Source organism: Mobula hypostoma, chromosome 21 (assembly GCF_963921235.1).
Source record: "Mobula hypostoma chromosome 21, sMobHyp1.1, whole genome shotgun sequence".
NCBI lineage: Eukaryota > Metazoa > Chordata > Chondrichthyes > Myliobatiformes > Myliobatidae > Mobula > Mobula hypostoma.
Window position 1 is genome coordinate 43055398 of NC_086117.1, and position 265567 is coordinate 43320964.

General features: G+C 40.9%; 1 protein-coding gene across 5 annotated transcripts; it reads right to left on the reverse strand.

Annotated features, from left to right (window-relative positions):
- Positions 1–21021: 21021 nt before the first annotated feature.
- Positions 21022–213735, reverse strand: LOC134359957 (uncharacterized). 5 transcript variants are annotated; one of them, XM_063073854.1, is made up of 33 exons: positions 213711–213735; positions 212622–212680; positions 211185–211341; positions 195162–195343; positions 192620–192659; positions 179559–179715; positions 120002–120079; positions 117277–117354; positions 115800–115865; positions 105848–105925; positions 82782–82808; positions 77538–77621; positions 64005–64037; positions 61142–61177; positions 55903–55938; positions 55443–55478; positions 54967–55002; positions 51972–52004; positions 50401–50436; positions 46725–46760; positions 38529–38564; positions 38092–38127; positions 37624–37656; positions 36645–36680; positions 31091–31126; positions 30607–30642; positions 30127–30162; positions 29639–29671; positions 28652–28687; positions 23283–23318; positions 22801–22839; positions 22309–22344; positions 21022–22213 (listed from the first exon to the last, which is right to left on the reverse strand). In XM_063073854.1, the coding sequence occupies exons 3-33, from the start codon at positions 211288–211290 to the stop codon at positions 22129–22131; spliced, it is 1692 nt and encodes a 563-aa protein (XP_062929924.1). In that variant the 5' UTR covers positions 211291–211341; positions 212622–212680; positions 213711–213735; the 3' UTR covers positions 21022–22128. The 5 variants fall into 5 exon arrangements, with proteins under 5 accessions (XP_062929924.1, XP_062929925.1, XP_062929927.1 ...); XM_063073855.1 differs by lacking the exon at positions 105848–105925; XM_063073857.1 differs by lacking the exons at positions 77538–77621; positions 105848–105925.
- Positions 213736–265567: the final 51832 nt, after the last annotated feature.

The window sequence follows — 265567 nt, forward strand, 5'->3', positions numbered from 1 at the left end:
ACTTCTCTCATTGTTTGTCTGACCAACAAGCCACTATTGCCTTCATAGGCGACCCCAGCTTTCACCTCAATCCGCTCCACAAGCTGTCACCACTTCTTCACTTTTGAATTTCCTACCTCTTCAAAGTAGATGCTAACTTTCCCTACCATCATTTCTACAGTGTTCCCCTGACAATTCTCTACCCTAGCCTCCAGCCTCCATTCTCATCTATCCCAAAGCACCACCTCTCCTGGAAAAGAAAAGCAAACAATCTAAAACAAGTAAGGCAAAACAACTTACAGTAAAATTTCTTCATTGTTGCTAATTGTAGAAATTAAATTCAGTTTTGTCAGATGGGAATTACTTAGAAATAATTCAACCCAGCCAGCCTGTGTTAGTGTTTATGCTGGTCACATATTCTTTCAACCTCTTTCCAATCTATATAACACAGCTTGAAATGTTGTCATTATGCTGCATAAGATTTGGTGTCAAAATGGTTGTTGTGACATGTCTAGTGTGGTATTGTAGTTGGAAGTGCTTGTTGCTCCTTCAGCTTCCACTGCTGGCTAGCAGTCTCGTGAAAAGAGAGCTAAATGTTTAAGTCTCTCCCTGCCAGTACATAGCCTCTCCAACAGCAAGCTTCATGTAGTGCCTCCTCACTGGTGACACATGGAAACTGAACTCCTTTCGGACTCAGGCTGAACTACGGAGGACGGGGAGGAGGTCTGGCCCCTGCACCCATAGCACGCAGGCCCACCGGTGTGTGGACACACCCTGGTGCTCGTGAAACAGATTCCTAGCTTTGGGTAAATAGCCCCACTATCTCATGGGCAGCCTTGGGAGGAAACACAGACAGAAAATCCAGAGTGTAGCCCCTAAGGTGGCTGGATATCATTGAATGTCAAGTAGCTCCTGCAGTCAAGCTGGTGCCAAACGTATTGCTTCATAAGCTTTTCTTTGGACTACTTTGGTGAGGCTGAGAGGGAGATCTTAATGATTGAGCATGTCAGGATCTCCATACATTCCATCCAGGCTTGTGATGATGATCATCATCACCCATTGTCCTTCACGACAGATGGATGCCAACCACTACTGTATAAGATTCCATACTCTCACAGTTCATGGATTAATATTAATAGCTGCCCATTATCTCATACTTTTTTTCCTAATCTATGTCTCATTATCATAATCCATCAGCTACTCTGCCTTATCTCTATTATTTGTCATCTCTCTCTCTCTCTCTTTTAGGACCCTGACCTGGAGTTACACGCTGACGACGGTTCTTTGCGGGAATGTGACCCGCTTCTTGGGGTTCCATAATTGGCCGTTGTTCAGCATGCCAAAGGCTCGGCCTTAGAGTCCAACTCAAATTTGGAAGCCTAGGATCCAGGGTCGGTGTCACGACAGGAGACCCGTGTGTTGTTGGGGGAGTCAGGATATCTGCTGTGTGCCAGGAGACCAGGGATCTTTGTGATCGCTAGGCACAGAGCTCGAAAAAAGTGATGTAATGAACTTTTAACATCATAAACTAGTGAGTTGTTTGTTATGTCTCTCTACTCGCTGGGAAAATGGAGACACCTCCTTCCCCCTTATCAGGGATGTCGAATACCAGGTGAAACGCGAAGTCGTTGGGGTAACTGCAAGGCTGTGTCTTTGCTATTGCTTTGCTCATGCTCCAGTGCTCAGTGGCAGTGCTGATGCTTGCTTTTTTTTGCCGGTGGGAGAAGGGGGGATTGTTGCTCGCTGCCGCTTACGTGGGAGGGGAGAGCTGGGCAGGTGACTTCGGGGTTTCAACATTTAGCTGTCGTTCTTTCTTTGGGGCACTCCTCTGTTTTGGTGGATGGCTGTGAAGAAAAAGCATTTCAGGATGTATATTGTATACATTTCTCTGACATTAAATTGTACCTTTGAACCATTGACCTTTACTTTCCTCTAAAATAAGTACTTTCAGCCCTGTGAAGGACAACATGAAACTAGAGATAAAAAGATGGAATGAGAAGATTTTTCTCTTGCTTGATAATTCCTAGAAAAAAATCAGTATAAACTTACCTAAACTCTCCAGTTACAGCTATAGCTGAGAGTTATGGTTTTAAAAGTTGGTTGAAACTCTCTTGTCCAGCATCCTGTGCGCTGGCAATTCCTGTAGTCTAGCATGTTTTGTATCCGTAGTACAGAGCTGTACAGTTTAACTATTTCTAACTATGATTTAAAATTAACCAGGATCCATTTTAATCTGGGGTGAATTAACATACCAGTTCAACTTTTGTGATTTCAGATGATGGCATTTCTGACTTGTGGAAACTTTAGGTCATAGAAGTTCTTGGAACACTTAGATTCTGAAAGATTTCTCCCAGAAGTCTTCAGGGAACATGCTCATCTTTCCAGATATCCAAGGAACAATGAGTATGGGGGCCAAGTGCTTCCAATTAATGGTATTCTAAGAGTGAGAAAATTCTGATTGAAGTTAGAGATGGAATCAGATTCACATCAGCTCTGGCAGGGTTTGCAGGCTATTACTTTTTACATGCCCAACAGCAGGAATGGCTGTGATACTTCACTCCCAGATGAACTCAACACCTTTTATGCATGCTTTGAAAGGGAGAATAAAATTACATCTCTGCATATCCCTGTAGTATCTGGTGATCCTGTGATCCCTGTCTTGCCGGCTGTCATCAGAACATTTTTCAAGAGGGCGAACCCTCGCAAGGGTCCAGGGCCATGTGGCAACCAGCTGGTGGGAGTGTTCAAGAACATCTTCAATCTCTCACTGCTGCAATCGAAGGCTCCCAGCTGCTACAAAAGGCACAATCATACCAGTGCCCAAGAAGAGCAGGATGAACTACCTCAATGACTATCGTCCATTTGCACTCATTTCTACTGTGAAGAAGTGCTTTGAGAGGTTGGTCATCACCAGAAGTAAATCCTGTCTAAACAAGGACCTGGACTCACTGCAATTTGCCTATCACCACAATAGGTCCATAGTGGATGCAATCTCACTGGCTTTCCACTCAGCACTGGATCACCTGTACAACAGCAAGACTTACTTTAGGCTGCTGTTTGGTTACACCTCAGTGTTTAACATAATCAAATCCTCATTTCTAATCAACAAGCTCCAAAATCTGGGCCTCTGTACCTCCAAACAGCAACTGTATCCTTCACCTCCTCACCAGGAGAACACAGTATGCATTGGAAATAACATCTCTTCCTCGTTGATAATCAACACTGGTGCACCTCAAGGATTTGGGCTTAGCACTACTCTACTCTCTCTACATCCACACTTGTGTGGCTAGGCACAGCTCAAACGCCATTCATAAATTTGCTGGTGACACAACTATTATTGGCAGAATCTCAGATGGTGATGTAAAGGCATGCAGGAGTGAGATAGATCGGCTGGTTGAGTGGTGACACGACAAAAACCTTGCACTCAACATTAGTAAGACCCAGGAATTGATTATGGACTGTAGGAAGGTGAAGTCAAGGGAGAACAAACCAGTCCCATCGAGAGATCAGCAGCAGGAAGGGTTAGCAGTTTCAAGTTCCTGGGTGTCAACATCTCTGAAGATTTATCCTCGGGCCCAACATGTTGATGCAATTAAAGGGACACAACAGAGGCTATATTTTATTAGGAATTTGAGGAGACTTGGTATATCACCAAAGACTTGCAAATTTCTTCAGATGTACCACAAAGGACATTCTAACTGGTTGCATTACCATCTAGTATAGAAGGGCCACTGCGCAGGACCAGAAAAAGCTGCAAAAGGCCTCCCCAACATCAAGGACGCATTCAAAAGGTGATGACTCAAAAAGGTAGCATCCATCATTAAGGACCCCAATCATCCAGTACATCCCTTCTTCTCACTGCTACCATCAAGGAGGTGGTACAGGACCCTGAAGACACACACTTAATGTTTCAGGAATCTTCATCAGGTTTCTGAAGGGACAATGAACCCATGTTCACTACTTCATTATCTCTTTTTTTTTTGCTCTCTTTTTGCACTACTTATTTAATTTTTATATCTATTTCTTATTGTAATTTTTAGTTTTATTATTATTACTTTGAACTTTGATGACTGCTGTCAAAATCTTGGTACAGATTTGTTTTCATCCCACTGAAATAGGTCTTTGCTCACTTGACTATCTTTACTTTGGAGTAGTCCTTTCCCAATGCTATTTGAAATCTTGATCACTGTTTCCCAGATATTCCCCATTCATACTTGCTCTAATTGGCTCAGCTCATTTCTACAAACCAAGACCATCTTTCAGTTTGGGCTAGCCACATATTCAATCAAAGATGTTTTTTTTCTGTCCAATAATTCTCTCTCTTTTCTCACGTCTAATTGCTGTTGCAGTCTATATTGAGGTAATGAATTCCCCTATTGTCATAAGAATTTTTGGAATATCCCTCCATATCCTTCACACCTGTGGGCAGCTTTTATAATTTCCCATAGGTAATCAAAATTTTTTTTTGTTTATTGAAAACAAGGGGTTTAACAAGGTTTTCAAGATTTCAACCAAAATGCTAACAATTCTCATCCTCCTACAGATACCGCTCAATGTGTCGAGTGGGAGGATTAGTCTAGTGTTATTTACGATAGTATTAAAGAGTGACCAAAAAAGGAATTTCTGAAAAAAAATTAAGAGAACATCCTTGATCTATTTGTTTATGGCCCAACAGAGAAGGAACCATGACTAAACCTTCTGCTGAGGAATGTAGTAGCCTAAGTCGATCAGTTAATAGTGTGATAACACTTGGGCTAGAATAACATAAAGCTTAGATTAGCAATGAAGAGGACTAATCTGGAGCAAGATGAATTTGAATCTAATTGGAACTGCACTATCTTTAATGGGATGAGAGGGGGGATCTGCCCAGAGTAGAGTAGAAACAAGTAAAACTGTTCAAAAAAACAATGAACATATTTAAATTATTTGTACCACAGGTTAGGTACATTTCCAAAAAGTGAACAGGAAGGATCAGTTCCAGAGCTGTCTGGTTGACAGTAGCAACAGAGACAATGACAAAACAGAAAAAGAAGTATGTAATGAATTTCTCTTGTACAATGCAAATAGAAAGTTAAGAAGAATATATCCAATTGAGAAGCTGGGTTACGAAAACAATCAAGAAGAGAATGTGAGCACAGAATGACAGTAAATATAAAGAGGAATACAAAATATTCTAAAGGCAAATGAATTGTAAGTAGTTAACATGAAGAAATCAGGCCTGATTAGGAACCAAGAAGGCTATCAATGCATTGCAATTGAGGAAAGGGCTGGATTACTTAATATCAGTCTTGACAAGGAAGAGGACACGTGGCAATATCTAAGCAGAGGTAGTGGTGACCATTGTTGTGTATTTAATACTTCAACAATATTTGAGTAATCTTGTATCTATCAACACAAGAAAATGCACAGATGCTGGAAATGCAAAGCAACACATACAAAATGCTGGACGACTCAGCAAAGTCAGGCAGCATCTATGGAAAAGAGCAAACAGTTGATGTTTTAGGCCAAGGACCGTATATCTTGTGTGTGTGTGTGTGTGTGTGTGTGTTTTAATTAAGTATTCTTGTTCATTTAAATAATTAATTACCAGTTATGTATAAAATGATGTTAATTGCATGCTACCACGTGATACATGTGCGCCTCAGTTAAAGTAACTTGAAGTTAGGCCAGCATTTTGGACTCCTGTGACTTCCTTTGAATTAGTTTAATGTTTTAAGTTGCAAAGCATAACACTGGTACAAGGTATTTTTAAAGCAAACCTGAGATGGCTAGAAACCTGCTAAAGTACAGCGAGACATTTGGACTAAAAAAACCACAGCAAGCAAAAAAGGCAGCACAGCACATGCAGAGATGTCGAGTTAAAAATGGCTGTAAATGAAAGAATTTAGGGTTAATAATCATTAAAAATTAGAAATGGGTGGCTGCTTTGGGAAGTTTGATGAGTTTGGTTACACAACGGATAATTGGCTCATGCATACTGAGTTACTGGAACAGTATTTTGTAGCAAATTAAATAGCCAATGAGAAATGACTGCCAATTTTGATAAGTGCATTGGTTTAGAGGCATACAGTTTGCTTTAAAGAAAACATTCAAAAACAGCTCCTAACTGAAGCACAACTTATATTTAAAGGAACAGTTGAAATCGCTGTTTCAATGGAAACCACAGACAGATGCAATTGAGTTGCACTCAGGAATGAAAGTGAATGTGAACAAACTTGCATTGTCTAAATGGAAACTGTGTTACCATTTTGGCAGGGGACTACATACACCAAACAAAGGCAGATTTAAAGGCAAAGCTTGCAGAAGAATTAACAAAGCAGGACACATACAAAGAGCATGTCAGGCAAACAAAAGTAAATGAACTGTGCAGGGAAGAGAAAAAAACAAAAAGTCAAGTTGTAGTTTCAAAAAGAGCAATAATCTGTATGTTGTTGATGGAAAATCTAATTATGATGAGAGTGACACAGAAGTGTACCCTTGAGATTTACAGTGAGAAAATTAACAATAGGCAAGTAATATGGCTTACGCCAGAAGGGTAAATTAAAATTAATCAAAATGGAATTGGACACTGGTTCAGCTGTTTCAGTCATTCCAAAACATGAGTTTGATGCGCATTAGAAACATACCAAACTGAAAGCTGCACATAATCAATTAAGAACTTATACAAGAGAAAAGAAAACCCCTAAGGGAATGACATCCATTACAGTGAAATCTAACAACCAACAAGCACATTGAGCTTAAATGTGGTAAAAACAGGAGGACCAGCACTGTGGGGACATGAGTGGCTGAGTCAATGACAACTTGACTGGAGATTCATCCACCATTTTCATGCCACAATCCCTGCAATAAAGTCAACTGAAACTGAAAGCACCATAGAAAGCTTTCTTCCAGGGTGCATCACAACCTGGTATGGAAGTTGTCCTGTCCAAGACCGGAAGAAGCTGCACAAGATCGTGAACACGGCACAGCACATCACACAAACCAATCTTCCGTCCTTGGACTCACTTTAAACCGCACGCTGTCGGAGCAGTGCTGCCAGGATAATCAAAGACATGACCCACCCAGCCAACACACCTTTCGTCCCTCTTCCATCTGGGAGAAGGCTCAGGAGCTTGAAGAGTCGTAAGGCCAGATTTGAGAACAGCTTCTTTCCAACTGTGACAAGACTGCTGAACGGATCCTGACCCGGATCTGGGCCGTACCCTCCAAATATCCCGACCTGCCTCTCGTTTTTGTTTTGCACTACCTTACATTCCATTTTCTATTTATGATTTATAATTTAAATTTTTAATATTTACTATCGATTTGTACTCCAGGGAGCAAGAAGTGCAGAATTAAATATCGCTGTGATGATTGTACGTTCTAGTGTCAATTCTTTGGCAACAATAGAGTATAAAGTATAATTAAGAAAGACCATAAGATATAGCAGCAAAATAAGGGCATTTGACCCATTAAGTCTGCTCCGCTATTCAATCATGGCTGATCCTTTTTCCCCTCCTCAACCCTATTTCCCCGCCTTCTTCCCGTAACCTTTGATGCTGTGTCTAATCAAGAACCTATTGACCTCTACTTTCAATACACCCAATGACCTGGCCTCCACAGCTGCCTTGGTAACAAATTCCACAAGTTCACCGCCCTTTGGCTAAAGAAATTTCTCTGCATCTCTGTTTTAAATGGGCACCCCTCTGTCCTCTCATTCTAGACTCCCCCACAATGGGAAACATTCTTTCCACATCTACTCTGTATAAGGCTTTTAACATTCAAAAAGATTTTAATGAGATCCCCACTCACCCTTCTAAATTCCAGCGAGTACAGACCCAGCGCCATCAAATGTTCCTTGTATGATAACCCTTTCATTCTCTGAATCATCCTTGTGAACCACATCTGGACCCTCCAATGCCAGCACGTCTTTTTTTAGATGAAGAGTCCAAAACTGTTCACATTACTCAAGGTGAAGCCTCACCAGTGCCTTATAAAGCCTCAGCTCCTGTATTCCTCGCTTTTGTGTTCAATACCTCTTGAAATGAATGTTACTGGATGATGTCACAACTATCTCCATGCTGAACACCATGAACCATTGCCCAACAGAGGGTAAACAGGTTTTGGTGTAACTTCTTTGCCTCTGGTTAGGAAGCACATTGGACCAAGGTAGGACCATATAGCTCAAAGGAGTCATGAAAGTGTTGAAAGCTGGGGTTCGACTACAACAGTTTTTGTAGGCAACATAACTGAGAAAGCTTCTGATATGTTAATCGGGTAGGTACTTGTGAAATGTGGCGATGTTTTAAACCGGAGGAGAGTTCAAAGAGCTTCAGGGAAGTTGTAAGTATTCAGCTTTTTTGAGTATCAGAATCTGTATGAACTTCAAGTGGTAGACAAAAAGCTGCTTGTAAAAATAGATGCAAAGACCAAAGCTCAGATGGATGAATGGAAGACCAAAAAGGAGTCAATGGAGATACAAAAACAGAGGATTCGTCAGATGATGTTGTGGATGAGAAAACCAGGGAGACATCAGATTGTAAGTGGAGCAATAGATGGATTAATAAGAGAATACTCCAGTGAACTAAATGGACCTTCCCAAGATCAAGATACACAAACTTGAAAAAGCAAAGGGAGGGAAAAGATGGAGAGAAAGAGAAAAGGAATATGAGAAAGGAAAGGGATCAAAGTGGATCCAGAGAGAGAAAAGGAGAAGAAAGGTGTCCAGAACTGTCAGAACCACTTCCTACAGTCTCAGAGTTTGAGATTGTTTCACAGCCACAAGACTCACCTGCTAAGCAGAGTGATCTCCTTGTCAGGAAGGACATTATCCCACAAGAGTAAAAATTCCTCCACAACAATTAAATCTTTAGACCTGAATTGGACAACTTAAAATGTGGATATCTATATATAGTAGTCGTATTTTATAGTATACTGTGTATATGGTTGAAATGCATTCTCTATTGAGTTGGAGTTTATACCTAATCAGGGAGGAGTGTTGTGTATTTAATATGTCAATAATATTTGAGTATTCTTGTATATATTACTTAAGTAATCTTTTTCACTTAATTAATTATGGGTTATATGTAAAAATATGTCAATTGCATGTTATCACGCTACCATGTGATACGTGCATGGCCCACTTAAACTTGAAGTTAGACCAACATTTTGGACTCACGTGCCTTCCTTTGAACTAGTTTAATGTTTTGAAGTTACAAAACCTAACAACTATGATATCATAAGAGGTGTAATTTGTTGTGTTTATTCTCATGCTTTCCCTAAAATACTAGACTAAGGAGGAAGTATTAGGAAGACTGGCGACACTGAAGTAATGTAGTCACCTGGTTCTGATGTGATAAAGGAATATTTTCTGGCGATTACAAAAGAGTTTGCCATAAGCTTTCAATCTCCAATAGTTACAGATGATATGCAAGAGGACAAGGGAATGACAAATATGATGTTGTTGCACAGAAATCTGTATAAGGGCATGATAGTCCTATTGGTTTAACCTCAGTAATAGGGAAGCTATTAGAACCAATGTTCAGAACTAACTTAAAAGATTCTTCTGAAATTTGAGCTGCTAGTGGAGCCAACATTTTAAAAGCAGATTTAGTTTGATTAAACTGAGTAAATATTTGATAAAGGCAACAGAGATGGTTGCTAAATGCCATACACTAGATGTTATCTATATAGATTTTAAGAACGCAATGGCAAAGTCCCAGATAAAAGGTTGGTTAGCATAAATGAAGCCAAAGAAACAAAGAAGTTAGTGAAAACATAGGTTGAAAAATAAAGATACAATATACTCAAGGACAGAAGGCAGAGTTCTACAGACTTGATGTTCCACAGGGATCATTGTTATTTTTGATATAGTAAAGACTAGGACATGGATCTGCTGAATACATTTTTGATATCTGCATGCAACACCATGCTTCAAGTTATGGCAAGCAGCTGTTAATAGGTTGCCAAAACAACATCATGGGACTGGCAAAAAGAACAGACATTTATCAAGGAAGAGGACTGCTGGCAAAATGTCAATGGAAATAAATGATAATAGTGATAGCAGGGAAATGCAAAGTGATGCTTTGTGACAGTGAGAACAATATAGGTAAAATGAAATAGAGTGGGTAGTAAAACACATGGAATCAGAATCAGAGTCAGGTATAATATCATGGCATACTTTATGTCATGAAATCTAATATTTTGTGGCAGCAGTACATTGCAATACATAACAAAACTATAAATTACAATAAAAAATTATATATTTAAATTAGTAGTGCAAAAAAGTAAAAAATAGTGAGGTAGTGTTCATGGGTTCATTTTTATCCATTTAGAAATCTATTGGCAGTGGGGAAGAAGCAGTACGTAAAACGTTGAGTGTGCGTCTTCACCTTCATGTACCTCCTTGATGGTAACAATGAGAAGAGGGCACATCCTGGGTGATGAGGGGCCTTAATGACAGAAGCTGCCTTTTTAAGGCATCCTAGAAACATAGAAAATAGGTGCAGGAGTAGGTCATTCGGCCCTTCGAGCCTGCACCGCCATTCAGTATGATCATGGCCGATCATCCGACTCAGAACCCTGTACCAGTCTTCCCTCCATACCTCCTGATCCCTTTAGCCACAAGGGCCATATCTAACTCCTGCTTAAATATAGCCAATGAACTGGCCTCAACTGTTTCCTGTGGCACAGAATTCCACAGATTCACCACTCTCTGTGTGAAGAAGTTTTTCCTAATCTCGGTCCTAAAAGGCTTCCCCTTTATCCTCAAACTGTGACCCCTCGTTCTGGACTTCCCCAACATCGGGAACAATCTTCCTGCATCTAGCCTGTCCAATCCCTTTAGGATTTTATACGTTTCAATAAGATCCCCCCTCAATCTTCTAAATTCCAACGAGTATAAGCCTAGTTGATCCAGTCTTTCATCATATGAAAGCCCTGCCATCCCAGGAATCAATCTGGTGAACCTTCTTTGTACTCCCTTTATGGCAAGGATGTCTTTCCTCAGATTAGGGGACCAAAACTGCACACAATACTCCAGGTGTGGTCTCACCAAGGCCTTGTACAACTGCAGTAGTACCTCCCTGCTCCTGTACTCGAATCCTCTTGCTATGAATGCCAGCATACCATTCGCCCTTTTCACCGCCTGCTGTACCTTCATGCCCACTTTCTATGACTGGTGTATAATGACACCCTGGTCTCGTTGCACCTCTCCTTTTCCTAATCGGCCACCATTCAGATAATAATCTGTTTTCCTGTTTTTGCCACCAAAGTGGATAACCTCACATTTATCCACATTAAATTGCATCTGCCATGAATTTGTCCACTCACCTAACCTATCCAAGTCACCCTGCATCCTCTTAGCATCCTCCTCACAGCTAACACTGCCACCCAGCTTCGTGTCATCCGCAAACTTGGAGATGCTGCATTTAATTCCCTCATCTAAGTCATTAATATATATTGTAAACAACTGGGGTCCCAGCACTGAGCCTTGTGGTACCCCACTAGTCACTGCCTGCCATTCTGAAAAGGTCCCGTTTATTCCCACTCTTTGCTTCCTGTCTGCCAACCAATTCTCTATCCACATCAATACCTTACCCCCAATACCGTGTGCTTTAAGTTTGCACACTAATCTCCTGTGTGGGACCTTGTCAAAAGCCTTTTGAAAATCCAAATATACCACACACTGGTTCTCCTCTATCCACTCTACTAGTTACATCCTCAAAAAATTCTGAGATTCGTCAGGCATGATTTTCCTTTCACAAATCCATGCTTTGTCCGATGATTTCACCACTTTCCAAATGTGCTGTTATCACATCTTTGATAACTGACTCTAGCATTTTCCCCACCACCGATGCTAGGCTAACCAGTCTATAATTCCTCGGTTTCTCTCTCCCTCCTTTTTTAAAATTGGAGGGTTACATTAGCCACCCTCCAATCCTCAGGAACTAGTCCAGAATCTAAAGAGTTTTGAAAAATTATCACTAATGCATCCACTATTTCTTGGGCTACTTCCTTAAGCACTCTGGGATGCAGACCATCTGGCCCTGGGGATTTATCTGCCTTTAATCCCTTCAATTTACCTAACATCACTTCCCTACTAACATGTATTTCCCTCAGTTCCTCCATCTCACTGGACCCTCTGTCCCCTACTATTTCCAGAAGATTATTTATGTCCTCCTTAGTGAAGACAGAACCAAAGTAGTTATTCAATTGGTCTGCCATGTCCTTGCTCCCCATAATCAATTCACCTGTTTCTGTCTGTAGGGGACCTACATTTGTCTTAACCAATCTTTTTCTTTTCACATATCTATAAAAGCTTTTACAGTCAGTTTTTATGTTCACTGCCAGTTTTCTCTCATAATCTTTTTTCCCTTTCCTAATTAAGCCCTTTGTCCTCCTCTGCTGGACTTCGAATTTCTCTCAGTCCTCAGGTGAGCCACTTTTTCTGGCTAATTTGTATGCTTCTTCTTCGGAATTGATACTATCCCTAATTTCCCTTGTCAGCCATGGGTGCACTACCTTCCTTGATTTATTCTTTTGCCAAACTGGGATGAACAATTGTTGTAGTTCATCCATGCGATCTTTAAATGCTTGCCATTGCATATCCACCGTCAACCCTTTAAGTGTCATGTGCCAGTCTATCTTAGCTAATTCACGTCTCATACCTTCAAAGTTACCCTTCTTTAAGTTCAGAAACTTTGCTTCTGAATTAACTATGTCACTCTCCATCTTAATGAAGAATTCCACCATATTATGTTCACTCTTACCCAAGGGGCCTCTCATGACAAGATTGCTAATTAACCCTACCTAGCTCAATACCCAGTCTAGAATAGCCTGCTCTCTAGTTGGTTCCTCGACATGTTGGTTCAAAAAACCATCCCACATACATTCCAAGAAATCTTCTTCCTCAGCACCCTCACCAATTTGGTTCACCCAATCTATATGTAGATTGAAGTCACCCATTATCCTTTTGAAGATGTCCTCAATGCTGGAGAGGCTAGTGACCATGATGGAGCTGGCTGAGTTCGAATTCTCTGTAGCTTTTTTGCGTTCTGTGCAGTGACACCTCCACACCAGACAGGGATGTAACTAGTTAGAAAGCTCTCCACATTACATCTGTAGAAATTTGCGAGTGTCTTTGGTGACATACCAAGTCTCTTCAAACTCCTAATGAAAAATAGCTGTTCTCAAGCCTTCTTTGTAATTGCATCAATATGTTGGGCCCAGGATAGTTCTTCAGAGATGTTGACACTCAGGAGCCTGAAACTGCTCACCCTTTCCACTGCTGACCCCTTATTGAGGACTGCTGCATGTCCTCCTTCCTGAAGTCCACAATCAACTCCTTGGTTTTACTGAAGTTGAGTGCAAGGTTGTTATTATGACACCACTCAAACTGCTGATCTATCTCCCTCCTGTATGCCACCTTGTCACCATCTGAAATTCTGCCAACAATAGCTGTATCATTGGCAAATTTATTAATGATGTTTGAGCTGTGCCTAGCCACATAGTTATGGGTGTAGAGTGTAGAGCAATGGGCTAAGCATGCATCCTTGAGGTACGACAATGCTTATTGTCAGTGAGGAGGAGATATTATTTGAAATCTACACTGACTGTGGTCTCCTGATGAGGAAGTTAAGGATCCAGTTGCAGAGGGAGATACAGAGGTCCCGGTTTTGGAACTTGTTGATTAGTATTGAGGGTATGATGGTGTTGAATGCTGAGCTGTAATCAATAAACAGCAGCCTGATGTAGGTATCATATTGTCCAGGACATCCAAGGTGATTGGAGAGCCAGTGAGATTGCATGTACTGTAGACCCACTGTGGTGATAGAAAAATTGCAGTGGGTCCAGATCCTTGCTAAGGCAGGAGTTAATTCTGGCCATGATCGACCTCTCGAAGCATTTCTTTGCAGTAGATGTGAGTGCAACTTAGCGACAGTTGCTGAGGCAGCTCACCCAGCACTTCTTGGGCACTGGTATGAATGTCGCAATTTAGAAGCAGATAGGAACCTTCCATTGCAGCTGTGAGAGATTGAAGATTTCCTTAAACACTTGGCTGCAACAGGGAATTTCAGTGCCCCCCAGGTACACCATCAGGGTCTGACACCTTGTGAGGGTTCATCCTCATGAAATATGTTCCGATGTTGGCTCCGAAACAGAGATTACAGGGTCACTAGATGCTGCATGGATTCCTACAGTTGTGGCTTTATGCTCCCTTCTAAAGTGTGTATAAAAAGCATATAGCAATTCTGGGACTGAAAAAACTCAGACAATAGTGAGACAGATGGTGAAGATAAGTAATGGCTATCAAAAAAACTAGTTCACTGAGACGGAAATACAAGCTCCTGATGTCCTCTCAAGAAATGGCTAGAAATTCACTTACTTTGAAAAATATTATTGCAGAAAATGAGGAAGATACTTACTTAGTATGGAATGATGGTGAAGACTCTCTCAGAATCCTAGGTTTAAAAAAGATATATATATTCTTTTTCATATTTTCAGTAACTATATTTCCACAGCAGTAGTGTACAGCAGTCACAACTGCACTCTTATTCCTGCCATGAAGCAATGGACATCTGTCAGAACACTGAACATCAGATGAAGATAATTATACTCTCTTCTCACAAATATGGCTTTTGGTTGTAAATGATAAAGTGCTAGAACATTCAGCAGATCAAACTGCATCTCAGGAAAGATAAACAGAGTTAGCATTTAGAATTATCATATGAAGGGCTCTAATAAAAGATCATCATTCTGAAACAACGTTGCTTCTGTCTCTCAACAGAGGGTGCTTTCTTAGCTGAATTTTTCCAGAATCTTCTGCATTTATTTCTGATTTCCAGTAGCTACATATTTTGTGTTTGGAAGTAGGAGCAATTCAGGTGACCAGTAAAAGCTAGGAAAGTGGCTTTCACTCCACAAGTTATTTCACAGAATATGTAACATACTTGTCCACCAATCATTCCAGAATTTTTTGCTTTTATATCTGATTTCCAGCATCTACACATTCTGCATTCTGAAGTATGAGGTTCTGACCTCTGTGCTCATGGAAGGAGGTTCAATTTTTTGTGAAATTATTTTTTCTTTAAAGAATAAGAAAGATACTTACTCGTGGAATGAAGGTGAAGGCTCCCTCAAAATCCTAAGACATCAGAATCAAATATATTTTATTTTCAACTTTTTCAAATATGCATTTAATCATTCATAGGTTCAGTTTATAGTTCTATTCAATATTAGTTGCAGCATTGTTTCAGTATGACCTGCAGATAATATAAAGGCCGATAGCTGTAATCGCAATGCTGAGAAAATACATTCATATTGACTACTGAACATGGTCCTGACACTTAAAAAAGTGTAATTTGCGGGTTTCCTATTGCTTTGTTTTTATTGTTACTAAAAACATACTCAGGATATTGGAATTTCTAGTAAGTTTGGCAGCTATTGGACTCTTTCTTGGTGTTGTGTGTGGTACTGGCAGCTTATCAGGTGAACTACAGAAGTTAGGAAAGATGCAAAAACAACAGTTGAAAGTGTTTGGGATGGCTTTCATTCTTCAAATTATTTCTCAAAATTGAAGATATTTATCATGGGATAAAGGGAAGCGTCTCTCAGAATCCTGGCGAAATAACCACATACTATTTACTTTTTGATAACTATATTTAACCATTTGTAAGTTCAGCTTCCAGTCTTATTCAGAAGCATTGCTCCAGCATTACGTGATATTCCTTATCAGAGAGATAAAATAGAATCAGAATGAGATTTATTATCATCGCCATGTTTTGTGAAATTTGTTAACTTAGCAGCAGCAGTTCAATGCATGCATTACAATAGAGAAAGGAAAAAATCAATTACAGTAAGTATATATGGCAGTGGTCTCCAACCGCCAGGCCGCGGACCGGTACCAGGCCGCAAAGCATATGCTACTGGGCTGCGGGCCGCAAGGAAACAATATGATTTGGTGATATGAAATAATATGAGTCAGCTGTACCTTTCCTCATTCCCTGTCACACACACTGTCAAACTTTAACGCACACGAGGTCATCAGTGACCCAAGACGTGCAAAGGAATGGGTCCGTGACCCATTTGTGAACGCTTTCGGTGAATCTTCCACGTCAGCGTGGGAAAAGGATCAACTCCTCGAGCTTGCAAATGACGGTGGCTGAAAAGTATGTTTGACATAGCATCTCTGCCGGCATTCTGGATCAAAGTCAAGGCTGAATATCCTGAGATAGCATGAAAGCACTGAAAACCTTGCTTCCATTTCCAACATCATATCGCTGCGACGTGGAGTTTTCTGCTATGAATGCAACGAAAACAAAATTGCGGAATAGACTGGACATAAGGAACTCCCTTTGAGTATTGCTGTCTCCCATCACCCCTCGATGGGACCGTCTTGTTGCAGGGAAACAAGTCCAGGGCTTCCACTGACTCAGCAATATTGGTGTGTTGCAATGATTTTATATGTTCATACAACGAAAATATGCACTGTGTGTTTAACATCCAAACGTTATGATGCTATTGACTTATAAGTGACTTATAATTCAGTTGTCCCCAACCTCCGGGCTGCGAAGAATGCAGCAGTACAGTGGTGGCGGGAACGCACCCAGCACATCTTTAACAAAAAAAAGCCAAAATAAACAAGCTGATTGATTAGGTGCTGCCTGGCGCGTAAATGTTGGCCCAGATCAGAGGCGGTTGCTGATTGCGTCGCCTCTGATCTGGGCCGGCATTTACGTACAGGGTGGTACCTAATTAATTAGCTTGTTTATTTTGGCTTTTTTTTCTTAAAGATGTGCTGGGTACATTCCAGCTACCGCTGTACCGCTGCATTCTTCGTAGCAATGTACTGGTCCGTGGCCCGGAGGTTTGGGACCACTGTTATAATTGATTTACAGGCGAGGAAAATATGCGGTGTGTTTAATATTAAATTCATTAGATAAACTCCTTTAGAAATGAAATTGAGTGTATTAGCCACTTACAAGTGACATCACCTATATTCCAGTCATGATTAACACCCGCCCCCCCCGTCAGCCAGTCCGAAAGAATATTGTCAATATTAAACCGGTTCGCGGTGCAAAAATGGTTGGGGACCCCTGATATAAGGTATAGATATGTATATTGGTAGATTAAATTAGTGCAAAAACAGAAATAATATATATTAAAAAATTGTGAGGTAGTGCCCATAGGTTCAATGTCTATTTAGGAATCGCATGGCAGAGGGGAAGAAACTGCACCAGAATTGCTAAGTGTGTTCCTTCAGGTTCTGCACCTCTTTTCTGACAGAAACAGTGAGACAAGGACATGTTCTGGGTGATGGGTGTTCTTAATAATGGACGTCACCTTCCTGAGGCATTGGTCCTTGAAGATGTATTGGATACTACGGAGGCTAGTACCCAAGTTGAAGCTGACTAATTTTACAACTTTCTGTAGCTTCTTTCGACCCTGGCAGTAGCCCCCCCACCCCCACCAGACAGTGATGCAGCCTGTCAGAATGCTCTCCATGGTACATCTATAGATGTTTTTGAGTGTTTTAGTTGACAAACTAAAGCTCTTCAAACTCCTAATGAAATATAGCTGCTGTCTTACCTTCCTTACAGCTGCATTGATATGTAGGGGCCAGGTTAGAACCTCAGAGATCTTGACACCCAGAAGCTTGACATTACTCACTCTCTCTTCCTTTCTGACCCCTCTGAGGATTGGTTCGTGTTTCCTCCTCTTTCCCTTCCTGAAGTCCACAATCAGGTCTTTTGTCTCACTGACATTGAGTGCCAGGTTGTTGCTCTGACACCACTCAACTAGCTGGTATACCTTACTCCTGCATGTCCTCTCATCTCCATCTGAGATTCTACCAACAATGGTTGTATCATCAGCAAATTTATAGATGGTATTTAAGCTATATTCAGCCACATAGTCATGGCTATAGAGAGAGTAGAGCAGTGGCACATACCCCTGAGGTACACTGCTGTTGATCGTCAGCAAGGAGATATTATTACCAATCCGCACAGATTGAGATCTTCCAGTTAGGAAGTTGAGGATCCAATTGGAAATGGAGGTCCGGAGGCCCAGGTTCTGTTACTTATCAATCAAGATTGTGGAAATATTGGTGTTAAGCGCTGAGCTGTAGTCAACGAACAGGTGAGGCCTCACCTTGAGTATTGTGAACAGTTTTGGGCTCCTCATCTTAGAAAAGATGTGCTGGCATTGGAGAGGGTCCAGTGGAGGTTCACAAGGATGATTCCAGGAATGAAGGGGTTATCATACAAAGAATGTTTAATGACTCTGGCTCTGTACATGCTGGAATTCAGAAGGATGGCAGGGGGGAATCTTTCGTATGTTGAAAGGCCTAGACAGAGTAAATGTGGAAAGGATGTTTCCCATGATGGGAGGGTCAAGGACAAGAAGGCATAGATTCAGGATAGAGGGGCGCCCTTTCAAATCAGAGATGCGGAGAAATTTCTTTATGGTGAATTTGTGGAATTTGTTGCCACATGCATATGGGGAGAAAGCCCGGAACTGGGGTTGAGGAGGAGATAGAAAAAAAGGATCAACCATGATTGAGTGGCGGAGAAGATTCCATGGGCCATATAGCCTAATTCTGCTCCTATGTCTTGTGGTTTAACAGCATCCTGACATCTGTGTTTGTATTGTCCAGGTAATCTAAGGCTGTGTGGAAAGCCATTGAGATAGCATCCACTGTAAACCTACTGTGGTGATAGGCAGATTGCAGTGGGTTCAGGTCCTTGATGAGGTAGGAGTTCATTCTGACCATCATCAACCTCTCAAAGCATTTCAGCACCATAGATGTGAGTGCTACTGGGAAATAATGATTAAGGTAGCTCACACTGTTCTTCTTAGGTATTGGCATAATTGTTGCGTTTTAGAAGCAGGTGGGAACTTCTGACTGTAGCAGCGAGAGGTTGAAAATGTCCTTGAATACTCCTGCCAACTGGTTGGTGCAGGTTTTCAGAGCCTTACTAGGTACTCCATCAGAGCCTGATGCCTTGCAAGGGTTCACCCTCCTTAACAACAGCCTAACATTGGCCTCCAAGACAGAGATCACAGGGTCACCAGGTGCAGGAGGGATCTTCACAGTTGTAGTTATACTCTCTCTTTCCAAGAGGGCATAGTGCGGATTGAGCATGGATGAACCATCACTACCATTCCTGTGCATGCTATTGAGTTTCACTTAGTAGGAAGTAAAGTCCTGCAAACCTTGCCACAGTCGATGTGCATCCGATGTTGCCTCCAACCTTGCTTAGAATTGTCACTTCACTCTTGAAATAGCCCTCTGCAAGTCATACCTGGTTTTCTTGCAGACCTGGGTCACCAGATTTAAATGCCACAGATATAACCCTCAACAGATGACGTACCTCTTGGTTCATTCACGGCTTTTGGTTTGGGAACCAAAATATACTTTCATTTATGATTGAAGGGTCTCAAAATTTAAAAAAAATTGTATTTTTTGTGTAAAATTACTTGTTTTATTTTTATTAAAAGCATTCTTAGGATGGGATTTTTAGTAAGACTGGCACAGCCCTCAACACCAATGAAGTGCTTTGTATGGCTGGTTATGGATTGCATTAAATCCCATGTTCCTGTTACATTGGACCCTTCCAGTTTACATATCACTCAAATCGGTCCACTGATGATGCCATAGCATCTGCACTCCACTCCATCCTGCACCACCTGGAAAATAGTGCCTTATATACCAGGATGTTGCTTATCAACTTCAGCCTGACATTTAATATGATCGTCTCTCAGAAGCTGGTGAATAAATTGTCCTTGATGTGTCTCAACATCTCTTCTGGATCCTTGACTTCTTGACAGAAAGGTCAGTCAGTCCGTTTTGTGGTAAACATCTCTAGATCCATTATATTGATCACTGGTGCTTCCCATGGCTGCATGTTCAGTCCGCTGCTGATGCATCACTGAACTGGTAGAAGCAGTTCAAACTAAATCATCAAGTTTGCTGATGATACAACAGTGGTTGGCCTCATCAACAATGCTGAGATGGCAGACACAGAGCAGGTAGAGTGGTGAGAGAACAACAACTTGGGTCTCAACGTAGACAAGATCAAAGAGATGATTGTGGACTTTAGGATGGTGCAGCCTGACCACTCCTCACTGACTTGGCACAGCTCCTCAATGCAAGACTTAGGATCACCAAGTTTCTAGGAGTGCACACAATGGACATTCTCACCTGGTCCATCAACATCATGTTTGGTCAAAAAAGCATGCACAGCATCTTCACTTCTGGAGGAGACTGAGGCGAGTGTGGCTCCATACCACCATTCTAATCAATTTTTAAAGGAGACCCTACAAAGGATTTTAAGGACTGCTGAGAGGATTATTGGGGAATCTCTTACACCCGTCAGAGACATTTATCAGGAGCACTGCATATGCAGGGCCTTTATCTTCATTAATGATCCCTTCCATCCATCCAACAGCCTCTTTGGCCCTCTACCACCAGGCAGGAGATACCATAGCATTAGGACAAGAACGGTTAGAATGGGAAACAGCTTCTTCCCCAGGTCATAAGACTACTGAACTCCCTGTCACCATCCAGGTCTCATCATGCATAAAGCTCCAGTAGCATTATACTGTTAATTTTTTAACTTGTGTCATAAATGCACCTTATTATCTGTTAATTTGCTGGTGGTAGTATTATTTGATGTGTTATTTATGTGAATTATATGTACAGTACTGTGTTGTGCACCTTGGACAGAGGAATGTTGTTTCATTTGGCGGTATTCATGTATACAGTTGAATGACAATAAACTGCACTGCAAGATCACCTTGCACTAAGACAGATGCCAAGAGATTAGAGTCTTCCTTGGTGCATTAAACAGGTATGTGTGAAATGCTCACACCTAACTGTTAGAAAAGTGGCAAAAAGTTAAAATAGTTTAGGATAGTTTTCATTCTGCAAATTATTTCATAAAACTAGAAAATACCTACTGATCATGGAATGAAAGTGAAGGCTATCTCAAAATCCTGAGACATAGAATCAAACATATTTTATTTTCAACTTTTCCAAAAATGTATTTAATTGCTCAGAGGTTCAGTTTAGTTTTAATCAATAGTAGTTGCAGCATTGGTTCAATATTACATGCAGATAATATAACAAAGGCAAATAGCTGTAATTGCAGGGCTGAGAAAATACATTAATCTTGATGACTGAACATGGTCATGACATTAAAGAAACTGTAATTTATGGTTTTACAATTGCATTTTTCTGTTTATTAAAAGCATTATCAGAATATTGGAATTAAGTTCAGCAGCTATCAGCACTTGCCCTTAAGGCAGATGCCAAGATATTGGAGTTCTTCTTGGTACATTAAACAGGGGTGCTGTGTGTGGTGCTGGCACCTATCAGGTGACCTGCAGAAGTTACTTATCATGGAATGAAAGGGAAGAGTCTCTCAGAATCCAGTGAAGAACCACATATTATTTACATTCCTTTTCAGATTTTCAATAACTATATTTAACCATTTGTAGATAGTGCCCAGTCTCAATCAGAAGCATTGCCAGTAATTGTTGAAAATCCATACCACACACAGATGATATACTTTCATCTGTTGTTGAAGGTGGTCCTGAAATTTAAAAGTCTGTATTTTTGAGTTGATTCTTAATTTTATTTTTTTTTTAAATTATTCTCACAATATGGGAAATACTGGTAAGATTGGCAATTGTCACCTGTTGCCTCAGGACAGATGACAAGACATTGGAGTTTTTCTTGGTACATTAAACAGGTATGTCTGCAATGCCAACACCCAACCGGGTGACTGGGAAAAGTTAGAAAAGTGGCAAAAAAAGTAAAAAATGTTCAGGATAGTTTTCATTCCGCAAATTATTTCTTAAAATTAGAAGATACTTACTTATCATGGAATGAAGGTGAAGAATCTCGTAGAATCCTGGTAATAGAATCAAATACAGTTTCTTTTTCAATTTTGAAAAACTATTTAACTACTTGTAGGTTCAGTTTCTAATCTCATTCAGAAGCATTGCGCCAACAATATTTGGTTTTCATTATCCCATGCAGATAAAATAATGCTTTCACTTGTTATTGAACAGGGTCTTGACACAAAAACCTTTATTTTCACATTTCTAACATTGTTTTTTAATTTTTAAAACATTCTCAGGATATGGGGACTTCTGGTAAGACAACTACATCATCTTTTGCCCCGTAGAGAGATGCCAAGAAATTGGAGTGTTTCTTTGTGTGTATGGTGCTGGCACCTGATCAGGTAACCTGCAGAAGATAGGTAAAAGAAGCAAAAGGAAGTGAAAACTGTTTAGGATGGTTTTCATTCAGGAAATTATTTCACAAAATAAGGAAATACTTACTCATCATGGAATGAAGGTGAAGAATCTCTCAGAATCCTGGAAAAAGAAACAAATATATTTTCTTTTATGATTTTCCAGTAACTCTGTTTAAAATTTACAGGTTCAGCTTCCAGTCTCATTCAGAAACAATGGTCCAGCATTACTTGATAAGCTTCATAACATGTAGATAATATAATAGCTTCACTTGTTAATGAACAGGGTTCTGACACAAATATTTGTATATTTTGGGTTTCTAACGTTGCTTTTATTTTTAATAAAACATTCTCAAAATATGAGGATTTCTAGTAAGATTGACACTTATCACCTGCTGCCCCTAAGACAGAAGCCAAGAAATTGAGTTCTTTCATGTTACACTAAACAGCTGCTGTGTGTACTGCTGGTATCTAAACAGGTGACATACAAACCTTAGGAAATTGGCAAAAAGAACAGTTGAAAATCTTTAGGATACTTTTCATTTTGCAAATGATTCCACTTAATAAGGTATATACTTACTTATCATGAAATGAAGGTGAAGAATCTGTCAGAATCCTGCTGAAAGAATCAAATATAATTTATTTCACAATTTTTCAATAGCTGTTGTACCATTTGTAGGTTCAGATTCCAGTCTCACTCGAAGCAGTGCTTCAGTGACAATTGATATTTGTTATCACATGCAGACAATACTTTCACTTGTTATTGAACAAAGTCCTGATACAGGAAATCCATATTTTTGGGGTTTCTAATGTCTTGGTTTTTATTTTTATTAAAAAAATTTCAGGATATGGGGAATACTGGTAACCTCAGTAATTGTCACCTGATGCCTTAAGACAGATGCCAAGACACTGGTGTCTTTCTTGTGCATTAAGCAGGTGTGTGTGTAATGCTCACACCTACCAGGTGACTGGGAAATGCTGGAAAAGTTGCAAAAAAAACCAGTGAAAATTGTCTGGGATAGTTTTCATTCTGTAAATTTCCCAAGATTAGAAGCTACTTACTTATCATGGAATGAAGGTGAAGAACCTCTCAGGATCCTGGTAAGAGAATCAAATACAGTTTCTTATTCAATTTTTTTGAATAACTCTATTTAACTGGTGGTGAATATTGGTAGTTCAGGTCGAGGCATTTGATGTTGCAGTGTTCGCCAAGCTTGGCTACTAGCTCACAGACATTTCAGCTTCTGTAAGATTAGGACGATTTGGCTGAGAAACTAGTGCAGGGGGTAGCATTTCAGATACCTGGACTAATGGGATCTCTTCTGGGGTAGGTATAACATGTAGAAAAGGGATCGACTGTACATGAACCCAAGGGGGACCAATATCCCTGCAGGCAGGTTTGCTAGAGGTGTTGGGGAGGGTTTAAACTAATTTGGCAGGGGGATGGGAACAGGCTAATTATAGGAATGTTGGTTTACAAGCACAGGCAGTGTGTAGTGAGTCTGTCAGGAAGGACAGGGAGATAACAGGGCAAAAATGCAGTCAGTGGGATGGTCTACAATGAGACAGGGGGACAGGACTGAAGGTCTTATACTTGAATGCATGCTGTATACAAAATAAGGTAGATGATTTTACAGCATAGTTAGAAATAGGCAAGTATGACGTGGGTGTCATGGAGTCATGGCTGGAAGACAATTGTAGTTAACAGCTTGGTATCCAAGGATACACAATCTATCAAAAGGACAGGAAAACAGGCAGAAGAGAAGCACTCTGTTGGTAAAAAATGTAACAAAATAGAAAGAGCTGACATGGGATCAGAAGATGCAGGATCTTTGGGGGTAGAGTTAAGAAACTGTATGGGTAAGAAGACCCTGATGGAAGTTATTTACAGGCCAGGATGTGGTTTACAAATTACAATGGGAGATAGAAAAAGCATGTCAAAAAGGAAAGTGACATCATTCATGGAGGATTTCAATATGGAGATAAATTGAGAAAATGAAGCTGACAGTGCTCCCATCAGAGAGAATCTTGGAATGCCTTTTTGGAGCAGCTAATGGTTGAACTTACGAGAGGATCAGCATTTCTGGATTGAGTGTTGTGTAATGAACTGGATATCATTTTGGAGCTTAAGGTAATGGAACCTTGAGGTAACAGTGATCATAATATGTTGGAATTCACCCTGCAATTTGAGAGGGAATAGCTAAAGTCAAATGCATCAGTTCTACAGTAGAGTAAAAGGAATTTCAGAAGCATGAGAGAGGAGCTATCCAAAGTTGATTGAAAGGGGTCATGAGAAGGGGTGGCAGCAGAGTAGCAATGGCTGGAGTTTCGGGGAGAAATTTGGAAGGTGCAGGATAAATGCATCCCAAAGAAGAGGAAGTATTCTAAAAGCAGGATGATGGAACTGTGGCTGGCAAGGGAAGACAACGCCAGCATAAAAGCAAAAGAGAGAATATATAGTAGAACAAAATTTAGTGCGAAGTTGGAGGATTGGCTATTTTTAAAAACAAACAAGGCATCTAAAACCCATAAAGGGAGAAGAGATGAAATATGAAGGTAAGCTAGCCAATAATATCAAACATTCTTCACTGTAGAAGACACTAACGTTATAGTTCAAGAGTGTCAGGAAGCAGAAGTGAGTGCAGTTGCTATTAATAGAGAAAAGGTGCTTGGGAAACTGAAAGGTCTGAAGGTAGATAACTCACCTGGACCAGAGGTACTACACTGCAAGGTGCTGAAAGAGGTAGCTGAAGAGATTGTGGAGGGATTAGTGATGGTCTTTTAAGAATCAATGGGTTCTGGCATGGTTCTGGAGGACTGGAAAACTGCAAATGACACTCCACTCTTCAGGAAGAGTGAGAGACAGAAGAAGGGAAATTATAGGCCAGTTAGCCTGATCTCAGTGATGTTGGATTTAATTTTTAAGGACGTAGTTTTGGATTACTTGGAGGAAGATGTTAACATAGGCCAAAGTCAGCATGGATTCCTCAGGGGAAAACCCTGCCTGACAAACCTGTAGGAATTCTTTGTGGAAATAACAAACAGGATAGACAAAGGGGAATCAGTGGATGTCGTCTACCTAGATTTTCAGAAACCCTGAGACAATGTGTTGCAAGTGAGGCTTCTTAACAAGATAAGAACCTAGGGTATTACAGGAAAGATAGTAGTAGGGATAGAGGATTGGCTGATTGGAAGGAGACAATGTGCTGGAATACAGAGAGCCTTTTCTGATTGGCTACCGGTGACTGAAGTGTTCTGCAGGGTTTGGCATTAGGACCACTTCTTTTTATGTCGTATGTCAATGACTTGAATTATGGAATCGATGGCTTTATGGCCATGTTTGAGTACAATATGAAGACAGGTGGAGGGCAGGTATTATTGAGGAAGCACGTAGGTTGTAGCAGGACTTGGACAGATTAGGAGAATAGCAAAGAAGTGGTAAATGGAGTACAGTTTCGGGAAGTGTATTGTCATGCACTTTGGTAGAAGGAATAAAAAGAGACTTTTTCCTAAAGGGGAGATAATTCAAAAATCTGAGGTGCAAAGGGGTCTGGGATTCCTCGTGCAGAATTCTCTAAATGTTAACTTGCAGGTTGAATCGGTGGTGAGGAAGGCAAATGCAATGTTGTCATTCCTTTCAAGAGGACATGAATAAAAAAGCAAGGACGTAATGCTGAATCTGTCAGAATCCTGGTCAAAGAATCAAGTATAATTTATTTCACAATTTTTCAACACCTGTTTTACCATTTGTAGGTCCAGCTTCCAGTCTCACTTGTAGCACTGCTCCAGTGATAACTGATATTTGTTATCACACGCGGAAAATACTTTCATTTGTTATTGAACAAAGTCCTGATATATGAAATATATGGGTTTCTAACATCTTGGTTTTTATTTTTATTCAAACATTCTCAGGATATGGGGAATACTGGTAACCTCAGCAATTGTCACCTAATGCCTTAAGACACATATCAAGACATTGGTGTCTTTCTTGTGCATTAAACAGGTGTGTGTATAATGCTCACACCTAACCGGGTGACTGGGAAATGATAGAAAAGTTGCAAAAGGAAACAATGAAAACTGTTTAGGATAGTTTTCATTCTGTAAATTTCCCAAGATTAGAAGCTTTTTACTTATCATGGAATGAAGGTGAAGAACCTCTCAGGATCCTGGTAAGAGAATCAAATATAGTTTCTTTCTCAATTTTGGATAACTCTATTTAACTAGTAGTGGTGAATATTAGTAGTTCATGTTGATGTGTTCCAGGTTGTGGTGTTCGCTGAGCTTGGCAATTAGCTTGTAGATGTTCCATCTTCTGTAAGAAGATTAGGATGATTCGGCTGAGAAACTAGTGCAGGGGGTAGTGTTTCAGATTCCTCGATTCGTGGGAACTCTGCTGGGGTAGGTATGAGCTATAGAAAAGGGATGGGCTGCACCTAAACCCAAGGGGGACCAATGTCCTTGCAGGAAGGTTTGCACCTGAACACAACGGGGACCAATATCCTTGCAGGTAGGTTTGCTAAAGGTGTTGGGGAGGGTTTAAACTAATTTGGCAGGGGGATGGGAATGGGAATGGGAGTGGGAGTGATGAGGCTGATTATAGGAATGTTGGTTTACAAGCAGAGACAGTGTATAGTGAGACGATCAGGAAGAACAGGGAATTAACAGGGCAAAATTGCAGTCAGTGGGATGTAACAGGGGGACAAAAATGAAAAGGGTGACAGGATTGAAGGTCTTATATTTGAATGCAGGCAGTACACAAAATACGGTAGATGATTTTATAGCATAGTTAAAGATAGGCAGCTATGATGTTGTGGGTATCATGGAATTATGGCTGAAAGATGATTGTAGTTAGAAGCTTAATATCCAAGAATATACAATCTATCGAAAGTACAGGCAGGTAGGCAGAGGAGGAGAAATGGCTCTGCTAGTAAAAAATTAAGTGAAATTTTAGAAAGAGCTGACAGAGGATCAGAAGATGGAGAGTCCTTGGGGTAGAGTTAAGAAACTGCATAAGTAAGATCCTGATGGGAGTTATTTACAGGCCTCTGAGAAGTAGCAAAAGGGAAAATTTTGCCTGACAAATCTGTTAGAAGTCTTTGAGGAAATAACAAGCAGGATAGACAAAGGAGAATCAGTGGATGTCGTGTACTTGGATTTTCAGAAAGCCTCAGACAAGGTGTTGCACATGAGGCTACTTATAAGGTAAGAACCCAGGGAAGATAGCAGCAGGGATCCAAGGTTGGCTGATTGACAGGAGGCAAAGGGTGGAAATACAGGGTTACTAGAGGTGTTCTGCAGGGGTCAGCATTTGGACTGCACCTTTTTATGTTGTATGTCAATGATTTGGATTACGGAATTGATGGCTTTGTGGCCAAGTTTGCGTACAATATGAAGATAGGTGGAGGGCAGGTATTATTAAGGAAGGAGGTAGGTTGCAGAAGGACTTGGACAGATTAGGAGAATAGCAAAGAAGTGTTAAATGGAGTACAGTTTCGGGAAGTGTATTGTCATGCACTTTGGTAGAAGGAATAAAAGAACAGACTATTTTCTAAAGAGGAGACTTTTCAAAAATCTAAGTTGCAAAGGGATTTGTGAGCCCTCGTGTAGAATTCCCTAAAGGTTAATTTTCAGGTTGAATCGGTGGTGAGAAAGGCAAATGCAATGTTGGCATTCCTTTCAAGAGGACATGAATATAAAAGCAAGGACATAATGCTGAGTTTGTTTAAGGCACTAGTGAGACCTTACTTAGAGCCCCTTATTTAAGAAAGGATGTGCGAACATTGGAGAGGGTTCAGAGGAGGTGCACAAGAATGATTCTGGGATTTAAAGGGATATCATATGAACAGCGATTGAAGGCTTTGGGCATGTAATCTCCGGAATTTAGAAGAATGAGGGGGGATCTCATTGAAACCCATTAAATGTTTAAAGGGTTAATTGAGTGGATGTGAAGAGGATGTTTCCTTTGGTGGGGAAGTCTAGGTCCAGAGGGCACAGCCTCAAAATAGAGGGATGTCCATTTAGAACAGAGATGAGGATGAATTTCTTTAGTCAGAGGGTGGTGAATCTGTGGAATTCATTGCCACAGGTGGCTGTGGAGGCCAGGTCACTGGGTGCATTTAAGATGGAGGGTGATCAATTCTTGATTAGTCAGGGCAAGAAAGGTTATGGGGAGAAGCAAGGAGAATGGAGTTAAGGGAAATGTATCAGCCATGATGAAACAGTGGAGCAAACGATGGGCCAAATGGTCTAATTCTGCTCCTATATTTTATGTCTTATTTATTCCATAAATACAGATTTTATTTCAGATTTCCATCAACTACATATTTTAGTGTTTGGAAGAGTTTCCACTCTCTGTGCTCATGGGCAAAAAGTGACCAGAAGTTTATTCTTTCTGGAAACAAATAATTTTACAAAGTAAGGAAGATACTTACTTATCATCGAATGAAGGTGGAGGCTCTCTCAAAATCCTGTCAAAAGAATGAAATATATTTCATGTTTCAATTTTGCAATAACTTTATTCAATCATTCAGACATTTAGTTTAAAATCTCATAAATTGGCATTATCTGGTATTCTTTATTACATGCATATTATTACATGCATTTATTAATAAAGGCAAATTGCTTAGAATTGCTGAGAATACTTTCATCTTGAGCATTGAAAAATGACACATAAAATAAATCTGCAGGTTTGCTGTTCTTAGACTTTATATTTATTACAGGTATTTTCAGAATATGGAGATTTTGGTTAAAATTGGTACTTATCACTTGTTATCTTTAAGACAGAGGACAAGAAGTTGGAAACTTCCTTGGTGCATTAAATGGGTGCTATGTGTAATGCTGGAATCTTGTCAGGTGACATGCAAATTTTCGGAAAATGGCATAAAGAACAGTTACAAGTGTTTGGACTAGTTTTTCATTTTGACATATCGAAAAAGTCTTCAACACATTCCCCTACAGTTGCAGCCTGCAGAGGTCACAGAGTCTGTTATTGCTGCCATGAAGCAACAGGTAGCTGTGAAAGCACTGAATATCAAGGGAATATGGTTATACTCTCTTTTCACAAAGATGAGTATTGTCTGCAAATGATAATAATTAATAAAGTGCTAGAAACACTCAGGAGATCAGGCTGCATCTCTGGAGAGATAAACAGAGTTAGTATTTCAGGTCAGTGAATGGCTCTAACAAAAGCTCATCAAGCTAAAGTGTTCACTTTTTTTCAGTCTCTCAACCTATTGTATTTTCTCTGAACAGATGGTATTTTGTCAGCTGAAAGTTTCAGGAACTTCTCTTTTTATTTCAGAATTTCAGTTTCTACATATTTCGAGTTTGGAAATAAGAGCTTCTGATCTCTGTGCCAATGGCAGAACATTCATTCTTTCCGGAAATAATATTTGTTTGGGAACATGGAAGATATTTACCTATGGAATGAAGGTGAAGACTCTCTCAGAATCCTGGTAAAGGAATTAAATACTTTTAAAATTTTCTTTTCATTTTTTCAATAAGTATATACAACCATTTGTTAGTTCAGTTTCCAGTCTCATTCAGAAACATTGCTTGATTCCTTATCGGATGTAGATAATATAATACTTCACTTGTTATTGAATATGGTCCTGACCTTTTAAAAAAATCTGTATTTTTTATGTTTTTCACTTCTTTGTTTTTATTTTTAATAAAAGCATTCTCAGGATATGGTCATTCCTGGTAAGACTGTCACTTATCACCCATTACCCCTACGAGAGATGCCAAGAAATTGGGGTCTTTCTTGCTGCACTAAACAGGGTGATGTGTGTGGTGATAGCACCTAATCAGGTGACCTGCAGAAATTAGGAAAGTGGCAAAAAAAAGTGAAAACTATTTAGAACGATTTTCATTCGAAAATTACTCCTCAAAGTAAGAAGATACTTACTTATCATGGAATGAAGGTGAAGAATTTCTCAGATTACTGGTGAAAGAATCAAATATATTTTCTTTACAGATTTTCCAGTAACTCTGTTTAACAATTTGCAGGTTCAGTTGCCAGTCTCGTTTATAGAAACGTTACTCCAGCATTACTTGATACTCCGTATCACATGCAGATAATAGCTTCACATGTTACTGAACACAGTCTTGACATACAAATGTGAAGAGTTTGGGTTTCTAACTTTGTTTTTATTTTTATTAAAAGTATTCTCAAAATATGAGGATTTCTAGTAAGATTGACACTTATCAACTGTTGCCTCTAAGACAGAAGCCAAGAAATCGAGTTCTTTCTTGTTCCGCTAAACTGTTGCTGTGTGTAGTGCTAGCATCTAAACAGGTGACATGCAAACCTTAGGAAACTGGCAAAAAAGAACGGTTAAAAATCTTTAGGATACAAATAATTTCACTTAATAAGGAAGATACTTACTTATCATGAAATGAAGGTGAAGAATCTGTCAGAAACCTGGTGGAAGAATCAAATACAATTTAGTTTACAATTTTTCAGTAGCTGTTGTACCATTTGTAGGTTCAGATTCCAGTCTCACTTGAAGCAGTGCTTCAGCGATAATTGATATTTGTTATCATGTGCAGATAATCATTTCACTTGTTTTTGAACAAAGTCCTGATACAGAAACTCCATATTTTTGGGGTTTCTAACATCTTGGTTTTTATTTTTGTTAAAACATTTTCAGGATATAGTGAATACTGGTAACCTCAGCAATTGTCACCTGATACCTTAAGACAGATGTCAAGATATTGGAGTCTTTCTTGTGCATTAAACAGGTGTGTGTATAATGCTCACACCTACCAGGTGACTGGGAAATGCTAGAAAAGTTGCAAAAAAAAACCCAGTGAAAACTGTTCAGGGTAGTTTTCATTCTGTAATTTTCCCAAAATTAGAATCTACTTACTTATCATGGAATGAAGGTGAAGAATCTCTCAGAATCCTGGTAAGAGATATCAAATATAGTTTCTTATTCAATTTTGAATAACTCTATTTAACTGGTGGTGAATATTTGTAGTTCAGGTTGAGGCGTTTGATGTTGCAGTGTTCGCCAAGCTTGGCCATTAGCTTGCAGACATTTCAGGTTCTGTAAGAAGATTAGGATGATTTGGCTGAGAAACTAGTGCAGGGGGTAGGGGGTAGGTATAACATGTAGAAAAGGGATCGGCTGCATCTGAACCTAAGGGGGACCAATATCTCTGCAGGCAGGTTTGCTAGAGGAGTTGGGGAGGGTTTAAACTAATTTGTTAGGAGAATGGAACTGGAGTGATAGGGCTGATTATAAGAACGTCAGTTTACAAGCAGAGGCAGTGTATAATGAGAAGGTCAGGAAGGACAGGGAGCTAATAGGGCAAAATTGCAGTCAGTGGGATAGACTACAATGTAACGGGGACAAAAATGAAAAGGGGGACAGGACTGAATGTCTTATATTAGAATGCATGCCGTACACAATATAAGGTAGATGATTTGGCGCAGTTAGAGTTAAGCAGGTATGATGTGAGTATCATGGAGTCATGGCTGAAAGATGATTGTAGTTAGGAGCTTAATATCCAAGGATACACAACCTATCAAAAGGACAGGAAAGCAGGCAGAGGAGGAGAAGTATTCTGCTGGTATAAAATTAAACAAAATAGAAAGAGCTGACATAGGATCAGAAGATGCAGAATCTTTGGGGGTAGAGTTAAGAAACTGTGTGGGTAAGAAGACCCTGATGGAGGTTATTTACAGGCCTCAGAAAAGTAGAGGATGTGGTTTACAAATTACAATGAGAGAAAAAGCATGTCAAAAGGGAGAGAAAATAGTAGAACAAAAATTAATGGGAAGTTGGAGGATTGGCTATTTTTAAAAACAAAGAAGGCATCTAAAAACCCATAAAGGGCGAAAAGATGAAATATGAAGGTAAGCTAGCCAATATCAGAAAGTCTTCACTGTAGAAGACACAAACATTATAGTTTGAGAGTGTCAGGGAGCACAAGTGAGTGCAGTTGCTATTGATAGTGAGAAGGTGCTTGGGAAACTGAAAGGTCTGAAGGTAGATAAGTCACCCGGACCAGAAGTACTACACTGCAAACTGCTGAAAGAGGTAGCTGAAGAGATTGTGGAGGGATTATTAATGATTTTTTTAAGAATCAATGGATTTTGACATGGTTCTGGGGAACTGGAAAATTGCAAATGTCACTCCACTCTTTAGGAAGAGAGGGAGGCAGAGGAAGGGAAATTATAGGCCAGTTAGGCTGATCTCAGTGATTGGGAAGATGTTGGATTTAATTTTTAAGGATGTAGCTTCGGATTACTTGGAGGAAGATGATAACACAGGCCAAAGTCAGTATGGATTCCTCAAGGGAAAACCTTGCCTGACAAACCTGTTGGAATTCTTTGTGGAAATAGCAAACAGGATAGACAAAGGAGAATCAGTGGATGTCGTCTACCTGGATTTTCAGAAACCCTGAGACAATGTGTTGCACGTGAGGCTTCTAAACAAGATAAGAACCCAGGGTATTACAGGAAAATTAGTAGTAGGGATGGAGGATTGACTGATTGGAAGGAGGCAAAGTGCTGGAATACGGGGAGCCTTTTCTGATTGGCTGCCGTTCACTGAAGTGTCCCATAGGATATGGCATGAGGACTGCTTCTTTTTACACTGTCTGTTAATGATTCAAATTATGGAATCAATGGGTTTGTGGCCACGTTTGCGTACAATATGAAGACAGGTGGAGGGCAGGTATTATTGAGGCAGCACGTAGGTTGTAGAAGGACTTGGACAGATTAGGAGAATGGCAAAGAAGTGGTAAATGGAGTACAGTTTCAGGAAGTGTATTGTCATGCACTTTGGTAGAAGGAATAAAAACATAGACTTTTTCCTGAAGGGAAGAAAATCCAAAAATCTGAGGTGCAAAGGGATCTGGGATTCCTCGTTCAGAATTCCCTGAAGGTTCATTTGCGGGTTGAATCGGTGGCGAGGAAGGCAAATGCAATGTTGGCATTCCTTTCATGAGGATTTGAATATAAAAGCAAGGACATAATGCTGAGTCTGTATAATGCACCGGTGAGGCCTCACTTAGAGCCCCTTATATAAGAAAGGATGTGCTGACATTGGAGAGTGTTCAGAGGAGGTGCACAAGAATGATTTTGGGAATTAGAAAGGGATATCAAATGAACAATGATTGAAGGCTCTGAGAATGTAATCTCTGGGATTTAGATCAATGACGGGGGAATCTCATTGAAACCTACAAAATATTAAAAGGCCTAGACAGAGTGGATGTGAAGAGGGTGTTTCCTTTGGTGGGGTGTCTAGGTCCAGAGGCACAGCCTCAAAATAGAGGGATGTCCATTTAGAATGGAGATGAGAATGAATTTCTTTAGTCAGAGGGTGGTGAATCTGTGGAATTTGTTGCCACAGGTAGCTGTGGAGGCCAGGTCACTGGGTGAATTTATGGAGGAGGTTGATGGGTTCTTGATGAGTCAGGGCATGAAAGGTTACAGGGAGGAGCAAGGAGAATGGGGTTAAGGGAAATGGATTCACCATGATGAAATAGCCGACAGACTCGATGTGCCGATTGGCTTAATTCCCCTCCTATACCTTAGTCTTATTTATTCCGGAAATGCAGGTTTTATTTCAGATTTCCATCTTCGATACATACATGGAATTATGATGTAGTGGCCATTACAGAGACTTGGCTGGCACCAGGGCAGGAATAGATTCTCAATATTCCTGGATTTCAGTGCTTTAAAAGGGATAGAGAGGGCGGAAAAAGGGGAGGAGGGGTGGGGAATGTAGCAATATCCTCTTTTGAGTCAGTATGGGTGGAAGTCAGGAACAGGAAGGGAGCAGTTACTCTATTGGGGGCATTCTATAGGCCCCCTGGTAGCGGCAGAGATACAGAGGAGCAGATTTGGAGGCAGATTTTCGAACGGTGCAAAAATAACAGGGTTGTTATCACGGGTGACTTTAACTTCCCTAATATTGATTGGCACCTGATTAGTTCCAAGGGTTTAGAAGAGGCAGAGTTTGTTAAGTGTGTCCAGGTCGGATTCCTGTCACAGTATGTGGACAGGCCGACTAGGGGGAATGCCATACTAGATCTAGTACTAGGTAATGAACCGGGTCAGGTCATAGATCTCTCAGTGGGTGAGCATCTGGGGGACAGTGACCACTGGTTCCCTGGCATTTAGCATTATCATGGTAAAGGACAGAATCAAAGAGGATAGGAAAATTTTTAATTGGGGAAGGGCAAATTATGAGGCTATAAGGCTGGAACTTGCGGGTGTGAATTGGGATGATGGTTTTGCAGGGAAATGTACTATGGACATGTGGTCGATGTTTAGAGATCTCTTGCAGGATGTTAGGGATAAATTTGTCCCGGTGAGGAAGATAAAGAATGGTAGGGTGAAGGAACCATGGGTGACAAGTGAGGTGGAAAATCTTGTCAGGTGGAAGAAGGCACCATACATGAGGTTTAGGAAGCAGGGATCAGATGGGTCTATTGAGGAATATAGGGAAGCAAGAAAGGAGCTTAAGCAAGAAGGGGGCATGAGAAGGCCTTAGCGAGTAGGGTAAAGGAAAACCCCAAGCATTCTTCAATTATGTTAAGAAAAAAAGGATGACAGGAGTGAAGGCAGGACCGATTAGAGATAAAGGTGGGAAGATGTGCCTGGAGGCTGTGGAAGTGAGCGAGGTCCTCAATGAGTACTTCTCTTCGGTATTCACCAATGAGAGGGAACTTGATAGTGAGGACAATATGAGTGAGGTTGATGTTCTGGAGCATGTTGATATTAAGGGAGAGGAAGTATTGGAGTTGTTAAAATACATTAGGATGGATAAGTCCCCGGGGCCTGACGGAATATTCCCCAGGCTGCTCCACGAGGCGAGGGAAGAGATTGCTGAGCCTCTGGCTAGGATCTTTATGTCCTCGTTGTCCACGGGAATGGTACCGGAGGATTGGAGGGAGGCGAATGTTGTCCCCTTGTTCAAAAAAGGTAGTAGGGATAGTCCGCGTAATTATAGACCAGTGAGCCTTACGCCTGTGGTGGGAAAGCTCTTGCAAAAGATTCTTAGAGATAGGATCTATGGGCATTCAGAGAATCATGGTCTGATCAGGGACAGTCAGCATGGCTTTGTGAAGGGCAGATTGTGTCTAACAAGCCTGATAGAGTTCTTTGAGGAGGTGACCAGGCATATAGATGAGGGTAGTGCAGTGGATGTGACCTATATGGATTTTAGTAAGGCATTTGACAGGGTTCCACATGGTAGGCTTATTCAGAAAGTCAGAAGGCATGGGATCCAGGGAATTTTGGCCAGGTGGATTCAGAATTGGCTTGCCTACAGAAGGCAGAGGGTCGTGGTGGAGGGAGTACATTCAGATTAGAGGATTGTGACAAGTGGTGTCCCACAAGGACCTGTTCTGGGACCTCTACTTTTCGTGATTTTTATTAACGACCTGGATGTAGGGGTAGAAGGGTGGATTGGCAAGTTTGCAGACGACACAAAGGTTGGTGGTGTTGTAGATTGTGTAGAGGATTGTCAAAGATGGCAGAGAGACATTGATAGGATGCATAAGTGGGCTGAGAAGTGGCAGATAAGAGTTCAACCCGGAGAAATGTGAGGTGGCACACTTTGGAAGGACAAACTCCAAGGCAGAGTACAAGGTAAATGTCAGGATACTTGGTAGTGTGGAGGAGCAGAGGGATCTGGGGGTACATGTCCACAGATCCCTGAAAGTTGCCTCACAGGTGGATTGGGTAGTTAAGAAAACTTATGGGGTGTTACCTTTCATAAGTCGAGGGATGGAGTTTAAGAGTCACGATGTAATGATGCAGCTCTATAAAACTCTGGTTAGGCCACACTTGGAGTACTGTGTCCATTTCTGGTTGCCTCACTATAGGAAGGATGTGGAAGCATTGGAAAGGGTACAGAGGAGATTTACCAGGATGCTGCCTGGTTTAGAGAGTATGCATTATGATCAGAGATTAAGGGAGCTAGGACTTTACTCTTTGGAGAGAAGGAGGATGAGAGGAGACATGATAGAGGTGTACAAGATAATAAGAGGAATAGATAAGAGTGGATAGCCAGCGCCTCTTTCCCAGGGCACCACTGCTCAATACAAGAGGACATGGCTTTAAGGTAAGGGGTGGGAAGTTCAAGGGGGATATTAGAGGAGTGGTTGGTGCGTGGAATGCACTGCCTGAGTCAGTGGTGGAGGCAGATACACTAGTGAAGTTTAAGAGACTACTAGACAGGTATATGAAGGAATTTAAGGTGGGGGCTTATATGGGAGGCAGGGTTTGAGGGTCGGCACAACATTGTGGGCCAAAGGGCCTGTACTGTGCTGTATTATTCTATGTTCAATTACAGATTTTAGAGTTTGAAAGAGTTTACACTCTCTGTGCTCGTGGGCAGGAAGTGACCAGAAGTTTATTCTTTCTGGAAACAAATAATTTTACAAAGTAAGGAATATACTTACTTATCATTGAAAGAAGGTGGAGACTCTCTCAAAATCCTGTCAAAAGAATGAAATTTAGTTTTGTTTCAATTATGCAATAATTTTATTCAATCATTGAGTTTAAAACCTCATAAATTGGCATTATCTGGTATTCCTTATTAAATGCAGATAACATAATAAAGGCAAATTGCTTAGAATGCAACAGTGACACAATACTTCACCTTGAGTATTGAAAAATGGCACTGAGGTAAAATAAATCTGCAGGTTTGTCATTTGGACTTCTTAGACTTTCATTTTATTACAGGTATTTTCTGGATATGGAGATTTCGGTTAAAATTGGCACTTATCACCTGTTGGCTCTTAGGCAGTGGGCAAGATTTAGAGACTTTCTTGGTGCATTAAATGGGTGCTATTTGTAATGCCGGAACCTTGGCAGGTGACATGCAAGTTTTTGGAAAATTGCATAAAGAACAGTAATATATGCTTGGGCTAGGTTTTCACTCTCACATATGTAAAATGTCATCGATACGTTTCACTACAGCTGCAGCCTGCAGGGGTCACACCTACTCTGTTATTGCTGTCATGAAACAACAGGCAGCTGCGAGAGATCTGTCAAGGAAAGATGGTCATACTCTCTTTTCACAAAGCTGGGTATTGTCTGTAAACGATAATTATTAATAAAGTGCTAGAAAAGCTCAGAAGATCAGGCTGCATCTCCGGAAGAATAGACAGAGTTAGCATTTCAGGTCAGTGAAAGGCTCTAATAAAAGCTTATCAAACTGAGACATTAATTTTGTTTCAGTCTCTCAACCAATCGTATTCTCTCACAACAGATGGTATTTTGTCTGCTGAAAGTTTCAGGAACTTCTCTTTTTATTTCAGAATATCAGTTTCTACCTATTTTGAGTTTGGAAATAAGACCTTCTGATCTCTGTGCCCATGGCAGAACAATCATTCTTTCTGGAAATTATATCTGTTTAGGAACAAGGAAGACACTTACCTATGGAATGAAGGTGAAGATTCTCTCAGAATCCTGGTAAAAGAATTAAATACTTTTTAAAGTTTTCTTTTCATTTCTTCAATAAATATATTTAACCATTTGTTCATTCAGTTTTCAGTCTCATTCAGAAGCATTGCTTGGTATTCCATATCAGATTCAGTTGTTATTGAATACAGTCCTGACATTTTAAAAAATCTGTATTTTTATGTTCTTAACTTTTGGTTTTTATTTTTATTAAAAGCATTCTCAAGATATTGGATTTCTGGTAAACCTGCCACTTATCACCTATTGCCCCTAAGGGAGATGCCAAGAAATTGGGGTCTTTCTTGATGCACTAAACAGGGTGATGTGTGGTGATGGCACCTAATCAGGTGACCTGAAGCAGTTAGGAAAGTGGCAAAAAAAAGTTAAAACTATTTAGAATGGTTTACGTTCGAAAATTATTTCACAAAATAAGAAGATACTTACTTATCATGGAATGAAGGTGAAGAATCTCTCAGAATCCTGATAGAGGAATCAAATATAATTTATTTCACAGTTGTTCAATACCCGTTGTACCATTTGTAGATTCAGCATCCAGACTCATTCAGAAGCATTGCTCCAGTGATAACTAATATTTGTTATCACATGCAGATAATGCTTTCACTTTCTGACATTTGAAATCCATATTTTCAGAGTTCCTAACATCTTGGTTTTTATTTTTATTAAAAGCATTCTCAGGATTTGGGGAATGCTAGGAACCTCGGCAATTGTCGCCCGATGCCAAGAGATTGGAGTCTCTCTTGGTGCATTAAGCAGGTGTGTGTGTAATGCTCACATCTAACCAGGTGAATGGAAGTGCAAGTAAGAAAACTGTTTAAAATAGTTTTCATTCTGTAAATTTCACAAGATTAGAAGATACTTACTTATCAGGGAATGAAGGTGAAGAATCTCTCAGGATCCTGGTAAAAGAATCAAATATAGATCAAGTTGAGGCGTTTGATGTTGTGATGTTCGCCAAGCTTGGCAATTAGTTTGTATACGTTTTTATCTTCCGTAAGATTAGGTTGACTTGGCAGATGAATGGGTGGCTGAGAATCTGGCATAGAGGCACCGTTTGAGATTCCTGGATTAGTGGGATCTCTTCTGGGGTAGGTATGATCTGGAGAAAAAGGATGGGCTGCACCTGAACCCAAAGGGTACCAATATATTTACAGACAGGTTTCCTAGAGGTGTTGGGGAGGGTTGAAACTAATTTGTCAGAAGGATTGGAACTGGACTGATGGGGCCGATTACAGGAATGTTGGTTTACAAGCAGAGGCAGTGTATAATGAGGAGGTCAGGAAGGACAGGGAGTTAATAGGGCAAAAATGCAGTCAGTGGGATAGGCTACAATGTAACAGGGACAAAAATGAAAAGGATGACAGGAATGAATGTCTTATATTTGAATGCATGCAGTACACAAAATAAGGTAGATGATTTGGCGGAGTTAGAGTTAGGCAGATATGATGTGGGTATCATGGAGTCATGGCTGAAAGATGATTATAGTTAGGAGCTTAATATCCAAGGATACACAATCTATCAACAGGACAGGAAGGTAGGCAGAGGAGGAGAAGTACTCTGCTGGTAAACAATGAAACAAGATCTAGAAAGAGCTGACATAGGATCAGAAGATGTAGAATCCTTGGGGGTAGAGTTAAGAAACTGGATGGGTAAGAAGACCCTGATGTGAGTTATATATAGGCTTCTGAAAAGTAGCCAGGATGTGGTTTACAAATTACAGAGGGAGATAGAAAAAGCATGTCAAAAAGGCAATGTAATGTTAGTCATGGTGGTTTGAATATGAAGATATATTGAGAAAATCAAGTTGAAGCTGATGCCATGAGAAAGAATATTTGAAACACCTCCAAGATGGCTTTTTGGAGCAGCTAATGGTTGAACTTACTAGAGGATCTGCAATTCTGGATTGAGTGTTGTGTAATGAACTGGATATAATTATGAAGCTTAAGGTAATGGAGGTAACAGTGATCATAGTATGATGGAATTCACCCTGCAATTCGAGAGGGAATAGCTAACGTCAAATGTATCAGTATTACAGTGGAGAAAAACGAATTTCAGAGGTATGAGAGAGGAGCTAGTCAAAGTTAATGGGAAGGGGACGCCAGCAGGGATGACGGCAGAGCAGCAATGGCTGGAATTTCTGGGAGAAATTTAGAAGGCGCAGGATAGATACATTCCAAAGAAGAGGAAGTATTCTAAAAGCAGGATGAAGCAATTGTGACTGGCAAGAGAAAACAATGTTAACATAAAAACAAAATAGAGGGCATATAGTAAAACAAAAGTTCATGGGAAGTTAGAGGATTGACTATTTTTAAAAACCAACAAGGCAACTAAAAACCCATAAAGGGGGAAAAGATGAAATATGAAGGTAAGCTAGCCAATATGATCAAAAATTATACCTATAGTATTTACAGATATATAAAGAATAAAAGAGAGGCAAGAGTAGATATTGGACCACTGGAAAATGACACTCAAGAGATAGTAATGGGGGACAAGAAAACGGTGTTTGAACTGAGTAAGTATTTTGATTCAGTCTTCACTGTGGAAAACACTAGCAGTATAGCTCAAGAGTGTCAGGGAGCAGAAGTGAGTGCAGTTGTGCAGTTTCTATTACTAGGGAGGAGGTGCTTGGGAAACCAAACGGTCTGAAGGTAGATAAGTCACCTGGACCAGATGGACTACACTGCAAGGTGCTGAAAGAGGTAGCTGAGGAGATTGTGGAGGCATTAGTAAAAATCTTTCAAGAATTAATAGATTCTGGCATGGTTCCAGAGGACTGGAAAATTGCAAATGTTACTCCACTCTTCAAGTGGAGCCAGAAGGGAAATTACAGGCCAGTTAGCCTGATCTCAGTGGTTGGGAATATGTTGTAGTTGCTTGTTAAGGATGTAGTTTCAGGATACTTGTAGGCAGATGAGAAACTAGGCCAAAGTCAGAATGGTTTCCTCAAGGAAAAACCTTGCCTGACAAATTTGTTGCAACTCTTTGAGGAAATAACAAGCAGAATAAACAAAGGAGAATCAGTGGATGTTGTGGATTTTCAGAAGGGCTTAGACAAAGTGTTGCATGTGAGGCTGTTTAACAAGGTAAGAACCCAGGGTATTACAGGAGAGATAGTAGCAAGGATAGAGGAGTAGCTAATTGGCAGGAGGCAAAGGGTGGGAAATAGGGGGAGCAGTTTCTGATTGGCTGCTGGTGATGAGAGGTGTTCCACAGTGTTTGGCATTAGGATCGTGTCTTTTTACGTTGTATGTCAATGATTTGAATTAAGGAATCGATGGCTTTGTGGCCAAGTTTGCAGACAAAATGAAGATAGGTGGGAGGGCAGGTATTATTGAGCTGGCTGGTGGCATCAGCACTGGACTTCAGAGCGAAGGCTCCCGTGTTCAAATGCAGCTGGCTCCCTTGTACGCTTTCCATCCGTGCTGGGTTGAGCGTTGAGCTAGCAACTTGGCCTCAGAAAAATAAGAAAGCCAGCTAAAAAAATGCCGTCATGACAGCGTTCCGATGACTCCACTCGGAGTTAAGGGCTTTCTTCTTCAGGTATTATTGAGGAAACAGGTAGGTTGCAGAAGGACTTAGACAGATTAGGGGTACATGTGTCCCCCGTTTTTTGAACGTCAGCTTTACGAAACCTCACTATTACGAAAGACCTACATTAGTTACCTGCTTTTGCTAACAGAAGGTGTTTTCACTGTTACGAAAAAAGCAGCGAGCGATAAAAAGGCAGAGCGCAGCCCGAGCAGCCAAGCTCCTCCCCCGGAACTGCATTCTAGCTGGCAATGCTTAAACATGTGCCTGTGAGCAGCCGTTAGCAAGATGAGTTTTAAGATATCGGAAAAGCCTAAAAGAGCTCGTAAGGGTGTTACACTGAGCGTAAAACTAGACATAATTAAACATTTCGATCGTGGTGAACGAAGTAAGGACAAAGTGAGTTTGGCTTGTGGAAGTTGACGAAGATGATGTTGAAGAAGTTTTGACATCCCATGACCAAGAACTGAAGGGCTGATGCAATTGGAAGAGGAAAGGATAACAATCAAAACCGAATGCAGTAGCAAACGGACCGAAAGTGAAGTTGTCCAGGAACGGAACGTGAAGCAACTGCGTGAGATTTTCACTGCAATTATTGCAGAAAAGTACGATTTTAATTTTGAAAGGGTACGGAGGTTTTGGGCATATTTGCAAGATGGTTTGAGTGCTTACAAAGAATTGTATGACAGAAAAATGCACGAGGCTAAGCAGTCAAGCATACTATTGTTTTTCAAGCCTTCCACATCATCCACAGCAGACGATGAACCTCAACCTTCGACATTGAGGCAGGCAGACATAGAAGATGACCTGCCTACCTTGATGGAAACAGACGACGATGAGATGACACCCCAGTGTCCCACCACCCCAATCCTCGGGCCGCGGACTGATACATTGCCACGGAGAATGCAGCGGTAGCCGGGATGCACCCAACACATCTTTAAGAAAAAAGCCGAAATAAACAAGTTAATTAATTAGGTGCCGCCCGGCATGTAAATGTCGGCCCAGATCAGAGGCTACCCCTAACCCTAATGCGATGCAATTGCCTCTGATCTGGGCCGACATTTACGTGCTGGGCAGCTACTAATTAATTAGCTTGTTTATTTCGGCATTTTTCTTAAAGATGTGCTGGGTGCATCCCGGCAACCGCTGCATTCTTCGCGGATCGGTATAGGTTCGCTGCCCAGAGGTTGGGGACCACTGCACCACCCCAACCTCTGATGACTCAGCCTAACACACCATCATCAGTGTGCTCGGCACTGACTTCTCGATTCCGGTAAGTGATACTACACCGTACATACATTATTTCTACTTTATACAGGGTGTGTATTTTTATGTGTTACTTGGTATGATTTGGCAGCTTCATAGCTTAAAGGTTACTGGAGAGAGTGTTTCTGCCAAGAGCACTTGTGTGAGATTTTTGCTACGGAGAACAGTGCAGCAATGATTGTAGAAAAGTATTTCTACTTTAGATAGGCTGTGTATTTATCATACCATTCCTGCTTTTACTATACGTTACTGCTATTTTAAATTTTATGTGTTATTTGGCATGATTTGGTAGGATATTTTTTGTTTTTTTTCATAGGAACGCTGTACCTTTGGATGGCGGGGGAAACCTGTATAGGCAAAGAAGTGGTATAAGGAGTACAATTTCAGGAAGTGTATTGTCATGCACTTTGGTAGAAGGAATAAAAGCATAGAATATTTTCTAATGGGGAGAAAATTTAAAAATTTGAGGTGCAAACAGATTTGGGAGTCCTTGTGCAGAATTCCCTAAAGGTTAATTTGCAGGTTGAATCGGTGGTGAGGAAGACAAATGCAAAGTTAGGATTCCTTTCAAGAGGACTTGAATATTAAAGCAAGGATGCAATGTTGAGTCTGTATAAGGCACCTGTGAGGCCTCACGTAGAGCCCCATATATAGTAAAGGATGTGCTGACATTGGAGAGGGTTCAGAGGAGGTTCATGAGAATGATTCTGGGAATTAAAGCATTTGACTTCCGGGGTGCCTCGAGGCGACTTGTGTAGCAGCAGAACTCTCAATGGATACGATTAAATATTCTTGTTTCAGCCTGATACAGCTAAAAAGGTCAACTGCTTCAAAGGTCAGTACAGTCAACAAAGATGTCTTAATGTGTTTAAACGAACTACTATTGCTTCTACATTAACGGAACCTATGCCGATACTGGATGGATTCCTCGTCGATTCCATACAGGAAACGTGGCTGTAGGTCAGGGATACAAGTGCATTTAAGGAAACGGGGTTTTAAACTCCCACTACCGACTACCTTGCTGGCGAACATGCAGTCTCTGGTGAATAAAATCGATGATGTCAGAGCCAGGGTGCTGAAACAGAGGGACATTAGGACCGTGTGTGTCCTTTGTTTCACGGAATCCTGGTTAACCCCTTCTGTACCAGATGCAGCGATTCAGATCTATGGGTTTAATATACACCATCAGGCTAGATCTATAGTCTCTCAAAAGCAGAGGTGGAGGAGTATGCCTCATAATCAACTCTTCTTGGGGGTGCTGTCCCAATCCTGCTCACCAGACCTAGAATATCTTGCAGTTAAGTGTCGTGCATTTTACATACCACGGGAGATTTCCTGGATCATTTTGATATACATTCCACTTCAGGCCAACGTCAATCAGGCTTTAGACGATCTGAGCAATGGGATCAGCATGCACGAAACATGCCACCCTATCACCTTCATCGTCGTTTTGGGGGATTTTAACCAGGCCAGTTTGAAAAAAATCACTAAGCAATTACCATCAACAGATCACTTGCAACACCAGAGGAAACAACATACTAAACCACTGTTACACCACCATCAAGAATGCCTACTGTGCTGTTCCATGTCCTCACTTCGGGAAGTCTGATCACCTGGCTGTACTTCTACTCCCTGAGTATAGGCAGAGACTGAAGACTGCAGCACCACTAGTGAGGACCAAGAAGGTTTGAACAAAGGAAGCACAGCAGCGCTTACAGGACTGCTTTGAATTGGTGGACTGGACCGTATTCAGGGATTCATCTTCGAATCTGGATGAGTTTGCTGCAGTTGTTACCGACTTCATTAAAACCTGTGTAGATGAGTGTGTGCTTACAAAGACTTACTGTATACTCACAAACTAAAAGTCATGGATGAACCAGGAGGTACGTCATCTGCTGAAGGCTAGATCTGTGGCATTTAAGTCTGGTGACCCAAATCTGTATCAGAAAACCAGGCATGGTTTACAGAAGGCTATTTCAAGGGCAAAGAGACAATTATGAACGAGGTTGGAAACATCGGATGTACGATATCTCTGGCAAGGTTTGCAGGACATTACCTCCTACACAGTGAAACCCAATAGCATGAATGGCAGCGATGCTTCACTACCAGATGAACTCAATGCCTTCTATGCCCACTTTGAAAGGGAGAATATAACTACAGCTGTGAAGATCCCTACAGCACCTGGTGACCCTGTGATCTCTGTCTCAGAGGCCAATGTTAGGCTGTCCTTAAAGAGGGTGAATCCTCGCAAGGTGGAAGGTCCTGATGGAGTACCTGGAAAGGATTTGAAAACTTGTGCCAACCAGCTAGAGGGAGTATTCAAGGACATTTTCAATCTCTCACTGCCATGGGCAGAAGTTCTCACTTGCTTCAAAACGGCAACAATTATACCCGTTGGTTATGACTAGACTGAACTATCTCAGTAAGAACCTGCACCCATTGCAATTTGCCTATCGCCACAATAGATCAACGGCAGATGCAATCTCAATGCCTCTTCACACGGCCTTAGACCCCTGGACAATACAAACACATATGTCAGGACGCTGTACATTGACTACAGCTCAGCATTTAACACCATCATTCCCACAATTCCTGATTGAGAAGTTAATGAACCTGGGCCTCTGAACCTCCCTCTGCAATTGGATCCTCAACTTCCTAACCAGAAGACCACAATCTGTGTGGATTAGTGATACCATCTTCTCCTCGCTGACGATCCAACACTGGTGCACCTCAGGGGTGTATGCTTAGCCCACTGCTCTATTCTCTCTATACCCATGACTGTGTGGCTAGGCATAGCTCAAATACCATCTACAGATTTGCTGTACAACCGTTGTTGGTAGAATTTTAGATGGAGACGAGAGGGTGTCAGGAGGGAGATATAGCAACTAATGGAGTGGTGTCACTGCAACAACTTTGCACTCAACATCAGTAAGACGAAAGAGCTGATTGTGGATTTCAGGAAGGGCAAGATGAAGGAACACACACCAATCTTCATAAAAGGATCAGAAGTGGAGAGAGTGAGCAGTTTCAAGTCCCTGGGTGTCAAGACCTTTGAGGACCTAACCTGGTCCCAACATATCGATGCAGTTATAAAGAAGGCAAGGCAGTGACTATACTTCATTAGGACTGTGATGAGATTTGGAATATCAACAAATACACTCAAATACTTCTATAGATGTACCATGGAAAGCATTCTGACAGGCTGCTTCACTGTCTGGTATGGATGTGGGGGCTACTGCACCGGACTGAAAGAAGTTGCAGAGGGTTGTAAATTTAGTACCAAAGATATCACAAGGAGCGGTGTCTCATAAAGATAGCGTCCATTATTGAGGACCTCCAGCACCCAGGGCATGCCCTTTTCCCACTGTTACCATCAGGTAAGAGATACAGAAGCCTGAAGGCACACACTCAGTGATTCAGGTACAGCTTCTTCCCCTCTGCCATCCGATTCCTAAATTGACATTGAACCTGTGAATACTACCTCACTTTTTAAAATATATATTAATTGTCTTTTGCACTATTTTTAACCTATTCAAAATACATATACTGTAATTGTTTTACTTACTTATTATTATTAGATTTTTAATTTTTCTTCTTCTTCTATATTATGTATTGCATTAAACTGCTGCTGCTAAGTTAACAAATTTTGCCGATGATAATAAACCTGATTCTGATTCATATGAATAGTGATTGAAGGCTCTGGGCTTGTACTCTCTGGAATTTAAAAGAATGAGGGGGGATCTCATTGAAACCTACTGAATAGTAAAAGGCTCAGATAAAGTCAATATGAAGAGGATGTTTCCTTTGGTGGGGGGGGGGGGGTTCTAGTTCCAGAGGCACAGCCTCAAAACAGAGGGATGTCCATTTAGAAGGGAGCTGAGGATGAATTTCTTTAGTCAGAGGCCGGTGAATCTGTGGAATTCATTGCCACAGGTGGCTATGGTGCATTTAAAGTGGAAGTTGATTGGTTCTTGATTAGTCAGGGCATGTAAAGTTATGGGGAGAAGCAAGGCAAATGGGGTTAAGGGAAATGGATCAGGCATGGTAAAATGGCAGAGCAGACTAGATGGCTGAATGGACTAATTATGCTCCTATATCTTATGGTCTTACTTATTCAAGAAATACAGATTTTATTTCAGATTTCCATCAATTATATATTTTAGTGTTTGGAAGAGTTTCTAGTCTCTGTGATCATGGGTAAGAAGTGACCAGAAGTTTACTCTTTCTGGAAATAAATAATTTTAAAAAGTAAGGAAGATACTTACTTATTATCGAATGAAGGTGGAGGCTGTCTCAGAGTCCTGTCAAAAGAATGAAAAACATTTTATGTTTCAATTTTGCAATAACTTTATTTAATCATTCAGACATTCAGTTTAAAGTCTTATCCACTGGCATTATTTTGTATTCTTGACTGATTGAACTATGGAGATACTTACACCCTGATGACAGAGGATATTCTTTTTTTTACATGTTTATAAAAAATATTAGAGGATTGATTATATTATAGTTGATCCTTGCTTCTTGCCTAGGGTTAAGAATTGTGAATATGACGCTATTGCTATATCTGATCATGTGCCTCTGAGTTTATCTTTCGAATTTGATGATGTCATTCTTGCCCGCCCACCATGGTGCTGGTCTCAGACATTACTGCAGAACTCTGACTTTGTCAGCTTCATTGAAACCCAGATAAAAGAATTTTTTCCTTTCGAATGATATAGGGGGTATGTCTAAGTTGAAGCATTTTTACGTGGTCAGATCATTTCTTATTCAGCTAAGCTTAAAAAACAGACTAAAGTAGAATTAGATAAGATTTCAAAACAAATTAAAGACTGAGATAATATTTATGCAATCTCCCCTAATATAGATTTATTCAAAGAAAGGGTGGAACTTCAATCACAATATAATTTATTATTAACTCATCCTATTGAAGGCTACTTGATTAAGCTAAAGAGCCAATTTTATATGTTTGGAGATAAAAATAACAAACTGCTTGCATCTCAATTAAAAACGGCTAGAGCCAAAAGACAAATTTTTAAAATCTGTAGGAAAGATGGTACCCTGGCTTGGGAATATGAAGAAATTAGTAAGATTTTTCAAGATTTTTATACTGAACTTTATAAATCTCAATTTCCAGTAGATTCTTCTAAAATGAATGCTTTCTTACGAAAGATTGCTTTCCCTCAAATTTCTGTTGAGAATCAAAAAACTCTTGATGCCCAAATTACTGAAGCCCAAATTCATAAAGCTATTTTTTCGATGCAATCTGGTAAGGCCCCTGGACTTGATGGCTATCCTGTAGAATTTTATAAAAAATTTGGAAAATTGCTTTCTCCGTATATGTTGGAAATGTTTAAGGATTCTTTTGTGAAAGGTGATTTACCCTCTACTTTTTATGAGGCTTCTATTTCTTTAATTCTTAAAAAGGATAAAGATCCTACTGATTGTGCCTCATATAAGACCTATTTCATTATTGAACGTCAATGCTAAGATTCTGTCAAAGATAATGGCCAATCGGTTGGAAAATATTTTGGGTAAAATTATTTTCAAAGATCAAACAGGCTTTATAAAGGGTCGTTATTCCTTTTCAAATGTTTGGAGATTATTTAACATTATATATTCGTCCTCTTTTAAAGCTCCACAATGCGTCGTCTCTTTGGATGCTGAAAAAGCTTTCGATCCTGTTGAATGGAAATATTTATTTAATGTTTTAGAGAAATTTGGCTTTTGTGTTAATTTTAATAATTGGATTAGAATGATATATAAAACTCCTATTGCTACTGTTATTACTAATAACCGTAGATCCCCTTTTTTCAGCTTTCACGGGGAACAGGACAAGGTTGTTCATTAAGTCCTTTGTTATTTAATATTAGAACCCCTTGCTATTGCTCTTCGTGAAGCTAAAGATATTTATGGGGTTTTTGTGAATGAGACCATTCATAAGAATTCTCTTTACACTGAGGATTTACTGGTTTACATATCCAATCCCCAGGAACCTATTCCTGCCTTGCTAAAATTGTTTAATGAATTTGGAGATTTTTCAGGATATAAAATAAATTTTAGTAAAAGTGAACTGTTTCCTTTAAATGAATCTGTTTCTATATATGATAATACTCCTTTCAAAGTCACGGATTCCTTTAGATATTTAGATGTTATTATTACTAAAAAATATAAGGATCTTTATAAAGCTAATTTTGTTCCCTTGGTAGATTCTATGAAGTATTTATTTAGTAGATGGAACCCACTTACATTTTCACTTGCTGGTCGCATCCATATAGTCAAAATAATGATTTTACCAAATTTTTTATATTTATTTCAGAATATCCCTGTTTTTCTGACTAAGAAGTCTTTTGATCGGATTGATTCTATTATTTTGACTTTTATTTGGAATAATAAAAGACCAAGAATTAGTAAATGTCACTTACAAAAGTTGAAAAAGGATGGAGGTCTTGCTTTGCCTAATTTAAGAATGTATTACTGGGCTGTTAATGTGCGATATATGTTCTTTTGGTTACATTGGGTTGATAAGAATGATCGGCCAATTTGGGTAGACTTGGAATTGAAAGCTGTGAAACAGTTTTATTTAACCTCGTTGTTGGGAGCTGCTTTACCTATACAATTGGCTAAAATTGCTAATTTAAATTTATATCCTGTGATTAAGTATTCTTTACAAACTTGGCTCCAGTTCTGTAATTTTTTTAATCTTAAAAGATTGAAACTTTGTAGTTTAATTTATGGATATTACTTTTTTAAGCCTTCTTTGAGTGATCCAAATTTTTTACTTTGGAAAAATAAAGATATTAATTATTTTTGGGATTTATTTGAAGAAGATAGATGGATGTCTTTTGAACAATTAATTGATAAATATTCTCTTTCATACTCACACTTTTTACAATACCTTCAAGTTGTACATTTCTTACAAAAATATTTAAGTAATTTTCCTTAAATATTGGATGTTGACCTGTTAGATACTATTACGAGTATGAACCCTTTGATGAATTTATAATTTACTATTACAATGGAATAAGCGTCCTTTATTTAAGATTAAACAAGATTGTGAAAAGGAATTTAATTTGACTTTTATGCTGGAGGACTGGACGCGGATTCTGAAATTGGTTAACTTTTCTTCGATCTGTGCTAGTCATTCACCAATTCAATTTAAAATTGTACATCGTTACTATTTGACGAAGGAGAGATTGTCTAAAATGTTTCCTAATGTTGATAGTTATTGCAATAGATGTAAAACTGAGACAGCTACACTGACACACGTTTCAGTCTTGTTCTATACTGGAACAGTTCTGGAAGTCAGTTTTTTCTACAATTTCTAAAGCACTTAAAATTAATTTACAACCTAATAAATTAGCTGTGCTTTTTGAAATAATGCCTCAAAATATCTGCGGTATCTCTTTGTCTGATCAACGTTATTGCATTTGTTACATTGATAGCTAGGAGGGCCATTTTGCTGAAGTGGAAGGATACATCGGCTCCTATCTGTTACAATGGTTCTCGCAAGTGATGCTATGTCTTAGTTTGGAGAAAATTAGAAGTCGAACCTTTGAACCTATGTTTGATTTTGAGAAAAGATTGGGTTCATTTGCTCATTACTATCATTTGAGTTAATTGATAGATTTCCTCCATGATCTAATTGTAAATTTTTGGTACATTTTTTTTCTGGCTGGCGGCTGCTGTTTATCTTTAGAAGCTTTTTGTATGATGCTTGGCTCCGGTGTTGAACACCTAATGATTTTTTTTCTCACTTTACTTTAGCTGGGTTTTTTCCTCTTCTTTTGTCACCAAAATTTTTTTCAATCTTTAAAACAATGTTTTTTCTTTCTCTTGAGACATTGTAAGTGTTGCCTACTTCAATGTGCTCTTGTTAATTTTGGATAATAATAATAATAAAAAGATTTGAAAAGAATTTTACAAAGTAAGGAAGATACTGACTTCTCATCGAATGAAGCTGAAGGCTCCCTTTGAATCCTGTCAGAAGAATGAAATATATTTTGTGTTTCAATTTTGCAATAACTTTATTCAATCACTCATTCAGTTTAATGACTGATTCATTGGCATTATCTGGTATTCTTTATTACGTGCAGATAATACAATAAAGGCAAATTGCTTAGAATGTAACAGTGACATAACACTTTCACCTTGAGTATTGAAAAATGGCACCGAGATAAAATAAATCTGCAGTTTTGTCATTCTGACTTCTGAGACTATTTTTATTACAAATATTCTCAGAGTTTGGGGATTACTGTTAAGATCGGCACTTACTACCTGTTGGCTCTAAGGCAGAGGGCAAGAAGTTGGAGACTTTTGTGGTGCATTAAATGGGTGCTATGTGTAATGCTGGAACCTTGTCAAGTGACATGCAAAATTTTTGGAAAATGGCATAAAGAACAGTTTTAAGTGTTTGGGCTAGATATTCATTTTGACATATGTAAAAAGACTTCAACTACATCTGCAGCCTGCAGAGGTCCCATCAACTCTGACTCCCACCACTAAATTAATATTCATATGGTGAAGACTCCTGTTAGATCCAGGATATACAAGGGGTGTTTGATAAGTTCGTGACCTAAGGTAGAAGGAGTCAATTTTAGAAAATCTCGCACATTTATTTTTCAACATAGTCCCCTCCTACATTTACACACTTAGTCCAGTGGTCGTGGAGCATACGGATCTTGGACCTCCAGAAAGTGCCCACAGCGGGAATGATTGATAAGTTCGTGGCCTAAGGTAGAAGGAGATGAGTTATTAACTTCAAACTTTCAACGTAATCACTCAAAGAGTTGAACTGCATGTGCATGCAACGAGAGCCGTATAACTCATCTCCTTCTACCTTAGGCCACGAACCTATCAATCACCCCTGCTGAGGGCACTTTCTGAAGGGCCAAGATCCGTATGCCCCATGACCGCTGGACTAAGTGTGTAAATGTAGGAGGGGACTATGTTGAAAAATAAATGTGCTAGGTTTTCTAAAATTGACTCCTTCTACCTTAGGCCACGAACTTATCAATCACTCCTATGTAAAATGTCAACATGTTTCATTACATCTGCAGTGTGCAGAGGTCACACCTACTCTGTTATTGCTGCCATGAAGCAACAGGCAGCCATAAGAGCATTGACTGTCATGGGAAGATGGTTATACTTTTTTTTCACAAAGATGGGTATTGTCTGTAAATGATGATTATTAATAAAGTGCTAAAAACACTCAGGAGATCAGGCTGCATCTCTGGAGAGATAAACAGAGTTAGCATTTAAGGTCAGTGAAAGGCTCTAATAAAAGCTCATCAAGCTGAGACATTAGCTTTGGTTCAGTCTCTCAACCGACTATATTTTCTCACAGCAGATGATATTTTGCTGGCTGAAAGTTTCAGGAACTTCCGTTTTTTTATTTCTGAATTTCAGTTTCTACGTATTCTGTATTTGGAGATAGAGCTTCTGATATGTGCCCATAGCAGAACATTCATTCTTTCTGGAAATGATATCTATTTAGGAACAAGGAAGATACTTACCTATGGAATGAAGGTGAAGATTCTGTCAGAACCCTGGTAAAAGAATTAAATACTTCATAAATTTTCTTTTTATTTCTTCAATAAATATTTTCAACCATTTGTTTGTTCAGTTTTCAGTCTCATTCAGAAGCATTGCTTCGTATTGCTTATCCTCACCCTTGGTGCCATCCTTTATACTCACCACAAGAGTTCTCCAGGGTCATTTTGGTAGTGGTACACATTCTATTTCAGGCCAATATCAATCAGGCTTTAGATGATCTGAGCAATGGGATCAACATGCATAAAACATCCGAATGCCTTCACTATTGTTTTGGGAGATTTTAAGCAGGCCTGTCTGAAAAAGTCACTAAGGAACGACCATCAGCAGATCACTTGCAATACTAGAGGAAACAACACACTGGGCCATTGCTACACCACCATCAAGAATGCCTACCGTGCTATCCCATGCCTTCACTTTGAAAGATCTGATCACTTGGCTGTACTTCAGCTCCCTGAGTATACGCAGAGACTGAAGACTGCGTCACCAGTAGTGAGGACCAAGAAGCTATGGACAAGGGAAGCACACGAGTGCCTACAGGACTGCTTTGAATTGGTGGACTGGACTGTATTCAGGGATTCATCTTCAAACCTGGATGAGTACGTTGCAGTTGTTACCTACTTCATTAAAACCTGTGTGGATGAGTGTGTGCCTACAATGACTTACCATACATTCCCAAACCAAAAGCTGTGGATGAACCAGGAGGTAGGTCATCTGCTGAAGTCTAGACCTGTGGCATTCAAGTCTGGCGAGCCAGGCTTGTACCAGAGAACCAGGTATGATTTGTGGAGGGCTATTTCAAGGGCAAAGAGACAATTTTGAACAAGGTTGGAGGCGACATCGGATGCACGACAACTCTGGCAGGGTTTGCAAGATATTACTTCCTACAAAGTGAAACCTAGTAACGTGAATGGCAGCGATGCTTCACTACCAGATGAACTCAATGCCTTCTATGTACGCTTTGAAAGGAGAATATAACTACAGCTGTGAAGATCCCTGCTGCACCTGATGACCCTGTGATCTCTGTCTCAGAGGTCAATGTTAGGCTGTCTTTAAAGACAGTGAACGCCTGCTAGGCAGAAGGTCCAGATGGAGTACCTGGTAAGGCTCTGAAAACCTGTGCCAACCAATTAGCGGGAGAATTAAAGGATATTTTCAACCTCTCACTGCCTCGGGCAGAAGTTCCCACTTGCTTCAAAAAAAGCAATAATTATACCAGTGCCTAAGAACAATAATGTGAGCTGCCTTAATGACTATTACCTGGTAGCACTCACACCCACAGTGATGAAATGCTTTGAAAGGTTGGCCATGACTAGACTGAACCCCTGCCTCAGCAAGGACCTGGACCCATTGCAATTTGTCTATCGCCAGAATAGATCAACGGCAGATGCAATCTCTGTGGCTCTCCACATGGCTTTAGACCACCTGGACACACAAGCACCTATGTCAGGATGCTGTTCATCGACTATAGCTCAGCACTTAATACCATCAATCCCACATTCCTGATTGAGAAGTTGCAGATCCGGGGCCTCTGTACCTCCCTCTGGAATTGGATCCTTGACTTACTAACCGGAAGACCACAATCGGTGTGGATTGGTGATAACATATCCTCCTCGCTGATGATCAACACTGGTGCACCTCAGGGGTGTGTGCTCAGCCCACTGCTCTACTCTCTGTATACACATGACTGTGTGGCTAGGCATAGGTCAAATACCATCTATAAATTTGCTGACGATACAACCATTGTTGGTAGAATCTCAGGTGCTAACGAGAGGGCATACAGGAACGAGATATGCCAACTAGTGGAGTGGTGCGGCAGCAACAACCTGGCACTCAACGTTAGTAAAACGAAAGAGCTGATTGTGGACTTCAGGAAGGGTAAGACGAAAGAACACACACCAATCCTCATAAAGGGATCAGAAGTGGAGAGAGTGAACAGTTCCAAGTTTCTGGGCGTCAAGATCTCTGAGGACCAAACGTGGTCCCAACATATCGATGCAGTTATAAAGAAGGCAGGACAGAGGCTATACTTCATTAGGAGCTTGAAGAGATTTGGCATGTCAACAAATACACTCAAAAACTTCTATAGACGTACCGTGGAGAGCATTCTGACAGGCTGCATCACTGTCTGGTATGGAGGTGGGGGGGGGGGGGTGCTACTGCACAGAACCGAAAGAAGCTGCAGAGCGTTGTAAATCTAGTCAGCTCCATCTTGGGTACTAGCCTACAAAGTACCCAGGACATCTTCAGGGAACAGTGTCTCATAAAGGCAGCATCCACTATTAGGGACCTCCAGTAGCCAGGGCATGTCCTTTTCTCACGGTTACCATCAGGTAGAAGGTACAGAAGGCACACATACAGCCATTCAGGAACAGCTTCTTTCCCTTCCGCCATCAGATTTCTAAATGGACATTGAACCCTTGGACACTACCTCACTTTTTTTAATATACAGCATTTGTTTATTGCACTATTTTAAATCTATTTAATATATGCATACTGTAATTGATTTATTATTAATTGTATTTATTATTTTTTTTCTCTTCTATATTATGTTTTGCATTTAACTGCTGCTGCTAAGTTAACAAATTTCACGTCACATGCTGGTGATAATAAACCTGATTCTGATTCAGATACAGATAATATTCACTTGTTATTTAATATAGTCCTGACATTTAAAAAATATGTATTTTTATGTTTTAACACATCTGTTTTATTTTTATTAAAAGCATTCTCAGGTATGGGGATTTCTGGTAAGACTGCTACTTATCATCCGTTGCCCCTAAGGGAGATGCCAAGAAATTGGGGTCTTTCTTGGTGCACCAAACAGGGTGATGTGTGTGGTGATGGACCTAATCAGGTGACCTGCAGAAATTAGGAAAGTGGCAAAAAAAGTTAAAATTATTTAGAATGGTTTACATTCGAAAATTATTTCTCAAAATAAGAAGATACTGTACTTACTTATCATGGAATAAAGGTGAAGAATTTCTCAGATTACTGGTAAAAGAAACAAATACATTTTCTTTACAGATTTTCAGTAACTCTGTTTGACAATTTGCAGGTTCAGATTCCAGTCTCAATCAGAAACATAGCTCCAGCATTACTTGATAGTCCTTATCACATGCAGATTATATAATTCAACATAGTCCTGACATACAAATGTGAAAGTTTGGGTTTCTAACGTTGCTTTTATTTTTAATAAAAACATTCTCAAAATATGAGGATTTCTAGTAAGATTGACACTTATCATCTGTTGCCCCTAAGACAGAAGCCAAGAAATTGAGTTATTTTGTGTTGCACTAAACAGCTGCTGTGTGCAGTACTGGCATCTAAACAGATGGCATGCAAACCTTAGGAAACTGGCAAAAGAACAGTTAAAAATCTTTAGGATACTTTTCATTTTGCAAATGATTTCACTAAATAAGGATAATACTTACTTATCATGGAATGAAGGTGAAGAATCTGTCAGAATCCTGGTGAAAGAATCAAATATAATGTACTTCACAATTTTTCAGTAACTGTTGTACCATTCACAGGCAGCATTGCTCCAGCGATAATTGATAATTGTTATCACATACAGATAATACTTTCACTTGTTATTGAACAAAGTCTTGATATAGGAAATCCATATTTTTAGGGTTTCTAACGTCTTGGTTGTTTATTTTTATTAAACATTCTCAGGATTGGGGGAATACTGGTAACCTCAGCAATTGTTGCCTGATGCCTTAAGTCAGATGCCAAGACATTGGAGTCTTTCTTGTACATTAAGCAGGTGCGTGTGTAATGCTCACATCTAACCAGGTGACTGGGAAATGCAAGAAAAGTTGCAAAAAAAAGTTAAAACTGTTTAAAAATAGCTTTCATTTTGTAAATTTCATAAAATTAGAAGTTACTTACTTATCATGGAATGAAGGTGAAGAACCTCTCAGGATCCTGGTAAGAAAATCGAATGTAATTTCTTCTTCAATTTTGAATAACTCATACATAACTAGTGGTGAATACTGGTAGCTCATGTTGAGGCGTTTGATGTTGCGGTGCTCACTGAGCTTGGCAATTACCTTGCAGACATTTCATCTTTGGTGAGAAGATTTGGATGAATTGGCAAATGAATTTGTGGCTGAGAACTGGCACAGGGGCATCAGATTTCTAGATTAGTGGGATCTTGTCTGGGGTAGGTATGACCTGTAGAAAGGGGATGAGATGGACCTGAATGCAAGTGCTGCCAATATCCTTGCAGGTAATTTTGCTAAAGGTGTTGGGGAGGGTTTAAGCTAATTTGGCAGGGGTATGGGAACTGGAATGACGGGGCTGATTATAGGGATCTTGTTTTTCAAGCAGAGGCAGTGTGTATTGAGACTATCTTGAAGGACAGGGAGTTAATAGGGCAAAAATGCAGTCAGTGGGATGGGCTACAATGCAACAGGGAGACAAAACTGAAAAGGGTGACAGGACTGAAGGTCTTATATTTGAATGCATGCAGTACACAATATAAGGTAGATAATTTAGCACAGTTAGAGATAGGCAGGTACGACATGGGTATCATGGAGTCATGGCTGAAAGACGATTGTAGTTAGGAACTTAATATCCAATGATACACAATCTATCGATGTCAGGCAGGTAAGCAGAGGAGGAGAAGTGGCTCTGCTGGCAAAATACAAAATTAAAACTTTAGAAAGGGCTGACATGGGATCAAAAGATGTAGAATCTTATGGGGGTAGAGTTAAGAAACTGCATGGGTAAGAAGACCCTAATGAAAGTTATTTACAGGCCAGGATGTGGTTTTGAAATTACAACGAGAGATAGAAAAAGCATGTCAAGAAAGCAATGTTATGTTAGTCGTGGGATTTCAATATAGAGAAACACTGAGAAAATCAAGTTACACACATAAAAGTTGCTGGTGAACGCAGCAGGCCAGGCAGCTTCTGTAGGAAGAGGTGCAGTCGACGTTTCAGGCCGAGACCCTTCGTCAGGACTAAATGAAGGAAGAGTGAGTAAGGGATTTGAAAGTTGGAGGGGGAGGGGGAGATCCAAAATGATAGGAGAAGACAGGAGGGGGAGGGATGGAACCAAGAGCTGGACAGGTGATAGGCAAAAGGGATACGAGAGGATCATGGGACAGGAGGTCCAGGAAGAAAGACAAGGGGGGGGGACCCAGAGGATGGGCAAGGGGTATATTCAGAGGGACAGAGGGAGAAAAAGGAGAGTGAGAGAAAGAATGTGTGTATAAAAATAAGTAACAGATGGGGTACGAGGGGGAGGTGGGGCATTAGCGGAAGTTAGAGAAGTCGATGTTCATGCCATCAAGTTGGAGGCTACCCAGACGGAATATAAGGTGTTGTTCCTCCAACCTGAGTGTGGCTTCATCTTTACAGTAGAGGAGGCCATGGATAGACATGTCAGAATGGGAATGGGATGTGGAATTAAAATGCGTGGCCACTGGGAGATCCTGCTTTCTCTGGCGGACAGAGCGTAGGTGTTCAGCAAAGCGGTCTCCCAGTCTGCGTCGGGTCTCGCCAATATATAAAAGGCCACATCGGGAGCACCGGACGCAGTATATCACCCCAGCTGACTCACAGGTGAAGTGTTGCCTCACCTGGAAGGACTGTTTGGGGCCCTGAATGGTGGTAAGGGAGGAAGTGTAAGGGCATGTGTAGCACTTGTTCCGCTTACACGGATAAGTGCCAGGAGGGAGATCAGTGGGGAGGGATGGGGGGGACGAATGGACAAGGGAGTTGCGTAGGGAGCGATCCCTGCGGAATGTAGATGGGGGGGGAGGGAAAGATGTGCTTAGTGGTGGGATCCCGTTGGAGGTGGCGGAAGTTACGGAGAATAATATGTTGGGTCCGGAGGCTGGTGGGGTGGTAGGTGAGGACCAGGGGAACCCTATTCCTAGTGGGGTGGCAGGAGGATGGAGTGAGAGCAGATGTACGTGAAATGGGGGAGATGCGTTTAAGAGCAGAGTTGATAGTGGAGGAAGGGAAGCCCCTTTCTTTAAAAAAGGAAGACATCTCCCTCGTCCTAGAATGAAAAGCCTCATCCTGAGAGCAGATGCGGCGGAGACCGAGGAATTGCGAGAAGGGGATGGCGTTTTTGCAAGAGACGGGGTGAGAAGAGGAATAGTCCAGATAGCCGTGAGAGTCAGTAGGCTTATAGTAGACATCAGTGGATAAGCTGTCTCCAGAGACAGAGACAGAAAGATCTAGAAAGGGGAGGGAGGTGTCGGAAATGGACCAGGTAAACTTGAAGGCAGGGTGAAAGTTGGAGGCAAAGTTAGTAAAGTCAACGAGCTCTGCATGCATGCAGGAAGCAGCGCCAATGCAGTCGTCGATGTAGCGAAGGAAAAGTGGGGGACAGATACCAGAATAGGCATGGAACATAGATTGTTCCACAAATCCAACAAAAAGGCAAGAAACAACAAAAAGAAAATCAAGTTGATGCTGATGCCATGAGAAAGGATTTTTGGAATGCCTCTGAGATGGCTGTTTGTAGTAGCTTATGGTTGAACTCTTCTGGAGAAACAGCACTTCTGGATTGGGTGTTGTGTAATTAACTGGATATAATTATGGAGCTTAAGGTAATGAAGGTAACAGTGATCGTAGTATGATAGAATTCACCCTGCAATTTGAGAGGGTGTAGCTAACGTCAAATGTATCAGTACTACAGTGGAGTAAAGGGAATTTCAGTGGCATGAGAGGGAATGCCAGTAGGGATGATGGCAAAGCAGCAATGGCTGGCGTTTCAGGAGAAATTTGGAAGGCGCAAGATAGAGACATTCCAAAGAAGAGGAAATATTCTAAATGCAGGATGAACCAATTGTGACTGGCAAGGGAAAACAACGCTAACATAAAAGCAAAAGAGAGGGCATACAGTAGAACAAAAATTCATGGGAAGTTAGAGGATTGACTAGTTTTAAAAACAAATAAGGCAACTAAAAACACATGAAGGGGGAAAAGATGAATTATGAAGGTAAGCTAGCCAATAACATCAAAAATTATACAAATAGTTTTTTTAGATATATAAAGAGTAAAAGAGAGGCGAGAATAGATATTGGACCGAAAATGATACTCTACAGAGAGTAATGGAGGACAAGGAAATGGCGAACTAACTGAATCGGTCTTCATTGTGGAAGACACTAGCAAGTTTGAGAGCATTAGGGAGCAGAATTGAGTGCAGTTGCTATTACTAGGAAAAAAGTGCATGGGAAATTGAAAGATTTGAAGGTAAAAAGGTCTGAAGGACCAGATGGACTACACTCCAGTGTTCTGAAAGAGGCAGCCGAAGAGATTGTGGAGGTATTAGTAATGATCTTTCCAGAATCAAGAGATTCTGGTATGGTTCTGGAGGACTGGAAAATTGCAAATGTCACTCCACTCTTCAAAGAGAGGGAGGCAAAAGAAAGAAAATTATAAAATACAGTTTCAAGAAGTGTATCGTCATGCACTTTGGTAGAAGGAATAAAAGCATAGACTATTTCCAAAATGAGGGAAAATTCAAAAATCTCAGGTGCAAAGGGATTTGGGAGTCCTCATGTAGAATTCCCTAAAGGTTAATTTGCAGGTTGAAATCGGTGGTGAGGAAGGCAAATGCAATGTTAGCATTCCTTTCAAGAGGACATGAATATAGAAGCAAGGACGTAATGCTGAGTCTGTATAATAGAATAGAATAGAATATCTTTATTGTCATTGTTGTGGAGCAATGAAACACAGTTTAGCAGCTCAACGTTTTGCAGCATGACAAAGAATATATACATAAAATAAACTCTAAAACCTCAGGAATGCAGTACAAAATTAATAATAATTGGGGGGGGGGTAGGACTATTGCACACCTGCCATTCCTGGAAGTGTGATGCATTTAGCTGCCGCCGTCTTAGGAGGGGGCAGGAGAAGGGAAGGGGGTGTTATACATTTCACTGCTTGTGGGTAGAAGCTGTTAAGGAGTCTCTTTGTTTTCATCCTTAATGCTCTGTACCTCTTCCCAGAAGGTAGAGGGGAAAATAGGTCATGTCCAGCATGAGTAGGATCCTTTGAAATACAAGTAGCCTTCTTTTGAAGTCTGCCAGTATAAATGTCTCTGAGGGAGGGTAATGTTGTGCCAATAACCCGCTCTGCTACCCTCACCACCCGCTGCAAGTCCTTCCTGTTCTGTTCTGTGCAGCTGGCAAACCACACTTCACAGCAATAAGTTAGGAGGCTCTCTATAGTTGTCGATAGAAGTTGATCAGCAAGTGATGAGGGAGGAGAGCGTGCTTTAGCTTCCTTAGGAAGTAGAGCCTCTGTTGGGCCTTCCCCACCTGATAAGAGATATAGGCAGTCCAGGTGAGGTCAGCAGAGTTGTGGATGCCGAGGAACTTGAAACTCTCTACTCTCTCCACCTCTTTCCCGTATATGTACAGAGCGGAGTGCTCGACGCGCTTTGATTTCCTGAAGTCTACTATCAGCTTCTTGGTTTTTGGAGCCCCTTATTTAAGAAAGGATGTGTTGACATTGGAGAAGTTTCAGAGGAGATGAACAAGAATGATTCTGGGAATTAAAGGGTTATTATATGAACAGCGATTGAAGCCTTTGGGCCTGAACTCTCTAGAATTTAGAAGAATGAGGGGGGACCTCATTGAAACCACTGAATGTTAAAAGGCCTGGGTACAGTGGATGTGAAGAGGATGTTTCCTCTGGTGGGGGAGTCTAGATTCAGAAGGTACAGCCTCAAAATAAAGGGATATCCATTTAGAACGGAGATGAGGATGAATTTCTTTAGTCAGAGGGTGGTGAATCTGTGGAATTCATTGCCACAGGTGGCTGTGGAGGCCAGGTCACCGGGTGCATTAAGGTGGAGGTTGATTGATTCTTGATTAGTCAGGGCATGAAAGGCTATCGGGAAGAAGGCTGGAGAATGGTGTTAAGGGAAATGGTTCTGCCATGATGAAACGATGGAGCAGACTCGATAGTCGAACAGCCTAATAATGCTCCTATATCTTATGGTCTTATTTATTACAGAAATACAGATTTTATTCCAAATTTCCAGGAACTACATATTTTAGTGTTTAGAAGAGTTTCTAGCCTCTGTGTTCACGGGCAAGAAGTAACCAGAAGTTTATTCTTTCTAGAAATAAATAATTTTACAACATAAGGAAGATACTTACTTATCATCGAATAAAGTTGGAGGCTGTCTCAGAGTCCTGTCAAAAGAATGAAAAACATTTTAGGTTTCAATTTTGCAATAATTTTATTTAATCATTCAGACATTCAGTTTAAAGTCTCGTCCATTGGCATTATTTTGTTGTATTCTTTATTACATGCAGATAATACAATAAAGGCAAATTGCTTAGAATTCAACAGTGACATAATACTTCACCTTGAGTATTGAAAAATGGCTTTGAAATAAAATAAAGCTGCAGTTTTGTCTGTCTGTCTACTTGGACTTTATTTTTATTACAAGTATTCTCAGGATATGGGGATTTCTGCTAAGATTGGCACTTATCACCTGATGCCTCTAAGACAGAGGTCAAGAAGTTAGAGACTTTCTTGGTGCATTAACGTTGTCAGGTGACATGCAAATTTTAGGAAAATGGCATAAAGAACAGTTATAAGTGTTCAGCTGCTTCCTGCACGCATGCAGAACTCGTTGACTTTATTAACTTTGCCTCCAACTTTCACCCTGCCCTCAAGTTTACCTGGTCTATTTCCGACACCTCCCTCCCCTTTCTAGATCTTTCTGTCTCTGTCTCTGGAGACAGCTTATCCACTGATGTCTACTATAAGCCTACTGACTCTCACAGCTATCTGGACTATTCCTCTTCTCACCCTGTCTCTTGCAAAAATGCCATCCCCTTCTTGCAATTCCTCGGTCTCCGCCGCATCTGCTCTCAGGATGAGGCTTTTCATTCTAGGACGAGGGAGATGTCTTCCTTTTTTAAAGAAAGGGGTTTCCCTTCCTCCACTATCAACTCTGCTCTTAAACGCATCTCCCCCATTTCACGTACATCTGCTCTCACTCCATCCTCCCACCACCCCACTAGGAATAGGGTTCCCCTGGTCCTCACCTACCACCCCACCAGCCTCCGGACCCAACATATTATTCTCCGTAACTTCCACCACCTCCAACGGGATCCCACCACTAAGCACATCTTTCCCTCCCCCCCCTCTGCATTCCGCAGGGATCGCTCCCTACACAACTCCCTTGTCCATTCGTCCCCCCCATCCCTCCCCACTGATCTCCCTCCTGGCACTTATCCGTGTAAGCGGAACAAGTGCTACACATGCCCTTACATTTCCTCCCTTACCACCATTCAGGGCCCCAAACAGTCCTTCCAGGTGAGGCATCACTTCACCTGTGAGTCGACTGGGGTGATATACTGCGTCCGGTGCTCCTGATGTGGCCTTCTATATATTGGCGAGACCCGACGCAGACTGGGAGACCATTTTGCTGGACATCTACGCTCTGTCCGCCAGAGAAAGCAGGATCTCCCAGTGGCCACACATTTTAATTCCACATCCCATTCCCATTCTGACATGTCTATCCACGGCCTCCTCTACTGTAAAGATGAAGCCACACTCAGGTTGGAGGAACAACACCTTATATTCCGTCTGAGTAGCCTCCAACCTGATGGCATGAACATCGACTTCTCTGACTTCTGCTAAGGCCCCACCTCCCCCTCGTACCCCATCTGTTACTCATTTTTATGCACACATTCTTTCTCTCACTTTCCTTTTTCTCCCTCTGTCCCTCTGAATATACCTCTTGCCCATCCTCTGGGTCACCCCCCCCCTTGTCTTTCTTCCCGGACCTCCTGTCCCATGATCCTCTCGTATCCCTTTTGCCAATCACCTGTCCAGCTCTCGGCTCTATTCCTCCCCCTCCTGTCTTCTCCTATCATTTTGGATCTCCCCCTCCCCCTCCAACTTTCAAATCCCTTACTCACTCTTCCTTCATTTAGTCCTGACGAAGGGTCTCGGCCTGAAACGTCGACTGCACCTCTTCCTACAGATGCTGCTTGGCCTGCTGCGTTCACCAGCAACTTTGAGATAAGTGTTCAGGCTAGGTTTTGTTTTCTGACATACGAGGAGTGATTGATAAGTTCGTGGCCTAAGGTAGGAGGAGTCAATTTTAGAAAACCTAGCACATTTATTTTTCAACATAGTCCCCTCCTACATTTACACACTTAGTCCAGCAGTTATGGAGCATACGGATCTTGGACCTCCAGAAAGTGCCCACATCAGGGGTGATTGATAGGTTCGTGGCCTAAGGTAGAAGGAGCTGAGTTATACAGCTCTCGTTACATGCAGATGCAGTTCAACTTTTTGAATGATTATGCAGGAAGTTTGAAGTTAGTAACTCATCTCCTTCTACCTTAGGCCACAAACTTATCAATCACCCCTGCTGTGGGCACTTCCTGGAGGTCCAAGATCTGTATGCTCCACAACCGCTGGACTAAGTGTGTAAATGTAGGAGGGGCCTACGTTGAAAAATAAATGTGCTAGGTTTTCTAAAATTGACTCCTTCTACCTTAGGCCACGAACTTATCAATCACCCCTATGTAAAATGTCAACACGTTTCATTACATCTGCAGCGTGCAGAGGTCACACCTACTCTGTTATTGCTGCCATGGAGCAACAGGCAGCCGCGAGAGCACTGATTGTCAAGGGAAGATGGTTATACTCTTCTTTCACAAAGATGGGTATTGTCTGTAAATGATGATTATTAAGGAAGTGCTAGGGAAACACTCAGGAGATCAGACTGCATCTCCAGAGAGATAAACAGAATTAGCATTTCAGGACAGTGAAAGGCCCTAATAAAAGCTTATCAAGCTGAGACATTAACTTTGTTTCAGTCTCTCACAGATGGTATGTTGTCGGCTGAAAGTTTCAGGAACTTCTCTTTTTATTTCAGAATTTCAGTTTCTACATATTTTGAGCTTAGAAATACGAACTTCTGATCTCTGTGCCAATGGGAGAACAATCATTCTTTCTGGAAACTATTTATTTTGGAATAAGGAAGATACTTACCTATGGAACGAAGGTGAAGACTCTCTTGGAATCCTGGTACAAGAATTAAATATTTTTAAACATTTTATTTTATTTTTTTCTTTTTTTTTTAATTTTATTTTTATTTGGATAAGGAGTTCACAATTATCATGTACTTTTTTCACACATATAACCTTTTCCATTTTTTTATATGTATAAAACTACAATTATTTATACATTCTTAAGTACACATTGAGATGATATAAAAGCAAAATAAACATTTAAATAGATAATTATGTACTGTGGTAAATCTAACCTATTAGGCTAAGTAATGAAATTAGTTGTTAAGAAAAATGGTAATAATAGTTTCCATACAACCCTTCTGGACCATTTCCACTGGTCCAAAATGTTGCATACAAGCCTATATACCAACCATTGTAGGTGTTTATATCCCAATTTGTTCGTGCTTGTTCCTGCCCGCAGACATAATTATCCAATCCCTATGTACTTATTTACTTAATATTTTCATTTTTTTTTATCCCTTTCCCAAATCTTTCCCTTTACTTGTGTTAATTCTCTATTTTCCAAAAAAAAAACATCAAACATTTAGACTAGGGGTGCTTATGTTAGCAATATTACTGTGTTGATGAGAAGAGCAATATAAATCATTAGGAGAGTCATCTAAAGTCTGCTCGCATTGGGGTTATATATTCAATCCATTTATTCCAGATTCGATACTTTCAGAGGAGGCTTGGGGGAAAATCTGCAGCTTTCAATGGTCCTCGACTAATTCTTCGACTTGGAGAGAACATTGTTGGAAAAACATTATAAGATACTTCAAGACCCCATATCAGGAAAAATATAAAGATACAAATGTGATGTGTTGGAGAAGGTGCGGCTCTAAGGAGGCAAATCATTTTCATATTTTCTGGGATTGCCCTAAATTAAGTCTATTTTGGGAAGCTATTCATAGAACATTAGTTAAGGTACTTAGGTCCCAGATACCTCTGAACTTTGAGACGCTCTATTTGGGGCATGTATTGTTCCTTGAACAGAAGGAAGATATAAAGTTGCTGCAGGCCCTCTTAGCGGCAAGTAAGAAATCAATCACTAGAAAATGGCTAAATCCAATACCACCTACATTAGAATATTGGTACGAAATTATCTTGGAAATATTTAAAATGGAAAAGTTGACCTACTCCCTGAGAGCTCAAAAAGAAACATTTTATCGAATCTGGAATAAATGGATTGAATATATTTTATTTTTTTCAATAAATATATTCATCCATTTGTTAGTTCAGTTTCCAGTCTTATTCAGAAGTATTGCTTGATATTCCTCATCAGATGCAGATAATACTTTCACTTGTTATTGAATATGGTCCTTACATTTTAAAACATCTGAATTTTTTTATGTTTTTAAACTTTTTGTTTTCATTTTTATTAAAAGCATTCACAGGATATGGGAGGTTGCCCCCTTAGGATAGATGCCAAGAAATTGGAGTCTCTTTTGGTGATGTGTGTGGTGCTGGCACCTAATCAGATGACCTGCAGAAGTCAGGGAATTGGAATAAGAAGAGTTAAAAGTGCTTAGGACAGTTTTCATTCTGACTTGCACATAAAGTTTTTACTCCATGATTCTCCCTAACAGCAGCCTGAAGAGGCCACATTAGTTCTGTCTTTACTGCCATTAAGCAAGGATTTCCAGCATCTGCAGAATTTCTTGGCTTAAAATAAATAATTTTCACCTTGTCAAACATGGCCCTGCTGTAAAGTAAAATCTGTAATATTTTGTGTTTCTAAATTACTGTTTTGACTTAAATGCGTTGTAAGGAACCATCAGACACCTGAATTAGCACAGGCATCTTCACTTACCGTAACACTAAACTGATCATTGAACAGTCTATGGACTCACTTTCAAGGACTCTACAACCCATGTTCTCAGTATTATTTATTTACTTTATTATTATTATTATTATTTAGTTCTTTTGTATTTGTAGCTTGTCTTCTTTCGCTTGTCAGTACTTGTTTTGTGTATAGTTTTTCATTGATTTGATTGTACTGTGAAAGCCTGCAAGAAAATTAATCTTAGTGTAGTATTTGGTGACATATACATACTTTGAGTTATTCTGGAATTTTATAATTGGTTACTCTAAACAAAAATGCCTATAAGGTGGAATTCTTAACCTGATGTTGTATGTAGTGCAGTGGCAATGAGCACAGTTAAAAGTCCTTTGGCTTTCATGCTAAGGCAACAAAGGGCTTTCATAGCAGCATGTTACTTTGGCTTTTTATGGCACGTCAGAATTGAAAGAAGTACTTTTCACCAGTGAATTTCAACCATAAATACAACAGGAAGATGAATAGGAAATGTAGGAATATGGGAGCAGGAATGACCAATTCTGTATCACAAACCTGCATTAAATTAATGTAATTTCTATCTCATTCGTTTTTCTATTCTGTGCCTTTTCTCTTGAACACTTAACAAAACTATATTAATCCCACTCTTGAATACTTCAAACATTTGCTATTTAATCTTTAAAATTCTTTTAGCAAAATAAATGTCTACCCAATCATTGTAAACATATAAATTAGTTGTCCCCTCATATATCTAATCTAGTGAAATTTATCTCATAACAGTGATAATTCCAATTACTTTCTTCCCAATAGTAAATTAGATTATAATTGACAAATGTACCACAGTACAGTGAAAAACTTGTCTTGCACACCGTCCATTGAAACAATTTCATTACAACACTGAATTGAGGTACTACAAGGTAAAACAATAACAGAATGCAGAATAAGGTGTTACAGTTACAGAAAAAGTAAAATGAAGGTAGACAATAAGGTGCAAGGTCATAACAAAATTGACTGCGAGGTCAAGAGTCCATCTTATCATGATAGTCTTGTAACATCAGGAAATAACCTGTCCTTGAATCTGGTGGTATGTGCTTTCAGGCTTTTGTATCTTTTGCCTGATAGGAGGAAGGAGAAAAGAGAACGTCCAGAGTTTGTGAGGTCTTTGATTATGTTGGTTGATTTATTAAGGCAGCGAGAAGTGCGGACAGAGACCACGGGGAAAAGGCTGGTTTCTGTGATATGCTGAGCTGTGTCCAAGACTGCTGTTTTCTTGTGGTCACGGGAAGAGTAGTTGCCTTACTAGGGTACAACGCACCTGGAGGGTGTAATTTATAAGATGCATGCATTTCTTTTAAGACTCTCTATAAATAAATGAATGAATGGGTAGGGTGCATATTAAGATTGACAACAGAAGCTCTTAAAATGCCTTTCTTTTTGCAATGAATTGACCTGCATATGTTCCACATTCAAGTTTTCCAGATGTTACTCATTTCTGGCAATAAAGGAGTAAGAAGGATTTCCTTTTGGAATTCAGGTCATAAAGTGCCCCTTCAGAAATTTCTATAGAAGAGATATTGGACCTGATTAAATTATGTTGGCTTCATGTAAGTACCTTGATGTGTATGATAAGAAATCAAGACAAATGAGAGAAAAATAATTTGAACACTTTGATATTTTCACAGTTGGATAGCGTTCAAAACCCACTGCATTACTGAACCAATGTTTGTCTCTTCAATTCCTATTTGTTTCTTCCCAGATCTCAGGTATGTTGAAGCTGCTGATCTGCTCACAATTAATTGTTTTGTTATGTCTCTATCTACTCAATTGGAACTACTGGTTTGAAGAAGAGGATCAGTTGCTATTCAGCAGCACATGGATCCATTAATTATATTACTGTATCATCACCTGATATCATAAAGATTGTTGTTCCAGATTCTAGTATATGCAGTCTCTTGTATCACGTGCTTATCTACTCAATCACCATAAACTGAACTCAGCCATGTTGAGAAGCATCCATTATAAAGACATTTGATCCTCAGTCACCCTCAGGCATTCAGAAACCAAACCTGACTGTGTCTACCAGCTGAGTGCGGAACAGAAACAAAGCCAAATAGGAGTAGGCTATTTAGACCTTTGAGTCATTCCTACCATTTGATATAATGATGATTGATCCTTTATTCTCAATACAGTAAACCCTCATTGATCCAGTATTCATACATTTGGAATTATTGAGCAAACAGCAAAAGTTTTATGGAAATAAGCTCAAATAGTGAATTTTATTTTGTGTCACGCAAAATGATTAACTGTAATATCCTCTATGAAGGTTTGGCATTTGGTATGCATACATCAGGATGCTCTTTATCAACTATAGCTTTGCAATCAATACCATCATCCCCTCAAAATTAATCAATAAGCTTCAAGACCTTGGCCTTAATACACCCTTGTACAATTGGAACCTCGGCAACATCACCTCCACAATCTCCATCAGCGCAGGTGCATCACAAGGTTGTGTGTTTAGCCCCCTGCTCTACTTGCTTTACATTTATCACTATGTGGCTTAGCACAGCTCCAATGACATATTCAAGTTTACTGATGATAGCATGGAGAGAGATTGAAAATCTGGCTGAGTGGTGCCATAACAATAACCTCTTTCTCAATGTCAGCAAGACCAAGGAGCTGATTATTGACTTCAGAAGGAGGAAACCAGAGGTCCATGAGCTAATCCTCATCAGATGATTCGAGGTGGAAAGGGTCAGCAACTTCAAATTCCTCGATGTTATCTTTTCAGAGGACATGTTCTGGGCCCAACACATAAGGGCAATGATGAAGAAAGCACTGCAGCATCTCTACTTCCTTAGGAGTTTGCGTAGATTCAGCATGATATCTAAAACTCTGACAAACTTCTATATACAAGTAGTGAAGAGTATATTGACTGGCTGCACCACGGCCTGGTAAGGAAACACTAATGGTCTTCAACAGAAAATCCGACAAAATGTATTGGTTTTGACCCAGTCCATCACAGGGAAAGCCCTCCCCACCACTGAGCACATCTGTACAAAGTGTTGTTGCAGAAAAGTAGCATACATCACCACCCAGGTCATGCTCTCTTCTCGCTGCTGCCATCAAGAAGGTACAGAAGCCTCAGGATTCACACCACCAGATTCAGGAACAGTTACTACCCCTCAGCCATCAGGTCTTGAACCAAAAGAGATAACTTAATTCAACTTCACCTGTTCAATCACTGAAATGTTCCCACAACTTATGGACTCACTTTCAAGAACTCGTCATCTCATGTTCTCAATATTTATTGTTCATTTATTTATTATTATTATTTCTTTCCTTTTGTATTTGAACAGCTTATTGTCTTTTTCACACTGGTTGAATGCCCAAGTTGGTGCGGTCTTTCATGATTCTATTATTATTTCTATTATTCTATGATGGATTTTTTGACTATGCCCACAAGAAAATGAATCTCAGGGTTGCACAGGGTGACATATATATGTCCGTGGATAATAAATTAACTTTGAAATTTGTAATGCTGAGTGTAATCATTCATTAGATTTATCTTTTGCTACGTGTTACATTCTTTAGCTTTGAAATAAATAATTGTCATGTTAAACATAATTTAAAGGGTAAGGGATAACATACAGTCAGCAGTTTATGCAAAGGCTTATGCAAAGAATACCAGTGTGTTTTGTAGAATGACATGTTTTTTTACGTAATTCTCATGAAACTGGCACTATATATTCCCTGATCATGCCAGATCACTGGGAGCATGTTATCGCAGTTTTCCCCTTTCTTTCCAAACCCTCTATTTGAATACCATCAAGATCATGCTAAATGGACACTTATTGTGACTTCATTAGTAGTGTGGTTGCAAATGAGATTAAATATTGTACAATCACCTAGGGACACTTTAACCTTATATTGTAACTGTCCAAGATGAAAGTTTGGCAGTAGTTTTCAAAACATCCACTAGGTTACATTATTTTTCATTTCAAAACCTGGATACATCTGTCATACAAGAGAAGTCAAAGATCAGCTTCTTTTCCTGAGCAGCTGGTGTGTTATTGCCAGCAGACGTAGAGGAAACCGGGCAGCTCTGCTGAAGGCCTACCTGTAACAACAGTGGCACACCAACCATTGAAGGGAGCTGGAGCCTTCGTCCTGTCCTGGCCAAGAGGTCTGACTCTCAACCAAACATTGAGCTGAACCTGCGGGTTGAGTCTTAGAAACAGGTGCCATGGTACATAAGACCATTCATGCCTGTTGACTTTATCCATACCCCTCATGATTTTATAAAATTTCTATGAGGTCATTCCCCATTTTTCTGTGCTCTAACGAATAAAGATCCAGTGTGGTCTCTCTCTATAACTCAGGCCCTCTTGTCCAGGACAGCATTCTTGTACATCTTTCTTGCACCCTAAGCTTGACAATGTCTTCCCAATAAAATGGTGACCAAATCTGTACACAGTAGTCCAAGTGTGGCTTCTCAAATGACTTGTATAACTGTAATATAATGCCCTGTTCCTAAAATTGAAATCATTTACATAAGTAATGAATTAACAGAGGTTACAACACTGACCCAATGGGGCACTCCATTAGTCACAGGCCTCCAACTGGAGAATCAACCTTCAGTCATCACTCTCTATTTCCTAGCATCTAACAAATTCTGAATCCACCTTGCTAGTTCCTCCCTAATCCCATGCAATTTAGCCTTCCAGACCAGCCTGCATTTTGGACCTTGTCATAAGCCTTACACTATCATCCACATCCATTGCCCTACCTTCATCTATCCCCTTCAAAAAACTCTGGAAGGTTAATCTGACATAACTTTCCATGCACAAAACCATGCTGACTGTTCCCAATCAGGCCTGATCTCTTTCACATCACCTTTCTGATGGTGCTCTCAAATTCTCAGACTCCCTAAATTCTCTCTTTTGGTTGTTACACCATTATCACATTAGCATTTCATTTTGCACTTATTCAGATTGCACAACCATGTTTGCACTATTCTGCCGTTTTACACTTGTCACTGTATTTATGGTTGTATTTATTATTATGTATCCTGTTTACTCTGTGAATTTCATGTGTGCAAGGCATTTCAGCACACCCTTATGTATATGACAATAAACTAAACTTACTAAATTAACTTAAAAAAAAACCCATATCGCCATGTCCAGAATGACTGCTTCTAAACCACTTACTGCATTGAGGGTGAAGGCTGCTTCATGCTGAAACATAGCATAGAAGTAACATTGAGAATCTTGTGTTCAGATTCTTCACATTCTATTGAAGTATTTTGATTTCTTAAGTCAAATCAATTATCAAAATATGTTTATTAACACTATATTTAAAATAATGGCTCGAGTTGAAATAATAATGCTATCTATAGAAAGTTGATGGGCTGAAAATCCCCAAACATAAAGTCAAGGATCACAATGTCCATTTACCTTGTGATCATTTGAAGCAGGCAGCATGGCATTTTATGCTGCTGACTATTAGTAAAACCAGAGCATGCAGTCAAGACTAATGCAGTGGACTGGCTACATACATCTGCTCAACACTGATACTTACTGGCATTGCTTAAAGATAGCTTATAATGCTTAATGCCAGTCTCCATCTTCTAACAGAGAGCTGCATTGTAAATGGAATGGATGTTGAGATCCCTTTGCATCTGATCTGGGAAAGAGGAAATAGTTGAAAACGGAAAAGAACAGGCACCCAGGTTGCAAAAGCTACACTGGAAGTGGGATCATAAGATCGTGAAGTCCTTGCTTGTCCAGGACAATCAGAGGGGATCATTCTGTATTAACCCCAAAGCACAGCTCTTGGTCCACTGCCCTCTATGCCAAAATGATTCAAGTGTTCATCGAGACACCTCTTAGCTGCTTTCAGAGACCCAGCCTCAAGCATTTGCTCAGGCATTGCATTCAAGGTACTCATCACGTTCTGAGTGATGGTGGTCTCTTTCACATCCCCTCTGAATCTCCTCCTTTTTACCCTGAACCTACATTCTCTAGTTTTATCTATCTCTGATATGGGGAAAAGCTTCCTGCTATCAATCCTACCTATATACCTCATAATTTTATGCGCCTTTATCATTTTATGTGTCTCTTAACCTCCCTCCGTTCAAAAGAGAAAAGACCTCCAATCTACCGGAAGATTAAGGCACATGGGATCCATGGAGATCTGGTTACTTCAAAACTGGCTTGTACATAGAAAACAGAGGCTAGAGTGGAGGGCTGTGGCTATGGTGTTCTGCAATGATCACTGCTGAAATCTATATGTAGATTAAATTTAAGTGTGATGATTAGTAGGTTTGCAGGTGACACAAAAATTGGCAGAGTTGTGGATAGGGAGGAAGGTTCTAAAATGATTTAGCTGGATACAGACCAGCTGGAAATAGTCAACGAAAATTGTCAATGATTCAGCTGGAAAATGGTCAAAGAAATAGCAGACAGAGTTTAATCTAAGCAAGTGTGAGGTGCTGCATTTTGAGAGGTAAAATATAAGAGGAAAGTATACACTGAAAGGCAGGATCCTTAGGAGCATTGATATGCAGAGGGATCTTGGGATGCAAGTCCATAGCCTCTATAACGTGACAACACAAGAAGATGGGTGGTTAAGAAGGCATTTGGTATACTCGCATTCATTGGTTGAGTTGTTGATTATAAAAGTCAAGAAAACATTTGGAGTTTTGAATGCAATTTTGGTCACTGCATTACTGGATGGATGTGGAGGCTTTGGAAAGAGTGAAAATCTAAGTGCAGCAGATTTTCAACTACATGCACTATTCTATATTGACAATTAGTGCAGTATGTTTGAGAAATTCATCATAAAATTAGTGGAAAGGTGATATGATAAGGGATATTTAGTTATTTAGATTTACAGCACAGAACAGGCTCTTCATGTCCAATGAGCTGCACCACCAGCAACCCACCTATTTAACCCTAACCTAATCACAGGACAATTTACAATGACCAATTAATCTACCTTTGGGCTATGAGAGGAAAATGGAGTACCCAGAAAACCCATGCAGTCACAGGGAGAATACACAAACTCCTTACAAACACTGCTGGAATTGAAGTCCGGAACACCGAGCTGTAATAGAGCCATGCTAACCTTTATGTTACTGTAGTGCTAATCAATATATTTTATATATTGTTACAGGAGAAGTAAATAGAATAACATAAAATTTTGTCAAATCCTTTCTGAACATATCCAGATACATATGATGTAGGTTCAACATGTAAGGGCAGGCTGGTCAGATACCTGGCTCACAGCCTTAGTTATGCCATAGAATGCAAACTGCTCTTCTCTAATAAGCAAATGTATGCTGAGGTCAGTTTGTTTTCAGATACATAGTGGACAAATGGTTTTCAATGAGGCAACTAACTGGCTTTGGCTAAAGACTGAGCAAAAGGTAAAAACGAAAGCATCCACCTACACGTTGCCTTGAAACTATGCATTTTCATAAGGCCAGCACCACTCTAATCTTATCACTTTGCTGAAGACCAATTTGGTGGGAATCAGTCACACATTGTAAGGGTATAGATAAAGTACCATCCTATTAAAGTGGGAGGCAAGTTGGAATCCAAAATTAGCATAACCACGCTCAATCCCTGCATGAACTCCTTTGAGAGACTTACCTGAAATTCAGCTTGACACCTTCTTTCTCTATTGTAGAGAATATGTGGACTATATCTATCAGTCCCTAAATAATTTTCTTAAGCATCACAAACATTATGGTCCTTAATCTTTTCCAAGATTCAGAATCTACGCCCAACTGAGAAGAATATGGAGGCAAGTCTGCACAACTGTACCTACAGTAAGTGACAACTCCCAATCATTTTTTAAATATAACTTACTGGATGAAGACCCTAACTATATAAGCAATCTACCAAATTGGTACATAAAACAGCATAGCACCACAACAAGTCTTTTACCCAATATTGTGCCAAACTAATTAAACTAATGACACTTAACTGCCTACATCAGTATGATCCATAACACTCCATCCTTGCCAAATTCATGTTCCTATCTAAGAGTCTCTTGCATGCCTCTACCTGACCAAACAGCACCCCTGGCAGCACATCCTAGGTATCTATGACTGCATAAAAACTCTGCCCTGCACATCTTTGAACTCTCCCTACCCCACCCCTCCTTAAATGCATGCCCTCTTGTTTTAGTCCTTTTGCCCTTGGGATAAAGATACCGACTGACTACTCTGTCTATGCCTCTCATACTTTTATGAACTTCTGTCAGGTCTTTCTTCAGCCTCCGCTGTTCCAGACGAAACCGTGATAGATAGGCTTTCTAATAGTCATCCTGTGAAGGAATAAGAATTATTCTTGTGTATGTTCTGTGACAATTGTGTACAAAGGTATATTTGTATGTCGTTAATGGCAAATTGATATGATTTAGTTGCAGCAAAGTCATAATAGTGACAATTACAATTCTCAGTCTTCTTAGATTTCAGTCACTGATGAAATAGTCATCAAGTGTGGGCAAGAAGTATTTGTAATTCTATCTCTAGCTATTATATGCCTACATTTCTCTTTTCTCTCAACTTGCACTAATGTTGTTATGTTTATTTTAAATTGTCATATAGTTGAAGTCTACATTAATTTATGTCTGTCATATTTGTAATGTACAATGCTGCTGCTGCAAAAGGCGAATTTTCCATGATATTTATGCCCTGGATATGAACAAGTATTTTGCATCAGTCTTCACTGAGGAAGACAGCAGGATACCGGACACTCAAGGGTGGCAGGGAAGAGAAGTATGCACAGTCACAATTACGACAGAGAAAGTACTCAGGAAGCTGAATAGGCTAAAGGTCGATAAATCTCCTGGACCAGATGGAATGCACCCTTGTGTTCTGAAGGAAGTAGCTGTGGAGATTGCGGAGGCATTAGCGATGATCTTTCAAAAGTCGATAGATTCTGGCATGGTTCCGGAAGACTGGAAGATTGCAAATGTCACTCCGCTATTTAAGAACGGGGCAAGAAAGCAAAAAGGAAATTATAGACCTGTTAGCTTGACGTCGGTGGTTAGGAAGTTGTCGGAGTCGATTGTCAAGGATGAGGCTACAGAGTACCTGGAGGCATATGACAAGATAGGCAGAACTCAGCATGGATTCCTTAAAGGAAAATCCTGCCTGACAAACCTATTACAATTTTTTGAGGAAATTACCAGTAGGCTAGACAAGGGAGATGCAGTGGATGTTGTATATTTGGATTTTCAGGAGGCCTTTGACAAGGTGCCACACATGAGGCTACTTAACAAGATAAGAGCCCATGGAATTACAGGAAAGTTACATACGTGGATAGAGCATTGGCTGATTGGCAGGAAACAGAGAGTGGGAATAAAGGGATCCTATTCTGGTTGGCTGCCAGTTACCAGTGGTGTTCCACAGGGATCAGTGTTGGGGCCACTTCTTTTTACATTGTACATCAACGATCTGGATTATGGAATAGATGGCTTTGTGGCTAAGTTTGCTGACGATACGAAGATAGGTGGAGGGGCCGGTAGTGCTGAGGAAATGGAGAGTCTGCAGAGAGACTTGGATAGATTGGAAGAATGGGCAGAGAAGTGGCAAATGAAGTACAATGCTGGAAAGTGTATGGTTATGCACTTTGGCAGAAAAAATAAACATTAGACTATTATTTAAATGGGGAAAGAATTCAAAGTTCTGAGATGCAACGGGACTTGGGAGTCCTCGTACAGGATTCCCTTAAAGTTAACCTCCAGGTTGCGTCAGTAGTGAAGAAGGCGAATGCAATGTTGGCATTCATTTCTAGAGGAATAGAGTATAGGAGCAGGGATGTGATGTTGAGGCTCTATAAGGCGCTGGTGAGACCTCACTTGGAGTACTGTGGGCAGTTTTGGTCTCCTTATTTAAGAATGGATGTGCTGACGTTGGAGAGCGTACAGAGAAGATTCACGAGAATGATTCCGGGAATGAGAGGGTTAACATATGAGGAACGTTTGTCCGCTCTTGGACTGTATTCCTTGGAGTTTAGAAGAATGAGGGGAGACCTCATAGAAACATTTCGAATGTTAAAAGGCATGGACAGAGTGGATGTGGCAAAGTTGTTTCCCATGATGGGGGAGTCTAGTACGAGAGGACATGACTTCAGGATTGAAGGGCGCCCTTTCAGAACAGAAATGCAAAGAAATTTTTTTAGTCAGAGGGTGGTGAATCTATGGAATTTGTTGCCACGGGCAGCAGTGGAGGCCAAGTTATTGGGTGTATTTAAGGCAGAGATTGATAGGTATCTAAGTAGCCAGGGCATCAAAGGTTATGGTGAGAAGGCGAGGCAGTGGGACTAAATAGGATAAAATGGATCAGCTCATGATAAAATGGCAGAGCAGACTCGATGGGCCGAATGGCCTACTTCTGCTCCTTTGTCTTATGGTCTTATGATATATATGAATATGACAATACACTTAAACTAAGTTCTCTGTATTTCCACCTTCGTCTGGAAGGGAAGGGGATGTAATTCCTGTCTCCAGGTCTATTTCTCTGCTTAAGTAAGGTGGACCATTATAGCAGCTCACCTCCACTCCTGCTCCTCTTCCTCATGTCTTGTAATTTCCTCTCTTTCATGAAGTGAAACAAATCTATGATTTGGCTACATACCTGATACATGCACTGCATTTAGTGAGGCAACTATGAGGCAGACACACTACATTGTAGTGAATGATGGTAGTAGATAGGTAAATAGAAGAATTCAAAATGCCTGGACAACTGAATCAGGTTGTGGTTGAATGTTTTGTAGATCCAATGAGGCATCACATGTGGAATGTATTTGAACTATGAAGTAGTAAATCAACAAATGTTTTCAATACTTCTGGTTTAGTTGGTTCATTAAAATGCTTTTTATACTTTACCTAAGATCAGGGCTCACCTCCTTGACTACTTCCAAAAATATCTCTTAGTAAGAGGTGCAGGTTTCTTCCTCACACTACTGGAGTAAGCTCTTCATGATTGTGCTCAGCAATAACTTAATCACAGAATCAATCATTTATCCTAAGCATCTCCAATATCCCTAGGCCGTTCCTTTAAATATACTAAGACTGTCTCACGTACATCATGTCAGCCACACAATGTGAGGATATAATCCTGGAAGTCAAAATGAATCAGCTCAAATGAAGTTGAGATTGTAAATTCTGGTCTACTCAGTTGACTTCTAAGAGATACCACTCCAGTATTACTGCAGCCTCACTTCAACTAATGCTGGTGCCATCGTCTAAATTTGGTAAATCACACCCTGACTGAATATATTTCTATAATGATGAGAATACAGTATATTGTATACAGTGTCAACCGGTGGTTTAGTGACATCCGCACTGGACTTCAAGGCCAGTGGTCCAGGGTTTGAATCTGGCTGGCTCCTTGCATGCTTTCTACGTCAAGCTAGCATCTCGGCCTCATAAAAAAAGACAAATGCTAAAGAAACGGCAAGGCTGCAGCCCAATGTACCACAAGCATGGAAAGGAACAACAACAACAATATTGTATACAGTTGAACAATATCACATACCATGAACACATTATATGTTATGCTCAGGTATTCTTGGTAACATACACAGCTTTAATGCAATTCAGCCAAATCTTAACTTGATGCAGTTGTATTAAAATAGGTTATGCTATTACGAAGGGATTAAGAGCACTTGTATTATCCTCTTGATCATTCCATTTTCTACTCACACTGAAGAATAAATATTCATGTTGGAAGCGTTGTTGTCTCTCTGTGCATTGTTCACTTCATCACGCCACAGAAGAATGGAAGACCTTGTGTAGAACACAACACAATATGGAAAAGAAAATAACGTGCATTTTGCAGATTGCAAATTTATTCCATATGATTTAACCCCTCCCCCTCGTTGACCATGTCAATCTGGAACTGTCATTGCCAATTTTCCATATCATGCTCTGCCATTAGGATGACTAGAGGGTAGTACTGATAAGGAACAGAAGAGGTAACATATGCCTAGAGTCAGAGGAGGTAGGAGAGGTCCTAATGAATACTTTGCTTCTGTATTCATCAGTGAAAGAGACCGTGATGTTTGTAAGGACAGCATAATAAAGGCTGATACGCTAGAACATGTTGACATTAAGAAAGAGAATGTGCTTGAACTTTTGAAAAACATTAAGATAAATAAGTCCCTGGGTCCAGATGGGATATACCCAAGGTTACTACAGGAAGCGAGTGAAGAGACTGCTGCATCTTTGGCAATGATTGATGACTAAGTTTGGTGGTGTTGTGGATACTGTAGAAGGTTGTCGTAGGTTACAGTAGAACATTGCTAAGATGCACAACTAGGCAGAGAGGTGGCAAATAGAATTTAATCCAGAAAAGTGTGAAGTAATTCATTTAGCAAAATCAAATTTGAAGGCAGAGTACAGAGTTAGTGGCTTGATTCTTAACAGTGTGAAGGAACAAAAGAATCTTGGAATCCATGCTTATAAATCCCTTAAAGTTACCGTGCAAGTTGATAGGGTTGTTAAGAAAGCATATGGAGTTTAGCTTCATTAGTTGGGGGATTGAGTTCGAGTTGTGAAGTGATGTTGCAGCTCTACAAAACCACCTGTTAGTACATGCTTGAAATATTGTGTTTAGTTTTGTTTGTCTAATTAAAGGAAGGGTGTGAAGCTTTAGAGAGAGTGCAGAGGAGATTCACCAAGATGGTGCCTGGTTTAAAGACCATGTCTTATAGAGAGAGGTTAAGTGAAAAAAGGCTTTTCTCTTTGGAGTGAAGAAAGATGAGAGGTGATGTGATAGAGGTATACAAAATGATATACACAGATTGACTTTTTCCCAGGGATGAAATGGCTAATACAGGAGGACATAATTTTAAGGAATTGACGGAAAGTGTCGGGGTGAAGTCAGAGGTACGTCATTTACACAGGGTGCTGGATGCATGGAACACATTGAAGGGGTAGTGGCGGAGGCAGAGACATTATGATATTTAAGAGACTCAGATAGGCACATGGATGATAGAAAAAAACGGATGGAAGGGTTAGAATGATTTTAGAGTAGGTTAAAAGATTGACACAATATTGTGGTCTAAGGCCCTGTACTGTGCTGTAATGTTCTATGTTCTATGAGAGACAACCAGAGATTAAATAGAAAACATAATGAAAGCAGCAACATTTAAATGATATTCAGAGTGAATGAGATAGAGGCAGAAAAGTGAGAAAAATAAAAAGACAAAGGACACAAATATATTAGATGGACATAATAAAAAGCAATACAGTGTCTTTTGGTTAATTGGGACACATCAGGACCAGTACATTTTGGCCCAATTAAGCGGCTGCCTCAATTAGTCAAAGTTTTAAGGAAATAGTTAAAAGGTATAAAAAAAAGACAAATAACCATTTAACTGAGTAACAAATTATGTATTTAAATGAAATACAGTACAAAATAGAAGACTATCAATACTACTACAGTACTATAAAACCTTGTATTAGTTCCTATTAGTTGGTTTGGTGGTTGTCCGTCGTATCCGACAATGACAGGCAACCTGTGCAGGGGAGTTCGTAAAGTGGAAATGCCATTGCACTGGGACAGTTCCACATTTTCGACCTTGGAAATTCAGGTCTAGTGGTACAAAGGTCATCACAATTAGGGTCTTCTCTGGTTGCAGTGGCTGACCATCACTTCTTCTGTGCCTTGTCATACCCTCTGCTCTCCACAGGACGTTGCAGAACTGCCTTCATGGCATTGGATCTTACTGTAAATCGCAACCACCCAGTCTGCTGGAGCTGACTTTGCAGGCTAGGACAGGCATGTCCTTATTTCACCAGGGTATAAGGCCCGCTGGCTATCCTAACCTGGTTTAGCCCAGCTGTCAAAGCGATGTGCCAAGCTGTGCCTGCTGTCTCGTGCGAACAGCTCCTTGGAGCCACAGGAGAGAGCTGAGTTTATGTTCTTTTGATTGACTGTAAATGAAGAAAATCAGCGAAGACACCTAGTGTAGATAATGGACTGCCTTTATTCAATTTTCGACAATTATATCTTCCAAATCTTCAATTACATTGTAACATTTATGATGATTGTTGATACCTTCAAATTCTCCGTAGCTTCTAACTTGTTGAAGCAGTCAAATCATTTCATTTTCCCTCCCAGCCATTTCTGGCATCTCCAAGCCTCAATGCTTGAAACTGCACTGAGCAAAACAGTTCTGAATTGTCTTACTGCTTATTTCTCACCAACTATCATAAACAAAAATCACTGCTTTTTAAACAGAAGCACATGCAACTAAAGCTATTTAAAAATTGCTTGCTCTAAACAGTGTCTAACGACCACAAAGTTCACACATCTGACACTAGTTAGAAACCTTTTGTCTACAGTCTCTCCAATTAAATGGCACAGCGTCCCAAATAAACAAAGGGAATTCCAGCTATTTTCTCAATTAGTTTGTGCTCTTAGGAGTTGTCTCAAAATAAGGCTGCCCTGAGTAACTGATGGCCCAGTTAACTGGAATCCACCGTAAATTTTCAATACTTCTGCTCATTGACTTCATGTTGCATTTTCTTTTTTTTTGGAGTGTGCTTGCGCGCGTGCGAGTCTGTGCGTGTGCGTCTCCGTGATGATGTGTTTTTCATGGCTTTCACAAGGCGCGGAGCGAGAGAGACTGTGTGGCGTGCCACTACTCACACAGACATTTTCACTGTATTTTCCCTTTATTTTATGAGGTCAAGTTGCGTTCGGCACGGATGGAAAGCGTACTCGGGGGTGAACCCGGGGACCTCCGCTCCCATGTCTGGCGCCGATGTCATTGCGCCACCAGCCGGCCCACATGTTGCATCTTCTAATGATTGGTAGTTCCCTACTCAATGAGTCAGACAAGAGTAAAGAAGATAGCCAAGGAAGGCTTTTGAAGATAAGTAGTAATGAGCCAAGTCAAATATATCCAGGAGGGGAAATTCAAAGCATGAAGGTGAGACAGCTTAATGGCTCATTTCCAATGATAGTACTGGGGGAAATGTTGCAATAATGCTGTGAGCACTTTGTAAATACATGTAAATTCTGTCTTCACTAAGGAGGACAGAAATAGTAGGGGACAGAGGGTCCAGTGGGATGGAGGAACTGAGCGAAATACATGTTACTAGGGAAGTGGTGTTAGGTAAATTGAAGGGATTAAAGGCAGATAAATCCCCAGGGCCAGATGGTCTGCATCCCAGAGTGCTTAAGGAAGTAGCCCAAGAAATAGTGGATGCACTAGTGATAATTTTTCAAAACTCGTTAAATTCTGGACTAGTTCCTGAGGACTGGAGGGTGGCCAATGTAACCCCACTTTTTAAAAAAGGAAGGAGAGAGAAACCGGGGAATTATAGACCGGTTAGCCTAACGTCGGTGGTGGGGAAACTGCTGGAGTCAGTTATCAAAGATGTGATAACAGCACATTTGGAAAGCGGTGAAATCATCGGACAAAGTCAGCATGGATTTGTGAAAGGAAAATCATGTCTGACGAATCTCATAGAATTTTTTGAGGACGTAACTAGTAGAGTGGATAGGGGAGAACCAGTGGATGTGGTATATTTGGATTTTCAAAAGGCTTTTGACAAGGTCCCACACAGGAGATTAGTGTGCAAACTTAAAGCACATGGTATTGGGGGTAAGGTATTGATGTGGATAGAGAATTGGTTAGCAGACAGGAAGCAAAGAGTGGGAATAAACGGGACCTTTTCAGAATGGCAGGCAGTGACTACTGGGGTACCACAAGGCTCGGTGCTGGGACCCCAGTTGTTTACAATATATATTAATGACTTGGATGAGGGAATTAAATGCAGCATCTCCAAGTTTGCGGATGACACGAAGCTGGGCGGCAATGTTAGCTGTGAGGAGGATGCTAAGAGGATGCAGGGTGACTTGGATAGGTTGGGTGAGTGGGCAAATTCATGGCAGATGCAATTTAATGTGGATAAATGTGAAGTTATCCACTTTGGTGGCAAAAATATGAAAACAGATTATTATCTGAATGGTGGCCGATTAGGAAAAGGAGAGGTGCAACGAGACCTGGGTGTCATTATACACCAGTCATTGAAAGTGGGCATGCAGGTACAGCAGGCGGTGAAAAAGGCGAATGGTATGCTGGCATTTATAGCGAGAGGATTCGAGTACAGGAGCAGGGAGGTACTACTGCAGTTGTACAAGGCCTTGGTGAGACCACACCTGCAGTATTGTGTGCAGTTTTGGTCCCCTAATCTGAGGAAAGACATTCTTGCCATAGAGGGAGTACAAAGAAGGTTCACCAGATTGATTCCTGGGATGGCAGGACTTTCATATGAAGAAAGACTGGATGAACTAGGCTTGTACTCGTTGGAATTTAGAAGATTGAGGGGGGATCTGATTGAAACGTATAAAATCCTAAAGGGATTAGACAGGCTAGATGCAGGAAGATTGTTCCCGATGTTGGGGAAGTCCAGAACGAGGGGTCACAGTTTGAGGATAAAGGGGAAGCCTTTTAGGACTGAGATTAGGAAAAACTTCTTCACACAGAGAGTGGTGAATCTGTGGAATTCTGTGCCACAGGAAACAGTTGAGGCCAGTTCATTGGCTATATTTAAGAGGGAGTTAGATATGGCCCTTGTGGCTACGGGGATCAGGGGGTATGGAGGGAAGGCTGGTGCAGGGTTCTGAGTTGGATGATCAGCCATGATCATAATAAATGGCGGTGCAGGCTCAAAGGGCCGAATGGCCTACTCCTGCACCTATTTTCTATGTTTCTATGTATCAACTTGTACTTCATTTTAAAATTACTTGTTGGATATTTGTCACAGAATGGGTGTATGATTGGTTATTTAAGTTACTAGTTATGTGAAGCATTATAGAATATTATGATGTAATTACTATGTAATAACCTTCAATCTTACACTTTTCTTTCAGCATAATATACAGATAATATACAGATGTTCGAGGAATATTATGATCTAAATTGTACTTACATAACCGAAGGCTGCTCTTCCCACTCTCTGGTTAAAATAAAAGGAAAGGTTATCAAAAATCGACTTAGTATTTTGATATTTTTGATGTTCCCTAATCACTTTTACTAGTATGCATTGTGACACAAGCTACCTGGAATTAATCTGTATCATAATTTTGCAGAGAATGGATGATACCATTCAACTAGATATTGGCCTGAAACACATAAGTAATGCAAAATTAAATGGACAACTACAGCACTATGTCAATTGTCAGAGCTCATGTTCATAGTATCTGTCTTTTAATAATTGGTACTAAATAGTAAAGATTACAGACATAACAGTTGCTAGCAAACTCTATCAGACAGCATTGTTGTGGCCATGCATGTTAGGTCCACACCTAACCAGAGTGGAATTTCTAGTGCAACTACACACCACAGGGGCTTCTAGCCATTAGTGACATTGTGTTGTGGTACCTGAACAAACCATACTCATAGACATACTTTGAAAGTCAGTTAAACCATGTGTCCTGACTTCAGTGGATTTTAAAAGTTGTTAAATATTTTGAATGTTTCAAAAAACTTGAAAGTTATCATACAATTTAAAAAAAATTGAGACCTTAAAATAATATAAACATAAAAGATTTTAAAATATCGAATACTTTAATGTGATCTCAGCAATTTCATAAAATCATAACTCACCCAAATTTACCTCCCTTGTTTGAGACTGTTACCCCCTACACTGAAATGAACTGTCTCGGAAGCTATGAGAGAACTACAGAAACCACTCTGTGAGAAACTCAGTAGAGAAACTGTCAGAAAAAAACCTCTCAAGTACATTTGAGACTTCTGCATTCATGCATGCTTACACGGAGTCCTGGCATATTGAAAATGAATATTAAAATTTCCACAAGGAGCTGCTAGCATTTCTCATGAAAATCTGTTCCAAGTCCATTTTAAGATGCAGTTTTATTTTTGCATAATTACAAGCCTGATCTTCTAAAGACCTTCAAGTTTACTTCCACTCCATTTCTGAGGAAAGACTACCTATTTGTTCTTTTAAAGTGGGGTGGCTATTGTATACCAGCTATCACATGCGCTTGGTAAGAGTGGGGTCTGGTTGAATCTCACACACCCACACACACACACGCACACAGTAGTTTTGCTCATTCAGTCTATCTTGGTGCTAAACAATGGGCTTCCTCCTGAGAACTCCATTAATATAGAAGCCAGTCTCCAGCCATTTTGATTTACTCTGCATGACATCAAAACATCGCTCAGAATATAGATAAAGCAAAAGTTATGAAATGTATCAGGTAAATACATGCACTCCTAAACTTGTTCTGCCTCCTACCAAGCTGCTCTGGTACAGTCACAACACCAGCATCAGCCAATAATGTGAAAAATTGGCTAGGTATGTCCCAATCATAATATACAAGACAAATCCAATCTGGCTAAAGAGCACCCAATCTATTCTCCATCATCAGCAAGGTGAAGCATAATCAAATGGCTCTACCTCCCAATAACTTGCTCACCAAGATTAATTTTGGGTTCATCAGGACCACTTAGCTGCAGACCTCCTCACAGCTTTGGTTCAAACATTGGAATCAAAATGCTTAATTCCCATGGTGAGGTGAGAGTTTTTTCTTGACATCAAGACATCATTTAACTGAGTGTCATAGTATAGTACTCTGGTAAAAGTGAAGTCAAAGGGGGAAAAAAAAACTCTAGTAGATGGACTCATACCTCACATGGAGGTAGATGGTTGTGCTTACCGATGCTCAATATTTTTAATTGGTATAGATCCTCAGTTTATCAGTGGTCACTATCAATCATCCTAGCTCCAAGACTGGGATGGTTAGTCATCTTCTTGAAATACTACAGCCCTGAGTGTGGGGAGAACCATGATTTAGACCCAGTAAAGATAAACAACAAGAAATATATTTCCAGGTCAGGATAGTATATGATCTGGAAAGGGAAGAAGCCAGCAGATGCTGGTGATCTCTTGCACCAGCTGCTATTGTTGTTTTTGTTAGTAGAGGCTGTGGGTTTGGGAGGTGTCCTTTGAGATAATGGTGGTGAGTAACTGCAGTGCATTTTGTTGCTGATACAGATGCAACTACCATTTACTGCACGAGTTCTTCAGGGCAGTGTCCTAGATCAAAACTTATTTAATTGGGTTTATCAATGACATTCCATCATAAGGTCACAAGTAGGAATGTTCGCTGATGATTGCACAATATTTAATTTAATTCACAATTCTTTGTCAAATTAAACCACTCATATATGCATACAGCAAGGCCTAGACAACATTCAGGCAAGGCTGGTAAGTGGCAAGCAACATTTGTACCACAAAAGTTCTAGGCAATGACCTTCATGAAGAGAGAGAATCTAATCACCTGCCACATCATTCAATAGTATTACCATTGCTGTGTCCCCAACCATCAAATCCTAGGATCATCTCATAAGTTCATCTTGACCAGCAATCATGGCTTTTAGAGCAGGTCAAACGTCAGGTATCCTGTGACAAGACTTGTCTCTTGAAAGCCGTAAGGAATGTTAGGAGCGTGATCAGATATTCTTAAGTTACCTGAATGCATACAGTGCCAACAACTCTCAAGAAACTCAATACCATCTGCCACTTCTCACCCAACTCAGGATTATATCAATGCCCCATTGTAATCTACAACCACCTTTCTATCTATCTACAATACCACCAATCTTTGCTTCACTGGCAATCTTGTAACTCACCTTTCTACTTCCTCATCCAAGTCATTTACAAAAATTACAAAGAGCAGAGATTCCAGACCAGACCATCGTGGAACACCCTTGGTCTCTGACCTTCAGGCAGAATATACTCCATCTACTACCACCTTCCGCCCTATGTGGAAAAGCTAATTCTGAATCCATGCATTGCATCCACCTTCATCAATGTGTTTTGTCCTATCCTCAAAAGAATTCAGTCTAGCTTGAGAGGCATGTCCTACCTTTCACAAAGCCATGCTGACTATCCCTAAGACTGATTAGTCTATAATTCCCAGAGCTATCCCTAGCACTACTCTTTGGCAAAGAATTAACATTTGCAACCTCCAATCCTGTGGCACTACTCCTGTGGCAACTGAAGGCACAAAGATCATTGCAATGGCACAGCAATCTCTTCTCTCTCTTCCTATAGTAACCTGTAGCATATTCCATCAGGCCCTGGGACTCACTCTATCCTAATATTTTCAAACGTTTCAGCACATCCTCTATCTTAACATCAATGTTCTAGTATATCAGCCTGTTCTACACTGACCTCACATTCATCAAGGTCCCTCTCACTGGTAAATACTGAAGCAAAGTATTCATTAAGAGCCTCCCCTACCTCCTCATACTCCAGGCATGTTTCCTCTTTTATCCCTGATCAGTCCTAACTTTACTCTAGTCATCCTCCAGTTCTTCATGTACATGTAGAATGCCTTTGGGTTCTCAGTAACCCTACCCAACAAGGCCTTCTTATGTCCCTTCAAGCTCTCCTAGGTCCATTCTCAAGTTCCGTCCTGGCTATCTTGCAAGTCAAGAGTCCTGACTGATCCCTGCTTCCTCAACCTTAACCATGCTTCTTTCTTCTTCTTGACTAGATGTTCCACAACTCTTGTTAAGCAAGATTAGATGGGGCCAGGCACATGATTCCTCTGGTACTTGATTGTCCTGAAAATGTCTAATTTATTCCTGTACCTGTCAAACAACTTTTAATTTATGCCATATTATTCCAATCCCTAAAAGAGAATGAAATGTGACAATTCTACGTCTGTTCACAACACTACACTGAGTGGTTTTATCTGTTGTGAAGAGACTGTAAGGTTCATGTTCCTGCATTGTTTGTTTCCTTACTTGCCTCCATCTTTTAGACATGATCAACAACCCTTCATGACATTCGCTTAGATACTGTAGCTTGTTGTGTTGTCTGAATTCTCATGGGCTTCACGCCATCACAGGCATTCTCTGTCTTCTCCACCTTTCTGCTTCTCTACAACTTAAAACAAAGTTTCCTAACTTTTCCAGCTTTCTGGGTGCTAAAATTGGGGTTGCAGTCCAAGAGGCTATAAATCCAGTAGAAATGTCTGGGTCTTGAGGGTTATACCCCCAACACAATATTCAAGTATTTTATTGATCTTGATAGCACAGGATTTCTAATGCCCTCCTTAAGCCCTTTGCACATACTCTACTCAAGGGAGAATTTAGAAAATTAAAGATTGTTACGTGAATCGAAGAATATATGCATCAATATGCAAGTGTAGAAAAGTGGTATTGAGATAAATGATCAGCCATAATTTTAACTGGCAAGCACAGCAAGCACATTAGGTCAAATGATCTTCAAGTTTCTGTTCCTATGTTCTTAAATTAAAATAAGACCATAGGACAAAAGACAATTCAAATACAGATCAACCTGACAATAACTCTCTCTTTCCCACATACTGTTGATAGCCATGTGAATTGAAATCCCTTACTCCCACATCAATCATTATCATTGACTCAACTTGCAAATTAACATATAGGGAATCCTGTATAAGGACTCCCAAGACCTTTTGCAGCTCCGATTTTTGAATTTTCTCCCTATTAAGAAAATAGTTATGCCTTTATCCCTTTTACCAAAGTACATGACCATACAATTTCCTACACTATATTCCAGCTGCCACTTCTTTGCCATTCTCCCAATCAGTCTAAGTCCTTCTGCACACTCCGTTTCCATAACACTATCTGCTCCTCCACCTATCTTCGTATAGTCAGCAAGCTTGTCTACAAAGCTATTAATTCCTTCATCCAAATCATTAACAGTTAATGTGAAAAGTAGCAGTCCCAAATGTCCTATGGCGGTGTGCCTTACTCTGATTGTTACAAGATGCTTCCATTGTGATTGGTTAGTTTAGAAACTGCAGATGCTTTTCCCATTGGATAACGGCCTGGTGTCCAGTTTCAAATACCCTAGGTATATAAAATAGCACTCGGAAGATGCTTGCTCTCTTCTTCCTTTGTTCTAGGCAATAATGCACATGATGATCGGGAAGATATGCTCTGCGTGCACTTTGAACTAAGTATTTTTGTTGAATATTCAGCTTTGTATTGTCTGTAACTTAGGGAACATGAATATTTGGTTGAATTTTTACTGTTTGTTAATAAATGATTAATATATCAATTCGAAGTCAGTGCATTTCCTGTCTCACTTGCCAGACCTGCGAACCTGATTCAACATTACACCAATACTGACCCCTGAGGAACACCACTAGTCACTGGCACCAACCAGAAAAGGCCCCCTTTATTACCACTCTTTGTCCATCTATCTTCTATCATGCTGGTACCTTTCCTGTAACACCACGGCTCTTGTCCTGTTAAGCAGCATCATATGCTGCAACATGTGAAAGGCTTTCTGAAAATCCAAGTAACAATATCCACTGACTCTCCGTTGTCTATCCTGCCTGTTATTTCCTCAAAGAATTCCAACAGATTTGTCAGGGAAGATTTCCCCTTAAGGAAACCATGCCGACTTTGGCCTATTTTATTGTGTGTCTCCAAGTACCCTGAAGTTGCATCCTTAATATTGGACTCCAACATCTTCCCAACGACTGAGGCCAGGCTAACTGGTCAATCGTTTCTTTTCTCCTGCCTCCATCTCTTCTTAAAAAGTGGAGTGACATTTGCAATTTTCCAGTGCTCCTGAACTATTCTAGAATCTAGTGATTCTTGAAAGATCACTAATGCTTTGAAAACTTTCTTCAGCTTCCTCTTTCAGAACCTCTGGGGCGTAGTGCATCTGATCCAGTTGACTTTTCCAAAGTAACTTCTCCTTAATAATAGCAAATGCACTCAGTTCTGCTCCCTGACACTCAAAATTATGGCATACTACTCGTGTCTTGCACAGTGAAGACTGATGCAAAATATTTATCAACTTCACCTGCCATTTCTTTGTCCCCCATTACTGTTTCTTCAGTGTCATTTTCCTGTGGTCTGAAATTCACTTGGTTCTCTTTTACTCTTTATATATCTGAAACAACTTTGGTATCCTCTTTTATATAATTGGCTAACTTACCCTAAAATTTCATTTTGTGTCTTCTTTTGGCTTGTTTAGTTTCCTTCTGTTGGTTTTAAAAAGCTTCCCAATTCTCTAACTTCCCACTAATTTTTTACTATATTTTATGCCCTCTCTTTTCCTTTTATGCTGTCTTTGACTTCTTTTGTCAGCCACCGTTGCATCATCCTTTTAGAATACTTCTTCATCTTTGGGATGTATCTATTGCTTGTGCCTTCCCAATTGCCCCCCCAAAACTCCAGCCATTGCTGTTCTCCCATCATCCCTGCTAGTGTCCCCTTCTAGTCTACTTTGGCCAGCTCCACTTTCATGCCTCTGTAATTCCTTTTACTCCATGATAATACTAATACATCTGACTTTATATTATGATTACTGTCTCTGAAGGGTTCCTTTACCTTAAACTCCCTAATCAAATCTGGTTCATTACTCAACACCCAAACCAGAATTGCCTTTTCCCTCGTGTGCTCAACCACAAGCAGCTCTAAAAAACCATCTTGTAGACATTCTACAAATTCTATCTCTTGGGGTCAGCACAAACCTGATTTTCCCAAAGTACCTGCATTTTCAAATCCTCCATGACTATCATTAACATTGCCCTTTCTACATGCCTTTTCTATTTTCCATTGTAATTTATACCCCACATTCTGGCTACTGTTAGAAGTCTGTATATAATTCCCATCAGGGTCTTTTTAGCCTTGAGTTTCTTAACTCTACCCACAAAAATTCTACATCTTCCAATCCTATGTCACCTCTCTCTCAGGATTTGATTTTCATTTGAGACATCTCACCCTTCTTCTTACCTGTATGCCTTTTTGATAATGTATTTCCTTGCGTGTTAAACTCCTAACTATGATCTTCTATCAACCATAACTCAGTAATGCCCACAATGTCATATCTGCCCATCTCAACTGTTCTACAAGATCATCCAATTTCTTCTGTATACAGTGTGCATTCAAATATAACACCTTCAATCTGGTATTCATTATCCTTTTCCAATTTTGTCCCCATGTTACACTTCAATTCATCCCACTGACTGTAATATTGCCCTATCATCTGCCTGTCCTTCCTCACAGTCTCACTGCACACTGCATCTACCTGTATACCAAATGCCGTATCCTCAGCCCTATCTCTCTGGTTCCCATCCCCTGTCAAATTAGTTTAAACCCTTCCCAACAGCTCCAACAAACCTGCTCATAAGGATATTATACCCCCTTGGGTACAGCTGTAACTTGTCTTTTTTGTACACATTATACCTTCCCCAAAGAGATCCCAGTGATCCAGAAATCTGAAACCCTGCCCCCAACACAAATTCTTCAACCACACATTTATCTGTACTATCGTCCTATTCCAGCCTTCACTAGCACACGGCACTGGAAGTAATCCAGAGGTTACTACCTCAGAGGTCCTGCTCTTCTGCCTCTTCCTTAACTTTCTATACTCACTGTGCAGGACCTCTTTCTCCTTTCTACCTATGTCATTGGTGCCAATGTGCATTATGATACCTGTCTGCTCACCCTCCCTCTTGAGAATATTCTGCAGCTGCTCTGAGACATCCTTGACCCAAGCACCTGGAAGGCAACACAGCATGCTGGCATCTTTTTCATGGCCACAGAAGCTCCTGTTCATCTCCTTAACTATTGAGACTCCTATTACCACTGCTATACCTGACTTTACCCTTCCCTGCTAAGCCTCAGAATCAGCTACAGTGCTACTGGCTTGGCTGCTGCTGTGCCCTAATAGGTTATCTCCCCCAGCAGTATCCAAAAGGGATGTACTTGTTGCTGAGGGGAATGACCACGGGGGGACCCTGCACTAACTGCTTACTCCTCTTAATTCTCATGGTGGTTATCCATCTACTATCTGAAGTCTAATCTCTGGGTGTGACCACCTCAGTAAAAGTCTCATCTATGAGGTTTTCAGCCTCCCAGGTGATCCTGAGTACATCCAACTCCTGTCTCTTGACCTTGTCAGTCAGAAGCTGAAGTTGTGTGCATTTCTTGCAGATGTAGTCATCAGGGAGATTCTCAATCTCACATCTTACAGGAGGAGCATTACACTACCTTAACTACCACCCTGCCTATGCTTGTTATACCTTTGGCTCTAACTTCTTACGTTTAAATTCTACAATTAACTAAATGATTCCAAATGACTCAGCAACCTTAGCCTCTACCTGTTCTCACCAAAGCCTGACCACCCCAACACTGGCCCACTCCAACTGTGACTGCTCCACTTACACCTCCCTTTTTTTTATTGGCCCTGGCAAGTCCTGACAGGCCCCATTCATTTTTAAAATCTGGTGTGTAAAGTCCATAAGGTACTGTCTCCAAATCATGCCATGATCTCCTGCTCAGTAACATGAGCAACTCACCTAGTCAGCAGAGTCCCAATGGATAGGCAGGATACAAATTATGGAATGGTGCATATATTAGCAATTACATCCTGGAATGATCCTACCATTCTTATACCCTTGCTTTGAGGCTGCATCTACATCCACAGCATTGGGCATAGAACTGTATAATACAATACAGGACAATCCTTTTCACCCTCGATATTGTGGAATTACACTAATTCCTTCTGTCTGCACATGGTCTGTATCCCTCCATTCTCTGCTTATTTGCATGCTTGTCCATAATCTTGGAACACCTGAACGATGATGATGCATAAAACACGCTGCTCTTCATTGACTACATCTCAGCATTCAACACTAACATCCCTTCAAAACTCTGTACCTCCCTGTGCAACTGGGGATCCTCGATTTTCTCACTGGCAGAGCACAGTTAATACAGATTGGCAAGAACATCTTCTCCACACTCACCATCAGCATCAGGGAGTTATTACCACATAACCATCAGGCTCCTGAACCAGTGGGGATAACTTCAATCACTACTGCTTTGAACAGCTTCTACAAACTATGGGTTCACTTTCAAGGACTCTTTATGACTCATGCTCTCAGCATTATTTTTTATTTCCACAGTTTGACTTCTTTTGCACATTAGCTGTTTGTATATGCAGTTTTTCGTAAATGCTTTTGTATTTCTTTTTTTCCTGTAAATGCCTTCAAGAAAGTGAATCTCAAGTTAGCATATGGTAACATACAGAACATGTACTTTGATAATAAATTTATCTTGAACTAAGAACCTCTTAAATGCCTCTATCTTATCTGCCTCCATTACCTCCCCCGGCAGCATATGCCAGATACCCACCACTCTGCAAAACGAAATGCCCCTCACATCTCTAAACATACTCCCTCTCATCTTAAATGCATACCCTCTAATATTAGATATTTTGACCCTGATAAAGAGATACTGTCTACTTTAGACCTCCCATGATTTTCCCCTCAGCCTCTGCGCTCCAGAGGTAACAACCAAAGTTTGTCTAACCTCTCCTTATAGACAAGCCCTCTAAAGCAGGCAGTATCCTGGTCAGCATCTTCAGCACCCCCTCCAAAGCCTCACATTCTTCCTATAATAGAGTGACCAGAATTGAATGCAATACTCTAGACGAAGCCTAACTAGAGTTTTGTAAAGCTGCAACATAACTTCCTACTCTTGAACTCAAGCCTCAGCTAATAAAGGCAAATATGCCTTCTTTACCACCCTAGTAATTTGTGTAGTCACTTTCAGACAGCGATGAATCAGAATCAGAATCAGAATCAGGCTTATTATCACCGGCATGTGTCATGAAATTTGTTAACTTAGCAGCAGCGGATCAATGCAATACATAATATAGAACAAAAAATAATAATAATAAATAAGTAAATCAATTACAGTATAGGTATATTGAATAGATTAAAAATCTTGCAAAAAGCAGAAATAATATATATTAAAAAAGTGAGGTAGTGTTCAAGGGTTCAATATCCATTTAGGAATTGGATGGCAGAGGGGAAGAAGCTGTTTCTGAATTACTGAGTGTGTGCCTTCAGGCTTCCATATCTCCTACCTGATGGTAACAGTGAGAAAAAGGCATGCTCTGGGTGCTGGAGGTCCTTAATAATGGATGCTGCCTTTCTAAGACACTGCTCCTTGAAGATGCCCTGAGTACTTTGTAGGCTAGTACCCAAGATGAAGCCAACTAAATTTACAACCCTATGCAGCTTATTTTGGTCCTTTGCAGTAGCACCCCACCTCCCCATACCAGACAGTGATGCAGCCTGTCAGAATGCTCTCCACTGTACATCTATAGAAGTTTTTGAGTGTATTTGTTGACATGCCAAATCTCTTCAAACTGCTAATGAAGTGTAGATGCTGTCTTGCCTTCTTTATAACTACATTGATATGTTGAGACCAGGTTAGGTCCTCAGAGATCTTGACACCAAGCAACTAGAAACCACTCACTCTCTCCGCTTCTGATCCCTTCCTGAGGATTGGTGTGTGTTCCTTCATCTTACCCTTCCTGAGGTCCACAGTCAGCTCTTTCATCTTACTGACGTTGAGTGCAAGGTTGTTGCTGCAACACCACTCCACCAGTTGGTACATCTCGTTCCTGTACGCTCTCTCATCTCCAAATGGGATTCTACCAACAATAGTTGTACTATCAGCAAATTTATAGATGGTATTTGACCTATGCCTAGGCACACAGTCATGGGTATAGAGAGGGTAGAGCAGTGGGCTAAGCACACACCCCTGAGGTGCACCAGTGTTGATCGTCAGAGAGGAGATATTATCACCAGTCAGTACAGATTGTGATCTTCTGGTTAGGAAGCTGAGGATCCAATTGCAGAGAGAGGTACAGGGGCCCAGGTTCTGTAATTTATCAATCAGGATTGTGGGAATGATGGTGTTAAATGCTGAGCTATAATTGATTATCAGCATCCTGACATAGGTGTTTGTATTGTCCAGGTGGTCTAAGGCCGTGTGAAGATTGTATCTGCCATTGACCTATTGCAGTGGGACCAGGTCCTTGCCGAGGCAGAAGTTTAGTCTAGTCATGACCAACATCTCAAAGCATTCTGTCACTTGCTGTCCCTTTTGCTATTTGTACACTGGACTCAGCATGCACCCTGTATAAGGAATGAATGGATTTTTTTTTTTAAGTCTGAAAATATCAGCAGGTCCCTTAGCAGGACAGGGAGTAGAGAAATACAACGCTGCCTAAGAAAAATCCATTAGTACTGCCAATAGCTAAAAAAGGGGATGTATGAAATACTGGAGAGTCCTCTGTCATTACAAACTACTCCCAAGACATACTAAGACAGACCCTGAAGGTAGGTTTCAATTCAGCATTGCTGTAAACATTTGAGAGCTATATTATTGGTACATGAAACCTGGAACAAATAGCTGAGCGGCTAATATAAGATTGCTGATGTAGGAGAAATTAGGGTTACCAACAGGATGGAAATGGCATTTAAGAAAGGTGAGAATGCGCGGCCTGCAGCTGAGATAGGGACAGGTTCCATTGTGAGTTTCAAGAGGTATTGGATAAATATGTAAGGAAAAGTTTGCAAGTCTATAGCTTTTAATAAAAGTCAAAAGAAGAAAACAAAATGAGATGTTCAATGATAGAAATAGTGCCGGAAAGCGAAGGTTCAGACCAATTAATGAAAATTCAACTAATTCCTTTAGAAATCTGACTGATTAACTTCCATATTTTTACCACTTATAGTGATTTGTCATCTTGTAGCCTCATGTCAATTACACAGCTTTGCCTAAGGTAGTCTCGATCAAACCAAATTTGATCGGGAAATCTGATGTAAATGGAAAGCAGAATTTCTCATTTATGTTTGTCAGCATGGCATTTGCCCCCAAATCCTCCGGTCCATGATGGTGTATGAGGTACCCATGTTCACAGATGAGGCTCCTGAAACAAAGATCAATGGGTACTTTTGAAGATGGCTTGTCATCCCACTTAGCCTGAGCAGCTTTGCTCTGTACAGGAAGAGGAATAACATGCAGCTTTCCTTTAGTAGCCTAAATAATGAGTTTATGGTTTCTTGTACAAGAGAATTGCTGCTGTACAGAGATTCCAGTGACCTCAAAGTCTCATCAGCAAGCATTGGGGTCCGAACAGACAGAAAGTGGGAGGCCCAGAATGCAGTGAAGATGGTTGAGTCACATCTGAGCCACAAGGATCTGGTAGGGACAGTGGCGTCTGGACAGGCAGGGCTGGGCAGCTTCTTTTCAACCTGGTTCAACAGGGGTAAAGGCAAGGACAGACGCAAACTGATCCAGGAAGAGGTGCGAGCAGCTGTCGAGGAAGTGCCTACCACCAAGATGGTAGGAACGGGGCAACAGGGAGCATGGGAAAGGTGGGAGGGTGTGCTGAAGTGGAAAATCTCCTGCTCCAACATCTGGCAGGCAGAACCCTAACACATCAAGTTCATGATCCAAGCTGAGTACAATATTCTGCCTAGTCCAGTGAACCTTTTCACCTGGGGCAAAAGTGAGGCACCATCATGTCCTCTCTGCCCTGACATCCTCAGTAACTGCCCAAAAGCCCTGGGAAAAGGCTACCACTGGCACCATGACCAGTTGCTGAAGGCAGTGGCAGAAAATACCTCCTCTGCCATTAACAACAGTAAGCACCTCTGCCAACCCAGTAATCCCATCGCCTTTGTCAAAGCTAGACACCAATCACAGGCTCAGCCCAGATCACTGTTCAAACCTGACTGGGTTGCCTGGATGAGGGTGTTTGATGTTGAAAGACCCAATACACATCACTTCCCCAGGTTACATCATTGATGATGTGTCTCAGCCCACATTAGGATGGATCTCAGCATCAGCTTTCAATTTCCTAGGATCCATTAAATACAACTAATATTCTGAATATCATACATTTCATTGTTTTTACATTTTTCCAAGGCTATGATGAAATGAATAGTGAGTCTGTATGATGAAGTGAGAAGTGAATATATCATTTCTAATCTTCCAAATGAATGAAACCTCACATTTCACCAAATTGTTTTAAACTATTGGACAATTAGCAAGTACAGGGAATTATTTTGGAAATTTGAGCACGAGACTTTAGGCATGGATCTCAGTATTCTTTTACAACATTCTGTTCATAGTTAAAGTTAAAGTCTGTCCCTAGCCTTATAGGCTTATCAGGCCGGTGCTTATGCTGGTTTCTGTGGCGTGAAGTGACTGAGAGTATGAGACTCCCCCCCACCCCCCGGATAGGACACCAGTCTATCGTGAGGTTAACCCCCAGCATTTTGCCGGTACCCATTTTCAGCTGGGTGGACTGGAGTAGTGTGTGGTTAAGTGCCTTGCTCAAAGACACAACACACTACCTCGGCTGGGGCTCGAACTCACGACCTTCAGATTGCTAGTCAAACACCTTAACCACTTTGCCATGCACCACATTCTGCTCATAGGTGTACGAAAATTACAAAGGTACCCTATATAGCTTCATCTTTCCATGCACCTATGGACAGAACATTGTAAAATACTGAGGTCTATGCCCAAATTCTCAGTGCATGTCCTCACTTTGTGCAGCTTTAGGTGCCCGCACTGTCAATTCCACAATGGTGTGGAATCTTTGAAATATAGTCAATGCAAACATGGATTTGCAAAAAAAAAGAATAATTTTCTTTAAATGATATGCTAAATTTCTATGTGAAAAGAATGCATATGATAAATTTCTGAAAATCAACCTACAAATTTATTATCAAAGTTGAAGTAGCTCCACTGAAAGAGACAGTTACAAAATATAAATAAGTAAGCTTTCCATAAACTAACTACACCAACCACAGAAGTTCCATGGCTACTGGGCTTGGTGAGAAACTGAGCATCTTATTGGAAAAACAAATAACTTGATTTTCCAAAGACTTCCAATCTTCTATAATGTATGAATCAAAGAAAAGACTTGCTGGATGTAGCTACAGAATTACTCAAAACATTCAGTATTATCCGAAACAAGTAATCCATTGATTGGCAGCCCATCTTATTCCTCCACACAGGCTCATTTCACTGGAGTAGGTGCAATCCACAGGATGTTCTGCAGCAAGTCAGCAAGATTTATTTGACACCAACTCTCAGATCTGTGGTTTTTATCATTAAACTGATAAGTGCAGCAGAGTTAAGGAAGCACAATTATCTTCAAGTTCCCCTCAAGCTCACACATTGTCCTAAACATAATATATACAATAATTAACCAGTCATCTTGTCAATATTTTTAACTCCATACAATTTCAACATATTCATTATGACAAGGAAAAATTTCAATGTTTATTAGAGAAATCAAGAAACACAATAAACTTTGGATCAATATATAGTACTGTGCAAAAGTTTTAGGTTTATACTTGCCCGAGACTTTTGCACAGCAACTGAAGATGATTATGAGCATTAGACACAAGAGACTGCTGATGCTGGAAATATGAAGCAACATACGCAAAATGCAAGAGGAACTCAGCAGGTCAGACAATATCTATGGAGGGAAATAAACAGCTGAAGTTTTGGGGCAAGACCAAAGGACTCAAATATCGATTGTTTACTGCCCTCCATAGATGCTGCCTGACCTGCTGAGTTCCTCCTGTATTTTATGTGTGATGAACATGTTAGAGAAATTCTGTACAACATAGGAATGGAGATGATACTTGCCAAGAAAATAGATAATTAAATAATAAACTCACATATAAGTGAACTACTGTAATATAATGGTTCTAATGTATCAAACAAAAAACAATTGAGCAAAAGGTCATGACTAGGCCCAGTTAATTATACATAAAAAATAAGGAGACAATGAAGATTATTAATTCACCTTCAGCACACCACGTGCATTTTTGGTCACTGAAAGAGAGAAACGATATCAAAAAAATATATAATATGTACAACATGTACAAAATGCATTTATTTAAAGACCAGAATGAAGGGAATATGGTAATGACTTCACATTCTAACTCCGTATTCATGGGAACAGAAACATTAAAGGGACTACATTAGAAGTATTCAAAATTAATTATTCAAGGTGAAAGGCTTTTTTGTTTCATATTATTCATTCAAGGGATACACGCGTCACAGACTGAGCCAGCAGTTAATTCAAACATCTCTAATTGCTTGAGAAGATGGTGGTGAGCTACCTTCTTGATCCACTGCACTCCATGAGGTGTGGGTATCCCCATGATGACGTTTGGGAAGGAGTTCCAGGATTTCGATCCAGCGACAGTGAAAGTGGTGTCTGGCTTGGATGTTAAGTTCCAGGCAGGTGGTAGTGTTTACATGCTTTTGCTACTCTTGTCCATGTAGCCGTTAGAGTTTGGGGGTTTGGAAAGTGCTGCCTAAGGAGTCTTGGTGAGTTGTTGCAGTGCATCCTATGGGACATACAAACTGCAGCTTCTGTGTTTTCACGATTGATTGAGTTATTAGTATTTGGATAGACCGTCTCTCTAGTGGGCTGCTACATCCTGTATGATGTTGGGCTTCTTTGGTGCTGTTGAAGCTGTACTTGTACAGGCAAGTGGAAAATATTCCACGATACTCATAACTTTGGGGAGTTAGGAAGTGAATTACTCACACGGCATTCCTAGCTTTTGATCAGTTCTATAGCTATATTGATGTGGAGAATTTAGAAGATGGTAATATCATTGAATGGCGGAGATTACTAGCTGGATATTGTTTGTTGAAGTCATTATTATCCGGTACTTCTCACCTATCAGCCCAGGCCTGGATATTGTCCAGCCCTTGCTGCACTTGTATGTGGACTGCTTCATTACCTGAGGATGTTATGATATGCACCTAACTGTGCTAGCTTCCGGGGTTTAGACACTCTGGAATATGGATAGCTGGTACAGCCCCTTTAAAGAGTCAGGACCGCCCTGCTAATTGGCATTTATGTTTTGGGCGTCAAGAACTGAGTATTTAAAGAGCACCTGAACGGAGTGACTGTGCTCAATCTTAAGCCCAGCCAGAGATATCGTCCAGCGTTTTGTTTTGTGCTCAGCTCTTAATCCAGTTTTATTTTGTGTCTTGATCCAAGCCTTGGACTGAGCCAGTATGGACCCAGTGGGGTATCAGAGTCTTTCGTCCGCCGTGGCCAGCCACAGCGAGAAGAATTCCAGACAGAGCCTGGAGATACACAACCAGCAAGCCATTTGTTAATTTCCACAAGGAGGAAGCCAGAGTCACTCGGGAGAGCCGGTCAGTCACCCTGCAGAGCCAGTGCATCTTCCAACCTCAGAAAGATTCGACGGTGACCCGAGTTCTTGCCATGGCTTCCTCATTCAGTGCTCATTAGTATTTGAACTCTAGTTGTCCTGGTTCCTTTTGGAGCACGGAAAGGTGGCCTTCTGACTGGAAGTGCCCTGGCCTGGGCCACTGCACATTGGAATGAAGGTTGGAGGTTTTCTTGGATTGGGAGGAGTTCATGGCTTCCATGAGGAAAGTGTTCCAGCACCCTCCCAGAACCAGTGGAGCCTCAGACTGTCTGATGAAGATCCGACAGGGCAGACGATCAGCGGCCGGTTATGCTATCAAGTTTTGAACCTTGGCCCAACAGGGTGGCTGAAACAGGGAGGCCTTGGCCATTCTATACCACCACGGATTCTGAGATGAACTGAAGGATGCCCTCATCTCGAGAGAGCCAGCAGAAAACTTAAGAGGTTCTGACTGACCTATTCCATTCATCTCAAAAATCGCTCGGCAGAGTGCAATTGGAACTACATCAAGAGACTGAAGAGGGCTAGCCCGAGCCTGGCCTCAACGCATCACAGTTCCACCCACCACCCCCTCCCCCAATCTCGGACCATGTCCAGTCCATCTCCTGCTCAGAATCCTGTCCAATCCATGCAAATTGGCTGCATAATAATCTCCTCTGATGAGATATTACAGAGTTGTAGCTGAGGTTGCTGATATTACTATGGGGAGGCAGGTCCCTGTGAGCTGAACGTCCAAAGTTGCAGCCATTGGAAGCACTGTTAAGACTGTCCAGTGTCAGGAGAACTGTGACGGTAGCAGCCATTACTCTCAACATCATGGATTTTGGTGTTATGCTGAGGGGGATGATCTCCTGGGCTGGGGTATGAACTGACGAGAGGTGAATGCTTTTTTGGACTCAGGGGCAGCTGAAAATTTCCTGGACTTGGGGATTGCCCATCGGCTCACATACCACTGCAGGAGTTGAACCAGCCCATGCTGGCAACCGTCTTGGACAGCCGTCCCCTTGGTTCCGGGCAGATCCAGCAGCAGACATTGGTCTTGAGGATGAGGATGAGGATGAGGATACAGGATCATGTGGAAGACATTAGTTTCCATATCACTGAGTCTCCTACATATTCCTGATCCTTGTGCGCCCTTGGTTGTCTTCTGTGAACCCTTCTGTGAACTGGAAAGAAGGGAGGATCATTGCATGGTCCAGTCACTGCAAGAAGGTACGTTTTCGGATTAGTGTTCCAACCCCAACTCACCCAAGACCAGCTGCCGACAAGCGGTCAGACTTCCGTTCAGGGTAACCTGGAGCCTTCAGCCCTGCCTTCAAGGGAAGACAAGCCGGCTCCAGCCAACAGGCCCCTGCGAGTCCTGACCCTGCCCAGTCAGTGGTGTACAATCTCTAGTTCAGGAAGAAGCCAAAGAGATGCTCAAGCAGTCTGGAACTTTAGCAGCTAAGCCAAAGGGGTCCAGTTGCCAGGTCCTGTCTAAGAAGAAGGCTCCAAAACAGAGACCTTTGGAGTCCAGACCCAGAACATAGAGACAGTTTGCTGCGCCTTGCTCTGAGGATATGGACAAGGACTTGGACTGTGATTTGGCATCTGTTTTCACTAAAGAACTCTTGTGAATCTATGGAGGAGACTGTGGGGTTTGCTGAATCACCCCTGCTACCTAAATGAGCCTGAGGAGTCATCCTTGGAGGAAGGTGCTGGGCTAATTGCAGCACCCAAGCTGGTAGAAATCCCTGCTGTCTACAAGTATTTGGAAGAGGTCTTCAGCAAGGGAAAGGCCCCAACTCTTCCACTGCGCCGATATGTATATAGACGGCTGAATCGTGTAACAGTCAAGAATCATTACCCTCTTCCACTCATGAACACTGCCTTTGAGATTCTCCAAAGGGTAAGGGAATTCTTGAAGCTAGACTGCGGAGTATGTACAATCTGGTTCACATAAAGGAAGGAAAGTGACATGTGGAAGATGGCATTCAACACACCAACTATGCATACCTGGTCATGCCCTTTGGCCTTGTGAAAGCGCCAGCAGTTTTCCAGGCCTTTATAAACAACAGGCTCCGGGATGCTCTCCATAAGTACACCTTTGTCTACTTGGACAATATCCTAATTTTCAAGAAGTCCATGGAGGAACACGTTGCTCATGTCAGAGATATCCTGAAGGGGCTTCTTGATCATGGACTTTACATCAAGCTGGAGGAATCCAAATTTCATGTAACAACCATTTAATTTTTGAGTTTCATTATGACAATCTCAATACGGACCCTAGTAAGATGCATGCAGTCAGAGTTTGTCCACAACTATCCAGTGTGAAACAAGTCCAATGATTCAACTTGGGTATTCTCCACCACTTTTTCCTGAGTAGAAAGCCAAGTTTGGGGTCCTGTTGCCCAAGATCTCATCCGACACTGCAGGGAGAAATGGACTAAGGCAAGGGAGATTTTGTTAGCTTCTACCTGGAAGGCTGAAATAAAGGATAACTGGAAAAGAAGATGGAGGGACCAGTCTGCAGCTTGTCAACTCAGGATTAGCCTCTCCAAGTGGCGTCTAGGACCCTTCAAGATTCTCAGGGAAGATAACTTGGTGGCTTATGCTTTGCAGTTCCCCAAGACATTCAAGATCAATCCCACTTTCGACACTTCCAAATTCAAACCTGTGAACACCAGCCCTTTAGCCCCACCACCATCAGTCCCGTTGCCAACCAGGTTTGTCGATGGGGAACAGAGCTTCACTGTGAGAAGAATTTTGGATTCATGAACTGTTTGGGGTGTTCTGCAGTTCCTCATGGACTAGGAAGGATTCAGACCCGAGGAACAGTGCTGGGTTCCTAAAAGGGGTAGCCTGGATCCGGCTCTCATCCATGACTACCATCATCTCTCTGAGCAGCCAGGGCTGTCAAGAGTCGGCCAAAGGGGAAGGGATCCTGTCACGGCACGCACCCAACCGCACCTGATTCCAGGGTTTAGATGCTCTAATTCTCTGGAATACGGATAACTTGCACGGCCCTTTTAAAGATTCAGGACCAACCTGTTAACTGGCAAACATGTTTTGGGTGCCAAAAGTTGAGTACTTAAAAAGCACCTGAATGGAGCCTCAGTCCTCAATCCTCAATCATTAGCCTAACCAGAGATATTGTCTAGCATTTTGTTTTGCGCTCAGTTCTCAATCCAGTTTTATTCTGTGTCTTGAGCCTAGCCTCAGACACTCCAGCATTTGGATCCTAATCATCCTCAACAAGGTCTCCTATCATAGAGGAGTCACAAATGGTGCTCAACATTGTGTCATTATACTTTATTGTCGCCAAACAATTGGTACTAGAACATACAATTATCACAGCGATATTTGATTCTGTGCATCCCACTCCCTGGATTATAAATATTAAATATTTAAAATATTTAAAACAGTTAAAATTAGCAAATATTAAAATTTAAATTATAAAACATAAATAGAAAATAGAAAAATGGGAAGTAAGGTAGTGCAAAAAAAAACCTGAGAGGCAGGTCCGGATATTTGGAGGGTACGGCCCAGATCCGGGTCAGGATCCGTTCAGCAGTCTTATCACAGTTGGAAAGAAGCTGTTCCCAAATCTGGCCGTATGAGTCTTCAAGCTCCTGAGCCTTCTCCCAGAGGGAAGGGGGATGAAATGTGTGTTGGCTGGGTAGGTCGTGTCCTTGATGATCCTGGCAGCACTGCTCCGACAGCATGCGATGTAAAGTGAGTCCACGGACGGAAGATTGGTTTGTGTGATGTGCTGCGCCGTATTCACGATCTTCTGCAGCTTCTTTCGGTCTTGGACAGGACAACTTCCACACCAGGTTGTGATGCGCCCTAGAAGAATGCTTTCTACAGTGCATCTATAAAAAAGTGAGGGTTTTAGGGGACAGGCCAAATTTCTTTAGTTTTCTCAGGAAGTAAAGGCGCTGGTGGGCCATCTTGGCAGTGAACTCTGCTTGGTTGGACCAAGTCAGGTCTTTTGTGATATGGACCCCGAGGAACTTAAAGCTTTTGACCTGTTCCACTTGCGCACCACCGATATAAATTGGGTTGTGCGGTCCGCTACTCCTTCTGAAGTCAACAACCAATTCCTTTGTCTTGCTGACGTTGAGGGATAGGTTATTGTCTTCGCACCATGCCACCAGGATCTTAATTTCCTCTCTGCACTCAAACTCATCATTACCTGAGATACGGCCTACAATTGTTGTGTCATCAGCAAACTTATATATTGAGTTTGATGGAAACTTGGCTACACAATCATGGGTGTACAGTGAGTACAGCAGGGGGCTGAGTACACAGTCTTGTGGGGCACCAGTGCTCAGAGTGATTGTAGAGGAGAGCTTGTCCTCTATTTTTACAGCCTGGGTCCTGTCTGTGAGGAAGTTGAAGATCCAGCTGCAGATCTGAGTGCTGAGGCCCAGGTTCCGGAGCTTAGGAATCAGTTTATTTGGAATGATGGTATTAAAGGCAGAGCTGTAGTCAATGAAAAGGAGCCTTACGTATGTGTCTTTATTCTCCAGGTGTTCTAAGGAGGAATGTAGGGCCAGAGAGATGGCATCTGCCGTTGACCTGCAGCTCCGGTAGGCGAATTGCAAAGCGTCGAGGTTGACTGGTAGGCTGTGGTTGATGTGTGCCATAACCAATCTCTTGAAGCACTTCATAGCAATTGATGTCAGAGCCACAGGTCGATAGTCATTCAGGCATGCCACCTTGCTCTTCTGTGGCACTGGGATTATCGTTGCCTTCTTAAAACACGAGGGGATCTTAGACTGAAGCAAAGAGCAGTTGAAGATGTCAGCAAACACTCCAGCTAGCTCGCTTGCACAGGCCTGGAGAACCCGTCCTGGGACGCCATCTGGGCCCGTCGCCTTCCTTGGATTTATCTTCAGGAAGGCCCTTCTAACGTCCTCCTCGGTGACGATGAATCTCGATGCCACCAGATCCGGTTCATCCGGAGGGAACGGGACGCTCCTCTTCTGTTCGAATCTTGCGTCGAGTACATTAAGTTCGTCAGGAAGAGAAACGCCACAGTTATTGTATCCCCTGCATTTAGCCATTTCTTGATATCACATGCACCGAATCAAATTGGCTAAAGACCGGTGTTTATCATTCTGGGGAGAAGACAGATCAACCACTCATGCGGTTTAGGACTCATACGGCTTCATCGTGAGTTTCTGCTTCAAGATCTCAAGAATGATTGGATTAAATAATAGCACTAGTAGAATGTCTAGACACCTCACTTTTCTCCACAATTCAATAAAAACATGGCTTTTCTTCTATCTCTGCTCCGTTTGATATTCCCACAAATCTTATTTTCCTTAAAGCTTAAAACCTCTACAAATATGCTCAATAGTGAATTCCAAAGACTCTGTGAACAAGGAAATAATCCCAGCCTTAAAACAGCACAATTTCAGATGCCACAGAGCAGGAGTTCCCAATCTTTTTCATACCAATAAGCCTTGGATTGGGAACCCCTGCCATAGAAGCACACAGTATGGAAAAATGTACTTGAGTGTATCAGGTCCATGATAAATGTCAAACACTTTTCATCCATTCTCATTTTATCCTCAATTCCTTCAGCTTCATTCAGATTCGACCATTCACTTTGGGCAATTTACAGAATTCAATTAACCTACTAGCCCACACAAATATGGAACACGGGAATGAACTGGAGAACCTAGAGGAAAGGCACCCACTCATAGGGAAAACTGCACAAAGTTCACAGAGACAGCACCTGAGATAAGAATTGAACCTGGGTTGCTGGGGATGTGAGACAGCAGTTCTCATTAGCTGAGCCACAGAGCCACCCTAATTGTCACATTGGTGGTGGAAGAATACATGTTCAGAATCAAAATAATGTTTAATATTACTGGCATATGTCGTGAAATTTGTTAACTTAGCAGTAGCAGTACAATGCAATACATGATAATACAGAAAAGAGTAAAATATATATATATTAAATAGTGAAATTAAAAATCATGCAAAAACAGAGATAATATTAAAAAAGTGAGCGAGTGTTCATGGGTTTAATGTCCATTTAGGAATCGGATGGCAAGGGAGAAAAAGCTCTTCCAGAATCACTGTGTGCACCTTCAGGCTTCTATAAGAAGCATCTCAGTGACATCTCTGTAGACCTGTCAAATAGTTTCTTATGAAAGCATGCTTAGAATGATAAAGGTAACATAGCTAATCCTCTTCACTCTGCAAACCGCTACCTTTATCAGAGTGTTGGACTGTCCATGGAAGAACCTTGCAATTTAGAACAAGGCCTCTCCTCTAACATGGGGCATTTCATTGCAGATTGGTGTGAAAAATATGATTTGTGGAATATGGATTCACCATGGTGCAGCCGATGTAGGTTATGAATTTTGGCAATTTCTTCATATTACCTACCATCTGTTGTACATTTACTTAGTGTCCCATTGTACATAACATGCTGAGCAACCAGCCACTGTTTCAGGCATCTAATGCAATGGGTCATAAATTGCACCCTTTTTACATCAACATTAAAAAAAATTACACATGTAATGTGTGGATATTGCCAATAATACCATCATGTTGTTATCCATAACTAACTGCTCATTAACCAAGGAGGCAGTTAACAGTCATCTATATGGTAGGTATGGAGTCATATACAGGCCTTTCCGAATAAGAATGGCAGATTTCCTTACCTGAAGAATATTGGTAAGCAATACTTTAATAGTTGCTGTCACTGAATCTTGCTTTTTATGAAGTCTAGATATATGCGGTAACTTGAATTTACATCCCACAGCTGCTAAACTGGAATTTAAACAATGAATGTGGATTACAGGCCTGGAGCCCAGAATAAATCAACAAGCCAATGACCCACATAATTTTATTGGAATCTGATTGCATATTAAATCATTACAGTGTGATTAAACATTTCTGCTATTCTTATTGACAAGGCCATCACACTGACCTATGAGCTGCTGTACCACTTGTTACGACGCTCTTTTCTTTGAATGTATTTCCTTCGGGAAATCTAGGACTGAAAGACCTAATAAAGCAAAAACAAGATAAAACAAAGGGACAGAGAAAATAAAAATCAAAACAGAGAAATGTTATTATTCACAAGGTATAGAAGCATATGGCCCTTTTACAAGCCAACATGCTTAGTGCAGATAAGAAAGAGCATTATCATGGTGGGCCTAAGAGCCCATGTCCATACTGTACAACTCTCTAACCTAATTATACAAGGTTAATCATATATTATGTTAACATGGATTTTTAAAGTAAAAATAGTGTTGAATCCCTAAAAATAGAAATAATCCCCTACATATTAAGTAAGAAACCTTTGTTAGTTGGTTGTCAGTAAGTAGCAATATTTATAAAAACTATTTTATTTGCATGAATAAAAATATCAGTATCTGGTTATGTATGATGAAAGAATATATATGTATGTCACCTGCTACTCTCAACAACAATTCAAGATGTTGGAAACAGTGTTATCCAATAAACACTTATTATCTATGCGTTCACCAGCAACTTTGATGTGTGTTGTTATCTATTAATCTGCTCATTGATGTCCAGTTAGGTTTTTCCAAGGCCATTTGATTCCTGAACTTCTCACAATATTGATTCAAATATGGGCCAAATAGCTGAATTCTAGAGGTGAAATAGGAGCGACTGACATCAACAATTAGGCAATATTTGACTGGATATGGCATTAAGGACCTCTATTGCCTCATTGCCAATGTTGAATACATTGCAGATGAATACTGTTATCTCACAAGAAGGAAAATAGTTGTACATGTTGAAGATCATTAGTTCCAAGTACATCTTTGCAGGAGTTTATTGGGGCATTATCCCTGAATTAACCTTCTGCAGCTACTTCTTCAGTGACCTATCTCAAGGTCAGAATCTGGCCCTTCTGGCCTAACGAGCCCGCACAGCCCAATTACACCGATGTGACCATTTAACCTCCTAACATATACATCTTTGGAATATGGGAGGCAACTGGAGCACCTGGAGAAAACCCACATGGTCATGGGGAGAATGTACAAAGTCCTTACATACAGCAAGGTTGCTGGCACTGTGATAATGTTATGCTAACTACTATGCTACTGTGCCGTCAAATGCTACCGTGCTGTCCAATTCACAGGCAATATTTAGACATGTGCTCATGTGTAGCATTCATGTTACAACATGCAATGAGCATCTACAACAATTAATTCTGGACTTTCAATTACAGTATATTGATATTACTTAATGCTACAACCCATTCATCTTCATTATCAATGTTCTGTAATTACCATTGATCAAGCTCAACTGGATCTATCATGTATGTTCAATCAAAGTACATGTACAAATTATACAACCTTGAGATTTGTTTGCTTACGGGCGGCCACAAAGCAAAAAACCCAAAAGAACCCAATTAAAAGAACAATAAAATAAAGACTAACACCTGATGCGCAGAGAAAGGGACAAAGAACCACAAATCATACAAACCGTAGAAGCAAGCAAAAACATTCCAAACCAAAATGAGCCCCAGTGTAGCCCGGAATAGACCCAAAGCCAGTCCATCATACTTGCAAGCATGGAGCACAGCAGCTAGGGTGGTCTTCATAGCCTCAGCGCCACAGAGAGAGGAGTGAACATCGTGGGAGAGTGAGCGAAATCAGCTCTTGCTTCTGATCCCGATGCCCTGTCTTTCTAGTATATCATTTAAATTGTCCGAACAGAGTATCACTACTCATACTAGGTGCTGTGACTACTAGAATAGATCAAAGGCTGTGTATCCCATGATGAGTCATATACATCCAGACAGCTCTAATTCCTTTCTACCATCTAAAGGCACATCAGAGATATAATAACAGACTCTCACTAGTCTGGATAGGGCAGTTCCAACAACACTCAAAATGAACTCAGTTACTTACTTTGACAGCACCACACAAATGTGATCTGTGCTGATAAAAAATACAGCAGGAGCATGACAAAGTTGTCAGCATCTTACTTTCTCCAAGCCATATTCAGATATCCCACCCTGCAAAAACTCATTTCAGGGAGGTAGCACCCCTGTCCCCTGCAACCCTATATCCCCACACCCCCGCTGGTCAACCTCCAAGGGTGTATGTAATACTCTGTTTAGTGATTTTGTCTAATCTGTAAACCAAGTTGGGTATATGCAGAAAATGTGATATTAAAATATATATTATAATATATTATCATGTTTATTCTATTACAACTAGATGCACCCAGGGTGCATGGGAGGGGTAGCACCTCTAGATGGAGGGCTTGTCGCACTCCTTGGAGTGGCTCGTCATCTATTGGTTCCCACCAATGCGCAGCTCTCACCTGTGGCTCCTCGTAGCTGTTTGCATGCAACAATGGCTACACCCCGGGCAACGGCTTCGACAGGCCGGCTAAACCAGGTGAGGGTAGCCAACGAGTCTGAAACTCTTGGTGAGATAGGAATTTGCTCATCCCAGCATGTGAAGACTGCTTCGGTGGATCAGGCAGAGGAAACCCTGGGGGTTCAGCGGCTGAGAAGGTGTTGCAGCAGCGCATTGTGGAGTGCGTAGGGCGCAGAGCACTTAAGAAGACGCGGCCACCCAATGCAGCCAAGCAAGTTGCCAGACGTAACAATTCTTCGTGCCACTGGATCCTGACTTCTGAGGCCGAGAGAGTGGGATTGTCTCTGTGCAAGGCTTTTCCACTTTAATATCTTTCACGCACTGGTTACATTGTGCAACAGGTCAGCTGGTGGCGCAGTGAGATCAGTGCTGGGCTCGAGAACGGAGGTTCCCAAGTTTGATCCAGTGACAGACCGCCCCGAGCGCGCTCTCCATCCGTTCCAGGTTGATGTCGAGCTCACAACTTGGCCTCGTGAAATAAAAAACACTGCCACCCTGCACAATGTAGTCTTCCTCAGACCCCGAGAAACAACCAGTTTTAAGTTTAGATTGCATACATATTCTAATTTTCCATTCCTTATCAATGTTTTGTCCTTTGTTCAATTTGAAATTTTTCCAATTCACAAGCTTTTCACTTTTTTGGGCAACATTATAAGCCCTTACCTTTGACATTTAATTTCCTTCACTGCAGTTTATGAATCAAATTTCTGCTCATACTTTTATACTCTGTTTATGCTGAATACTTTGGTTTTGTATTGAACTGAATTGCTTAAAGTCTAAATTGTAAAATTTTCTAGAAAGGCTCATTAACCCCCTCTCATAAGGCCAAAAGACATGGGAGAAGAAAAAGGTCCTTCTCCCCATTGAGTCTGATCTGTCATTCGATTATAGCTGATTTATCATACCTTCCAACCCCATTCTCCTGCATTTATCCCATAACCTTTGATGCCCTTATTAATCCATAAACCTCCACTATAAATATACCCAATAATATGGTTTCCACAGCTATCTGTAGCAATAAATTCCACAGGTTCACCACCTTTTGACGAAAGAAATTCCTCCTCTGAGGCTATACCCTCTGGTCCTAGATTCTCCCACAATTGGAAATATCCCCTCGAAGTTCACTCATTCAATATTTGATAGGTTTCAATGAGATGCCACATGCTTCTTCTGAACATTAACCAGTACAGGCCCAGAGCCATCAAACCATTCTCTATGCTATGCCTTTCATTCCCAGCATCATTCTAGTGAACTCAAACTGGACCCTCTCCAAGTACATCATTTCTTAGATAAGGGGACCAAAACTACCGAATGCAATTTGACCAATTCCTTATAAAGCCTCAGCATTACACCCTTGTTTTTATATTCTAGTCCTCTCAAAATGAATGCTAATTACATTTGCCTTCCTTACTACTGACTCAAACTCCAATTTCTGAATTTGCTCTCAGTTAGAAAATAGTCTACACCCTTATTCCTTCTTCCAAAGTGCGTGACTATACATTTTCCTACACTGTATTCTATCTGCCACTTCTTTGACCATTCTCCTAATCTATCCAAGTCCTTCTGCAGTCTCCTTTCTTCCTCAACACTACCTGCCCTTCCACCTATCTTCGTATTGTCAGCAAACTTGGCCACAATGCCTTCAATTCCATCATCCCAATCGTTAACAGATAATGTGAAAAAAGTCTATACTGACCCCTGCAGAACACCACTAGTCACTAGCAGCCATTCAGAAAAGGCCCACTTTATTTCTATTCTTTGCCTCCTGCCAGTCAGCCAGTCTTCTGTCTATGCCAGTACTTTTCCTATAATAACATAGGCTCCTATCATGCTCAGCAGCCTCATGTGCAGAACCTTGTCAAACGGCTTCTGAAAATCCAAATAAATAATATCTACTGACTCTCCTTTCTCTGCCCTGCATGTTATCTTGTCAAAGAACTCCAATAGATTTGTCGGGCAAGATTTCCCTTTAAGGAAACCATGCTGACTTCAGTCTATTTTATTATGTGCCGCCAAGTATCCCAAAGCTATATCCTTAATAATGGAGTTTAACATCTTGCCAACCACAGGGGTTAGGTAACTGGCCTATAATTTCCTATCTTTTGCCTTCCTCCCTTTTTAAAGAGTGGAACGACACCGCAATTTTTCAGACCTCTGGAACCATTCCAAGATCTAGTGATTTTTGAAAGATCACGGCCAATGCTTCCACAATCCCTTCAGCTACCTCGTTCGGAAACCTGGGGTATAGTCCATTTGATCCAAATGACTTATCCACCTTCAGAGTTTTCAGCCTCCCAAGCACTTTCTCCTTAGTGACTACAGTTCTGCCCCTTGACTCTCTTAAATTTTTGGCATGCTGCTGGTTTATTCCATAGTGACTTACTGCCCATTACACCACAAGCATTTACGGCAGCAATGAAGGGCCTCTGGGGCAGCTATGCAAGTCCCAGATGGAGACTCAGGAATACCATCACACACAGATGTACATAGGATTCTTCACTGCTGCTTCCATTAACAGTTTTGTTTTACCAGTCAGAGTTGTTTGCCCCGAGCTGAACCCCGAATCTGGAGGACCACTGGACCACTCTTAGTCTGGCTCTACCCTTTGACCTATCTAGCATGGGTGATAACCCTACCAAGAGCCCAACTATAAAGCCCTGACTCCAGCCAGCATAGCTCTCCAGGTCATTGAAGCACGCAGGTTTTCAAACCCCGACAAGCTGTGGTCCTCTTGGAGGATTCCACAGTAAAGAGTGACACAATGTACCTATTCAATTCATCTGCCATTTCTTTGGCCCATTTTACTACCTCTCCTGTCATTTTCCAGCGGTCCAATATTCACTTTTGCTTCTCTTTTACTATTTATATACGGTATCTGAAAAGACTTCTGGTATCCTCTTTTACATTATTGGCTAGCTTACCTTCATATTTGATCTTTTCTCTCTTTATTACTCAACAATGACTTGTTCTTCACTGATTCCTCAGCACCATTCCTTTGAAAGGAAGCTCTCCAAGTACTCAGGACTGGTCAGCAACTGTCAGCAGGCTGGATGGAGAGCGAGGTGTCTCCCAGTGGAGGTTGGTTGTAGGGGATTCGCAGCCCGTTCCTTAGTTAGAGCCTTCAGCAATTTGGGCATCGAGGGAGAGAGGAAGAGGAGAGCTATCCACAGTACCACCGATGTGGCAGAGAGGGCCTCAAGATAGCTGTGGCTCAAGAGAGGGAAGCCATGGAGTCATAAGTAGCTAGCCATCTAGACACAAGCTGGGGTCCGATCAGCCCCGGCTGGGTCACCTGGAGGAGGTTGTATGATGTTGAGAGACCCGAAACACCCAATGATTCCAGGAACATCACTGAAGATGTGTCCAGAAGCATCAGTAGATGTATGTACACAGACAGTGAAAGCCATCTTGCATGCATTCAGAATTTATCTTACACACTATTACTGCTATTTTGATTTGCCCCCTTTAGTTAACCCCCCCCATAATACTAGTACTTTCTTTATTATACCTTCCTGATTTCTAGATTTATACTGTACACCATGAGAGCCTATAGATAATTTCCACCTTGTTTTCTGGGTATTGAACAACTCAAACTGATTCCACAACTCAGTGAATGCTTTATTAGGTACCTCCTGTAGGTATTTGATAAAGTGGCCAATGAGTGTTTGCCCATGGTCCTCCACTGCTGTAGCCCATACACTTCAAAGTATGATGTGTTGTGTGTTCAGAGATGCTTTTCTGCACACCATTGTTATAACACGTGGTTATTTGAGATACGGTCTCCTTCCTATCAGTTTGAACCAGTCTGGACGTACTCCTCTGACCTCTATCGTTATCAGGCATTTTTGCCCACAGAACTGATGCTCACTGGATGTTTTTTTATTTTTCACACCATTCTCTGTAAACTCTAGGACCATTGTGCATGAAAATCCCACGAGATCAGCAGTTTCTGAGATACTCAAACCACCCTCTTTCCAACTCTTTGCCTCCTGCCAGTCAGCTGATCTTCTATCCATGCTAGTACCTTTTCCTGTGGACTCTTATTTTGTTAATCAGCCTCATGTGCGGCACCTTGTCGAAGGCCTACTGATAATACAAGTAATCAATATCCACTGACTCTCCCTTGTCTATCTTGCCTGTTATTTTGTCAAAGAATTTTAACAAATTTGTCAGGCAAGATTTCCCCTGAAGGAAACTATGCTAACTTTGACCTAGTTTAGCATGTGCCTCCAAGTACCCTGAAACCACATCCTTTATAATGGACTCCAACATCCTCCCAAACACTGAAGTCAGGCTAACTTGCCGATAACTTCCTTTCTTCTACTTCCCTCCCTTCTTAAGGAGCAGAGTGTCATTTGCAATTTTTCAGTTGTCTGGAAACATTCCGCAATCTAGTGATTCCTGAAAGATCACTACTAATGCCTCCACAATCTCTTCAGCTACCTCTTTCAAAATCATGGGGTGGAGTTCATCTGTGGTCCAGGAGACTTATTTCCCTTCAGATCTTTCATCTTCACCAGCACCTTTTCCTTAGTAACAGCAACTAGACTCACTCCTGCCCCGTGTCACTTCGGCATTTCTGGCATATTGCTAGTGTTTTCCACAGAATCAGATTTTATATTACCGGCATGTGTCGTGAAATTTGTTAACCTTATGGCAGCAGTACAATGAAATATATGATAAATAAATATAGCAAAAAAAAACTGAATTACATTAAGTTTATGTCTATTAAATAGTTAAGTTGAAATAAGCAGTGCAAAGAAATCGGAAATATAAGAGTAGTGAGGTAGTGTTCATGGGTTCGATGTCCATTTAGAAATTGGATGGCAGAGGGGAAGAAGCTATTTCTGAATCGCTCAGTATGTGACTTCAGCCTTCTGTACCTCCTTCTCAACAGTAACAATGTGAAAAGGGCATACCCTGAGTGATGGACGGTGCCTTCCAAAGGCACCTCTCCTTGAAGATGTCTTGGATACTACAAAGGCTAGTACCCATGAAGGAGCTGGCTCATTTTACAAGTTTCTGCAACTTACTTTATTCTTGTGTAGAGCCCACCTCCCTCATACCTGACAGTGATGCAGCCAGTCAGAACACTCTCCATGGTACACTTGTAGAAGTTCTCAAGTGTTTTAGTTGCAAACCAAATCTTTTCAAACTCTTAATGAAATATAGCTGCTGTCTTGCCTTCTTTATAGCTACATCAATATGTTGCATCTAGGTTAGGTCCTCAGAGATACTGACACCCAGAAACTTGAAATTGCTCACTTTCTCCATTTCTGATCCCTCTATGAGGATTGGTTTGTGTTCCCTCATCTTACCCTTCCTGAAGTCCACAATCAGCTCTTTGGTCCTGCTGACATTGAATGCAAGGTTGTTGCTGTGACACCACTCAATGAACTGGTTTATCTCGCTCCGGCAGGTCTTTTCGTCACCATCTGAAAATCTGCTAACACTGGTTGTATCCTCAGAAAATTTATAGACAGTATTTGAGCTATGCCTAGCCACAAAGTCGTGGGTGTGGGGAGAGTAGAGCAGGGGGCTAAGCACACATCCCTGTGGTGCATCAGTGTTGACTGATGTGGAGGTGGAGATGTTATTTCCAATCCTCAATGAAGACTTATGCAAAGTTCTTAGTAATTTCATTCACCATTTCTTTGTCCCCACTACTGCATCTCCAAGGTCATTTTCCACCAGTCCAATATCCACTCTCACCTCTCTTTTACTCTTCAAATGTGTGAAAATAGTTTTGGTACTCTTTGATATTATTGGCTAGCTTACCTTCATATTTCATCTTTTCTCTCCTTATGTTTTTTTAGTTGCTTCTGTTGGTTTTTAAAAGCTTCACAGTCCTCTAATTTCCCACTAATTTTTGTTATATGCCCTCTCTTTTTGCTTTTATGCTGTCTTTGACTTCCCTTGTCAGCCATGGTTGCTTATCCACCGTTTGGAATACTTCCTCATCTGTAGGATGTATCTTTTGTATGAACATCGAACATAGAATAGTACAGCACAGTACAGGCCCTTCGGCCCACATTGTTGCGCTGACCCTCAAACCCTGCCTCCCACATAACCCCCACCTTAAATTCCTCCATATACCTGCCTAGTAGTCTCTTAAATTTCACTAGTGTATCTGCCTCCACCACTGACTCAGGCAGGGTATTTCACGGTATATACGGGCTGGAACAGAACCTTTGTGGTTCTGTGTTTTAATTTTGTTCCCTAGCTGCTCATACTCTTTCAACTGAGTCCTGAGCAGCAGGACAATTTTATATTTTGAACTTAAGGGTCCTGCCTACACAGTAAGTGACAGGCCCCTTAAAAGCACTGAAGTACAGAAGGGCCTTGGGGTCCAAGTCTAAAGTTCTGTGAAAGTGGCAACACAAGTAGATAGGATGGTAAAGAAAGCATATGGCAGCTTGCGTTCATTGGCCAGAGTATTGTGTATAAGCAATAGAATGTCATGCAGCAACTGTATAAAACATTGATAATGCTGTATTTGGAGTGTTATGTCCAGTGCTAGTCACACCATTGAAGGAAGGATGTGGAGGCTTTGGAGAGAATGTAGAAGCTGTTCACCAGGATGTTGCCTGGATTAGGATATTAGCTATAAGAAGAGTTTGGATAGACTTGGATTTTTTTTCTCTGGAGTGCGGAGAGACCTGATAGAAGTTATAAAATTATGAGTGACTGAGATAAGGTAGATAGTCAGAGTCTTTTTCTTCAGGCAGAAATGTCAATATTAGAAGGCTTTATGGAGATAGTGAGAAAGTTTAAGGGAGATGTATTTTCTTTACACACATAATGTAAATGTGTTACATAGAAACATAGAAAATAGGTGCAGGAGTAGGCCATTCGGCCCTTCGAGCCTGCACCGCCATTTATTATGATCATGGCTGATCATCCAACTCAGAACCCAGCCTTCCCTCCATACCCCCTGACCCCTGTAGCCACAAGGGCCATATCTAACTTCCTTTTAAACATAGCTAATGAACTGGCCTCAACAGTTTGCTGTGGCAGAGAATTCCACAGATTCACCACTCTCACTATCTCCATAAAGCCTTCTAATATTGACATTTCTGCCTGAAGAAAAAGACTCTGACTATCTACCTTATCTCAGTCACTCATAATTTTATAACTTCTATCAGGTCTCTCCGCACTCCAGAGAAAAAAAATCCAAGTCTATCCAAACTCTTCTTATAGCTAATATCCTAATCCAGGCAACATCCTGGTGAACAGCTTCTACATTCTCTCCAAAGCCTCCACATCCTTCCTTCAATGGTGTTACAAGGGGACATGGTGGAGACAGATGTGATAGTAGTATGTAAGAGACATTTAGGTAGATGCATGAACCTGGATACCAATCATGTGCAAGTAGATGGGATTAGTCTGTTAATTTGGCATTTTGGTTGGCATAGAGATCATGGGGCAAAGGTTCTGTTCCTGTGTTGTTCTGTTCTATGTTTAAACTTCCAAAAAAAAAAATGACTACATAAACCCAGCTTTATTATTTACACTAACCTGGGAGCATATATCCTGCTGGATGTATCAATTGGCCCCATGTTACTCCTGACTTGAAAAGGAGATCTATATTCCAAAACACAAAAAGGGAAACAACGTTAATTAAATATTTGTTGGATTTTATGAAAATTACAAACAAGTAATATTGTTTTAGGAATTCAAACATTTATCTGAGTCATCCTTAAGTAGGTGCTATTATCTCAGTGATCATATTCACATGATGCCAACAAGTGGGGCTGGCTCCCAATAACTTCAATATACAACTGCATTTTCCTGTAAATACAGAACAAAACAGGAACATTCAAAGAACGTAGATTAGGAGTTTTAGAATAGAAATAAGTGTATTCTCTTTTACTTGCAGTGTGTGCATTTTATGTATGTTTACATGCACATGAAAACACTCACAAAAACAAGATTGTGAATAGAATCTTATACAACTTGATTCTATGTTATGGAGCTCTAGCTGCTGATGGACTATTTTTGACTATGGCAGTCTTGCATTTTTTTTTAAAAACATGGGTACCACTTATTTTAAGTGTAAGTGAAGATCACCCATTTTGTGTATGGCATTGTTCATTCTGGCCTAACTCTGGCCATTGTTCATTCAGAGCCCACTGCTCTACTCTCTTTATATTCATGACTACTTGGCTAATCTTAGCTCAAATATCATCAATAAATTTGTGAATGACACCACTTTTGTTGGTGGAATCTCAGATTACGATGAGATGACTCACAGAGGTGAGATTATCAGCTGGTTGAGTGGTGTCACAGAAGCAACCTTAGACAATGTCAGCAAAACTAAGGAACTAATTATGGACTTAGGAGGGGGAAGTCGGGAGAATACACATCTGTCCTCATTGAGGGGGCAGTGGTGGAAAGGATGAGCAGTTTCAAGTTCTTTGGTATCAATGTCTCTGAGGATCTATCCTGGGCCCAACACATTGATGCAATCTCAAAGAAGGCATGCCAGCTGCTCTATTTGGTATGTCATCAAAAACTTTAACCAAGTTTTATAAATGTACAGTGGAGAGTATTCTGATTGTGTCACAACCTGGTATGGACAAAATCTCCAAAGTGCAGGATTGCAAGAGGCTGCAGAGGTTTATAGATTCAACTACAATAGCTCCATTACGGGCACAACACTTCTTGTTCTTGGGGCTTCACTTCTGGGATTGACCTTGAGTACGATCTCCTCTTACTACCACTTGAGTTATCGAGTTGGTGGCTAAATTAGGCCCATGCAAGTAGAAGACCTTTCTTCTCACTAAGCTATCTGAATTACTGTATCCCCTTCACAGGCTGAAAACAGAAAAAATAATGTTGAATTTAGCAGCACTTATACCTATGTTCTATTTTTGAGCATCTATAGGTTAATAGATTAATTGCAGAGTTAAATTAGACATCTCAACTGCCTATAAGGTACAAGTTCAGTTACACTGACCTGTAGAAACACACATGCAATGCTGGAGGAACTGACCTGTAAGTTGCCATGCGGCTTGCTCCATTACCTTTCTCTTCATACACGTATTCATCAGGGGTGTCAAGGCTTGAAGACCTAAAATATGAAGAGAAAATAGAACACAAAGAAAAATGCGTGGAAAAAATATATAGCCTGTATAACTGATCTGAGAAAGAATACACAATTACTGATGTAGGTATTTATTTTATTAATCATGAAGATATATTTATAAGTTTATTATCAATGTTCAAATATCTTAAAGTAGGATTGCTCCCACATTTGCTCAAAAAGACAACTTGGGTTCATTTCATATATCTCTATTTCTCTATGAACAATAATTCAAAGCTGTGATGGATATTCACTGTTCAGGTCCAGGTCCAGGTCACCTCTCTTTTTTGCCAAGCTCAGTTTTCTAAAAAAACACAGCGGCTGACATTTCTAGAGATCAAATTGCTACTTTTAAGCAAGTTAAACTTCCAACCAATAGTTTTTGTTCAGCTGCTTGTTGTAAACAGGAGCCAGTCTTCAGTTCTTAATGTAAATGGAAACAATTATCAGCTGGAAGATAATAGGACACTTCTGCAAATAAGCATTGTCTATAGAGCAAATGAAAGAAAATCTGCAGATGCTGGAAGTCCAAGCAACACACACAATATGCTGAAGGTACTCAGCAAGTCAGGCAGCATCTATGGAAAACAGTTAACAGTCAACGTTTTGGGCCGAGACCGTTCATCAGGACTGCAAAACAGATGAGAAGTCAGAGCAAGAAAGTGGGGAGAGGGGAGGAAGAAGTACAAGATGGTAGGTGATAAGGTGCCTACAGAGCCTTGTTGGTCCACAGCACCTGGCTCATTGCTGAAGATGTGCAGTCTAAGACAATACGTTATTTAATTCAGCTTGCAGAAAACCAGACAACGCTGGCTAAATTATTCAGTTCAAGGAAGCTTGCAAATTGGATTGATATAATGACTTAACATACCAAATAGCTGATCTGTTAATAGTTGGAAGGTGTGTGTATCAGGGTGTCAGCATTACAGCGTTAATTATGAGTATGTGGAACTCTGGCTCAAGAATCTTTTAGACCTCTTGTATCAAAAGGTATCTGAAAAAAATATCTTATGTGTGTCAAGTCACCCAAGTGGCAGTGAAACAGTATAAATGTAGAGCACGCCAGGATTTTTAGGGCTGGTTAAGGAACATCAAGAAAATGACAGAAACATAGAGTGAATTAGACTCTGTCTTCGATTTCTGTGAGGAATTTATTGGCACAAACAACAGGAATTCTGCAGATGCTGGAAATTCAAGCAACACACATCAAAGTTGCTGGTGAACGCAGCAGGCCAGGCAGCATCTCTAGGAAGAGGTACAGTCGACGTTTCAGGCCGAGACCCTTCGTCAAGACTAACTGAAGGAAGAGTGAGTAAGGAATTTGAAAGTGGGAGGGGGAGGGGGAGATCCAAAATGATAGGAGAAGACAGGAGGGGGAGGGATGGAGCCAAGAGCTGGACAGGTGATTGGCAAAAGGGATATGAGAGGATCACGGGACAGGAGGTTCGGGAAGAAAGACAAGGGGGGGGGACCCAGAGGATGGGCAAGGGGTATATTCAGAGGGACAGAGGGAGAAAAAGGAGAGTGAGAGAAAGAATGTGTGTATAAAAATAAATAACAGATGGGGTACGAGGGGGAGGTGGGGCATTAGCGGAAGTTAGAGAAGTCGATGTTCATGCCATCAGGTTGGAGGCTACCCAGACGGAATATAAGGTGTTGTTCCTCCAACCTGAGTGTGGCTTCACCTTTACAGTAGAGGAGGCCGTGGATAGACATGTCAGAATGGGAATGGGATGTGGAATTAAAATGTGTGGCCACTGGGAGATCCTGCTTTCTCTGGCGGACAAAGCGTAGGTGTTCAGCAAAGCGGTCTCCCAGTCTGCGTCGGGTCTCGCCAATATATAAAAGGCCACATCAGGAGCACCGGACGCAGTATATCACCCCGGCCGACTCACAGGTGAAGTGTCGCCTCACCTGGAAGGACTGTTTGGGGCCCTGAATGGTGGTAAGGGAGGAAGTGTAAGGGCATGTGTAGCACTTGTTCCGCTTATTGGTATGATTTTTTAGCTTATAGGTATAGTACCTGTTTTGGAAATCCTCTGTGTTTTAGAAGTGATTTGTAATTTTTAAGTATTTTATAAGCTAAAAAAGTTCTGTGAGTTTTAAATGTGTTTTAAGGACCTTTTTTGGGATTTAAACGCACGTTGTATCAAAAAAATGAACTGTGTTTAAATTGCTTGGTTAGCTGGAAGAACTTCCTCCTTGGTAGGGAGGGGGGACCCACAACTCAAATTGTGTGTATTAGCAGCTAAACTCACTGTGGAGGATAAACAGGGAAGTGTTACCCGTTAGTGAGGGTAGCCGTAGCTCTGTACGGTATCTTTGTTTCAGTTTAGATCTTTGTAGTCAGCAAAACCAATACTGTCACAAAGCATTTACGGTTCAATATCATTTTGATTTGAACATTCATAAAAGAGCTCTCCAAACTGCAACCCTACTTAGAGAATTAATGCTCATCAGTTATGGGGTACTTTCTCCTTGATCTTTCAGATTTTCCCCACATTCTGGAGGCCAAATTTATTTCATAGACGGTATTCAGAAAACTGTATTTATAAACTATAGACATGGTTTTCAACACAGGTATTTCACTTCATAAACTAACTTTGCCTCACCTTATTTTGCCACTAATACTGACCTGCGAATATGACTGTAGTCAGTTGTTGCATCTTCGTCCGGATACATTGTTTCATCAATGGGCACTTGACTGGAAAATCTACATTGTAAACAAAATAAGACAAAGATAGAAGAAAATGCAATTTGTGCATTATCAGAATCTGAACAGTTCACTTTATTTTCCAGCAACACACATCAAAGTTGCTGGTGAACGCAGCAGGCCAAGCAGCATCTGTGGGAAGAGGTGCAGTCGACGTTTCAGGCCAAGACCCTTCGTCACTGAATTGATTTATTGAAATTATTTATTGAATTTATTTATTTTATTTATTTATCGATCAATCAACCTCCGGGAGAAGGTTCAGGAGCTTGAAGACTCGTACGGCCAGATTTGGGAACAGCTTCTTTCCAACTGTGATAAGACTGCTGAACGGATCCTGACCCGGATCTGGGCCGTACCCTCCAAATATTTGGACCTGCCTCTCGGTTTTTTTGCACTACATTACTTCCCATTTTTCTATTTTCTATTTATGACTTATAATTTAAAATTTTAATATTTACCAATTTTAACTATTTTTAATATTTAATATTTGTAATCCAGGGAGTGTGAAGCACAGAATCAAATACCGCTGTGATGATTGTACGTTCTCGTACCAATTGTTTGGCGACAATAAAGTATAAAGTATTGTTTGAGAGCTTAAATAAACCAGACTTGATAAGAGAGAATTCTATTAACCATATACAGTAGTTTTCCCTCGTTTCCTCAATGAAAAATAAGGCTGCTGAATTACACTGTAAGTGCAATATCTAAATATTTCACAGATATAAAAGCTATATTTACACATCAAATTCCTTTATCAATAATAACACACGAGTCAGCAGGATTAAAAGACCATCAAAACAAATTAACCATAAACGTTCTAAACTTAAATTAAGAATCAGAATCAGAATCAGGTTTATTATCACTGGCATGTTACATGAAATTTGTTAACTTAGCAGCAGCAGTTCAATGCAATACATAATCTAGCAGAGAGAAAGAAAAAAATAAAACATAATAATAAACAAACAAGTAAATCAATTATGTATATTGAATAGATTATTAAAAATGTGCAAAAACAGAAATACTGTAAATTAAAAAAAGTGCAGTAGTGTCCAAAGCTTCAAAGTCCATTTAGGAATCGGATGGCAGAGGGGAAGAAACTGTTCCTGAATCGCTGAGTGTGTGCCTTCAGGCTTCTGTATCGCCTACCTGATGGTAACAGTGAGGAAAGGGCATGCCCTAGGTGCTGGAGGTCTTTAATAATGGATGCTGCCTTTCTGAGACATCGCTCCCTAAAGATGTCCAAGGTACTTTGTAGGCTAGTGCCCAAGATGGAGCTTACTAGATTTACAACCTTCTGCAGCTTCTTTTGTCCTGCGCAGTAGCCCCTCCACACCAGACAGTGATGCAGCCTGTCAGAATGCTCTCTACAGTACAACTATAGAAGTTTTCGAGTGTATCTGTTGCCATGACAAATCGCTTCAAACTCCTAATAAAGTATAGCTGCTGTCTTGCCTTTTTTATGACTTATATAGGCATCCGTTAGTCTCGTGAGACCATGGATTTGCGCCTTGGGAGGTTTCCAGGGCGAAGGCCTGGGCAAAGTTGTATGGAAGACTGGCAGTTGCCCATGCTGCCAAGTCTTCCCTCTCCACACCACCGATGTTGTCCAAGGGAAGGGCACTAGGCCCGATACAGCTTGGCACCGGTGTTATCACAGAGCCATGTGTGGTTAAGTGCCTTGCTCAAGGACACAACACGCTGCCTCAGCTGAGGCTCGAACTAGCGACCTTCAGATCACTGGACCACCACCTTAACCACTTGGCCATGCGTCAACACTTTTTTTTATGACTATATCAATATGTTGGGACCAGGTTAGATCCTCAGAGATCTTGACACCCAGGAACTTGAAGCTGTTCACTCTCTCCACTTCTGATCCCTCTATGAGGATTGGTATGTGTTCCTTCGTCTTAACCTTCCTGAAGTTCACAATCAGCTCTTTCATCTTACTGACGTTGAGTGCCAGGTTGTTGTTGCAGCACCATTCCACTAATTGGCATATCTCACTCCTGTACACCCTCTCGTCATCACCTGAGATTCTACTGTCAATGGTTGTATCGCCAGCAAATTTGTCGATGGTATTTGAGCTATGCCTAGCCACACAGTCATGTATATACAGAGAGTAGAGCAGTGGGCTAAGCACACACCCCTGAGGTGCGCCAGTGTTGATCATCAGCGAAGAGGATATATTATCACCAATCCACACAGACTGTGGTCTTCCGGTTAGGAAGTCGAGGATCCAATTGCAGAGGGAGGTACAGAGGCCCAGGTTCTGTAACTTCTCATTCAAGATTGTGCAAATGATGGTATTAAATGCTGAGCTATAGCTGATGAACAGCATCCTGACATAGGTGCTTTTGTTGTCCAGGTGGTCTAAAGCCGTGTGAAGAGTCATGAAGATTGCGTCTGCCGTTGACCCATTGTGACGATAGGCAAATTGCAATGGGTCCAGGTCCCTGCTGAGGCAGGAGTTCAGTCTAGTCATAACCAACCTCTCAAAGCATTTCATCACTGTCGATGTGAGTGCTACTGGGCAATAGTCATTAAGGCAGCCCACATTATTCTTCTTTGGCACTGGTATAATTGTTGCCTTATTGAAGTAAGTGGGAACTTCTGTCCGTAGCAGTGAGAGGTTGAAAATGTCTTTGAATACTCCTGCTAGTTGGTTGACACAGGTTTTCAGAGTCTTACCAGGTACTCCATCGGGACCTTCTGCCTTGCGAGGGTTCACCCTCTTTAAAGACAGTCTAACATCGGCCTCTGAGCCAGAAATCACAGGGTCATCAGGTGCAGCAGGGAACTTCACAACTGTAGTTGTGTTCTCCCTTTCAAAGCATGCATAGCAAGTGTTGAACCAAGCTCTACTTCATTCATCGTAAAATGTTGTTACATAAAATCTATCAATCTGAATGAAAGCCAAAACTGAACATCGAGGATAAGAAAAAACTCTAATTGGCCTGTTCTTTAACACCATAAGCAATAGTTCTATACTCCTCAGCCAGGGCAGCCATGCTCTCTATATCTGCTCCCACAGCCCCACTCAAAAGTTGAATATTTCAACAAGGCCACTTCTTTTAATGTTTTATTATGTAATTGTGTCTGCTTATCCAGCTGTTTTAAATGTAAAACAATTTAGAACCTCACTGAACATATTCTGTACAACTTATAGCATTAAGAACAGGTTACATTTTCAGACATCCTCAAATTGATTTTTCCCAATAAGCCAAAGAGAACACAAAAATCTCTTGACATGGTAACCATACCTCTAGTATTATAATCAATGGTATCAAAAAGAACTTATAAAGAAAGATAAATTATTTAAAGTGAAAAGAAAAAAATAGTTCTGCTGTTCTTAGGGATGAACAGATGCTTGAATTTAATAATATTATTGGACCTCGATCATAACAGATGTCTATAAGTCAGACAGTTATAACTCAGGGGCAGCCTGTACATCTAAAACTCTAACGGCAGAGTTTTGAAGCATCCCACAACACTTGAATTATGATAAAACTGCCATGTCCTCATATGCCATGGAAGTTCATTTATCCATATTCTCTACAGAAGTGTAATTGACTGCATATCTGGTAGAATTTACATACAGTAGTTGCAGTGTTTGGTCTCATTACCATGTGATTTAATTACTCATTCAGTCAACCAGATCCTCTGTTCAATCACAGTTGTCAGATACTTAACATATACTAAACATTTTGGTAACACTGATATTAGAATTATATTATATTTCAATTTAAAAAGCTGTAACTTCCAGACCGTATTTTACTAAATTCAATTTTCCACATAGGCATGGTAGTAATCTTCATTTGCTTGAGCTTGTTTCCATAAGACCATAAGACATAAGAGCAGAATAAGGCCATTTGGTCCATCAAGTCTGCTCCACCATTCAATCATGGCTGATCCTTTTTCCCCCTCCTCAGCCCCACTCCCTGGCCTTCACCACATAACCTTTGATTGCCATGTCCAATCAAGAATCCATCAAGCTCTACCTTAAATATACCCAACGACCTGGCCTCCGCAGCAGCCTGTGGTAGTAATTTCCACAGATTCACCACTCTCTTACAAAATCAATTTCTCCACATCTCTGATTTAAATGGATGCCCCTCTATCCTGAGGCTGTGTCTTTGTCCTAGACTCCCCCACCATGAGAAACATCCTTTCCACATCTACTCTCTCTCGGCCTTTCAACATTCGAAAGGTTTCAATGAGATTCCCCCTCATCCTTCAAAAGTCCAGTGAATCCAGATCCAGAGCTATCAAATATTCCTTGTATAAGCCTTTCATTCCTGGAATCACTTTTTGAACCTCCTCTGAACCTTCTCTAATGCCAGCACATCTTTTATTAGATGATGTGCCCAAAACTGTTCACAATTCTCAAAGTGAGGCCTCACCAGTGCCTTATAAAGCCTCAGCATCACATCTCTGCTCTTGTATTCTGGACCTCATGAAATGAATGCTAACACTGCATTTGCCTTCCTCAAACACCAACACTACCTGCAAGTTAACCTTTAGGGTGTTCTGCACAAGGACTCCCAAGTCCCATTGCACCTCAGAGTTTTGGATTTTCTCCCCATTTAGAAAATAGTCTGCACATTTATTTCTACTACCTAAGTGTATAACCATGCATTTTCCAACATTGTTTTGCATTTGCCACTCCCTTGCCCATTCTCCTAATCAATCCAAGTCTTCTGCAGCCTTCCTGTTTCCTCAACAGCACCTGGCCCTCCACCAATCTTTGTATCATCTGCAAACTTGGAAACAAAGCCATCTATTGCATCGTCTAAATCACTGATATACAGCATAAAAAGAAGCGGTCCCAATACTGACCCCTGTGGAACAGCACTAGTCACTGAAAGCCAACCAGAAAAGGATCTGTTTCTTCCCACCTGCAGCCTCTTAACAATCAGCCAATGCTCTAACCATGCCATTTTCACCACAATGGCTGTGCCTCAAACTTCATTTACCCATCTTTGTTCCATACTTTTAATAGAAATATTAAAGATGAGAGTCAGCAATGCCATATTCAGTTGGAAACTCATCAAAAATAGATTCCACAGAAGTAAAAGTCTTTGTAAAGGATATATTTATTTTTTATTATAAAACCAATGTTTTTAAATCCTTTTCAAAACACTAAAGGGACTTGGATTGCCTTTGAATAAAATCCACTCTACATCAGAGCATCATTTATCCTTGAAAAATCTTCACTTACAATTTTGGTCAAACACTCCAAAAATCATAACCAGTTAACATTTTAGCGTGCTCTTTCAGTACTCATTTGCCATCACATAATGTTCTCTGTATGGCTCTACAGAAAACGAATCTAATGGAATTTAAATGGAAGTGTAGGAATCTGAGCAGCATGAACAGAGTTTTTTTGTACTTGATCAAAATCAAGAAGATAATGGTAATAGATGTACAGCTAGAAAAAGAGTAGGATGATTACAATTGGAAGAAAATTAATTTAGTTGATTCTCACAATTTTTGCACAAACAACTTTATTTCCTCTTATTTCCTTCAGAATCTGTAATGAGAGAAATAAAGTTATAGAGAAATTACAGTGCAGACTGAATATATTTCATCACTCTTGTTTTCTCAGAAAAGGAAATATCTGTATTTCCACTATCAAGATCGTTTAGTATCTTACATGCTTCAATCGTCACTTAACTCCAGAAGGTAAGTGCCTAACCTTTTATCTTAAGACAATATATCCATTCTAGGTCTAGAAAAACTTCTGAGAAATGGCTCCAAAGGTTTGCACAGTACTGTAGATGTGGCCTCCTAAATGCCCGATGTAACTGAAGCATAACGCATGCTTTGCACTCAATTTGCCTTGCTATAAGCAACAAGTCAGTCAGCTTTCCTCATTACTTGATGCTGAACATAAACCTTTTGCAAATCCTGCACTTGAATGCCCAGTTCCTCTACTTTTCAGTCACAGGGAGAATAAGAAAACCCCTTAAAGTCAGGATTGAACCCTGGTCACTAGAACTATGAGTCAACTGCACTAACTTTCATGCAACAATGCCAGCCTCCTAAATGATGTCCATATTCAGTGGGACTGAACCCTTGAATTTCTGTCTATAAACCCATCTACTTTAATTGATCCAACATTTATTTCACCTTCATAAGCAAAAGTTAAAGCAGAAGAGAGGGCATACAAGGAAGCAAAAATTAGTGGGAAGAGAGAGGATTGGGAAGTTTTTAAAACCTTACAAAAGGAAACCAAGAAGGTCATTAAGAGAGAAAAGATTAACTATGAAAGGAAGCTAGCAAATAATATCGAAGAGGATACTAAAAGCTTTTTCAAGTATATATAGAGTAAAAGACAGGTGAGAGTAGATATAGGACCGATAGAAAATGATGCTGGAGAAATCGTAATGGGAGATGAGGAGATGGCAGAGGAACTGAACAAGTATTTTACATCAGTCTTCCTGAGGAAGACAGCAGTATACCGGACACTCAAGGGTGGCAGGGAAGTGTGCGCAGTCACAATTACGACAGAGAAAGTACTCAGGAAGCTGAATAGTCTAAAGGTAGATAAATCTCCTGGACCAGATGGAATGCACCCTCGTGTTCTGAAGGAAGTAGCTGTGGAGATTGCGGAGGTATTAGCGATGATCTTTCAAAAGTCGATAGATTCTGGCATGGTTCCGGAGGACTGGAAGATTGCAAATGTCACTCCGCTATTAAAGAAGGGGGCAAGGAAGCAAAAAGGAAATTATAGACCTGTTAGCTTGACATCCGTGGTTGGGAAGTTGTTGGAGTCGATTGTCAAGGATGAGGTTACAGAGTACCTGGAGGCATATGACAAGATAGGCAGAACTCAGCATGGATTCCTTAAAGGAAAATCCTGCCTGACAAACCTATTACAATTTTTTGAGGAAATTACCAGTAGGCTAGACAAGGGAGATGCAGTGGATGTTGTATATTTGGATTTTCAGAAGGCCTTTGACAAGGTGCCACACATGAGGCTACTTAACAAGATAAGAGCCCATGGAATTACGGGAAAGTTACATACGTGGATAGAGTGTTGGCTGATTGGCAGGAAACAGAGTGTGGGGAATAAAGGGATCCTATTCTGGTTGGCTGCCGGTTACCAGTGGTGTTCCGTAGGGATCAGTGTTGGGGCTGCTTCTTTTTACATTGTACATCAACGATCTGGATTATGGAATAGATGGCTTTGTGGCTAAGTTTGCTGACGATACGAAGATAGGCGGAGGGGCCGGTAGTGCTGAGGAAACGGAGAGTCTGCAGAGGGACTTGGATAGATTGGAAGAATGGGCAGAGAAGTGGCAAATGAAGTACAATGTAGGAAAGTGTATGGTTATGCACTTTGGCAGAAAAAATAAACGGGCAGACTATTATTTAAATGGGGAAAGAATTCAAAGTTCTGAGATGCAATGGGATTTGGGAGTTCTCGTACAGGATACCCTTAAAGTTAACCTCCAGATTGAGTCAGTAGTGAAGAAGGCGAATGCAATGTTGGCATTCATTTCTAGAGGAATAGAGTATAGGAGCAGGGATGTGATGGTGAGGCTCTATAAGGTGCTGGTAAGACCTCACTTGGAGTACTGTGGGCAGTTTTGGTCTCCTTATTTAAGAAAGGATGTGCTGACGTTGGAGAGGGTACAGAGAAGATTCACTAGAATGATTCCGGGAATGACAGCGTTAACATATGAGGAACGTTTGTCCGCTCTTGGACTGTATTCCTTGGAGTTTAGAAGAATGAGGGGAGACCTCATAGAAACATTTCGCATGTCAAAAGGCATGGACAGAGTGGATGTGGCAAAGTTGTTTCCCATGATGGGAGAGTCTAGTATGAGAGGGCATGACTTAAGGATTGAAGGGCGGCCTTTCAGAATAGAAATGCGAAGAAATTTTTTTAGTCAGAGGGTGGTGAATCTACGGAATTTGTTGCCACGGGCAGCAGTGGAGGCCAAGTCATTGGGTGTATTTAAGGCAGAGATTGATAGGTATCTGAGTAGCCAGGGCACCAAAGGTTATGGTGAGAAGACAGGGGAGTGGGACTAAATAGGAGAAAATGGATCAGCTCATGATAAAATGGCGGAGTAGACTCGATGGGCCGAATGGCCTACTTCTGCTCCTTTGTCTTATGGTCTTATGGTCATAAACTATTGATACTTGAGAAAACGTTTTTTTCTAACATATATATCCATCACAATGCTTTCTTCCCTTACACAAATTACTCAGTTTAGTGCATTTTCAAATCTTATTTGTTCTGATGCTAGTTGAATCATTAGATGTGCATGTTGATGATAGTGCATAGCATCAAGCCCACCTCACATTATAAGTATTGACAGCTTCTAAAACCAATTTCACAAAATTGGAAAAAAATCGGATCACTCCTCCATCTTGTGATCACTGTGGTACAGGCAGAAGCTGAAACAAGAGGTGGCTAGAGTTAAAACAGTCCACTGTTGGTCCGACCAATCGGTCTCCATGCTACAGGACTGCTTTGATGATGTCAACTGGAATGTCTTCGATGATGAGAATGTCTCCAAGTTTACGGAAGGGGTCACGAGTTTCATCCGGAAGTGCATAGGAGTCGGTCAGGGTCTATCCAAAACCAGAAACCCTGGATCAACAGTTCTGTGCAAGCAACACTTACCACAGAGGTTATGTTGCCAGTGACCAACAGGAACTCAAGAAATGTAGCTACGATGTGCGCAGTCATCAAGGCAGCGAAACAACAATACAGGGACAAGATCCAGACACAACTCTCCACCAACAATACACGCAGCTTATGGCAAGGTCTGCACACCATTGCAGACTACAAAGCTAAGTGCAGTGGTGCTGCCAGCATCGCTGCCTCTCTCACAGATGAGCTAAATCTTTTTTACACTTGATTCAATGTTGCCAACACTGAGGAGAGCTGCCAAAGAGACCTGAACTTTCCTCATCTCTGAGGATGAAGTACGCAGGTATTTCCAACGAGTGGACAGCCGTAAGGCTGTGGGCCCAGATGGCATCCCAGGGTGGGAGCCCAGAGTGTGCGAGGCACAACTGGCAGGTGTGTTTACAGACATTTTTAATCTCTCCCTCTCCCAGTGTAGAGTGCCCTCCTGCTTCAAAACATCCACCATTGTCCCTGTAGCTAAAAAACTCAAAGTAACATGTCTGAACGACTGGTGTCCTGTTGCACTCACCTCAATAATAAGCAAATGCTTTGAGAGGCGGGTCAAGGACTACATCTGCAGCATGCTGCCACCCAAACTGGACCCCCTACAATTTGCGTACCGACACAACTGATCAACAGATGATGCAACAGCCACAGCTCTACACACCTTCCTTACACATCTGGAGAAGGAGGATACTCATGTGAGAACGCCGTTCTTGGACTACAGTTCAGCATTCAACACCATAATTCCCTCCAGGTTACACAAGGAGCTCAGCAACTTCGGCCTTCACTCTACCCTGTGTAGCTGAATCCCGGACTTCCTGTCAGATTACTGGCAGGTGTTAAAAGTGGGCTCCGTCACATCTTCCCCTCCGACCCTCAACACAGGTGCCCTCAGGGCTGTCTCCTAAGCCCCTCTCCTTTACTCTCTGCATACCCATGACTGTGTTGTCATCCACAGCTCCAATCTGCTAATTAAATTTGCTGACAATACTAATCTCAAATACAAACCCCATTTCCAGAAAAGTTGGGATATTTTCCAAAATGCAATAAAAACAAAAATCTGTGATATGTTAATTCATGTGAACCTTTATTTAACTGACAAAAGTACAAAGAAAAGATTTTCAATAGTTTTACTGACCAACTTAATTGTATTTTGTAAATATACACAAATTTAGAATTTGATGGCTGCAACACACTCAACAAAAGTTGGGACAGAGTTAAAATAAGATTGAAAAGTGCACAGAATATTCAAGTAAAACCGGTTCGGAAGACTCCATATTAAGCAGGCTCATTGGTAGCAGGTGAGGTATAATGCAACTTGAAACTGTATTACGCAAGGAGAAAGCCATACATCAACACTATGCAGAAACGCTGGCGAGTTCTCTGGGCCCGAGCTCATCTCAGATGGACCGAAAGACTGTGGAACCGTGTGCTGTGGTCAGATGAGTCCACATTTCAGTTAGTTTTCAGAAACAACGGGCGTCGAATTCTCCGTGCCAAAGATGAAAACGACCATCCAGATTGTTATCAGCGAAAGGTGCAAAAGCCAGCATCTGTGATGAGGGAGCATCAGTGCCCACGGCATGGGTGAGTTGCATGTATGTGAAGGTACCATTGACTCTGAGGTGTATATTAGGATTTTAGAGAGACATATGTTGCCATCAAGGCGACGTCTTTTCCCGGGACATCCATGCTTATTTCAGCAGGACAATACCAGACCACATTCTGCACGGGCTACAACAGCATGGCTTTGTAGACAGAGTGCGTGTGCTTGACTGGCCTGCTGCCAGTCCAGATCTATCTCCTATTGAAAATGGATAGCGTATCATGAAGAGGAGAATCAGACAACTGAGACCACGGACTGTTGAGCAGCTGAAGTCTTATATCAAGCAAGGATGAACAAAATTTCCAATTAAAAATCTACTACAATTAGTATCCTCAGTTCCAAAACGATTAAAAAGTGTTATTAAAAGTAAAGGTGATGTAACACAATGGTAAACATACCTCTGTCCCAACTTTTGTTGAGTGTGTTGCAGCCATCAAATTCTAAATTTGTGTATGTTTACAAAATACAATTAAGTTGGTCAGTAAAACTATTGAAAATCTTTTCTTTGTACTTTTGTCAGTTAAATAAAGGTTCACTTGAATTAACATATCACAGATTTTTGTTTTTACTACATTTTGGAAAATATCCCAACTTTTCTGGAAATGGGGTTTGTAGATTGGCTTAATCTCAAATAATAATGAGGCAATTTACAGAGAAGAAGTCATTATCCTGACACACTGGTGTCAAGAAAACAATCTCTCCCTCAATGCTGCAAAAACAAAGGATCTGGTTGTGGACTACAGGAGAAATGGAGACAGGCTAACCCCTATTGAATCAATGCATCTGGGGTTGAGAGGGTGAACAGCTTTAAATTCCACAGCATAGACAACACCGAGGAACTCACGTGGTCTGTACATACCAGCTGTGTGGTGAAAAAGGCACAACCGCGCCTCTTTCACCTCAGATGGCTGAAGAAGTTTGGTATGGGCCCCCAGATCCTAAGAACTCTCTACAGGGGCACAACTGAGAGCATCCTGACTGGTTGCATCACTGCCTGGTATGGGAAGTGTACTTCCCTCAATCGCAGGACTCTGCAGAGAGTGCTGTGGACAGCCCAGTGCATCTGTAGATGTGAACACTCACTATTTAGGACATTTACAAAGACAGGTGTGTAACAATGGCCCGAAGGATCATTGGGGATCTGAGTCATCCCAACTACAAACTGTTCCAGTTGCTGCCATCCGGGAAATTATACTGCAGCATAAAAGCCAGGACCAACAGGCTTCTGGACAGCTTCTTCCACCAGGCCATCAGACTGATTAATTCATGCTGATACAACTGTATTTCTATGGTATATTGACTGTTCTGTTGTACATACTATTTATTATAAATTACTATAAATTGCACATTGCACATTAAGATGGAGATGTAATATAAAGATTTTTACTCCTCATGTATATGAAGGATGCAAGTAATAAAGTCAATTCAATATCTTGGTCAAGCGTTAGATATCGAAAAAATTGTCTGGCTGCAAGCTTTCCATTTGAAATTGCCCTGGGTTGCCAAAGTTAAGAGTCTGAAGCCATTGAAAAAAAAAATTACAAGTTTCTTTTGATACTCTACAATGAAAACATAATTTGGGGAAAAGAATCAAATAAGCCTGAACTTTATTCATTGTACAATTAGATTCGCAAAATAGTTAATCACTTAAAATTTTCACAGAGAAATGAACAACACAATTTCCCCAAATATGGATATAAATCATAAAAAATATTTTGTATAAATGCGCTTGAAAAACAAAAAAAAAGATTAGAAATCAACTATTCCTATTTTAACTTAGTAGAAATAATGATTCAGAATGAACAATAGTATAAGAAACATTGCGTCTGACCAAGCTATATTTTTAAGGAAGAATATCTTCTACAGATCTTGCAAGAATTGAATTATTTATTTTAATTTCCCACAATATTAAAAAAATCTAAAATAATACAAATACAGCAATAATTAATCTTTAATTTATCGTCTTTATGTTTATATTGCTTCCTAGGTGAGACGTAAGCCCTTGCCACCATTGAGCACATCTACATGAAATGTTGCTGCAGGAAAGCAGTATCCATCATCAGGGACCCTTACCACCCAGGACATGATCTCTTCTCACTGTTGCCATCAGGAAAAAAGTACAGGAGCCTCAGTACTCACGCCATAAGTTCAAGAATTGTTATTATTCTCAACCATGAGGCTCTTGAACCAAAGGGGATAACTTCACTTCATCATTAGAATGTTCCCACATCCTATGGACTCACTTTCAAGGACTCTTCATGTCATGTTCTCGATATTTATTGCTTATATATTTTTTTCTTTTTGTATCTGCACAGTTTGTGTCTTTCGCACACTGGTTGAATCCCCAAGTTGGTGCAGTCTTTTATTGATTCTATTACGGTTATTATTCTATTATGGATTTATTGAGTATGCCAGCAAGAAAATGAATCTCAGGGTTGTATAAGGTGACATATTAACTTTGGTAATAAATTTACTTCGAGCTTTGAACTAAACTTTAAGGGAATAATCCAAAACCTTGATATATCCTGAGAGATAGTATCCTTACACTATCATCCTTAATTACTACATTCCTCTGGAGTTTAGCCTCTATTAGTCAATTGGATGGATTGTGCATTAGCAGAAATCAAACTGTGTAAGATCTTGAAATCTAGCTCTGCGGTGTAGTTCCTAGGAAAGCCAATGTACAAGTTACTGCATAACATAGTGACACTCTCACAAAGCAAACCTGAAGTCACAGCCATTATTTGCCACATATTTCTGCAGAGACATGTAAATGTTTACATGGATGCAATGTTCCTGGAAGATCCTTCTGTTCAGGAAATTACTTCCGACTTCTCGAATTATAAAGTTTTGGCATTTTCAATTTCCATTGGGAAGTTAACTTATCCTAACATTTTGTAGTCACTTGGACAAATTTACGGAAAGGAATTACCATTTCCCACATACTTACTCCTGACCCCATCTAATTTCCCTCAAGTAAAACCATCTAAGTTATTGTTGAGAATGAAAGTGACAAACAGACTGCTGGAAAAGGATTTATGGCAGAAACAGGGCTGTCAGGAGCACGTGCCTCAATGTTATCATTCTTCATGTCACTGCTTACATCATAGTGGATTATGATAACTTATCTTTACCCACATGCCCTCTTCCAATCCTCATCATTTCTGTCAGGGATTCACAGGAAAAGACACTGTATTAGTGCATGGAGAAGAGCTTAAGTAGAGAAAACTGGTTTCATGTTGCTTCACAAGCTTTGAAGAGTTTCAGTTCTGACATTAAAGGTGTGTATTTATGAATTTGGTTTCTAATTTTGTGAATGCTATAACCTAGATATGTTCATCAGGCTCCAAATTACTGCATGACCTGTTCCTCATAAAGATGGCAATATTGGATAGAAAATGACAACTTCAGTTAAATTGCACAGCAAGTTGATAGAAGCTGTAAGAAATCATTCATTACTTTTGCAATCTAGCTCCATAAAATCAGTGTAAATAATTGTCTACCTCAATGAAAATGGAGTGATACAGAGAGTCATGTATGTCTCCTTCTCTTTGGACATTAGTGCATTCTTTCTCTACCTCATCCCTCTATAAGTACTATGCAAGAATTCAAAGTGCAGTAATCTGTTTTTATGCCTTCCAAAACATACCCAGCTAAGAAATGTTGTTTTCTCAAGGGTTCTCGTACCTGTATATACAACTAAAACCCCCAATGAGTTCAGCTGTAGATCTTATGGGTCCCCTCACAGGGGCAACAAGTTGAAAAAAATTTCTGTATGGGGAATACTAGTTTTCTGCTTGTAAGTACGCGCCTTCCTCTCTTTTGACTCTCAACTGAGTCTTTTGTTTTATCATAGTCTTTAGCTTTAATCTTCCTCTGTTCTATTCTCTGCATTCACTCACAAAACGCAATATCCTAAAGACTTGCTGTTTCATACTATCAAACCATTTCTTTCCAGATTCTGATTCTAGCCAATCATTTTGAGGAATGTTAGAAGGGGTGCAATTTTACTGTCAAGTTCTTCCTCAAATTATCTTTGTCAGAACCAATCTATGTAGTTGATAAAAAGCTGTTTTTTCCCTCATTTTCTTAGACTCCTAGTAATGGAAACAGCTAGAGCAAAGAATAAAAAAGGCTGAGAAAGGGCAATAATATTTGCCTTCTGATTTAAAGGCACTGAAGTAACCAATACAGATCATTCCTTTGTTTTACAGAAATGTTGCTATAACTATGAAAATTAGCCATTGTAAATAAATCTGTGCTACAGATCTTTCACAGCTCGATCAAAGTTTGGCATCAAGAGCTCAATGGCCTCCTCTACATTAAAGGTAAGTTCTTGGCTTCGGAGATTCCTCCTTAATATCCTCCTCTCAAACCATTCAGAAAACCAGATAGGAGAAAGGAATTCATGATTATCCATCATTTAGAATCAGTCACCTGATGCAAAAGATGAATGGATATACAAATAAATACGCAAATCAGGAGCAGGAATAGATCATTTGCCTCCCTCAAGCCTGCTCTGCCATTCAATAAAATATTGGCTGACCTCACTGTACCCTCAACTCCACATTCCAGCCTACCCAGAGGTAAAGGTCTCACTCCTGGATTGTCAAGAATCTATTTGCTTCTACTACCCATTCAAAAAAAAGTATTCCAAAGACACATATCTCAGAGAGAAAATATTATTGCCTCATCTCTCACTAAAACAGACAAGTCCTTCTACTTAAAGATCTCATTAACTTTCCTAATTATTTTTTGTAACTGAACAAGGTTTTTTTAATTGTGCACTGCAAATGTAGATCCTCCACTTATTTAAGAGATCAGTGATCTATCATTTAAAAAAATTTTCTTGCCAAAATAAACAAATTCACTTTTTCCCCCAGTTAAGAGTTAAAAAATACACGTGGACTAAGATGTTAACTGTCCTGTGCTATCACCAGTGGGATCATCAGCTGATCTGCCACCTGTCTTCAGGAGTTTCGGCCCGCTTATGATCAAGACTCCCTCGAGGTGGTGGGCCAGCAGTGCTAAAGCACCACCTCCCACTGGTGAGCTTAAAATCTTGGCATCTGCCTCTATCAGAGTTGTTGGTCCCACATTACATCTGCCAGTTTTTTGCTCATTTCCTTGACCTATTTATACCCTTCTGTATCCTCCATATGTCCTTTTCCTATTCACAATTTACTACCCCAACTCAGAATCAGGATCAGGTTTATTATAACTGGTATATGTCATGAAATTTGTTGCTTTGTGGCAGCAGTACTTTGCAATACATAAAGAAATTACTATGTTATATATACATATAAATAATTAAACTGTGTAAAAAGAGAGCAGAACAGTGAGGGTGATGGACTGTTCAGGCAGAGGGGAAGAAGATGTTCCTAAAATATTGAGTGTGCTTCCTCAGGCTCCTGTATCTTCCTCCCTGATGGTAATAATGAGAAGAGAGCATGTCCTGATGGTGAAGATCTTTAATGATGGATGCCACCTTCTTAAAGCACCACCTTTGAAGATGTCCTTGGCGGAGAGGAGGCTAGTACCCATGATGGAGCTGGCCAAGTCTACAATACTCTGCAGCCTCTTTTGATCCTGTGCATTGGAGCTTCGACACCAGATGGAGATGCTGTCTGTCAGAATGATTTCCACGGTACATCTGTAGAAATTTGCAAGTCTTAGGTGGCGTTCCAAATCTCCTCAAACTCTTAATGAAGTAGACCCTTCTTCTTGACTGTATCAATATATTGGACAAATATCAAGGAGTTAATTTTTAGAAATGAGGTGAGACAGACTGCTCTTGCATGGTATCAAAGTGTTTTGACACAACTAAAGCAATTGGCATCAAAGAGATATGAATTTAATGGCTGAAGCCATAATCTGTTGAAAGGAAGTTGACTTTGATTGTTGAATATCAATTATTCCAGCCCAGTAAATGTTATAGTTTCTAAATGCAATCTCTGGCCTAACCATATTCAGCTGTTTCATTGCTAACCTTGCTTCCATCATAAGATCATAAGTGGAGCTACTTACTAACAGTTGTACAACATTCAACACATGTGCAGTTCCTTAGCAAATGAAGCAGCCCATGTCTGAATGCAACAGACCCTGACAGTATTCAGATGTGGCTCAAAAGTGGTACAAATGCACTGCAATAACCATTTCCAACAAGAGAGGGTATGACCACATAAGCTTGAGTTTCAATAGCATTACCATTGCCAAATCTCTAAACATCAATAATTTAAGAATCAACATTAACCAAAAATAAGAAGATAAGTCTTAAATACTCGGGCTCCACAATGCACTGTGTATCCTGTGGAGTGTGACTCACCTCCTGACATGCAAGTCTTTCCTCCAACACCAGGCTCAAGTCAGGAGTGTGAAAGAATACACTCGCCAACTGCCTAGATAAAAGTAGTTCCAACAATACTCAATTAATCTTGACACAGTCCAGGGCAAAGTAACCCATTTGACCCACACCCTGAACATTCATTTCTTCTACCACCAGCACCGCCAAAACTCACCAAGGTTACTGTCAGTCTTCTAAACTCAAGATTTCCATAACCATGTTGCAACAATATAAAAATTTTGTTTCATGTTGCAGCCATATAGTCTGTTCTTGGAGTACTGTATGCAATTCTGGTCACCTCATTATGGAAAAGATATGGAAACTTTGGAAATGGTGCCAAAGAGGTAGATGCCGTTGGATTGAAGGGTTTGAGCTAAAGGAAAGGTTGGACAAGCTTGGGTTGCTCTCTGGAGTGTCAGAGGCTGAGAGGAGATCTAATTGGTTTATAAAATTATGAGAGACATAGCTAGGGTAGATAGAATATTTTTCCCAGTGTAGAAAAGTCAAATAGTAGAGGACAAGCATTTAATGTGAGAGAGAGAGAGAATTAAAAAAAAGATATGCAAACAGATTACTTTTTCAGACAGTGGGTGGTGGGTACCTGGAATGGGCTGCCAGGGTTAGTGATGGAAACAGATACAATACTGGTGTTTAGGAGGTTGGTAGATTGACACATGGATATTCAGAGAATGGAGGGATTTGGATCACAGAGGCAGAAGAGAGTCAATTTTCTTTGGCATTGTGTTCACTGCAGATAACATGGGCTGAGAGATCTGTTTCTGTGCTATACCATTCCATGTATCTATAAAAATGATAAAACCTTCAGATGTATGGGAATACATCTGTATGTTTCTTTTTTATTTGCATATTATACTGACTTGGAACTATATCCCTACTCTTCCATCATTGGAATTGGAAAGAGATATAAAGAAAAAAGACAAACAGACTGAATGGGAGAGGAAGAGGGGATCACATCATGAAAGGGGAAGATAGAGTGAGAGAGGGAAAGAGGAGAATGAAAGAGTGAAAGGAAGAGATAAAGGGAAGAAGGAAGAAGGAGAACGAGCAAGATCTGCCATTCCTTCCCAACCCTTCTCTTTTCATGCCATACCATTCTCCTTTCCTCCTCTCTATTTCTATTTCTTTCTATCAGCCATTCTCTCACTTCCCTCTCCACCTCACTGTTCATCTCTAATCTAAAAAAAACTGTTGTGAATCCATAGTCATTTGATAGTGGATCATATTATTGATTGCCAATTCAGGAATGAAGGAAAATAGGGATGACCAAAGAAGGTATAACTGTAGTAATGCAAAATCTGAGATTACAAATTTAGAATCAAGTCTACAGAGGGGTTTGAGTAGAAGGCTGAGGTGGCTAACTAAGGCAATGTCGGAGCTGCAAGCCCTACCACTGATGGAGCAGGAGATACTTAACAGGGCAAGTGAGTGGACATGGGGATATGTCCAAGTGCTCCTTCTCCACTTTGAATCATCATGGGCCTCTGATTCCACTCCACTTTAAATACACCTGATGACTTGGTGTCCATACCCATTACAGACATTGAATTCTATAAATTTATTACCTTCTGGCTAAATAAATTCCTCCTCATCTCTATTCCAAAGGGACTACTCTGAGGCGCTATCCTCTGGTCCTAGAAGTTTCCACTACTGGAAACAACTTCTTCATGTCCTCTCTAGCTAGGCCTTTTTTGGTTAATGTTGATGACTAAAGATGACCTCAAATAGGCACTTCCATTTTTCTTGATACTCTCACTCCCTATCCCTATCACAGGGCCAACTGGCAGCTACATTCTTCAAGATTTGTCTTATCAATCAGTGCACAGGTTAACCAGTTACTTTTGCTCACAGACTAGTTACTTTTACACAACCCAGAGTAATATTAATGCTCCTTCCAATTTCTCAACCATTACCAAGTAAGGTAAGTGATAAGTAAGAAGTTGTTTTGTACCTGTTTGACTCAATGCCACAATACCTCATGGTGTTTGAATCAATAGATATAGAACAACATAGCACAGTGAAGACCTTTTGGTCCTCAACATTATGCTGACCTTTTAACCTACTCCAAGATCAAACTAACCCTTCCTTTCCACATTCTTGCATCCAACTGTCTATCTAAGAATCTCTTAAATTTCCCTAATGTACCTGCTAAAGAACCCTCTCTAAAGCTTCCACATTCTTCCTATAATGAGGTGACCAGAACTAAACACAATATTCCAAGTGTGGTCTAACCAGAGTTTTATAGAGCTGCAACTTTATCTAATGATTCTTCAACTCAATCCCCTGACTAATGAAGGCCAACACATCACAAGCATTCTTAACCACTTTATCAACTTGCACAGCAATTTTTGGGGATTTTCTGCTCCTCCACACTGATAAGAATCCTTCCATTAACTTTGTACTCTACCTTCAAGACCAACTTTCCAGAGAATATGACTGCACACTTCTCCATTTGAACTCCATTTGCCACTTCTGAGCACAGCTCTGCATCCTATCAATGTCCTGTTGTAACCTAGAGCAACCTACACTATCAACAACATCACCAAAATTCATGTCATCTACAAATTTACTAAAGCACCCTTCCATTGCCTTATACGTCATTTATAAAAATTACAAAAAGCAGGGTTCCCAGAAAAGAACACTGCAGATCATCACCAGCCATGCAGAATACATTTCACCTGCTGCGACCCTCTGCTTCAGTGGGCAACCCTATTCTGATCCATATTTCCCTGGATTCCGTTACTCTTGACTTTCTAAATGAGTTTACTATAGGGAACCTTGTTAAATGCCTACCAACATTCATGTACTGAAAACCACATCCACTGATGTAACTTCAGCAAATTGTTTTGTCATTTCCTCAAAGAATTCAATCAACTTTGTGAGGCAGGACCTGCCCCTCACAAAACCATGTTGACTATCCTAATCAGACTATGCTTCTTCAAATGCTTGTAAATCCTGTCTCTAAGAATCCTCTCCAATAGTTTGCCCATCACTGATGACTTAGTGGTCCATAATTCCCAGGATTATCTCTATTACCTTTCTTGAACAAAAGAATAAGATTTGCTACCATCCAATTTGCTAGACTGCTTTTGTGGTCAGTGAGGAATGCAAAGATCACTGCCAAAGATGCAACAATCTCTTCTCTCACTTCCCATGGTAACCTGGGTATATCCTGTCTGGCCCCAGGGACTTAGCTATTCTAATGTTTTTCCAAAGCTCCGACACACCCTCTTTCTTAACCTTGACATCTTCCAACATATTAATCTGTTCTACTGTATCCTCACATTCATCAAGGTCCCTCTCGCTGGTGAATACTGAAGGACCTTCCTTATCTCCTCCAACTCATGGTTCCACTACTATCCCTAGTCAGTACTACCCTCACTCTAGTCGTTATCCTGCTCTTCATGTACATGTAAAGGCCCTTAGGATTTTCCTTAATCCTACTTGCTAAGGCCTTCCTTCACTCTGGTCCAGCTCTTCTATATCTATTCTTAAGCTCCTTCCTGGCTACCTAGTAACTCTCATGAGTCCTGTCTGATCTTTGCTTCCTAAACCTTAAGAATGCATTCTTCCTCCTTTCGACTTGATTGATGTTCCACATAACAGGTCAACCATGGTTTGCTCACCCTACCTTCCTTTCCCTGCCTCAATGGGACAAACCTATCCAAAGTCCCTTGCAAGTGCTCCCTCAATAGCGTTACTTTTCCTTTGTGCATTTCCCTGAGTACATCTGTTCCCAATTTACACTCCCAAGTTACTGCCAAATAGCATCATAATTCATCCTTTCTAATTAAATACTTTGACATAATGTCTGCTCCTATCCCTGTCCAACGCTACAGAAAAGGTCAGAGATTTGCCACCACTGTCTCCAAAATGCTCACCTCGCCAGAAATCTGCTAACTGAACAAGTTTTTTTGCTCAGCACCATATCTAGTATGGCTTCCTCTCTAGTGGGTCTGTCTACATATTGTGTCAGAAAGCCTTCCAGGAGACATTTAACAAATTCTGCCTCATCTAAACTGTTTGCACCAATCAATAAGAGGTAAAGTCACCCATAACACCAACCCTGATATTATTGCACCTCTCTGAAATCTGCCCCAACCCCCATCTGCTCCTCTGTTGCTAATGGAGGTATAGAGAATACACCCAACAGAATGATTGCTCTCTTCCTGTTTCTGAATTCCATACACATTGATTTAGTAGCCAATCATTCCATGACTCCTCCCTTTCCACAGCTGTGCTACCATCCTGGATTAGCATTTCCATTCCCCCATCTCTTTCACCTCCCTCCCTGTCTCTTTAGACCATAAGACATAGGAGCAGAATTAGGCCATTCAGCCCATCTCTGCCACTCCATCATGGATGATTATCCCTCTCCACCCCATTCTCCTGCCTTCTCCCTATAACCTTTGATGAGTGAATCAAGAACCTATCAAACTCCACTTTAAATGTACCCAGTGACTTGGCCTGCACAGCTGTTATGGCAAAGCTGTGATTCACTACTCTCTGGTGAAAGAAACTTTTCCTCATCTCTGTTCTAAATGCACATTCCTCAATTCTGAAGCTGTGCCCTCTGGTCTTAAGACTCCCCCACTACAGGAAACACCCTTTACACATTCACTCTATCCAGGCCTTTCAATATTCATTAGGTTTCATTGAGATCCTCCCCCACCCCAATTCTTCTAACCTCCACCAGATATAGACCCAGACCCATCAAATGCTCCTTATACATTAATCCTTGCATTCTTGAAGTGCAGTCAAGCCTCAGTATTACATCCTTGTTTTTGTATTCTAGACCTCTCAAAATAAATGCTAACATTGTATTTGCCTTCCTTACCACTGACTCAACCTGCAAGTTAATATTAGTGAATTTTCCCTATTTACAAAACAGTCCACGCCTGTATTCCTTCTGCCAAAATATAAGACCATGAGACATAGCACTGGTCACTGGCAGTCAACGAGTAAAGGCCTCCTTTATTCCAACTCTTTGCCTCCTGCCAATCGGCCAATCTCCCATCCATTCTAGTACCTATCCAGTTATACCATGGGCTCTTATTTTGTTGAGCAACCTCATGGGCAGCACCTTGTCAAAGGTTTTCTGAAAACCGAGTTACACAACAACCACTGACTCTCCTTTGTCTCTCCTGCCTGTTATTCCCTCAAAGAATTCCAATAGATTTGTCAGGCAAGATTTTCCCTTTAGAAAATCATGCTGACTTTGACCTAATTTATCATGTGCCTCCAAGAACCCTAAAACCTTGTTCCTAATAATCGTCTCCAACATCTTTCCAACCATTGGTCAGGCTAACTGACCTATAATTTTGTTTCTTCTGCCTCCCTCCCTTATCAAATAGTGAGCAATTTCCCTGTACATAAGAACTTGGAGCAGAATTAAGCATTTACTTCATTGAGTCTGCTCCACCATTTGATCATGGCTAATCCATTTCCCTCTAATCCTATTCTCCTGCTTTCTCTCCGTAACCTTTCACACCCTGACATATAAAACAAATCTAGTAACCTCTGCCTTAAATCCACTCAATAACTTGGCCTCCACAGCTGCCCGTGGCAACAAATTACACGAATTCACCACCCTCTGGCTAAAGAAATTTCTCATCTCCATTCTAAATGGATGTCTGTCTATTCTGAGGTTGATCCCTCTTGTCGTTGACTCCCCCGCTATTGGAAACATTGTTTCACATCCACTCTATCTGGGCCCTTCAACATCTGATGAGTTAATAGGTTTCAATGAGATAACCCCTCATTTTCTAAATTCCAGCAAGTATAGGCCCAGAACCATCAAAGGCTCCACATATGATAAACCTTTCAATCCTAGAATCATTTTCATGAACCTCCTTTGAGAACCCTCTCCAATGTCAGCATATCCTTTTTTAGATAAGGGCCCAAAACTACTCACATTGCTCCAAGTGAGGGATCACCAGTGCCTTTTAAATCCTCAGCATTATATCCTTGTTTTTATATTCTAGTTCTCTCGAAATGAATGATAACATTGCATATGCCTTCCTCACCACTGACTGAAGCTGCAAATTAATCTTCAGGGAATCCTATGCAAGGACTCCCAAGTCCCACTGCATCTCAGTTTTTTGTATTTTCTTTCCATTTAGAAAATAGTCAAACTTTTAATTTTTTCCACCAAAGTGCATACTTCCCAACGATGTATTCCATCTGCTGCTATTATGCCCATTCACCTAATCAGTCTAATTCCTTCTGCAGCCTCCATGCTTCCACAACACAAATACACCTCCACCTATCTTAATATCTTTTGCAAATCTGGCCACAAATTCTGTCAGCCAAATCAAATCATTGACATGCAGTGTAAAAAGCAGTCCCAACACACAACCCTGTGGAACACAACTAGTCATTGGCAGCCAATCAGAAAAGCCTTCCTTTATTCTCACTCTTTGCCTCCTGCCAATCAGCCAATGTTCTACCCATGTGACTATCTTTCCTGTAATACCATGTGGTCTTATCTTGCTAAGAAGCCTCATGTGTGGCACCTTGTCAAAGGTCTTTTAAAAATCTAATTGCACAACATTCACCGATTCTCCTTTGTCTATCCTGCTTGTTATTTCCCCAAAGAATCCCAAGATTTGTCAGGCAAGATTTTCCCTTAAGGAATCTGTACTGACTTTGGCCTATCTTATCATGTGCCTCTCCAGGTACCCTGAAACCTCATCCTTAACAATCTTCCAACATCTTCCCAACCACTGAATTGGGAAGCGTTTAGTCAGCTAACTGGATTATACTTTTCTTTCTTCTGCCTCCCTCCCTTCTTGAAGAGTGGAGTGACATTTGCAATTTTCCAGTCCTCCAGAACTATGCCAGAAATCTAGTGATTCTTGAAAGATAATTACTAATGCCTCCACAATCTCTTCAGATACCTCTTTCAGAACCTTCTGATGTAGTCACCTGGTCCAGTGATTTATCTACCTTCAGACCTTTCAGCGTCCTAGTAATAGAAACTGCACTCACTTCTGCCCTGCGACAGCCTCAAACTTCCAGTTTACCATTAGTGTCCCCCACAAAGATTGATGCAAAATACTTATTCAGTTCATCTGCCACTTCCTCGTCCCCCATTACTACCCGCTCCAACACCACTTTCCAGCAGTCCAATATCAACTCCCACCTCTTTTACATTTCATATAGCTGAAAAAACTTTTGGTATCCTATTTGATATTACTGGCAAGCTTACCTTCATATTTCATCTTTTCCACCTTATGTCTTTTTTAATTGCCTTCTGTTGCTTTTTAACAAAAATTCCAAATCCTCTAACTTCCCATTAATTTTTGCTTTATTATATACCTTTCTTTTGCTTTTATGCTTGCTTTGACTTCCATTGTATGGGTTACCCTACCTTTAGAATAATTCTTCTTCTTTGGGATGAATCTATCCTGTGCCTTCCTAATTGCTGCAGGAAACTCCAGTCATTGCTGCTCTGCCGTCATCCCTGCTAGTGTCCCCTTTCAATCAACTTTGGCCAACTCCTCTCTCATACCTCTGTAATTCCCTTTACGCCACAGAAATACTGATACATTTGACTTTAGCTTCACCCTCTCAAATAGCAGATTCAATTCTATCATATAATGATCACTGCCTCCTAAGTGCTAGTTTACCTTAAGCTCCCTAATCAAATCCAGTTCATTACACAACACCCAATCCAGAATAGCTGATTTCCTATTGGGCTCAACCACAAGCTGCTCTAAGATGCCATCCTGTAGGCATTCTACAAATTCTCTCTTGGGATACAAAATCAGCACAAACCTGATTTTCCAATTCTACCTGCATATTGAAATCCCCCATGACCACTGTAACATTGCCCTTTTGACACGTATTTTCTAATTCCCGTTTTAATTTCTAACCCACATCCTGGCTACTGTTCAGAGGCTTGTATATAACTCTAATCAGGGCCCTTTTACTCTTGCAGTTCCTTAACTCTATTCACAATGATTTTACATCTTCTGATCCTATGCCACCTCTTTCTAATGATTTGATTTCATTTTTTACAACAGAGTCACGCCAACCACTCTGCCTACCTGCCTGTCCTTTTGCTACAATGTATATCCTTGGATGTTAAGCTCCCAACTATAATCTTTATTCAGCCATGATTCAGTAATGCCCATAAGGTCATACCTGCCAATCTCCAACTGAGCTACAAGATCAACTACCTTATTCCATATACTGCATGCATTCAAATATAACACCTTCAATTCTCTACCTGTCCCCCATTACATAGCAACTCATTCCACTGACTGCAATTTTGCCCATCACCTACCTGTCCTTCCTGACAGTTTCACTACACACTACCCCATTCTCAGCCCTATCACTCATTTTCCCATCCCCCTGATTAGTTTAAACCCTCCACAACAGTTCTACAAACCTGCCTGCAAGGATATTGGTCCCCCTCGGGTTCATGTGTAACCTGTCCCTTTTGTACATGTCATACTTCCCCAGAAAAGATCTCAATGATCCAGAAATCTGAAACTTTGCCTCCTGCACCAGTTCCTCAGCCACATATTCATCTGCCAAATCATCCTTTCCTTATCCTTAATGGCGGATGGCACAGCAGCAATCCAGATATTGCTATCCTGGAGGTCCTGTTTTTCAACTTTCTACCCAGCTCCCTAACTTCTCCCTTCAGTACTTCCTCCCTTTTCCTACCGTTGTTATTGGTGCCATATGTACCAAGACTTCTGGCTACTCCCTCTAGAATGCCGTGGACTCGATCTGAAATGTCCCTGATCCTTGCAACTCAGTCCTCAGGAACCATTCCAGGTTCTAATAATTCTTGAAAGATCATTACTAATGCCTCCACAATCCTTTATTTGCCCCTATAGAACCCTGGGGTGTAGTCCATCTGGTCCAGGTAACTTAATTACTTTCAGTTTTTACAGCTTCCCAAGCACTTTCGCCTTAGTAATAGCAATAACACTTACTTCTGTCCCCTGACACTCTCGCATTTCTGGCATTCCGCTAATATCTTCCACAGTGACACAAAACACTTAAGTTCCTCTGCTATATCTTTGTCTCTCATTACTACCTCTCCAGAGTCATTCTCCAGCAATCCAGTATCTACTCTCATCTCCCTTTTACTCTTTATATAACTGAAAAAAATTTTTTGTATCCTCTTTTACATTATTGGCTAAATTATCATATTTCATTTTTTCTCTGTTTATGACTTTTTAGTTGCCTTCTGTCAGCTATTGAAAGCTTCCCAATCCTCTACCTTCTCACTATTTTTTGCTACATTATTCAAGTTCAATTATCATTCAACCATACATGAGTACAGCCAAATAAAATAGCATTCCTAAGAAGCCAAACATATAGAGCACAACACAGTACAAGGTGCACACAATTCATTCAAGATAGCAAACATACAGTCATGCAAAAAAAAAATTATATATAGCCCAAGTCTCTGAGTGACATGTCCCACAAATTTATGGTGCAGTTTCTGGCAGTCTACATACACATGCATGCATGCAGACATCCCACCTCTGCCGGAAGTTCTGGGAGTCTCCCGCATTTAAACAGTTACACCCTGGTGCCCGCAAATTATATACAATATCACGGAAATCAATTTTTTTGAGAGCGAGCAAGCGACAGAAAGCGAGAGCGCAAGAGAGAGACAACGAGAGAGAAAGCAACGAGAGTGCAAGAGAGAAAGCAAGCGAGAGCGCGACAGAGAAAGCGAGAGAGGAAAGCAAGCAAGAAAGCGAGAGCGAGCGTGAGACAGAACGAGAGAGAAGGCAAGCAAGAGAGCGAGAAAGCGAGAGCGCGAGAGAGAAAGCAAGCCAGAGAGCGCAAGAAAGCAAGTGAGAGCGCAACAGAACATGCGAGCGACCACGAGAGAGAGAGAGAGAGAGGGGGGGGGGAGAGAGAGAGTGCGTGCGCCATGGCAAAGTGTGTCAAAAAGAAAAAAATATAAAACGTACGTCACCCCAGACTATACTAAAGTGTACCCCTGTCTAATAGGGATCAAAAATAATGACAGTGTTGCTCGCTGCACTGTTTGCAACAGTGACTTTTCTATTGCCCATGGTGGGTTAAGACTGTAAAAGATATATTGAGGTGAGTTTAACAGGTGTCATTCGTTCATTAGCATTGCTAACGTTATTTAAACTAGCTGGCTGGCTGCTAAGGAGCTACTCTATTGCAGACATCCCACCTCTCCCGGGAGTCTCCCGCAAATTGATGGTGCTACCTCCCTGAAATCAGTTTTTGCAGAGTGGGATGTCTGTGCATGTGATCCAGCTTGTCATTCCACCATTTGAACATTGGAGGGTAGCACCTACAGGAGATGCCAGCCATCAACCAGCATGGATGGCACACTACCCTGCATCCAAAGTGTTGTCTCCTGGACTGTAGTACCAAGCAAGCCCGTAGCCTAGAGCTTAGACATTGCTACAACTGAGGCCACGTGTTCCCCCACCATCTGTCATGTCAACAAATAAGGGAAAATGTGCCTGCGGTATCTTACATTATCATTGTCCAACAGGGTTTAGTGATTGCAAGAGAAATGTCCAAGACAATCATCCGCCATTAGAATGCACCAACTCTGATGCCTTCGATGCTTTCCTGTAGCAGGCAGCAACATGGTCTGCACCGTCCAGCTCCTCTGCAAATAAGCAGCTTGCTGTTGGGGTAGATGTACAATATACAAAGTTCTTAAAGACCAGCATTGTCACACAATTATTAAAAATATGTTTATAAAAGATAAAAACATCTTTGGTTGGCCCCCTGAGAAGCTGCTGCATCTGAGCACGCTGTCATCTTACCGGATGTGCAAACTGGTCAAATGCTTTTCTTCCTCTTTCACCCTCTCTTTTGATTTTATGCTGTCTTTGACTTCCCTTGTGAGCCATGATTACCTCATCCTCTCTTTAGAATACTTGATGATCTTCGGGATGTAACTTTCCTGTGCCTTCTGAATATCCTCCAGAAACACAGACTATTGGTGCTCTGCTGTGATCCCACCTAGTGTACCTTTCCAATCAACTTTGGCCAGTTCTTCTCACATGCCACTGTAATTCCCTTTACTCTACTGTAATAGTGATACAACTGATTTTAGCTTCTCCTTTTCAAACTGCAGGGTGAACTCTTTCATTTTGAAAAATAAAGTTAATGCTGTGGAACATGAGCTTGTTATCTTACAGTCCACTACTCTGAGATAATTATACCACAATCCTCATGAGAAAATTATAGCTAAGTCATTTTACCTCTCAGCTACCTTGTCAATTGTCTGAATCTGCCACCTAGCTTGATGCTGGCAGTTCAATTTTTATAGTATTTTGGAGTAGCTGTTTTGATTAAACTAAATGCCTCATTTCAAGGTCCTTTACAAATTAATAACATTGCTGTGGATATATAGTACATTGATGGTGATGGATGAGTCTGTGACATTGGCTAAAATACATAGTTTTCCCTAGTTTGTGGAAAATTTTGCAACTTCTTGTACAAATTCCTGGTGTGTAAAGAAGGCTATTTTGGAGTTAGAAGTACCAGGAAGATGCCCATGGACAGTTTAGTGATGAGGCAAGTGAAGTTGAGTGAAGTTATTGCCTTTGGTTCAAGAGTTTGATGGTTGATGGGCAATGACTGTTCCTGAACCTGGTGGCGTAAATCCTAAGGCTCCTGTACCTTCTTCCTGATAGCAGCCACAAGAAGAAAGCATGACCTGAACAGTGACGGTACCTGATGATGGATGCTGCTTTCCTGCGACAATGCTCCATGTGGATGTGCTCAATAGTAGGGAGAGCTTTACCTTTGATGGACTGGGCCAGATCCACTACTTTTTGTAGGATTTTCTGTTTAAGGGCTTTGGTGTTTTTTGTGATGCAGCCAGCCAATATACTCTCCACCACATATCTAAAAGTTTGTCCAAGTTTTGGATGTCATACCAAATCTTTGCAAACTCCAAAGGAAGCAGAGGCACTGCTGTGTTTTCTTCATAATTGCACATACATGCTCGGCCTAGGACATCCTCTGATAATGATAACAGAGGAATTTGAATTTGCTGACCCTCTCTACCTCTGATCCTGCAATGAGAACTGACTCATGGACCTCCAATTTCCTCCTTCTGAAACCAATAATTATCTCCTTGGTCTTGCTGACATTGAGTGAGAGGTTGTTGTGGCGGCACCATACAGCCAGATTTTCAATCTCCGTCCCATATGCTGTTTCATCACATTTGATTCAGCCTATGACAGTAGTATCATCAGTAAACTTAAATATGGCTGTATAGCTGTGCTTTCTACACAGTCATAAGTGTAAAGCGAGTACAGCAGGGGGCTAAGGACACAGCTTTGTAATGCACCTATGCTGATGAAGATTGCAGATGAAATGTTGTTGCCAATCCAAACTGACTATGGTCTGCAACTGAGGAAATCAGGATCCAGTGGCACAAGGAAGTATTGAGGCCAGGGTCTTGAAGCTTATTGTTTAGTTTTGAAGGGATGATAGTATTGAATGCTGAGCTGTAGTCGATAAAGAATATCCTGATGTATGCTTCTTTGCTGTCCACGTGTTCCAGTGTTGAGTGATGAGCCAATGAAATGGCATCTGCAGTTGGACCTGTTGTGCCAGTAGGGACTTAGAGTGGATCTAACTCACTTCTTAGACAGGAGTTGATATGTTTCATCACCAACCTCTCAAAACATTTCATCACTGTGGATATAAGTGCTACTGGATGATACTCATCAAGGCAGGTTACCATGTTCTTCTTCGGCACTGGTATGATTGAAGTCTGCTTAAAGCAGGTGGATACCTCAGACTGCTGAAGCAAGAGGTTAAAGATCTCAATGAACACCTTACTCCTCCTGAAGGATACTTGCATGTCGGCCTCAGACTGAAATCCTAAGATCATCAGAGGGCTGTGGGTATTTGTGATGTTTCCTCCATATTCTGACAGTCAAAATGAGCACAGAAGGCATTAAGCTCATCTAAAAGCGAAGCCCTGTTGTCACCTATGTTGCTTAATTTCACGCCCTGCATCAGCTGTTGAGCATCTTTCATTGATTCAAGTTTAGTCAGGAATTGCCACTTTGCCCGTGAGCTAGCTTTCAGGATATCAAACTTCGACTTTCACATGCAACTTTCTTGGTTGCCAGATTTGAATGCTTCTGATCCAGCCCTCAGCAGATTGTGGATCTTATAATTCATCCAGGGCTTCTGGTTAGGTAAGACTGAATGATTTTGTGGGGAGACACTTGTCTATGACTGTTTTTATAAAGTTCATGACAACCATGGTGTTTTCATTCAGATCCTCAATTTTGTACTCCAGTGAAAGCACATTTGTTAACAAGATGCTGAGTAGAGGGGATCTCATTTCTCTGCGTTTCAGCCTGACTTAAAGTAACCCCCCCCCCCCACCCCTGGCGATGTAATTTTGCCCGCTTAAAGGTGCGGTACTAGTTTGTCTGAGAGTTAAGTCTGCTGAGTCCTTCAAAAGACTGTGAATCTGTAGTTACATTGATTTAAAAGTACACTGATTAAAGGGACACTAGATGCTGCAGATTGCAGTGAGAGTAATTCAAATGAGGTATATTTAGAAGTATTGTACAGCAGGGGTCCCCAACCATTATCGCACCGCGGACCAATTTAATATTGACGATATTCTTGCAGACTGGCCGACCGGCGGGGGGGGGGGGGGGGATGTTCAAGTAGGGTTAAACTAACCTCAACATGTCTTTTACAGTTAGGGTTGTCAACATTCTCACTCCCAAATAAGGGACAAACGTAGCAGTCAAATCCCGGGACACTTTACCCCAGGTAAGACTACCATGACCATGAAGCCTTGTGCGGGCACCTGTGTGTGCATTCGTGACGTGCGCATGTGCATACATGCTGATTTTTCTTCCCCACAAGTCGGTTTTGCCTTCATCTTCCCGACTATACTGTACATACATTATTTCTACTTTATATAGGCTGTGTATTTATCATATAATTCCTGCTTTTACTAGATGTTATTGTTACTTATTTTTGGTTTTATGTGTTATTTGGTATGATTTGTTAGGTTTTTTTTGGGTCTGGGAACGCTCAAAAAATTTTCCCATATAAATTAATGGTAATTGCTTCTTCACTTCACGCCATTTCGGCTCGAAAGGTTTCATAGGAATGCTCTACCTTAGCGGGGGAAATACAGGACAAACCAATTTAGCTCAATATATGGGATGTCCCAGCAAATACTGGACAGTTGGCAACCCTATGCTCAAATTCAACAGTGCATGACAGGGAATGAGGACAGGTGCAGCTGTCTCATATCATTTCCTCACCGCCCGGTACCAGTCCACAGCCCGGTGGCTGGGGACCGCTATTGTACAGTATTACTCTCACTGCAATCTGCAGCATCTAGTGTCCCTTCAATCAGTGAGAGTGTAGCCCACAGAACATCGCCATGGTTCACTGGTGCCACTGGAACCCACGGATTCACTTTCAAGGACTTTCATGTTATGCTTCCAATACTTATTATTTATTTATATATTATTATTATCTTTTTCTTTCTTTTTGTACTTGCACAAATGTTGTCTTTTGCACACTGGTTGCCCACCCTGTTGTTGCAGTCTTTCATTAAAAATCTTGCCTGGTAATCTGTTGGAATTCTTTTAAGAAATAATAAGCAGATAGACAAAGAAAAATCAGTTGATGTTGTGTACTTGGATTTTCAGAAGACCTTTGACAAGGTGCCGCATGAGGCTGCTCAACAGGTTATGAGCCCGCGGTTTTACAGGAAAGATACTAGCATGGATAAAGCAGTGGCCGATTAGCAGGAGGCAAATACTGGGAATAAATGGAGCCTTTTCTGGTTGGCTGCCGGTACTAACTGGTGGTGTTCCACAGGGGCCTGTGTTGGAACTGCTTCTTTTTATGTTACATGTTAATGACTTGGATGACTGAATTGATGGCTTTGTTGCAAAGTTTGAGGACAATACGAAGATAGGTGGAGAGGCAAGCAGTTTCAAGTAGAGAGGCTACAGAAGAACTTAGCCAGATTAGGAGAATGGGCAAAGAAGTGGAAGATGGAATAGTGTCAAGAAGTGTATAGTCATACACTTTGGTAGAAGAAATAAAAGGGATGGCAATTTCAAAATTGAGAGAAAATTCAAAAATCTGAGGTGCAAAGGTACTTGGGAGTGCTTGTGCAGGATTCCCTAAAGGTTAATATGCAGGTTGAGTCAGTGGTGAGGAAGTCAAATGCGATCTTAGCATTCATTTCAAAAGGACTAAAATATAAAAGCAAGGATAAGGACTAGTGAGGCCTCACTTAGAGTATTGTGAACAGTTTTGAGCCACTTATCTAAGAAAGGATGCGTTGACACTGGAGGGGATTCAAAGGGAGTTTATGGAAATGATTCCAGGATTGAACAGCTTATCACATGAAGAGCATTTGATGGCTTTGGGCCTGTATTCACTAGAATTCAGAAGAATTAGGAGTGACCTAATTGGAACCCATCGAATGTTGAAAGGCCTTGAAAGAGTGGACATGGAGAGGCTGTTTCTTATGGTGAGAAGTCCAGGACCAGAGGACACTGCCTCAGAATAGAGTGGTGTCCTTTTGGAACTGAGATGAGGAGGAATTTTTTTTACCAACTGAGTGGTTAATCTGTGGAATTTGTTGTGACAGGTGGCTGTGGTGTCAAGTCGTTATGTATATTTAAGGCAGAGGATGATAGATTCTTGATTGGTCAGGACATAAAGGGATACAGGGAGAAAGCAAGAGATTGGAGCTAAAAGGGAAAACGGATCACTTATGATGATATGGCGGAGCAGACTCAATGGGCCAAATGACCTCATTCTGCTCCTATATCTTAGGAATAAATAACTGTAAATGAGATGTTAGTTATGGGCATGAAGTCAGTTATACTGCCCAAGATATAGGAGCAGAATGGCGGGAGGAGAAGATGGCGGAGCGACGCAGTTCACAGTGGCCACTCCGGCGGAGATTTCTGTTATTTGTCAAGTAGGGTGCCGTGCACAATGCTGAATTTAATGGAGATGGACGTGAGAGCACAGAGGAACATTCGGTGAAACTTCTGAAATGCCTGCTTCACTGCTGCTGCTACTGTGTGATCCAGAATCTCCGGAGGAGAAGGCCCCGAGTCCTTGGCTTTGCTTGTTGCTCGTGGGCCGGGGTGGGGTTGAAGCGCTCAGCAGAGGATGGTGCTCGGAGAGGCTGGTCGGAGGCTCCAGTGGTGCTTCCTATGGTGCTGCATCGGCAAGTTGGTGGCGCTTGGAGGTTCAGGGCAGGGAGAGTTCCTCCTTTCTGCCACCTGCATGAGATGAGTCTATCGGGACTTTGAGACTTTTTTTTTACCATGCCCATGGTCTGCTCTTTATCAAATTATGGTATTACTTTGCACTGTTGTAACTATATGCTACAATTATGTGGTTTTGTCAGTTTTAGTCTTGATTTGTCCTGTGTTTTCTTGTGATATCATTCTGGAGGAATGTTGTATCACTTTTTAATGCATGCATTTCTAAATGACAATAAATGAGGACTAAGTGTCCTCATAATCTAATCTAATATGCCAGGAGGAGAAGTGTTTTATTGAATTGTACTAAAACCTAGAATGGGTATTCTAATTACCAATTTGATAAAAAAAAGTGTTGTAAATATGCTCTTATTCTAACAAATCTAGTCAAACCCTTGGAATATTTGCTTGTCCTGCAATAATTTTCTTCAAGTAATGAACCTGGCACTCATTTCAGAAGCACTACTTTCCCACTTCTTGCAGGAGTGAGAAATCCAAGAGCGGAAGAAAAGATGTCCCTCTTCCTCTTAATGTCTTTGACCGAGGTTTTTATTAAGCAGTATCAGACAACGCTGCTTCTGTCATTCCAATTCACAACAGTAGTAAGATTGGATGTTGCCAGAATATATATCCCTCCTGAGTGATCATTACCACTTGTAACTTACATGGATGTCCACAGTTGTTGAATTTATAATCAAACCCTTTCATTTTAATAGCATACAACAGAATACAATATGAGCATGCTGGTGTTTTACACTTTTTATTAGCAACAGTCATTTCTACGAACTGGAATTTATTTAACGATCTGAATATGGGGGTAGAAGGGTGGTTTGGCAAGTTTGCAGATGACACAAAGGTTGGTGGTGTTGTGGATAGTGTAGAAGATTGTCGAAGATTGCACAGAGGCATTGACAGGATGCAGAAGTGGGCTGAGAAGTGACAGACAGAGTTCAACCCGGAGAGGTGTGAGGTGGTACAATTTGGAAGGACAAACTCCAAGGCAGAGTAGAAAGTAAATGGCAGGATACAAGTTGCCTCACAGGTAGATAGGGTAGTTAAGAAAGCTTATGGGGTGTTGGCTTTCATAACTCGAGGGATAGAGTTTAAGAGTCGCGATATAATGATGCAGCTCTATAAAACTCTGGTTAGGCCACACTTGGAGTACTGTGTCCAGTTCTGGCCGCCTCACTATAGGAAGGATGTGGAAGCACTGGAAAGGGTACAGAGAAGATTTACCAGGATGGTGCCTGGTTTAGAGAGTATGGATTATGATCAGAGATTAAGAGAGCAAGGGCTTTACTCTTTGGAGAGGAGGAGGATGAGAGGAGACATGATAGAGGTATACAAGATATTAAGAGGAATAGACAGAGTGGATAGCCAGTGCCTCTTCCCCAGGGCACCACTGCTCAATACAAGAGGACATGGCTTTAAGGTAAAGGGTGGGAAGTTCAAGGGGGATATTAGAAGGAGGTTTTTTTACTCAAGAGAGTGGTTGGTGCGTGGAATGCACTGCCTGAGTCAGTGGTGGAGGCAGATACACTAGTGAAGGTTAAGAGACTACTAGGCAGGTATATAGAGGAATTTAAGGTGGGGTGTTATATGGGAGGCAGGGTTTGAGGGTCGGCACAACATTGTGGGCTGAAGGTCTGTAATGTGCTGTACTATTCTATGTTTTATATTCTACCTCACTGTCATTGCAAGTTGCTTAATATCTAAAGGAATAAGAAAATTCATGTTCAAACATAACCTTGGTTCACAATTTAACATCAAGCAGGAATGATGTATGCACAAGAATCCTTTTGGAGGAACACAATACACAAACATATACCATGCACATGTGTTCAAGTTCTCAATGTGCTGAATCATTATTGTGTCCAAACCTCAGTTTACCCACGTTGAATAAACTTGCAGCTTTGGAACCACGCATAAGAGGTTTTGTTTTTCATGTAACTACTTATATAGTCCAGACTATTCTGAGATTGACATCATAGATAGATGCAATAGGTCAAGCTTTGCCTTGTCACGTTATAAAATACAGCTGTTTGATGTGCAAATACACGTTTCAAAGATATCAATTTAAAAAGTGAAAACCATTATTCTAGAATTGGATTTTCTGCACTCCAGAATTAATAAGATAAATAATTTACATTTAGATTTGTTGTAAATTCTTTAAATCAAATGTCATGGTTTATATGTCCTCAATCCTTTGAGATTCTTCAATGTGTACAGCAGGATGTTGGAGATCTTTTACCAGTCTGTTGTATCAAGTGCAGTCTTCTTTGAGGCTTTATGTTGGGGGAACAGCTTCAGTGCTGGTGATGCAAAAAGACTAAGTAAACTCATCAAAAACGCTGGGTCCGTCCTTGGCTCAACCAGGACTGTTTTGAGTTAGTGGTGGAGAGGAGATCATTTAACAAACTGTTATCCATTATGGACAATCAGGCACATCCTCTCTATGACCTACTGAATAAGCAGCAGAACACCTTCTTGAACAGGCTCATTCAGCTCCACTGTCACAGGGATCATTACAGAAAATCTTAGCTACCAAATGCAAAAAGCATATACAACAATTCATCTGTGTGTGACGGGGAACATACATCATAGTACAATGTCTCTTATTATTTTGTACATTATTACAAATTATTGGACATTGGTAAATTATTGTGTACATTATTCTGTACTTTATTATTTATTATTAGTGCTAAGCATGTTTTTAGATGTTGCTGCTGTAATGAAATAATTTCCCACTCAGGATCAATAAAGTACTTATTATTAATCCTTCCGTAAGAACTTATCAGCATCAGATTATCCTTGAACATGCCCAATCACTATCATTTTGCTCAAAGTATGGTGAAAACCCTGTTAATGTGAGTGTCTCCAAGAAAATTCTGGCAGAAATACAATGTGATGCTAAATTTCAGAACGTAAATGAAATAAAAGCTTCCATATTTCTTTATCTGTGTGTATCCAGATCTAGAGAAGGCTTTAGAACATATAACATAGAAAATATAGACCCTTAATCCCACAATGTTGTGCTGACTTTTAACCTAATTAGATAAATCTCATTCTTTCTTCCTACATTTTTTCTATTATCCATGTGCCTATCCAGGAGTTTCTTTAATGTTCCTAATGCATCTGCCTCTACTGCCACCCCTGACAACATGTTCCACACATCCACCCTGTGTAAAAAAAAACTTACCTCCGATATCCCTGCCTATACTTTCCTCCAATCACCTAAAAATTATGCCTTTTTCTGCCTGAGAAAAATTTCTGGCTATCCACTAGATCTATGCTTCTTATAATCTTATGTACCTCTATCAAGTCAATACTCATTCTCCTTCATTCTAGAGAGAAAAGCCCTAGCTTGCTCAACTGATCCTTATAAGACAAGCTCTCTAATCCAGGCAGCATGCTGATAAATCTCCTCTGCATCTTCTGTACAGCTTCGACATTCTTCTTATAATGAAGCAACCAGAACGGAACGCAATACTCCAAGAGTGGTCTACCTTCAACATTACCTCATGGCTCTTGAACTCAATTGCCTGACTAATGAAGACCAAGCAGCATACACCTTCTTAACAACTGTTACATACCTTGTGGGAATCTTGTGACTGTCTTATGATCATGATGTAATTGAGCATCTTGTGAGCATGATGTAATGGTCTTGTGATGGTGGGGTGATGTAATTTTCCCGCCAGTGAGGTCACATGATGACATGCTCCCTACAGGTATATAAAAGGGGAAACTCCTGTTGTCACACAGTTTAATTCATTGTTTAATTCGTCAGTTACTCCAATATGCTGTGTATTTGTCTCATGACACAGTTTCGTTTTAAAGTGGAGTTTTACTTCCTATCGTAAGGTAAAATCATTGTGCCGGCAGTTTCGCCAGTCGCTGCCAGTTTTGTTTGGGGTATCTTTGATTTACCTTTACAATCTAGTATTGGAGACTGAAGACCTTACTAAAGTACGGGAACCCGAAGGATCTAGTAAAGTTGGTGTCATTCGGCGGTTTCATAAAGGATTGACCTTATTGAATCTTCGTTCAGAAATAGTGGCCTGCATCTGAGATAACTCCTGCAAGATCAGGAAGGTTTGTGCAGTGTTCACCATCCAGGAAAAAGGTCAGTTCCTTTAAGCCATTTTATTTCCTTCGTCATGAATCCTCTGGACAGGATCGTCACATCTTTGAAGAAATCCGCTTCTAGAGAAGTCTCTCCTTACTGAATGTATAAATCACTTGGACTTTCAAATTTACCACTTCAAGACTGTGTTCGAATTTACCACCTTAAGAACTTTTCCAGAGTTCCCGTATAGCAGTTAACCTCCGGTTAAGTTAGTCGTTTGAATACTTTTCGCTATTGTTGAGCAGAGTTTAATAAATGTTTATGTTTGTTTATAACACCTGACTCAATTCTATATTCATTGTTGTTGATGACATAACACAACCCTATCAACTTGTACAGCAACTTTGAGGGATCTATGAATATGGACCCCAAGATCACTCTATTTCTTCATACTACCAACAATCCTGCCAATTAACCCTATATTCTGCCTTCAAATCCTACCTTCCAAAGTAAATCACTTCATACTTCTCCAGGTTGAACTCTTTATGCCTCTTATCAGCCCAACTCTGCATCCTGCCAATATCCTGTTGTATAACCCTCCACACTCTCCACAACTCCACCATTCTTAATGTCACATGTGAACTTACTAACCAATCCTTCCACTTCCTCATCCAAGTCATTTATAAGTACAAACAGCAGGTGCTCCAGAATAGATCCCTATGGAACACCACTTGTCACTAACCTTCAGGCATTTTACTCTCTATCTGCAACCACCCTTTGCCTTCTATGGGTCCAATGCCCTCGCAATGTGTGTATACAAAGGTAGGCAGGGAGCTAAACACTTCCTTAAAAATCACTCAAGTTGGAAACTTCCTCCATGGTTTTTAATGAGAAAACTTGTGAAACTGCAGAAAGTTACGTAACTACGTATTAAACACAATACAGAATCAGAATCCGATTTAATATTGCTGGCACATGTCATGAAGTTTGTTGTCCTTGTGGCAGCAATACAATGTAATACATAATAATAGATAAAAAAACAAATTACAGTAAAAAGAAATATATAATAGTTAAATTAAATAAGTAGTGCAAATATAGAAATAAACAGTATGAGGTACTGTTTATGAGTTCAATGCCCATTCAGGAATCAGATGGCAGAAGGGAAGAAGTTGTTCCTGAATGCTTTCCTTCATGCTGGATGCCATCTTTTTGAGGCATTACTCCTTGAAGATGTCCTGGATACTATGGAGGCTATCGTCCATGAGTTTACAACTCTGCAGCTTAATTCGATCCTGTGCAGTAGATTACCCACCTTCCCACCCATACCAGACGATGAAGCAGCTCCATTGTACATATGTAGAAATTTGTGAGTGACTTTGGGAATTTGAGATTTGACATGTCACCAATGAAATTTAGCCACTTTCGTGCCTTTTTTGTAGCTGCATCTTCAGAGATACTGACACCCAGAAACTTGAAATTGCTCACTTTTTCCACTTCTGATCCTTTTATGAGGACTAGTGTGTTCCCTAGTCTTACCTTCTCTGAAGTCAACAATCAGCTCTTTGGTCTTACTGACATTTGAGTGCAAGGTTGTTGCTGTGACACCATTCAACTAGCTGATACATCTCGTTCCTATACTCCCTCTCATCACCATCTAAAATCCTGCTAATAGTTGTATCATCAGCAGATTTATAAGTAGCATTTGAGCTGTGCCTAAGCACAGAGTCATGGGTAGAAAGAGAGTGGAGCAGTGGTTTTCATGCACAATATTCTCCCAAGTGAACAGTGAAAGGGGTGATCAGCATAAGACTGCTTTTATCCCATCCCTTTGATCAAGTCTTTTGGCCACCTATTATGAGCGGCAATACTGTGCTCGAAAATGGGAGGGGTCAGAGGAATAGGGCCTGATTGTTTCAGGCTGACAGGAGGGTGACAGAAATTCAAATAATCACACATTAGAACAGTGGGATGCGGAAGGGCACTTTGAATGCACAAGATGCTATACTTTGAAGTGGACGGGCTACAACAACACAATACCACAAACATACACTCTGTAGCCATTTCTTTGGTACAGGATATACCTAATAAAGTAGGCATTGTGTATATACTTGCATGCAAGAATAACTTGGATTTTCATTACATTTTTAACAGAGTCAAAGGTGTTTTAAAGGAATATAAAGGAATATAATGTGTGGCGCGTGGCCAGGTGGTTAAGGCGTTCGTCCAATGATTTGAAGGTCACCAGTTTAAGCCTTGGCTGAGGCAGCGTGTGTGTCCTTGAGCAAGGCACTTAACCGCACATTGCTCTGCGGCGACACCGGTGCCAAGCCCTTCCTTTGGACAACATCAGTGGCGTGGAGAGGGGAGGCTTGCAGCATGGGCAACTGCTGGTCTTTTATAAATACCTTGCCCAGGCCTGCGCCCTGGAAACCTTCCAAGGCGCAAATCCATGGTCTCATGAGACTAACAGATGCCTAGAGAGCAGTGGTCCAAGACCCCAACCCTAAGGTGATTGTCAGCGAGGTGGAGATGTCTTTAGGTTAGTAAATCGAGGATCAGTTGTAGATGGAGCCTGAATTGTTGCGTGCCTGAACGTGCTATTGATTATTCTCATGATCAGTGTTAAGTAATACACACATGCAACATTTCATAACTATGCTGTGTAGGCCAGAGTGAAATCGTGGCACACAATAGCTTAATAGTGATAAACAATAAACAGAACACTTCCTTCACGATACATTTACTGATGTTTACCAGTATTAAGCAAGCTTAAAACTCACAGATATTGCTACCTCAAGGGCAAATAAAGTGTGGTTGGAGAAGGTCGTCTTTCTACCATGTGTACTTCAAGTCAAAATCCAAATTAACCCGCGCAGGAAAAGATGTAGAAAGCAGCTTATGAACAGGAAGTGACATTCATACAGGATTGTAAGGGCCCATTCCACAAGAGAGGGAGGGAGGAATGGATGGATAGATAAACAAACTGCATACAAAACAAACAGCACCTCTAGAGGCCAGAACAATGGACAAGCTAATAATGAATCCACACAGCCTGTTTCCCAGGATCCTATGCCTCCTGACTTTCTGAAAGAGCCTACCGTGGGGAACTTGTTGAAGCATTACTAAAAACAATTTGCTTTGTCACATCATCAAAGAATTCGATCAGGCTCATGAAGCACGACGCTTATCCTCACGAAGTCATGCTGATTATCCTTAATCAGACTGTTTCTCCAAATGCTCATAAATCCTGTCTCTAAGATATTTTCCAATAGTTCACCCACTACTGAAATAAAAGTCACTGATTTATAAAACCCAGGGTTATCGCTACTCCCTTTCATGAACAAAGGATTAACATTTGCCACTCTCCAATTATCCACACTAAACCCTGTCAAGATCACTGTTAGCTCCCTGTACTGAGGGACAATATGAATCACCAGTGGGTTGACACATGATTTACGGAATGAAGATACAGGAATGGCATCAAATTATTAAATTTATTCAAAATAATTATGTTTTATTACATATACATAGCTGAAACATTCCCACAGAACATACAGAAACTATGTTTTCTCTATGCTAGGCAGCAAAATATTACAGCAAAGCAAGCTTTTCCCCTTTCTTTTGCAGCTAACTTAATGTAACATTTATCAGGAGAGTAGAAACTCCTACAAGGTTGAGGTACTTCAAACTACTTAGGTACAGAGAAGATGTCAGAGGCAAGTATTTTTTTCTTTTACACAGAGAGTGATGAGTGTGTGGAATGGGCTGCTGGCGGTGGTGGTGGAGGCGGAAACGATAGGGTCTTTTAAGAGACTCCTGGAGAAATAGAGGGCTAGGTCATTCTAAGGTAAGGACAGCTTTGTGGGCCGAAGGGCCTGCACTGTGCTGTAGGTTTTCTATGTTTCTAAATCTTGTGAATGTTCTATGGAAGAGTATTCCAAGTACCCTTATCCTGTATGGATGCAAGCTAATGACTCTCAAACAGCACAACATTATGTTAAAAGGGTTATTGCTGATGCAATGAATGGAATTAAACTATAAAAGAATAATATGCAAAATATTATTTTACAGTATATTACAATGGCAAAAAAGATACCACTAGTTAAGGAGACCATTACGGAGATTTATCAAATGAAGAAAGTATCATTGCATCAAAAAGAACTTCCAGCATTTACATTGAAGGATCCTTAATTTATGCATTGTAGTCCAATCATTGTAGTTACTATTGGACTTAAATAACACTTAGAAGGGGAAACATAATTTAATTCTAGCAGAATTTAGGGCGTCAGTTTAAATGTTTAGTCATTTAAAATGATCTAGAAATATTCCAGTCTGCTCTGAACAAATTTTTTTTGGTGCAAAAATGTTTACTGCTGAGTAGCGAAATCATTTTGCAACCTTTTTCCACATTGTTCATTCATATTCAGCAAGTTCCTGTTGGGTAAGATCTTCTATTTATTTCACATTTCATAACCTTCTCTCAGCTATTGATAATATTGTATTTTCCAAAGAAAAAAATCATACCACAATCTTTTACAATAATGTATATTTACTCCTTTTATGTATTTTGCAAGTAGCATGACCTGACACCTAATTTGCCTAACCAGCTTTGACTAACCTGGCATAAATATATTTCCTCACATAGCCATTTATAAATTGGCCTATTTCTTCATTATATCAGCACAGGTAAGTAGAATATACATACATCATTGAAAGTAGGAGAAAGCTCCCAGATGAACAAAGATGAAAGTACATTCACTATCAAAAGTATGTATACCATATGCTGCCTTGAGATTTCTCTTTTTACAAGCAGCCATAAAACAAAGAAAACCAATAGAATCCATTTAAAAACTGTCAAATATCCAATGTATGAAAAAAGGAACAAATTGTGCAAACAATAAAAAGTAAACAAACACTCAGAACTAAAATTCACAAAAGTGAATCCACAGCCACGAAGCCAGATCATTGCTGCAGCCTGTCTAGGATCTGGTTAGTTGCAGGCCACAGCCTCAGTTCAGCACAGAGACAAGTGAACCTCGTAGAGCAACAAGCTGAACACCGGACTGGCCCCGACACCCCAACATTTTCAATATGGCCTGCCACTTAAGATCGGCCAAACACTGGATCGTTCCTCCCTCTCAGGCCCAGGCCCTACCGCTTCAATTCAGCTCCAATTCCACTCCAGTTCTTGGGCCTGGACACCGCCGACTAGATTTGGCCCGTACCCACCACGCTGCAAACTGACTGCACCATTGAGATTGCAGTTCACGCCACAAAAAAAAACTTTTAACTTCTAAGTTGGTTCACAAAATATAAATCAAACAACAGCACCACTAAGAAATACAAGACATTTATTGATCTACATCCTGGACATACAGATTTGATGAGGACATTCTGAAATAGTATCTGGGAATGGAGAGTAATGAGGACGATTAGGATTCAATGTTGTCATCTACTGACAAGTTGTTTCCCTGTATTAAAATGAATGAGAAACAATTTAAATTCTAACATACATCATTTATACCGGGAAGTTGAAGAAAAATGTAGAGCAACATACTTCCATATTCATGCATTCTGTGAATCCAACTATTTTGGTAATACTGTATCTCTTAAAACTCATTGGGAATACCTCTTAATTTAATGTGCTCCAAAATGTGCCTTCGCTATGCTGAGGTTACTTGTGGATAATGCCATTAAGTCAAGAGAAATTTCATTGCTCTACTTTCATTCTACTTCAGAATCAAATTGCATTTATTATCAAAGTATGTTTACTTTATACAACCTTCAGATTTAAAGAAACCCAACAGAAATGATTAAAACAAAAGACAGTCAAATACCAAACATGCAGAGAAAAACAAGAGGAAAAAACCCATGCAAACAATAAAAGTAAGCAAATAACATTCAGAACTGAAGTTCACAAAAGTGAGTCCACACTGTGATATCTGCAGGCCATAGTCATAGTTCAATGCAGAGCTGAGTTAACTCATGGAGCAACAAGTTGAAGCTCAGTGTAGCGTCAAGTAAAATTCATGCAGCAGCAACTTGAACTGGCCCTGACATCCTGTCCTTTTCAACCTGGCCAACGTTTAAATCATCCAGACCTTGCTCTCTGACCCAGACCCCACTGCTTCAATACGCTCACGGGCTGGTGCCCCACCACCTCAATTCAGGCCATACCCAACTTTATAAGCCTTTTTAGTGTTCCATCTACTTATGACAGGTTTGATTGGGAGGATTCTAGGTAATTAACTGCACTAAAATCCATATTAGCTAAAGCAAGGCTGACAGGAAGGTTAACTAACCACATAAAATGTTGACAGAGAAATATGTCTTTGGTGTCTAATGCTAAATGGGTAAAAGGAATTTGCCATATGTACTCACTAATCTTGGAAATCCATTTGCAAACATTTAATCACCATACGAGGAGTTGGGTTGCCAAGATTGGCGAACAGCACAACCCCATTATCAACCACCTGAGCTACACATTGAGTTATTTCCAATATGTACTCAACTTCCAACTTTCTGATTTCATTGAAGTCAATGGAACTGAGTGTTGTGAATTCAAATGACAAACGATGCTCTCACCTACTCAGTGGTAGTGACCAAACCTGAATATGTCTATTATATCACTGAAGGTGAATTGAGTCTACAGAAATTCCAGAAAAAAAGGGAAATCTCTGATAGAGTACTTTAACATGAAATTTTGAGAACTGTGTACAATGGCAGAAAGGCTGAGGGGTAAAATCTTCGGTGCACAGGACAAATTTCAAAGATGATGGTAGAACTGATACTGAAGGAAAGTGATCTGCACAACTTGAAGCTCAGCATCAGGGTAATTGCAAAAACAGAGACGCAAAGAAATCCAATCAGAGAAATGGAACAAGTGAGAGGGTGCAAGGTTAGAAATAAAAATGGCAAAACTGAGCCTGAAAATCAAAAGTCATGGTGTACAAGCAATGGTGATGAGATGGGTGGTGGGTAAAACAGAGCATGAAGACAGAACACATGGATTTTTGAAACTAGTAGAATAACATGAGAAAACAAGACAATCTGATGGATATCTGAATTCTGTATTCATATTCAGTGACAATATATCACAATGTCTCTATATCCAACATCTCCTGGATTATGACCACACACAATCTTGTTTCTATCATAAAAGTAGTTCAGTTCTCCCCAAGGATCTTATTGTTAGGAATTAGCTTCACTTCCATTCTAAACTTTTCTGAATTTTGTTTTATCAAAACAAGAGTCAAATCTCCAGCATTACAAACATAATATCAAACCCTGATTGCACAAGAACACTAAAATTTCTTTCAAGCATTCTTGATTTTTACTACACTGGTTTTCCCCAAAGAGTTCCTACCAAGTTACGTCAATGAATAAGCAAATATTTTAAAAATAAAAGTATGTCTCAGATGCTGTAGCTATAATCCTAGATTATGATTTAATAATGCCTTTGTTACTTGTTTTTGTTCTTTTATTCCTAGGGTCCCCTTAAAAAATGAATGAGTTGAGGCATCAAATGAGTAACTGTGTCATGCTATTTTTCACTTTTTCTCTCGTTAACATTTCTTGGGACATTAACACCTTGGGATCTGCCTCAGATACATTGACAAGTACATATTTATTGGATGCAAAACTCTGCTTTTAACTTTTCCCCCTTTCCGTAAATACTGTCTCTTTCCAGCATTTTCTAATTGATTTTATCTATAAATATATGCTGAGACCTCAACTACAATATATTAATCAGAGCAGGTTTGTATTTGCAGGGGATGTAGCAGAGCTTGGTAAAAGTTTCAACTGCCCAATATTTGCTGTTTTTAAAATAAAACAAGTTCCATAAGAATGCAAGAGATATATACACTAGGCTAGATGCACCCTGGGACAGCTCAGCATTCAATAAGACCAAGGCTGATCCTGTATCTTAACAAGTTTCCACTTCTATGGGAAAAGCATACTTTTATACACCTTAGTCAAAATGCCTCATTCCTTCTTCTGAGCTTCAACTTCAGAAGAGTACGAGACAAAATCTCACCACCTAACCTGTTGATCACTCTCAGTATTTCATATATTTCAGTCTAAACACTATTAAATATAGTTCCAGCCTTATCAATCTTTCCTTAGAACAATCAGTTGATATTCCAAGAATCAATCTAGTGAAAGCATAGTGCCTTCATAAAATCAAATACATCCATCCTTGGATCACAAAACTCCACAAAGATGTAGTCTTTCCAAAGACCTTTACAACTGCAGCAAAACTTCCTTAATTCTTATAATTTAACCCTGTTGTAATAAAGGTCAGATTTACATTTGACTATCTGATTGTTTGCTTGTTCACTTGCAATTCCCACCATCCCATCCATTTATAATCCGTCTTTTTCCTTTTGCAAACTCTTTTTTCAGTTTCCTAAACAAACTCAGTTTTAAAATGTACACAAATGTTGCAATACACTGTCCTTCTCCAAGCTATTAATGTGGATTGTGAACAGCTGAGGATCTAAATCTGCTACTTGTGATACCTTGCTACCTGCAAGCTGCCAACCTCAATTTTTACCCCTTTAAGCTATTATCCAAGCTAATAATCTTCTAGCTTTAGTTAATTTTTTGTGCAGATCTTTTATAAGCATCTGTTAGTCTCATGAGATCATGGATTTGTGTCTTAGAAGGTTTCCAGGGCGCAGGCCTGGGCAAGGTTGTATGGAAGACCGGCAGTTGCCCATGCTGCAAGTCTCCCCACACCACGCCACCGATGTTGTCCAAGGGAAGGGAACTAGGGCTAATACAGCTTGGCACCGGTGTCCTCGCAGAGCAATGTGTGGTTAAGTACACAACACGCTGCCTCAGCTGAGGCTCAAACTAGCGACCTTCAGATCACTAACCCAATGTCTTAACCACTTGGCCACGCGCCAACACTATTGTGCAGATCACTCTTTACCTAATCTAATAATAGCTTCATAAAATATCTCAAACTTGACTTCCTTTACACAATACATCGCCTTTTCCCAATCATGTTGAACTCCTGTTGCCACATCCTCTGAAATGAATGCCAGCAATTTTCTGATAACAAGCACCAGGTTAAATAATATTTAATTACCCATTTTCTTGCCTGTTTTTGGAACAACGGTGTTACAATCATGGGACTAATAACCATCACCTCCCAGCTTTCTACATCTTCCCCACCCACTCACCTATCTTCCCTCTCACGTGGTCTTGCATATCACCTGCCAGCTTGTACTCCTGCTTCTTCTCCTCCTCCCCCTCCCACATTCATATTCTGGAATGTGTCTCCTTCCTTTCCAGTCCTGATCAAAGGACTCAAATGAAAAATTAATTGCTTATTCCTGCCTATATATGCTGCCTGACCTGCTGAGTTCCTCCAACATTTTGTGCATGTTGCAGAATATATTTAAGCTCCTCAACTGGTCAATGTGCATCCATGGCAAGAACAAAAGAATTAACTTTTTAGGTCAAAGGCATAAAAAAAATCATTCATTTGAACATTAAGTCAGTTCTGATCACCACAGATGTCGCTGGCCTGTGAAGTATTCAGCAGAATTTTCTGTTTTTATGTCATATAGTGCCTAATGGTCAGTGGTTTAACTGCACAGCAGCACAAGTGATTCAATATTAATACAGAATGTTTCATCAGTCAGGTGATATTCAGATTGATGTTCTCTCCCCATATATATGCAAATTTTAGCAGGTGTACCATGGAGAGCAGTCTAATTGGATGCACCACCATCTGATATGGAGGAGACAATGCACAGGATCATAAGAAAGCTGCAGAAGGTTGTAAACTCAGTTAGCTCCATCCTGGGCACTAGCTTCCCCACCATCAAAGACATCTTCAAAAGGTGATGCCTAAAAAAAGGCAGTGTCCATCATTAAGGACCCTCACCACTTAGGAGGTGCCTTCTTCTCAACAAATCTCACGACCTACAGTATGTCAGTGATAATACAACTAATTCTGACTCTGATTCCTTCATGTCCAAGCCAGTCAGTGTCAGCTATAAATAAACTCACTTTCTGTTTGTGGCTTCCTGCACTGTTACAATGAGGCCCAACTCCAGCTTGAGGAACAACATCTTTTCCTCTAACTGAGCATGCTGAAACCTGTAAAACTGAATATCAAATTCTCCAACTTTAAATAATGAACTATTTTTTTCTGTTTGCATCAGAACTTCCTATTTCTGCCAGTCATCACCATTTTGGCTATTCTTTTCTTTATTTTTCCCCCTCTTCTTTTATACCTTCTGGCTTTCTGGATATATCCCACAGTCTTACACTAAAATATATATTACACAGGCTAAGCAGCTTAATCTGACTTTAACAGCTCCTTTTAATGCCACATTATAATTTCACCCTCTGGAAGGTATTCCTCTTGTTCTACCAGCCCCTATTCCCCAACTTTGCTGCAACCTAAACTTGACTTTTTCATCTTTTCCCAGTTCTGGTGAACCTAGGTTGAAATGTTAACCAATTCCCTTTCCACAGATGCTGCTTGACCCGCTGAATAGTTCCAGCATATTCTGCTTTTATTTCGAATTTCCCGCATTGACAATATTTTTTCCAGTGACTAACAATTAATGTGCCAGTGTCTGTTTGTACCTCCATATAGCTTATTTTTACATTCCCACCTAGATTTGCATCATGAGTCAAGTTTGATGTAAATTTCATAACTTAGTTAATAACCAACTGTAAGCCCACTACAACTTTGTGTAACCAACATTAGGAACTACCTCAGGGCATGAAATTGCCACATTTATTCCTTCTCCCCATTTATTGCCCTTAATCAATCCTCCATTCACATAAATGCATCACCAACAAGTTATATCTTTTGAAAACCCAGGTACACTTGTCCTTCCTACTGCTTTGTTGGTCAAAAACGTGTAATGAATTTGTTAAATATGCTTGTTTTCTTAAAATCACATTAACTCTGCCTAATAATAATGACCAACAGTGCACAATGCGAAACAAATCCCTGCACTTCCACAAATGCTTCCACATGTTAAAACAACCAGAACTAGAGCTCCTAAGTATGAAACAGTTATCAGAAATGAGGCAAATACTTCAGGGGCACTTTATTCAGAAAGTGTTCCTAAATATACATTCAGAACTCAAGCAACAAAAACACATGGAAATAGGAGGAGGCCACCAGGACCCTCAAAGTTTCCCTTCCATCTACAGTATGCTGCCTCAATTCCCCTTCTATGTCATTTCCTCAGAACACTCAATTACTTGAATTTCCAAATATTTATCTCCACCTCAAATACATCAATGATCCAATTGCAGAGATTCACTAATTTGAAAGAAATTTTTATGTACCTCAGTTTAAATGACTGGCATCTTTTTTTAAAAATTAGCTTTATTTATCACATCTACCTTGAAACATACAATGAAATGTGTAGTTTGCATCTACAACCAACACAGTCCTAGGATATGCTAGGGGTTGGCCACAAGTGCTTACATGTTTCAAACCCCAACATAACATGCCCATAACTTACTAACTCATATATCTTTAGACTGCAGAGGGAAACCAGAGCACCAAGAGGAGAACATACAAACTCCTTATAGACAACGGCAAGAATGGAACCCCTATCAGGATTGCTGGCATTGTAAAGCGTTACACTAACCAGTATGCTATTTTGTTGCTATGCCCAGTTGCTTGAAACTCTCCCACTCAACATCCATCTTGTCAAGTTCTGCCAAGAAAAAAAGCGTACTGGAAACACCATTAGGTAAACCTAAAAATAAAGTGCTCACCTTACAAAGCCGCACCAGAAATCACATTCCTGTTCAATACACTAAGCTAAGTGATCTCACATTCAATAGATAGATCAGATAATACTCAACAGTCCAAGAACATCCCCAGCCTCAATGATGGTAGGACCTAAGCACACAAGTGATGAAGGCAAGGTAGTCATGACTATGCTCTGCCAGAATTCTAGTGTTTGTTCAGTCTCTACCATGGTAGAAACCTTTCTTCATCAAATGAATACACTCTTATCATATCAAAACTTGGCTTGAGAGTGCTGGATACCACAAAGGTTGGGACCAGACAACATACAAGTTGTAGTACAAAAACATATGTTCTAGAACTAGCTCTTAGCATTCAGCTAGAATTCAGTTCATTCAGAGTTCAGCACGCTGGTCTATGCAACAATGTGGGAAATTGCCTAGGAATGTCCTATTCACAAAAGGCAGAACTAATCTTATCCACCTAATTACTACTCCAGCAGTAGAATGTTACAAGTTGTTGTTAATGGTGCTGTCAAGAGGCAAATGCTCTCTAATACCCTGCTTAATGATCCAGTTAGGATTTTACTCATTTCTAGACTAAATCACAGTCTTGATCTAAACATACACCAAGTGGTTGAAAGCTGAAGTTGCAGCAAGTGAAAATTCCCCTGACATCGAAACAAAATAATTATGATGGTTGGAAGTTAATTATCTCAGCCATAGAACATCCTGAAGGCAACATCCTTGGCCCAAACATTCACTGGTTGTCAAAGAACTTCCTTCAGCAAATGAATCTGTCCACAATTGCTTCCAGCAGGACCCAGACACAAAAAAGACTGCAGTTGCTTGAAATCTACACCAAAACTCAAAAAAAATGCTGGAGAAATCCAGTAGTTTCAGACAACATCTATGGAGGGAAATTAACTATGAACCTATTGGGCTAAGTCTTCATCAGGACTGGAAAGAAAGAGGGCAGAAGCCAAAATAAAGGGCTGAGGAAAGGGACAGAAGCACAAGCTGGCAGGTGATAGGCAAATCAATGGGAGGGGGGAAGATGGGTAAGTGAGAAGGGGTCAGGTGGGAATGATACAAAAAGCTTAGAAGTACTGTAATAGGTGGAAGAGGCAAAGAGCTGAAGAGAGTAAAATCTGATTGGAGAGGACTGTGGATCATTGAATAAAAAGGAAGGAGATGGGGAACCAGAGGAAGGAAGGTGTGGATGATAGGCAGGTGATGAAAGTAAGGAAGGAGAAAGAGAAGAGGCGCAATACACACAAAATGCTGGAAGAACTCAGCAGGTCAGGCAACATCTATGGAAATGAATAGATAGTTGTCGTTTTGGGCTGAGACCCTTCCTTAAGAGAAGAGGTGACGGAGCCAGAGGGAGACGGCTGCAATGTCAAACAGAGTGGAGTGATTACCGCTTGCTAGAGGCATTGATGATCATGACATTAGGTTGGAAACTACCAAGAAAGACTAAGATGTTGTTGATGTTGTTCCCTCTAATATGCATCTAGCCTCAATTTGGCTGTAGAGGAGGCCATTGACAGACACATTAGTGTGGGTATGGGAAGTAGAACTGAAATGGTTGGCAGCAGGAGATCATAGCTATATCATTTCTTGCATCTGGTGCTAACAGAGAAGCCTCCACTACATTAGTGGGACCCAAAATTGGGGATCGCTTCATCAAGCACCTACATTCCATCTGCCATAATAGCCAGGATCTCCCATTGGCCAACTCTCCCTTCTCCTCTAATAGCTTCCATTCTCAAACAACAGGAATTCTGCAGATGCTGGAAATTCAAGCAACACACATCAAAGTTGCTGGTGAACGCAGCAGGCCAGGAAGCATCTCTAGGAAGAGGTACAGTCGACGTTTCAGGCCGAGACCCTTTGTCAGGACTAAATGAAGGAAGAGTTAGTAAGAGATTTGAAAGTGGGAGGGGGAGGCGGAGATCCAAAATGATAGGAGAAGACAGGAGGGGGAGGGATGGAGCCAAGAGCTGGACAGGTGATTGGCAAAGGGGATATGAGAGGATCATGGGACAGGAGGTCTGGGAAGAAAGACGGGGGGGGGGGAGGGAGAACCCAGAGGATGGGCAAGGGGTATATTCAGAGGGACAGAGGGAGAAAAAGGAGAGTGAGAGAAAAAATGTGTGTATAAAAATAAATAACAGATGGGGTACGAGGGGGAGGTGGGGCATTAGCGGAAGTTAGAGAAGTCGATGTTCATGCCATCAGGTTGGAGGCTACCCAGACGGAATATAAGGTGTTGTTCCTCCAACCTGAGTGTGGCTTCATCTTTACAGTAGAGGAGGCCGTGGATAGACATGTCAGAATGGGAATGGGATGTGGAATTAAAATGTGTGGCCACTGGGAGATCCTGCTTTCTCTGGCGGACAGAGCGTAGGTGTTCAGCAAAGCGGTCTCCCAGTCTGTGTCGGGTCTTGCCAATATATAAAAGGCCACATCGGGAGCACCGGACGCAGTATATCACCCCAGCCGACTCACAGGTAAAGTGTCGCCTCACCTGGAAGGACTGTTTGGGGCCCTGAATGGTGGTAAGGGAGTAAGTGTAAGGGCATGTGTAGCACTTGTTCCGCTTACACGGATAAGTGCCAGGAGGAAGATCAGTGGGGAGGGATGGGGGGGACAAATGGACAAGGGAGTCGCGTAGGGAGCGATCCCTGCAGAAAGCAGAGAGAGGGGGGGAGGGAAAGATGTGCTTAGTGGTGGGATCCCGTTGGAGGTGGCGGAAGTTACGGAGTTTCCAGTCTCACCTTCTTTACTTGTCCAAATTCATCTTTAGTATTGCTTTATATTCCTGCTTATCTCCCATCAGCAGCTATCTCCCACTCTCCTGCCTCCATTTTTGCTCCATTTGTTTTTCCTCTCCGTCTACCTCCATTTATCCATCATCTGCCACAGTCTTCCAATTCCACCCTTGCTCACCTCTCCTACCAGGCACTAACTGCCTGATAATTTACACCCCTCCTCAGACTACTAATCACCTTTGTATCCTTTCTTGCCACTCACGTTTTCCTCTCTATGCCGGCTACCTCACCTCTCTGCTCTCAGTTCCAATGCAGGGTTTTGACACAAAATATTATCAATTCCCTTCCTCCCTTCAATGCTATTTGACCCAGAGTTCCTCCAGTGAATTGTGTGTTGTCCAGATTCCAGCATCTGCAATCCCTTGTGTTCCCATTAGACAGGATGAACCTGTTTCCCCTGGAGCAACAGAGAGTGAACAGTGATCAACAGAAGTATGTAGAATTATGAGATGTCTGGATATGATAGATAGTCAAAATAATTTTCCATGGTAGGAGTATCAAAACAAGAGGGCATAGATTTCATGTGACGTGTCAAGTTTTGAAGATGATTAGACACAGATAGTGGTTGCCCTACCAGGGGAGCTGGTGGAATCAGCTATAATTATTATATTTAAAAGTCACTTAGACAGTCAACTAAACAGGCAAGAACATAGAAGAGTATGGTCCTAATGCACAGAAATGGGATTAATGTAGATGAGCAAAAAGGTCAGGCTGATCATAATAGGGAAAAGGGCACGTTTTCTTTCCATACAACTCTAAGACTATAAATTGTGATTTAAAGGGCAATGACACAAAGTCCAGGTGCTGTACCTACCAAAGATCAGTTGATTCTTTCAACCATCTGCTAAAGGACAAAAGAAAAAAGTGTCAGAAACTTCCTCTCTCAACACTTTTATCCAATGTCAAGAAATCAATTAATCAATAGATCATTAGTATTCACATAAGCCTCTGTTTATTCCAACCCTGTTTAAGTATAAACTAATAAATTCACTAATCACTTTTCAGTTAACTACTTACTGCAGACACTTGTATTGGGTTAAGCATCACTAATCCCTTATTCCCCAGGAATACAGAAGAATATATGGCCTTAATAAGTATTCCTCATATAAACATATGAGTTATAATGAACAAATTAAATAGAGGGTACCCAATACATATACATTGCTGTATGATAATCAAGATTCAGAACTAAGTGTATCTGGTGACAGGAAAACTGACAAAGGAGGAAGGGGTAGTCCTGTAATTACAGTGGAAACTTTATGGGAAGAATTAGGAAAGAATCTGACTGGAGTTATGTATAAAACTGAAAAGAACTCTGAAATAGTGTTTTTTTCAAATTTTTTATGACTCAATAATTGGAATAATTAATTCAAATAAATTTGGATAAACTGATCAGTTACACAAGAGTTTCTGAAATGCTGGAAATCTTGAGCAAAACACAAAATACTGGAGGAACTAAGCACATCAGGCAGCATTGATGGAGGGGAATAAACATTTGAAGCTTTGTCCCAAGACTCTTCATCAGGACCAGAAAGGAAGGGGACAGAAGCCACAATAAGATGGTGGGGGAGGGGAGAGAGTACAAGTTGGTAGGCAACAGTGAGAACCAAGGAAGGAGCAAGTGGGGTGAAGTAAGAAGCTGAGAGGTGACCAGTAAAAGAGGTAAGGGCTGAAGAAGGAATCTAACTGGAGAGGACATGGACCATGGAAGAAAGGGGAGGGAACCCAGAGAAAAGTAATGGGCAACTGAGGAGAAGGGTTAAGAGGGTGATCAGAACGGGGAATGGAAATAAAAGGGGGAGGGAGTAGTTCATGACTGAATCAGTGAATCTCTGGAGTTTACACAGGGTAGCTTTTGTAAACAATGTTGAAGAATAAAATATAGAACATGTCATATTAGATCCACAATAGTGTAACAAGACCAAATTATATTAACAGACTTGGGCAAAGCTGAATTCCATGCAATGGAACTGATACTATCTACCACAAATTGGGTAAATCTGCTAACGGATTAAACCACAGTAAAGTAATAGATGTTTAAAAAAGGAATTTGCTGTTATACAAAAGCAGACTAGAACTCTAATAAGGAGAACAAAAAATAAAGAAGTTGTCGATAATTAAAGAGATATCTAATAAAAAGCATGTATCAGGCAGAAAATAAAGTAATTTGAGAAAACAATTAGTAATCGGGAATAGTGACTACCAAAATTAGTACTTGTTCACACATTGTTAAAACGTCATATACAAGTACAGATGTCCTATCTTTATTTTCTAAGATTTGGAGTACAAGAAAGCCAAAACTATACAAAGCCTCAATTAGACTACACGAATGAGCAGGTCTTAGCATGACAGATGAGATATACTGACTTTTGAGGAAGTGTAGCATAGATTTAACAGAATGATGCATAGCCCTGCAAGCAGAGATTAAGAAAGTAGGACTTCATTTAAAATTTCAAGGAAATTAATAAGGTAAATATAGCAAACAAATTTGTGCTGGTTGTTGCAATCTAAAAGGTCCTCATGTAAAAACTAAAGCCAAGCTTAATTCTGAAAACTATTCTATGTGCTGAAAATTTGGAATTGGTCTCCAAAAATTGCAAGTTGATGGTAATTCAATTTTTAATTTAAAATCTCAAAATGATATTATTTTTGGTTAATAAAAGTTTAAGGGAAATGAGGAAAAGGTAGAACTTTAGAGTTAGATCATGGATCAGTTATGATCTTATTGAATGTGAAAGAGATCCAAGAAGATAAATATTCTAGACCTGGTCTTATGTACCTAATTTAATGTAGCGAGTGACCAAGATCAAAACACATGTCACAACACGCTAGAGGAACTCAGCAGGTCGGGCAGCATCCGTGGAAACAATGAGTCGACGTTTCGGGCCAGAACCCTTCGTCAGGACTGAAGAGGGAAGGGGCAGAGGCCCTATAAAGAAGGTATGGGAGGGTTGGAAGTAGAAGGCTGGTAGGTTCAGTTGAAAAACCAGTAATTTGAAAGACAAAGGGGTGGGGGAGAGGAAGCAGGGAGGTGATAGGCAGGAAAACAATGGGTAGGAGGAGGCGGAACCATGAGGGAGGTGATAGGCAGCTGGGGGAGGGGTCAGAGTGAAATAGGGATAGAGGAAGGGAGGAGGAGGGAATTACCGGAAGTTGGAGAATTCTATGTTCATACCAAGCTGAGCTAAACTCAGGTTGGAGGAGCAACACCTCATATACCATCTAGGTAGTGTCCAGCCCCTTGGTATGATGTCTATATTTGAGGGATAGCATAATTTGATAGTATGCTTCTTCTGCATTCAGAGATCATATAGAACACACTATTCTATGTGTAGTTTGAATACAGCAATACATGTGTAAAATAATTTATCAAAACAAATAGGTAACGTAACAGGATACTTAAAGTAATTGCAAATGATAACATTTTCAAAGTATTAAAGCAAAAGCTTTCCACATAATTTTCACTGATAAAACTCATTGATCAATTTTTTCATTGCTATGTGCCTCCACAGAACACGCTGACTGGCCCTGCCAGAGCAAATCAGGCCGTTTCAATAAAAGCATTCAGCTAACTCTAAAATACCATTCTACAGAACCCAATATTATGGATGGGTGCTTGTTCAGTAACAGATTAAGCAAGCTCAACCTATACTCTCTAGTTTCCAAGAATCTCAGCTGATCTCATTCAAACATATAAAATTCTTAAAGGACTTCACAAGGTAGACAAAGTTTCCCATCAGCTGGGGAAGCTAGAGCCAGCGATACATTGTTAACAAAATTGAAGGTTAATCATTCAGAACTGAAATAAACGTTCTCCCTTCTGACTGTGCAAGTTTTCTTCAGGTGCTCTAATTCCCTCCTGCCTCCTCCAAAATAATATGCAAGTAGGTTAGTTGGCAATTGTAGATTGCACATAGTCCAGATAACGCAGATGAATAGCAGGCGAATTGGATTGTAGTTGATGGGCATGAGACAGAGTAGACTGCAGGAGGTGCAGGACCTCCTGTATTGGAAGTTAATATAGAGATAAAAAGAAAAATCTTTGTAAGAGGATAACAAACCATTGGAATTAAGACCACTGGCAACAAGTCTTTAGGCAAGGGTAGAAAATTGCAGCAAGTCTGAATGATCAAACATTGTACGGCCTTTTATGCATCTGGCATCTTTCAGTCTGTTATTGGTAGCAAATCTCAGTTTACAGTGTATTGCTCCACAAATAAAGCCACAGAACTTCTCTATACAATCAGAAAGACATTCATCTCATTCCAATGTGGTGAAGCATGTATGCAGTTTTGCAGTATTTAATAGTTTCTCCATTGTGAGACTGCTTTTATTATTTATTTTTTTTTAAATTTAGAGATACAGCACAATACCAGGCCCTTCCAACCCAATGAACAAGCATCATCCTATTACACTCATGTGACTAATTAACCTGCTAACACATACACCTTTGCAATGGAAAGAAAAGCAGAGCACCCAGAGGAAATCCATGTGATCACAGGCAGAACGTACAAACTTCTTACAGAAAACAGCGGAACTGAACCTGGTTTCTGGCACTGTAATAACGTTACACTAACTACTACACTATCATGCTGACCTAAACAGTGAAATTTCATTGCACAATGACTTTTTGTGAACTCCTCAGTTTAACTTTGTCATACTTAATCACAGAAAGGAATCTACAGTATCAAGTGTAACTGGTCTATAACCATTAACTGTGCATCATGTAGGTGAAGGACTACTGATAATGCCAACATTTCATTCTGCTCCTGTATATCAATCACCAAAAGTTGATCTTGGCCAACAAGGGCTCTTCCTTGTGACAGTTCCTGTCAGGAGCCTGCAAGCATAGCAGCAGTACAACTATTTAACAGGTAAATGAAAATAAAAATAAATATAGATACTAGAAAAGCCGAAAATGCTAGAAATGCTCAGCAGGTCAGGTCACGTATGCGGAAAGAGATACAGACCTAACATTTTAGGTCAAAGGCCCTTTGACAGAACTGGGAAGGAGAGAAGCCTGGCAAGCTGAGCATTTTGCTTCTTCATTTCAGTCACATAACGACAGCATGTTATTGCATAGAAAATCATAAAAAAAAAAGGTCATTGCATCCTCAAACAAGAATTCCATGCCAGGAATACTCAGGAATAATTCTACAACTTTGGGAAAATATTTATGGTAATGTGTAGTATGCTACACAACCTGGACAATATAAGTGAACAGTGCAACCTGTCACCAATGAGAAATATTACAAGGAGGAAGAGGAAAAAGAATAGAACTAAAAAGATGAGGATGGTAGAAGGAGAAAACATGTTTTTGACATTGATGGACCCTTTTGCCTTGGTGGTTTATGTGGTCTTATGAAAATTACAGATAGATCTTCACTACATTTCCTTAACTACAATGCCAAACTCTTTACGGTTCCTCTCTCAGTAACTATTAAACCAGCCTTTGCTGACTTATCAGTGTTTTCCTCAATTCACTGCAGCTGTAAAATTAAACGCCAAGTATGAAGTTTATTCCAAATTTATCACATGAATTACCTAAGAATACACCAATTAACTTTAATTGAAAAAAGGAAATAGCTTCTGCCTGTAAGAAGCATACAAGAACAATCTGGAATGAATTAGTAAAGCATCTCATTATGATTGGAGAAACAGTGATAAAACAGTAGTGTGGATGACCGGAAATAGTACTGGAGTCATGTAGGATTAAAAGAGATTTTAGGAGAAATCTTACCTGAGCAACCCTGGTGTGATCATAACCTTCTTCCAATACAGTTTTATGATCCTTAGAGTAAAACTCTTAACTTGGTTATTCCACTTCTTTCCTCAACTGCCATGCATATCGCCTCAGCATGAATGGGAAAGAGGGCCTCTATTCGTCTGCTCATCTTGTTCACAGCCTTCATTAAGGAACCACGTAAAGACCTTGGTTTCACTGAATTCAGTAAAATGAAAGAAAAAACGCTTGCCTGGTCTTCATAAAAAGTGCAGTTCACTTTTAATAAGCAGCAATTCCAGTGGATTTTCTTTCATCCTCAATAGCTGAACTGCCTAAAAAGTACTGACATCACCCTACATATTAAAATATGGGACAGGCTTAGCAAGTGCATGCTTGATTCATGTGAAACTGGAAAATCACTCCCACAACATCTTGACATACAAGCTCTGTTTACAGAAGCATCTTGCTGCCTATAGTCATAAAATTATGTTTTTTTAAATTTATTGATTGCTATCTTCCGTTTGATTAACCACTCAAGTAGATACATCTCCCTTTCTACTCTAAAAAAGCTAGGCACTGAAATTCTGCAATGATCACTAAGCACAGAGAACAAATCATAAACATGGTTCAATCAGACTAAGGCTCATCTAAGGATCCATTTCCCTTTGTAAATAACAGACCTTTCCCTTTTGGACAATGTGCCTTAAAGATAATAATAACAACTTCTAAAAAGTTATAATACAGGGAGTTATTATTCATCTCAGATATAGCAATGAAATGAATGAAGAGAAAGATCCTTTGATGTTGCTGTTTGAAAGGTAAATATTAGATAGAACAAGAAAACACTGTTCTTCAGAAAGTACTTTTATTTTCACTTTAAAAGTTCAACATCATCCACATACAAGAATGTAATCTCGTTTAGACTACATTGTACTCAGTATATGCAAAGATCGTTAACATGATCTAGATTAATTTGACAGTCTAAGAAAATGTGAATGAACTAGAAGCAATCCCGAATAAATCTATCACTCATATTCTACAATGAAATATTATTGCTGATTTGAATATTAATGTTGTAACTTGTAATTATTACAGGGATTATGGATAGCTGCTCTTCTAAGTGCCATGGAGACTTTAGCTTTCTTACCAGGCTTTAGAATACCAAATGAATGGATTGAAAAGCTACATTACAGTGCTTCACAAAGCCCCTCATTGCTCATGTTTTGATCAGAAACTTGGATAATGAAGACCCTGAAAGTAATCTCATGGCCATCCAACCTTCCATAACCATTTACTAGATACCAGAAAATGCCCCAGAAACTGAGTAGTCAGTCATCATATTAGCTTCTATTGTAGAGGCATTGCAGGATCATCCAGGATAAATAATATCCCCAAACAACAGGTTCAGACTTTACTCCCTGGAGCATAGGAGAATAAGGAGTGATATGATAGAGGTATACAAAATTATGAGAGGTATTGGGTAAATACAAGCAGGCTTCTTTCACTGGGGTTGGGTGAAACTAAAACTAAAAGTCATGGGTTAAGGGTGAAAGGTGAAATATTTCAGGGGAACCCGAGGTGGAGCTTCTTCACTTAGAGGGTGGTACAAAAGTGGAATAAGCTACCAGTGGAAATGGTGGATGCAGGTTTGAATACAACACTTGAGAATTTTGGGTAAGTACATGGATAGGTGGGGAATGGGCAGGGTATATGGTCCAAGTGTGGGTTGATCGGACAAGGTAGAATAACGGTATAACATGGACTAGATGGGATGAATGGCCTGTTTCGCTGATCTAGTCCTCTGTAACCTCACACTAGTCACACTGCCGATTCTAGGCAGCTAGCCACATTGCCGATTCTTCTCATGAGGGAAGCAACTCGGATGTGTTTGTGCTGACACATCATTCGCTCTTAATTTGGATAAGGTACAAGATCTTAACTTCATACATTATCTTTGATACTGCAGAATAATTTAGACAATTTGAACTTACGTTTTTACTACTAATTATGATGGATTGAAAATTTAGTGGAATTTGCCAGCTTCCATGGCCAAATCGGTTTATGTTTCCACAAAATGAAGCCACATGCATGAAACAAAATACATTAAGATTTAATTTACCGACTCTCAGTGGACAATACTATGACATGTTAATGGATACAAATAAAGGTTAATTTTATAACTCTACTTTTAATCTACTTTCCCTACATCTCAACAAACTACAAACGTACTTACAACTTTTGAAGGTTATCATGGAGCAGACGTGGGTACAGGATTAGCACAATTCCTGCAATCGTTGTCAGGATACACAGCAGAGAGAGCAGACCAAGTACTGCTACAACAGCTCTCTCATTTCCCTCTGTTACCACATATGAGCAGTCACAATAACCAACTATTATACAAATGAAAATAAAATGCCGATTAATTATAATGGCAGAATTGATAAATAGACATTCTACATCTAATTTAGTCATTAAAAGACCCAAGTTTACCTGTTATCTTCTATTCACTAGCTGATGTAGTGAATTATGAAACATCCAGAATTAAATTTACAAAGCATACTTCTAAATTTCAATTTCTTTCTCAGGTCCATCTAATTCTGATTAGGGTTGAATTTGGCAAAATGCACAAAGTGTATCCATGATGACATATGGCTCTCCATATCCTTTTTATTGAGGGCAGTTCCTCAAAAAAATCTCTGCAGTTTTCACCCCAAAAATGTATGACCTATTATGACACTTTGGGTATTAGTGGTCCAAAATCAAAACTAATTCCAGAGAATTAAAAATAAGGGAAAAATCACTTGAGATTTTAGTGATTACTTCCTTGGCAGAAATATTCTGAGTACCTTGTACATTTAAGAATTTAAAAATCTAAGCATAGAAGCAAATTGGTCACTAAGACAACAAACAACAGAAGTAGATTCATCACAGAAAGAACAAGAACATGAACATAATGGTAAGTCAAGTGGCTCCTCAAGCCTACCCTGCTATTCAGTCTGGAAATGACTCATCTGCCCAGGTTTCATCTCCTATTCTAACCAGTTCTGCAAACTTCTCAATTTTTTGATCCTTCAAAAATTTATCTACTTTCTTTTAAAATACCCAAAATAATCTAGCCTCCAGTACTCCACCAAGATAGAGAATTAAACAGATTCAACATCCTCATCAAAAAGCTCCTAAGCACCTGGGTGTTAAATGACTGCCCCTAATCTTATAATTATGTCCCCACATTTGATATTCTCCTCTTAGTGGAAACTCCTTGATATCTACCCTATTATGATGCTGAAGGCCCTATGTTTTAATATCATTATTTGTTCTTTTAAACTCCACAGAATATCAATCTAATTTATTTAAATTGTTGACATAACAACGGTAATCTTAGGCTACTGAATGATATTGATCAGCAGGTAAATTGGACAGGACAATGACAGATAGAACTTAATCTTGAGAAATGAGAGGCGATACATTCTGGGAAAAGGGTCAAATAAGAGTAGAACATACATCAGGAATAGTAGAGCCATAGAGAGTATTGAGGAACAAGGAGATTTTGATGTACATCTGAAAGTTACTGAATTTGTAATCACAAAAAGATAGGGTGAGGCCAGTAAAAAGGATGCTCGCCTTTTTTCAAATCAGTGTAAAGGGGTATGATTTAATGGCCATTACAGAAACGTGGTTGCAGGGTGGCGAGGATTGGGAATTAAATATCCAAGGATATCAGGTAATAGGGAAGGACAGGCAGGACGGTAAGGGAGGTGGGAAGGTGGGGTAGCGCTCTTAATTAAGGACAAGATCAAATTGGTCGAGGCAATCTTGAGGAGGACTTCATAGAATGCATGTGTGATAGCTTTCTTGAACAGCATGTTACTAAACCTACAAGGGAACATGCTGTCTTGGAAGAAGGCAAATGTCACACCACTGTTCAAAAAAAGGATGTAGACAAAAGGCAAGTAACTATAGGTCAGTTAATTTAACATCTGTAGCTGGGAAAATGCTTGAGGCCATCATTAAAGAAGAAATAGCGAGGCACCTGGAAAGAAATTCAGCAAAGGCAGGTCTCTTTGACAAACCTACTGGAGTTCTTCAAGGATATTACAAGGTGCAGTGGACAGAGGGGAACAGGTGGACTTTATTTACTTGGATTTCCAGAAGGCATTTGATAAGGGTGCCACATAAAAGACTTATCCATAAAATAAGGATGCATAGGGTTAGGGGTGATGTATTAGCATGGATAGAGGATTGGTTAACCAATAGAAAGCAGAGAGTTGGGATACGTGGGTGTTTCTCTGGTTGGCAATCAGTGGTGAGTGGTGTGCCGCAGGGTTGGTGATGGGCCCGTAACTGTTCACGATATACATTAATGATCTGGAAGAGGGGACCAGGTGTAGTTTGCTGAGGACACTAAATTGAGTGGAAAAGCAAATTGTGCAGAGGGTACGGAGAGTCTGCAGAGAGATACAGATAGGTTAAGTGAGTGGGTAAGGGTCTGGCGGATGGAATACAATGTTGGTAAATGCGAGGTCATCCACTTTGAAAGGAAAAATGGAAGATCAAATTATTACTTAAAATGAAAAAAGATTGCCATGATCTTATTGAATGGCAGGACAGGCTCAACAAGCCAGAGAGCCAACTCTTGCTATTTCTTATGTTCTTCATTAGCTGGAGTACAGAATATAACAAAGAAGGTCTTGGTAGAACTTCATGTAATGCTGATTCGGCCATAGATGGAATACTGTGTGCATTTCTGGCTGTCATACAAATGAAGGATGTGATCATGCAGGGAAGTGCTTAGATGATTAACCAAGCCTTTGCCTGGGATGAAAAGTTTTAGTTTTACAGTAAAAATGGATAAGCTGTGTTGGTTTCACTTGGAACTTGGGAAGATGACAGAGGATCAGATAGAGGTGTAAAAAAATGAGTAGCATAAATAGATAGAATGAAACATTTCCTTATGCTAAGCGATCTAAGATGGCGGGGCAGAGGTTTAAGGTGAGGACTAAAAGATTTAGAGGAGATCTGAGGTAGAATTCTTTCACCCAGGAGGTTATTGTAACTTAGAATCCCTAATTGATGGAAGAAGATATGCTCAAAGATTTACGGATCATCTGACTAAGCACTTGAAATCACCATAATTTACTAGACCATGAAGCAACGACTGATAAATGGAAATATTACAGATGGTTACTTCATGATGGCATGGATATAGTGGGTTAAAAGATCTGTTTCTGTGCTGTACAACTGTATGACCAGCATCTAGTGATAGGACAATGCTCTCATCACAGAAATATAGCATGGTGAATCTCTTTTATTCTGCCTCCAACACCAATATATCTTTTCTTAAATAAAGTGACCAAAACTTGCATAGTACTGCAGATGTAGTACTCACCATTATCCTGTACAATTGTAACAATGCTCCCCTATTTCTGAATAAAGGGTTTCAGGCCACAGTGGTAGTTTGTGTCATCATATGTATTTAAAGTTTCATTTATGCTTTGAATCTAATTAATATACTTATTTTAAAAAAGACTTAAAGGTGATACTAAATGATAAAAAGTATGTTGTATTAGGTATTATAATCAGATAAAAAAACTAATTATCAAAAACTGGCATGCGCAAAACTGAGATTTGCAGGACTGGGATACGCTGTAAATGTAGTATATAGCAGTGGTCCCCAACCACCAGGCCGTGGACCGGTACCGGGCCGCAGAGCATGCTCTACCTGGCCACGAGGAAACGATATGATTTGGCGATATGAGTCAGCTGCACCTTTCCTCACACCCACTGTTGAGCCATTACGCATGCGAGGTCATTACCCGCTCGTCATCCATTTCAGCGCGGGAAGAAGATCAACTCCTCAAGCTTGCAAATGACGGCGGGCTGAAAAGTATGACATAACATCTCTGCCGGCATTATGGATCAAAGTCAAGGCTAAATATCCTGAGATAGCCAGGAAAGCACTGAAAACGTTGCTTCCATTTCCAACGCATCTCTGCAATGAATGCAACGAAAACTTAATTGCGGAATAGACTGGACATAAGGAACCTTGTTCGAGTATCGCTGTCTCTCGTCACCCTTCGATAGGACCGTTTTGTTGCAGGGAAACAAGCCCAGGGCTCCCACTGATTCAACGATATTGGTGTGTTGCAATGATTTTATATGTTCATACGGGGAAAATATGTGCTGCGTGTTTAATATCCAAACGATACTTAAAATGTTATGATACTATTGACTTATATAACTATATAACAATTACAGCACGGAACAGGCCATCTCTGCCCTTCTAGTCCGTGCTGAATGCTACTCTCACCTAGTCCCACCGACCTGCACTCAGCCCATAATGCTCCATTCCTTTCCTGTCCATATACCTATCCAATTTTTCTTTAAATGATAATATCGAACCTGCCTCCACCACTTCTACTGTTAGTTCGTTCAACACTTACTTCAAGCTCTCCTGTCCTCCCCTGATAACTGACTTATCACTATATTCATGCCAGGAAAATATGCGCTGTGTGTTTAATATTAAATTCGTTAGATAAATCCTTTTAGAAATGAAATTGAGTGTACTAGCTAATTATCATCTATATTCCAGTCGTGATTAACACCCCCCCGAACAGAATCGCCAAAAACGATTTGTAGAAAAAAATCGTACACGCATGCACACTGGTGCCCGCGCAAGGCTTCATGGTCATTGTAGTCTTTTCAGGGAAAACCCAGCCTATTTGACTGCTACTCTTGTCCGTTGACAACCCTACCACCCCACCCCCACCCCCGGCCGGTCCGCAAGAATATTGTCAATATGAAACTGGTCCGCAGTCGAAAAAGGTTGGGGACCCCTGGTATATAGAAACTCGTGAAGATAAATAAGTTTTGAACAACTACATTTCTATTGCTTTTGCATCTTAAGAAATTTTGGCACACTTGTTGAATTCAAATCTGAGTTTAGAACACCACAACCTTAAAGGCAATAATTTTTGGATTGTTACTTAAGCCACGTGTAAACTGATGTGGAGGCAAATTAAATCAGAGTTAAATGCACAGTCAAATTATAGTGTGAGATATGAGGATTCTTTTTGCCCTGATGCAATGTTACCAATGCTACATAAAAAAAAGAGATGTTCCATTAGAATATATTTAACTTGAAGCAAGGTAGAAGCCATGTTCTACTAAAGCAAATAATAATGACAAAATAGAATGTCTGAAATTTCTGTTGAGGGAAATTTATAAATCTAAAACTCCAAAGCAAAACAGTGGTTTATCGACTTAGGTTAAGTAGATTCTGTCAGGAATGAGCGAGGCATTTAACAGTGATCATGCAATAGTGAAAAGGGTCAAAGTAGAACCAAATGAGCAGTGGGATTTTAATTCCATTAATGATCTGAAGTTTTAAATATGAATCTAGTCTTAAGCAAAGATGACCACAAAGCAAGCAGAGCAGCGTAAAATTCTACATGGTTCACTACTGCCCTTTAAGGGAAGGAAATCAGCTGCCTTTGATCTGGCCTATGAGTGACTTCAGACCAACATAATGTGAATGATTCTTAACTGTCATCTGAAATGCCTAGCCAATCATTCAATTGTACCATAAATGCCATGTTGAAACTGAAAGAAGCAGATGAAAAACTGGTAAGCATGAAGCATCAACGTGTGCACTAAATAAGGATGCAGCAGTGTTGCTTCTGCCTAATCTGTCAATGTTGTGGTCACCTTCAGAAACACCTGGTGCCCAAATTGGGACAGTTATTAAAGAGACTCTTCAATCAACAATGTGACATGGTCAGAGAACTAGAACTATACCTTATATAACAATGTCAGATTTCTATCTCAATCCCTATATGTACATTTTGAACCAACAGAGGACAATTAGAGATAATGGCATAGTGGGACACAGGAGGCAGAAACACCAGAACTCCTCAAGATTTAACTCCAGACCACATGAAGTCTCATGGCAATGTCAAATATGGGATAGAAGCCTTCTTCTGATTATTACTTACCCTCTTCTTTCAATCAATGAAGCAGCTTATGTTGAACAACACAGAAGCACTAAAACTAAAATGATATGGAATGTACTCAATGAGAGATTTCAGTGCCCATCAGAATGACTTAGTTAGCAGCAATATCCCCAGCTGAATCCTGCATGACCTAGGTGCCAGACTGGGTCTCTGGTTGTTGTGGGTGATTTAGCTTGAAGTGCATGCCTACTTGATGCTGTCCTCATCAAACTATCTACTTCTGATGTAAATATAAACTACTTTGTAATGATGAACATTAAATAAGCAGACAGACATCAACACTAATTTAGTTCACTATCGTCCTTCAGTCCACAACAGAAGTGACAGAGTGACCACTGCAGATTCCTTGTGGAGACAATTTCCATCTTCACACCAAGGTAATCTTCTGCTGTATGGCACTAACTTTGTGCTAAAATAGAGATCAAAACAGATCTAGCAGCTCAGAACTAGTTATCCACAAGGTCCTACAGACAACCAACAACAGCAGAAATGTACACCACTAGTCTCATAACTCACATAATAATCCTCACATTACCATTACTTTCAAGCCAATAGAACAACCCTGGCTCAATGATAAGTGCACAGGTACATGCTTGTACACACCAGATGTATCTAAAATTGATGTGATATTTGTCCAAAACTTCTTTTCCCAAACATGCTGCCTCTCCTTATAAGTGCTTTTGGCATTTTCTGTTTCGTTTCACATTTCCAGTTTCTACAGCTTTTTGATATTCAGTTACCTTAACAAGTTTTGTCTCTACACCATCACAAATATTTCTTCTGTTCACACTAACCCTCCCTATCTTTGTAACTAAAAATGTTTACCTTATCACTTCTCCACCTCTGATGAAGGGCCCTAGACTTCAGTGCTGTGCATTTAAAATTACAGATATATATGAGTAATCAGGTAGATATACAGTATATTCTTTAAGTATTCTTGTTTGGTTAAATAATTCTTTGCAGGTTATATGTATAAATACATGAATTGCGTACAACAACTAAGATTGGCTCTCTTGTTTTCCTTCAAATTAATTTAATGTTAAGGAGTTGTAAAACATAACAGTGGATACAAGGTGTTTTTAAAGCGAACCTGAGACAGCTGTCAACCTGTTGAAGTGCAGCAATACGTTTAAGTACTAAAAAAAATGCAGCGCATGTTATTCTGAAGGGAAGAGATGATCAATTTTTTTCAAAAAGGCAGAAAATGGAAGAATCGACTATCAAGTGATAATAATCAGAAAAAGAGCAGAAATAGCTGGCTACATCAGAAAGATAGACATGTTCGATTACTTAACAGGTAACTGGCTCATGTATACTGAGCTAATTGAACAGCATTTTTAAGCAAATGAAGTAGCCAATGAGAAACAATACCAATTTTTCTGAGTGCACTGGATTTGAAGCATACAGTTTATTTTAACTGCTCCAAACAAACCAGCTAAAATGAGCCACATACATCAAAGTTTCTGGTGAACGCAGCAGGCCAGGCAGCATCTATAGGAAGAGGCGCAGTCGACATTTCAGGCCGAGACCCTTCGTCAGGACTAAAATGAGCTTTGCTGATATTGTGGAAGTAATGCAGGAACATTTAGAACCAAAACCATTGTTGATTGCAGATTGGTTTAGGTTTCACAAGCAGAATCAAAAGGAATGGGAGTCTACTTTAGTGTATGTAGCTGAATTAAGGAAGCGGAGCATTGTCATTTTCGTAATGGGTTAATGATGCACTGAGGGATCGTTTAGTTTGTGGAATCTTACAAGAAAACATTCAAAAACAACTCCTAACTGAAGCACAACTTACATTTAAAAGAGCAGTTGAAATAGCTGTATCAATGGAAACGGCATATGGAGATGCAATTGAGTTGTTGTCAGGAATGAAAGTGAGCATGAATAAAATTGCAACATTTAAACAGACACCAGCCTGGCTGAACAAATTGTATTACAGTTGTAGCAGGGTCTCGTATATACCAGATAAATGCAGATTTAAAGGCAACACTTGCAGTAAGTAGGACACATGCAAAAAGCAAGTCAGACAGACAAAAAGAAATAGACTGTACAGGGTTAGAGAAAGTGATAAAAAGTCAAGCTGCAGTTTCAAAACAATCACTAATCTGCATCCCAAGGACGAAAAATTTGATAATGATAAGAGTGTCACAGGACTGGCTAGCCTTGAGATTTATATTATGAAAACTAACAATAGACAAGCAACATGGCTTACGCCAAATGTGAACAGAAAATTAATTAAAATAGAATGCAGATCCATCCACCATTTAAATGCCACATACCCTGCAAAAGAATCAACTGAAAGCAAATTAAGAAAGGTACTGGATGATGCCATATCTGTCTCCATACTGTACACTGTGAATTGTTGCCCAACAAAGGGCAAACAGGTGTTGGTGCCAACTTCTGCGTCTCTGGTTGGAAAGCATATTTCACCAAAGAAGGACATTGCTGCTCAGAGGAATCATGAAAGTGACGAAAACAGTGATCTGACTACAACAATTTTCATACACAACTTATTTGAGAAAGTTTCTGATATGTTAATCAGACAGTTACTTGTGAAATGTAGCTTGGTTTTAAGTTGGAAGAGAGTTCTGGGAGCTTCAGGAAATTTGTAAGCATTCAGCTTTTGTGAGTATAAGGAACCAAAATCTACACTGTGCATTATTGCACGATCATCAAGTGGGAGACAGAAAGCTGCTTGTAAAAATAGACGCAAAGTCCAAAGTTCAGCTGGATGAATGAAAGGCCAAAAAGAAAGGAGTCAAAGGAGATATGAAAACAGAGTATTCGTCAGATGATATTGTAGATGAGGAAACCAAGAGCAGAGATCAGATTGCAAAGGGAACAATAGACGAATCAATAAGAGAATACCCTAGTAAAATAATGTCCCTTCCCAAGATCAAAATGCACAAACTAGAAGAAAAAGGATGAAGGAAGGTGTCCAGAGCAGTCAGAGTCCTCCTACAACTACCACAGAGGAAGCCCCAGAACCCAAGACTGTTTCACAACCACAAGTCTCACCTACCAAGCAGAGTGATCCCCCTTGTCAGAAAAGACGTTATTCTACAAGACTAAGAAATTCGCCCAGTAATTAAATCTTTAGGCCAGAATGAAACAATTTAAAATTTACACTGCTGTGATTGTCTGTATATAGTAGTTGTATTATATAGTATACTGTGTATATAGTTGAGATACATTCTGTATTGATTTGGAGTTTATAGCTAAGCAGGGAGGAATGATGTGTATTTAATATTTCAGTAATATTTGAGTAAACTTGCATATATTGTTTGATTAGGCATTTTTATTTAAGTAATTCATTATGGATTTTATGTATAAATACGTGAATTGCATACATCATCATGCTACCACTTGATACACACGCACCTCTCAAAGTAAAGAGTAAACTAAGACTTGCATCTCTCGTCTCTCCTTTTCCTTTGAATTAGTTTAATGTTTTGTAGTTACGAAACATAACAGTCAGCTCTTCTTCTCTCCCAAGGCATAGCTTCTTCCTTCACTCATCATCTTAATCAAGATGGTGCTGAGATGCTGTTCGATCGAGATCATGGCTCAGACAGTTGTTTTTTTTTTAAATTTGTAAGGATGGTTTTGTGAACAGAGAGAGGAGTTGGGTGTCAGATTAAGATTTTGGGACAGGGATGTGGAGCCAGGCCTCCACTCAGCAATATGGATAGTTGACAAAGAACATCAGGAGTCGGGGCCTCTGCTTCACGCTCAAAGGCCAGAGATGTGGATGTAGGACGAAGGACATCTGGAATTTATGCCTCTGCTCTGTGCTCCAAGGCCAGCAACATGGATGCACGATGAAGGACCTTGTAACTGTTGGGCTGTTCCAGGTCCTCTTGCCTCCTGCTCCCGGGGACTGGTCAGTTGACATGTCAAGAGTTCAAGCAGGGTCCTGTTGTCAGCTGCTCTAGGGGTTAACACTGAATACTGAAGCCCAAAGGTCGATTGAAAACCTGGAAGCTGGAAACTGGAGGCCTGTCCTGGATTTGGAGTACTGTTTATGTGCAAGGGTGGGTGGGAGGAAGAAAAGGGGCTTGATTTGCTAATGTTGTTTTGTTGCTTGTTACGTTCTGCTTTGTTATGTTTTGTGTTGTTCTGCTGAGCATTGTAGACATGTTATGTTTGCACTAGAATGTGTGGTGATACTTGCAGGCTCCCTGTGTGTGCTGCCTGTTACACAAATGATGCATTTCACTGTACGTTTCGATGTACAGGTGATAAGTAAATCAGAATCTGAATATGAACCTGAATATGAGCTTGGCCACTAAATACATCCAACATTTTCCATTTTTTCTTTTGAATTCTGGTATCTGCAGCTTCTTTGTACCAATAGATACCAACGAGATGCTTCTCTTGGCCAAAAGCTTGAATAGGCACAGTCTCAGGATATTTAGGTTCAAGTTTAATTGTCATTCAGCCAAACATGAATATCTGTCAATACAACCAAATGAAACAGTGCTGCACCGAGGTCAAGGTACGAAACACAGTACCGACAGTCGCACACAGCAGTTTATGAGTCCATGAATTTTCAGCGGTCTACAGTTGAACATGATAGTTTGCCTTCTGTCAAGTGAAAACAGGAGCACAGCAACAAATAGGAAGTGAATTTAAAGCTAAGATCAGGAGGAATTTCCTCCTTAAGAGATCGGGGAATATTTGGAATACTCTGTTCTTGAGGATTGTGGATGAGGAGTCATTGGGTACGTTCAAAGCAAAGAGAGCTCTGGGAAAATCAAGGGATAGCAAGTTCTGGCAGGAAAATGCAGGTACAAGATCAAGGTAAACGGTCAACAGGGTGTTAAATCAATCTTTCAGAGTAACATTGGAAACAGTATTTTATAGTTCTGGTGCTGGCAGCAGACACAATTAAGTAGAATTATGGACGCTCACTTGCCACCTCACTGGATATGGTATTACAATTTGAGGTTATGTGCATTCAAGTGGAGATTAGCTCCAAAGGATGTAGAGGTCAGCTCTGCACAGATACCTGATGTGCTAACTTTTACTTCATTTTCTGTTAGCTCTTTCCTTACAGCTTCACAAAGTTGATATTCCAAACAAAAGATATGAAATCATTGCCTAGTACTTAAGTGATTGGTTGGTGAATATGATTTGAGTGGAATAGCCCAAGTGATATAAAAGTACAACAATTAAAGTGATTTCTAGTGATGTTAAGAGTACTGACAATATTGGTAGAAGGGTTAACTACAACCTGAATAAAAATTGTTTGGTTAAGTAATCTCCATTATTGATGGAATTGTTGAGAAGACACACTTGGACTCCATTTAGGCCATTTTCCAATGACCTCTGTTGTCAGGGAAGGTAATGTCTACAAGGCAAGTCGGTAAACAATCTTTGTATTCCAGATACTCTGTGTAAGGCCCAATTTCTTGCATGTCTCATATATCTGGTAGCAATCCCACATAAACCTGGCATATTTGCTGTAAATGTGTATTTCCTAGATGTCATCTTCAATAATCCAATTTAATAAACTGAATGTGTGGAATGGTATTACTACAGGAAAACTAGATCTAAATCTTGGGAATCACCAGTACAAGCAAACCTAAATGCCTGCAAAATGAAATTACTGTTTCTTCCCTTCTTTGTTCTGGGTAAGCCATACATCATTAAGGACAACTTTTGCCACTGTTCAACATTGTTATTTTAAAACACAAGGTTTTGTGCATCAGAATCCTGAATGAAGCTGTATATTTAGAACAAAACACAGGGGCAGGGCCTTCAGCCCATAATGTTGTGCTGAACCAGCTAAAAAGTAAATCACCACCCCCCCAAAAAAAATAACCTTCTTACCTACACAATGTCCACATCTCTCCATCTTCCTGACATTCATGCGCCTATCTAAACCTCTCTTAAAAGCCTCTAATGTATTTGCCTCTACCACCATACCAGGCAGGGCAACTGAGGCATCCATCATTCTCTCAGTAAAAACCCTACCCCTCACATCCCTTTTGAACCTACCCCCTCTCACCTACATGCCCTCTAGTATTAGATATTTCTACACTGGAAAAAAATTCCCTGTCTACTCTATCTATACTGCTTATAATCTTAAAAACCTCCATCAGATCTCCCCCCAGCCTGTGCTGCTCCAAAGAAATCAACCCAAGTTGTCCAGCCTCTCATGATAGCACATGTGCTCTAAACTAGGCAGCACCCTGGTAAACCACTTCAACACCCTCTCCAAAGCCTCAACCTCCTTCCTATAGTGGGGCGACCAGAACTCTTCATCTCATATTCTTGAAATTTATTATTTCTTTCTTTTTGTATTTACAGTTTGTCATTTTTTGCACACTGGTTGAACACCCAAATTGGAGTGGTCTTTAATTGATTCTATCATGGATTTACAGAGTATGCCCATAAGAAAATGAATCTCAGGGTTGTATATAGTGACATACATGCACTTTGATAATAAATTTACTTTTGAATTTTCAACAAGGCCATAACCAGCTAGATTGTGAGGTCAAAAGTCCATCTTATCAACTTAGAAGACCATTCAATAGTCTTATAACAGTAGGACAGAAGCTGTCCTTCAGCCTAGTGGTACATGCAGTTTTGTATTTTCTGCCCAAAGGGACTGGGGTGAGGAGAGAATGCCCAGGGTGGGTGGGATCTTTGATTATGTCGGCTGCTTTACTAAGGCAGTGAAAAGAGTACACAAAGTCTACCTTAACATCAATCATAAAGGCACACAGCATAGAAACAAAACTTCCAGGCACCAATCACTGTGCTGACCAAATAGCTATCTTTACTATTTCTATTTCCCACCAATCAGCCCATGACCTTCTATGCCATGGTATTTCAAGCCTTTAGGTACATCATAAATGTGAGAGTCCGAAAGCACTTTAGAACTGATATTACTTTTACTTTGCAGTCACTGCAGTTATGTAAGAAAATGTGCCAATCATTATGTTCAATGATGTCACACAAAAATATAAATGATGGGTTAATTGTTTCTCATGATTTTAGTAGAGATATTAACATTGGAAAAAAAGCCAAGAAAACTCCTAGCTATTTTTCAAATAGCGCATCTTATCTTTTATATTTTCTTGAGTAGGTAAATTAGGCTTAAATATAATCACTTGACATGCAATATTTTGCACCACATTGAAATAGTAGCCTTGCTTATACACTTAGGTACATAAATAAATGAACACAGTTTGACTACTAACAAGAACATAATTACCATTATGAACTGAAATCATGCAAATTGTATACTTATATAGTTCAACACATTACTTACGAGCTTTATTCATTCTCTGAAATGCTTTGTCCGATCTGTACTATAAGTAAAAAGAAACAAAATATAAATCAGATAAAGAAACACACACGCTACAATGTAGAACCTAACACACAAATAATATGCTAATTAAACTGATATAGCTCTATTGTTATACACTTTATTACTTTCACCTTGAGCTGAGTTACCCAAGTAGTAAAAATGGATATTTGTTCCATAGTTCCAACACGATTGAGACAAGAAGGCTAGGTTGTTACTTCTGGCATAGCAACCACATCTACGAAGTCTTCTGTTGGATGGGACAGGCTACAGTAAAATAATCTGCCATCTGACCATAGTTCAGGATCTGACACACTTTGCAGTACGCTATGTCATGTACTCTCTCAACTCCCCACACCCTGGCTCTCAAACTCTCTTCCCACTCACTAGGGCTTTGGCTCCCAAGCTCCCTTTCACTTACCCCATTTCCCATGATCCTTTTGTCTGCATTCTTGCATTTCCCTTGTATGCAACAGGCCCAGTTCCCATACTTTCTCCAATTCACTAAACCTCACTTCCCACTCTACTTTCTGACTTGGCAGTTCCCATTTCCCATCTTCCCTGCTAATTTCTTGGTGCCTTGAATGCTACACTTTTTTTTCTGGTGCCACAGAGCCCTATTTCCTATGTTCTTTTCTGATCTGCAAGCCCCAGTTCCCAAGCTCTTGCTTTAAACTTACTTGATTAACCAGGAAATTTACTATATACATTAATACCAAACACATTTTAATTCATTTTTCATCTTAAAATGTGCATTTTTAATATCATCTCCAAGGTATTGAATATAGATATCTCTCCTCACCCGATTACTGCTATCTTTGGACTACCTAAAATTTCCAGTAATCTTTCCCCTTCAGCCCGTAGAATGATTGCATTTCTTACTTTAATGGCGAAAAGATGTATCTTACAACATTGGAAAGAGCTTAATGCTCCAACTACCTTTTTTTGGTTTTCTCAGACGATATTATGCTTGAATTTGGAGAAAATTAGAAGCAATCTTTATGACTCCTCATTTAAATTTGAACAGACTTGGAGATCTTTTATTCAATATTTTCATTTAATGTAATATATACCCTTCCTGTTTTTTTTTATTGTTTTTAATGGAGGTCGGGATTGAGGGCGTGATTTTAAGTTTAACTCTGTTTGGTTTCAAGTTAGCCCATTGCTTTGCTTTGCGTTAGTTGCACGGTGGGTTTTTTTTGGGTTTTTTTTTTCCTTTTCTCTATTGATACATATATAAAAATTAGTATACTATTATGTTACCTTGGTATGTTATGTTTAAATTACATTGTAGTATTTTTTCTGTATTAATATCTTCTGTAATTTTATTATATTCTAACAGTATATTAGTGTCTATATGGCTTACCTTTTTGTATACTTATTCAATAAAAAGATTTAAAAACAAACAAACAAAATGTGTTGGGTTATTAATAAAAATAACATCTAATAATCTGGAAAATGTCAAATCAACACCTCTGAATTGCCAAACAGGTGGCATTATGGCGTTTTACTGTATTGTCAAATTGTTGAACTGTCACCTTATAACATACAATATATAACTTAGAATGGTTGCAGTAAAACAGTGAGGTGTGTATGAGAGTGATTTATATCACAAAAATTAGCATATTTCATAATTCAATGATTTTTTTTGAAAACTTATTTGTAGTGTCCTTTATTTTAATTTCGTGTCTAACCATATGAAGGAAAAAATATCAAACTATGACATTTTCTAATTAACCTATTCCTCTAAACTAGAAATATCTGCCACTTAGTGGTGTCTATATTGCATACTTCCCTTGGGGAAGTGACGAAAATAAAACTTACATCACCTTCTGGTAGATAAGGACATTATTTGAACAATATTTACACTTCTCTCCTGTTCGTAAATTAATTAGCAAATGAAACTTGTATGTGGTTGTCAACAATCTTCACATCAATCCTGAATGAGTTTACAGTAATTTACTGTTCCAATGGAATTTAACACTAAAATATAACCATACATGGAGGCTTGACTGCCAATGACCCAGAATTTAGGAGGCCTTGGAAATATACTTCAGCTGCTCCAGACTTATTACAATAATTGAAACACATACACATTTTTAGTAGGCTTCTCTTTCAGTAACAGTGAAACCAATCAGAGGTGATGCTCCATATTATCCAAAAATGGCTACCAGTATCCTAATCTAGACAGGTATCTGTATATCTACGTCAGAAATACGTGGTCAGTTTCACCAATATTAGCATAATGGTAAGTAATATGAATCTCATATAGAAGAGGTACTGGCTATATCATTTTCTCAATAGCACACATTAAACATGGGAGGATTGACCAATTATGAGTGGCTAAAGAAATTGTATCTACATTCTTTCAACTTTGTTAACATAAGAGGAGTATACTCAAACTTACTCCACTGAACTGCACCACTAAATGCAAAGTCCATTTAACATACACCAAAATAATATATGCCTGAGCTTTTATGGGTCTTTTATGGTGCAAACCACTCACCTTCCTATCGAATATGATCACAGACTTAGCAGTAGTATTAGGAACTGAAAGTGAAGTTGGTATGGAATTCAGATTTGATGTCAAACTGGAAGCTGAAGGTACAGTAAGATGCTCTTTGATAAGTATTTCCAGTGCAGATGTAGATGGAACACGGGCTGTTATATTCTCAGTTTCAGTCCAACCTTAGATCAAAATTAACTACAAAAGGTTAGTCATCAAACAAAACAAATGCACAAATAAATTAAACATGTGGCACATATCAAATTAGAAATAACTTAGAAAATGTGTAAGGTGGTTCAGTTGTTCTCTGATCTTGGCATCATTTCATCACTATAAAGAGGAGACATCATCAGTACACTGTTGACAAACTTACTGGAGTTCTTTGAGGATACGATAAGTGCAATGGATAGAGGGGAACAGATGGACATTATTTACTTGGATTTCCAGAAGGCATCTGATAAGGTGCCACATAAAAGACTTATCCATAAGACCGTAAGACGTAGGAGCAGAACTAGGCCACCTGCCCCATCCAGTCTGCTCTACCATTCAATCATGCCCAATACTTTTTCCTCCTCCTCAACTCCAGTTCTCAGCCTTCTCCCCGTAACCTTTGATGCCATATCCAATCAAGTTCTATCAATCTCTGCCTTAAATACACCCAACAGCCTGGCCTCCTTAGCCGCAAGTGGCAACAAATTTCACAAATTCACCATCCTTAGGCTAAAGAAATGTCTCTGCATCTCTGTTTTGAAAGGGCGCCTCTCTATCCTGAGGCTATGCCCGCTTGTTCTAGATTCTCCATCATGGGAAACATCCTTTCCACATCTACTCTGTCTAGGCCTTTCAATATTCTAAAGGTTTCAATGAGATCCCCCCCATCCTTCTGAATTCCAGCGAGTACAGACCCAGAGCCATCACACGTTCCTCGTATGATAACCCTTTCATTCCCGGAATCATCTTTGTGAACCTCCTCTGGACCATCTCCAATGCTAGCACATCTTTTCTTAGATGAGGAGCCCAAAACAGTACACAATGATCAAGGTGAGGCCTCAGCATCACATCCTTGCTCTTGCATTCTGGACCTCTTCAAATGAATGTTAACATGGCATTTGCTTTCTTCACCACTGACTCAACCTGCAAGTTAACCTTTAGGGTGTTCTGCACAAGCACTCGTAGGTCCCATTGCATCTCAGATTTTTGGATTTTCTCCCCATTTAGAAAATAGTTCACACATTTATTTCTACTACCAAGGTAAATGACTATGCATTTTCCAACATTGGGCAAGAAACTGGCAAATGAAATACATTCTCTTAATCTGTCCAAGTCCTTCTGTATCCTACCTGTTTCCTGAACTCTACCTGCCCCTCCACCAATCTTGTATCATCTGCAAACTTGGCAACAAAGCCATCCACACCATCATCTAAATCAGTTACATCGAGCATAAAACGAAGTGGACCCAACATCGACCCCTGCGGAACACCACTAGTCACTGGCAGCCAACCAGAAATTTTTTTTATTCCCACTTGCTGCTTCTTGCCAATCAGCCAATGCTCTAACCATGTTAGTAACTTTCCTGTAATACCACGGGCTCTTAACTTGGTAAGCAGCCTCATGTGTGGCACTGTTACATACCCCGTAACAGGATAAAGGACCAGCAGAAATAGAACACACTTGGAGTCTGGTTTTGCTGTTAACTAATTCTATTTTATTAGTAACTACACAATATAGTAATAAAACCAGATAAATCAAACGGGTTAGCAGAGTTTATGCATATATAGGTGCCGAAATATAAAACCCAAACTCCTTCAACCTTAGGTGGTAATTGATACAGTCTTACAATGGTACATAAGCAAAGTCAGTTCAGTTCGTGATATTGAGTTGAGTAGAATTGAGGGGGAGGGGGAGGGGGAGGGGAGGGGGAGGGGGAGGGGGGGGGAGGGGGGGGAGGGGGAGGGGGAGGGGGAGGGGGAGGGGGAGGGGGAGGGGGAGGGGGAGGGGGAGGGGGAGGGGGGATAGTTTGTTGAACACGTAAGCTGATGCTGTCGATTCTTCCTGTTGTCCTCCGAAACTCCCAAGTTAGCCAAACTTGATCAACTTGAGTGCGCCGTCTTCAAGTGATAAACTACCAACCCAGGCAAGGGTTAGACACACTGGTAGACTCCACAGGGTCGCTCTTTCACGCACTAATAATCACAGATCGATTCCTCTTCATCGATCCTCGCTCCCACACTCGTGGGCACCTGAAAGTGTAGTGGTAATTTCACCACACCTTAGTGCGTCTGTGTGTCCTTTTTCTTGTGTGTCCAAAAGTCAGTCTCATTCTCCCAACATTTTAAAGTGACAGTCCACAGAAAATATGAACCCTAGGGGTACATAACAGGCACCTTGTCAAAGGCCTTCTGAAAGTCCAAATATAGAACATCCACTTCATCCCCTTTATCCATCCTACTTGTAATTTCCTCAAAGAATTCCAACAGGTTCATCAGGCAGGATTTTCCCTTAAGGAAACCATGCTGACTTTGTACTATCTTGTCCTGTGTCACCAAGTGTTCCATCACCTCATCCTTAACAATTAACTGTAACATCTTCCCAATCACTGAGGTCAGGCCAACTGGCCTATAATTTATTTTCTACTGCCTTCTTCCTTTCTTAAAGAGTGGAGTGACATTTGCAATTTTCCAGTTCTCTTTCACCATGCCAGAGTCCAATGATTTTTGAAAGATCATTTCTAATGCCACCACAATCTCTAACGGCATCTCTTTCAGAACCCTAGGGTGCAGCTCATCTATTTTATTATTATTATTATTCATCTGGTCTGGGTGACTTATGTACCTTTAGGTCTTTCAACTTTTTGAGCACTTTCTCTTTTGTGACAGAGACTGCACCCTATCATGTTACTAGAGCACTTTAAGATTTAATTTCCTGTTATCTTTCAGGATAAGTTCTGTCATGATCTTGAGTGATAGCCTTCCAGTCTATTTTAACCCCAAGTTAAAAGATGGGGTCCACATAAACTTACGCCTGCTGTACATGAGGATTCATGGCAAGTATATAGAAGACTAGTATCAATTGCATTTTTCCATACCTTCTTCATTCATAGCAATCAATGTTCATGCATCTGCCAGACACTCCACATATTGCCACATTCTGTCCATCACAATACTATCCATTTATCACTCCAGAATGGAAAAAGGAAGGCATCCCTACAACCCGACACCACTAATCTCTAGCTCAGAAACTGGCAATTCAAGGTTTCAACAGGCTGGAGGACTGCAATTTAGATGCAGAGACAACTGGTGCTAGCCGTCTGTAAATAAGCAACGCAAATACACCCCCCACAAAGCAAAGCAGCACATCAGCCCTACCTGGTTGATTTGGACAAGAACTTCAAAATGAAACATACAGGAACATACTGTGAAATCTTATCAAAATACCTTACCTAGTCTGTCTGACAGAATGCAAAAGATGTTATGCAAGATTCCATCAACGTAATTATGTAGGACATGTTCTGTTTGACATGCAAAACCTCTTTTCACTGTATCTCAGTACACGTGACAATAATAAACCAATGCTAACTCTGGAAGTTTATGCAAAACATTGGATACATATTTCTAGACAGTAAATGGTGTGAAATTCCATGCCCGTGAAATTAACATTTCTTTCAGGCAGCCACTGCTGAAGCAGGTTTCTGACTGCACTGAACAGAAATGGAGATCACTGAGTGAAACTGAATATTCACGCTTCAGAGAATATGCTTAAAACACAACTCTACTTACTGTAACCTGTAATCAAACTGTAGTTCTTTAAAAGGAGAGGTGCTAGCAAAGAACAAATTGTTTCTGAAGGGAATAGCTTATTTTTTAAATATCTAATTTCATTTTATGAGTTTAGCATCAATGTTCAGAAAACTAAACAGTTCAGCTTCTTTCTCCTCCACCAGATTACTGAATGGATAATGAACCCATAAACACTACCCAAGTTACTTTTTCCTCTCTTTTTCACTACTGATTTAATTTACTTTCTATATATACTCCTTATTGTAATTTATAGTTTTTATAATGTATTGCAATGTACAGCTGCCACATCAACCAATTTCACCACATTTGCCAGTTATATTAAACCTGATGCTGATTCTAAGATTTGTTCAAATCTTTAAAGCTTAATCACTTCAATGAAATATGCAGATAATGTGACAAGGGGGGCTTTTAAACATGGTGCAATGGTCTTGTATCTCTACAGTCTTTATATTCAATTTATTTATTATCAATAGTACTTTATCATTATGTACTACAATGTACTGCAGCAATATTCTATTTATTAAAAGTGTATTGGATATAAATAGCATTTAAACGGTGATTTTGTAGGTCACTATTTTGAAGCAGTGTGCATATTCTGGCATTTCCCCTTCAGCAATGAAATGGAACTGCTGCAAAGATGAAGTGAATTTTTCAAGCAAAAATATGTCAGCACTGCCAGTTATTTTAATGAATTGTATAACTTTTACTGTCTTGTGAGCATAATCATTTATCCCATCCAAGAGAGGCTTTTGTTACAGGATCTGAATCTGTAGTGAGGCTTTCTTAGAAAACTACATGCAGACAGTAAGAGTATGGAACTCTGGAGGTAATGACATTCTGATAGCAACGTCTTTTTCAATGCTCTGCTTTCAAACCTTCAACTAACTAGAGCATCAAATCCAATGCATTCATCAAACACATTTGTTGTGTGTATGACAACAAATCTTGAATTTGTTGTATTGCTGGAAGACAAGAGATTTGTCATCTGTTTGGTATGATACTACATTTGTAGTAATGTGCTTGATTAGATAATATTGATTGGTCAAGGTCAAAGATCATTACAGAGTCTATATCATAAGATATAGAAGCAGAATTAGGCTGCTTGGCCCATCAAATTTGCTCTGCTATTTCATCATGGCAGATTTAATTTTCCTCTCAGCTCCAATCTCCTGCCTTCTCCTGGTATCCCTGACCAATTAAGAATCTATCAACCTCTGCCTTAATTATACATAAAGACTTGACCTCCACACCTGCCTGTGGCAAATAATTTCACAGATTCACCACCCTCTGGCTAAAGATATTCCTCATCATGTCCATTCTTAAAGGACATCCCTCTATTCCAAGGCTCTGTCCTCTGCTCTTAGACCCTCCGAGCACAGCAAACATCCTCTCTGTATCCACTCCACCAAGGCCTTTCACCAATCGTTAGCTTTCAATGAGGTCACTCCTCATTCTTCTGAATTCCAGTGAATACAGGCCCCGAGCCAACAGATGCTCTTCATACGACAAGCCATTCAATTTTGAAATCATTTTCGTGAACTTCCTTTGCACCTCCAGTTTCAGTACATCCTTTTGAAGATAATGGGTCCAAAACTGCTCCCAATACTCCAAGTGAGGCCTCACAAGTGCTTTACATTACATTCTTTCTTTTATATTCTAGTCCACCTGAAATGAATGCTAACATTTTTGTATTTTCTCTTCATTTAGAAAATAGTCAACCCTTTCACTTATTCTACCAAAATTCATGACCATACAGTTCCCGGCACTGTATTCCATCTGCCATTCCTTTGTCCATTCTCCTAATCTGTCTAAGTCCTTCTGGAGCCTATCTACTCTCTCAAAACTACCTGAGTCTCCACCTATCTTTATATCATCTCCAAACTTCGCAACAAAGACATTAATTCCATCATCCAAATCATTGACATCTTATGTAAAAAGAACTGGTCCCAACACAGACTCCTGTAAAACACCACTAGTCACCGGCAGCCAACCAGAAAAGGCTCCCTTTATTCCCACTCTTTGCCTCCTGCCAATCAGCCACTGTTTTATCCATGCTAGAATATTTCCCATACTGTCATGGGCTCATAGCTTGTTAAGCAGTATTCATGTGTCGCACCTTGTGAGAGGCCTTCAGAAAATCCAAGCGTACAACATGAACCGATTCTCCTTTGTCTATCCTGCTTGTTATCTCTTCAAAAAATTCCAACAGACTTGTCAGGCAAGATATTCCCTTGAGGAAACCATGCTGAATATGGCCTATTTTATCATATGCCTCTAAATACCCTGAGACCTCACACTTAATAATTAATTCCAACATCGTCCCAACCACTGAGGTCAGACTAACTGGCCTATAGCTTCCTTTCTTCTGCCTCTTGAAGACTGGCATAACATTTGCAATTTTCCAGTCTTCTGGAACCATTCCACAATCTAGTGATTCTTGAAAGATCATTACTAATGCTTCCAGAATTTCTTCAGACACCTCTTTCAGAACTGTGGAGTGTAGACCATCTGGTCCAGGTGACTCATGTACCTTCAGACCTTTCAACTTCCCAAGAACCTTCTATCTAGTACGAGTAACTTCACACACTTCATGACCCTTGACACCTGGAACTTTCACCATACTGCTAATACCTTCCACAGTGAAGACTGATACAAAATTTAGATTCAGTTCATCCGCCATTTCCTTGTCTCCCAATACTACCTCTCCAGGATCGTTTTCCAGCAGTTCAATATCCAGTCTCGCCTCTCTTTTACACTCTATGTATCTGAAGAAACTTTCAGTATCCTCTTTAATATTACTGGCTAGCTTACTTATGTATTCCATCTTTACCTTCTTAGTCACTTTTTTAATTGCCTTCTGTTAGTTTTTCGAAGCTTCCCAATCCTCTAACTTCCCACTAATTTTTGCTCTATTGTCTGCCCTCTCTTTGGCTCTTATGTTGGCTTTGACTTCTCTTGTTAGCCACTGTTGTGTCATCTTCCCTTTAGAACACTTTTTTTCTTTTTGGGTTGTATATATCCTGTGCCTTCCAAATTGTTTCCAGAAATTCCAGCCATTGCTGCTCTGTAATCATCCTTGCCAGTATCCTTTTCCAATCAATTCTGGCCAACTCCACTTTCATGCCTCTGCAATTCTCTTCACTCCACTGGAATACTGATACAATGGACTTCAGCTTCTCCTTCTCAAATTTCACAGTGAATTTGATCATATTATGATCACTTTCCCCAAAGGGTTCCTTTTCTTTAAGCTCTCTAATCAATTCTGGTTCATTGCACAATACCCAATCCAGAATAGATGATCCCCTAGTGGGCTCAACCAGGAGCTACTCTAAAAAGCCTTCTCGTAGGCACTCTAGAAACTCACCCTCCTGTAAATCAGCACCAAACTGATTTTCCCAGGTTAACTGGCTATTGAAATCCTCCATGACTATTGTAACATTGCCCTTTTGGCATGCATTTTCTATCTCACATTGTAACTTGTAGACCACATCCTTACTACTGTTTGTGTATCTGCATACGACTCCCATCAGGGTATTTTTACCCTTGCATTCCTTGGCTCTGTGCACAATAATTCAACACCTTCTAACCCTCTGTCACCTCTTTCTAATTATTTGATTCCATTTTTTGCCAATAGAGCAACAATGCTCCCTCTGCTTTCCTGCATGTCCTTTTGATATAACATGTACCCTTGGACACTAAGCTCTCAGCTATAATCTTCTTTCAGCCATGATTCAGTTATGCTTACAACATCATACCTGATATTCTGCAACTATGCTACAAGTTCATGTACCTTATTCCATATACTGCACACATTCAAATATAACACCTTCAGTCCTGTATTCACCCTTTTCAATTTTGTCTGCCTTTTACATTGCAACTCAGAATCAGAATCATCCTGCTGACTGCAATTTTGCCCTATCAACAGCCTCTCCTCAATACACATTGCCTGTTTGTAAACCAGTTATCTCATCTTCAGCACTATCATCCGCCCTTCCTTTGATACTTCTTGCATTGAAATATAAGCAGCTCAGGACACTAGTCGCACCATGTTCAACCTTTTGATTCTTAACTTTGTCTGAGGTCTTACCAACATCTGTCTCCACAACTTTTCTGGCACTCTGGTTCCCAACTCTCTGCAACTCTAGTTTTAACCCCACCGTGCAATATTAATAAACCTTCCGACTAGGACATTAGTTACCCTCCAGTTTCGGGTGCAAACGATCCCTTCAGTACAGGTCCCACATTCCCTGGAAAAGAGACCAATGATACAAAAATCTTACGCTCTTCCTCCTACACCAACTCCTTAGCCATGCATTAAACTGTGTAATTTTTCTAGTTCTGGCCTCACTAGCACATGGCATGGATAGCAATCCTGAGATCATTACCCTGGAGGTCCTGCCCTTTAACTTATATCCCATTGAACTATCATAAGAAATTACTTTGACTCAATGCTTCAGCCTCATACCTGATAAAAGTGTATAGCAATGCAGCTGTAGAGTCTGCAATGACTTGGTTGAGACAGTGACAGATGGTCCTTTGGGCTTGCAGGGCAGGACAACAGGCAGTTAACTGAATACGAGTTGAATGTCAGGAGACGAATTACAGAATTTCTGGCAGGAAGATCTCGGAGATCTCTAAGCAATTATTAACCCCACACTGGCACACAAAATACATTATATAGTTGCTTACTCAGGTTATTCTGACAGCATCACCCAAACCTACAATTTCTTCCACCAAGCCCTAAGGCAGAAGAAATATGAGAATGCTATCACCCATAGGTCTCTCCCGCAACAACAAAGCCACCTTCCCACAAAGTGAGACATATAATCAACCAACTCACTCAATCTTTGGGAACTACCGAATTTCACAAATATGGCGCCATTCCTTCTGATGGTTTCCAGTGTACTCAGCAAACTGTAAAGTATGGTATAAAACATCATATGGTATAAATCATTCTCAGAGTGATCTGGAGGCTAGAAATTCAGAATGAAGTGACTTTGACTGACAAAGACAACAGAATTTAGGCTGTAGCTCTGCTTACAAAGGATCACAGGCCTCTGACTTGGGAAAATTTAAAATCTCCAAGCATATTGCTGCTCAGAGATCCAGAGATACAAATGAGATTCCTCAACACTCTCGGGGAATATGGTTTACAGACATAAACCTCTCTTCCCCAATTTTATTAGGATCCTGGCATATTTATCCTGTCTTAAACACATTCTGCAGCTCTGCTATTGTTGTATACCCAGATATATCAACTACCAAAGTGGAGGAATGCAGTATTCTCACCTAAAAGTCACTATGCATACTACTACTAATCCACCAGTAAGCCTGTCGAGTTGTTGAAGCAAACTGCAGAAGTGTCAATTAGCTCAGGTGCCATTTAAAATAAATTAAACTGCTATGAATAGAACAGCGATGCATTTAATAAGTACAAGGGGAAAACATGATCCAATTTTATCTGACAATGCTACAAATGAGAACTGCACAAGGGTTGACATTATTCAGTGTGTTAAATCCATCAATATCCATCACAACATACAGTATGTGGTTTCTATCAGATTCTACAGGCTGATTTATACTTGTGCGTACCAGCTTACGTCGTAGCCTACGCAAGTGGGCTACGCCGTTGTGAGCATTTATACTTGTGCGTTGGTGTGTCTGCGTCGCTCTGCAATTCACCACCGAAACGCTAGTTGGTGGTGGGGATTCTACGCCACTGTGTTGAGTTTCTTCGTGTTGAAAATCAACATGAAAAAACTCAAACTTCAAACAATGGCGACTGAAACTGAAGGAGGGTGAATTTTCTGTGCTTGTCCGGCCACTGAGAGACATGGACAAGGAAATACATTTCAAATATTTTCGGATATCGGCAGGTAGATTTGACGGTTTGGTTTATCATCTCCAACCATTTATTTCACATCAGTGTACACACAGTATACTCAGAGACTGGCAATCACCATTTGAGTTCTAGCTTCAGGTGGAAGTCAAGAGGCTGTAGCAGCTAGCTACAAACTGGTGTCAAGCACAGGGTCCTCCATAATTTCGGAGGTCTGTAAAGCTTTATGGAAAGCATTGCAGCCAGAGTTCCTTCCCTGCCCTTCTTCGCCCAATGGGAAGCTTTTGGAGCGTAGGAGGAAATGCGATGCTACCAAGCAGACCAATCACAGCTGTTTTGGTCTGCATCGCCGCGACGCGTAGTTACATTTTGGGGGAGGTGCACGTTAGGCTACGGCGTAGTAGTAGGGTAGGCAGCTACACCGTACTTACGGCATACATTTGACACACAAGTATAAATCGGCCTTAAGCATCTTCCACAACTATCTTTTACAGAGGGCTACCATTCTACAAAAGTAGGCGGTGCCAAACAAAAGCACAGCATAATAATTAACAGGCGAATGCACAAAAAGAAGTCCAAATTACCCTACCTGAAGGCAAAGTAATGAGAATGGAAAACCAGATAAAATAAAATGTGGATGCTTCCATGGTGACAGTGGTGTCTGTTGTACTTTAAAGCCTCCAACCACCACAAGGTGGCACAAAGAGATATTTTGTATAATACATGCCTTTGATTACCAATGCCTTTGGGGATTGTGACATCACATAATATTATTGTTACTGACTTGCATCACTTCAGTTTTACCTGTACTTTGCAGTCTATATGACAGAACAATATGACACTGTGACATCAAGGTTTCATGGAGCACAATTACAGAACACTTGAAGGCATTCAAATAAAACAAACCCTTCATTTTTCATTAAATTCTGAAAGTATTATGCCGTGAAATATTTTAAGTGTTCACCAAATCTGGCCAGAAAGTCTGATGTAGGCATCGTCTTGGACTGATGTGCAATTGCTGATGGCCAAGTTTGCAAATGATACGAAAACAGGTGGAGGGGCAGTTAGTGTTGAGGAAGCAAGGAGTCTGTAGAAGAGTGCAGAGAAATGAGAATGGGACCAAAATGGCAGATGGAGTACAATGCAAGGAAGTGCATGGTCATGCACTTGGGTTGAAGGAAAGGGCTGGGGGCACAGTGAGATCAGGGCCCAGCTCCAGAACGGAGGTTCCCGAGTTCGATCCAGTGACAGACCGCTCCCTAGCGCACTCTCCATCCGTGCTGGGTTGATGTCGACCTCGTTAAAAAAAAACACTGCCACCTCCAGTTTAACTTCCCACGCAGAATACTGTGGAGGTTCAAATACCCAAAACCCAAAAAATGGGAGCAAATTCAGAAATCAGACATGCAAAGGAACTTGGGAGTCATTGTAAAGATTCCATTTAGATTAACATGCAAGTTGAGTTGGTTTAAGGAAGGCAAATGTAACGCTAGAATTCTTTTCAAGAGTATTAGAATATATAAAAAAAAACAACATTGTAATACTGAGGCTTTATAAGACATTGTTCAGACTGCACTTGAAGTATTGTAAGCTGATTTGAACCCCTTATCATAGAAAGGATAGGCTGGCAATTGGAGCGGGTTCAGAGGAGGTTTATGAGAATGATCCTGGGAATGAAAGGGTTAATGTATGAGGAGGATTTGATGGCTCTGCGACTGTATTCATTGGAGTTTAGAAGAATAACAGGGAATCTCATTGAAACCTATCGGATATAGAAAGGCCCAGATATAGTGGACATGGAGTAGATATTTCCTATAATAGGGGAGTCGAGGTCCAGATGGCACAGTCTCAGAATACAAAGACATTCCTTTAGAAAAGAGGTGAGGGGGAATATCTTTATATCTTTAGTCAGAGGGGTGGGTCTGTGAAAGACATGGCTCTTGACAGCTGTGGAGGCCAAATCATCGGGTATATTTAAAGCAGAGGTTGATAGGTTTCTGATCAGTAAGGGCATCAAAGATTCAGTCATTTATCAATATTACAGTGGGGCAAAGGAATTACAGAGGCACGAGAAAGGAGTTGGCCAGTATTAATTGGAAAAGAACACTGGCAGGGATGACAGCAGAACAGCAATGGCTAGAATTTCTGGAAGCAATCGGAAGGCACAGTAAATATAAATCCCAAGAGGAAGAAGTTTTTAAAGGGAAGATGACACAACAGTGGCTAACAAGAGAAGTCGAAGCCAACATAAAAGCCAAAGAGAGGACATATAATAGAGCAAAGGTGAGTAGGAAGTTAGAGGATTGGAAAGTTTTAAAAAAAAAGGCTATTTAGAAAGTCATTAAGGTAAAGATGGAATATGAAAGTAAGCTAGTCAATAATATTAAACAGGATACCAAAAGTTTCTTCAGATAGATGAATTGTAAAAGAGATGCAAGACTGGCTATCAGACTGCTTGAAAACTATTCTGGAAAGGTAGTAATGGGAGACAAGGAAACGGCAGATAAATTGAATGAGTGCTTTGCTTCAGTCTTCACTGTGGAAGACTCTAGCAGTATGATGGTAGTTCCAGGTGTCAGGGGCATGAGGTGTGTGAAGTTGCCATAACTAGAGAGAAGGTTCTTGGAAAACTGAGAAGTCTGAAGAAGGTACATAAGTCACCTGGACCAGATGGTGTACACCCCAGAGTTCTGAAGAGGTGGCTAAAGGGATCATGGAGGCATTAGTAATGATCTTTCAAGAACCACTAGATTCTGGAATGGTTCCAGAAGACTGGAAAATTGCAAATGCCACTCTAGTCTCCGAGAAGGGAAAGAGCCTGAAGAAAGGAAACTATGGGCCAATTAGTCTGACCTCAGTGTTTGAGAAGATGATGGAATCGATTATCAAGCTTAGGCTCTCAGGGTACTCAGAACCACATGATAAAATAAGCTGTAATCAGCATAGTTTCCTCAAGGGAAAATCTTGCCTGACAAATCTGTTGAGCAGGATGAGAATCAGTTGATATTATGTACTTGGATTTTCAAAAGACCTTTGACAAGGTGCCACACATGAATACTGCTTAACAAGCTACGAGCCCATGGTATTACAGAAAAGATTCTAACATAGATAAAGCAGTGGCTGATTGGCAAAGGGTGGGAATAAAGGAGAGCCTTTTCTGATTGGCTGCCAGTGAGGTGGTGTTCCACAGGGGTCAGTGTTGGGGTCAATTTTTTAAAATGTTATTTCATCAGTAATTTGGATGATGGAATTGATGGCTTTGTTGCAAAGTTTACAAACAATATGAAGATAGCTGGAGGGGCAAGTAGTTTTGAGGAAGTAGAGAGACTACAGAAGAACTTAGATTTGGAGAATGGACAAAGAAATGGCTGGTGGAATACAGCGTCGGTAAGTGTATGGTTATGCACATTGTAGAAGAAATGAAAGGGTTGACGATTTTCTAAACAGAGAGAAAATACAAAATAAAAACTGAGGTGTAAAGGGATTTGGGAGTCCATGTGCAGGATTCCCTAAAGGTTAATTTGCAGGTTGTCTGTGGTGAGGAAGGCAAATGCAATGTTAGCATTCATTTCAAGAGGACTAGAATATAAAAGCAATGATGTAATGTTGCAACTTTATGAAGCACTGGTGAAGCCTCATTTGGGAGTATTGTGAGCAGTTTGGGGCCCTTATCTTAGAAAAGATGTGCTGAAACTGGAGAGGGTTCAAAGTAGGTTCACGAAAATCATTCCAGGATTGAATGGCTTGTCATATTTAAGAGTGGTTTATAGCTCTGGGCCTGTATTCACTAGAATTCTGAATAATGAGGGATGACCTCATTGAAACCATCAAATAGACAATAGGTGCAGGAGTAGGCCATTCAGCTCTTCCAGCCAGCACCACCATTCACTGTGATCATGGCTGATCATCCACAATCAGGACCCTTTTCCTGCCTTCTCCCCATATCCCTTCACTCCGCTATCTTTAAGAGCTCTATCTCTTTCTTGAAAGAATCCAGAGAATTGGCCTCCACTGCCTTCTGAGGCAGAGCATTCCACAGAACCACAACCCTCTGTGTGAAAAAGATTTTCCTCAACTCCATTCTAAATTGTCTACCCCTTATTCTTAAACTGTGGCCTCTGGTTCTGGCCTCCCCCAACATCGGGAACACCTTTCCTGCCTCTAGCCTGCCCAATCCCTTAATAATCTTCTATGTTTCATTCAGATCACTTCTCATCCTTCTAAATTCCAGTGTATACAAGCCCAGTCGCTCCAATCTTTCAACATATGACAGTCCCACCATCCCAGGAATTAACCTCGTGAACCTACGCTGCACTCCGTCAATAGCTAGAATGTCCTTCCGCAAATTTGGAGACCAAAACTGTACACAGTACTCCAGGTGTGGTCGCACCAGGGCCCTGTACAACTGCAGAAGGACCTCTTTGCTCTTATACTCAACTCCCCTTGTTATGAAGGCCAACATGCCATTAGCTTTCTTCACTGCCTGCTGTACCTGCATGCTTACTTTCAGTGACTGATGAACAAGGGCACCTAGATCTCATTGTACTTCCCCTTTTCCAAACTTGACCCCATTCAGATTGTAATCTGCCTTCCTGTTCTTGCCACCAAAGTCGATAACCTCACATTTATCCACATTAAACTGCATCTGCCATGCATCTGCCCACTCACCCAACTTGTCCAAGTCACCCTACATTCTCATAACATCCTCCTCACATTTCACACTGCCACCCAGCTTTGTGTCATCTGCAAATTTGTTAATGCTACTTTTATTCCCTTCATCTAAATCATTAATGTATATTGTAAATAGCTGTGGACCCAGCACCGAGCCTTGCGGTACCCCGCTAGTCACTGCCTGCCATTCTGAAAAGGACCCATTAATCCCTACTCTTTGTTTCCTGTCTGCCATCCAATTTTCTATCCATGTCAGTACCCTACCCCCAAAACCATTTGCTCTAATTTTGCACACTAACCTCCTATGTGGGACCTAATCAAAGGCTTTCTGAAAGTCCAGGTACACTACATCCACTGGTTTTCCCATGTCCATTTTCATAGTTACATTCTCAAAAAATTCTAGATGATTAGTCAAGCATGATTTCCCCTTTGTAAATCTATGCTGAAATGGTGAAAGGCCTTGATAAGAGTGGATGTGGAGAGGATGTTTGTTATCTTGGGAGAATCCAAGACCAGAGGACACAGCCTCAGAATACAGGAGCGCCTTTTAGAATGGAGATGATGAGGAACTTCTTTGGCCAGAGAGTAGTGAATCTGTGCAATTCTTTGCCATAGGTGGGTGCGGAGGCCAAGTCTTTATGTATATTTAAGGCAGAGGTTGATAGATTCTTGATTGGTCAGGGCATGGAGGGGTACTGGAAGATAGCAGGAGATTGGGACTGAGAGGAAAATTGGTTTAACCATGATGAAATGGCACAGCAGACTCGGTGGGCTCCTATTCTGCTCCTGTATCTCATGGTCTTATGGTTACAGGGAGAAGACAGGAGAATGGTGTTGCGAGGAATAATAATCAGCTATGACAGAATGGCAGAGCAGACTGAATGGGCTGAATGGCTTAATTCTGCTCCTATGTATGATGGTCTTGTCAGTAACACATTGAGAAGTTCAGAATATCATAAATTGCAAGACTGAAGTTAGAAATAGGACAAACAATTAAAAGTCATACTGATGTTTATACAAAGAAAGTACATTTTAAGTACAATGGATTCTGGCTAATTGGGACACACAGAGACCAGGACATCTTGGCATAATTATTCAGCTTCTCCAATTAGCTGAAGTTTCATGGAAATACTTAAAAAGGTATAAAAAAGAAACAACTGTTTAGCTGAGTAACAATTTATGTATCTGGATTAAATACATCACAAATTGGAACACTACCAATACCTCTACAGTATTACAAAACTGTATTAGTTCCTAATACACGTTTCCCCCGCCATCCGAAGGTAGAGCGTTCCTATGAAACGGTTCGTGAGCCGAAATGCCGTAAAGCGAAGAAGCAATTACCATTTATTTATATGGGAAAATTTTGTAGGCGTTCGCAGACCCAAAAATAACCTACCAAAATCATGCCAAATAACACATAAAACCTAAAATAACAGTAACATATAGTAAAAGCAGGAATGATATGATAAATACACAGCCTATATAAAGTAGAAATACTTCTCCACAATCATTACTGAACTGTTCTCCGAAGCAAAAATCTCACGCAAGCGCCGTCGGCAGAAAATCTCACGCAAGCGCTGTTGGCAAAAACACACGCAAGCGCTCTCCAGTAACCTTTAAGCTATGAAGCTGCTAAATCATACCAAATAACACGTAAAAATACCCGGCTGGTATAAAGTAGAAATAGCGTATGTACAGTGTAGTATCACTTACGGGAATCGGGACAGCGCCGAGCACACTGATGATGGTGTGTTAGACTGAGTCGTCGGAGTTTGGGTAGTGCAGTGGACCCCACCTTCCAGGCCGCGGATCGATACATTGCCACGAAGAACGCAGGGGTCCAGCGGTAGCCGGGAGGTACACAGCATATCTTTGAGAAAAAAGCCGAAACAAACACGCTAATTAATTAGGTGCCACCTGTAATTGTCGGCCCAGATCAGTGCCGATTTCCGATTGCATCGTCTCTGAGCTGGGCCGACAATTACGTGTCATAGAACATAGAATAGTACAGCACAGTATAGGCCCTTCGGCCCACAATGTTGTGCCGACCCTCAAACCCTACCTCCCATATAAGCCCCCACCTTAGATTCCTCCATATACCTGTCTAATAGTCTCTTAGCAGTCGGCAGCACCAAATTCACCATGATCAAAACGCTTAATTATGACTAGTTTTACCATAAGTGTAACACCCTTACAAGCTCTTTCAGGCTTTTCCGATACCATAGAACTCATCTTGCAAACGGCTGCTCACAGGCTCATGTTTAAGCAATGCCGGTGAGAATCCAGGGGAGAGCAGCTGCTCCGGGCGCGCTGCCTTTTATCGCGCGCTGAATTTTTTTTCCGTAACAGTGAAAACACCTTCTGAAAGCGAAAATAGGGTACTAATGTAGGTCTTTCGTAACAGTGAGGTTTCATAAAGAGAACATTCGAAAAGCGGGGGACACCTGTATTTATTGAAGGAGGAATTCATCCTGTGTACATTGCTGTGTTCTCCTGATTGACTGTAAATGAACAAAAGCAGCCCAGACACCTAGTGCAGATAATGGACTGCCTTCATGCAAAGGTTTCAGTGATCACACCCTCCAAACCTTCATTTTCATTATAACATTCAGGATGATTGTCCTGAAGTAGTGAAATGGTTTCATTTTCACTCCCGGCTGTTTCTACATCTCCACCCCTGAATTCTTGAAAAAGCAGTGAGCAAAACAGTTCCGAATTGTCTTACAACTTATTTCTCACCAAACATCAGTGACAAAAACCACTGCTTTTTGAACACAAACACATGCAAATGATGCTACTTAAAAACTGTTCAGGGCATGCTGTAATGTCTAACAGACATACAAGTGCACGCAACTGAGGGTCATTAGAAACTGTTCAGCAAGTTTCCTGTCCCAATTAAACAGCATAGTATCCCAAATAAATGAAGGAATTCCCAGCTATTTTCTTGATGGAAGGTGGTAATGCAATTGATTCCTAAAAGGACTACACTGTCTTGTGAATTCTGTGCCTGTTCAGCTGGGGCCTAAAATTATTGTAATGTAATGACCGCAATCTTCCTTCTCATACCAGCTATGGCTTTGTTTGGTGAACTCCCTATTGATTCTCACAGATTTCAGCTTTAAATGTTACATAGACATCACTATCACTCACCCTTTAGAATACAGCTTATTTGCCAGTATTTTGATTGAAGCTGTGTTGAAGTCCAGAACCTAGTGAGTTACATTAAACATTGTCTGAATTATTAGTGAGTTAATTAGCACTTGGTAGTGCATTATAGAGCCAGTGATTGAGATTAGTCTGATATAACATAGAATAGTAAGCACTGTACAGGGCCTTTGGCAATTCCAAAGATCAATGTAACTCTTCCCTCCCATCCTCCCCATAGGCTGAAATGTTTATAATCATCACATTGAAATTCCAGATTGATTATGATTTACTGCTTCTGTATGAAGTTCCCACCATCAGAGAAGCTGGTGTTCAGCTCACTTGATTTCTTCATATGCATGAATAACTAATTTAAATGCAGCAAAAGTTAACGGTCTTGGTAAAGTTCACATGGGAGGCAAAGATTTCTGCATCAGAAGTAGACACGTTGCAGCCTTGTATCTTCAACAGTGGCACCTACCTAACAATGTACAGTACTCTCCAGGAATATTCCAGGTATGCCAGCCAATTGCATATTAGCATTTATAATTTTTTTTTAACATTCTTAACGCTGATGCATACCCCACAACCAAACTTTGCAGGCTTCATACACAGTAAACTGCTGAACTATCATGCATGATATTCAGTGATACAGCATCTCATCTTTTACAGCATAAAATGATTCATAATTGAAAGTTAATAGCACCCTGCTACTAGGGAAATGGCTTGCTGCAGGACTTCACCTGCTCAAAGAAAAGTGTTTGGTTTTACAGGAGTTGCAAATGCTGAGGGTATAATCAGATATGTAGCTGTCACAAAGAATAACGGTAATAAAAACGGAAAATGCTCAAAACACTCAGCAAGCCAGGCAGCAACTCTGGAAAGAGGCAATTAACTTTTCAGTTTTAAAATCTTTCACCAGCAATAGAAAAGTGAGAAAACGGGTTAGTTTCAAGAAAGGATTAAACAGGACAAGATAAATATCTCTATTAGAAAAAGGCCAATGTCATCCAAACAATTCCAATATTTATGGAAGCATTTGTAGCTAAGTAACACCCTCGCTCACTGTTATTCTAAATATCAGACAAAACATACCTGTGAGACTTGTAACTTAAATTACTTCTTGCATATAACGCATATATACTCGCTGATTTGTTTTCAAGATCATACATGTTGTGTATCCGAACTGGACAAGAGCTTGAAGCTGTTTCTCTCTCGGCCGATAGTAGGATTCCCACTGACGAGCCCCAATTCACGGCGACAAAATGGCGGCAGCAGCACCTGCTCCGCCACCGCGTGCCGCAAAGCGGCTGCGAAACGGTCACGTGGTACGGGCCGTGCGGCATGGCGCTCCGGGGCCTGGGCTGGACTGTGGCTTTCACAGCGACGACGTTTTTCTTTACAGGTACGGGGTTGATGTGGAAAAGCGCACGTCAGTGGCTTTAGGTTTAAACAACGTGTGGAATGATAGTTACTTAATTGCTATTCAATATCAAAACGGGAAAATGTCTTCAAAGCGTCAGTGTCGTCGAGGTCAGCTCGTTTCCGAGAATCTCTGTGGCATACCTTTCGACAAGATCATTGCTTGGAAACACCTATGATAAATAAGTGTGCAAAGTGCATGAATCATTCAAGATTGGTTAATATACAGAACGCAAGTGAGACAGAGAACAAAATGGTTGTTACTGCAGCTCTGATACAGCACAAAAAAAACCCACAATAAGATAAAGAAAACAATAATAATAATAAAAACACAAAAAATACAAATAGGTAAGGTAGCTGCGAAATTGGTTGTATGTCCGTAAAGTGTCTGTACATCAGGTGACCGACAGGAAAAAATAAAGTAGTGGTGGTTGGTGCAGTGAAGGGGTGGGTTAGTTGTTAGAGGTGTTGATTAGTCTTACTGCTGTGGAAAGTAACTTTTTGAATCTGGTGGTCCTAGCATAGATGCTATGTAGTCACCTTCCTGATGGGAGCCCATGAGCAGGGTAGGTGCTGTTGCTTCATGATGTTACTGGTCCTCTTCTGGCAGCTCTGTGTATATATGTCCTTGATGGCTGTTAGGCTGTTGTGGGTGATGTGTTGGGCAATTTTGACACCACCCATCTTAGAGCCTTCCTGTCCTCCACAGTTCAGTTTCCATACCTTGCAGTGTTGCTGCTTGTTAAGATGTTCTCTACCGCACATCTGTAAAAATGAGCTGAATGTAGGTGTGCATAGTCTAGCTCTCTTCAACATTCTCAGAAAGTAGAGGTTTCAGTGAGCTTTCCTGATTGTGTAAAATGTGTTCTGGGACCATGAGAGTTTGTGCGAGACGTGCGCTCCCAGGAGTTTGAAACTGCGTGCAGTCTCCACTGTTGTAGAGCTGATATAAAGAGGGGAGTGAGTGGTGCGAATTTTCTTGAATTCAGTAATTATCTCCTGAGGTACAGGCATCTGCAAGCACACTCATTCTCAGTTGCTATGAAATTTTGAACTGTTTTAGTGGTGTTTAGTATTATGACTTTTTGGAGATTTACATAAATACTGCTATGTAGGACTAATTGTTTAATGCTGTTGTGTAATGACTTGGGGATGATTCCAGTTGTAGATATTACTATTCAGACAATGTATACTCCATTCATGTTTCATAGTCCTTTAATTAAGCATATTTCTTGTGTTTTTCACTTATTGATTTCTGTATGTTATGTGTGTTTGGAATAGGTATATCTATTAAGTTGTTCTTGCTTGTTTTATCCTGTAATATTAGATCTGGACAGTGATTATAGGTTGTCCTATCTGTAATAATGGATTGGTTGTAACAAAATTTATAGGACTCAGACTCTAAAACTGGATCAGGCTTGACATTATAGTAAGATACGGGGTGCAGTTTATGAGTTTGTATTTTAAAGCAAGATTTTGGTGAATTATGTTTGCCGCTTGATAGTGCCTGTATAAGTAACCAAATTGATTTAAGCTGCTGTAATCCTGTAATATGTTGGATTGTTTCTGGTTTCTCTTGGTATTTTCCGCATTTATCGTCCTGAATTTGTTGTTTTTTTATTATGTATTTTTGATAATTTTTTGTATTGGCCACCTGGCCACGTATTGCCACAAGGAATTCCCCTGTTCTGGGAAAAACTCTTCAACTCTGAGCCAGGCATTCGTCACTTCCATGTCAACATCAGGTCGTGAGGATGTCTCCCATGGTGGGTCCATAAGACCATAAGTTTTTGTGCAGAATTAGGCCATTTGGCTCATCAAGTGTACTCCACCATTTCATCATGGCTAATCCAATTTTCCTCTCAGCCCCAATCTTATGCCTTCTCCCCATATCCCTTCATGCCCTGACAAGTCGAGAATCTATCAACCTCTGCCTTAAATACACATAAAGACTTGGCCTCCACAGCTGCAAAGAGTTCTACAGATTTTCCACTCTCTGGCTAAAGAAATTCCTCCTCATCTCCATTCTAAAAGGACACCCGTCTATTCTGAGGCTACGTCCACTGGTCTTAGACTCTCCCACTATTAAAAATATCCTCTTCACATCCACTCTATCAAGGCCTTTCATCATTCAATCATCCCTCATTCTTCTGAATTCCAGTGAATACAAACTGAGCCATCAAACATTCTTCAGATGACAAGCCATTCAATCCTGGAATTATTTTTTGTGAATCTCCTTTGAACCCTCTCCAGTTTCAGTATATCCTTTCTAAGATAAGGGGCCCAAACCTGCACACAATACTTGAAGTGAGGCCTCACCAGTGCTTTATAAAGTTTCAGCATTACATCCTTGCCTTTATATTCTAGTCCATTTGAAATGAATGCTAACCTTTCAATTGCCTTCCTCACCACAGACTGAACCTGCAAATTAACCTTTAGGGAATCCTGCACAAGGACTGCTAAGTCCATTTGCACGTCAGTTTTTTTGAATTTTCTCTCTATTTAGAAAATAGTCACCCCTTTATTTCTTCTACCAAAGTGCATGACCATACATTTCCTGACACTGTATTTCATCTGCCATTTCTTTGCCCATTCTCCTAATCTGTTGTAAGCCCTTCTGTAGCCGCTCTACTCCCTCAAAACTACCTGCCCCTCCAGCTATCTTCATATCATCTGTAAACTTTACAATAAAGCCTTCAATTCCATCATCTAAATCATTAGCATATAACGTAGAGTTTAAAGAATCTGTCCCAACACAGACCCCTGTGGAACACCACTGGAAGCTAGAAAAGGTAGCCAGAAAAGGCTCCTTTTATTCCCAGCAACACTTTCAGTATGCTGGATGAATTCAGCAGGTCGGGCAGCATTAGTTAGAAATGATGAGTTGACATTTCGGGCCAGAACCCCTCGTCAGGACTGAAGAATGAAAGATGGGGAAGGATTTGAAGACTGTGTAACTTCAGTTGAAAGACCAGTAATTTGAAAGACAAAGAGGTGGGGGGGGGGAGCATTGACGTTATAGCCCTGAAAACAATGGGTAGTAGAAGAAGGAGGCGGAACCATGAGGGAGCTGGGGGAGGGGATAGAGTGAAATAGGGATAGGGGAAGGGATGGGGAGGGAATTGCCGGAAGTTGGAGAATTCTATGTTCACACCAAGGAGCTGGAGACTACCGAGACGGTATATGAGGTGTTGCTGCTCCAACCTGAGTTTAGACTCATCATGGCAGTAGAGGAGGCCATGTATGGACATATCTGAATGGGAATGGGAAGCAGAGTTCAAGTGGGTGGCTACCGGGAGATCCTGTCTGTTGTGGCGGACAGAGTGGAGGCGCTCGACGAAGCGGTCCCCCAATCTGCGTCGGGTTTCACCAATGTAGAGGAGGCCGCACCGGGAGCACCGGTTGCAATAGATGACCCCAACAGACTCACAACTGAAGTGTTGTCTCCACTGGGAGGGACAATTTGGGGTCCTGAATGGTTGCAAGAGATGAGGTGTAGGGACAGGTGTAGCACTTACGCTTACAGGGATAAGTGCCGGGTTGGAGATCAGCGGGGATGGACGTGCGGATAAGGGAGTCACGGAGGGACTGATCCCTGCGGAAAGTGGAGAGGGGTGGAGAGGGAAAGATGTGCTTAGTGGTGGGGTCCTGTTGAAGGTGGCGGAAGTTGTGGAGGATAATGTGCCGGATCCGGAGGCTGGTGGGGTGGCAGGTACTCTGTCCCTGTTGTGGTTGTGGGAGGATGGGGTGAGGGCCGAAGTGTGGGAAATGGAGGAGATGCGGGTGAGGGCATCATTGATGACTGTGGAAGGGAAACCACGATCCTTAAAGAAAGAGGACATTTGAGATGTCCTGGAACGGAAAGCCTCATCCTCAGAGTAGATGCGGCAGAGACGGAGGAACTGAGAATAGGGAATGGCATTGTTGCATGCGGCAGGTTGGGAAGAGGTATAGTCAATAGACAATAGAGAATAGGTGCAGGAGTAGGCCATTCGGACCTTGGAGCCATCAAGTTAGTTATGAGAGTCAGTGGGCTTGTAGAAGATGTCAGTGGACAGTCTGTCTCCGGAGATGGAGACCGAGACATCGAGAAAGGGGAGAGAAGTGTCCGAGATAGACCAAGTGAATTTGAGGGCTGGGTGGAAGTTTGAAGTAAAGTCGATGAAGTTGACGAGCTCAGCATGGGTGCAGGAAGCAGCACCGATGTAGTCGTCAATGTACCGAAGGAAAAGTTGGGGAGCAGTACCAGAATAGGATTGGAGCACAGACTGTTCCACATAACCAACGAAGAGGCAGGCGTAGCTGGGTCCCATGCGAGTTCCCATAGCTACACCGTTAGTCTGAAGAAAGTGGGAAGAGCTAAAAGAGAAGTTATTAAGTGTGAGAACCAGTTCTGCCAACCGGAGGAGGGTAGTGGTGGTGGGGAACTGGTGAGGTCTATTATCCAGGAAGTAGCAGAGGGCTTTGAGGCCTTCCTGATGGGGAATGGAGGTCTATAAGGATTGGATGTCCATGGTAAAAATTTAGCGGTTAGGTCGAGCACCTCCACTCTGTCCGCCACAACAGACAGGATCTCCCGGTAGCCACCCACTTCAACTCTGCTTCCCATTCCCATTCAGATATGTCCATACATGGCCTCCTCTACTGCCATGATGAGGCTAAACTCAGGTTGGAGGAGCAACACCTCATATACCGTCTAGCTAGTCTCCAGCCCTTTGGTGTGAACATAGAATTCTCCAACTTCCGGTAATTCCCTCACCCTCCCTTCCTCTATCCCTATTTCACTCTACCACTCCCCCAGCTCCCTCATGGTTCTGCCGCCTTCTACTACCCACTGTTTTCAGGGCTATGACGTCAATGCTTCCCCTCCCCCACCCCTTTGTCTTTCAAATTACTGGTCTTTCAACTGAAGCTACAAGCATTCTTCAAATCCTTCCCCATCTTTCATTCTTCAGTCCTGACGAAGGGTTCCGGCGCGAAACGTCAACTTATCGCTTCTAGCTGATGCTGCCCGACCGGCTGAGTTCATCCAGCGTACTGAAAGTGTTGCTTTGATCACAGCATCTGCAGATTATTTTGTGTTTATGATCCTTTTATTCCCACTATTTGCCTCCTCTCAATCAGCCACTGCTTTGTCCGTGCTAGGATCTTTCCTGTAATACCATGGGCTCGTAGCTTGTTAAGCAGCTTCGTGTGACACCTTGTCAAAATCCAAGTACACAACATCTACCTTTTCTCCTTTGTCTATCCTGCTTGTTACTTTTTCAAAGAATTCCAACAGATTTGCCAGGCAAGATTTTCCATTGAAACCATGCTGACTACGTCTCTAGTGGGCTCAACCACGAGCTTTCCAAAAAGACATCTCATAGGCACTCTAGAAATTTCCCCTCCTGTATCCAGCACCAACCTGATTTTCCCAGTCTACCTGCATATTGAAGTCCCCCATGACTATTGTAACATTGCCCTTTGGTATGCTTTTTCTGCCTCTTATTGTAATTTGTAGGGAAAATTCTTACTACTGTTTGGGGACCTGTATACAACTCCCATCAAGGTCTTTCTACCCTTGAGTTCCTAAGTTCTATCCCCAACGATTCAACATCTTCTATGTCACCTCTTTCTAATGATTGGATTTAATTTGTTACCAACAGAGCAATGCCGTCCCTTTGCCTTCCTGCCTATCTTTTCGATACAATATGTAACCTTGGATATTAAGCTACCAGTTATAGTTGTTCAGTTGTTTGTCCATTGTCAATGTCGATAAGGACTTCGACACCATTATGATGGTGTCGAGACTAGCACTTGATTTGGATTTAAGTGAGGGAGAGTTGCGCAGCGTCAGCCTCACTCTCTCTTTCCATTTCCCACCTGGATCCAGTGGCAAGACAGAGTCGAGATGGCTGGAGATGGGACTAGGCGCAGTGGATGACTGGGACGTCTACTGTGTCTTGTCCTGCTCTACACGTTCCACGACGCTTGCAGAGACCACCTTCTTGACCGTTGGATCTTCCATTGGTCTCGTCTGGTCAATCCACCGGAGTCTGTCTTCACATGCTGGAATAGACAACTCCCTATCTCACCGAGGGTTTGAGACCCTTTGGCTCCCCTCGCCTGGTTTAGCCAGCTTGTCAAAGCTGTTGCCCGGGGTGTGGCAGCTGTCACATGCAAACAGCTACAAGGAGCCACAGGTGAGAGCTGAGTGCCAGGTGGGGACCAAAAATAGACTAACCGCCTTGAAAAGGACGCGACATGTTCCCCCACCAGAGGTGATACCCCTCCCTGACACCCCTTACACCCCACCAGTTATAATATTTCAGCCATGATTCAGTGATGCCTACAACATCATACCTGCTAATCTGCAACTGTGCTGCAAGTTCATCTACCTTATTCCTTATACTGCGTGCATTCAGATACAACACCATCAGTCCAGTATTCACCCTTTTTGATTTTGTTCACCTTTTACATTGCAACTCATCCTGTTGATTGCAATTTTGCCCAATGAACACCCTCTTCTCACTAGACATTGCTTCTGTTTGGTGAACCAGCTACCTCATCTTCAGCACTATGACCTGCCTTTCTTACGATACTTCTTGCATTGAAATATAGGCAACTCAGGTCACTAGTTGCACCATGCGCAACCTTTTGATTCCTGTCTTTGTCTGAGGTTTTACCAACATTTCCCTCCGCAACCTCTCAACTAACTGTTCTGACACTCTTTTCCCAACGCCCTGCAACTCTAGCTTTAATCCCACCATGCAGCATTAACAACCACACCCCACACCCCAGTTCAGGTGCGAACCGTCCCTCTGTACAAGTCCCACCTTCTCTGAAAGACAGCCCAATGATCCAAAAATCTTATGCCCTCCCTCCTACGCAAATCCTTAGCCACTTATTAGACTCTTTTAAAAAAAAATCATTAGGAGGGAAAAGATGAAATATGAAAGCAAGCTAGCAAGTAATATCAAAGTGGAGAGTAAAAGCTTTATCAAGTACGTAAAAAATAAAAGAGAAACGAGAGTGGATATAGGACTGCTAAAAAATGAGGCCGGAGAAATAATAATGGGGGATAAGGAGAAGGCAGATGATCTAAATGAATATTTTACATCAGCCTTCACTGTGGAAGATACTAACAGTGTGCCAGATGTTGAAAGGTGGGAGGGAAGAGAAGTGAGTGCAGTTACTATTACAAGGGAGAAGGTGCTCAAAAAGCTGAAAGACCTACAGGTATATACCCTATGGTTTTGAAAGAGGTAGTGGTAGAGATGTGGAGGCATTAGTAATGATCTTTCAAAAATCATTGGAATCTGGCATGGTGCCAGAGGTCTGGAAAATTGCGAATGTCACTCCACTCTTTAGGACAAATTCAGTATAGCTTCCTTAAGGGAAAATCTTGCCTGAAGAACCTGTTGGAATTCTTTGAGGAGATTACACATATGTAGTGGATGTTGTATATTTGGATTTTCAGAAGGCCTTTAACAAGGTGCCACACATGAGGCTGCTTACCAAGTTAAGAGCCCATGTCAGTTCAGGAAATTTACTGGCATGGTTAGAGCATTGGCTGATTGATGGGAGGCAGCGAGTGGGAATAAAAAGCCAACTTTTCTGGTTGATTGCCAGTGACTAGTGGTGTTCCACAGGAGTCAGTGTTGGAGCCGCTTCTTTTTATGCTGTTTATCAATGATTTAGATGATGGAATAGATAGCTTTGTTGCCAAGTTTGCAGATGATATGAACATTGGTGGAGGGATAGGTAGTATTGAGGAAACAGGTAGGCTGCAGAAGAACTTAGACAGATTTGGAGAATGGACAAAAAAGTGGCAAGTGAAATACAATGTTGGAAAATGAATAGTCATGTACTTTGGTAGTAGAAATGAATGTGCAAACTATTTTCTAAGCTGGGAGAAAATCCAAAAATCTGAGATACAAAGGGACTTGGGGGCCGGCTGGTGGCGCAATGACATCAGCGCCGGACTCTGGAACGGGGGTTCCCGGGTTCGAACCCAGTCGGGTCCGCTCCCGAGTACGCTTTCCATCCGTGCTGGGTTGAGTGTCGAGGTTGCAACTCGACCTTGTAAAATCAAAAAGGGAAAAGTACTGCGAAATGTCTGTGTGAGGAATGGCGTGCCACACAGTCTCTCTCTCGCTCCGCGCCTTGTAAAGGCATGAAAAAGACATCGTCCCGCCAACATTGCACACACACGGATGCACGCACACACAAGCCAAAAAAAAACAAAGGGACTTGGGAGTCCTTGTGCAAAACACCCTAAAGGTTAACATCAGGTAGAGTCGATGGTGAGGAAGGCAAATGCAATGTTAGCATTCATTTCAAGAGGTCTAGAATACAAGAGCAGGGATGTGATGCCAAGGCTTTATAAACCACTGGTGAGGCTTCACCCTAAGCATTGTAAACAGTTTTGGGCTCCTCATCTAAGAAAAGATGTGCTGGCATTGGACAGGTTTCAAAGGTGGTTCATAAGGATTATTCTGGGAATGAAAGGGTTATCATACGAGGAACGTTTGATAGCTCTGGCTCTGTATTAGCTGGAATTTTGAAGGATGAGGAAGGATCTTATTGAAACCTTACAAATGTTGAAAGGCCCAGACAGAGTAGATATGGAAAGGATATTTCCCATGGTGAGGGAGTCTAGGACAAGAGGGCACAGTCTCAGAATAGAAGGCTTCCCATTTAAAACAGAGATGTGGAGAAATTTCTTTAGCCAGAGGGTGGTGAATTTGTGGAATTTATTACACAGGCAGCTGTGGAGACCAGGTCATTGGGTGTATTTAATGTGGAGCTTGATTGGTTCTTGATTGGACATGGCATCAAGAGGTTACGGGGAGAAGGCTGGGGAGTGCTGCTGCGGAGGGAAAAAAGAAACAGCCATGATTGAATGGTGCAGCAGACTCTGTTGGGCCAAATGGCCTAATTCTGCTCCTATGTCTTATGGTCTTATGTATAATCTTCCTAGTTCTAGCCTCACTAGCACTTGCCATGAGTAGCAATCTTGAGATCGCAACTCTGCGAGTCCTACCCTTTAACGTAGCACCTAACTCCCTATACAGAACCCTATTACTCGTCCTACCCATGTCATTGGTACCGACGTAGTCTGCGACTTCTGACTGTTCACCCTCCCACTTAAGAATGCTGAGGACTCGATCCAGGATATCCTGGACCCTGGCATCCGGGAGGCAACATTAACCATCTGGCAATCTCATTCTCACCCACAGAACCTTCTGTCTGTTCCTCTAACTAATGAATCCCTTATTACCACAGTGTGCTTCTTCTCCTCCCTTCCCTTCTGAGTCTCAGTGGCAGTCTCAGTGCCAGAGACCCAACCACTATGACTCTCCTCTGTTACATAATTCCCCCCACCTGACAGTATCCAAAGTAATGTACCTGTTGTTGAGGGGGTTGACTACAGGGGTACTCTGCACTGGCTTCTTAACACCTTTCCCATTCCTGACTGTCACCCGGTTTTCTGTATCCTGCTTCTTGGGTGTAACAACCTCTCTATATTGTCCAATCTATCACCCCTTCGGCTTCCCAAATGATCAGCAGTCCATCCACTTCCAGCTCCAACTCCTTAATGTGATTTGTTAGAAGCTGCAGCTGGATGCACTTCTCACAATTGCAGTCATCAGGGACGCTGGAGATCTCCCTGCCTTCCCAGATCCTGCAAGAGGAGCATATCACTACCCTGCCTGTCATTTCTACTGTCCCTAGATGAGCAGATATGAAGAAGCGATTGAAAAAACGTGAATTTTTCTTTCCTTTGCTTCCTTTGAGTAAAGCCTTGAAGAGCTAAAGCTTCAAGATCACCACTCTGATTCTACCCACTCAGACGACGGCTACTGCACTTGTCCCTGACTTCCTTTAATTTGTTCTTACTAATCAATGCCAGATGCCGGTTGGTCACTGGTCAAAGCTCTATTACACTGCTGCGACCTGCTGCTGCCGCCTTTTATCCTCGGGCTGTGGACCTGATTGAAATCCCCTCCTCTCCAAACATCCAATGTCCAGATTGGCTGCTGGTCAAAGCTCTATTATGCTCATGCTCTTCCATTTGTTAACTTCTTCTTCTGTAGTGATCATTTCTTCCAGTAAAGATGGCACTGGTGAAACCCAGCAATTAGTTATCAGTAGCAAACAAAACAAAGAATACAACTAAATACTTTACTAATAACACTTTTTGTGGTAAAATTTCTGATAAACGATCACCACAGGCAAATGGAGTCAAGACAAAGATGAGGTAGAGTTGAGCTGGGACAAGCAGAGGTGAGGCAAAGGCGACATGTGCAAAGGCAAGGCCTGTCCAACAAACCGAGAGCGAGGGAAGACCTGAAGATTAATCGATTTAGGCACCAGGCCGACTTGGAAAGGTCGGGTATGGGGCAAAATACGGCAATGAGGTCCGGCCTGGGCCTCAGAGTGTATTGAAGTGATAGGGCCCAGGTCCAAGACAAGGAATGATCTGATGTTGGATAATTTAAATGCTGAGCCAGGGTGTCAGGAACAGAGGTGAGGATCAGTCCATATCTGCTCAATGCTACACGCCGTTTACTCAGCTCTGTGTTGAACTGAGCCTGTGGTTTTCCGGTCAAGATGGTGCCAGCATACAACATTCCCTTGGTTGACATCTTTCAGGTAGCAAACCAAAAATAGTTCATTTTACTTCTTTTAAGTCTTAAGTGTGTTTCTGGGACTGTTAGAGCCTGCGATTTACAGGTTGGAGATCACTTGAGCGATCCAGCGATTTACTAGCACCGAGAAGACTCCAGAAAGTGAACACGTACTCGGTCGGCCTTGATGCAAAGATGTTCTGTTGGTATTCTGCAAGCCAATGCTTAACTCCATTTTGTCATTTAAAGCATCGAGGAAGATTGAGACATGGAGGTAAATGCAGAAGGCGAGCAAGAGTTTCAGTGCCAACTGCCTTCCTTTTGATCGCTGTCGGAGAAGGAGTCTGTGAGTGGCCTACCTCTGTGTGGCTCTGTGTGACTCTCTGTGGCAGGTGGGTAGGCCTCTGTGCCTCATGCGGTGTCCCCCTCTTTCAATTAACACTGGTGATATTGGAGGATGGTATTGTGGTTTTACTTTTATGGATTGGACTGTTGTGTTTATGGAATATACACTTTTTCAGACTTATGGTTTTTATATTCTGTGTTCTTTTATTGTTGTTCCTTTTCTGTTTTGTGTGCGGGGAAAGGGGTTTTGGCGGGTTGATGATCGGGATGCCGTTTTTTTTGTATGGGGGGGTTGGGATGCTTCTCTCTGAATGACTTTTATGTTCTTTGTTTTGTGGCTATCTGGAGAAATACAAATTTCAGGGTTGTATATGGATACATGCTCTGAAACAAAATTAACCTTTTGAACCTTTGAACTTCTGCCCTGCTCCAGATGCAGTGATGCCTGGTTTTGTGTCAGAATTACTTATACTCGTGTGGAGTGCTGAATCCTGTTTTCATGATGGAAGTATATCCTTAGAAGTTTTATCTGACTTGTGTAAATTTTTTTTACATCTGTTATTCATTTTCTTCCTTCTATCCTAGGTAGTGTTAATCTAAGTGTGCTCACGTATACAGAGTGTTTTCTAAAATTTGTCATTTCAGTTCTTATTTTTCTTTGTAAACTTTCCAGATCAGTTTCAGACCAAGATATTATGCCAAGAGAATTTGTTAATATGAGTATAGCGAATGTATTATCATTCAAGTTGCGTGGTGCATCTGGCTATATGACTAGCAATGGTCTGAGCTGGCTGGTTGGGAGGCAACAACAAAAGTGCTGGTAGGAAGGCAGTACTTTCATCATGAATTGTTTTATTCATGAACAAATTAACATTCAAGTACTCCAGTTCATTAACATTCTTGCTAATCAGTTGGAGGACAGATTGTTGGAAGGCTGTGAAATTTTGCCTATCCTTTGTGATGCTGAGGCATGAATGGCAGAAGTTGCATGTTCCGCTTCAAACACAAAACATTGGGTGACTTAACTGTTCAACAATGGGGTGAAGGCTTCAGCCATCTGATAGTGCGTTATGGTTGGGCCTATAAATATGTTGACATTTTGCCCCAAATTTTTGAGTTTAAAATAGAGCATCTGCTTTGGCAGCTGGTATTGGGCATGCAAATAACAAGGCAAGCCCAATGTAACCATTTAAAATTAGAGCTCAGTGCTGGGGATATTAGTCCCCATCAATAAGGCAGGATTGTGGGACACCCTCCTCAAATTCAGTTACCCGCAGAAATTCATCTCCATATTATGTTTTACTTCAGAATGGCTTAAATGTGGTGATACAAACCAATTAAGTCTACAATAGAACTAATCTCAGTGAAAACCAGTTGCAAATAGTGCCATTGCTGACATTTTTATGGTGCATTCCAACAGAGAAACAGATCATTTGTTTCATCATATGCATTGACTTTCTGACAACCATTTACATGAATCCCACTTATTCTCCTCACATCCCCATTAACTCCTCCCAGATTCTACCACTTGCCTACCTACAAGAGGCAGTTTACAATGGCCAGTTAACCAACACATTTTTGGTAATGGTTAGAAATTGGAGCACATGGAGGAATCCAATATGGTCACAGGCAGAATTTCTAAATTCAACCCCTCATAAATCATTGATACAAGTTGTGAATAGTTAGGACTACACAACACTCGACATTTTATTGTTTATTTTATGTTTATTCTTTAGGTTAATCCCTTGCTTTATTACACCTCTCCAAATGCATTATCACATATTAGATTATTTCAATCCAATTGACCGGACTATCTTTGTCATCCTGCTGACTAAAGCCTTCCATCTCATAGTCAACCACGTGACTACATATGTATTATTTGTAAACTATTTTACCCTCCTAAGACTAAATTATTAATATATCTTACAGAAAGCAAGGAACACTATAGAACCTCATGGAATCTGACTGTTGGCGACCTGCTTGTCACAACATTCATCAGCCATTACTCTTTGCTTTCTGCATCTGAGGCAGTTTGGTATCCAATCTCTCACTCTCCCTTCAATCCCATAGACTTTTCCTTTATTGTCCTACTTTACTATAAGCCACTGGGACAATATTGAATACATTGTCCTGATCAACCCTCCTTATTATCTTCTTAAAATGTATTCACATTAACCAGATACAACCTTCTCTTAACATATCCTTGTTTATACTGCCCAGTTAATATCTACTTTTCTAAATGGTGCTTTTTAACAATGGTTTAAATAGATTCCATTAATGTGAATTTAACTATCTGGTCTGCGATTGCTTGATTTATTTCTCTCCTTGATTGTTTTCACACTTTTGGGAAGCAGCCTTAGTGAACACCCATTCATCACCATCCATTCACAAGTTTAAGCTTCCTTATGCAATTAACAATTTTGTAGGTTCTCAAAGGACTAGCAGTTTGATGAAAGACAGCAATATAAGATATAGGAGCAGAAGTTGGGCATTTGGCCCATTCAGTCTACTCTGCCATTCCATCCTGCCTGATTTATTCTCCCCCTCTCCCCCTCTCCCCCTCTCCCCCTCTCCCCCTCTCCCCCTCTCCCCCTCTCCCCCTCTCCCCCTCTCCCCCTCTCCCCCTCTCCCCCTCTCCCCCTCTCCCCCTCTCCCCCTCTCCCCCTCTCCCCCTCTCCCCCTCTCCCCCTCTCCCCCTCTCCCCCTCTCCCCCTCTCCCCCTCTCCCCCTCTCCCCCTCTCCCCCTCTCCCCCTCTCCCCCTCTCTTTCAACCCCATACTCCTGCCTCACTTTCTGCCTGCAGTTGTCCAGGGTCCTTTGTTGAGCTGTGATGTCCTAACTCTGCATATTTAATATCTCAGTTTCCTTAGTGAGATGGACAATGGAATGCTATAAATGTGGCCGAAGAGGCCAAAACATTACATCCTCGAACTCGTTTTTGAGCATCCTAGCTCTCCCTAGCTCTTGCAGTCTGCCAAGAGATGTTTAATTGGAGTACAAACAAATATGCTAGAAACCTGCACCCCACTGCAGGGAGGCTGATAGAACCAGGAACAAAAAAACGTGTGGAAGGACAACTGGAAGTGGCTAAAAGAAATCAGGTACATAGTGACATCAGAGATGCCGAAGGTTTGTCAAAGCTCAGAGAAGGAGATGCATTGTGGATGGGATCAACCCCAGATTTGTCTTAAGGCAGTGGTGATTCGAAGTACAGAAGCAGGCATCTCAGATTAGAGGAAAAGGTGCCATCTTAGAAAAACAGGTTGCTTGATGAAAGCATAGATGTACCACTAAATTTGCAGAGTTAGAACACTACAGCTTGGCAATAGACCACCAGAAATCTTCTCCTAGAACCAGATCTGGAAGAACAATCCGTCAATACAAGTGTCTGGAATTTTTTTGCTGAAGTAAGGGATGGACATAGAAACTGGATAGTAATTTGGATAGATTTTTATTTTGGATTTTTATCATTAGAGGAAAGATATAACTTGTAATTTTGCTAAGAATTGTGACATGTGGCCTCTGTACATTGAAACATTATCTTTCTTTTTAAGTCTTTTTATTGAATAAGTATACAAAAAGGTAAGCCATATAGACACTAATACACTGTTAGAATATAATAATATTACAGAAGATATTAATACAAAACAATACTACAAACAATGTAATTTAAACATAACATACCAAGGTAACATAATAGTATACTGAAACATTATCTTAATGGAAAGTCTGTAGAGGTCACTGTAAGAAATGAAACTTTGCACTTTCTAAGTTATTTTTGCAAATAAATCAGCTTTATCATTTTAAAGTCCTGCATTCTCTAAGTATCTTCATAAATGAAAAATAAAAATTAAGATATTAACATGTTTGTTTTTTTTTGTGCAGATGGTACTATTTGTCCTGGGGATTCTGACTGGCACATTTTTCAACATCACTGCTACTTTTGGAATACTACTTTAAATGCTACTTGGGAAAAAGCACAACATTTTTGTAGAGGTTATAGAGGCACCGAATTGCTCTACTTGGACACTGTAGATGAAAAGGTAACTATAAAGATCAATGGTAGAATGCCTGCATAACCTGTAATGGTTTGCATTATAGTATTTTAACAATTTCTTAATGAGATTAAGGTTCACTGGGAGCACTACTTTTCATATTATATGCTAATAATCTGGATGACAGAATTGATGGCTTTACTGCCAGGTTTGCAGACCATACAAAGATAGAAGGAGGGGCAAATAATGTTGAGGAAATGGGGGGGCCTGCAGAAGAATTTGGACAGTGGGCAAGTGTAGGGATGTGTATGATAATGCATTTTGGTGGACAGAATAAAGCTGTAGACAATTTTCTGAATGGGGAGCAAATTCAAAAATCAGAGGTGCAGAGAGACTTGGGAGACTGACTGCAGTATTCCCTAAAGGTTAACCTGCAGGTTGAGTTGGTAGTAAGCAAGGTAAATGCAATGATAGCATTCATTTCAACAAGACTTGAGATGGTGGGATGGTAGCCTAGCAGTTAGTGTAACATTTTACAGCACCAGCAACCCGGGTTCAGTTCTGCTGCTGTCTGTAAGGAGTTTGTACGTTCATCTGTGACTGCATGGCTTTTCTCCAGACACTCTGGCTTCCTGTCACATTCCAAAAGTTGTGTTAGGATTAGATGGGTTAGGGTTGGTGAATTGTAGACATGCTTTGTTGACAGTGAAAACATGACAACACTTGTGGGCTGCCCCCAGCACATCCTCGAACTGTGTTGGTTATTGAGGCAAACAATGAATTTCACTATATTTGTCGGTGTACATTTGATAAATAATGCTAAAGTTTAAATCTTTTAAAGCAAGGATGTAATGCTGAGGCTTTATAAGGCATCGTTCAAATCACACTTGGAATATCGTGAGCGGTTTTGCACCCCATATCTAAGAAAGGATATGTAGGCTTTGGAGAGGGTCCAGAAGAGGTTTACCAAATATTGAAAGGCCTGGGTAGAGTGGATGTGGAGAGGATCTTTCCAATAATTGGAGAGCCTAGGTCCAGAGGGCACAGCCTCAGTACTGAGGGACAACCCTTTAGAGCAGAGGTGAGGAGGAATGTCTTTAGCCAAAGGGTGGTGAATCTGTGGAATTCATTGCCATAGACAACTGTGGAAGTCGTCATTGTGTATATCTAAAGTGGAGGTGGATAGGTTCTTGATTAGTAAGGTTGTTAAAGGTTATGGGGAGAAGGCAGGAGAATGGGGTTGAGAGAAAAAATAAGCCATGAATGACTGGTGGAGCAGAGTTATTGGGCTGAATGGTCTAATTCTGCTGATATATCTTATGGTCTGATGGTCTTATGGAGATACAGTAAAATTTTAACAGACAATAGTACTTTTGTTTCAGTCACCTCTAAGTTGGATTTTTTTGTCATGCAGACATGAATATGTAACTTAAGTGGAGATATTCTGAGTCCTTCCTTAGTAGTAAGGCTGACCTGTGGATTGGCTAGAAAAGTAGTGTGAAAGTATTACTGTCACATGAGTAAACTACACTTGGCACGTGGCCAAGTGGTTAAGGCGTCGGTCTAGTGATCTGAAGGTCGCTAATTCGAGCCTCAGCTGGGGTAGCGTGTTGTGTCCTTGAGCAAGGCACTTAACCGCCCATTGCTCTGCAACGACACCAATGCCCTTCCCTTAGACAACATCGGTGGCATGGAGAGGGGAGACTTGTAGCATGGGCAACTGCTGGTCTTCTATACAACCTTGCCCAAGCCTGCGCCCTGGAAACCCTCCAAGGCACAAATCCATGGTCTCACGAGACTAACGGATGCCTTTTAAAACTACACTTAGCATGGCCTCATCTATTTACTGAAATCCTGCATGTCACTTTGCCTTTTAAACTATTTTTGTGAAGCCATTTTGGGAGCCTAATCCATTTCTTTATTGAGGACATTGCAAGACTGGTGTTTAGGGCAGCAATGAAGGTCCTGCATGTCTGACTGTGTTCAGGGCTTCCTTTATTATCCCAGTAGCTTCCTCTCAGATTTCACTACTGTGAGCCATGCAAGTCCCAGGTGGACACTCAGGAATACCGGCATGCTCAGATGTAGAACAATTCTTCATTACTGTTTCCGTAACAGTTTTGTTGTACCAGTCAGGGTTGTTAGTCCTGAGCTAAACCCCTGAACCTGGAGGATTGGTGGACCACTCTCAGTCTGGCCTCTACCCTTTGACCTGTTTGGCACGGGTGGTCCTAGCAAGAGCCAAAAATAAAGCCTGACTCCAGCCAACATAGCCCTCTGGGTCCTTGAGACATGCAAGCTTCCATACCACAAGAAAGGTTTGGCCCTCTTGGAGGTTGGTAAGTAGAATGGCCTGCACTTAATCATCAGATGTTCCAGGTTGGGGGAACAAGGATATGACAAGATTGCTGCATTTGAGCATCACAAAGAATTTATCATGAAACACAGACCTCCACCTTTAGCCTTCTCTGGGTCAGTAGTCCTTCCATTCAGTGTATCGAAAAGCCCTTGGGTCTTACCAGTGTACCTAGTGTGGTACACAGAACACAGCAATTCCTTATTTTCCTCCAATACAGCAATCTTGCCGTTAGACCGTTAATCTTATTCTCCAGTGACTGTATATTTGCTAACAAGATCCAAAGTAGAGGAAGTTTCATACCCCGATGTTTTAGTCTGCCTTGGAGACCTCCCCTCCTCCCTCCCTTTCAACTGTGGTGATGCACATTTGTCGGTCTAAAGGTGTCATATCTGCATACTTGAGAGCTAAGTCTGCCAAGTCCTTCAGCGGATCGTGAAATCACCAGCTCATTAAGATGGTTCAAAAGTATGTTATTGAAAGGGAAATTACAGGCTGTAGTTTGCAGTGACGGTAGTTCAGAAGAACAGTTTTAATGATAACCTAAACTGGAAATTAGTGAACAGGTTATTGAAACACAAGTATTGTTTAATAGCACTGAGGATGTTCCCTGCTGTTTCTTTGCAGATCGACAGTTGACTGATTAGGCAGTTATTAACTTTATTGTGGACAGAATATTTCTGAAAAATGCTCCACATTTTTTTTGTTGGATGTCAATGTTGTAAGTTTACTGGAGTTGTTTAGCTAGAGATGTAGATGTTCCAAAATGAAATACCGTCTTACGCCTTTTGCAGTACCCACTGCTAGCAGCTGTTTCTTGATGAAATATGAATAAAATTCTTTTGTTAAAGAATGACTTCTGTGATTTTGGGAAAGTCAAGAGGGAGCTGATATAAATCACCTTCTCAGCAACTCTAGCTAAACTTGGTTGTGAATGCTGCAATGGCCGTCTATCCTAGTGCTGAGTCGTCGCAAATAATTTGCTCAAAGAATTTGGGTGAATGCTATATACCGTTCTCCCATTGCATAGATTCTGCTAAAAAAAATAGATTTCCTGGGCTTATTTCCTCAGGCCAGACAGGCTTGAATTAAGTTCCAGGGTCGTAGAGAATTTAGCATGTTTAAAAGGAAGAGAATTTAGTTGTTACAATTGAATTGTTTTGCAACAGGATTGGCTCACAACTGAAATTTCTGGGGTTTATTGGACTGGACTCAATGATCGTGACACTGAATCTGATTTTCACTGGACGACAAATGCTTCTTTGAGTGCTGCTCTGATCCCGTAAGTATGTTTAATTATTTTATTCTTTTAACTTACTTCTCAATGTGTCTTTACTTCCATGATTACATTTTAGTAGAACAACTTTGACCATCCGTTGCGGCATTCACAACCAAGTCTAGCCAGAATTGTTGAGGGGTTACTTGTCTCACCTTCTTCCTGACTTCCTAAAGAACCATATTGTGTAAAATTCCTATCCACCAAGTCCTTCATTTTAAATTTCTCACTCTTGTTATCTTATCCTCCCATGGCCACCAACACCCCTCTGCACCCCACTTTTCACCAATTCCACTTTGTTATTTAATCCAGTCCCGTATGTTATATTGTTGCAGTAAAAAGCTTTTGCTTGCATACTATATCAGCGGTCCCCAACCACTGGGCCGCGGACTGGTACCGGGCCGCAAAGCATGTGCTACCGGGCCGCGAGGAAACAATATGATTTGGCGATATGAGTCAACTGCACCTTTCCTCATTCCCTGTCACGCCCACTGTTGAGCTTGAATGCACGCGAGGTCATTACCCACCTGTCATCCATGTCAGCACGGGAAGGAGATCAACTCCTCAAGCTTACAAATGACGGCAGGCTGAAAAGTATGTTTAACATAACATCTCTGCCGGCTTTCTGGATCAAAGTCAAGGCTAAATATCCTGAGATAGCCGTGAAAGCACTGAAAACGTTGCTTCCGTTTCCAACATACCTCTGCAATGAATGCAACAAAAACAAAATTGCGGAATAGACTGGACATAAGGAACCCCCTTCGAGTATCGCTGTCTCCCATCACCCCTCGATGCGTCTTCGATGCACCGTCTTGTTGCAGGGAAACAAGCCCAGGGCTCCCACTGATTCAGCAATATTGGTGTGTTGCAATAATTTTCTATGTTCATACGGGGAAAATATGTGCTGCGTGTTTAATATCCAAATGTTACTTAAAATGTTACGATGCTATTGACTTATAAGTGACTTATATAACCATATAACAAATACAGCATGGAAACAGGCGATCTCGGCCCTTCTAGTCTGTGCCGAACGCTACTCTCACCTAGTCCCACCGACCTGTGCTCAGCCCATAACCTTCCATTCCTTTCCTGTCAATATACCTATACAGTTTTTCTTTAAATGATAATATTGAACCTGCCTCTACCACTTCTACTGGAAGTTCGTTCAACACGTACTTCAAGCTCCCCTGTCCTCCCCTGATAATTGACTTATCACTGTATTCATGTGAGGAAAATATGCGCTGTGTGTTTAATATTAAATTCATTGGATAAACCCTTTTAGAAACAAAATTGAGTGTATTAGCCATTTATCACCTATATTGCTTAGTGTTTTTTTTTTCCTTTGGTAGTGGGGAAGAATCTCCCCTTCTCTCCCTCGGTTCTGCCTTCACACCACAACCTAAACCCTGTCTCTCAAATGTTGGTTTCTAAAAACTCAAATCCTATCATTTACAGAGAAAGAGCAGCTACATTAACTCAACCTTTGTTTATATACTGTACCAGAAAATAAATTATTGTTATGTGGTGTAACTTTGTTTTAGTGGGAGATTTATATTATTTAAACTTTCCTTTCAATTTTCCACGGTCTTTTCTAAGACTTTCAATATAACAATCAAAAATTATGGTGCCTATTTGTTCCCTTCTTCTGCTATTTGTTTTTATTTTGTGGTCTTGAGTTTGCAGCCACTTGCACTTTTCCTTGAAATAGTGCTGCCCAATAAGCCTTCTCTTTCCACTAGCTGAGAAGTGGCAACAGGTGATAGAGGATTGATGAAATTATATTGAGTTCACTGTGGAAAGTCTGTGGTGTGAGATTAAGTGGGAGGGTAAATATAGGAAAGAAGTGTTTGAGAAAAACTTTTTCACGTGTCTTCTCAACAGCCAAGGTTGTTCCACAGCCCATTTTGGTCAACATGTTTTTTTCAAAGCAGGTTAGTTCCATTGGGGGCTTTCTCCTCCACTGACAGCTTCCTGGCATTGGTCCCCTATGCAGTTTTCATTGTGTTGTCCTTCTGTATTATATCCTTCCACCAGTGCTAGTTCAGGCCTTCTAAGCTACCTCTGGTCCTGTTGCAATGTCTTCTGAATCTAGTTATCCCATGCTTTCTCTGACTCCATGCATTCTGCACTTTTTCTGGACCACTTCCAGTCCTCCATCAAGCTCTTTGATCTTCAGTTCTCAAGTACCATCTCTAGTTCTTCCACAGTATCTCTGATTTTCTTGTGCAGTCTCCACTCTCCAGTCTTCCTTATCCTTGCTTGGTTTTTCTGTGTTTTCTCTCGTTCTCCTCTATCTTTAGTCCTGCTGTTGCTTTCTGGTTCCTCTCTGTGGTTTTTTGTGTAGAACTACAGTATTCTGTTTCACAGAAATAAAATTATGAGCTGATGCTTTATAAAGAGATCTGCTTTCATATATGAAACACAGAAATTTGCATGTACATCCAGAAAGTATCTGGAAGTCAAAATGAAAGGTTGGTCTGGACATGATATTGATGAGACCTAGAGTTACCTCTCATACACTTCGGTCTTTTTATTTAAAGCACAATGTATACCGTTGGAGGCAATTCAGAATAGGTTGATTCCTCAGTTGAATGAATTATCTCATGTGGAAAAGTTTGGTTTATCTTCGGTGGAGTATAGAAAAAGTGAGAGCTGATCATATTGAAATATAAGATTCTGATTGGGTAGAGCTGAGTGGGCATAGTTTTAAAAGAAGATATCACACATTTAAGATGGACATGATTTTTTTTAAAAGATCTCTTTGGAAGCTGAGTTAATGAAGATATTCTAGCTGAGATAGCAGTTATTTGGCCTTTGGGTGTCAGGGAGTACAGGGGACAGGAAAGTAGAGTTGAAGCTCCAATTATGATAGCCATGATTTTATTGAATGACAGAACAAGCCAGAGGAGCCAAATGGCCAGTTCCTCCTATTTCATAGATTCATATAAATGTACATACAAATAGTTCATGCCAGGCAATTCCAGACAACTTAACTATAATCAAATAGATTCCTAGCAGTACACAGTTTAATTTTTAAAGGCACAATGCAGTTCACACACAGCTGATCTTTTGGGCTATAAAAAGCTGGTTTTCCCAAAGTCAACTGCTAATGTCATTTAAGAAAATTAAAAAGAGACCTTTCATACAGTACCTGTCATGGCCTTCACATGTACCAAGCTGTAGTAAAGTCAACTGATATGTAGTTTTACAGTAAAATATACAGTATATACTGTATATGGTTTACAGTAAAATCTCTTTAGAATCGTTATCAACTAATGTTTAATAACTCTTACCAATAAGTTGGTGTTTTTATTTTAATCTATTAATATTTCTCTTTATGTTTTGAAGATATTTTAGGCAGGATTTGCTGAATGGAGACCTAAAGGACTGTGTTCAATTGGATACAAATTCTGGACAGCTAACAGACATTCAGTGTTCAGTGAAAAATAATTTTGTTTGTAAATCCAAAAGGAGTAAGTAAAGGAGAATTGGAAAACCTAGCTCATGTATATCTTGGGTGAAGCCCTGTTTGCCGCCTTCCATTCCCCCCCACCCTTGGTTCCTTTTGCCTAAATCAGTTTTTCTCTTTCTTCATCTGTTTCCATCTGTAACCTACCTGAGTCTGCCTTAATGTTCCCTCTCTACCTGCTCACCTGCCTTCATCTGTCCCTTCTCCTTATCATCTAGTTCCACCAGTCTCTGCCCCACATCTATCTATCTATCTATCTCACTCTCACTCTCACTCACTTATATTGTTACGTAACTGGCAACAATGAATATTAATCGAGACAGGTTTTATGAAAACAACCAAACATTTATTAAACACATATAAATGATAAGAAAAAAAAAGGAAAACTTTAACCGGAGGTTAACAGGTACGCAGCCGTTCACCAACTCGCCACTCGGCTCAGGTTCTTAAAGCGTTAAATGCGAAAACAGTTCTTAAAGCGATACGGTCAGATATAGTTCTTAAAGCGATAACTTCGAAAGTCCAACAGTTTTACACATTCAATTGGGAGAGACTTCTCTGGAGAAGGATTTCTTCACAGACGCACCTTTACTGCTGGTTCTGTCCACAGGATTCCCGATGCCGAAAATAAACAGTTTAAATCGACTGACCTTAAATTCCTTGAGAGAGAGAGCACCTTTTTGCATGAACTCATTGCCCTTTTGCAAGAGTTATCTGGATGCAAGTTCTCTCCAACGAAGACTCAATAACGTCGATTCTTTATTAAACTGCCAAACGATGCCGACTTCTCTCGATCCTTCACTTCGATGAATTCTTCACTCTCCCTTCAAAACTGTCGGAATTGAGTAAATTGGCACTTCCAGCCACAAATTCCCAGTCCAATAATACAATATCTTGTAAGAGAACGCACCTTCCGTTTTAAAAATGAAACTACGTCACAAAAACAAACACGCAACAGAAACGGAGGCACAACACGTTTTACCTGGAAATCTACAAACTCAAAAACTAACTGCATCACCTGGGTCGACCCTTATATAGTCACAGGGGCACACGTCATCACGTGACCTCACATCGGCAGGAAAATCACATCAGGTTACCTCCAAAAGACCATTATATCATTCTCACAAAAAAAAACAGATCTCCTTGAGCATGTAACAGTATGTACTGGCTATCTTCCGTCACACCCTTAGTCCTGATGCAGGGTCTCAACCTGAAATGCTGACTATTGCTTTGCCTCTACAGATTCAGCTTAACCTGCTGAGTTCTTCCAACAGTTTATTTTATGCAGGGTATAGCTTTGAGGTTTCAAGAGTGCTATATTGTATGTGGAACAAAATCACTCCTTATGAGTGTACCATTTAGTAGAAGGATTTGGTCACTCAACCCTCAGGACTATTCTGTCATTCAATAAAACCACGGCTGTTCAGAATATAACCTCAGCTCTGCTTTTTACTTATAGATACAGGTTTCCCCCGCCATCCAAAGGTAGAGCGTTCCTGTGAAACGGTTCGTAAGCCGAAATGTCATAAAGCGAAGAAGCAATTACCATTTATTTATATGGGAAAATTATGTGAGCATTTGCAGACCCAAAAATAACCTACCAAATCATGCCAAGTAACACATAAAACCTAAAATAACAGTAAAATATAGAAAAAGCAGAAATGATATGGTAAATACACGGCCTATATAAAATAGAAATACTTCTCTACAACGATTGCCTGCACAGATCTCCGTAGCGAAAATCTCACGCAAGCACTGTTGGCATAAACGCGCTCTCCAGTAACCTTTAAACTATGAAGCTGCCAAATCTACCAAATAACACGTAGAAATACACAGCCTATATAAAGTAGAAATAATGTATGTACAGTGTAGTATCACTTACCAGAATTGGGAAGACATCAAGCACACTTATGATAGTGTGTTAGACTGAGTCGTTGCAGGTTGGGTGGTGCAGTGGCCCCCACCCTCCGGGCTGCCGACCCGATACATTGCCGCGAAGAACGCAGCGGCAGCCGGGAGACACACAACAGATCTTTAAGAAAAAAGCCGAAATAAACATGCTAATTAATTAGGTGCTGCCCGGCATGTAAATGTCGGCATACATCAGAGGCGATTGCCGATTGCATCGGCACTGATCTGGGCTGACAATTACGTGCTAGGCGGCACCTAATTAATTAGCATGTTTATTTCAGCTTTTTTCTTAAAGATGTGCTGTGTGCCTCCCGGCTGCTGCTGCATTCTCCGCGAATCGGTACAGTATCTGTCCGGGGCCCGGGGTTGGGGTGGTGGGACATGGCGGTGTCATCTCATCGTCGATCAGGGCAGGCAGCTCATCTTCTCCTATGACTGCCTGCCTTGATGTCGAAGGTCGAGGTTCATCGTCTGCTGTGGCTGATGTGGAAGGCTTGCTTGACTGCTGAGCCTCGAGCATTTTTCTATCACACAGTTCTTTTTAAGGACTCAAAACATCCTGAAAATATCTCCTAAACCTACGTACCCTTTCAAAATTAAAGTCGTACTTTATCATTGCAGCGAAAATCTCACACAGTTGCTTCATGTTCAGTTCCTGGACGACTTCACTTTCGCTACTGCATTCGGTTTCGATTGTTATCCTTTCCTCTTCCAATTGCATCAGCTCTTCATCTATCAGTTCTTGGTCATGGGATGCCAAAACCTCTTCAACATCATCTTCATCAGCTTCCACAAGCCAAACTCACTTTGTCCTTGCTTCGTTCACCACAATTGAAATGCTTAATTATGTCTAGTTTTACGCTAAGTGTAACACCCTTACGAGCTCTTTCAGGCTTTTCCGACACCTTAGAACTCATCTTGCTAACGGCTGCTCAATGCAACGTGTTTAAGCAATGCCGTTCCGAATCCGGGGGAGAGCGGCTGCTCGGGGTGCGCACTGCCTTTTATCGCGCGCTGCCTTTCTTCGTAACAGTGAAAACACCTGAAAGCGAAAACGGTACTAATGTAGGTCTTTCGTAACAGTGAGGTTTCGTAAAGCGAACGTTCGAAAAGCGGGGGACACCCGTATTATCAAAATTGCTTTAATAAATTATGTTCTGAGTAGTATTTAAGAAAGTTAAAGGGAGAATTTTAGCATAAGTTAGAGAATTGTGGCAAATAGGTGGCACAGTGTTCTCCATCCAAGGGCTGCAGTGGGAAGTCTGTTCCATTTTAATTACTGCCCTCTGCATCTTATGGTCTGGCTACTCCCTTTAAACTAGTAGTCAAGTCAAGTTTAGTGTTGGGCACGTGGCCAAGTGGTTAAGGCATTCGTCTAGTTACCTCAAGGTTGCTAATTCGAGCCTCAGCGTGTTTGTGCCCTTGAGCAAGGCACTTAATCACACATTGCTCTAGTCTGTGCGAGGAGTGGCGCCCCACACAGACTTCCAATCTGCACCTTGTAAGGCATGAAAATGCCCGACACAGGCCTCTCATGGTCTGAGTCGACATTCCCTCCCCTCCCAAGTCAAGTCACTTTTGATTGTCATTTTGACCATAACTGCTGGTACAGTACACAGTAAAAATGAGACAATGTTTTTCAGGATCATGGTGCTACATGAAACAATACAAAAACTACACTGAACTCCGTAAAACAACACAAAAAAATACATTAGACTACAGGCCTACCCAGGACTGCATAAAGTGCACAAAACAGTGCAGGCATTACAATGTAGCTTGCAAATCTAATCAAATTGTTAATATTGTCCTCCGATGGATCAATAGCATGACAAATCAAAAACCTCCAAAGACATTAAAAGCAGTCTACTCTTTTACTAATGAGTCATGGGTATTGTTTCTCCTTGATATATGCCGATACTGACTGTGCCATTAGCAATAAGTTTGAAAGAACTGGGATGGTCACAGGAATTCATATTGCTTACCTTTTGTGAAACTTTGGGAGTCTTACAGATAAAGTTGAGAAGAGTGTAGAATGTCTATGAGTGAAATTAAAAGGGTACATTGACCACGAAAAGACTGTATGGAAATATGCACACAATGGCCACTTTATACCTATACACCAGCTCATTAATGTAAACATCTAATCAGCCAATCATGCAGCAGCAACTCAGTGCAGAAAAGCAGTTGCTGTTCAGATTATACATCAGAACGGGGAAGAAATGTGATCTAATGTGACTTTGACTGTGGAATAATTGTTGGTGCCAGACAGGATGGTTTGAGTATCACAGAAATTGCTGATCTCCATAAGACAATAAGACATTGGAGCAGACTTAGGCCACTTGGCCCATTCAGTGTGCTGCACCATTCCATCATGGCTGATTTATTATCAATCTCAACCACGTTCTCCTGCCTTCCCTCCATAACCTTTGACACCCTGATTAATCAGGAACCTATTAATGAAGATGTTTTAACTTCTGTGGAAATAAATGTTTCACCTCATCCTCTCTCTTCTCCAGGAAAGTTTCTTCTTTTTTTCTCATTTCCTAATCTACCCTATTGCCCTCCCCTTCCTCTGCTCTGCATCAAGAGAATTCTCAGATAAAAACATTGACCATTCAATTCAAATAGTTCAGCAGAAGCATTTTCAGGCTTTTGTTTCATTGGACATTGTTATGTTTTTTAACTCCAGAAACTAATTGAAAGGAAAACATGAGAGCTGGGGATAACGTGACTATAGAACTTAGAACATAGAAATCTACAGCACATTACAGGCCCTTCAGTCCACGATGTCGTGCCGACCATGTAACCTACTCTAGAAACTGTCTAGAATTTCCCTAACACATAGCCCTCTATTTTTCTAAGCTCCATGTACCTATCTAAGAGTCTCTTAAAAGACCCTATTGTATCTGCCTCTACCACCTTCGCTGGCAGTGCATTCCGCGCATCCACCACTCTCTGTGTGGAAAAACTTAAATCTGACATCCCCCTTGTACCTACTTCCAAGCACTTTAAAATTACGTCCCCCATGTTAGCCATTTCAGTCCTGGGAAAAAGCCTCTGGCTATCCACAAGATCAATGCCTCTCATCATCTTGTACACCTCTATCAGGTCACCTCTCACCCTCTGTCGCTTCAAGGTGAAGTTTTACTTTGTCTTCCTTTAATGAGCTGCCTATATATGGCATGGTAGCGTAATAATGTATGTGATTCATGTCCTTCTTACATGTAACCTGTAAAGATTATGTAAACAAAGAATGCTTAATTAAACAATATATTTACAATATTACTCAAACATTACTGAAATATTAAATAACACAACAGACACAAGGACAAGGAATCCATGACCAAATGTAACTTTTCACAAAAGACATGAACTTTAAGTAATCTTCTTTATGCTGAAGACGGGAGGGAAATTACCAATTATATGTGGGCATTGAATTTAAATCGAGTCATGAAGAAGACCATTTCTAAAGTAAGTAATGTGCCAATGAATTGCAAGTCTGATAATCAGTGTTACTTTTCATTTTACAGATAGCACATCAGATTAATTTACAACTGTGTTCCTTTCAGATATGGACTGGTTTTTGAAGAAGAATGAAACGGGTCTGACTGTAAGACCAACACATGCATACCCTTCAGAAACAGATCTGGTCACAGCCAAAAGTGTATGCTTGCAACAAGGAACTGCATGCACCGGAATACTGGAGACTGGATCTCCTAAAGTTTTTTATATTCTTGATGCTTCTGCCATATTTGTCTCCAATCCTCACTCCAGTGTTTATATCCCAGCAGGTAAAAGTCAGCTATTCAGGTCTGAGTTCTCTTCAAGTTCTAATTAAACTTATTAAAATTAAGTGGGGAGGGGGTGCAGTTGAGAGATTGAGTCACCTGGGACTGTACTTGCTGAGATTCAGAAGAATGAGAGGAGATCTTATAGAAACATATAAAATTATGAAAGGGATAGATAAAATAGAGGCAGGAAAGTTGTTTCCACTGGTAGGTGAGAGTAGAACTAAGGGACATAACCTCGATTCTGAAGAGTAGATTTAGGGTGGAGATGAGGAGGAACTGCTTTTCCCAGAGAGTGGTGAATCTATGGAATTCTCTCTGCCCAATGAAGCAGTGGAGGCTACTTCAGTAAGTATACTCAAGACAAGGGTGGATAAATTTTTGCATAGTAGGGAAAATAAGGGTTATGGGGAAAAGGCTGGTAGGTGGAGATGAGTCCATGACCAGTTCAGCCATGATCTTATTGATTGACGGAGCAGGCTCGATGAGCCATTTGGCCTACTCCTACTCCTACTCCTATTTCTTATGTTCTTATGTTCCTTGTGAATTTTGATAGCAAAAAGTGCGTTAAGTCACTGACCAACACCATTTTAGTCCATGGGATTTTTCGCCACTTGTGAAAACCTCCAGAATAGGGATGGGGCACAGTTGCAGCAGAGAAGCGTAAGACTTTTTGTTGAATAAGGCAGATCCCTCCTGCTGCTCTTAGTCTCAGACAATGTAAGTAAAAGCACACTCACAACACGCTGGAGGAATTCAGCAGGTCGGGCAGCATCCGTGGAAATGATCAGTCAACGTTTGGGGCCGGAACCCTTCGTCAGGACCTGCTGAGTTCCTCCAGTGTGTTGTGAGTGTTTCTTTGACCCCAGCATCTGCAGACTATTTTGTGCAAATAAAAGCATATGTTCTGGCCATAAGCCAGTGGATTCTCAATCATCTGCAAAGTGGTAAAAGTCATCATCAACAGTGCCATAAATCAGCACTGACTCAACTATCGCCTGGTCATTATTACCAGGATTAGAATTTCATCTGAATGACATAACTCAGTTTTCATCTCAGCCTTAGTCCAAACATGGACCAAAGAACTAAATTGTACAGATGAGGTGAATTGATGAAGTCTGGCATCAAAGTACCCTGATAAAACTAAAGTCAAAAGGTGTATAAAGGAAAATGATCCAATGGCTGAAATCATAGCTTGTACTGAGGAGTAGTGCTCTTTGGACATCAGTCAACCCATGCCCCGGGAATAGTTGTTGGAGCTCCTCAGAGCAGTCTCTTAGGCCTAACCATCTAGAGCTGCTTCATCAATGATCTTCTTCCTTCAGAAGTGCTGAAGTTTGGTATTTTCAATCCCATTCACAGTTCCTGAGCAAGCCATGTCTGAGTGCAGCAAGACCTAGGCAATATTCAGGCAAGACCTGATATGACAGTTAACATCTGTGCAATGAAGTGCAGACAATGACTATCTCTAACAGGAAAGAGTCTACCTACTTCTGACAATTCAGTGTCCTAAGCATCTCCAAATTCCCTTCCAGGATCATTCTCAAGATTACAATTGACCATAACCAATTTGGGCCAGTCAGGTGAACACCGTAGCAATAAGTGCAGGTGAAAAGATGCCTTTTTTTGTGATAAGTGACTCGCCTTCACATTTAGCCTTCCAACTATCTAAAAGATACAGGTCAGGAGTGTGTTTCCTCTTGTCCACGTGAGTGCTGCTCTAATAGCAAGATGCTTGATATCATACAGGTAAAGCACCATGCTTGTTTGCACCACTTTAAAATCCAACCCCGAAGAACCTGAGCATAAAATCCAGATTTCGTTCCAAATGTATCAAATCACATCTTTAGTGAAAATGAGAAAAAATGAATGAAAAATGTGATTTTAAAAAGCTGAAAAAAAGTGAAATTCAAATTGTGGTTTTGGGATTTGTAGAAATACTGACAATGTTCTGTTTTTGAGAATCCTTTTTTAATCCTTGTCTGCAGTTTTGTTTAATTTTGTTTTTGAATATGATTGGTTTCTTTGTAGTATGTGCTTCAGAATTTCCTGGACCAAAATGTGGCACAGAAGATCAATTGTGCAGTTGTACTGGGATTGTACGAACATCGTTCCGTGTAGGTATGATTGGTGATTTCTTAGTTTTTGTTTAACAAATATTGCATTCAATGAATAGTTTGTAAAAATACAAGGAAGCAGAGGTTCACAGAATTGCATGTTTCACTTCTCTTCATAGTGTGTGGTATTTCTGTAGAAGCATGCAAGAATTATTGTGCTAGAAAGAACGATGGCACAGATTGTTCCAAATGTGTTCCAGTTTGTCCAGGTTAGTACCCAATGAAGTGTGTTCTGTGTCATATAAACTTACGGCATCATAGAATATTTTAAAGGGCAATATGGACAAAAGTTTCTTTAAGCTACAAACCTTTCATTCCTTGTAGCACAGTGAAACAAATAACACATTGGCACATTTGAAAATGTAAATGTGAATTTCATTAGGCTTTCCTGAAATTGTGAAATGAAGCACCAACAAAATTAAGACCAGGACCAACACACTCTGTGACACCTTCTTTCACCAGGCCATCAGAGTTATCAATGCTCATTGCATATCTGACTGTACATTGATCTGATCAGATTAGATTAGATTCAACTTTATTGTCATTGTGCCGAGTACAGATACAAAGCCAATGAAATGCAGTTAGCATCTGACCAGAAATGCAGAGAATAGTGTTATTTACAAAATAACTGCGAATAAAAAGTAAGTGTACAGCAGACAAATATAAAAGTACTGAGTACTGATTGTACTGACTGTACGTACATGTATACAAAACAATTATGTATACAATTAATTTAGTGTTTGGGCAATACTCTCCCACATTTCCTTTCTGTATTGCAGTACATTGCGACAGAGACTTAACATAAAGATATTTACTCCCTTGGATGTATGAAATTAAATAAATAAGGAAATTCATTGATAAAGATTTTTTTCACAGTTTAGCTCTACCTTATTATAGAGAGTTTATAGTTTGGGCTTTTATTCACTGTATTAATTTGTAACAATAGATTTTGCAGAAACATGCATCGAAGTGCAAGTGCATTCAATCTTAGTGACAAACATCAAAGAGCATGTGATAATAAGGAAAAAAGAATACCTATGTGATTTTTTTTTGTTTACTTCCTCAGATAATGCTGAAGAGGTTTTGAATACGGAAGAGGCTTTAATGGTAATGGCAGTAATGAGAAGGATTTTTGGAGGTGCTTCTACTCTAACTATCAATGACCAGAAATATCTGGATGGAATTAAAGTATTTTACGAAAAGAAGTAGTTACGTCTTGTCTGATTCTACCACAGTAAGTTTGAATTACTCTGGTATACAGTAGGTTTAACAATCAGAGTGAAAATCAGCCAACAGCATTTGTACAACTCTTTAAAGATTCAAAGTACATTTATTATCAAAGTACGTATGCCGCATACAACCTTGAAATTTGTCTTCCTGAGCTTAAAATTTCCCCATGTAGGTTGAACTTCAGTGCAGGCAGGAAAATCTTGAGTTTGAAATTTTTGAAAGGTGTGGATAATTTAAGGTAAGTGGCTGTATCGCTGGAATAAAGCATGGTTGTAGATCAAATATTGTCATGGGGCATACTGGTAAATTGAGGAATATTTGCATATAAACCACACAACCTGGGTTCAGGAAGTTATTACCCCTCAATCATCAGGCTCTTGAACCAGTGATTCGTTCAACTTCACCTGCCCCATCATTATGGACTCACTTGCAACAACTCTTCATCTCATGTTCTCAATATTTATTGCTTATTTTCTTTCTCTTTTGGATTTGCACAGCTTGTTGCCATTTGCACATTGATTGTCCATCCTGTTGGGTGCGGTCTTCCACTGATTCTATTATGGTTCTTGGATTTACTAAGTATGCCCACAAGGAAACAAATCTCAGGATTTTATGTGGTGACATTTATGTACTATGAGAATAAATTTACTTTGAACCTAGTCTGATATTTTATAAAGTTTCATTGTGCTTTTCAGCTATTACAGAGGTGAGTCAGGTTGGGGAAAGATCAAAATGGAGTCAGTTGGAAAAGGATGGGGTATTGCAACACTCATCATCCGAATAAAGTGGTTGGCAGTGTTGGATTCTGATGTTTTTGATCCAAGGTTCTTTCAGAAGTCAGGAGAGAGGCATAAAATTTGTGTTTTATGATTGTTTTATTAAGTGCTAATAGAGCAAAGAGAATGGGAAATGGGAAGAAGCAGTGGAAGGAAAGATGATGGTGGTCCAACTTGTTCATCCCTTCATGTATCCCAGATAAACAAACATTCCATTCAAATTTGTAGATAAGAGTTAACCAATTTAATAGCCCCTGTTCAAATAATGTGATACCAAGATGCTTCTAAAGAGTAGGCAAACTAACCACTAGGGAACACACTGAACAATTGCATATACATACTGTGACCACTAGGAAACATACTAAACAGTTACATGAATATAGGTATTTACACAAAATATCAACCAGCTATAAAAATTAAGCTGCTAAGAAAGTAATTATACAGTCTAATCCAGCAGTGGCATGAGCTAAGAAAGAAGAAAGCTGTTCCATTTGCCATTCCAGTACACAATTTTTGGAGGAGGGCAACCTGCCCATCAACATTTCAGTGAAATAATTATACTAGCATTTTCTTTCCAACGTAGTTACACAAAGCAAACGATAGTAGCTAGCCAGTTTGTTTTTGATGGTACAGATCATTGGATAAATGATTATAAGGCACCAGGAAAACTTCCTGTATCACTTTGAACATCCTTTCGACTCACTGGAAGCAGTGGTATACTATAAGAAAGATGACCTTGACTTTGGACTTCTGGCCATTGCCATCTGTCATCCTCACTTAGCTGATGATTCAGTCCCTTTTGAAGAATATTTAGAGGAACACTGAAAGTTGCAAAGATACAAGATGTAACAAGGGTGAGGTACTCCAATGTACATCACTATGACTGGCTTGGTAATACAATCATTCATAAAACTGGTGAGTACTGAAGGACATAGCTGTCAGACCTGTCCTACAACAAGTGATGAAATAACAAGGATCTAATACTCATTGCCACCAATGTATCTGTTGTAACTATATCTGTCCATTATAATTTTGGTAGGAATAACTACAACATATGTTCTGTGAAGACAAAGTTCTACCTTCACACCAAAGACACCTTTATCATGTTCTATAGCACCAAGACTGTGAGAGGCAAATGGAGATGGAACAACAGACCACAGAGCTGTGAAAGGAGCAATCCTCTCAAGTTGCTGCAGGTGGAGGGGAAGGATTAAGTACCAAGTAGTGGAATGTTGTTGGAGCTGGCAGAAATTATCAGGGGTGATCTATTGAATGCAGAGTCTGGTAGAAAGGAAGAAAAAGACAAAGGGAACTTTCAGCTTCTGTCTATATATATTATAGCTTGCTGGCCTCAATATCAATTTCTCTAACTTAAAGTGACTGTATCAAAACAGGCTTTCATCACTTTTCCAGGACGAAGGACATGTCTTCCTTTTTTAAAGAAAGGGGCTTCCCATCCTCCACCATCAACTCTGCTGTCTAACGCATCCCTCCCATTTCACGCACATCTGCTCTCACCCCATCCTCCCGCCACCCCACTAGGAATAGGGTTCCCCTTGTCCTCACCTACCACCCCACCAGCCTCCGGGTCCAACATTCAATTCTCCGTAACTTCTGCCACCTCCAACGGGATCCCAGCACCAAGCACATCTTTCCCTCCGCCCCTCTTTCTGCTTTCCACAGGGATCACTCCCTACACGACTCCCTTGTCCATTCGTCACCCCCATCCCTTCCCAGCAATCTCCCTCCTGGCACTTATCCTTGAAAGTGCTACACATGCCCTTACACTTCCTCCCTCACCACCATTCAGGGCCTCAGACAGCCCTTCCAGATGAGGCAACACTTCACCTGTGAGACGGTTAGAGTGATATACTGCGTCCGGTGCTCCCAGTGCGGCCTTCTATATATTGGCGAGACCTGACGCGGGCTGGGAGACCGTTTCGCTGAACACCTGCACTCTGTCCGCCAGAGAAAGCAGGATCTCCCAGTGGATACACATCTTAATTCCATGTCATATTCCCATTCTGGTATGTCTGTCCACGGCCTCCTCTACTGTCAAGATGAAGCCACATTCAGGTTGGAGGAACAACACCTTACGTTCTGTCTGGGTAGCCTCCAACCTGATGGTATGAACATTGACTTCTCAAATTTCGGTTAATGCCCCTCCTCCCCTTCTTACCCCATTCCTTATTTATTGATTTATTATTTTTCCCTCTTTTTTTCTCCCTCTGTCCCTCTCACTATAACTCCTTGCCTGCTCTCCATCTTCCTCTGGGCTCCCCTCCCCCTTTTCTTTCTCCCTACGCTTCCTGTCCCATGATCCTCTCATATCCCTTTTGCCAATCAACTTCCCAGCTCTTGGCTCCATCCCTCCCCCTCCTGTCTTCTCCTATCATTTTGGATCTCCCCCTCCCCCTTTCAAATCTCTTACTATCTCTTCTTTCAGTTAGACCTTACAAAGGGTCTTGGCCTGAAACGTTGACTGTACCTCTTCCAATAGATGCTGCCTGGCCTGCTGCGTTCCACCAGTATTTTGTGTCTGTTGCTTTCATCATTTTTGCTCAGTGTTTTTCTATATTTCTGTTTGAATAATCCAGACTGTTGGGCATGTTGCACAGACCTACCATTAGCAACACATGCTGACAAAGAAGTTTAATCAGACTTTGACTGCCATACTATTGTTTTAGCCTATTTGTTTCTCGTAACACCCCTTCCTCAACTTCTTCTAAAAGTAACTTTATTACTTCTCTTTTCTATGAGGTGCCCAGACCTGGATTCTAAACAGTTTCTCTTTCCACAGATGCTGTCGGTGCTGCTAAACATTTCCAGTATTTTCACGTTTTTATTTAAGATCTTTGGCATTTGAAGAGCTTTTTTTAAATTTTCATTAGGAATAGTGAAAATGCTATAATTTGTTATTGAGAGAGACAAAGTAAAATAACACAAAGCAGGAAAAGGCAAATAATTATTTGATGCATCTGTTGGAATTGTTGAGGTTTTAACTTGCAAAATAGATTAAAGCCCAATATATTGAAGAGGTATATCTGGACCTTTAGAAGCCTTTTTATTTAATGTCACACAAGAGATGATTAAACAAAATTAGAATGCATGATATTGGGGCTAAAATACTATATGTATTGAGGATATGTACACAGAATAAATAAGGAAGCAATAGATGGGTCATGTTCAGATTAGCAGACGTTCATTGTTTAGCACATAGTAAGATGTCAGACTCCGGAAGGGCATGGTATCCTTCAATGAGGTAATTAAGAAATGTCTGTGTTACATGTCTTTGTTTGTAGAAGACTAACAAGCTACAGATCAATATATTTGGCTGGAGCACATTGGTGTGGAGATACAGTTCTCTTCTTTCTTTGCAGTAGCTGTGTTGTAGTGCAAGGACTTTTCTTTGCCTGATAAAGTTATTGATTCATAGGCAAAATAGGCTGAATGTGAAAAATTTGACAGAGGCATTGAGTGTTACTGCAAAATTATTGAATGGACTTGAGAGAAAGAAAAACCATTCACACAAGATAGGGTTGGAAAGTGTTGAATCATTGTGGATAGAGCTAAGGAACTGCAAGGGTTAGGAGACCCTGATGGGAGTTGTATACAGACCCCAAGGGCAATGTTACAATAATCATGGGGGACTTCAATAAGCAAGTAGATTGGGAAAATTAGGTTGGTGCTGGATTACAGGAGGAGGAATTTATAGAGTGCAAATGTCTTTTTAGAGCAGCTCATGGTCGAGCCAACTCGAGGATCAGCTGTTCTGGATTGGGTGTTGTGCAATGAACCAGAATTAATTAAAAAGCTTAAGGTAAAAGAACCCTTAGGGGAAAATGATCATAATATGATCTAATTCACCCTGAAATTTGAGAAGCTAAGGTCAGATGTATCAGTATTACAGTGGAGTAAAGGGAATTACAGAGGCATGAAAGAGGAGTTGGCCAGATGGAATACGAAAGTAAGCTAGTCAATAATATTAAAAGGAATACCAAAAGTTTCTTCAGATACATAAAGTGTAAAAATGAGATGGGAGTGGATATTGGACTACTGGAAAATGATGCTGGAGAGGTAGAAATGGGGACAAGGAAATGGCGGACAAACTGAATAACTACTTTGCATCAGTCTTCACTGTGGGAGATTCTAGCAGTATAGTAGAAGTTCTGGGTCTTAAGGGCATGAAGTATGTGAATTTACCATAACTGAAGAGAAGATTCTTGGGGAACTGGAAGGTCTGAAGGTGGATAAATCACTAAAACCAGATAGTGTATACCCCATAGTGCTGAAAGAGATGGCTGAAGAGATTGTGGAGGCATTTGTAATGATCGTTCAAGAGTCACTAGATTCTGAAATGGTTGCGGAAGACTGGAAAATTGCAAATGTCACTCAACTCTTCAAGAAGGGAGAGGCAGAAGAAAGGAAACTATGGGCCAGTTAATTTTGACCTCTGGTTGGGAAGATGTTGGAGTTGATTATTAAGCATGAGGTCTCAGGGTACTTGGAGGCACAAGATTAAGTAGGCCATAGTCAGCATGGTTTCCTCAAAGGAAAATCTTGTCTGGCTAATCTGTTGGAATCGGTTGATGTTGTGTACTTGGATTTTCAGAAGCCCTTCGACAAGGTGCCACACGAAGCTGCTTAACAAGCTACAAACCCATGGTATTACAGGCAAGGTTCTAACATGGATATAGCAGTGGCTGATCGGAGGGAGGCAAAGAGTGGGAATAAAGGGGAACCTTTTCAGATTGGCTGCCGGTGACTTGTGGTGTTCCACAGGGATCTGTGTTGGGACTGATTCTTTTTACATCACAGAAAATCCAGAGTCCGTTGTGCATCTGAATGGCTGGAGATGGGTGAGGAGTGGGACCACTAGTGTGCCTCAGAGCACACAGCCACTGGCACGTACATGCGATTGTCAGGTTTGACAGTCGGAGCAGGCTTATGCTGTAATACCTGGCAGATCTGGTTCTCAAGATCAGAGACTAATGGGGTGAGGACCTGCAAGGATGGATTGATGGGTGAGAATTGTTCTCCATTTCACCCGGAGCTGGGTTAGTGAAGTTGAATTGCTCAAAGAAGAGGTCCCAGTGAGCCTGACATAGGTTGACTTGGCAGGTCTGTTGTATGGATATGAGGTTCTAGTCCTGGTTGTCAGTCCAGATCTGGAAGGGCTCTGTGTTTCCCATCAGCTAATGTCTCCATTCTTCCAAGTCCCATTTAATGGCAAGTAACTCCCTTTCTCCTACTCCATAACTGTTCTGTGTAGAGTTGAATTTGTGCGAGAAGGCAGCACAAGTACGTGCCCTCCCATCCAGTCCTCACCTTGGCAGCTAGCTCAGATGCATCCACCTCTACCACAAAAGATCCAGAGGGGTTCTGATGGGGGAGTATGGGAGCAATGGTGAAGTGTATCTTGAGTTCCTCGAAAGCATGATCTGCGGCAGCAGACTAGGTTATCCATGAGGTAGGTGAAAGGAGTGGCGATTTGGTTTTAGTTCCTGATGAATCGTTGGTAGAAGTTGGAGAAGCACTGTAGCCGTTTGAGGGAGCATGGTCTAGGCTATTCAATGGTAGCGCACATTCTCGCTGGTTCTCTGGTTGTGCCTTGGGGTGAGAGGATGTAACTTGGGAAGGAAATGACTGTGGTGTTGAAATGCACTTATCTAACTTGCAGTACAGTTGGATTTCAAGGAGACAGTGAAGGACTGAATGGACATGACAGATATGGTCTTGGCGGTAATTAGAGAAGATGAAGATGTTGTCGAGGTAGGCAATACATACCTGTGTAGCAAGTCCCGGAGGATCTCATTAATGAAGGGTTAGAAAACGGCTGGACTTCTGGAAAGTCCAAAAAGCATCACCGAGTATTTGTAGTGGCAAGTGGGGGTTAAGTACACTGTTTTTCACTCATCTCCCTGGTGGATGTGGATCAGGTTGAATGTGCTCTGCAGATTCAGTTTGGTGAAATCTGGGCCCTATGCTATCCATCAAGAGGAGAGGGGAGCAGTTTTTAAAATGGTGATTTTGTTACAGGAACAGAGACTACCCCCCCTCCCCCATCCTCCTTTATTTTGTTAATTTTTTATGCATTTCTACAATGCAACAAAAAAAAACATCAATGAAATGGAGATGTATACAGTGCAAAACAAACGTGTCCAATATATAATTCATGACAATAAGGAAAAGTCACTCAAAATAAATTCATATAAAATTAGTGTCCTCCTCACCCTCCCACTGTAAAACCTCAGGCCAACCAATTCTATGTATAAAAGAAAAATTAATCGGAGCATTCAACCTCACAGAGCTGTACCCATCGTCCTTTTTGTCGAAGAAAAATCTTGCACCAGCTGGGGACTGGATAGTCAAATTAAGCCATGCTGTAGCGCTTCCGCCATGTAGTCATTCATGGCTTGGGTCTCAGGAGGGGAGAGGGAGATCAGGTGACCTCAGGGAGGGCGATGCGCGAGCAGAGGTTGATCTTGCAGTCATGTGGTCTGTGATGCAGCTGAGTGCTGGCTTCCTTTTCACTGAAGGCAATAGCTAAATCATGGTATTCCTGTGGGAGTTTAATAAGGTTGAGTGTTTCTTACTTTTCCACAGAGTTACAAGGTGAAGTCAACTGACGTTGCAGGCTGGTGGTCCAACATGTGGGTCCCTAACTCATGTGGTTTTATTATCCCATTTGGCAGCAGCCCATATCAGAGCTCAGTCAAGAGATGATGAAGGCAATTTTGGCTTAGTCCATGGAATGCATAGATGGCTGAAGCTTGAAGTATAAGATGTACTGGGACAGGGAATTGCAGAATCAGGTTGGGGATCCGGTGAAGCATTTGTGCACTGGAATTCAGGGCTCAGAGGGAGGGAGTTGACTGTCACAGGGCTACTGTATCAAGTTGCCAATCTGGAAGAGAGTGGCAAGCAGACGGTCCATGGTTTCCTGCTGCTGCTGGATCATGTCCTTAAGTCATCAATGGATGACTTCCTCTAGGTGAGCGTATTCTGCTGGTCACTCAATAGTTCACACATCTTGTCAGGAAACGTAGAGGAGGCTGGATCCAAAAGCAGAGCAGCAGAGACAATTTCACGGTGAGCAATAACTTCAATTGTTAAATTTTACCAAAATTCTCTGGACTCTGGGCAGGTCCTGGTGGATTAGAAGATGGTGAATGTCATGCCACTGTTCAAAAGAGGAAGCAGGCAAAAGCCAGGTATGGGTTTCCCCCGCCATCCGAAGGTAGAGCGTTCCTATGAAATGGTTCGTAAGCCGGAATGTTGTAAAGTGAAGAAGCAATTACCATTTATTTATATGGGAAAAATTTGTGCACGTTCGCAGACCCAAAAAATAACCTACCAAATCATGCCAAATAACACATAAAACCTAAAATAACAATAACATATAGTAAAAGCAGGAATGATATGATAAATACACAGCCTATATAAAGTAGAAATACTTTTCTACAATCATTGCCGCACTGTTCTCCATAGCGAAAATCTCACGCAAGCGCTCTTGGCAGAAACACTCTCTCCAGTAACCTTTAAGCTATGAAGCTGCCAAACTATACCAAATAACACGTAAAAATACACAGCCTATATAAAGTAGAAATAATGTATGTACAATGTAGTATCACTTACCGGAATTGGGAAGACAGCGCCGAGCACACCGATGATGGTGTGTTAGGCTGAGTCGTCGGAGGTTGGGGTGGTGCAGTGGTCCTCAACCTCCAGTCCGCCGACCGATACCGGTCTGCGAAGCGTGCAGTGGTGCAGCGGTAGCTGGGATGCACCCATCACATCTTTGAGAAAAAAGCCGAAATAAACAAGCTAATTAATTAGGTGCCGCCCGGCAAGTAATGTCGGCCCAGATCAGAGGCGATTGTGTCGCATTAGAGTTAGGGTTAGCCTCTGATCTGGGCCGACATTTATGTGCCGGGCAGCACCTAATTAATTATCTTGTTTATTTTGGCTTTTTTCTTAAAGATGTGTTGGGTGTGTCCCAGCTATTGCTGCATTCTCTGCGGCAATGTATCAGTCCGCGGCCCGGGGGTTGGGTTGCTGGGACACTGGGGTGTCATCTCATTGTTGTCTGTTTCCATCAGGGCAGGCAGGTCATCTTCTTTTATGCCTGCCTCGATTTCGTCATCTGCTGTGGCTGATGTGGAAGGCTTGAAAAATGACAGCATGCTTGACTGCTTAGCCTCACGCATTTTTCTATCATACAGTTCTTTGTAAGCACTCAAACCATCTTGCAAATATGCCATAAACCTACGTACCCTTTCAAAATTAAAGTCGTACTTCATCATTCCAGCGAAAATCTCACGCAGTTTCTTCTTGTTCAGTTCCTGGACGACTTCACTTTTGGTCCATTCACTACTGCATTCAGTTTCGATTGTTATCCTTTCCTCTTCCAATTGCATCAGCTCTTCATCTATCAGTTCTTGGTCATGGGATGCCAAAACCTCTTCAACATCACCTTCATCTTCCACATCACCTTCATCTTCCACAAGCCAAACTCACTTTGTCCTTACTTCCTTCACCACGATCGAAACGCTTATTTATGTCTAGTTTTACGCTAAGTGTAACACCCTTACGAGCTCTTTTAGGCTTTTCCGATACCTTAGAACTCATCTTGCTAACTGCTGCTCACAGGCACGTGTTTAAGCAATGCCGGCAAGAATGCAGTTCTGGGGAGGAGCTTGGCTGCTCGGGGCGCGCGCTGCTTTTTTCGTAACAGTGAAAACACCTTCTGTTAGCGAAAACAGGTAACTAATGTAGGTCTTTCGTAACAGTGAGGTTTCGTAAAGCGAAAGTTCGAAAAGCAGGGGACACCTGTAATTATAGGCCAGTTAGTTTAAAATCTGTAGTTAGGAAAATGGCTGAAGCTATTATTAAAGAAGAAATAGCAAGGCATCTGGAAAGAAATGGATCTATCAGGCTGACGCAGCATGGATTCAGCAGAGGCAGGTCCAGTTTTGACAAACTTACTGGAGTTCTTTGAGGATATAACGAGCGCAGTGGATGGAGGAGAACATGAACGTTATTTACTTGGATTTCCAGAAGGCATTTGATAGGTACCACATAAAGGCATAAGATAAGGATGCATAGAAATGGGGGTAATATATTAGTTTGGATAGAGGATTGGTTAACTAATAGAAAGCAGAGAGTTGGGATACATGGGTGTTACTCTGGTTGGCAGTGTGCCGCAGGGGTTAGTGCTAGGCCCGCAACTATTCACAATGTACATTAACGATCTGGAAGAGGAGACCGAGTGTTGTGTATCTAAGTTTGCTGATGACACCAAGTTGAATGAAAAAGCAAATTGTGCAGAAGATACGGAGAGTCAGCAGAGAGATAAAGGTAAGTGAGTTGGCAAGGGTCTGGCAGAAGGAGTACAATGTTGGTACAATGAGGTAGGTCATTCATTTTGGAAGGAAAAATGGAAGATCAGATTATAATTTAAATGGTAAAAAAAAAATGCAGCATGCTGCTGTGCAGAGGGACTTGGAAGTGCTTGTGCGTGAATCACAAAAGGTTGGTGTGGAGGTGCAGCAGGCTATCAGGAAGGCAAATGGATTGTTGGCTTTCATTGCTAAAGGGATTGGATTTAAGAGCAGGGAGGTTATGCTGCAACTGTATGGGGTACTGGTGAGGCTGTACCTGAAGTGCTATGTCCATTTCTGGTCTCCTTAATTGAGGAAAGATATATTGGCTTTAGAGGTGGTACAGAGGAGGTTCACCAAACTGATTCCAGAGATGATGGCGTTAGACTATGAGGAGAAATTGAGTCGCTTGGGACTGTACTCTCTGGAATTCAGAAGGATGAGAGGAGATCTTATGGAAACATAAAATTTTGGAAGGGATAGATAAGATAGGGGCAGGAAAGTTGTTTCCACTGGTAGGTGAGACTAGAACTAGGAGATATAGCCTCAAGATTCAGGGAGTAGACTTAGGACAGAAATGAGAAGGAACTGCTTTTCCCAAAGAGTGGTGAATCTGTGGAATTTTCTGCCCAATGGAGTAGTGGAGGCTACCTCAGTAAATATATTTAAGACAAGGTTAGATAGATTTTTGCATAGTAGGGGAATTAAGGGTTATGGGGAAAAGGCAGGTAGGTGGAGATGAGTCCATGGCTAGATCAGCTATGATCTTATTGAATGGTGGAGTAGGCTCAACAGGCCAGGTGGCTTACTCCTGCTCCTATTTCTTATGTTTTTGTGTTCTAATAATCAACTGCAAAATAACAAGCCACAAAACAGAGAGCAGATACTGAACTCACAGGCAGCAAAGTAACTGAAGACTGGAGCGGCTGGTTGGTTCAATGGGTGAACCAGGACTGTGGATGAGAGCTTGGGTTTAAATAGGCTGCAGGTGATGAGATTGAAACAAGTAGCAGGTGATTCCTGTTAGCTGGGTGCAGGCTGGAAGGTGCCTGCCTATGCAGACCAATTTGTTATTAGGACAGTAACATCTGATGAGATTAATTTAAGGTCATGAAGCTAGTGAATAGATAACTAACGCAAACATGAGGAAATCTGCAGATGCTGGAATTTCAAGCAACACACATAAAAGTTGCTGGTGAAAGCAGCAGGCCAAGCAGCATCTCTAGGAAGAGGTACAGTCGACGGTTTGGGCCGAGACCCTTCGTAAGGACTAACTGAAAGAAGAGCTAGTAAGAGATTTGAAAGTGGGAGGGGAGGGGGAGATCCGAAATGATAGGAGAAGACAGGAGGGGGAGGGATGGAGCCAAGAGCTGGACAGTTGATTGGCAAAAGGGATATGAGAGGATCATGGGACAGGAGGCCTAGGGAGAAAGAAAGGCGGAGGGAGGAAGCCCAGAGGATGGGCAAGGGGTATAGTGAGAGGGACAGAGGGAGAAAAAGCAGAGAGAGAAAAAGAATGTGTGTATATAAATAAATAAATAATGGATGGGGTACAAGGGGGAGGTGGGGCATTAGCGGAAGTTTGAGAAGTCAATGTTCATGCCATCAGGTTGGAGGCTACCCAGACGGAATATAAGGTGGTGTTCCTCCAAGCTGAGTGTGGCTTCATCTTTACAGTAGAGGAGGTTGTGGATAGACATATCAGAATGGGACGTGGAATTAAAATGTGTGGCCACTGGGAGATCCTGCTTTGTCTAGCGGACAGAGCGTAGGTGTTCAGCGAAACGATCTCCCAGTCTGCGTCGGGTCTCGCCAATATATAGAAGGCCGCATCGGGAGCACCGGATGTAGTATATCACCCCAGCCGACTCACAGGTGAAGTGTCGCCTCACCTGGAAGGACTGTCTGGGGCCCTGAAGATAACTAAATTATATTCACTTATGGAAATAAGCTTTGAGAAAACAATACCGACTATTGGTGCTGTTCAGTGTTCTGAGTTGTCCCTTGTAATTTTTGCCAGAAACAGGATTGTGTTAGGAGCTTCAGGCTTCTGTGTTTGGGAAGAATATTTGTATCCATTATAAACTGGGTATTTCCTTATCAACACACACAATGATGTAGGAACACAGCAGGTCAGGCGGCATCCATGCAAGTGACCAACAGTCAACATTTCAGGCCAAAACCCCTTCAGGACTGGAAAAGAAGGGGAAACATGCCAGAATCTAAAAGTTGGGGTGGGGGGGAGAACAAAAACTAGAAAGTCATAGCTGAAGCCAGGTGGGTAGGAAAGATACAGGGCTGGAGATGAAGGAATCTGATAGGGGAGGAGAGTGCACCATCGGAGAAAGGGAAGGAGGAGGGGACCCAGGGGGTGATATGTGGTAAGAAGAGGTAAGAGGCTAGAGTGCGGAATAGAAGAAGGGAGGAGGGAATTTTTTTTCTGGAAGGAGAAATCAATATTCGTGCCATCAGCTTGGAGGCTACTCAAACAGGACACGAGGTGTTGCTCCTCCACCCTGAGAGTAGCCTCATCGTTGCTCAAGAGTAGGCCATGGACCAACATATCAAAATAGTAAAGGGAATCAGAATTAAAATGTTGGGCCACTAGGAAGTTCCGCTTTTGGCAGATGGAGCAGAAGTGCTCAACGAAGCAGTCCCCCAATTTATGCTGGATCTCACCAACGTACAGGAGGCTGCAATAGGAGTATACAATAGACAAACTCAACAAATTCACAGGTGAAGTGTTGCCTTACTTGGGAAGACTGCTTGGGGCCCTGAATGGAGGTGAGAGAGTTGGTGAATAGGCAGGTTTAGCACTTTGGCTGCTTGTGGAGATAACTGTTGGGAGGGAGATTAGTGGGGAAGGACAAGTGGACAAGGGAATCACAAAGGGAACAATTCCTGTGGAAAGCAGAGAATGGGGTGGGGTGGGTGGAAGGTATTAATGTGTTTGGTGGTAGGGTCCCTTTGGAGTTGGCAGAAGTTGTGGAGAATGATGTGTTGAATTTGGAAGCTCATGAGATGATAGGTGAAGATAAGAGGAACACTAAACCCTGTTAATGTGGCGGGAAGATGAGGTCAGTGTGGATGTCTGGGAAACGGAGGGGAGGGCAGCATCAATGGTAGGGGAAGGGAAATCCTGTTCTTTAAAAGAAGGAGGACTGGAAAGGAAAGCCTCATCCTGGGAGCAGATGTGGTGGAGATGAAGGAACTGGGAAAAGGGAATAATATTTTTACGAGAGACAAGGTGGGAAGAGGTATAGTCATGATAGCAATGGGAATTGGTAGGTTTATAAAAGATGTCAGTCGACAGTTTGTCTCCAGAGATGGAGACAGAGAGAAAGAAAGGGGAGAGAATGTGTCAGAAATGGACCAAGTGAATTTAGGGGCAGAATGGAAGTTGGAGACAAAGTTGATGAAATTGACAAGCTGAGCATTGGTGCATGAAGCAGCACCAATGCAGGTGTCAAGGTAGTGGAGGAAAAGTTGGGGAGCAATACCAGGGAAGGCTTGGAACATGGATTTTGCTACATAGCCAACAAAAAGGCAGACATGGGTGCAGCCCATGCAGATGCCCATGGCTACTCCTCAAGTCTGGAGAAAGTAGGAGGAGCTGAAGGAAAATTATGAAGACCAGTTCTGCCAGACAGAGGAGGGGAACTGGTTGGTTCTTTTGAGAAAGAAGTGGAGAGCTTTAAGTCCTTCTTGATGGGGGGATAGAAGTGTTTAGGGACTGGATGTCCAATTGAAAATGGGCCAGTCAGGGCCAGGGAATTGAAAGGTAGTGAAAAGAGAAGTGTTGTGGATGTAGGTGGAAAGAGACTGAACCAAGGGTCATAGAATGGAGTCGAGGTATGAGGGCGTTCTGTGGGGTAGGAGCAAGCAGAGACAATGGGCCTACCTAGACAGTCAAGGTTGTGGACTAGGAGATCGAAGTGAGCCTTGTAGGGCAAGGGAACTATGAATTTTGTGGCAGTGGATGGGAATTTGAGAACTGGGGTCAGAGATAATGTTGGAGACAGTTTTCTGATGGTCCAGACTGGGGTCCTCTTCAAGGGGTAAGTAAGAGGTGGTGTCTGAGAATTGCCTCCTGGTCTCAGCAAGGTAGAGTTCAGTCCACCACACCACAACAGCATCCACTTTGTCTGCTGGCTTGATGGTAAGGTTGGGGTTAATGTGGAGTGAGTGAAGGGCAGTGTGTTTTGAGGGAGTCAGGTTCAAGGGGGCATGAGGAATGCTAATGTTAAGCTGGTTGATGTCTCATAGGCAATTAGAGATGACAATGTCCAGGATGGGCGGAGAACCATTGTAGGGTGTCCAAGAAGAGGAGTGTTGGAGATAGGAGAAGAGATCATCGGTATGGGGTGGGGAATTTTTGCAGAAGGAGTGAGCTTGGAGATGGAGGCAATGGAAGAAGAGCTTGGTGCCATGGTCGACACAAAACTCACTGAGGTGCAGGCAAAGGGGGGCAAAGGTAAGGCTCTTGCTGAAGACAGAATGTTTTTGCCTCGGAGAGGGGTATGTCAGTGGGAATGGTGGGGACACAGCAGAGATTAAAGCTGGGATTGAAGGGGGAAAGAGAGTTTGAGGCATGGTGGGGGGTGTAAGGGTGTTCAGGGTAGGTCAGGTGGAAGGATTATGGAGGCTCCAAGGATCAAAAACATCTTCAAAGGGTATTAAATTTCTTGATGAATCATTTAGTGCTATTGTTGAAACTTTTCCATTGAGGTGGTACGCAACGGTATTTATCAATATCCTAAATACTGCAATTCCTTAAAAGGACTTCGTATTAATATGCTGCTTCTGAAACTTGGACCCTTCTTAAATTAGAGTCTTATTAAAGCACATCTAGACATAGGCTTTCTTAGCTCCAGCTGAGCAGAAGACTTGTAGTAGTGAACTTTATTGAGTTAATCATTAGTATAACTTCTTCCTGATTCTTGTGATCACCATTATCCTGGTGTTTCTGCTGTCCTTTTACTGGTTCTAACTTTATTCTAAGTTCTGAAGTAATGGCAGTATTAGTGTGATAGCTACATCATGGGTTAAGTATCAACTGATTATGAGATACAATATCCAGGTGCGTCAATGCCATGATACATTCGAGGAAATACCAATTATGGAGGCCAAACATGCTCTTCATGTTTTCTAATCAGTCTTTTCAGTCATGTTTTTCAGTAAGCTCCCAGTGGTAATACAATAGCTGTCATTATAGCAGTACTCAGCTGCAGTGACTGGGTATTTGGAAAGGGGTGAAAAACTATTTAGGTGTTCCCTGAATGATGATTTGTTCCTTCTTTAGATCCTCCCTGCTTACTACAACAATAGATTTCTCGCTAGTGATGCCATTTCCTCTTTCCATATCCCCCTCTTACTCCAGGGTATCTATGCTCTGGGATATTGAGTTTTCAGTCCTCTTCATTTTTATTTTCTCCATGTTTCTGTGATAACAGAATTATATTCTCATGTGTAACTATACAGCCAGTAGTAGAGGCAGGATCTGGACTTCTTTAAGGCAGGCAGGCCAACAATGTAGTTTTGAAGTTGTAACAAATTTTATTAACAAACAAGTTTTGTCAAAAATGTTGTTCATAGAGAGGTAAGTTTGAATTGAATTGACTTTATTACTTACATACTTCATATTCATGAGTAAAAATCTTTGTTATGTCTCCGTCTAAATGTGCAATGTGCAATTTATAGTGGTTTATAATAAATAGTATGTACAATAATATAACATAGAAATACAGTTGTGCCAGCATGAATTAATCAGTCTGATGGCCTGGTGGAAGAAGCTGTCCTGGAGCCTGTTGGTCCTGGCTTTTATGCTGCAGTACCATTTCCTGGATTGTAGCAGCAGGAACAGATTGTGGTTGGGGTAACTCAGGTCCCCAATGATCCTTTGAGTCCTTTGGGTCCTTTTTACACATCTGTCTTTGTAAATGTCTTGAATAGTGGAAAGTTCATATCTATAGATGTACTGGGCTGTGCGCACCAGTCTAGAGAGTCCTGTGATTGAGAGAAGTACAATTCCCAAACCAGGCAGTGATGCAGCCAGTCAGGAGGCTCTCAAATGTGCCCCTGTAGAAAGTTCTTAGGATTTTGGGGCCCATACCAAACTTTTTCAACTGTCTGAGGTGAAAGAGGTGCTGTTGTGCCTTTTTGACCACACAGCCGGTATGTACAGACCACGTGAGATCCTCAGTGATGTATATGCCAAGGAACTTAAAGCTGTTCATCTGCTCAACCTCAGATCCATTGATGTCTAAAGGGGTTAGCCTGTCTCCAATCCTTCTGTAGTCCACAATCCTTCTGTAGTCCACAATCAGCTGCTTTGTTTTTGTGACATTGAGGGAGATGTTGTTTTCTTGACACCACTGTGTCAGGGTAATGACTTCTTCTCTGTAGGCTTCCTCATTATTATTTGAGATTAGGCCAATCAATGTAGTATCATCAGCAAATTTAATCAGCAGATTGGAGCTGTGGGTGGCGACACAGTCATGGGTATACAGAGAGTAAAGAGGGGGCTTAGTACACAGCCCTGAGGGGCACCTGTGTTGAGGGTCAGAGAGACAGAGGTGAGGGAGCCCACTCTTACCACCTGCCGGTGATCTGACAGGAAGTCCAGGACCCAGTTACACAAGGCAAGGTGAAGGCCAAGGTCTCTGAGCTTCTTGTCAAACCTGGAGGGAATTATGGTGTTGAATGCTGAACTATACTCCAAGAACAGCATTCTCACATAAGTATCCTTCTCCAGATGTGTAAGGATAGTGTGTAGAGCTGTGGCTATTGCCTCATCTGTCGATTGGTTGTATCGGTAGGCAAATTGTAGGGGATCCAGTGTGGGTGGTAGCACGCTGCAGATGTAGTCCTTAATCAACCTCTCAAACCATTTGCTTATTATTGAGGTGAGTGCAACAGGACAGCAGTCGTTCAGATATGCTACCTTGATCTTTTTAGGTACAGGAACAATGCTGGATGTTTTGAAGCAGGAAGGCACTCTACACTGGGAGAGGGAGAGGTTAAAATTTCAAATAAAATACAGCTCCTGAGTTACCAACAGATTGAATAAAGTGTGTTAGGTAAAGTTACTACACCAGTACAATAAAGCACATTAGTGCTTTGGGTTCACATGGAGATTTAGGACTAGCCATACAAATACCACAAGTTCAAGTTAAGCAAAATGAGTTAAATAAAAGGCTGGAGCAATGACTCACACAAAAACATACCCTGTCCTGCAATGTACAAAAGCAACTGCATAAATAACATACCTCACGCAGGTACACATGGTCACCAGAATAAATCAACCGAACAGATCAACAATGCTGACACTGGCCCAAGCAGGTGTGGGCAGCATGCTTTTAAGCCACCTGGAGAGGAAGGTCCATGCTATTTTTTCCTCCAGCTGGAAACAACAGGCACAGTTCTCTGTTCCACCTGGCTACACGTGTGCTCATCAAAACCCTGATTCACCTACTTCTCAGTCTTATTTCATTAGAACATTCTCTCGTGTGCCTTATCCACTCCATGTACAATCTGCTTTCTATATTTGGCTGTTCCTCAAACTCTGCTGTGCTCCTATGCAATGGCCCATTTAAGATTCAAGATTGTTTCACATAATTTTCAGTACAGAAGTGTAAAGGAGAACAAAATCATTGTTACTCCAGATCTGATACAGCACAGAAAAACACAATAAGATAAAGAACACAATAATAAAAATGCAATACATATAAATGCATAAGATAGCTTATGTACGTAGATTGATTTCATGTCCATAAAGTGACACTAAGCACAGAAGTGTCTATACATAAGGTGACTGACAGGAAATGATGGGCCAGCCATCTTACGGGGTGGGGGGTTGACTCTCTGCACAGTCATTCTCAAGTCTGCTGTTGTTACAGACAGTAGCTGCTCACCTGGGAGAGGGATAGCTTTCGTGGCTGGCCTTGTGTTGCAAGCCTTGAAACATGTATAATAGTTGTTTAGAGCATCAGAGACCAAGCCTACCAGATTAGTTTAACCCTCCTCAGCACCCCCACAAGGATCTAGATCTTGGCCTGTTCCATTTTAGGTCCAGCTTGAACAGGTCCCAGCTTCCTCAGAAAGAGTCCTTGTGATGCATCAGCCTAAAGCCTGCCTTCTTGTGCTGCTACTCTGCCATTTGACCTTACCACCTAGTCCTGTACTCACATCCACATGGCACCAGAAATAAAAATTACAACTTTAGAGGTTCTTCTTTATAATCTGCAATCTACTTCCCCAGCTTAAAGTTGCATGTCCTTGTCCTTTTTGACTTTGGTTATTGAAGTATATGGTTGACATGGACCAGCTGGGCCTCAAGAGCTGCTTTTGTGCTGCCTGATTCATTGACTGCCTAGGTCCCTGTCTACACTGGATAAGGTGAACCTGCTTCGACAGGTGCCTTGACACCTGTGTTTCATTTCCAAGTCATCCAGCAAGCCATAAGTGTAGATATATAGCCATTTGAAGTAAGCTTTGAGTGCAGAAATGTCACTAAGGATGTAAGAAAGTCTCCGGTAGTTGCCATTGAATCATGCCCACTGTTTCCACTCTGTTACCAAAGAGTAAATAATTTTGTTTGTGCTTATTTGCACATGGGCAGGAAGTATTATAACTGACAGTACAAATGAAAAATATACTTCAAGTTGAACAAAATACGAACATCTATTGGATTTCAAAGAATGATGTCAGAAGTTACCATTTCTGGTATGAAGATGTCAGTACTTTTCCAGAAAATTGTTTATATTCTGAGATCATCTGTAAATAAGTTCATATGTTAACTTGAAGTAATGACTTGTATATTATTATATACACTAGAACTCTGATAATTCATTATTCAGTTGTTTGGAAATGCCAGTCATTTGACATTGGCCTGAACAAGTGATGTTTACCCTGTCCCTTTCTGCTTACCTAGGCCCCAATCCCCATTTTTTATTTCTGCACAGCAGGTTTCTGGTGCTCCCGTTCCACTCACCAGATCCCTAGTTCCTGTCCTCTAGTTTTTTAAAATCTCAAATTAAACTTTATTCATTAAAAAAAGTGTTTACAAGAATAAACTGTGCAATGCCTTTTCATTCTTGCGTTCACAGTCAATACATTAAGTAACTTTTTTTTACATAAAATCAATAGGACTTTTGCCACTTATCTGTCTTCCTGGACTAGTACACTACTACAGTTATTGAGGGGCTTCCTCATCCAACCAGCCCCTCACTGTCCAGGTGTGGAAGAACCCTATATTGTGGTTCTTAACCAAAGAGTCCTTATGGTGGCTGCACCAAGCTTCAGTGCATCCCTCAGTACATACTCCACCACCCTGGAATATGCCCGTCAGCAGCATTCCTCTACAGACATCTTGATGTGCTGGAAGACCAACAACTTTCAGGCAAACCAAAAGGTGTCTTCAAGTTGATGATCAACCAGCAGCATTTGATGTCTGTATGTGTGGGTGTCCTTAGGAACAGTGCATAGATGAGAGAGCTGTCGATCAACAGCTGCTTGGGATGAACCATGACAGAGGTCCTTGCATCTTTCTCCACATCCTCTTTGCAAACCCACAGTCTGCAAAGAGGTGAGCTGCTATCTTGTCTCCACTACATCATCCAAAGGGTAGCCTGTGGTAGGGGTGATGATTCGGACATACTGGAGGGATTTGACTGGGAAGGCCCTTACCACCATCAACTGGGCAAGGTCTTGGTGCCTGTTGGTGAGGTCTGACAATGAAGTATTCTTGGTCTGGACAGTCTGCTGAGGGAACCACCTCACTGTGTCCATCGAGTCAGTCTCTGTAGTATTTGCTGGACGTTCCATGCTGACCACTGCCTGATGGACCAGATCAAAGGTGAAGAACTTTCCCACGAAGGTAGTGTGGCAGTATCCAGATGACCGGGATGTTTTTCGGCTAAAGAGATAGACCTATGTTTCACAACACCACAGACAAAACATCAACATGTAGTGGTATTGGTGCCCACACACTTAGGTTCCATACAGAACCTGTTACAGCCACACACAAAAGTGGTCATCAGGATGAGGGTGATATTGGGGACATTTTTTCCCTCGGTTCCAGGAACTTGCATCATAACCCATCTAACCCACACCATCTTGTATCCCTAGATAAACTGCCAGTTGGCCTGGGTGGTTTCCAAGCTGGAGGAGCAGGGGTCAGGCCACACCTGCACCAAATATAGCAGTCTGAGAGCACTTCCCACCTGATGACCAGGTTCTTACCAGTTATTGAGAGTCCAGCCAATTCT

Excerpts from the sequence above, each read along its gene's own strand:
- LOC134359957 (XM_063073854.1), bottom strand. The coding sequence starts at position 211,290 with ATGTATCGATCCGCGGCCTGGAAGGTGGGGTCCACTGCACTACCCAAA. Across the intron at positions 115,866-117,276 it reads AGCCGCATGGCAACTTACAG|ATCTCCTTTTCAAGTCAGGA; the intron begins GTCAGTTCCTCC and ends TTTGGAATATAG. Across the intron at positions 22,214-22,308 it reads TCACCTTCATTCCATGATGA|GTTACCTGATCAGGTGCCAG; the intron begins GTAAGTATTTCC and ends TATCTTCTGCAG.